Raw genomic sequence first — 210,896 nt, 5'->3', positions numbered from 1 at the left:
AAATATGGGATTATGTGAAAAGACCTAATCTACGCTTGATCAGTATATCAGAGGAAGACAAGGAGAATGAATCCAAGCTGGAAAACACTCTTCAGGATATTATCCAGAAGAACTTCCTCAGCCTAGCAAGGCAGGCCAACATTCCAATACAGGAAATACAGAGAACACCACAACAATACTCCTCTAGAAGAACAAACCCAAGGCACATAATCATCAGATTCACCAGGGTTGAAATGAAGAAAAAAATGCTAAGCATAGCCAGAGAGAGAGGTCAGGCCACCCACAAAGGGAAGGCCATCAGACTCACAGTGGATCTCTCGGCAGAAACCCTACTTGCTAGAAGAGAGTGGGGGGCCAATATTTAACATCCTTAAAAGAAATTTCAACCCAGAATTTCATATCCAGCCAAACTAAGCTTCATAAATGAAGGAGAAATAAAATCCTTTATGGACAAGCAATTGCTGAGAGATTTTGTCACTACCAGCCCTCCCCTACAAGAGCTCCTGAAGGAAGCACTAAACACAGAAAGGAAAAACCAGTTCCAGACACTGCAAAAAGAACCAAATGGTAAAGACCAATGGTGCAATGAAGAAATTATACCAACCAAAGGGCAAAACAATCAACCAGTAACAAAATGGCAGGATCAAATTCACACATAACAATATCAAAATTAAATGTAAATGGACTAAATGCCCCAATCAAAAGACACAGACTGGCAAATTGGATAAAAAGACAAGAACCATCAGTGTACTGTATTCAGGAAACCCATCACACGTGCAAAGACACACATAGCCTCAAAATAAAGGGATGGAAGAAGATTTACCAAGCAAATGGAGTGCAAAAAAAAGCAGGGGTGGCAATCCTAGTCTCTGATAAAATGGACTTTAAACCAACAAAAATCAAAAGAGATAAAGAAGGGCATTACATAATGGTAAAAGGGTCAATCCAACAAGAAGAGCTAACTATTCTAAATATATATGCACCCAAGAGGAGCACCCAGATACATAAAACAAGTCCTTAATGACCTAGAATGAGAATTAGACTCCCGCAGAATAATAGTGGGAGACTTTAACACTCCACTGTCAATATTAGACAAATCAACAAGACAGAAAATTAACAAGGATATCCAGGACTTGAATGCAGATCGGGGCAAGCGAACTTAATAGACATTTACAGAACACTCAACCCCAAATCCACAGAATATACATTCTACTCAGCACTGCATCACACTTACTCTAAAGTCGACCACATAATTGGAAGTAAATCACTCCTCAGCAAATGCAAAAGAACGGAAATCATAACAAACAGTCTCTCAGACCACAGGGCAATCAAATTAGAACTCAGGATTAAGAAACTCACTCAAAACCACACAACTTCATGGAAACTGAACAACTGGCTCCTGAATGTCAACTAGATAAACAATGAAATGAAGGCAGAAATAAAGATGTTCTTTGAAACCAACGAGAATGAAGACGCAACATACCAGAATCTCTGGGACACATTTAAAGCAGTGTCTAGAGGGAAATTCATAGCAATAAAAGCCCACATGAGGAGCAAGGAAAGATCTAAAATCGACACCCTATCATCAAAATTGAAAGAGTTAGAGGAAGCATGATCAAAGAAACTCAAAAGCTAGCAGAAGACAAGAAATAACTAAGATCAGAGCAGAACTGAAGGAGATAGACACACAAAAAAAAACCTTCAAAAAATCAATAAATCCAAGAGCTGGGTTTTTGAAAGATCAACAAAATAGATAGACCACTAACCAGACTAATTTAAAAAAAGAGAATAATCAAATAGATGCAATAAAAACTGATAAAGGGGACATCACCACCGATTCCACAGAAATACAAACTACCATCAGAGATTACTACAAACAACTCTATGCACACAAACCAGTAAATCTGGAAGAAATGGACAAATTCCTGGACACTTGCACTCTCTCAAGACTAAGCCAGGAAGAATTTGAAACGCTGAATAGACCAATATCAAGGGCTGAAGTTGAGGCAGCAATTAATAGCCTACCAATCAAAAAAAGTCCAGGTCTAGATGGGTTTACAGCTGAATTCTACCAGACGTACAAAGAGGAGCTGGTACCATACCTTCTGAAACTATTCCAAATAATACAAAAAGAGGGAATCCTAGCTAACTCATTTTATGAGACCAACATCATCCTGATACCAAAACCCAGCAGAGACTCAACAAGAAAAGAAGACTTCAGGCCAATATCCATGATGAACATAGATGCAAAAATCTTCAATAAAATACTGGCAAACCGAATGCAACAGCAAATCAAAAAGCTTATTCATCATGATCAAATAGGCTTCAGACCAGTGATGCAAGGCTGGTTCAACATATACAGGTCTATAAATGTAATCCATCACATAAACAGAACCAAAGACAAAAACCACGTGATTATCTCAATAGATGCAGAGAAGGCCTTCAACAAAATTCAACAACGCTTTATGCTAAAAACTCTCAATAAACTATCGATGGAACATATCACAAAATAATAAAAGTTATTTATGACAGCCCACCGCCAGTATCATACTGAATGGGCAAAAACTGGAAGCACTCCTTTTGAAATCTGGCACAAGACAAGGATGCCCTCTCTCACCACTTCTATTCAATATATTATTGGATGTTCTAGCCAGAGCAATCAGGCAAGAAAAAGAAACAAAGGATATTCAGTTAGGAAAAGAGGAAGTCAGATCGCCTCTATTTGCAGACAACATGATTGTATACTTAGAAGACCCCATCATCTCAACCCAAAATCTCCCAAAACTGATAAGCAACTTCAGCAAAGTCTCAGGATACAAAATCAATGTGCAAGCATTCCTATACACCAATAACAGACAGAGAGATAAATCAAAAGCGAACTCCCATTCACAATTGCTACAAAGAGAATAAAATATCCAGGAATACAACTAACAAAGGATGTAAAGGGCCTCTTCAAGGAGAACTACAAGCCACTGCTCAAGGAAATAAGAGAGGACATAAACAGATGGAAAAACATTCCATGCTCATGGTTAGGAAGAATCAATATCATGAAAGTGGCCATACTGCCCAAAGTAATCTATAGATTCAATGCTATCCCCATCAAGCTACCAATGACCTTCTCCACAGAACTGGAAAAAAACCCCTTCAAACTTCATATGGAACCAAAAGGGAGCCTGCATTGCCAAAACAATCCTAAACAAAAAGAACAAAGCTGAAGGCATCACGCTGCCTGACTTCAAACTATACTGCAAGGTCACAGTAATCAAAACAGCATGGTACTGGTACCAAAACAGACATAGACCAAAGGAACAGAACAGAGGCCTCAGAAGCAACAGCACACATCTACAATCACCTGATCTTTGACAAACCTGACGAAAACAAGCAATGGGGAAAGGGTTCCCTGTTCAATAAATGGTTCTGGGAAAACTGGCTAGCCATGTGCAGAAAGCAGAAACTGGACCCCTTTCTGACACCCTACACTAAAATTAACTCCAGATGGATTAAAGATCTAAACATGAGACCTAACACCATAAAAACCCTAGATGAAAACCTAGGCAAAACCATTCAGGACATAGGCACAGGCAAGGACTTCATGGCTAAAACGCCAAAAGCAATGACAACGAAAGCTAAAATAGATAAATGGGATCTAATTAAACTCCAGAGCTTCTGTACAGCAAAAGAAACAATCACCAGAGAGAACCAGCAACCAATAGAGTGGGAAAAAATTTTTGCAATCTACCCATCTGACAAAGGGCTAATATCCAGAATCTACAAAGAACTAAAACAGATTTACAAGAAAAAAACAAACAAACCCATTCAAAAGTGGGAGAAGGATATGATCATACACTTTTCAAAAGAAGACATATATGAGGCCAACAAACATATAAAAAATGCTCATCATCACTGGGCATTAGAGAAATGCAAATCAAAACCACATTGAGATACCATCTCACGCCAGTTACAATGGCGATCATTAAAAAATCTGGAGACAACAGATGCTGGAGAGGATGTGGAGAAATAGGAACACTCTTACACTGTTGGTGGGAGTGTAAATTAGTTCAACCATTCTGGAAGACAGTGTGGCAATTCCTCAAGGACCTAGAAATAGAAATCTATTTAACCCTACAATCCCATTACTGGGTATATACCCAAAGAATTATAAATTGTTCTATTATAAAAACACATGCACGCTTTTACAATAGCAAAGACTTGGAACCAACCCAAATGTCCGACAACAATAGACTGGATAAAGAAAATGTGGCATATATACAACATGGAATACTACACAGCCATAAGAAACAATAAGTTCATGTCCTTCATAGGGACATGGACGAATCTGGAAACCATCACTCTCAGCAAACTGACACAAGTACAGTAAAAAAAACACCACATGTTCTCACTCATAGGCGGATGTTGAACAATGAGAACATGTGGACACAGGGAGGGGAGCATCACACGCTGCGGTCAGTTGGCGGGGCTAGGAGAGGGACAGTGGGGAGTGGGGAGGGTGGGGAGGGATAATGTGGGGAGAAATAGTAGATATAGGTCATGGGGGGATGAAGGTGGTGATGGTGGATGAAGGTGGTAATAGGGGGATGAAGATGAAACCACCTTGCCATGTATGTACCTATGCAACAATCCTGCATGATCTGCACATGAACCCAGAATGTAAAGTACAATAAAAAAAAAAAAAAGAGAAAAAAAGGCAGAGAGAAAAAAAAAAAGTTTGGGCAATGTCCTATTCAGGTAAGGAACTTTATATTAGTCCTGCTACCAGTGGGCGTAATTGTGTGATTTTCTTCATGTAAGTTCACCCAATTTAGCAGATAAAAACTCAGTTCACCAGTTAATTTGAATTTCAGATAAACAATGAATAATTTTTTGGTATAAGTATATTCTATGCAATACTGCAGACATTAACTAAAAAAAAATTCTGTAGTTATTTGAAATTCAAATTTAACTGAGCATGCTGTATTTTATCTGACAACTTTATAGGAGAATTTGAAAAATCAGGTGTGAGGATTATGACTTAATACTTAAAGTTGGAGTTTACTATGCAAATCATCTTTATTTATTAATGTTTATTTGTTTGTAAGCATGATTCACTGCTAGTATCAGACAGGGCCTTGAGCACACAGTCATAACAAGGCAACAAACACAAGCAGGACTGATTAGATCATGAAAGCTGAGCTGCATCTTTCCTCGTATTTCTGTCTCATTTCCCAAGACATCCACCTTCACCTCTGATCCCAGAAATCAGTATTTCCTATCCCAATCTGCCTTGACCATGCTGGAGTCCTTCAAGCCCATGATATCTCTGTGTTTATCATTAAGGTTTAATTTTCATAGGAGAATTATATTTCTCTTCAATAAAACCTCATCTTCATGACTTAAATTATCTTTTTTATGTAAGAGAAGTAAAGGAGATATAGAGGAAAAGGTATGCTTTTCATATTTTATTGTCTATCACATTTTGGTTCTTAGAACATTCTCATGGGAAACGTATGTTAATTATCAGATTATATTTTTTCTAGGCTAATTATTAGTGATATAATTTTTAAATGATTGGATGAAAGAAAGAGTTGGTCCTTACATATAGTCTGGTTTCATTCCTTATATATATTGTACCAATTTGGAGATATTCTATGATCCATGAACTTACAGAATGACGAAATACATATATATTGTACATATTTGTGTACTAAATGCAAAACATAAATGACTGGCAACCTGTTTTACTTTCAGAACTCAAAAATCTTAGTTTTGTACCTTAAAGTTAATTGCCCTCATACAAACAAACTTTAAGGAAACCTGCATTCTATTGGCTTTGGCATATCTTTACAGGGGAAAAACCAAAGATAACTTTGGAGCCATGCTTTGATCAATTAAACTATCATTGTGATGGCAATGTTAGAGTCCTAATTTACAGTTATGAAAGAGACAAGCTGTCAAGCCAATATTGATTCTCTTCTTACCAAGTAGCAATATGATCAGCTAAACTACTTTTCACAGCCTCCATGGCAGCTGAACACAAAACTTCCAGAAATGCTTCTCAGAGAAGCATAGCCAGATTGCACAACCTCTTTGTTATTTTTGCCCTCTTCCCTTGCTTCTTACCTGGAACTCAAACATGGTGGCTGGAGCTCCAGCAACCACCTTCAACCATGAGAAAACCATGAAGACAGAAGCATGCTATAAATTACACAGTAGGATTAAAAGAAGAGGCTGTGTCTCTGATAAGCATGGCACCATCCAATGGGGTACAGATCCATAACCCTCAAATTTATTTTACTTGAGACAAAAACAGTTAAAGATCATGTTATTTTTGTTGTTCGTTAATAGCTACCAAATGTAAGTCCCAACTGATACAGCTGTTAATGGTAAATATTTTAAAAGATGAATATTGCTTGGCTTAGTAATAACTGTAAAGCTTATTGAGTGCTTACTGTGTGCCAATCTCTGACATACTTTCTAAAGATTATCTCATTTAATCATCACAATAACTCCATAAAGTAGATATTATATTTAGTTATCTTTCATATGAGAAAACTGAGCTTTAGGAATGTTAAGTAACTTCCTCATGGCTGTATCACTAGCAGGTGGTGGTGTTGAACTCAAACCCAGACAGGTTTCCACAATAGCCCTCGCTCTTAACTTCTCAGACGTGGAAGAAATAACATTTTCAGTGACAGAAAGCGAAGCACATTTTACAATGTTTAATAGATCAGTCATTCATTTGTCAAAATGTCACCAAGTATTTTTAATGAGCCTTACTTGTTAGTATAAGTTGATTATGTAGAAATGAATAAGACACTTGTTCCATTATTGTAGCTCCTGGTTTAGGGGAGAGGATGATTAGGAAGTATTTCTTATATCACTAGCGTCGACCTCAGCACCATAGGAAAAGTAAAAAAAAAAAAAAAAAAAAAAAAAAAAAATCTACTGAATATCCCTAAAATTCTCCTTTAATAATCTTAAGCAAATTATGAGATAGAGAAAGTTTTTCTTCAGGGCCCTCACAACCCTCCTCAGTCTTATCCCCTCCTTTAGTTATAGGCAGGGCTATTGCATACAGTTTTGCAAGATTATGCAATGCTGGATTCAGGGAAGGTCTGTTCACATCCATTGTCTTCACTGAATTTTGGTATTTATCACCATGATTTTCTGGCTGCTGGCAGTAAAATGTCTTGAGAAAGGGAATTTTTTTTTTGTCCCTAATTTGCAGAGGGACACTCTTTGGACTAGTGGCAAGTCTGGTTATGTGCTTCTGCTTCCCACTTCAGGCATCTTGGCTTGTGATCTTCCACTGAACGCACTCCAACATCCCTAACTCCAGTCCCATTCCAACCTTAAGCCAACAAGCTCAGTTTCAGAGAGCTTATAATGTACTGGAATTAACTCTCTCATCTGACAAGTCAATGAAGTCCATAAAGTCAATATAATAAAAATAAAAATTAGTCTGTATTCTTGGTTTTCTCTCTTGTCAAGACACATTTGTATACTCAAAGTCTTAATTCAGAGGTGGGGGTGTGTGTGAGAGAGAGGGAGAGAGAGAGAGAGAGAACTCTTAGTGAGGTAATGTAATAACAATTTTGAAATTATAGTACTCTTGTAATCCCTTGCCCAATTCCATCTCATTCCCCAGATGAAAGTATTTTCAACTGTGATCTGAGAGGCCAAAATAGATGTCCCTTTATCAACTAAGATGGACTCTAAGGTTAAGGAAATGAAAGTTACCTATGGGTAGAAGATTCAGGGACCATCTGGCATGGCAGATTTCTAAATTCCTAGGGCTAAGAAGAACCACATTCTTGTTAAATTCCATATAGCTCTTATCAGACCCCTCCTAACTGCGATTTACAACACAGACCACTACAACACTGATTGGACAGAGGACTGGCCTAACAAACAATATTTTCTAATAAGAAACTGCAAACCTTGATCCAGTTTCAGCCAGCTTAGAGGCCGAGCACAAACTGTCTTTGTGTCTAATAGTTCACCTTTTGACATAAACAGCCAAACTTCATTTTATTGCTAAAATTCCACCAGAAGTGAATATGGGATGTATATTACATATATGTTTACCCGGTGCACATGTGTTTGGCTCCTCTCATAGATACGTATAGCTTTTCCCCCAAACCTGCTAAATGTATTTGGCTCTGTTGTGTAATATGAGCACTATGAGGCATCAAAAACAAACCAACCCTTTCCTCCTCAAAGAGAGACCACCTTTAGTACATGCCAGAGACTATCTCTTCCTGGATTGCAAATTGATATTGCTTGTAAAGCTCTTCTTTCTGCTATTTAGCCAAAAGACCACCGTGGTAGTCTTTTGGATGACACAACTCCAATAGGGTTGTTTTGGTATTTTCCTCCATATTTCCAAACAATCTGCTTATACTGGTATGTCTTGTTTGTCAATTTCAAATTTATTTATTAATATCCGATTAATAATAAATATGGGTCTTATACTACCAACCCCAGTTTCCTTATATCTCTCACTGTCCCAAGATAGTTAATTCAATACTTCTCAGAAGTAGAAGGAATAACATTTTTAGTGACAGAAAACAAAGAAAAAACATTTTACAATGTTTAATAGATCATTCATTTGTGAAACTGTCATTGAGCATTTATTATGAACCTTGCTTGTTAATAGAAGCTGATTATGTAGAAATGAATAAGACATATCCCATCTTTGGTATTTTTAGTTATGTCAGTATTCAGTGTTGACGTTTTTATGATTGGTAAATCTTGACCTTTCAGGGCCAAATTTTTTCCTATAACACATTGATTTTCCTAGTGATAATAATTGCCACATTTTGTCATTTCTTAGCATTAATAACTGCCTGATTTCTCAGTTTCTCAAAACATTTTTATACATGCTCCATCACATCTCTCAAATACTTATCAATATTTTTCAAGTACTCAGATATACCAGTTAATCTGTCAATTCTGTTTTTTCCTGGAGGCTCTTCCCAGTCCTGCTCCAATCTTGAGTTACGGATTTCTGGTTTGTTACACTGTAGTTTTGTAGGATATTCTTTTGCTATTACGCAGGACTGTCCTTTGCCTCCTGCCTGCATTGGATTGCTTCCTTCTTGTGGATCCTGAAGTCCTCTGTCATGGATACTCCCTATTCTGTTGGTATATATTCTCCAGTTGTTTCCTACAAAAGTTATATATTTGAATTATGTGTCTTGGGACATCTTTATTTACCCTCATACTTGACCATTAATTTGTGTAGGAGAAAATAATTGTCTCACAAATATTTGAAGTATGGCTTCCTTTTCCTCTAGCATCCTCTAGGATGTTAAATTGCTGCTAACAAGTCTGCTGCCATGTGGATTTCTATTCCCTTGCATATGGACTAATTTTAAAGTCACTTTTAAGATTTGTTCATCTTTGATGTTCTGAGATTTCATGACAGTACGCCTTGGTATGGATCTTTTAAAATTTACTCTGCTGATATCAGTGTCCTTTCAGTCTGCAGGCTCATGGCCTCAGTTTCAAGAATTTTTTTCTCCTTTTCTGGACACCTCTTACTTCATATGTTCTTACAGTTTGATCATTAGAATCTATTATATTTTCTCTAGTAATGCCTTTTTGTTTTTTTCTCCTTATTCTCTGGGAGATTTTCCTTAATCTCTTCTATGAAAGGTTTTCTTTTATCTATTATACTTGTAATTTCTAAGAGCTCTTCTTTGTTATTTTTCATTTTATCCTGTGTTTGCCTTTGTTTTTTATGGATGCAATATCTTGTGGAAGGAAAGGTATATGCCAGGATATCAATATTTGGGGTCAGGTTAGGAAAAGATGGTTGGCAGCCTTCTTTAGAGAAATCTGAGGACTTAGTACACTAAAACACTTTCTATGAAGATACTGGTAATAATGGGATCAGACTTCTTAGTTCTCAAAGTGGCTTCAGGACTGTGCTTATTTAATGCTATGGAATAATGATATGTTTTTCATTTTGATATAAGTCAAATCTATAGATTAGGTAGCAAAAGGCATTAGATACTCTAATGGACTGGAGAATTATTTCTAACCAAATAAGATTACTTTCTTAGTATTGGGCTCTCACCAATACCAAATGATCCAGTTAGATTTCAGTTTGTCTTCCAATTTTCTGGCTGCAGGATTCCTTATGTTCAGAAATAATTCAGACAGCTTTGTAGAGGAAAGAAAAATGGCTCCCCTCCATTCTTGTAGATTCTTTGGCTCGGCTACAAATTAACTTGACATAAGACAGATTAACAGGAGAAAAACCATTTTAGCTATGTGCATATGCATGGGAGCCCCACAAAACACATGAGACTCGAAGAAAGGCCAGATGTTTGAAGCTTATATAGCATCCTGGGGCTTCTTGTGGGAGGAGGCACCAAGTTATGTGAGGGTGATGGGGGAAAATGTGTGGTAAATGAAGTTTGTCTTGTTACGCAGATAGAAGTCTCTCAAGTAATAAAAGTTGTTTGGAGCAGCCCTCTTCCTGATACAAATACTTTTGATAATTTAGATTGTTTTATAGATGTAAATTTCTCTAACACAAGGGGAGCTTTTCAGAGCTACTCCTGTGTCTGCAGATTCTCAAAATAACCAGCTCAAAATATGCTAAAGAAGCATATTTTGGCATGGCATATTCTTGTCTCCTCCAGTCATATTTTGGGATGATATGTCCTGAGTCCCAACAATGTCACAGAGATAATAGACGTTTGCTCAGTTTTCTCAGTTTCAAGACACCTAAAAGCACAATAATAATTGAGATTCACAAACTTTATCACAATGAATGATTTTCCTCAGTTTCCTGTTTATGACTCTTATAACTGGGTAAATCTGACACTCTGTAGTTTGCTTAGGGTTTAGTTTTGTTTTGTTTTCATATCTGTTTTAAAAGAACAGACAAGTAGGCAAAACTCTTGTAACCTTATCAACCATCAAGTTAAACATGATTAGTATCTCTCTCTTTCTCTTCCCCAAAATGATCTAGCTGTATTAATTTCCCTTTATGAAGTTCTAGACCAGCTTGAGCTGCGACAAACATCACAGACTCATGCTTCATTCCAGCTAATCAACCAAAGTTTTTATACAGGTGGAATTGCATTAACATGAAGGTTAGTGGCAACTGGAGTGTTGTTTAAGTAGAATAAGAGAGAAGCAGTCCAACCTTTTCCTTTGAAGACGAGGGATGTAGATGCAGATCTCAGGTCTGTTTTTCGCAGTGGCTGAGCCACTTCCTCTCTTGTTGAAAAGACTCACTGACCTGAGTCACTGTCCTATTGTTACTAGGGGCTTGTTAGCTGCGTGGTAACACTCTCCGCCACCACCTCCCACACACACAGTTCTGGGGAATTGCCCCAATTTTCAGCTCTGCTGAAGTGGTGTGTGACTCATCTTCTTTTCTCTTTAGTGACCTTTTAAATGTCATTTCTCTTATAGGGCTCTTTTTATTTATTTGAACATAAACTGTAGTGCTCTAACACCACTAAATTCATTTTGCATACCATTTATATAAGATTGACTTTCTATTCTGCTTCAGATAAAATATTTACTTTCCATTAGGGAAAAAATACTGCAGGATGATCTTATTTCCTATGGGAAAGTCAAGATTATATTTCCCAATAATGTTATCAGGCCAAAACAAGATAAAGAACCACAATCCTAGGAGTCTTGTTTAGAACCTGTTTATTCCTATCTTTACATACAATATCTTTTCTGGAATGAGTAGGATTGCCAGTGCAAGCAAAGTTGAAGCATTCAATCTTTGCACTATTATGCAACAGTAAGTAATATTTTTTTAAAAAAATATTTTTCTAAAATTTGTATAAATTGAAGGGGTACAAGTGCAGTTTCATTACTCAGATCTATTGCGTAGTGGTGAAATCTGGGCTTTTAGTGTAATGATCACCTGAATAATGTACATTGTGTCCACTAAGTGATTTCTCACCCATCACCTCTCTTTCACTCTCCCTTCCAGATCCCTAAGATCTGTTACTCCACACTCTATGTCCATGGGTATACATTATTTAGTTCCCACTTATAAGTAAGAACAAGCAGAATTGGACTTGTTTTACTTAAGAATTTAATCCTAGTATATTTGTTTATTTGTTTTATTTTATTGTTATAGTTTAAAGATGTTATCATAGTTAAATATCCCCCACCTTTTAGAATTGAAAACCCCCTTGCCAATATTTCACGAGTCACAATTCTTGGCATGCCAGTTAGCAATTTAACCCCCCATACAGTGGAGAACATAGATGGATGGGGTATGGAAGATGTGCCTTTGCTATACACTTAACTCATCCCTAGGAAACAACTGGGCTAGAGAAGTATAAGCAGCCCACGTGTGTTGGAATATAATGTCTAAAGGTGAGAATGGCTGATGATATAAGAGAGACAGCATTAAGGAGCTTACATTTTTGTCATTTCATTTTGAAGTTTATATTTTTAAATTTAGGAAATGTGTAAAGTTCAGAGGAAAAAGTATAAGACTTTTATATAATTCAAGAGAGTTAAAAACTACAGAAATACATTTCTTATTATATAATTCAAATGGCACAGTAATCACACTAATACTGAGTAGATGCTAAGTAGATGCTCTATGCTTAAGTGTTATTGGTTTAGCCTACATGTGAATGTGAGAGTGAATGGGGAAATATCAAAAGAAACAATATGAATCAGAGTGTACTTTTTGGTAATCTCACATTTAAAACTTCATGGTTTTCTTATGTATACACACGCACAAACACACACACACATATGTACATAGTGAAAACAAAAAGCACATAACCAAGGCAATCCTAGGAGTCCTAGGATACCACCTGCTTAAATAATAAACTGAGGTTAATTTTTAAATACTATACATAGCGAATTGTTTTTCTTCCTGATTGCCTCCATTCCCTCGTTTCCTCTCATCTTCCTTTTCTGTTACATTTGACAACAGGAAGGAAGGAAGAAAGGAAAAAAGGAAGGTAAGAGGGAGGGAGGGAGATGAACTTCAAGAGAGAAATCAAATATGCATTCTCAAGGCTGGCATGTGCATGTGGTTGGTCCCAGCCAGCCACCCCTTCAGCATGTTTGCAGACTGGTCATTGTTGCAAACTACCAATGAGAAATGATTGAAGTGCAAGTGTACATGCATAAGGGCAATCATTTTTATGAACCACGTAGCAAAATTGTGTCTATGACATTAAAAAACTGAACCTAGAACCGGGATGTTGATCCAGATAACATAGTTTGCTTAAGACCGGTTTAGATGCCATATAAGGCCTCATACGGTTTGTTGGGAGAGCCCTACTTAGGAGAGCCCTACTTTACAAGAAATAAAAACTGACAAGTTCAACATTTCTGTGACCTCTCCCAAGGCCTTGGGAAAGGCTCATGCAAGTGAGGGATCCTAAAGCTTAAGCTTAAATATTCCTATGCTCCAATGGGGAGCTTTCTTAGATATGACACAAACTTCCTATGGACAATTATAAAACTATTACTAGCAACTGTCTTCGTCCATTTGGGCTGCTATAAAAAGATACTTTAGACTGAGTGACTCAAAAGCAACAGCAATTTATTTCTCACAGTTTTGGCGGCTGAGAAGACCAAGACTCAGGTGCCAGCTCACTTTCTGGGTCATAGGTGGCATCTTCTCTCTGTGTCCTTGCATGAGGGATGGGGCAAGGCAGGTTTCTGAGGTATATTTTATAAAGGCATTAATAACTTCCTAAAAGCCCTACCCTCTTATAATCATCACCCTTGTGATTAGTGTTCAACATATGAATTTTAGGGAGCACAAACCTTCAGACTGTAGCACCACCTAAACACACGTCCTCTGGGGTACTCAAGAAGCCACATTCTCTGCTTATCTGAGCTACACAACGTAAAAAATGATTTGGGTAACAAATTTTTCTATTAGCCCAAGATGGTTACATAACTAATACCACTCCAGACATATAGCAGACATATAGGATAGAAGTTAATTCTTTGTATATCATGGATGCATTAGTGCAATAAAGCCTAATTCTCTCACGGAACTTGTTGAGAAAACACCTCTATTCTCATATCTCGTTATTCGTTGTTGAAAATATATCACTGGAAGCTACACAATCAAATGTATAAAATATATATGTTAAGTGTACTGACTGCTAATACTCTTCAAGCCAATTTCTGTGAGATTAATTTGTCACCCTTAGACTATGGTCCCAGGAATAGGGCTTACTCAGTGTGGGTACATATAGGCAGATATAATCCTCTAGTTAGTACTAGAAGAGCAGTGTCAGTCACTGGGCCAAGAGGCAAAGATGAGATCATAAACAGGAAGTGAGGAAAAGCAGCAGAACCATGGTGGTCAGGAAAAAAAAGTATCAAGTCTAAACAAGGAAGAAATATTGCAAACCAGTTTTTAACAAGTGTGAGTCTCAAGGCAAAAATCTGAACTTGGCAGGATGGTTCCCAAATGAGAGTCAGTGGTGTGCTGACACAGAGAAAGGATACTCCTTATTACTTATTCTCATGTTTTCCAAAAGAGAACAATCTTTTAATGAACAATCTTGAAATTAGTATTAGTCAAGAGTAGAAAGTCACAAAAAAACAGGTTGCAAAGAGCATATCAATAATCTAAATGAAGCCTGCTAACTTGCATAAAGTCCATATCAGTTGTCAGATGCATATTAGCTATACCAATGAGACAAGGGCATCTAGGAGGGATTCTTAGAAACAGCAATGCTTAAGACAAATCTCAGAGATGAATAGAACATTTCAGGATAGATTAAGCAGGGTAAGGACAACAAAGTGATGTTAATAAGAACTTGTGTGTGTGTATCAGTGTGCTTGAGGGGCTGTGAAAGATGGATGCAGAGCAGGAATAAAATAAAGATTATCTAACATTCAAAAGAGATAAGAAGATCATTCCAGACATTTCCCAAGGAGGATTCTAAATTGGATTATTAAAGAATGCTTCAAGGTCTTCTAGTTCCCAGCATATATTAATTTGAAAAGATCAACACATCCTAATCGCTCCAAATCCCGCTTCTACCGTTCATTACTGGCATTAGAAAGTGTGTCTGTGTGCTTGCAGAGGGAATGGTAGGGAGGAGAGAAGGAGAAGAGAGACACTGACTAAGGGGCTGCAATGAAAGTTGGTGTAACATGACATTGGGGATTGAAGCAGGCAACAGAAAGCCTATAGCAATGAGTGATGTTTAGGCCAGATGATTAAGAAAAGAAAGAGAAAAAAATCTCCAAGTTTCAGAAATACCAGAAAAAGAGTTGCAGGCATTGACAACAGAATGTGCTACCAAAAATATAGATCCCAGGAAAATAATAGCACATGCAAACAGTTTGGGATCAAATAGGAGGAAAGGGTGAAAATGGGAGAAGATAAACTCTTGCTCTAAAACATTGGTGTTTTTTTTTTTTTTTTTTTTTTTTTTTGTGAGACGGAGTTTCACTCATGTTACCCAGGCTGGAGTGCAATGGCACGATCTCGGCTCACCGCAACCTCCGCCTCCTGGGTTCAGGCAATTCTCCTGCCTCAGCCCCCTGAGTAGCTGCGATTACAGGCACGCACCACCATGCCCAGCTAATTTTTTGTATTTTTAGTAGAGACGGGGTTTCACCATGTTGACCAGGATGGTCTCGATCTCTTGACCTTGTGATCCACCCGCCTCGGCCTCCCAAAGTGCTGGGATTACAGGCTTGAGCCACCGCGCCTGGCCCTAAAACATTGGTTCTTAAAGTTTGGTCCCTGGACAAGCATTACATGAAAATTTGTTAGGAATGAAAATTCTACTGAATTAGAAACAGGTTTTAAACTAGAAATCTGTGACTTGATAAGCTCACTAGGTGATTCTAGTGCACACTGAAGTTAGACAACTGCTTCCCTAGAGTATCAGCTAGAGTTCGCAGTTTGTTTTAATAGGATTACGGAGCTCAGTGTAATTCCAATGCCAGTTTCTGCCCTGTTATATGTTAAAATTGTTTTTTGTTTTTTTGTTTTTTAAAAACAGGTTGTCCAAAATCTTTGCCTTGCATTTACGCAGGAATCAATCACAAATCCTTTTGCTAAAAAGATCTGCCGCACAAAAGAATGCCAGTTTTTTCCTAACCACTGAGAGTTACAGTGCATTTTATAATTCTTAAAAGACGTAAAAAGAGAAAATTCAGTGAACTTGCTGCTGATTCATTTGTATGAAAATTTAGTGAACTTGCTGCATCCAATTTTATTGACGAACCAGTAAAATTTATGAACCATCATCAATTTTCACTCCAGCTATTGTATTATGACTTTGGTAATTATTTACAATAACATTTCAGAAAATCTTAATGCTAATTCAAGTATCAAGGTTCCTATTGTGTATTTCATAATAAATAAAGTCAGGTTCCATAGCATATCCTCTTCTTCTTCTGGAGACAGGAGCTTAAGAGAAAGAAACTATACACTATAAAACAAAATGCAATCTGATTTAGGACCTGTATTTTTATCCTAATAAATCAAATGAGCAAAAGACAATTTACTTGGGAAAAAAAAGTACATGATTTCCTTTTCATGGGGTTTATGAGTCAGTGTCCAGGCAGGAGACAGACCCACAGCAGTTATTCAAAAGCTAAGTTTTAATATAAAAAATTGTTAGTCCAAGGTGGCAATCTGTGAACATGGGCAAAAGGAATACAGAAGTATCAGGTATAAAACAGCAGCTACTACCAACCTCTTGCCTGTGAAAACACAGACAACAAAGGAACTGAGTGCCAAGAGAAGGCTGCCTCCTGAGCCCAGGCTGAGGTTCTGATTCTTCAGAGGGGGAACTGCATCCTAAGGCACAGCCTGCTGGTGGTGAATGAGGTTGCCAGAGTGGAAGTTGACTTGAGTCTATAGAAGAGGCTTACAGGCCAGACGTGGTGGCTCCCGCCTGCAATCCCAGCACTTTGGGAGGCAGAGGTGGGTGGATCACCTGAGGTCAGGAGTTTGAGACCAGCCCAACCAACATGATGAAACCCTGTCTCTACTTAAAAAAAAAAAAAAAATTAGCCGGGTGTGGTGGCGGACACCTGTGATCACAGCTATTCAGAAAGCTGAGATGGGACGATCACTTGTTCCCAGGAGGAAGAGGTTGCAGTGAGCTGAGATCACACCATTGCACTCCAGCTTGGGAGACAGAGTGAGACTCTGTCTCAAAAAAAAAAAAAAAAAAAAGACACAGTTGCCAGAAGGAGTGAGCATAATAGTGCTACTCAGAAGTGGCTTTTGGTAAAAAGATCTTGGCCTCAGGGTACAACTAGAGCTCATCTGCACAGCTGGCTACTGGTCTACTGTTCGGAATAATACTATTTAAGGACTGGAATCTGGAAGGGAAGAGTCTTCCTGCTGCTATTGCCTGACAGGGTTACACCAGTGTCCCCTACTGGCACAGTCTAACATTCCCCTAGCAGGCAAGTGGGAACTGTTGGTGCTGAGAGATAATAAACTGATAACTGTACAGCCCACTCTTTGGCTTCTTAGCTTCCACATACACTTTTCTACACACATTTAGACTTCTACTCAGCAACAAAACTACTCAAGTTTTCCACCTAACCAGATGTAGCTATCCTTCATACATGTGAAGTTCTAACCTTCCCAAAATGACAGGATACACAATTCTCAGGGTTATTGTCATTCAAAGCCACCAAATACTCTGTTATCTAAAGGCTAAATTGTAAATGTAACCTTCAGAATCTTGTATGTAAAATATCAAATGAAAGAAAGAGAAGAAAATTACTAATATATACAAATAAATGCATACACATACCAAGCAAACAGAAAATATGCAAAGCCTCTACAGTCCTTGTTTCTGGAATAGACCATGAGGCTATAATTGATATCTATGTCCTTCTTCAATTATCCTTTCCATATTTCCCTTACTTTCAGGAAAAATATCAACTGGTTGAGCCTCTTCACCTGGTGTAATAACCCAAAACCATGGGTAAGATATTCATATTTATAAAGTTGATATAAAATCTTTTTCTAATAGGTGACACAGATCATGTATTTGCATACATAATATGTAAAGCAGACAATATTTCTCTTCTTTCCTTTTTCCCAGAATGTTATGACATTAACTTCTGATGATCCTAATCTTTTTTGTTTACAAAAGAACACCAAACTTTCTACATAGTTCATCCTAACATTTTATTTTTTCCCTAGTTATAAGGTGAAAGTTTCTCATATAAATGAAATGGCTTTTGTTATAATTACAACAATAAAACTTAGTCCTGTGAAAACACTTCCAGGATTTTTCTCACTAATATCACAATGTAAGTTTATAATTCAATATTTATTATTTTATTTTATATTTAATAGTTATTATTATTTAATAGTAATGCTTAATATTTAGGCTGAAATATTATTTATTATATTTGTAAATCTATATTTATGCTGAAAATATAATTATCTTACTTGTTTATGAAACACATGATGTATTGCTATTCTAAATACCTGTTTCAAACATTATTAAATGTTTCCATTCTAAAAGAGAAAAAGCCCAGATTTATTTTAATCGGAGAGTTCTATATTCTATTTTTATGGAGAATTTAGGAAATGAAAGCTCAGCTTATCTCATCAGCCTCATTAATATTTGCTTTGACCCACGTGGAATGCTAATATAGCTTATAACAACTACTGAATTGTATTTAGTATATACAATTTTCCAAACAATAGCTAGAAAAAGGATGATTTTATAATTCATATCTCTTATTTTAAAATAATTTGTACTTTTTAAATTTTCTTTTAGCATATAAACTTGATAAAAGTCAAAACTATAAGACCAATATAAAGAAATATTTTGTGCTGAATGTGCCTGCCCCTAAAATTCATATATTGAAGCCCTAAGCCCCAGTATCTTTGAATGCGACTGTAGCAATAGGGCCTTTAAAGAAGTAACTGAAATAAGGTCATAAGCGTGAGCCCTAATCCAATATGAATAATGTTCTTATATTTTTGAAAAGGAGGTTAGGAGACAGACATGTGCACATACACCAGAGAAGAAAGACCAGATGAGGACATAATGAGAAAGTGACCATCTGTAACCCAAGGAGAGGCCACAGAAGAAACCAGCCAATCCTGTGGATACCTTGATCTTGGACTTCTAGCCTCCAGAACTGTGAGAAATACATTTCTCTTGTTTAAGCGTCAGCCTGTATTACTTTGTTACGACAGCCATAGCAAACTAGTACAAAGGGTTTTTGACATTTTTCTCAACCTAGGTTGAAAATGCCTACTATATGCTACACACTGTGAAAAACACAAATGTTTTAAGAAATGATTGTTTCACTCACATTTAGCATATTCATACTTACTGGGGTTGAAGACCACTTTTGTAGATCTTATATTTTCTAATAAACAGATGAGAAAATTGAAGATTATTTTTCCTTTGTGATGGCTAAAATACATCTGATAGTGTTTGTTTGAACTCTAATACATAAAACCTCTCAACAACATGTATATATAGTTTATTCACAGAAAAAGTATTAATGAAAAACAAGATTTTTTTTCAGTTCAACTGCACTATCACAAGAAATACAAAAGCAAAAGTAGCGAAACTTATACTGCCTTTAACTGAGAATGTCCCAGTAATTTCCAAACAGGTGGTTATTACCAACTGAAAACCCACTGAAAAATAATAATTAGGGGTCAGAGGACTGATAACTAGAACTGAATGGAGAACAGGGCCCAAGCACCAATGGAGCTATCTTCCCATCTGTGGTAGCCAGGATTTTTCTGTTCTTGTAAAACAGGAATGGCTCTGGTATTTGTTATTGTTCTGAGGAGTAATTACAGAGAATTTTTCTCCAGTAAGAACTTTTAAAGCTTACACAGCTGCTTTTATCCACTTAAAACAAAAAAAGAAAAAAAAAACTGGCGTATTACTTAAAAGAAGATATGTTAGTAAATGAGAGTTTTGTCTGTTCTCTGTGGATTGGAACAAGCTGCATAATCCGTTCCAACCCACTCATCTACATTACTCATCTCTATCACTGAATAATTGAAAGTTAGCCTCACTTTTGGGCACTTATTGTATTGTCTTCTCATACATTCTTAATACTGTATTGCTAATAAGTTGATAATGTACCCCCTTATATTAGAAATAAATAATTAATCAAAGGTGCTAAACTCTGGGAATATGAGCAGTCAGTTTTGCTTTCCTCCCTAAATATTGAGTTCATTACTTTTATTACTTGAGCCAGTGATTAGCCCATTCTCTGCTGAATATTAAATAAGCATTTGGGTGAAGCTCCTTCTGTAAATGAACTAATTAATTTTATCATAAAGGGACAGAGGCAGATTTACAGACATGTTTATTTATAGTACTTGCTAAGAAATGTCCCCAACACATACTTATTGCTGAATATGAAGCAATCTTAGGTTGTCTCTCTACCTTTGACAATTAATTTAAACAAGATTAACTCCATTCATTCAGTCAGTCAGTCAGTTAGTCCACAAACATTTGATAAATGCCTGTGGGAAGATATTATCTACATTAAGTTCCCTAATAGCAGAGCACCAGATGGGGATTCTTTTTCTTTCTTTCTTTTTTTTTTTTTTTTTTTTGAGATTTAGTCTTGCTCTGTTGCCCAGGCTGGAGTACAGTGGCTTAATCTCAGCTAACTGCAACCTCCGCCTTCCAGGTTCAAGCAATTCTCCTGCCTCAGCCTCCCAAAGTGCTGGGATTACAGACATGTTCTACCATGCCTGGCTAATTTTTGTTATTTTAGTAGAACGGGGTTTCACTACATTGGCCAGGCTTGTCTCGAACTCCTGGGCTCAAGTGAACTGCCTGCCTTGGCCTCCCAAAGTGCTAGGATTACAAGTGTAAGCCACTGTACCCAACCCAAAATGGGGATGCTTATTTAAATGATTAATTGGAAAAATGGTCTCAGGAGAAGTTGGGGTGGGAGTCAGGAGAGTGCAGGACTAAAAAGCTTAGCAAGAATGTAGTCTCATTAGGACACAGCTTTCAGGCTGGTCCCATGAAAGCCCTTTCAGGGAAGAGGGTCACCTTCAGGGTGACCACCTTCAAGGAAAAGGGTCACCTTTTGTGCCTCATGTCAGTCAATTATTGGATGGGGTTATAATCCTTAAAGGTGTGGCTGCTCTAGTTTCCTGTTATACTGAGAAGAGACAAATTCTCCTGAGATGGGGACAGTTGTGAATTGTTAACAACAAACACTGATAACAGCTAAGGAATAAGCCAAGGCCAGGGGAGTGGGCACCAACAATGTCCGCTAGATCGGGGGCCTCCAATTCCCAGGCCATGGACCAGTACTGGGCTGCACATCAGGAGGTGAGTGGCGGGTTTCATCTGTATTTACAGCCACTCCCCATCGCTCACATTACCTAGCCTGAGTTCTGCTTCCTGTCAGATCAGCAGCAGCATTAGATTCTCCTAGGAATGCAGACCTTATTGGGAATTGCTCATGCAAGGGATCTAGGTTGCACACTCCTTATGAGAATCTAGTGCCTGGTAATCTGTCACTGTCTCCCATCACCCCCAGACAGAACCATCTAGGTGCAGGAAAACAAGCTCAGGGCACCCACTGATTCTACATTATGGTAAATTTTATAACTATTTCATTATATTACAATGTAATAATAATAGAAATAAAGTGCACAATAAATGTAATGCTCTTGAATCATCCTGCAACCATCCCCACTACCTTGGCCTGTGGAAAAATTATCTTCCACAAAACCACTTCCTGGTGTCAATAAGGTTGGGGACCGCTGCACTAGATGACTGTGCTAGATATGATAATGACTTATTAAATTTTACAAGTAGAAAGTACCATAGAGATTGTATAAGAAGTTATCATTCCTTTTTCACATAAGGACAACTGAGGCTCAGAAGCAGCCCTAGAAGCACCCAGTTTGGAATAATTTGGATTAAAGCACAAATCTCATTTCCAGCAAATGTAATTTTTATTATATTGTAATTCCTATTTACTTCCAGAAACTATTGATCAATATATAGGTAACAGAAATCTTATCTCTAATATGTTTCAGAGAACTAAAGGACTAGATAGCATATTTGGGACTAAGTGTTGTGATAGAAAAATAATTAACTGCTCACAAACAGGTAACTGGATGACTTCTTCCTACAATGAGTTTAAGAATTCAGCATCAAAGTTTATATGAAAATGCAAAAAATAATAATAATAGAGCCCCAAACTGGACATAAGAATAAGAAACAAGAGATCAATTTCTTTCTATCCTAAGTGACAAGGCAGAAAAACCCTAGGGCTGGAATAATGCCTAGAAGTGGAAGAGCTGAAAGAGATATCTTGTCACCAATTTTTTTTTAAACAGCATTAAGTATTTTGACCACATTTTATGCAGTGGCGTCTTGAAAAAAACTGAGTGGGGATGCTATTTTCAAAGCTTTAGAATTGACATAGACAAAACTAGGAATTTTTGTTTTTTCTTAAAATGTCCTGACTTTATAGGTATATTTTTTTCTGTCTTTAAGGATTCTATAACTATACCAAATAGCCAAAATATGAGAGTCATAATTTATCTGTTTATATCAGGATTTTTTTTTTTAATCAGGAATTCTTAATCTGGAGTCCCTGGATGTACAAAGGTCTACATGGATAGAATTCAGAGGGTCTTTGAAATTGAATGAGGAAAAAATTACATCTTTATTTTCAGTAACATTTAGCTGAAAAGTAGAAAATCCTTCAGGTACAAATGCTGGCAAGAATCTTAGTCCCTATGACCTTGCCACCCATAGATATTACAGATACTTTTCTATCACAGTGAATGTACCAGTGCATTAGATCTCGGCCTTCTTGTCATGCACTGGAGCTGGCCAACCAGAGTGCAATGCTGGGCCTGCAAATGGTGAAGCTGCATAACTTCATGATAGAAGTTTAATTCAACGCATTTGGATAATTTTCATTTTTACAATAGACTGAATGTTTGTGTCCCACCCAAAAAATGTATATGTTGAAATAATAACCCCCATTGTGATGGTTTTAGGAGGCGGGGCTTTAGGGAGGTAACTAGGTCATGAGGGTGGAGCCCTCACTAATGGGAGTAGTGGCCTTATAAAAATACAGGAGAGAATATTCTTCCTCTCTCTGTTCTCCACCATGTGAGAATACATGAAGAAGTCAGTGTCTGCAATCCAGACAAGGACCCTCACCAGAACCTGACCATGCTGGCACCCTGGTCTTGGACTTCCAGCCTCCCAAACTGGGGGAAGTATGTTTCCGTTGTTAAAATCACTTAGTCTATGGTAATTTGCTATAGCAGTCCAAACTGACTTAGACAGTATTTCTTGAGGGAACCTGTCCATTCTTGTTAAGCAAACTATGGAAACTTTAATTACATTTATGGTAATATATTTTTAAGAATCAGGAGGCCAGATATGGTAGCTTATGCCTATAATCCCAGTGCTTTGGAAGGCCAAACTGGGTGGATTGCTTGAGGCCAGGAGTTTGAGACCAGCCTGACCAACATGGTAAAATCCCATCTCTACCAAAAATATAAAAATTAGCCAGGCTTGGTGGCACACTCCTGTAGTCCCAGATACTTGGGAGGCTGAGTAGGAGGATGGCTTGATCCCAAGAGGCGGAGGTTGCAGTGAGCCATGATCGCATCACTATACTCCAGTCTTGGTGACAGAGCAAGACCCCATCTCAAAAAAATAAAAAAAGAATCTAGATGATCAATAATTGAACTAAAAATACCAAAAGCAAAAGCTAGAAGTCAACTGGCTTTTTATATGACATGCACATTGCCTTATCAAAGTCTATTCTTATTCATGCTTAGCAACAACAGCCTCACACTGATGAATGTTGTAAAAATAAAATTTAACTTTGACTTGCCAATATTTTAAACCTATTGTTATTTAATACATTTTAAAAGCTCATATTTTGCTATCTTATAAAAACATTTTAGGGCTGGGTGCGGTGGCTCACACCTGTAATCCCAGCATATTGGGAGGCCCAGGTGAGTGGATCACCTGAGGTCAGGAGTTCAAGACCAGCCTGGCCAACATGGTGAAAACCCATCTTTACTAAAAATACAAAAATTGACCGGGCATGGCAGCTCACACCTGTAATCCCAGCACTCTGGGAGGCCGGAGTGGGCAGATCACAAGGTCAGAAATTCGAGACCAGCCTAACCAACATGGTGAAACCCCATCTCTAAAAAATAAAAAAATAAAAATTAGTTGGGCATGGTGGCACACGCTTATAATCCCAGCTACTGGGGAGGCTGAAGCAGGAGAATTGCTTGAACCCGGGAGGCGAAGGTTGCAGTGAGCCAAGATCACACCACTGCACCCCAGCCTGGGCAACAAAAGTGAAACTCTGTCTCAAAAAAAAAAATCGTAGTTTTTTCAATTGATTTTTCTTGTAATCTTATATGTTTCTTATATATTTCACATATATATTTCAAACATTTTCTTAATAGGGGCACATTGGCTTTACCAGACTGCCAACGGCTCCATGATATAAAAGAAAGTTAAGAAACCCTGGTTAAGTATAAATTATTTTCTATCTGTGTAAATAATGACATTCACTGGCCTTTGCTTTTATGTTTTCACATAAATGATTCTATTATTTTCAACTCAATTTTTCCCTATTTTTATACCTTTAACAAAATATATCTTATATATTATAAAATTTATCCATTTCTTGTGTAAAATTCTATAATTGTAATAACTTTATCAAGTGGTACAACCATTACCATAAGTCACCTTTAGAACATTTTCATCTCTGCAGCCAGATTGTGCATGCCCATTTACGATCTTTAGCTCATTATTAGGCATATTGAAATTGTATTCTATCTAGGATGCAATTGATAAATAGTTTTATATTACAAAAGTGAGTCTATAATAAAAATTCTGGAACAGTGCTGACACTTACTATAGCATGACATTTTAGAAACAAAAATAATTTTAAAATGCTCATTCTAGGTTAATGGTTACAAACCTGCAGTTAGAAGAAACATGTTCAGTATTTGATAGTATGGTAGTTTGACTATAATTAACAACAATATACTGCATATTTCAAAATATCTAGAAGAGAAGATTTGAAATGTTTCTAACACAAAAAAATGATAAATATTCAAGGTGGTGGATATCCTAAATACCTTGAATTGATCATTATACATTCTATGCATGTATCAAAATATTACACATGTACACTATAAATATGTACAAATATTATGTATAAATAAAATTTTAAAATGCTCATTCTAATTGATTCAGGCAGGACTCATCAATGGATACAAAAACTAGTGTGAAAGTGTTTGAGGAGTAACTGGATAGTTACATAGTCTCAAAATATCTTTCCATGAGGCATTTCTTAATTATAATGGGTAAAATAATATTAAAGTGGAGAAACATGACAGGCATGAACTTAGCCAAAATGTCAAGGTTAGCATCACCAATAATAGGACAAATTAACAACAAATGCCATCTAAGATGGTGTGCTGAGAAGACCATAGCATCACTTCTGTGGTATTCCTGCCAAAAATATGTAAGTTGAATCTAATCAGGAGAAAACATCAGACAAACCCCTATGTGAAGAATAGTGTGCAAAATAATTGTCCCATACTCTTAAAAACATCAGCTTCAGTGGGTACCATGAGTCATGCCTATAATCCGAGCAGTTTGGTGAGGCCAGGATGGGAGGACCACTTGAGCCCAGGAGTTTAAGACCAGCTTGGGCAACATGGCAAGATCTTGTCTCTACAAAAAAATTTTTTTTAAATTAGCCAGGCATGATGGCACCTGCCTGTGGTTCCAGCTACTGGGCAACACAGTGAGATTTTGAAAAAAAAAAAAAAAAAAAAAAAAGGCTGGGCGCAGTGGCTCATACCTGTAATCCCAACACTTTGGGAGGTGGGCAGATCACCAGGTCAAGAGATTGAGACCATACTGGCCAACATGAAACCCTGTCTCTACTAAAAATACAAAAATTAGCTGGGTGTGGTGGCACGTGCCTGTGGTCCCAGCTACTCGGGAGGCTGAGGCAGGAGAATCGCTTCAACCTGGGAGGTAGAGGTTGCAGTGAGCCAAGATGGTGCACTACACTCCAGCCTGGCAACAGAGTGAGACTCCATCTCAAAAAAAAAAGTCAGCTTCATGAAATACACGAAAGACTTTCTATAAAGAAAGGCTCAGGAATTCCATAATATAGGCAAGTAAAGAAATAAGGACTGTATACTAAGTAATAGTATTATATGAGAGTTAATTTTCTAATTTTTATAATTACACTGTGATGTAAGAAAATGTCATTGGTTTTAGGCAATACACACTGAAGTGCATAGCAGGAAAAAGTCATTATATCTACAACTTATCTTTTAAAAAATAAATTTTATGGTATTTAAGAGTTACAACATGTTATGTTATACATATAGTAAGTAAAATGGTTATTTTGATGAACCTGATTAACATATCTATTATCTCACGTAGTTTCTGTTTTCATGGTAAGAGCAGCTAAGATCTACTTAGTTAAAAATTTATGGTACAGCCGGGTGTGGTGGCTCATGCCTGTAATCCCAGCACTTTGGGAGGCCGAGGCGGGCGGATCACAAGGTCAGGAGATCAAGACCATCCTGGCCAACATGGTGAAATCCCATCTCTACTAAAAAATACAAAAATTAGTTGGGTGTGGTGGCGTGTGCCTGTAGTCCCAGCTACTCGGGAGGCTGAGGCAGGAGAATTGCTTGAACCCGGGAGGCGGAGGCTGCAGTGAGCTGAGATCGCACTACTGCACTCCAGCCCAGCGCCTGGCAAGAGAGAAAGACTCTGTCTCAAAAAAAAAAAAAAAAAAAAGAAAAAGAAAAAAGAATTTATAATGCAGTATAATTTTATTGCCTTTAGTCCTCATGTTGTACATTAGATCTCTAGACTTGTTCATCCTAGGTATCTTCTGTTTGGTATCTTCTGACATACATCTCCCCATTTCTTCTTCACTCTGCCTCCCATGCCATGGTAACTACTGTTTCATTTTCTAGCTGTATGTATTTGAGGTCTTTTTTTTCCCTTTCTTTTTTTTGAGATGGAGTCTTGCTCTGTCGCCCAGGCTGGAGTGCAGTGGCGCAATCTTGGCTCACTGCAACCTCTGCCTCCCGTGTTGAGTGATTCTTCTGTCTCAGTCTCCTGAGTAGCTGAGACTACAGGTGTGGGCCACCACACATGGCTAATTTTTTGTATTTTCAGCACAGACGGGTTTTCACCGTGTTAGCCAGGATGGTCTTGATCTCCTCACCTCGTGATCCACCCACCTCAGCCTCCCAAAGTGATGGGATTACCAGCGTGAGGCACTGTGCCCTGCCTGAGGTCTTTTTTAAAAAAAATTCCACATGTAAGTAAGGTCATGTAATACTTACTTAACATAATGTTGTTTATGCTTATTTACTTAACATAATGTTCTTCATGTTGTTCCAAATTGTGGAAAATGGCAGGCTTTCCTTTTTATAAGGCCAAATAATATTCCTGTATGTGTGTGTGTGCACGCGTGTATGTGTGTGTATACATACGTATATGTATGCATATATACACGCATTTTCTTTATCCATTCATTTGTCAATGGACACGTAGATTGTTTTCATATATTGACCATTGTGACTAATGCTGCCATAAACATTAGAGTACAGGTATCTTTATGAGATGGTGATTTCATCTCCGTGGGTATATACAGAGAAAAGAAATTGCTTGGTCATGTGGTGGTTCTATTTTTAATTTATTTAGGAACCTCTCACTGTTTTTTGTAATGGCTATGCCAATCTTCATTCCCACCAACTGTGTGCCAGGGTTCCCTTTTGTTCATACCCTTATTATCTCTTGTCTTTTTGATAACAGCCATCTTTATAGGTGTGAGGTAATAACACATAGTAGTTTTAATTTGCATTTCCCTTATTATTAGTGAGGTTGAGCATCTGTTGGCCATTTTTGTGTCTTCTTTGGAAAAATGTCTACAACTTACTTTTAAATGGCTAAGAAGATGTACTTGTGGGGGTGTGTGTGTGTGTGTGTGTGTGTGTGTGTGTGTATGTTTAGAGAGAGAGAAGGAGGAGGAGAAAAAGAAATAAAAGTTAACATTTGGGGAATTTGGGTAAAGATTATTCTGGAATTCTTTGTACAGTTCTTGAAACTTCTGTAAGTATGGAATTATGTTAACTGAGAAAAAAAGGCAGTTAGTCTTAAGCGTACTCACTGTCATACTGAACACTGAGAGTTCTGATATCTCAATTTATACTCTACAATCAATTATCTTTAACAACTGGGGTAAATTTTCTCCGTAGACTTTTTTTTTATGTGCCCCTGTTTTGCTTCTTTATTTGAGTATTTTGCTCTCCTATTTTGTTTATTATTTCCGTAGGGCAGATGATGCTGAGTTTCAAACATATGGCCATTTTTATTTTCTGCCAATCACCTACAAAAAAAATGCTAAGAAGGACCAATCATTGTGATAAACTAAAATAAGGGATGGAAAATGTGGAAAAGAATGAGTCACGTATTTTGGGAGTCAGCAGCTATGGTTGGCTACTGATTCAATTCATGACCTTGGAAAAAACCACGTCATTGCTTTGTGCCCTATTCTCCTCATAATCTTTTCCCCAGAGCTTATATTACAGAGTGTTGACAGGATTAACTTATGATTGTGCATCTCTTTGAATCTTCAAGATTTAGGTATTAAAGTAGTTGCCACAAATAAATATCCCTAAAAATAGTATGCTTATGCAAATCCGCATCTTGGTATTTCAGTGGTTGTTTTAGAACCGTAAAGGCTTTTCAGAAAACTCAAAGTATTACCAGCATTGGCTTGTGGTATACTTTCTCCCTGTGGATAATGTATCATTGAATATTATTAAAGACAATAGAAAATCATACAAGGAATTTATTAAATCTCCAATATGTTTCCTAGTTTGCCTTTTCATTTCTAGACTGGAAGTGCCTATATTATAATTTTTTCTTCTAGGTTTTTACCCTCTGCATCAGGCATACTATTTTTGCCTTCCTGGCATCTAGTCACCTTTTTCTGGCATCAGCATGCTGAGTTTCTTTTAGGGAACCATGCCTCCTCCAACTTAGTTTATCTGATATAATTGGGACTGACCCAGGGGGATAGGGGTCCATGAAACGGGTATGACCAATCAAAGCAGCACATTGCCTATCTAAGGAAATGAAATGTGATACCAAGGACCATGAGTCCCACTCATAACTCATACCAAAATTATTAAGAAATGGGTGATCTCTTTCCACTGGGATTACTAAACTGAAAAAATGGAAGCCTGGTCTTTCTAGCAGCTGTCTCCCTAACATGAGGAAGGAATATGTCTAAGGCTGTTTCGATCCCTGTGGAAAGCAGAAATGAGGAATAAAAGGAAGCAGTTTCCTTTTATTTAATGATTATTTAAACACCTAGATTTGGGTATGCCTGTATAGAAATAACTGAGGTTTGCTAATATTTCTTTCCTTTCTTCTGCCCTCCTGCCTCCTCCTTTGTCTCCTCTTTTCACTTGTTTGTTAATAGAGCTCTGACTAAATCATTTGGTGCGTGTGGTAGAGATAGCTCATTGCTTATTCAATTCCTTTTTCCCCTTTATTCTCAGTAACATAAGTTTTATTCAAGATGTCAATGGTCCCCACTTTAAAAATGCACTTCATAGCCTCTTTCATAGATAGGCACAACCATGTAACTAGATACAGGCCAAGGAGATATAAGCAGAAGTTATAGGATGGGATTTATTAGAAAGCTCTTATTAACAGAAGCTCAGATAAGTCCATTTGCTCCTTGCCCTTCTGCTTATTTCTGCCTGGAATGAACATATAATGGTTGTGTCATGGGATCCTTAGGGTGTCGCTTCAACAGCCGGAAACCTCTGTGGCTAGCAGTGCCTTCTGCCTGAGTGTTACTTGTGCCCATTGGGCTCATCCACCCACTCGGCCTGGCAGGCTGCTCTCAGCTCGCGCTACCGGCCCAGATCCCACATCTGACAAGTGTGAGCCAGGCACAGAGTGGCAAGGGATGTGTGGGCGAGCAAGTGCGGGGTTTAGCCATTGTGCACACCCAGGAACATTGGCTGCTGCAGCGGGGCAGGCAGCTCCAGGCACTGGCATAGGTGCCAGCTCTGTGCAAGGCTGCAGCTGGATGAAACACTGCACATGGCTTCTGCAGCAAGCACCTGCATCTGGACAAGGGGAACACAGTGGCACCTGGAAGCTTGGAGATGCCAGGAACCACATAACCCCAAAGAGGGGTTGTCACAGCCCTGGCTCAGGGAACCCCTAGGTCTGGGTTCCCCAAAGGGCCACAGCTCTGCTCTTCTCTCTTCTCTCCTCATCACCCACAACATGGTGAGGGGAGGGGCATGTTTCAGCTCTGTTTGTGTTACAGCTCTTTTAATCCATGGTTCCCTAGTTCTTGTCTGCCTTCAGGAAGAATTAGGTATACAGACAACTGGAGAATGAGCAAGGCAAAAAGGTGCTTTACTGCCTGCCAAAACAGCTCAGAGGAGACCCTCAGTGGATAGCTCCTCTCCACAGGCAGGTTGTTCTGTCATCTGCCAACTCTGGTGTAGTCCGAAGTTTGTATGGGCTTCAGAGGGGGAAAAGTGCATGCTGATTGGTCCATAGGTAGGCATGTACCATAAATTCTCACTCCAGTTCACAGAAGTTGCAGCCAGGCCCCCAGGCTTCAGGCTATCCCTGGCTTGAAAGTGGGGCTTCACCAGGAACCTGCCCCTTTCCTCCCAGGAGCCTGCCTGCCTCCTGCTGCTGTCAACCTGCCATCCATGGACAGCAGATGCTGTTCATGCTTAGGGGTGCCTACAGGCCCATACAGAGCTGCCCTTAACCCTCCTTGGCCTTCCTTTCATGCTTGTAGGAGCCCAAAGTCCAGAGGAAGCCGAAGTGGCAGGGGGCTGCTGTCAGCACGGCCCAAAGTGCACACACACGCAGCCAGGTCATGACAGTGCCTGGGCTAGGTCACAACCTTGCTCCAAAATTGGAGCAGGCACCAGGAGTGGGGAAAGGCCAGGCAGCAGGAGCGGGCACTTCCGAGCCTGTGGGAGAAGAGGAGCTTCCCACCCCCAAGAGTGCAGAGATACCCAGGTCCACAGCCGCACTGGGGAACACAAAGTTCCCACCCTGCTGACTCACAAGTTGGTGGGGCTTCTGCATGTTGCTGGCTCCTGCCAGCTCTGGGGAGCCTGCAGCCATGGCTGTGCCTCCCCTACTCCAGCCAGCGTCATGGCAGCAGCCACTCCAGATGGGCCACCACTGCCATCAGTTGCAATTCCAGTGGCCATCTTATGACCTTGAAGATGAAAGGCATGTATTAAGAAAGGCATGGTAGAAAGAAAGGCCTAGATTCCTGTTGTCTTTATGGAACTCCATATTCACCCATTTCTGAGCATTTTTATGTAAAATAATAAACTATTAGGCATTTAAGTCATTGTAGTTAGGTCTCTATTTCTAGTAGCTGACAAAATTTCTTGCTAATGTGATACATCTCTGCAATCAGACATCAATGGTACCTCCTGAAATACTTTGGTTTATTTCATGTAGATGTAATATAAGGAGAAATTGTATAAGAATATCTTTACTTAAAATGATAGGCATTTCTTTTTATTTTTTCCTCATTTATGAATTATAGGTGAAAAGCAATCAATAATGCTGGCCACTACTACCTTAACTTTTTCATCTCATCTTTTCCATATTCTGACAAAAAATTTGGATAGGTCTATGTGCGACAGCTTAGAATCACAAAACTTTGCCAAAATGAGCTTGTAGATATGCTTAGCTTTTGACCTGATTATGTTATTATTGTTCCATTTCAGGCCATCATCATTTAGTCAGTTACTTGGGGCTTCCTGTATCTAATCTTTTTCACTAAACTCCATTATCTACATTGACATCAAAATAACTATTCAATATACATTCTGATTTTTAAAATTGCTTTAGAAACAAATCTGAATGAACTGGAGAGTAACTAAAATCAGGTAGAAGCTAGATATAACTCAACATTTAAGGAAAAAGTGGCGGCCGGGCGCGGTGGCTCACGCCTGTAATCCCAGCACTGTGGGAGGCCGAGGCGGGTGGATCAGGAGGTCAAGAGATCGAGACCATCCTGGTCAACATGGTGAAACCCCGTCTCTACTAAAAATACAAAAAATTAGCTGGGCATGGTGGCGCATGCCTGTGATCCCAGCGACTCAGGAGGCTGGGGCAGGAGAATTGTCTGAACCTGGGAGGCGGAGGTTGCGGTGAGCCGAGATCGCGCCATTGCACTCCAGCCTGGGTAACAAGAGCGAAACTTCATCTCAAAAAAAAAAAAAAGGAAAAAGTGGCAACAGATGAGGCACAGCACTAGAAAGAAATGAGCTATCAAGTCATCAAAAGACATAGAGAAACCTTAAATGCATATTACTAAGTGAGAGAAGCCAATCTGACAAGGCTATATACTGTATGATTCCAAATATATGACTCTCTGAGACAGGCAAAATTAGAGACAGCAAAAAAGATCAATGGTTGCCAAAAGTTGCGGAGAGGGAAGGATGAATTGACAGAACACAGAAGATTTTTAGAGCGGTGAAACTATTCTGTATGATACTACAATGGTGAATAGATGTCATTATATATTTATTTGTGAAAATCCATAGAATGTACAACACCAAAAGTGAGTTCTAGTGTAAACGATGCATTTTGGATGATAACAATGTGTCAGTATAAGTTCAATTATAACAAATATTCCAATGTTGTGTGAAATGTCCGTAGTTGGGGAGATCGTGTATGTGTGGGGACATGAGTATATGGGAAGTCTGAACTTTCTGATCAATTCTCCTGTGAACTGCTCTAAAAAATAAAGTTTATTAATTTAAAAATTCTATAACCTTTCAAGAAATATGATAGAATCCAAAGTCTCTACAATGTGATTTTTACAACACATAGAAAATTACTACATATGGCCCACACTTAAAAGACAATCAGTGAAGACCAACCTTGTGATGATTCAAATGTTGGGATTAGCAGAGGATTTTAAATCAGCTATTATGCTGTGCTCAAGGATATAAAAGAAAATATGCTCATAGTGATTGAAAAAATAGGAAATATCAGAGAAAAAAACTAAAAAATAATATCTGCAATTAAAAAAATAATGTGTGGGCTTAGCCATTTAGAGATTATGAAAGATTCACTCAACTTCAGGATACAGCCATCAAAGTTATCTACTCTGAGAAACAGGAGAAAAAAGATGGAAATTAAACTAAAAAAAAGAAAAATCCCTTGGGGTCCTGTGAGACAATTGAAAAAAATCTAATATACATAAATTAGGTTTCTAGAAAGAGAAGCAAGTGGGGAATAAACCTGAAAAAATATTGGACTTAATCATTTGTTAAAAACATAAATGAATGAAATCAAGAACCTCAGACAACCCGACTAGAAAAATATGAAGAAAATAATATCATAACCAAATTGCTGCAAATCAAAGAGAAAGAGAAAATCTTGAATGCAGCCAGAGTAAAATGACACATCACATACAGAAGAACCATGATATGAGTGACTGCCAACTTTTCTTCAAAATCAATGGAGACCCAAAAGACAGTGGCATAACATTTTTAAAGGGCTGGAAGAAAAGTACTGTACATCTACAAACTTATATCCACGGAAAAGATCCTTCAAAAATAAGAAATACACATATTTTTACATAAATAGAAGCTAAACTTTGCTCCAAAGAAATAAAAATGTGTATCTGGAAATAGACATGTACAAGAATGCTTGTAGCAGCTTTAATCTTAATCCTTTAAACAAAACATTATCAACAAGAGCATGGATAAAATGTTGGCATATTCATGCAATGGAATACTACTCAAAAATAAAAATGAATGAGATACAGATATATACAACAACATGGATAAATCTCTAAAACAATGCTGAGTGAAAGAAAGCTTATGCAAAAGAGTATATGCTCTATGATTTTATTTACACAGTGCTAGAACAGTGGTTGTCTCTGGGTGGAGGGGTGGGCATTCACTGTGAAGAGAGCATGAGGCAACTTTGTGGTAATGGTATTTTTCTGTATTTTCTTTCTCAGGTTAGTCATTTGTTCAAACTCATGGAATAGTACACTTAAGATCTGTGCATGTCACTATATGTAAATTTTATAAAGACATACTGTAAACAAATAAGGAACTCATGTTAATGACAACAAAACTATTATACTACTACTACATATCATAGTGACTTATTCACTCTTTTGTCACACTTATTAAGTGTAATGTGCTCAGCTAAACATTCCATTACCGTGGAAGAATGGTATTTTATCGATGGTAAAGCGGATATTGGATAAATTGCATTTGTGTCACAGAGAGTAAGTTGGTAGGTAGATTTCTAATTATGAACAATCTTTTAGCCAGTTCTATTCAGAATTCTAATTTTTCCTTATTATTTTTTTCTAGGAAATTGTCCTTTTCACCTAAATTTTCAAATATCTTGGCATGAGGTAAGATTCTTTTTATGCTGTTTTAAATCTCTATTGTATTTATAGCAAGGTAATTTTTTAAACTAGGAGGCAATCCTGGTTGGATCACATTTTCTCTGTTGGAATTCCATTGTGTCCTGATTTTGAAATGTTGGAAGTATCCAGGCAAGATATATCACCAACCTAGTTTTAGTTCAGTTTGTTGGAATGAGTTTTCATAATACATATACATAAATAGTACCCATATAAATAAAGACTAAAAACCTACATAAGTAAAGGCTTGAGGTTTCTACTTATGAGATGTTCCCTCCTCCCAACCATGACTGTCAGAAGCCTCAGCTTGTGACTCTGATTTTAATTTTCTTTTTCATTTCTGTTACTGTTGGGATAGTATTTTCTTTGTTGCAAGCTTAACTAGGATTTTTCTTTTTCTTTTTTCTTTTTCTTTTTTTTTTTTTTTTTTTTTTGAGACGGAGTCTACTCTGTCACCCAGGCTGGAGTGCAGTGCTGCAATCTTGGCTCACTGCAACCTCTGCCTCCCGGGTTCAAGCGATTCTCCTGCCTCAGCCTTTTGACTAGCTGGGACTACAGGCATGTGCCACCATGCTCAGCCATTTTTTTGTATTTTTAGTAAAGATAGGGTTTCACTGTGTTAGCCAGGATGGTCTTGATCTCCTGACCTTGTGATCCACCTGCCTCAGCCTCCTGAAGTGCTGGGTGTACAGGCGTTAGCCACCGCATCTGGCCTTAACTAGGATTTTAAAACAATTTTCTCAAGCAATCTGAGAAGAAAAATTTCTAGCATTGTTATAGGAATAAAAATGAAAATAAGTGAATCACACATCTTACTCAAAAGATTGACAAGAATTACAAAATAAGCAAAGAAAAGCAAAAGAAAGGAATTAACACAGATAAAAACAAAAATTGGTGAGTTAGAAATCTAAAAGAAAAAGTAGAGCTAAAGAATACAATTATAGAGTTAGTAATTTGAAAAATCAGTTAAATAAACTAGCAAGATAATCAAGAAAAAAAATACAAAATACAGAGGAAAATAAGAAACAGAAGAACTTAGAATCATGAGACTAGTTTGCTTAAAACTGCGCCAAAATATTAGAAAAACTAAAATAGAAGTATAATTTTCTAGGAAAATTATTAATGAAATCTAAGCTCTGAAGACAGAAAACTTTTAAAGAGATCAACTACCATAGGAGAAATAGAGGAAGTAAAGACCTAACTCTTCAAAAGGCCTGGATCCAGACAGCTCTAGGGGAATGTAACTAAACCTTTCAAGATCATATAATTCCAGTGCTGTTTTAAAATGTTCCAGAGCAAGAGGAAAAAAAAATTACTGAGTTCATTTTTATAAAGTGAGTAAATAGTGATTCACTATCTGAAAAACATGCACAGAAACCTGTATACTGATCTATTTGAATATTGGTGCAAAAAATATTAAACACATGATATCAAAGAGAACCCAGCATGGCAATAAAAAAAAAGACTATCACGATTTGGGATTTATTTCAATAATGCAGGAAAACTTCGATATTAGAGTTGTCAACCTAAATAACATAGAGAGAGGCCCTCTTTAAAAAATGGTATTGGTTTGAGAATAGATATTGCAATGGGAATACATGTGCCACAGTGAACTATGTGTATATTCAAGGAGTTAAAAAAAGAAAAAGTTTTTTTTTTTAAAGGAAAAACGAGGAGAATTAAGTAATTGTTTTGAGATAATTATCTTTGGCTACAAGGATCAATAACAAGAGTGACACCAGTCTGAGACTGGACAGGCAATTGCTGGGCAGATGACCTCGAAGAAGTATTTTCTTGTGTGTAAGCCTGCAATGCCTTTTGTGCAAGGTTGTGGTTTTTGCAGTCTTTTGTGATAGTTCTTGTTATTGTTATTAGGCATTCATGCATAACAACCCTCCCTTCATGGCCTTCCCTGGCTCCATTTGTCAGGATTTTTAATATAAATAACTCCATTTTGATTCTGACAACTTTCACAGATCTTTATTAGTACATATAATAATATGAATACATACACAGTGAAAAATCATATAATCCTGAATCATATAATGACCTCTACAGATGGTGAACAGGCATTTGACAAAATTCAACAACTACTTATTATTGAAAAAATTTTAATGAAATAGAAATACATTGATATTTCCTTACAATGAAAATTATACCTATATATGTCCAAAAGTTAGCATCATAATTATGATCAAACTTTACAAGCATTTCTCATTAAAGCCAGGGACAAGACAAGTCTGCCAACTCTCATCGCTATAATTATTATTGTAGTCTAGCTACTGAAAAAAGAAATAATACAAGAGAAATAAAGTTGAGATACAAAATTGGAAATAATTTAAAACTATCACTATTATTATTACTATTAGTACATAGATAACTTAAAAATAGAAAAATTCAGTAGGGTAGTGAGGTAGAAAATCAAGAGCTTTCTCATATACATATGACAACATAATATATAATTTTAAAAATCCAATTTATAATAGAAACAAACTAAAATTAAAAAGAATGCAATATAAACAACTGTAAACTGCTTCTGAAAGGCATTTAAAAATTGAAAAGCAAGAATTAGTATTTTTATATATATATATACATTTTTACAAATTTTATTTAAAATATTAATGAAAAGCAAATAACAAATAACTTTATTTCCAGCCCACAGTTTGATCTTAAAATTCATATGGAAAATTAAACAGTCCAATAGCCAGGAAAACTCTGAAAAGGAAAAGCAATGAGGAGGGTCCAGAATTACAGAGTAATAAAACATATTATATAGGCACCAATAATCAAAGTAAAAAGTAAATAAATAGAATCAAAATCATAAGAAAATTTACTATTTGACATAGGTGGTATTGGAACATTTTGGTAACCATTCGGAAAAACAGAATTGGATCCTGAACTCACACTGTACTTTATTTGTGAGTAAAGTCCAAATCTAAGTATTTCAATGAAAAATTTAAAAAACATGAAAATACTAGAAGAAAACATGGGAGAATTCTTTATACTATAGGAGTGGGGATGGCTTTTCTATGACCCCCAAATCTAAAAGGCATTAAGGAAAATTGATAAATTTGGCTACGTAAATGTGAAAGCTTTTTCATGCCAAATAAATACCATAAAACAAATGACTTAACAAAGTGGCAACACATATCACAAAAGGTGATCTCCCTGCTCATTAAAGGTCTTCTACAAATTTACTAGGAAAGGATCCCAAAAGTGAGCAGAAAATATGAGCAGAAAGTTAACAGAAAGGAAATATAAATGGCTTTGACACATTTAAAAGATCTTCAATTATAATAAGAATAGTACATTATACTTAGAGGATACATATGTCATCTATCAGACTGGCAAATATCAAAAGTTAGATAAGAATCACTTGGAAATAGTGTGAGGAAATAGACATATTGCTCCTGAGGGAATATAACTAGCTATAACTTTCATAGTAAGTAATTGGGCAATATCCGTCATTATTACAAATGCTTATGCCCTTTTACCTATAAATCCCACTTTGGGGACTTTATCCTTCAGACACATAGTCTTCACATGTAGAAAGTGGCAAATATATATAAGGTTATTTTGAAGAAAATTTAAATGATTGGAAACAACTCAAAAAATTTATTAAATGAGAATGGATAAATTATTATGTACTCTTACAGTTTGCTTGCTGTAAACTACACATATCTAAAAGGTGTAAAGCCTCTACTACATAAAACCTGTATGCAAAGGTTTCCAAGATATATCAGAAAAGAGAGCAAGATGCAGAATAGTGTGTATGATATGCTATTTTTGCATAAGAAAAAATCAATTAGAATAAGATTTATTTTCATATATGTCTGTATATTCATAAAGACATTCTGAAAGGATACATAAGAAACTAATAATGGTGTTTATCTGTGTCTTTGGAGGGGCTGAAAATTGTGTGAATGGGAATATGTTTAAATTATGTGTTTAATTTTATGTGTAAGAATTAAATTTGAAGTGTGTCATATTTGTCATTTTTTATATATTATGTTTTATGCTTGTAGCTGGAAGGTTTCCATTTTAGTTTACTCCAGAAATCTACAAAAATTTGTTTTTGAAGTAAAGGCTATTAGAAAAATAAATTGAATAGCTGAGTGTAGATGAGTGCAGTGGCTCACATGTGTAACCCCAACAACTCGGGAGGCTGAGGTGGGAGGATTGCTCGAAGCCAAGAGTTTGAGACAAGTCTGGGCAACAAAGCAAGACCCTGTCTCTACAAAAAATTTTAAAAATTAGCCAGGCATAGTGGCATGTACCTGTAGTTCTAGCTACTTGGAAAGCTGAGGCAGGAGGATTGCTTCAGTCCAGGAGTTTGAGGCTGCAGTGAGCTCACACCACTGCACTTCAGCCGGGGTGACAGAGTGACACCCTGTCTCTAAAAAAATTATAGTAAAATAAAAATAACTTGAAAGAATATCATTTTAATTGACATTTTTACATAAAATAAATAGTATCTTTTTATTTAGAATTAAATTTATTATTTCAACCTAAAGTATGGAGTTCTTTTTGTTTACTGATATATTTTTATTATTTAAATAATAACTACATTATTTTTCAGAATCCTGTAGCTTTTTTTTTCTTTTTTCTTGGTACTCATTGGTTATAACACAGTAGCTTTTATTTTTTTATTTTTTATACTTTAAGTTCTGGGATACATGCGCAGAACATGCAGGTGTGTTACACAGGTATACAGGATGTGGCGGTTGGCTGCACCCATCAATCCGTCATCTACATTAGGTATTTTTCCTAATGCTATTCCTCCCCGACACCCCCACGCCAGCCTCCAACAGGCCCTCGTGTGTGATGTTCCCCTCCCTATGTCCACGTGTTCTCATTGTTCAACTTCCACTTATAAATGAGAACATGGAGTGTTTGGTTTTCTGTTCCAGATAACACAGTAGCTTTATCTTTAGTAAGTAAAATTTTCTTTAGTAAGTTGTAAACAACAAAAAAGTATGAGCTCCCTCTGCTGGCTCTGTAGTGGCATATCAAGGTACATTTTGTTTATTTGGAAACAAAAGTGGCACATGGTACAAGCCATGAATTCAATTTGCTAATATTAAGGAGAATAGTTTTAAACTGCAGTTTCCCTAATTTTATAAAAGTTAAAAAATGCCAATATTCCACTAATATTCGCAAGTAAGATTGGCATTTTAATATAAGTGTAAAGTTGTTTTCGTTATGTGTCTGAGCCATTTGGTATATCCCTTAATAGTGCCACATAAGTGTGTTGAACAGGAAAAGTTTCTGCATGCACCTCAATAGGTATAGGAGGATTTTAGTTTTAAAATTTTTTATGACTTTTGAATTGCAGTAATCATAAAACCTATGTGTTGTGTTAGCATGTTAATATTTAGTTCATTAAAAATACCATAGCTTTTTGTTTGTTTTTGAGACAGAGCCCAATGTGGAATGCAGAATCACCTGGGTTCAGGTGATTCTTGTGCCTCAGCCTCCAGAATAGCTGGGATTACAGGTATTCACCACCATACCCAGCTAATTATTTTGTATTTTTTAGTAGAGACGAAGTTTTGCCAGGTAGGCTAGGCAGGTCTCAAACTATTGGTCTCAAGTGATCTGCCCAGCTCGACTTCCCAAAGTGTTGGGATTACAGGCATGAGCCACTTCACCCGGCCCATATGCATATTTTGAAGCAAGGAGAAATAGAAAATATTTGCATAGTAAGCAGTGACATATAATTCTGAGTATAAATTTTTTTGTCATGACATAATCTCTGATGCATTGATTTATGATGTACTTTCCAAAATTTCAAGATATTTTTATTTTTATGATTTCTGTTTTTACCTTCAAGATCTTTGATTTGTGTCTCAGTGGTGATCATCTCATCCTTCTGTTTATCTACTAAATTCTTTAACTTTTTGTGTTGTACTTAAATCTGCTTAAGGATGCCTTTAAAAAACCAATTCAAATTTTCATCTATCTTTTACAAGTTCTACTTTCCCCTTGTTTCTTCTGACCGATATTCCTCTCTCAAATTGCTGTCTCTAACATAAGATGTTATTTTTCTTGATTGGTTCACAAGCTCATTTTGACTGTTGAAATATTGGGAATTCCACATGTGGTTGAAGGCAAAGATGTTTCTAGTCAGGGTTGAACCCAGTTGTCCCTAGCCTATGAGAGCTGATTGTTAATTTTTCAAGAGTTCTTCAAGCTAGTTGTGAAAAATAGATTTTATTAAAGCAGACATACAAACTTAAAATTACATTACTTATATTAAAAACAACACAATTTTCAAAATCATCATTTCCTAATTATTTAACTTCATGTTATTGTTATTTATGCTCCTCAAGTATTTACAACAATTGCATTTGTATGGTGAAAATATAGTATAATGGGGTGCTCCTATGAATCTCCTTCCAGTTCTGCATTCTATGATATCATAGTGGTAACTTGTAATCCACTGTGGTGGGGACATTTACACAATGGAACTGGAAAATGCTACAAGGCTGGGCTTTTTTACTGTTTTGTTGATTGTCTGGACATAAAAAAAGTGATATAGACCTCTTTTCTGTGGCACCTCGGAGGCGTTCAGCTGCTTCAAGATGAAGCTGAACAACTTCCCAGCCACTGGCTGTCAGAAACTCATTGAAGTGGAAGATTAACGCAAACTTCACACTTTTTATGAGAAGCATATGGCCACAGAAGTTGCTGCTGATGCTCTGGGTGAAGAATGGAAGGGTTATGTGGTCCGACTCAGTGGTGGGAACGACAAACGGCGTTTCCCCATGAGGCAGGGTGTCTGGACCCATGGCCGCGTCCATCTGCTACTGAGTAAGGCGCATTCCTGTTACAGACCAAAGAGAAGTAGAGAAAGAAAGAGAAAATCAATTCGTGGTTGCATTGTGGATGCCACTCTGAGCATTCTCAACTTGGTTATTGCAAAACAAGGAGAAAAGGATATTCCTGGACTGACTGATACCACGGTGCCTCGTCGCCTGGGGCCCACAAGAGCTAGCAGAATCTGCAAACTTTTCAATCTCTCTAAAGAAGATGATGTCCCCCAGTATGTTGTAAGAAAGCCCTTAAACAAAGAAGGTAAGAAACCTCGTACCAAAGCACTCAAGAGTCAGCGTCTTGTTACTCCAAGTGTCCTGCGGCGTATTGCTCTGAAGAAGCAGTGTACTAAGAACAATAAGGAAGAGGCTGCAGAATATGGTAAACTTTTGGCCAAGAGAATGAAGGAGGCTAAAGAGAAGAGGCGCCAGGAACAAACTGCGAAGAGACGCAGACTTTCCTCTCTGCGAGCTTCTACTTCTGTCTGAATCCAGTGAGAAATAAGATTTTTTTAGTAACAAATAAATAAAATTAGACTCACATCTCTGTTGACTTTTCATTGTGGATAGAAAACTATGTAAATGAAGAAAGGGAAAATTTGGTCACAGAAAATGGGGATATGTATATAGTAATCCAATGGTGGATAAAATCAGACCTGTTGTGTGGTCGTGGAAGACAAGGTCATGGTAAAGGGATTCTTTTCAGGGGATGGGTGGCACAGGAAGGGATTCCCAGCATAAGACATCTGCCTCTTCAAAAAGGCATGAAACTTGGAGGAAATCAATAATGAGGATTATTTTTTTTAAAAAGTGATATAGAAAATGTTACCGATTGGGCCAGGCAGGGTTTCACATGCCTGTAATCCCAGCACTTTGGGAGGCCAAGGAGGGCAAATCATGAGGTCAGGAAATTGAGATCTTCCTGGCCAACACGGTGAAACCCTGTCTCTACTAAAAATACAAACATTAGCTGGGCGTGGTGGCGTGTGCCTGTAATCCCACCTACTCAGGAGGCTGAGGCAGGAGAACCCCTTGAACCAGAGAGTCAGAGTTTGCAGTGAGCTGAGATCAGGCCACTGCACTCCACCCTGGCAACAGAGTGAGACTGTCTCAAAAAAAAAAAACAAAAAAAAACAGAAAAGAAAATGTTACCAACCACAGGCGTTTGGGGAAAATAAACTAAACCCTTTTGTGAAAAACAGTTGGTTATATGGAATTTACAATAAATAATATTGTATATTTTACTATTTTTAAATTCTGTGCTATACATTCTTCATATCAGTAAAACTTATATATATATATATATATATATATATATGCGCATCTATACATTTTGTTTTCTAGAAAGCTCCTGGTTGAACATTAACTAGCACACTACTGGAGTCTCTACCCCAAAAGGTAGTACAGGTGCACAGTCAATTCTCTGTGAGACTCCTGGGAAGTCACTGACATAGTACTTGCCCAGCATCAAGAGTAGCGCTATGATTTTAAAGTATGCCCACAAATTCTGTTTTACATCTCCTATCTGAAGACAGGCCCTGATTTTCCTCCCCATGAATGTGAACTGCCCAACAACTAATGAATGTGGTGGAAGTAACCATGTTAGACTTCCAAGGCTGATTCATAAAAGACAGTGTGGTCTCTGTCTTGCTCTCTCTTGGACTGCTTGCTTTGGGGAAAGTCAGTGGCTATGCCATGAGGACACTCAAATACCTATGAAGAGGCCCCACGTGGTGTGGATGAGGACTCCTGCAACTGCCATTTTGCACCTAGATTTTCCTGTCCCAGACAGAGCTTCAAATGATTGGGGTACAGCACATATCTTGACTGCAACCTCACAGGAAACTTTCAACCAGAACCTCTCAGCTAAGCAGCTCCTAAAATCCTTAACACACAGAAACTGTGATGTAATAAATGTTTGTTGCTTTAAGGCCCTAAGGTTTGGAGTAATTCATTAGATGGCAATCGATAACTAATATAAGCAGGGATGACTCATTATCCCCATTACACTTCTTGGACTTCTGGGAGTCAATGAAGTTGCAGACTCTCTCATATGGTGCTATACCAACTTTGTGTCTTTCCAGAGATCTGTGAAAACCAAACTCTATTCAGGATTAAGGAGGTTCAGAAACTACCAACACCACTGTTCTTCACTTGTTTGCTTAGTCCATGGAGGAGCAAGTCATGGACCACTTCCCATAGCAGGGTCCCCAACAGAGGTCAAGGTCCCACCTTCTCCTAGCTTCCTATAGGATTTGGCAAGGATTTGGCTCAAGGGAGGCAAATGTCTTAGAGTTGGAGGAGAGGAAAAATGAGTTACGTCTAAGTTGCCATTTTTCAAGAATTTCCTTCATGATATATATGTGTATATATATATGAGATATTAATCTTATATTATTGCCAAAAAATAAAACGAAGTCAATAAAAGGTGAAAAGGTTTAAGGACATCCATTATTTGAGAAAATGAAAGAACAACAAATCTCGTGTAATAATTTATTTCCTTTTCAGTTTAAATATTTTTCATGAAAAAGAACAAATAGTGGCCAACATTTCTTGTATTCATACCTTTGGGCCATCAATAAACCTTTTAAAACCTTCTTCTAACTTTAATAGAAAAATATACTAAAAAAAGTAGGTGGACCAACAGCCTTGTGCATTTTGCCTCTCACACTTACCAAATCAAAATTACCAAAATATCCAAGGCCATTTGTATCCATTATTTGTATCCTTTATTAGAGATATTCCATTTTAATTTTTTGTTGATACATTCATGTATTTATAGTACAAATATTGAAGAAATGAACTAATGCATAAATAATAATGTGATTTAATATCTCTATTTTGTGGTTAGTTTTTTTTATTTTAGTGTTTTCTTTCAGCCTATTTTTAATTAAATAGCTATTGCATTCTGTCAATTAACAAAGCTGGAATTGAATCTGGCCCTGGATCTTACAGCAGGTAACTTGCTTCTTCTATTACCTTTACAGTTGACTTTGTCGGAAAAGTATTTGCACATGTCCAGACCCCAATTCTGTCATCTGTAAATATGAAGATACTGAACTAGGTTATCCTTAAACTCCTATTCAGCTTTTATAATTTTAAACAGTTATTGAATAAAATACTAATTATATAAAAGGATACAAAAATAAAATCTGAATTATTATCTGAAGCAGATTAAAATTTACTTGGCAATAGATTCATATAAAGAAGTAGCTGGTCAGTTAAGTATTAGAAGAGCTCTCAAGAGGAAGAGGGGAGTAGAGGCTGTAGGGGATAGGGAAACTCAGAGGAAATAGAACACAGTGTGAATCCAAAGAACCTGAAATTGATGGAAAAACCCATGCAAGACCTCATAAGATCATTATTGCTTTTTCAGCTCCCAGAGGGTCTTATATAATGATAATTTGCATTAGGTTTTGTTAGGGTGTTTTGTGTATTTGTATCTTTATTTGTGATTTGAATTTGTCTTTTGAACATACAGCTCTCCAATTAACATAAATTAATATCTACCTTCTGGAAAATTACATGCAAAAAAGTTAGTAGTTTATTGAAGAAAAGGAATTACAATCTGGTTCTTGTTTAAGTACTATCTTTATTAAAGACACAACTTTTAGCATGCCAAATGATCTCCAACTTCTATTTGTAATAAATCCCTCTTCCTTACTCAAAGTGATAGGCATATACTCAAGCAAAGTCAATTAGATTCTTTATCCTAGTAATTTGTATCTCGATACCCAGGGTGGGTGATTGTTACTGAGTCAGCTGAATGCAGGAGCATTCTATAGAAAAAGTCCATGAATGAACAAGTTTTGGCAGCTATGATTTCTAGAGATTTGTTGGTTCCTGTTGCCTTGGAAGCCTGTTCAGCATTTCCTTTGATGCAGTGAGTTACTTTAATTTCATTTTTCTAAAAATAATTTCTTTTTTATAAGTAAATTGACTGGATATTTGTTGAATGAATGATAGAGTGAAAGTTCAAGCTGTGTTATAAGAAAAATATATGTCAGTAGAGGTCATGAGTCTCTCAGTGTGTTTGTTAGGCATTATATCAATGTTCACTACCCCAAGCTTAGTGGCTTAAAAACATTTATTCTTTCTCACCATTCTGTGAGTTGATGGGGAGTTCTTTTGGTTTGCATTGGCTGTGCAGGATGGTTGGTTTAGGATGGCCTCAGTCACATGCCTGATGGTTGTCAGGCTGGATCTTGCTGGGACTTCATCACATGGCAGCCTCAGCATTCAAGCACTTTTCAGGTTGTTTGCATCACATTTATTTTTATCTCATCATATTTACCTTAATCTCATTAGCAAAGCAAGTCACTTGGACAAATCCAGAATCAGTGTGAGTGGAAACTACTCAAAGCCCTGAATATGGGAAGTGTGAACAAATTGCAAGAGAGGACATTACTGTAGAAATATACCAAGTGCCTGGAAATATGAGTAAAGATAGCTTTTGACCTCCTTTACCTTTCTATCTCCTTAAAATACAAAACAAACAAAAAGCCTGTAATTCTTTTTTTTTTTTACTAGTTCATTTTATTTTTTCCTCTTTCTTTGGGAGAGTTACAAATATCAAAGAAAGCCCATTTTTTAAAAAAATCACTTTTCTTGTGGAATAATAATTAACATCATGGCACCTTGAGAGTCAGACAAATGTCAATCAACATTTCAAGCAGCCGGGCGCGGTGGCTCAAGCCTGTAATCCCAGCACTTTGGGAGGCCGAGGCGGGTGGATCACAAGGTCAAGAGATCGAGACCATCCTGGTCAACATGGTGAAACCCCGTCTCTACTAAAGCTACAAAAAATTAGCTGGGCATGGTGGTGCGTGCCTGTAATCCCAGCTACTCAGGAGGCTGAGGCAGGAGAATTGCCTGAACCTAGGAGGCGGAGGTTGCGGTGAGCCGAGATCGCGCCATTGCACTCCAGCCTGGGTAACAAGAGCGAAACTCCGTCTCAAAAAAAAAAAAAAAAAAAAAACATTTCAAGCATGACAATTATAATACAGGAAAAAAGTGATGAATGACTATTTTAAAAAGTATTATCTATTCTATGTTAGATTTGGGGAGTAAAACAGTGGGTGAAAAAAAGCTTTTGCCTTAAAGGAACCTAATCTATTAATAATGCAATGTGATATAATGGTAACAGGGATAAACACTGTGAACACTCAGCCCAGTCAGGGAAGGTTTCCTGGAGAAAGTGATTTTTAAGATAAGTCCTGGAGTTAGATGAAGGATAGGGTTGGGCATGGTAAATGTTCTAAACCAAAGGGGCTCTTTGTGCAAAGAATAAAATTTAGGACACCATGGTTTGATTGTAGAAACAGATTAAGGAATTTACAGGCTCTATGCACCAAGATATTATAGTGCTTTCCCACTTGAAATTCAAAATAAAATTAATGCAAACTATAAAATTACATGTAGGGAAGTCTTTCTGATTTTTCCCATGTTCTTATCATTTAAAAAATAATAAATCGTCTAAAAATATGTTCATGCCCCTGTGTTGGTGATTTCTTTAGAATATCATATGCCAGTTCGTCTATTGCATAATGCAGTACTTTTCTGGGAACTGCAGATATATGGTATGGCACCACTGTGGAATGTAAAAAGTGGAGAATGGGAGAAGCTGAAGAGCTAAGCAGGTGTCAGTTAATGAAAGATGTAAGAAAGCATGTGGTTAAGGATGTGGTGTTGATTCAATTGAACCTGAGTTCAATCTCTGCCATTGACTCATTCTATACACTTGGGCAACTTGAAGCCTTAAATTCCTCAGCTGTAAACTGGGAATGCTAAATTTTGAGAATAAATGAATGTAAAGATTTTAGAACAGTGTGTAATACCATACAACAGTTAATTTCAATTAAGTATTACAGTAATAAATTTGTACTTTAGCCTAGGAAATGGGGAGCCAACAAGGGTTTACATGATTAGAGGGTGCTTTAATGGATTTCTTTGGCTGCAGTGTATCATCTGGGTTGAATGACAATGAGTAGATTCTAGGTATGCCTACGAGGAAGACTCAATAGACAGTAATTGGGATATTCATTGGATAGTAGTAAAAGGAGAAGGATGATACCTAGATTTTTGACTTGAGCAATTGGATGACGATGGCTTTCTATGAGTTACATATCACAGGAAAGGAGCAAAATTGGTTAGTGAAGATAATGAGTTTAGTTTTGGAGACTGATTTGAGATGCCTAGAAGACATCCAAGTAATGACCTTTGGAAAACGCCAGCATGGACAGGAGTTGAAATATTAAAAACAGATAAGATAGGTTGGGGATCATGTTTAGATTGAAAAAAGGACCAACAATGGAATTCCAAGGCACATCTACGTGAAGTTGGTTGAAGTTTAAGGATACTTTAGAGTGTCCAGAAAAATCAGGGGTAAAAAAAAACCCAAGAAGATTGTGATACAATAAGAATAGTGGGAAAAAAGTGTTTCAAGAAAAAAACATGTGAACAATGTTGTCACATTTTATATTTCATCAAACAACACAGGACTAAATGTGGACATTACATTTAGTTAATGTCAGTGAAATGCAAGTCACTGATAACCTTGGCAAGAAGTGTTTTGGTAAAATGATGAAGACAGAACCTAGTTCATATTGAACTGGAGTGGTGGGTGGAGAGGAAGATGAGACAATGAGTACAAACAACTCTTGCTTGTCTGTAAAAAGAAAAGAAAATGGTGGCTGATAGAGCTCTGCAATTGATAGAGCTGAATAGTTGTTTTTTTAAATGATAGACACATAATGTCTATCATTTTGAAAAGATCAACACCATTAACAATCTAGTTCAAACTTCCAACATCTCACATGGACCATTACAATATTCTCCTAATTGTTTCCTCTACCACTCCCCAACTGTATCTTTCTTGGCTACCCCTGCCTCAGCCCCATACATTCTCCATACAAATCTAATTATAATCTTTCCTTACTCATGTAAGCCAGTTGTAGAAGGTTTTTCCTTCTTGAACCAGAATGGGTATACCTCTTAATATTCTCTGGTGAGAGAGATCAGAGAAGCTATGGGGCCTCACACTGCTGGTCAGTGTTAATCTCTATCCAGTAATTCATCTGCTGGCAAGTGTTCATCCTTACTTAATAATGCACAAAAGGAAGGGTGGTGGCCTCCCCTTTGTTCTCAGTTTTGGCCAGTCTCCTGGCAGGTACTCTTCCCTCCCTGGGTCCTACCACGCCTGAACTTCCCAAAACGCCAATGGTGTTTTCGGCAGTAGTTTCATAGAAGCATTCTAAAACATACCAAAGCAGTACAGAGTAAGAGGACTAGGAGTTATGCTGTTAACACACTGAGATCTTTATTTCTCTCCTTTATTTCACATAAGGAGAGGAAAAAGTTCTTACATTTTAGGAAAGCACATTCCAATAAAAATATAATATGAGTTGCATATATAATTTTAAGTTTTCTAGGGACCACACTTTTAAAAAGTGAAAGAAAATAATAATAAAAAGGTGAGGGCTGAGGCTGGTGGCTCAAGTCTGTAATCCTAGCACTTTGAGAGGCCGAGGTGGGCAGATCATTTAGGACAAGAGTTCAAAACCAGCCTGGCCAACATGGTGACACACCTGTCTCTACAAAAAATACAAAAAAATTTAGACAGGCGTGGTGGTAGCCACCTGTAATCCCAGCTACTCAGAAGGCTGAGGCAGGAGAATCACTTGAACCTAGGAGGTGGAGGTTGCAGTCACCCGAGATCATGCCACTATACTCCAGCCTGGGCAAAAGAGTGAGACTCCATCTCAAAATTTAAAAAAAAGGTGAAATTAATTTTATTAATACACTTTATTTAGTATATTAATAGCCCAATATATCCAAAATATTATTCTTTCAAGGTGCAATTATATTTTACTTTGTTGTTGTTGAGGAAAAACATGTGAAAAACATTGTTCACATGTTTTTTCTAAGGCTTTGAAATTTGGTGCATATTTTATATTTACTGCAAACCACAATTCTAACTAGCCAGAAGAACTCAACGGCCACACATCGGTAACGGCTATGGTATGTGGCAGTATAGTGTGTCCCCCTCTCACCCCACTGTGGAATGTTTACTGTTCATTTACTATGAAAACACTTTGTGATGGATGCTGCTTCCACAGCCAGGAATTGGTCCAGCTGATGCTGTTAAGGGAGTCAACTTTCTTCTGGGAAGGAAAGATAAATCTTGTGTGAACTTTGACTGTTACATGAAATGCAGGCTTTGAGCTCATCCCTAAATTCTGGTTCACCTTGTATGGCAGATTATATTATAAACTCACTTAATGTTTGCTGCTCCTCCCTGCCCCAGCCTATTTTGAATCAGCCTTGGTCACATGACTTCCTCTGGTCAATGAAATGTGGAGAGAAGTAATATATTCCACTTCTGTGAGCAGAAATTGTAGGAGACAGTACATGGTTTGCCATAATCGCTTTTGTATCCACCTTTATGACTGACAACATCCCAAATAGACAGAGGCTGCTCCATCAGCCTGGGACTTGGAGGGAGGACCACGAGGAGTAGAGGTGCAGCTAACTTGTAATGGACTTGCAGGGTGTGGGAGAAATGAACCCTTGTTGTTCATTACTGCAGCCAAGCCCAGCCTCTTCCTGACTTATACACTATTGTTTGTGAGTGATGCAGAGAGTTTTTCCTCTTTGTTGTTTGAAGGATGGGACAGTGAAGCTTTAAAACTTTAGAGAGTGTCTCCTAAGGGCATTTTATTGTGCCTGATGTTATTGCAATGTTATTGGTTGTTGTCCTGGCTTAGGTTCTGGCCCCCAATAAAAATGGCCTCAAATTTCAAAAGCCCTCATTAAGGTTTTACATCATTACCTTTTTAACAGTTTTGGCCTAAGGCTAGTGAAGAACCAAGAATAATATGCCAAAGTGAATTTTCTTCAAAAAAGTATCTGTGCCTCCCCACACTTCAGTTAATAAGCAAGTAAGATTTCTGATTGTTTTTCCTGATTTTTGGCATGAAGGACAGAGCTACTGCTACAATAAATATTTGTTGAAAAAAAAGGAATGAAATGAAATGATAGCAGTTTTCTAGGTGGGATCATATGCATGTAAGCATGTATATACTTACTTATAAAATCCATGGTGGGAGTTTGTGAATTCTCTTTCTCTTGGAGTGGTTTTCCTAACAGAATGCCATTTGTAGTATGACAAGTGAGTGAACCCCAGGATTCTTGACCCTGTCTGAGCTGTCAGACTGTCAACTAGGTTATGGGTTTTATTCTCCAAGGTTCATTCATTCAACAAATATAGAGAACCAGCCATGTGCTATCAACTTCTCTAAGCACAAGAGATACAGTTGCAAACAAGACAGGCAAAATCTCTGCTTTCCTGAAATTTCCACTGTAGCCAGCCTGTTAGGCCTTTCCTGAGATCTTTTTGTTTTCTGGGTCTGTCTTAATAGATTTTTTTTTTAAAACGTTTTTATTATGGAAAATTTCAAATATATATAAGAGCTGAAAGAATTATAAGCATCCCCATCATCCAATTTCAACCACAATGAACTCGTGGCCAGTCTTATTTCATTGTTACTCTACTCTCTCCCCTTATTCCATTTCAAATCATTTTGATAGCACAGGTATCATATCATTTCACTGACAGATAATTTTTAATAATATTACATGTATGTTTTTCCTCTGGATGCTGAGATTTGCACTTACCTGTCCTCATCTGACAGTCTGTATAGGAGACTTTGTAAGTGTCTGCAGGTGTGTGTGTATATGAACATGCAATATATGTATATATGTATATATACCCTTTTAATGTTATGATTATTCCCCACCAAAACCATGTCCATGAACAGTTCCACAGCACCTCTGAATTGGAGATGGAGTAGTAATTAATCATGGGTATAAACAGAGTGCCCACTGAAGAGTTGGTGATTGCCACTCAAAGCTTTTTAGCTAGGTGTGGTGGCTTATGCCTGTAATCCCAGCACTTTGAGAGGCCAAGGCAGGCAGATCACTTGAACTCAGGAGTTAGAGACCAGCCTGGGCAACATGGTGAAACCCCATCTACCAAAAATACAATAAGAAAATTAGCCAGGCATGGGTTGTGTGTGCCTGTGGTTCCAGTTACTCAGGAGGCTGAGGTGAGAGGATCGCTTGACGTTGTAGTGAACTGAGAGTATGCCACTGCATTCTAGCCTGGGCGGCACAGAGAGACTCCATAACAAAAAATCTCAAAAAACAAAAACAAAAGTTGTTTTTTTTTTTTTTTTTTTTTTTTTTAAGACAGTCACCTGCTGTTTCCCAGGCTGGAATGCAATCTCAGCTCGCTGTAACTTCCACCTCCCAGGTTCAAGTGATTCCCCTGCCTCAACCTCTCAAGTAGCTGGGATTATAGGTGTGTGCCACCATGCCCGGCTAATTTTCATATCATAGTAGAAACGGGATTTTGCCATGTTGGCCAGGCTGGTCTCAAACTCCTGACCTCGTGATCCACCCCCATCAGCCTCCTGAAGTGCTGGGATTACAGGCGAGAGCTACTGCACCCAGCCTTAAAAAAGCTTTTTATATCAGAAGTGCTCTGGTCCAATTTAGGGAGATATGATAGTATGTCCTTTTGTTTTTTTGAGATGGAGTCTCACTCTGTTGCCCTGTTGCCCAGGCTGGAGTGCAGTGGTGCAATCTGGGTTCAATGCAACCTCCCCCTCCTGGGTTCAAGCAATTCTTCTGCCTCAGCCTCCCAACCTCCCAAGTAGCTGGGATTACAGGAACCCACCACCACATCCGGCTAATTTTTGCATTTTTAGTAGAGATGGGGTTTCACCATGTAAGCCAGGCTGGTCGTCTCAAACTCCTGACCTCAAGTGATCCGCCTGCCTTGGCCTCCTAAAGTGCTGGGATTACAGATGTGAGCCACTACGCCTGGCCTGGGATACGACACTATGTATGTCTTCTGATCCCAGTTTACAATATCAGTAATTGCTAAAGTGTTTCCTCTTGAATTACCTAAGTCTATCACAGAAAGCGTTATTTTTCTTTGCAAGTAATCAGTGTCCAGTCTTAGATAAGAAAACCATATTCCCTTTATTAACATGACCTTGATCTTCTGGGAAAATCAAAACCCTTAAATTATTATATTAGAGTACGATGTGCTTCCTGTTTTTATTTTAAATTCCCAAATTTAATCAGGTTCTCTCTTAAGAGAAGTATGCGTTGGTGTGTTCATATTTTAAATTCATCCTGCCACGCCAAAAACCTTTCAATGGCTTCGCATCATTATTTTAAATAAAATCCAGTTCCAAAATCTTAACATGAACTTTTTTTTACCTCTAACTTGACAGCCATTCCTCGTGTCCCCAATTTAATACCCTCCCACCTCTCTGTCCTTAAGATTCTGACTCTTTTTTACCTCAGGAACATCCCACAAGCTATTATGTGTACTGGAAAATTCTTGTCACTACTTTGATTCACATGGCTTTTACTCATTATTCACTTTTCTTAACCATTTAAATATCATATCCTTAGAGAAACCATGCTTGAGCCTTTACAGTTTAAATTCTACAATGCTTCAGTTTCCTCTTCCCTAATACTTATAATTTTATTATTAACTATGATTTTTAAAGTGTACAAAAATAGAATTAATCAGATGATGAAATTTGTGTTACAGCGTTCCCTGGGGAGTGGATGCTGAGACGGGGTTAGAAGTCTAGACGGTTTACTGAAGAGTAGTACCTGTGAAACGGAAAGCAGGTAAGCAGGATTGGGTGGGAGAGCCATCAGATTACCATGCAGGTCTGACAATATTTCTACCATCCCAATATCAAGCAGGTCCTTATTCCCTGGCTCAGTCTTTAGCTGGGGATGGGCATGGGGGAGAGAGTTTGCCTTTAGAATAGTGTAACTTTAGCTTGAAAGCTGAGGTGAACCTAGAAAAAGTTAACAACTGGAGGTTGTCAGGTAACTACGGTCCATGCAGTTGGACAGTGAGTTCTTTCTTGAAGTGAGATCTGAGCTGCACACCTCTGTGACTGCTATACGTGTAGGATATCAAGTCAATCCAAATTAATCCATAACTTCAATGAAATTTTTTTTTTACAAGTTCAACAATCTTGTTCTATATATTTGGAAAACTAAAGGTTCACATTTATTTATTTATTTAGATAAATAAATAGTTTCACTCAGTCGCTCAGGCTAAAATGTGGTGGTATAGTCTTGGCTCACTGCAACCTGCACTTCCCAAGTTCAAGAGATTCTCCCACCTCAGCCTCCCAAGTAGCTTAGACTACAGGTGGGTGCCAACACGCTTGGCTAATTTTTGTATTTTTAGTAGAGATGGGGTTTCACTATGTTGGCCAGGCTGGTCTTGAACTCCTGACCTCAAGTGATCTGCCTGCCTTGGCTTCCCAAAGTACTGAGATAAGAGGTGTGAGCCACTGTGCGAGACCAAGGTTCAAATTTAGCCAAGCTAAATCTGAAAAAGAGCAAAGAGGAGGGATTTGCCTTATTATATATTAATATTCAGTAATACAATAGTAAATAAAAACAACATGATACTGGTGTAGTAATAGACAAATTGGCCAACTGAAAAATAGGTCAGAAGCAGAACACAAATGAAATAAAAACACAAAGATATAAGTGGCATCAAAAATCAACAGAAAGGAGGCTGCACTCATGCCTGTACTTCCAACACTTTAGGAGGCTGAGGTGGGCAGATCACTTGAGGCCAGGAGTTCAAGACTATCCTAGCCAACATGGTGAAACCCCATCTCTAATTAGCTGGGCATGGTGTTATGTGCCTGTAGTCCCAGCTACTTGGGAGGCTGAGGCAGAATTGCTTGAACCTGGGAGGTGGAGGTTGCAGTGAGCCAAAAATCAACAGGAAGGAATAAACTGAGTAGACTTATAGGAAAAAAATGGCCTAGGTCCTCACTTTATACCACAGTCTGTATTACAGACAAAATAAAGACTTAAGTGTAATTCTAAGTAGAGTAATGGACTGTAAAAGAAATCAAAGAAAATACAGAATATCTTTGTGATCTGGACATGCAGACTGTTTTTAAATAAGACCTCAAAAGCACTATTAAAAGTAATAAGACTATATTCAACTCCTCCCCAGGTTTCTTCCAGCTCTCTCATCTATTCGAATATAGTTGATCCTTTTACTTGCAGATTCTGTATTTGTGAGTTTGGCAACTTGTTAAAATTTATTTGCAACACCAAAAACAATATTTGCAATGCTTTTGCAGTCATTTGTCGACATGAACAGAGGCAAAAAATTTGAGTCACCTGATGCACGTGTTCCCAGCTTTGGTCAAACAAGGGGATGCAGAGCATCTCCTTGTTTTAGCTCTCACACTGGAAACAAGTGTCCTTTTAGCTCTCACACTGGAAACAAGTGTCCTTTTCATGGTCTATTTAGTGCCATATTTGCTGCATTTTTAGCTTTTTGTGATTTCACTGTTTAAAATGACCCCCAAGTGTAGTGATTAGGCTATCCAGGTTAAATGCCAGAAGGCTCCTCTTTCTTTTTAATGAGGAAACACATACATCATAGTTACTGGCTACGAGTTCAATGTTAATAAATCAACTATATTAAATAAGGTGCCTTTAAATTCTTATTTTTCCTGCATAAGGTGCTTTAAAAAGAAACACACATAAGATATTTATGGACCGGTTGACAAAAATTTGATAAGAGGCTTGAAGGAACCTAATCCTGGTATTACTCCTAGGAACAATGGTTCCATATTCAGTAATTCAGCATTTGTGGCTCTTTTATAGAACACAACCACCTTGAATATGAATTGGCTGTATATATTCGCAGCTATTCCTGAAGCAGGGGATTCAAAGCTATAATCTACTAAAGAACAGATAATCACCTAATGGCAAAAATAAAGCTTTATTTTAAAATATATTTAAAATAAGTACTATAAAAGAAGCAAGCACAGGCTGATGTTGGAAAATTTCAAACGGACTCTTGCTTTAGAGAAGGGAGGTCAAGGACAGATTTCCAAAGGCAGCAGTATGCACTGCATTTTGATGGATAAGTGGGAATCCATCAAACTAAAGGTAGAAAAACACATTTTGCTATGGCTCAGTTTAGTGAGAGAACACACTTCTGTGGAGACAAAAGTTTACTCCATCTTAAATGCTAATCTGCCATGGTGACTTCTGATTAGCCCATCCTGTGAATGCCTCCTGATAATTACTTTATTTACTGTCCTTAGTGTAAGAACAAAGCAACCCTGAGGTAATCACACAAATTACAGGTTAGGATGCAAATAGAATTCTTGCCTGTCTGGAGGGTGGCCTTTAAATGTCTCTATAGAGTACTACATCCTTTCCTTATGGCATGTAAGTACTGGTCTGGGGAGTAATAGGGCAGAGATCTACCTGTCTTGCTGCCACTCAAGACCATGCTCTGTCTGTAAGTTGCTCCCAACAAAACACTCTTTACTGACCAAACTGGATTTGTCTGCCTCGTTCATTTGATTTCTCCTTCAATATTTGGGGGCACTTTGCATAAAGGGTCTTTTCATGGAACAGCTTCTTTCAAGGAACTCAAAATAGTTTAGGATGACTGAAGCAAAGACTGAAAGGCACTGAAAGGAGTTTCTAGGCAAAAAGGAAGGTGTCTGATTTATGAAAGTCCCTTTATAGGATATTAAATAATTTGTTTTATTCTAAAGATAATGTGAAAGTTGATGAAGATTTTAAGCAAGAAAGCGACATGATTAGATCCAAATTTTAGAATTATTGCTATTAAAGGCAATGATGATGAGGGCAGGTGAAGATCAACTGAGATGGAGGTCAGCATAAAAGGCAAAGATATTAAAAAGCTTTTGCGGCTGGGTGCAGTGGCTCAGGCCTGTAATCCCAGCACTTTGGGAGGCCGAGGCGGGCAGATCACAAGGTCAGGAGATCAAGACCATCCTGGCCAACATGGTGAAATCCCCTCTCTACTAAAAAATACAAAAATCAGCTGGGCGTGGTGGCACGTACCTGTAGTCCCAGCTACTTGGGAGGCTGAGGCAGGAGAATCACTTGAGCCCGGAAGGCAGAGGTTGCAACGAGCCGAGATCACACCACTGCACTCCAGCCTGGTGATAGAGTGAGCTTTTGCGATTATTTAGGAAGAATAAGACTTTAAATAAGACAGTGACAGTGGTATCAGAGATGGACGGGCAAAACTTGAGCAGTCAGGGAAAGAAGTAGAAGTGTTCTCTGTAGAAAATAATGTGGACAAATGTTTGGAGAAAGGGGGGGTGAGCAAATCAGTTTACCTGGGGTATATAGTATTTGATAGACACTTTGAAAGGTTTAGTGGAGAGCCAGAGTCATATAATTGCTGGTGATAAAGCTGAAAATATTGGTGGTGCCAGCCTGTGGCAAGGTTACAACAAACAGACTAAACAATTATTATTTTACCTTTCAGCAATATTAAATTTATAAATAATTTTTATTGTAAAATACATATAAAACCTACCATTTTCATCATTTTAAGTATATGGTCCACTGGCATTAAGTACATTCATATTTTGCAACCAACACCACCACTTATCTCCAGAGCCTAAATCATCCCAAACTGAAACTCTATATCCACTGAAAAATAACTCATTTCCCCTTCTGCTGGGCACCCTCTTTACCCCTGTTCCTGCTACCATTCCACCTTCTGTCTCTAGTGTTGACCACTCTAGATACTTCATGTAAGTGGAATCATAATATTTGTCCTTTCATGTCTGGTTTATTTCACTTAGCTAAATCACTTTGATCAACACCCTGGTTATTCAGTTAGCTGGATTCTAATTTGTATTCTACTCTATATGCTATATTTTAAAACAAATGTCTAGCTTTGTATTTTATAATCTTTCCACTTAATCCTTAAGGATACCTCATGCTAGCAAATTATAAACTCAGAGATCCTAAGAACAATATAGTCTATCAGTGTCTCCCATAAAGAGCTTTTATTGATCTACTTACTGAAAGTGTATTTAGATTGTGAATATTTTCATTCCACTACAGTTCATGGACCATAAACCCTTTGTAAAATTCCACTTAGTAGCTAAATAGAATTCAGGCAGGAATCAAACTAATTTGATCACCCAGGAAAATAGTTTATTGAGGTTGCTGATATTAAGACTCTCTCTCTTTTTGATACTATATAATTTCCTGATCTGAGATAGAGCTGAATTTGTTCTAAATAAACAATTTTAAAAATAACAAAACTTATCTTTAGCTGGGGGAAAATGCAGGCTGGAAACTACCTGAGAGATACGAAGGTTCTCTCACTTTTCTCTTGTGGCACTCCTGAGTCATTAGGGCTCTACCAACAAGTCGAGTACTATTGGACAGGACACAAATCCTCTGGAGGTCTCACTGGGCTCCATTAGATTAGCCTGTTTACAAACCTCGTCCACATCACAGCGTACACAGAATATGGTACTGGTAGGGCACTTAGGTAAACTGAAGAAGTAGCGCGCTTGGCACCTGGAACCTACGGGCCGCTCTATGTCGCGCACGCGAGTATGGACGCTCTCAAGGAGCAATCCACCCGGTAGTTCGTTCCAGCTGTTATGCCACGGCCGTCTTACCGCTGACGAGCTGGGGCTCCTGCTGTTTTTGCAGTCAAACGCTCTACCACTGAGCTATGCCCCTGCCCGCTGTTTTTGAAGTCAGCGGTCTTTCCTTTCTTGTAAGAAATCAGGTCTTTATATCATAAAGGTAAGCAAAGAATAAAAAGGCAAAAAGGCCGCAAGCACCGCGCACACGCAAAAAGTCGAACTCGACCCGCGCATTCTCTACCGACCTTACGTCTTTCCCAGCAGGCACCGGGAGCCACCGCGAGACTTCAACAATTCTCGCGAGATTTATCGGCAGCCATTTTCTTGGGGGTACTGGGAGCCGGGAAGACCCCCTGAATCGTTCCCATTGAGCTGCCCTTCGCCTTCGCTTTCTTTACTTTTGCCTTTTCGACGTAGCCAACAAGCACCTAGTCCCGAGGCTGAGAGAACGCCCGGGTCTAAGCGCGTGTCGCGCTTCCGGTCAGGATAGATTTGCTGGGGAAGAGGAAAGGGGGAGGGCCCGGGCAAACCGTTGCTGCTTCAGCCCGGACGGGGGTCCGGGGACTCGGAGCTCCTGGCGTCCCGTGGACTTGAGGCCTGCGGCGGTCCCTGCAGAGCTGTTCGCCGACTGGGGCCCGCGGGAGCCTGCCACCGGCGCCTCCCACCGCGGCCCACGCGGGCGGCGCGCGGAGGAGGGGGCGGGGGCAGCAGCGGCTGTAGCGGCCGCGACCTGGGCGGGCGGAGGAGTGTGACGGGCCTTAGGGCCGCTGTGGATGGTTTCTAAAATGATCATTGAAAACTTCGAGGCACTCAAGTCCTGGCTCAGCAAGACTCTCGAGCCCATGTGAGTATCCGGGGGATATCTCTATGCAGGGATGGCGGTGGGAGATAGGCGGACCCACAGATCTGTGCAGTTTCTCCAAGTGCCTGCGGTGGAGGCCGAAGCGATGAACGGAGGTACCAGGGCTCTGTGGCTTCTCCTCTTCGTCCACCTCGCTTCCAGGTTCAAGATACCCCTTAGAGCCTGAGTCGAGCTTTATTTTATTGCTGAGCTGGTCTTATTTTTCCGTTATATGTAGACCGACTCCAACCGCCCCCACTCCCCAAATATTTTCCGAGGGCCTCAAAATCGGTTTCTTGTAGTGGAACCGAATATATCTTTTCCTGCCTACAGACTTTTACCTTCCTTTTGTAAATGAAGGGAACAGACTTTATGAGGGATTCGGGCAGTTCTATCTTAAATCACTCACGTTTCACCTAAATACAATCCATGAAAGCAAGGCCACGTCTTCCTTGTGCTGTCTGGCTCATCTGCACCTCTCTTCACTGATTCAAGATGTAACAGGTGCTGAGTTGCCCAGTGAAATTCCCCTTTCCCGCCTACACGTTAGTTGGCTTGGAGAGGAGGAAGAAAATTCAATCTTCATCCATATGGAATATTTAACAGTTTTAAGTGGAATGCTATAGATAGATTTTGTGTTGGGGGGTGGTTAGAGTGCTGATATAGTCTCAGATTGGAAAATTTAAGGAGTGTTTTGAGGACTTGTTAATACAAAATATATCATGAGGCAAGTACTTTATGAGAATTGATTTACAATAAATAATGCAATGGGGAAGTTCACTTATTTAATAAACTTATTGCGGGAGGCTTTGGGATAGAGCTTTTAAATTCTGAAATCTACAAGACATAAATAAATCCAGATATTAGAGCTGCGACTATTGTAATAATAGAGAATCATGTAAAACAGTGATTAAGAGTGGGGCTCTTAGAGAAGGTGACTTTGGAACAACGTCTGAGGAGGAGAAGGGACCATCTGTGTGAAAGTCTTGGAAAAGAACATTCCTTGCAAAAGGAAGAGCAAATGAAAGGCTCTGTAGCAGAAATTAATGTGGTGTGTTTCAGGAAGAGGCCATAGTGGCTGGAAGAAACCTTGTGATGAGGGAGAGAATGTAAAGACATGAGTTTGGACAAGTAGGTAGGGGCCACAACGTGTATGGGAAGTCCTGAGATGATTTAAAGCAGACAAGGACTGATTTAATTTTATTTTACCTCTGCCCATTTTGTAGAGACTGAGACGGCAAAAATGGAAGTAAGGAGACTATTTAGAAGGGTATTGTAAGCAGAGATGTGGCTAGTTTGCATTAGAGTCGTGGTGGAGATAGGCAGATCCAAATACGTTTCATAAGTAAATCTGATAGAATTTGCCAATGGATTAAATGTGGAGGGATGAGGGAAAGGGAAATCAAGGATGATGCCTAAGAAGTTAGCTTAAGCAACTGAATGGGTTATAGTAGAGAAGACAGAGAACAGGTTAAGGGGAGAAAGAAAGGGATTATTATGTATGAAGTCTGTGAGATACATCCAAGTGTGATGTCATATCATTCAACATATGAGTAATCTAAAACTCAGAGCGGGACTGGAGAAATCAAGTCATCAGATAGTCATGCAAACCATGAAATTGTGGGACATTTCTTAGGAACAGTGTGTAGATAGGGAAGAGAAGAGGGCCTAGTACTGGGGCAGGATGAAAACTGGGCTTTATGTCATTAAAGAGCAAGTGTATGACAAAAGAGAGGAGTTTATGAAATGCTGCAGAATGGATGAAAAAAATGGAGGCAATTAAGTAGCCCTTAGATTTAGCAAACTGGAAGTCATTGGTTATATTAGCAAAATAGTTTCACTGGAGTGGAGTTGTGCAAATGAAGCCCTACTTCAGTGTATTGGAGAGTGGGCATCATAGTATGTCGGGGTGAGAGGAGAACTCTGGAGCAGAATGTCTGGCTTTGAATTCTGCCCCTGCAACTTAACCAGCTGTATGATATTGGGTAAGTTACTTAACTCATGGCTTCCATTTTCTCAACTGTAAAATTGGGAAAATAATGAATATAAAGGAAATGTTAGAATAGTGCCTAATATGTAATTAGCATTCAGTAGTTATTAGTTGAACACAATTATAAAAATGTTTTGGATTGAAATAACTTTCCTTTAAGCATTCAGTTTCATATCAGATTTACTGCCTTACCTAAATGAGAAGACTATAGCCACTTAGAGTGTTTGCTTGTAATTTGTCTTTAGTCTTAGTAAAACGTATCCATGTATTATAAAGCCTACTCTCGGATGGCTGTAGCACTGCAGTCATTAGTGTTGTCATAAATAAGGCGCTGCTAGTAGAGCCTAGACACTGGGAATTGTAATTGGTTCTCTTCTGATGTATGTAGCTGTGGTAAAATTGAGCCCTTATCCGAGTTCCTGTCCCTTTAATTGCATTTCAGGTGGATTTCTTTTGTATGACGACTTACAAAAGCTGATTCTAATTATTTAAGATCAGTGGTTTCTAACCTTGGTTTTGTGAAACTTTATGATCTGTTATCTGAAAGGATTTTTTTTTTTTTTTTTTGGCTTTAACATTGTAATTGCTGAATTCCTGTGTTTGAGAGAGGAACATAAAAAGGACCAAGGGTAAGCTGTAACTTGAAACTTATGTAGAACTTTTTAGTTACCTGTGCTGGTTAAATACTTAATGATTTTGGATTTACCCACATTTTAAATGTGTTAATTCAGCAAACTTTTATTTTAAGAGTACTTTACCTACTCTGTGCTAGGCAGTGTGCAAGATACTGGGGAAATAGTAGGTAACAAGAAGTGAAATGACTCTCTTCATTTTATTTACCATTTAGCAGGGAAGATAGGTGTTGAAGTCTGGGAACGTCAGGAAACACTTCCCTGTTGTAATATTTATCTCAGCTCGGAAGGATGAAGAACACTTTGCTGGGGCAAAAGGATGGGGTTGGAGACCTGTGAAAGCATTGTAGGTTTGGCGGACAGATTGTATGGAGGTCCTAAAAATGAACACGGAAAGGTGTCTTGGAGGAATTGAAAGAAATAGAAAAAAGCAAGGGAGAAGAATGGCTGTGAAAAGCTCTGGAGAAAGGAGCCAGAGCACACAGGACTTTGTTGAGTCATGTTTAAGATTTTGGATGTTATTGAAGGATAGTGGGGAGCCAGTGAAGGGTTTTAGGGCAAGAGAGTTTTCAGATTGATGTTTTTTTAAAAAAAGGCCTGGCTGCATTTTCAGCATGAAATAGAAGTCTGCATATCTGTATTTTGCTGTTTCATAGCTTCTGTACATGTATCAGGGTTCTGAGTTTCATAAGTTGAAAATAATTTTCAATGTCTTTTTCATAAATTGAAAATTTTGAACTTCATTAAAATTGTTAACTTGAAATACTTAAGATTGATATTTTGTTATCTCAAACATTTGCTTAGTCATACTTGCTAATATGAAACTAAATGTTAGTCTTCTAACATTTTGTTTTGATGTTAAGTCTTGAAAAAAAATTAAGTTCTTCTGTTGTAGTAAATGTAAAAAAACCAGAAAACATTTTCTATTGTATTTTAAAACTTTTAGGTGGACTTACACATCAAAGTCATGGATTTTTTTTTCTTAATCTGAAGAGATACCTCAAAAGCTAATGAAACTTTAATTTTTTAGAAAATAAAATTGAGAGGCAGATGGATGTAATGACATACTCAGGGTTTGTAAGTTGAGTAGTAAAAAACAAAATGCTTAATGTTGTGCTTCTGCTACTGTGCAGCGCTGTGGAGGAAGTATGTGGTGGAAAGAAGAGCTCTGTGTCCACATAGATCAGTATTCAAATCTCACTTCTGCCATTTATTAGCTGTCTAAGCAAAGGAACCTCCCCTTTCCTTATTGGTATGATAGGAAGAATTATACTGTTTCCGTCTGTCCTTGAAAAGGTTGAATGGGACCCATGTTTGAGAGCCTTGCCCTTCCCTCCTGTCTTAGATATTGCTTGATTTAAACACAGATAGGTTACATTGCTACTGTTGCTACTGTTGGAATTATCACCAGAGCTCCTGCTGTGGCTGCCACCTAAACTGTATGCATTGTTGTTAAACATTTTGTATTACTGTACTTAGAAGTTTTATTAGGTAAGCATTGTTATCTCCATTTTGCAGGTGATGATACTGAGGCACTGAAGCATGAAGTTGAGATATTTGCCTACAGTGATTTAAACTAAGTCTTTTTGACGCTAGAGCCAAGTGCATTTTCTTAATTTACTACTACACAATGTGGCATCCTAGTGTTTTCTGTTACTTTATATCCTTCTGTACTATTACATTTTCATAGTACTGGCTGCTATTGTGAAAGTACAAAGTTCTAAAGCATTGTGGTTATCAGTGCTTTACAGAGTTTAAGAAATAAACATCTTTGGAGTTTTTGTAGTATACTCCTCTTCACCTGTGCTTGTAACTACACCTTTCTCACCACATTAAAATTATTTTTATTCCTGTCTGATAGGAAGAGTTTTCTTTTAGGTTTGCTAAATGATCTTTTTACTCCTGAACTTTTGATTATTTATGCTTCCTTTGACCTTTCCTTTTCAATTTGCTCCTTTTGGCATAGTAAGTCAATTTCCCATTCTTTTTGAAAAGTCAGCAATAATAGCAAAACAGAAAACAAAAAATAATATCATGCTTCTAGTCCCTTTCTTGCTAGCTTTCTGTTCCTGTCACTGGTAAATCTTGGGAATAGTAGTCAGACTTTAATATTTTGTTCATTTGCCCTCAACCATTTACTTCTTAATGTCTTGTAATAGAATTTCTTCCTTGTCATGTAATTACAACCAAAATTGCTTTCCTCAGTGTTACCAGTTTATATTTATTAAACATAAAGGCCTAAAGTTTTACTTTTTTTTGCTTATGCATGTATAACAGTGTTGATGCTGCCTTTTTAACTTACTTGCCTTGAATCCCTAATATGTTGGTTCCTTTTCTTAAATTAGTCTTAACCTCTTTTGTTTCTTTTCTTCAGACTCTAATTGTATTTTTCAGAGTTGTTACCATGACTTTTTTTTCTTCGTCCATTTTTTTACTTCTGACATTTAATTAATTACTGCTATTTGAATGTTTGTCTCCTCCAAAATTCATGTTGAAATGTAATTACATCAAGTATTAAGAGGTGATTAGGTCAAGAGGGATCTGCCTCTGGTGATTGGATTAATGCCTTTATAAAAGGTTAGGCTTTGCCTCCACCTTTCAGACTTCTGCCTCCGGAGTAACTCCGGAGGATGCAGTGTTCACGGTCAATCTTGGAATCAGAATTGCCAAACCTGCCAGTACCTTGATATGGGACTTCCCAGCCCCCAGAACTGTGAGCCAATAAATTTCTTTATAAATTAGCTATCTTATGGTATTCAGTTTTAGCAGCACAAACGGACTGAGACCTTTTCCATGAATGGTTTTCTTTGTAATCATGCCAGTGCTTCCTAAAAACTTTTTTGGGAATGTGTATTGTAGATCCTTTGAAAGTCTAATTAAAGACTGCCTCCTAGGATTTGCAAATACATACACATTTGCATTGAATTTCAGAGCTTTTCAGCCTGAGCTTGTTAACGGATTCCAAACTAGACCCTGCATTTATTTTCACATAAGTATGTTTAGACTTAGCCACTCTTCAGTCTTAAGCTTTTATCTGTAATTGCTAGCTGTATATCTGCTTGGATCTCTCTCAACTTCAAACTAATTTCTGAAAAGAAGTGTTCTCTGGATTCACTTATTTTAATTTTATTTCTTCAAATTATGCTGGCTTGAAATTATATATTTTGGCTTCTCCTCCTTCCCATTCACTTAGTCATGAGGTTCTCTCTTAATAATTCTTACTGACATTGCTTAGTAGGGGACTCACCCTTCGTATCTAAATGATTACAGCTTGCTTCCTAACAAATCTCTTTATCTCTAGGCCTTTCTTACAGTTCTTCTAACATGGATCCCCAGCCTTGTTTATATCCCATTGCATGATCAAAACCTTCAGCATTCCTAGATAATAAATTGCATACTTTTTAGCTTGACTTTAAGAAAGATTTGCTTTAAATTATCTTTCCGCTTACATCTTTCTACTTTTTATGAGTCTTAATTTCAGCAAAGCTGAACTTTCATCGCGATTCAGTGTCGTGCTATTTTTACTGTTCCTTTTTTCCGAAACTACTTTTTTTTTTTCCGAACAGTGGTAGGCACCATTTATTGAGTGCTTACTATTAATATATGTTAATCATTATTATTCATTCTGTAAAAGATAGGTTCTTGTTTCCTCAAGATAAGAAAATTGAGTCTTAGAAAGATGAAATAGTGTACTTTATTCATAACTAGTAAGTGATGGAGACGGGATCCAAAAGAAGACATTTTGATTCCAGAGCCTTGTATTATGATATGCTGTCTTTATATCTTTTCTGTGTGTTGAAGTCAAATATCAAATGTAATTACAGTTCTTCCAGAAAGCTGTGATCTATCCAGCTGGATGAAGTGACTCCTGCCACCATGACTCCTCTCCCTCAACACTGGTTTCAGTTGTCCTGACACTCATCACTTGTACATTAAATTATTTAGTTGTTTTGTTTTAGCTTTATTATTAGTCTTGAGCCCTTGAAAGCAGACTCCAACTCTTAAGATTTAGCTGTCTTCCTGTTGTATACATTATTTAGCACAATACTTTGTGTGTAATATATACCTAATTATTAAGTGCATCAGTTGAAATTTCAAGTTTGTGTACCTAAGCCAAAGGAAGAGGCAGTAATTTGGGGTAAAACTATAGAATCCACCCTACTTCAGAACAGCAGATATGTGAGCTATTTGAAGATTAGTCTTTGGGTCTACTTCCCTTTCCATTTTTACTGCCTAGCACCTTCAGTTTAGGTAAAGCTTAATTCAGACTTTTTTTTTTTTTGAGAGAGAGAAAGGTCTTTGAAGAATATTAATGTTTGCTTGTTAAAGTATTGATTGTTGCTATGTGCAAGATTGCTGTTTCCATGGAGCTGCACAAAAAAGTTACAGTAATTCTACCCTGATGAATTTTATAGCTAGTAGAATTAACAGTCTATAATTATTGGTAAAAACATTCTTTATTTCTTTATCCCCTTTTGATGGATTGACTTTCATTATCACATTTTGTTGCTGCAGTCTTAACTTGGCCTTTCCATCTGAGTGCTGAGTGGTTAAAATGCATTTAGCAGTTTTTTTTTTTTTTTTTTTTTTCCTGCATGTTTTAGCACTTCCTTATCTTTGGCTGACAGTGCTTCTCAAAATTATTTTACATGCTTAAACCAAGAGACAGGGACTGTATTATGAGCAAAATGGAAAATACTTCCATGTTAGGTATGCATATAACTTAACCTTGAGAATGACTAACCCGAGCTTGAGGTAAGTAGCTTCTAAGATTTTTTTTCCCTCTTCTTGCTTCCTTTGTGCCAGAAAAAAGAATGAATGAGAGAAATGAATGGATAGTAAGCTGTTCCTACTAGACTTAATATTGTCCTACCACCTTATTTCTGTGGAAAAGAAATGGAAATTTCTTTTCAATTTACATATAGTAACTTTGAAATAGGTAAAAGTTTATCTTTAATTTAGAGTTTTATTTAGTATCTTTTATGTGTGTTTTAAATAATGGAGTAAGTTCAAGATCTGTTACTTAGTAATTCTTCTTGAGTTATTTTACTGATATAGAAGCATTTTTTTTTCTGTGACGTGATGTTTTACAAGTGTATTTAAAATTTTGATTTTCTAATTTTTATTGTCAGTAAAGAAATATATTTGTATATTGAAGTTGAATTCTGAAATTTTACTAAGTATACTAGTAGCTATTTTATAAAATCTATGGAATTTTCTTATACCAATCTCATCATCTATGAGTAATTATAATCCTTTCAGAGTTTTACATCTTCATTTCTTATTACACTGGCTAGAAGCAACAGTATAAAGTTGAAGTGGTAAGAGTCGGCATCCTTGTCTTGTTTCCAGTCTAAAGGGAAAGAGATTAAATGTTTCAGTATTACTTGATATTAGCTCTAGGTTTTTTGTAACTGCTTTTTACCAGATTGAGAATTTTTTTTTTTTAATTTGCTTAATGTTTTTGTCATAAAGGCTGTTGTTGAAAATTCTTTTTTTTCTTCTTCTTTTTTTTGAGACAGAGTCTTATGCTGTCACCCACTGTGGAGTGCAGTGGCGCCATCTTGGCTCACTGCAATCTCCACCTCCCAGGTTGTAATGATTCTCAGGCCTCAGCCTCCTGAGTAGCTGGGACTACAGGTATGTGCCACCACCCATGGCTAATTTTTTGCATTTTTGGTAGAGATGGGGTTTCAACTTGTTGGCCAGGCTGGTCCTGAACTTCTGACCTCAGGTGATTTGCCCGCCTCAGCCTCCCAAAGTGCTAGGATTGTAGTCATAAGCCACCATGCCTGGCCAGTTCTTTTTTGCATCTGTGAGATAATCATACATATTTTTTCCTTTTTCTGTAAATATAGTATATTACATGCATTGATTTTTCAAATGTTAAGCCAATCTTGTATTCCTGAGATAAACCAGGCTTGGTCATATTATATTATGCTAGATTTGATAATATTAAGACAAGTGGAAGTATTCTGTCCTCTTTTTTTCTGGAAAGTTTTATTTAGGATTAGTACTATTTTTTTTCCTTAAAATTTTTGGGGTCCTTCACCAGTAAAGCAATCTGGGACTGAAATTTTTGTTGTGAGGATATTTTGATTATAAAATCAATGTCTTTAATAGGTATAGGGCTATGTAGGTATTTCTGTTTATTCTTATGTCACTCTTGGCAATTTACGATATTCAAGGATTACTCCAAAATTGCCAAATTTATTGACATAAAGATACTTGCATTATGACTATACTATTCATTTAGTAACTAGGATTTAATTTGTTTGCCTTTATTTTTTTTTTTTTTTTTGAGGGGAGTCTTACCCTGTCCCCCATGCTGGAGTGCAGTGCGTGTGATCTCAGCTCTGTGTTATTTTCATTATTCACTCTTCAAACACTTTGGGTTTAATTTGCTGTCCTTCTTTCTTAAGGCGAAACCTAGGTAATTGGTTTTATACCTTTCCTTTCAGCTGTTTTATGATATTGTTCCATTGCCACTGTCCTCTGTTGTTTCTAGTGAGAAATCTGCTGTCATTTGAGTCTTTGTTCTCCTGAATGTAATGTGTCTGTTTTCCCCCTTTAACTACATTTAAGATTCAGTTCCTTTTATTTGGTCAGAAATTTGAGTATGATAGGCTCGTCTGACTGTGTGTATGTGTTTTATCCTTCTTGGATTTACCAATTTGGATCTGTGTTTTGGGTATTTCATCAGTTTTGGAAAGTTCATGGTCACTATGTCTTCAAAAATTTTTCTGCTTCATTTTTCTTTCTTCATTTTCTGAGACTTTATTCCTTGTATGTTAGATTATATGATATCCTACAGATCTCATGTATGTTTTAAAAAATTATTTTTGTCCCTTTGCTTTTGGTTTGGGTATTTTTTATTTTCCTTTTTTTTTTTTTTTTTTTTTTAAAGGAGGCAGTGTCTCACTCTGTTGATTAAGCTGGAGTGCAGTGGTATGATTATAGCTGTTATTGCAGCGTTGACCCCTGGGCTGAAGGGATTCTTGTGCTTTAGTAGCTGGGATGTTGGTCACACACCACCACACCCACCCACCTGATTTTTTAATTTATTTATTTTTTTTTTTGTAGAGATGGAGTCTCACTATGTTAACTAGACTTGCCTTGAACTCTTAGTGCCAAGTAATCCTCCCACTTCAGCTTCCCAAAGTGCTGGGATTATAGACGTGAATCCCCTTATCTGTTTTCAAGTTCAGTATTGTTTTTCCAGTCTGCAAAGGAGAGTTATTTCTGATTCCGACTTTTTATTTCTAGATTTTTCCATTTGGCTTTTTTTAATAGTTTCTGTGTATTTCACTGAAGTTCCGTAGCTCTCCATGCATGTTGTCCACATTTTTCAGTAAATTCTTTAGCATTTTATCATTATTGTGAAGTCCATGTCTAATAATTCTGTTGTCTGGGCAGTCTCTGAGTATGTTTTCATTGACCGTTTCTTCTCATGTAGATCACATTTTCTTACTACTTCATGTTCCCTTCAGTTGATTTTATTCTGTCTCTTTTGTGTAAAAGTACTGTAGAGACTGAAGTAAGATTTATTTTCAGTAAGGGGTATACCTTTTATTTTTTGTTAGGCTACTTGCGTGGAGGCTGAGTCATTTAGTTGCCCTGTAGTCTAATTGGTTCTGGGCTTTGTAACAGCTTTAGTTTGATTTAGTTCACCGTTGACTTCAAAGGCTTTGAGGGCAGAATTAGAATTTTCCCTTTGGGGCTGGGCACTGTGGCTCACACCTGTAATCCTAGCACTTTGAGAGGCCAAGGTGGATGGATCACCTGACATCAGGAGTTCAAGACCAGCCTAGCCAGTATGGTGAAACCCCATATCTATTAAAACTATAAAAATTAACCAGTGTGGTGATGGGCGCCTGTAGTCCCAACTACTCAGGTGTCTGAGGCAGGAGAATTGCTTGAACCTGGGAGGCGGAGGTTGCAGTGAGTCGAGATGGTGCCATTGCACTCCAGCCTGGGCAACGGAGCGAGTCTCTATGTCAGAAATAAAAATAAAATAAAATTTAGCTAATTGCCACAAGGGGGCTGGACTTCCTTTCATTCAAATATGACCTTGAAAGTCTTGATGCATGTTGAGAAAGGCATGGAATTGATTACAGAAATGGAGGCTACAGAAGGAATTTGGGAGGAAGTGAGAGAAATACTCATGAAAAGCCTTCATATGCTTGCAAAAACAGCAGCGCTTTGATTCCAGAAGGCAACATTTATTTGCCTTCTTGACAAAGTAGTAACCTTTAGAGGGCTTGGGGCTTAAGGTAAGGACTCATAAATGTCAAAAGAAGAATTTCTTCTCCTCTCAAAGGGGTGCTGACTCAAAAAAAAAAAGCAAGTAAGTAGAATCATTAAAGGGCCAGAGTGAGGCCTTACTCAGGTTGACAAACTGCTTCAAAAGCCACCAGAAAACAACCATGGGCATAACAGGAATGGAAAGCATATGGTAAGTCATAAGGAGCTGGCAGAGCTGCATTTCCAGTTAGTGTTTGTCCTGGCAGTGTGCCAGCACACAGGGGAAGGGTTGGAGCTCATTTGAACTGGTAGGGTTAGAACAAGTATAAATCTCAGGGGATATCTGCGGGGTATCCTGGGTCTTTGCTGCCAGGTAAACACAGTAAAAGTCGTAGGTGCACAAATAGCAGGAAGTGTGTGTTTAAGAAGTCACATGGCATGCAGAGTGAAAACAAAGAGGCAGATTCGCCCCTAGGGTGAACAGTCCAGCAGGTGCACAAAGCCATTTCAGAACACACGAAGAAAAAGAATAGCCAGTGCAGCTTCTTGGGAAAGAGCTAATTTTAGTTGAAAAAACAGGAAACCCCCAAGTACTACATGGTTTTAGGCTTTAGCCCTGTCATTCTCCTGAGCCTCCTGTCCAGGAGGGCCATTAGTGCCTCACTTCTACTTGGTGCAGACCCCAAGGTACTTCCCACCCCCAGGAGCCACCCAATAAATAGGTTGAGCTCAGAGGTCACCCTAGGGGAGCAGAGCCACTTGTGACCGAGAGGAATTGTTCTAAGGTTTGATTAGTAAGCCAGACAGGGAATGGGAGAAGAAAACTGTGTGGGGGTTGAACGCCTCTAGCTGAAGAAGGCATTGTGTACAGGTCTCTTACCAGTAGGGAACATACCCAAGTCATGCAGCACCAAAGTATGTTACCTGCAGCAAATCCGTACTGGTCTGCAGCAACTGCTCTTGTCTCCTCAGAAGAATTCGACCAAGGAGACCTAAGGTGGAAGGAGAAACTAAGGCAAGTTTTAAAGCGGTAGTGAATGTTTATTAAAATGCTTTACAGGGGTCGGTGGTGGCTTACTCTTATAATCCTGGCACTTTAGGAGGCCGAGGCAGGCGGATCATGAGGTCAGGAGTTTGAGACCAGCCTGCCTAACATGGCAAAACCCGTCTATACTAAACATACAAAAAATTAGCCAGGTGTAGTGGCGGACACCTGTAATCCCAGGTACTCGGGAGGCTGAGGCAAGAGAATCACTTGAACCCTGGAGGTGGAGGCCATGAGCCAAGGTCACACCATTGCACTCCAGCCTGGGCAACAGAGCAAGAGGCCATCTGAAAAAAAAGAACAAAAAAAACAAACCACAAAATGCTTTGCAGCAAGAATAAAAGGAAGTAGAGTACACTTGGAAGAGGACCAAGTGGGTAACTTAGGACCAAGTGGGTAACTTGAAAGATATGGTGCCCTGGGTTCCAGGTTTTTGAATTGCTGGGGAGATCTTTGTTCTTCAGGCCTACTTCCTGCCTTTATGACTTTTGGAACTGTTTTTCAGCATTGTTGCTTCTTCCCTTGTCTTTTGAATAGTAACCCACCCAAGAATGCCTCAAAGGGGTTTTAGCCTTTGTGCTGTAACCTCAGACCTTGTTAGTTGGAAGCTGGTAGTTCCTTGGTGATCTCTTGTAGTTCTTCCTTGCTCCCAGAGTTACACCTGAGTCCTTGGTTAGTAGGTGTTGATGAGTGGCTGAAGACTCACTTTATGGTGGCTTGTGGTACTTGTGATTATAATCTCTCCACAGAGTGTATCTATGACTGCTAAGAGATGATTTAAAGTTTGGCTGGTTTCTCTTTAACTCCATCTGTGGAGTCAGATTTTTCTTCCTGACTTTCCACTAGGAATGAGAGTAAACGTGGGTTTCTTTTTGCTTCTGAAGGACTTGTCACTTTCTGGAACTTAATTCATTTATGGATTTTTTTTTTGGTCTCCTTAAGCTCTTTGGGTTTTAAAAAATACTATAGTTTTGTAGTTAAAGTGGCTTGTTTTTTGTTGTTCGGGTGAGAGCAGTGGTCTCTTGTGATTTTCCGCATCTAGCCAGAGGTGGAATGGCTAGCGTAGTTTTCATGTGCATTTGTCTTATAAAAGTTGAAAATTTTTTCCTGTGTTTGTGTGTGTGTGTGTGTGTGTGTGTGTGTGTGTGTGTATATGTTTTTTATATATTTAAATATGCTTCTATATTTACATGTATAATATATAATTATATAACACATTCGAATATATATGATTTATGATGTAATCATTATATATATTACATATATTACATATAATATATAATATATATTAATCTCTGGATTACATATTGTGTATGCTATAGTTACTATAGTTTTGTAGTTATATATAATACATAATCCAGAGATTAATAATTTAAGAAAATAAGCTTTTTTCCTAAAAAGTAATGGTTACATCATAAATAATATATAATGTAATTATGTGACATATAATTATATATTATATGTTACATATTATATATATATATTTTTTTTTTCTGTTGATTGTTCCCACACTCCCTAGTTTTTCTGATACAATGTTGGTTCCTTAAAAAGTTGATTTGTAGGAGCTTTTCATGTATTAGGGAAATTGTGATATGAGCTGCAACTTTCTCTTTCCTACACTGACATTAATGTTTTGATTCTGCTTATGGTAATTTTTCTCATATAGAAATGCTTTGGCCAGGTGCAGTGGCTCACTCCTATAATCCCAGCACTTTGGGAGGCTGAGGTGGGTGAGTTCGAGACCAGCCTGGCCAACATGGTGAAACCCTGTCTCTACTAAAAATATAGAAATTAGCTTTGTGTTATGGTGGGCACCTATAATCTCAGCTATTTTGGAGGCTGAAGCAGGAGACTCGCTTGAACCTGGGACATGGAGGTTACAGTGACCCGAGATGGCGCCACTGCACTTTAGCCTGGGTGACAGAGCAAGATACTGTCTCAAAAAAAAAAAAGTGCTTTATTTTATGTAGTTGAATTTATCCTTTATTTTGATTGCTGGAATCTGGATTTTCTGGTGTAATCATAGTGAGAAAAACTTTCCGTATTTTGAGATGAAGTTACTACCAATGTTAATACAGTATAGCAAAAGCTATCACTAATTGTGCTTACTGTGTGCCAGCATACTAATTGACTTACCAGTCAATTAACTAATTAATAATATGCACACTATAAATCATGCTATGACTTACCATAAGAAGTCAGTGAGGCAAAATGGAAACCAGTCACTATATTTGCTCCAGTAGTATCATGCATGTCCTTTATTATTTTTAAAGGAATCCAGGTATCAAGTGTGGATATAGCCTTATTTATGTATTTTTATTCAGATGCATGAAAGTTATCTGTAAAAGTTGACTTCACAATACATGTTTTTCTAAGGATTTGAGATGCAACCATAATTAGATACTAAATTCTTATATGTATTTGGGTTTATTCTAGACTTTTTATATATTGATCTACATCTTTTACATTATTCTCTTATTTTTGGTGATAAAAGGCTAGTCCCCTTGTCAATAGTGTTCATTTTTAGAATTTCCCTGCCTGGTTTTGCTTGACTGCCCTTGCCTCACAACTTTATTATGAAAACTTTGAATACACAGAAAAGTTGAAAGAATTTTACAGTGACATATCCATCATTGAGATTCTGCCATTAACATTTTAGTGTGCTTGTCAGTATTATCCTTTGGTTCATTTCAGAGTAAATCACAGATGTCAGTGCACTTACCCCTAAAGCATGTGTATCATGCTTTACCTCAGTATTTTAGTTTTATTTTAATTTTAGAATTTAGCTACAATGAAGTGCACAGATCTTAAGTGTACGATTTCATAGTTTTAACAAATACACATGTTTGTAACCCAGTACCCTATTAAGATAAAGAACATTACCGTCACCCTGGAAAATTTACTCATTTCCTTTCCCGTGCCCCCACCTACCTCTAGAAGAAAGCAGTGTTCTGCTTTCTTTCCCACTATATGTTAGTATTGCCTGTTGTAGAACTTTCTGTCCATGGAATGAGAGTATTATTTTGAGCAAGGCTTCTTTTTAACTCCTTGTAATGTTCCTGAGATTTATCCATATTATTGCATATATCTGTAATTTGTTTCTTTTTACTGCAATTTTTCTGTTGTCAGAATTATATATACAGTAGTTACAATAATAATGATCTTATTTTTACGCTGGATTAATTTAACACAATCTCTTAAGTCTTTTTAATTGAAAATAGTACATGGTGGTTCTAAAAAAATTTTAACTGGGGATAAATAGAAACCAAAAATGAGTCTTCTTATCACTTTCTGATTCTCAATATAAACATATATCTGTAAAAATAAACATGTATCACCTATTTATGAAGATATATAACTTTTTTCTATAGATGGAATCATTTACATGTTACTACTACAACTAATACTTCTAGGAACACTGCACATCATCCCGTAAAAGTATACTATTAGGTAGATTCCTATTCCTTCCAGTGGTTCCATAGAATTCCGTTATATGAGTGTGTTGCACTTTGTTTATTAGTGCTTTATTTATAATAAATAGTACTTTATGATATAACTATTTTTAGGGGGGAAAAGCTTATTTTCTTAAATTATTTAAGTAATTCCTGTATATAGTTTAAAAAAAAAAAAAAAAGAAAGAAAAACTTACCAGAAGGCTTTGACAGGAAAAGCAAGATCATCTTCACGTTTCTCATCCTTGAATTTTTACTATTAATATGTAGTTTTATGCTGTTACAATGGCTGTTACTTCTCCTAAGTTTAGGAGAAATATACAAAATGTTTCTATTAAGTAGAATTTATGCCCTCCAAGGGCTCAAAATTTGCTCATGAGTGCTGGAGTGGAAATAGGATTCTATGGCTCTTCAGAAAGACATAAAGGAAAAAAAATTATTCTGAAGATTCTAATGCTACCTACTGAATTATTTTGAAATTCAATTAACTAAAAGTTAATGGGAAGGGGAAAGAGTACAAGATGGTGAAAACTGAATTTTTTTTTTTTTTTTTTTTTCATAAAAATGACCCACTTCTTCGATCGTATGGCTCACTGCCTTTATTTTTAAAATGAGTAAACTAAAGCCTAGAGGATAAAATGCTAATGCAGAGTTATATAACTAGTGAATAAAGTAGAAATAACTCCAGGCTAGAAATCTGAAAACTTCATGTTTTTTGGAATACAGTTTAGTGCTTTTCTTCAGTACCAGACTGCTTCATGGTAAAGCTAATTTTGACTTGGGACAAAGTAGGTTTTAGGGAATATAGGAGTTAAAATATAACAACCAGATTTTAACTAAAGTGTATTTTTAGGGGTGATTATAGGCATTTTTTAAAATCATAGTTCATTATTTAGTAATCCCTTAACAATTGGTATGATGCTTGGCAGGTTAATAAAGTGCTTCTTATTTGTAATTATTTCTAGTTTGGCAGGTCAGCTGTTATCTGAGATGAGGAAACTAAAACTTAGTTTGCTTAGTCTTGAGATTCATGAACTGAAAAGTGTCTGTAATAATTACTCCTTTTTAAAGAAAAATTTTGTCATAACTGTGGTATCTGCATCAGAAAATTTTGGTGGCAATATTAGAGAAAGACGTAGAAGTGAATCTGTAGCATATATAACCACATAGCATTAGCCAAACTTTTTAAAGAAATATGAGAAAAAGGTTAAAGGTTTAATTGACTCAGCCAAATTTATCCAATAGGATGACAGAACTAGGTTTTTTGTATTTCTGGTTTTAGTGCTATTTCTTTTGGATAATTTTGCATTTTTGGTTTTCAAAGACAATGTTCACCAGCCTCTGCTCTCTCATTTTGGTAAACAGAGGGATGGATTACCTGAGATCTGTTGTGTTACTAGATAGAATGTGAGTAACTGGAGTGAGGGTGGCTTCTAGACCCAGCCTTTTCTCAGAGAACTCAATTCTTCCTCAATTCTGAATAGGAATACCAAAAAAACCCCACCTAAATATGGATATTAGTCGTGAGCTACCATATTGCGGATCCACCTTTTTTTAAAGAGAGAATTCTGGGGCTTGATGTTACAATCATAGTTGTAACCACAACTGTCTGTGCTTAATTTGTTATTTGGGCTGCTGCTCTTTACACTGAACAGTAAAAACTTTTGCTTTGGTTTTGTGATCTGATTATTGCATCTTTGACACTACATGGATACTTCTTATTTAATTCATTTACTTTAGAAGTTATTTAACTTCTAAAGCTATGGTTCTCAAGTGTGGTATGAGGATTCCTGGGATTTCTTGAGACCCTTTCATATAGTGTCTATGAGGTCCTTATTTTTCCAACTGTGTGTCTGTGTTAGGCCAGTTTTCCTTCATTTACTTCAACCAATATGACATATCATAATAGACTGAATATAAAAACAGATAAGAGAATCGATCTGCCTTCTATTAAGCCAGATAAAGGTATTTGCAAACATAGTAAAACACAGTCACTCTTCTCAGAAAATTTGTATTTTATTTTGGAAAAATAGGGTTTTTTTAATTTAAAAAATATGATATCTCATTTCAGTGAGGCTATTTATCATAGAGCTCTTCCCATCCCTGACCTGTAGTGGGGATATCACCTAAACTGGGGAAGATGAGTCATTATCAGAGACCAGTATGGATGCTGGGAGAGAGAAGAGTAGGCTCCTTTTTCTGGTTTCACTAGCTTTGGGAATAATGTAATCCAGGAACAGCTTGGGGACCATGATTTTTGCCACACATAGAGAGCCTGTCTGAAAATGAAAATGGAGAATAGAGAGTTCTTGTGATACATGATTTGAGCTCCTGGATTCAGAAAAAAAGCCCCCCCACATATGGGGCTTCCTGTTTGTTTGCATCAATAAATTCTTCCAATTACTCAAAAAAAGGGGGTTTTATGCTAAGTTATAATGGATTTACTATTTCAAACTAATTTTTTTACCTAGTTTAATTCTTTCTTTCTTTTTTTTTTTTTTTTTTTTGAGACAGAGTTTCACTCTTGTTACCCAGGCTGGAGTGCAATGGCGCGATCTCGGCTCACTGCAACCTCCGCCTCCTAGGTTCAGGCAATTCTCCTGCCTCAGCCTCCTGAGTAGCTGGGATTACAGGCACGCGCCACCATGCCCAGCTAATTTTTTGTAGTTTTAGTAGAGACGGGGTTTCACCATGTTGACCAGGATGGTCTTGATCTCTTGACCTCGTGATCCACCCGCCTCGGCCTCCCAAAGTGCTGGGATTACAGGTGTGAGCCACCGCGCCCGGCCCTCTAGTTTAATTCTTAATAAATATTGATATAACTCTTTTAAATAAAAAGCTGGAGTTGTCCCTCATTTTTAAAGCATAGCGGGCTCCTCAGATGAAAAAGTTTGAGAATCATTGTTCTCAAGGTAAGATGGAGTCACTGCTATTTCTTGGAGTGATATGGGGGAATAAAAGAACTGGCTCCATAGTTTTTGTTGTTATAATTACATATATTGTGATACATTTTGCAACGATGAAGAAGTAGATTGTGTGATGCTCAAGGATGGATCATGTTTAGATGTGCTTAAGTTGTGATTTTATTTTGTAGAATGAACTGGGTTATAATTCTTAATGAGAAATCTTTGCTGTAACTACTATATATAAGCGATCTATTTTTGCTTTCCTGTTTGAATTGAATGAAGCAGTGTAATAAACTACAGCAATTAAAATTTTCAGTGTATGTATTATGTTTGCTGCAATGAAATTTAGATTTTTAAAAGAGTAATTCTAAGTACAGAATATAAAATCATGACTTTGATGCAAATTAGATATTTTTCTTGAATATAAAATGAAAATTTGGAAGGAACAGACGTGGGTGCATATCCGTGTTCTAAAGTTACTCAGTTAACATATTTAAATTTAATTTTTAATTCCCACTACCACCTCCAGCTCCTTTTCAAGATTACTGAAAATGGAAGCTTGGGTTAAATTCCATGAGTTATATTCTACTGAATTTCTAAAGTCTTCAAGAAACTCGTGCAAAACAAACTTTTTGAAATACTGTATTGGAGTATTATAGTTTTCTTTACTATCTCATTACTATTTTGAAAATCTCAAAATCTAAAACACTAATATGGTGGGTGTGTTGGTGGATTATTCACAACCTTTATTTCTAGAGGCGATGTGTTTCATATTAAGAATATTTAGTTTTTTAAGATATAACATTTGATTTTCTATATTATTTTGGCTTCTGTAACTTTAGTGTGTGTACTTCCCTCCCCACTCCAGATAGAGTTGGAAGAGAATGGTCTTCTTAGAAGGTTACTTCTATGCTTTTAAAGGGTATACAGGAAGCTGGAAGTCTCCAGCTGACCTATTTTTAAAAACAAAGATGCCAGCTGGGCACTCTCAGCACTTTGGGGAGGCTAAGACAGGTGGATCACTTAAGGCCAGGAGTTCAAAACAAGCAAGACTCTATTTCTACTGGTCAACAGAGCAAGACTCTATTTACACACACACACACACACACACACACACACACACACACACACACACTCACTCTCTCTCTCTCTCTCTCTCTCTCACTAGCCAGGTGCGATTGTGTGCATCTGGTCAACAGAGTAGGACTGTATTTTTACACACACACCCACACAAGCCAGGTGTGGTTGTGTGCACCTGTAGTGCTGGCTACTCGGGAGGCAACAACAGTGGGTAGATCAATTGGCAGGAGTTCAAAGCTTCAGTGAACCATGATTGCACCACTGCCCTCCAGCCTGGGTAACAGCAAGAGCTTATCCCTAAAAAAATGGAAAAAAAAAAAAAAAAAAAAAAAAAAAAAAAAAAGAAAGCTTGCTTATTAGCTGTATCCTTAACACAGTATATACAGGAATTGACAAAGTTTTATTTTTATGTCTTTAAAGTCATTGATGTGAATGACTTTATAGTGATTTGGAGATTTAATTTACCAAAGCTCACTGAAGCAGTTAATTTGAAATCCTTAGAAAAGTAAAATTGGAAACCCCAGTGTTCATGAATGCTCAGTTTGCTCCATTTCACTGGACTTCTGTCCCTTGTATGTGTCAAGTAGGCCTTAGGTTCTTTCCGATGGATTCCCTTGGCCTAGGCTTTTTTACTCCCCCAGATAGTCATAAAGCATGCTTGCATTCCATTTCCCTTCCTATCGAAATTCATATCCCTGTTTAAATGTCACTTCAACAGAGTCCTTCCTTGATGGTCTTAAATAATATTCATTTTCAAAGTTTTCTTTCTCCTTACCTTTCTTCCTTTCTTCTCCTTTACACTTTATCCTTTCAACCTGGATTTTTCTTCAGAGCACATTTCTACATGACATATAGTAAAATTTCTGTAGTGAAATTTTTAAAAATGCTTTTTTATTATATATGTAGGTCAGTAATTGAACAGAATACTGTATTATATTTCATATATTTGCACAACATCTCATGGACAAGTTTAAGCCTAATTTATGCTCATTCATGTTTGTGAATGATTTACTATCCAATCCAGTGCTTATCTGCCAAGAGCTGTTCAGACTATGATTGAAACCATTCTAATGGTGGAGAACTCTCTTTCAGGCAATTTATTCTGCCTTTGGGAGGCCTCTGATTAAAAAAAAAAAAAAAAAAAAAAAAAAAAAAAAAAAAAAAAAAGGTCTGTCTCTTATTTTAAGTCAAAACCTGTTTGACTGCTTCTACTTACTGGCTTTAGTTATATTCCTTGGAGGATATACTGGATAAATGTAATCCTTTTTCCTTATGATAACCTTTCAATTATTTGAAAACTTACCAAGTTCTCTCTGACATTTCAGTTCTCTAGGCTGAGAATCCCTAGAAAAACATCTAATAATGGCATCCATTTACCATCTTGATCATTTTCTAAGAATCTGTTTGAGTTTGTTTATGCATTTATAAAGGTGGCACCTAGAACTGAAAACACTAGCACTCTGTACTGCATAGGAGAACAGCACTCTCCTCTCTAGTTCTCAGCTTTCTATTTTATTGCGTGTTTATAATTTATGTTTCCCCCTGCCATTTCACACTTTTAACCATATACTGAAGTACTTAAGTTGTTTACCTTCTTTTTGCCTTCTGCAAATGCTATATTAAGTCAGATCTCATGCCTGCCTTATTTTAGTTTTTGCTTTTGTTTCTATTCTGCCCCCCTCATGAGCCCCAACACACACATAGAAGAGTAATTGCAATTGGAACACTTGGTGGTCAGAATCATACTTCATTGGTAGATTCTGTTGTTTGTGGAAGCTGAGAAGTACTTTTCAAAACTTGATTCTTTTTTTTCCCTGATTTGTAAGGCGATTTCAGCTCTACTTTTTCTTTCACACATTTTCAGGATGCTAGCAGTATAGCAGCAGTAAAATCTAGCTCTGACAAGATATATATTAATTCAAATTGCAAACCTTTTATCAGCAATGGCAACTAGTAGTAAAGTACCTCGAACAGTCTTACTAGCCATGGAGATAATTTTTTAAAACCACTTGCTATATGAATATAGTTTTTAAAATTAGCTAATTTGAAAGTTTTTGACTTTGCATAACTTCATTACTAGATGTTCAGATAACATAACACTTAGCACAAATAGAAAAGAGAACATGTTTTGCCTTTTGACTCCTGATACGTAACATTTTAGTATATTATTAAATTTCTGTGGTCCATATTTTTTACTCAGCTTTTTGTTTTCAAAAATACTAAACTAAAAATGGAACTTGTAGAACTTAAGAAAAATTGCCTTCTAAATGCTAATTCAGTTGTTTTGCCGAAATTATAACCACTGTTTCTACTATATAATTTCATATATAAATGAACTCTTTACAAATGTTAAAAAGTCTTCTGCCTTTGAGACTATTTCAAGGATTTAGAACTTCTGAATATGGTAGTTTATTTGTTGTGGCTATTGCGGATAATGGTTTTTGATTCAGTTCAGATTGTTTCTACAGAAGATGTTGAGCAGAGATTCTTCTGGAATTCTGTCTTGCTGTTTTATCAAACTGTGGTTTATAGATCATAATAATTATAATATTACAAAAGCTTTTCTCCAGATTTTTAGCTGCTAACACTTTAATTCTTTTTTTTTTTTTTTTTTTTTTTGAGACAGCATTTCGCTCTTGTTACCCAGGCTGGAGTGCATGGTGCGATCTCGACTCACCGCAACCTCCGCCTCCTGGGTTCAAGCAATTCTCCTGCCTCAGCCTCCCAAGTAGCTGGGAGTACAGGCACACGCCACCATGCCCAGCTAATTTTTGTATTTTTAGTAGAGATGGGGTTTCACTTTGTTGACCAGGATGGTCTTGATCTCTTGACCTCATGATCCACCTGCCTCGGCCTCCCAAAGTGCTGGGATTATAGGTGTGAGCCACCGTGCCCAGCCCCCACTTTAATTCATTTTTAAGTGTCCCATTTAAAAAATAATGATGTGAGAATGAAACAGATGTATTTCATTGAGAGAAATGAAAAATGACAGATAACTTACTGGAAAAACCACTAACAAGTTGAAAATTTACTACAACAAACCAATATTAGATCAAATTACAGCATTTAGACTCAGTATAGACTGAATTTATTTACAGCAGTTGCAATAAAACACAGTAATAGTATTATGTATCATAACGATTTCCAGTAAATTGAAATATGTTTAACTTGATGTCTAGTTTGGTTGCTGTCTGGTTGATTGTGCTTATTCAGTTTATCTGTTTCATGGTCTCATACAGCATTACCAGATGGCCAGACGTAATTATATCTCTAGATATATCAAAAAGTTATTGTTCCAATTCTTCATGCTTACTTCATCATAGATCTGAGTATTTCCATGCTCATTATGATAAAACAAAAATTTAATGTATCGTAAATCATATTTTAAAATGTTGAAATAAGGTCGGGCATGGTGGCTCACGCTTGTAATCCAGGCACTTTGGAGGCCAAGGTGGGCAGATCACCTGAGGTCGGGAGTTTAAGACCATCCTGACCAACATGGTTAAACCCCGTCTTTAAAAATAAATAAATAAGTTAAAAAAAAATGTTGAAATAAATATATTGAATTAAATTTTTGGAAGAAAAAGTGAAAGTCTTTAAAAAAAAATCTCTGTATTATTAAAGTCTTTGTAAATAAATGTTAATAGATTTACAAGAAAAGTTGATCCATGATTGCTGAGTAACAAATTACCCTGAAATTTAGTGGCACAGCATATATTTATTATCTTATAGTTTCTATGGGTCAGGAATTTGGGAGCAAGTTAGCTGGGTATTTCTGAATCAGTGTTCCTTATGAGATTGTGGTCAAGCTACTGGGCACAGCTATAGTCTTAAGGTTGTGCTGGGACTGTGGAATCTGCTTACAAGCTTGCCCACATGTTGCTATTGATAAGAGGCCCCAGTTTCTTGCTAGCTGTTGGCTGAAGGCCACATTTCTTTGCCACATAGTGTTCTCCATAAGGCTGCTGGAATGTCCTTGGGGCATAGCAGGTGATTTCTTAGAAACAAGTCACTAAATTGAGTCTGTGCTCAAAGGGTAGGAAATTAGGTTCTACCTTTCTGAAGGGAGGAGTGAAGAATTTGAGGATGTACTGTAAAACAACCACAATGATATTGATCAAGGGTGTCTTACAGCATATACAGTAAACTGTACTAGTTCCTTAAGAAAGTAGCTCTTATCTCTGACACTTTATCAGTTAACCTTTGTGGTCTTTATAATAAAGCAAAATAAAAACTGTTGAATTGGCCTGTTGATTGACTTACAGTCAAGTTTCTCAGTACGGATTCTGTGCAAGCAAAGCCGTACACTCGTTAAGATGTACTTTTTGATTCAATGACTTATGTTACTCTTTACTCTTATAGAACTATTATATGCCAGAAACATATAGGAGTAGAGATGTTTTCTATATGTCTTGTGGTATTTGCTAGCTTTCTTTACTTTAATGTGTATTCATTATTTTATTAACATTCTCCATTTCAACTTTAGGTAGAACATGTAGAATCTCTATTTTGTGTTTATTATTTTTGTGTTTATTATTAGTTAAAATTGCTAACAAATAAGCAGTAAAAGCGGATTGAAGGGTGTCATGTCAAATATATCATGTATGTATCTATTTTTCCTCAAATGAACTATTATCTTTCCCTGTGCTCATTTGTAGTCATCTTCCTACTGTGATTTCCTAATATCTTTATTATATCTTTTTTTTTTTTTTTTTTTTTTTTTTGAGACGGAGTTTTGCTGTTGTTACCCAGACTGGAGTGCAATGGCGCGATCTCGGCTCACCGCAACCTCCGCCTCCCGGGTTCAGGCAATTCTCCTGCCTCAGCCTCCTGAGTAGCTGGGATTACAGGCACACGCCACCATACCCAGCTAATTTTTTGTATTTTTAGTGGAGACGGTGTTTCACCATGTTGATCAGGGTGGTCTCTATCTGTTAACCTCGTGATCCACCCGCCTCGGCCTCCCAAAGTGCTGGGATTACAGGCGTGAGCCACAGCACCTGGTTTTATTATATCTTTTTAAAGCTATTATTGTTAATCATTTTTTTATCATCAGTATCCTTGGAAAATCTTATTTACTGACCTCACGTATGTTATTGGTGTGAAATTAAGCCATTGTTTTTATGCTACCAAGCTATGAAATTAAATCTAAGCTGAGAGGTTGACTCTTGGTTGGCATTTTGCCCAGCTGGGTAGATGAAAGGATGGTAAGAGAACAAGGAGTCATACATGATTGAGGCATTGTTTAGAAACTGCTTGAAATAATGGTCTTTGAAAATTAAACTGAGAAGGAGAGAGAGTACAGAAGAGGTGAGCACAGGAACTGTTAAAAAAAGTAATCAGGTGAATAGGGAGTGGCTGTAACTAGGTGTTTAAAAAGGAAATTGGAAGTCAGGTTTCTGGCACTTTGTAAGAGGCAGTCTAGTGTGGTTAAGAATGTGGACTTTGGAGTATGAGATTTAATTTTAAACCTTGATCCTTGCTATATAGTCTTGGGCAGTCTGTTTAGCTTTTCTCTCAGCCTCTTTCTTTATCAGTAAAGTAAGAGCCCAATATAGTATGTAAATTTAGAAGCGCAGTTCACGGCACAAACTAGGTGTTAGTAATTCCTGCTATTATTTTATTGTTATTTACTCTGACTTGTAAAATCTTACATTATTATTTTAACTTATAAACAATTATATCATTTTTTTGAATTGGATGAAAATGGTTCAGACCTGAAAAATTTTCCTTCCTGACATTATGTTAATTGAAATAAGCCAGGCACAGAAAGATAAATGCTATATGTTATCACTCATATATGGAAGCTAAGTAAGTTGATTTCATATAAGTAGAAAGTAGAATAGTGGTTACCAAATGCTGGGAAGGGTGGTAGGGAGATAGGGAGAGGTTGGTTAACAGATAAAAAATTACAGCTGGATTGGAGGAGTAAGTTCTTGTGTTGTTTAGCGCTGTAGGGTAACTATAGTTAATTTTATATTTTCAGATAGCTTGAAGAGAAGAATGTTCCCAACACAAATAAATGTTTTAGGTGATAGATATGCTAATTATGCTGATTTGTTCATTACACATTGCATATCAGTGTATCAAAATATCACATTGTACCCTATGAATACATAGTTTTTTTTTAAAAAAAAACTTTCCCTTCTGACCCAGTCCCTCCTTTACTTAGTTCCTACTATCATCCTGCCCAAACAGCCGTAGTTTCGTTATTTATCCGTTCACATATGTATAAGCCAGATTTCTCTTCTCCCCCAACACAAATGGGAAATACTATACAAATCTTTTCTCTGTCTTGCATTTTAAATTTAATAAATTGATATGAAGTTTTTTTTAAGGGTTGAAAACTTCATTACCTTTTTCTTGTGTCCTTTTGCTACATGTTGGATTTTAATACAGTTTATTTTTCCAGTCTTCTCTAAATGGACATGTGCACATTTTTGATTTTACAATTAATATCACAATGAATAACTTGTACACATGCCATTTTGAACATGTGAGTATATCTCTAGAATAAATTCACAGACATAAATTGCATTCGTGACCTTCATACTGACAGAATATTCTCCCTGTCAGCTACCAGTTTATTCACACCAGCTCATTTTTAAAACTGTTTGTTCCTTAGTCTTGCCACCAGAATACATTTTTGTATTTATTGGATTTTGCCAACCTGATAACTGAAAAATATTTCAGTATAACTTAAATGCGTATTATGGGTGAGGTTGAAGTTTTACTCATTTAAAGTCATTTTTACTGTTTTATAGTTTAATATCTATTCATATCCGTTGTGTTTTTTCTCTTACAATGTTGGTCTTGGTATAGAAACACTTTGGGTTAGGGGAATTAGCCTTTTTGTGATAAGATAAACTGAGCTTGTTTTTCATTTGTCTGTTGACTCTTCATTCTGAGGTGTTTTTTTTTTTTTTTCCCCTTAATGTAATCACATTGCTTTTTTGATGCATGGATTTTTTGCCTTCTTACTCCAGGATTAAATAAATTGTGTTTTCCTCTAATGTGTTTCCAAGTTCATTTTGTAAAAGGTAACTGCCAAGTTGTCTCAGTACTTTTTCTTTTCTCTTTTTGAGATAGGGTCTTAACTCCGTCATCCAGGCTGGAATGCAGTGATATGATCACAGATCACTGCAGCCTTGAACTCCCAGGCTCAGATGATTCTTCCCCCTCAGCCTCCTGAGTATCTGGGACTGCAAGCACACACTACCATGAGTGGCTAATTTTTTTTTTTTTTTTTTTTTTTTTTTGGTAGGGACTGGGTTTCCCCATTTTGCCCAGACTGGTCTTGAACTCCTGGGCTCAAGTGATCTGTCCACCTTGGACCCCTAAAGTGCTGTCATTACAGGATTGAGTAACTGTGTCTGGCTTCAATACTGTTTATTGCTTAATTTATCTCTTCTTTGTTGGTTTGGATGTCACTTTTATAAAATCTGAATTCCTAGTGTATTTGAATCTATTTCTAGGCTTTCTTTTTTCACTGTTTAAACTAATATACTGATGGGTATGTTTTTAAGAAATAAAATAGCTACACATAGCATTAAGGAGTGTTAGTGTAAAGAGAAGAACTTAAATTTCTTCATTGTACTCCATGACCCAGGTGCTTTTTACGTGTATTAACTCACTTAACTATTATCATTCTCACTAATTCAGTTTGCAACTAGAATTTGTGGAATGTGCAGTTGGCTAAAATTTTTTTAACATTGTTTTCTTCTTTAGCTGTGATGCAGATCCATCTGCCCTAGCAAAGTATGTTCTGGCTTTGGTAAAGAAAGACAAAAGTGAAAAAGAGTTAAAGGCATTATGTATTGATCAGCTGGATGTATTTCTTCAGAAAGGTAAGATCTTTGGTTTGAAAATACGACTATATTTTAAAAAGTTATTTAAGGCTGGGCACATTGGCTCACATTGTAATCCCAGCACTCAGGAGGCCAAGGTGGGTGGATCACGTGAGGTCAGGAGTTCAAGACCAGCCTGGCCAAACATGGTGAAACCCCTTCTCTACAAAAAATATGAAAATTAGCTGGGCATGATGGTGAGTACCTGTAATCTCAGCTACTCGGGAAGCTGAGGCAGGAGAATTGCTTGAACTCAGGAGATAGACGTTGCAGTGAGCCAAGATCGTGCCATTGTGTTCCAGCCTGAGTGACAGAGTGAGACTCTTGTCTTAAAAAAAGAAAGAAAAAAAATGTTATTTAAAATAAGATTATCAACAGAATATTAAAGGAACTGGGTAAGAGGCCCTAATTTTAGCAAAATTAAATATTATTATTGAGTATACCCATAGCTTATTTAAAATGGACGCCACCTCTCAGTAATGTCCATGTGCTTATTTAAGCATGTTGTTATTTTTTCTTACATAGGTGAAAATGTTAAGAAAACAACTGAATGCTTATTTATTTAAAGCTAATAGTGCTTAGGAAGCTGCTTTGAATCTTACCTAGCACATTGCTTTTCAGTTTTTTGCACCTTGCCACATCTAGATAATGATAGCGTTCATGTTTGGCACACTGAGTAAGCTACATGGAGAAGACTAGTCATGGCTGGAGGTGACTGTCCTAGAGGCTGCAACTATACCGGTCCTTACCATCCTGAAAATAACTTGAATCAATATTGCCTCAGGACGTGTGCCATGACACACTGGTTGGGAAGCTATTGCTATTAATATATTTTCTTTTTAGGGGGACGGAGCCTCGCTCTGTTGCCCAGGCTGGAGTGCAACGGTGTGATCTCGAGTGCAGTGGCACAATATTGAGTGCAATGGCACGATCTTGGCTCACTGCAACCTCCAACCCCCAGGTTCAAGTGATTCTCCCGCCCCAGTCTCCCAGGTAGCTCCCAAAAGGCACCTGCCATCATACCTGGCTAATTTTTGTGTTTTTGTAGAGGTAGGGTTTCACCATATTGGCCAGGCTGGTCTTGAACTCCTGACCTCAGGTAATCCACCTGCCTTGGCCTCCCGAAGTGCCGGGATTACAGATGTGAGCCACCATGCCTGGCCGATATTAGTATATTTTCTAGATTTATAAAAGTCAAAAGTGTATTTCATCATATTAGAGATAAGATATATAGAAGGAGGAATTAATCTTAACAAATGTCTTTTAATCTATGGTGTTTGGTTTTATTTCTAGAGACACAGATATTTGTGGAAAAACTTTTCGATGCTGTGAATACAAAGAGTTACCTACCTCCTCCAGAGCAGCCATCATCAGGAAGCCTGAAGGTAGAATTTTTTCCGCACCAAGAAAAAGATATAAAGAAAGAAGAGGTAAGGATTTGTGTTGTACCTTACAGGTTGTTTAAACACGTAAGAGGAATAACTAAACTGAGTTTTATTTTCTCTGTCTTTGTGATGGGAGTCCTAATCTTTGTGTTGGGAGTCCTCAGGACCACTCCCAGTTTAAATGACTTCTCTGTGAGGACTCATAGGACTCTGCCTATAATGTTGCTCATGGCCCTGGCATATTTCAGCAAAAGGATACAAAGCAAAGCAAATGGAAAAGGTATATGAGGCCAATCTAGTGGAAAACAAGCACAAGCTTCCAGAGTCTTTAGAATTGCACAAGATGTGCTTAATTCCCCTAGCAATGAACTAAACAACACGTGGGGATTAGGCTCCTTATTAACTCTGCTCAGGGTTCTTATTTGGGACTGGTCACATAGACAGTGGCTACATAGTATGTACCAAAATTCCAGACTCCTGGGAGGAAGGCAGATATTCAGCATATACCATATTGTTTCATAAACGATTCAGGCACAGCGAACCATGTCTTATTAGGGAATAGTGGGAACCCTCAAAAAATCAAAGTGCCCAGGAGCCAGCCAAAGACCAGCCTTACAAGCAGGCTGGCTTTCTGAGGATAATAGTGTCAATCCTGCTTTTAGTCTGCACAATATCTTACAGACATGTGAGTCTTATTATCTGTTCTATGAAAATTATTAGGTTGACAATCGATCTGTTTGCTTTTGTCATGTATGCATTTAGTAGGGAACTATTTTTAAGGTAGTAATACACAAGGACCTTCATAGGACAGTGGAGATGACTTCATACTTCAAGAGGTCTTGAAATTTTTGTGTATATTTTTTAACCTTCTCTCTTCATCCTTATTTAATGTCATATAATAATTCATATCTTATTAATTTGATGTTAAAAGATTATACTTTGGCCAGGGTGGGCGTGGTGGCTCATGCCTGTAATCCCAGTACTCTAGGGGGCTGAGGCTGGAGGATCACTTGAGCCCAGCAGTTTGAGATCAGTCTGGGTAATATAGTGAGACCTCATTTCTAAGAAAAAATTTTTTAATTAGCCAGGTGTGATGTGGGGATTGTGCATGCCTGTAGTCCTAGCTACTTGAGGGGCTAAGATGGGAGAAATGCTTGAGCCCCAGCGGCTGAGTCTGCTGATCGAAGCACTACACTGAAGCCTGGGCAACTGAGTAAGACCCTGTCTCAAAAAAAAAAAAAAAAACTATAATTTTAGTGAAAATCATTGTTGACAGTTAAGCCATATGTTTCTGCATTAAGCACCAGCTTAAGGTCACACACATTTTGGTTCTACAAATCACTGCTTTGTGACCTTGAAAGCATTACTTTTCTGAGTCTCATTGTAGTTAGCTGGGAAATGGAAATGTTAAAGTGATTGGTGCTTTATATACATTATTTATTCCTCACACGTGGCACATGGTAGGTTCTCAGTAAATGGTAGCTCCTGTTATTTTTGAGATTGTAAGAGATGTTGCTGTTGTGACCTTTGTTTTTTCTCCTTTTATGCTTTTTTCAGATTATATATAAATAATATATTTTTGTGTAATTCTCAAATGTATTTTTATCTCTATCTGAATATATTTTCACTCATATATATTTATATATTTTCAGATACACACATACAACATCCCAATCAGTTTTGTTTTTTTTTTTTTTTTTTTTTTTGAGATGGAGTTTCGCTTTTGTTACCCAGGCTGGAGTGCAATGGCACGATCTTGGCTCACTACAACCTCCGCCTCCTGGGTTCAGACAGTTCTGCCTCAGCCTCCTGAGTAGCTGGGATTACAGGCACGCGCCACCATGCCCAGCTGATTTTTTTTTGTATTTTTAGTAGAGACGGGGCCATGTTGACCAGGATGGTCTCGATCTCTTGACCTCGTGATCCTCCCGCCTTGGCCTCCCAAAGTGCTGGGATTACAGGTGTGAGCCACCGCGCCCGGCCCCCAATCAGTTTTATCTTCCTGGGAAGAACAGAAATGTAATTTGTACTAAATATGTTTCATACCTAACAGTACAGGTGTTTTGTTAGGAGGAAAGGAATGGTGGATATTGTGTTGGCAATTGCTTATGCCACGTAGAGATATGCAATGATTTATTCAAGTTTTGCCCACTGGTGGAACTTTGGGTTGGTTTTAGATTTTGGCTGTTAAAAATTATACTTTGTCCAGGAGTGGTGGCTCATGCCTGTAATCCCAGCACTTTGGGAGGCTGAGGCAGGCAGATCACCTTAGATCAGGAGTTCGAGACCAGGTTGGCCAACATGGTGAAACCCCATATATACTAAAAATACAAAAATTAGCCGGGCATGGGGGTGAGAGCCTGTAATCCCAGTTACTCAGGAGGCTGAGGCAGGAGAATCGCTTGAACTGGGAGGCAGAGGTTGCAGTGAGCCGAGACCATGCCATTGCACTCCAGCCTGGGTGAGGAGTGAAAGTCTGTCTCAAAAAAAATATGCGCACACACCCGCACGTCAGACGCGTGCACACACACACTCTTTCTCTCTCTCTCTCTCTCTCTTTCTCTCTCCCTTACTTTAATTCTCAAAAAATCTTGGAGTAAATCATTGTCCTTTGGCTTGAGAAGTAGTCTTTCACCCAATTGAGTTAGTAGCAAAGCCTTAGTCTTATTATCTATGGATGTAATAATACTTCATTGCTGTTTTCTCAACCAATTGTGGGAGATACTTATCCCTGATCTTTCAGAATTGTCAAAATGCTAGATGGCAATCTGCATTTAAAATGCTGTGGCTGTGGTGGCTTATGCCTGTAATCCCAGCACGTTGGGAGGCAGAGGTGGGTGGATCACCTGAGATCAGGAGTTTGAGACCAGCCTGACCAACATGGTGAAACGCCGTCTCTACTAAAAATATAAAAATTAACCGGGCATGGTGGTGGGTGCCTGTAATCCTAGCTACTCTGGAGGCTGAGGCAGGAGAATTGCTTGAACTCGGAAGGTGGAGGTTGCAGTTAGCTGAGATCGAGCCACTGAACTCCAGGCTGGGCAACAGAGTGAGACCCTATCTGAAAAAAAAAAAAAAAAAAAAAAAAATGCTGTGACTGTACTAAAAGTTTGCAGATAGGCACATACTGTGAAATATGGTGATCTGTCAGATTACTTGCAAGAGTGCATTGAGTAAATAGAAGAGAAAGAGTGCATCAGAAGGGTTGTATTAATACCCAGTCTTTTGTCCGGTCTAGGACGAGAGCTGAAATAGGTGGAAAGAGTACAAAACTACTTGAATTTAAAAAGGCAAACTGTTGAAAGAATGTTTTAAAGATGATTTTTCCTAGTCTGGTCTGTTAATAGGATTTCCATTTGATTTCTCATTTAAAGTGGCATGCTTACTTTTATTTTTTTTGAGATGGAGTCTTACTTTGTTGCCCAGGCTGGAGTGCCGTGCGTGGCACCATCTCGGCTCACTGCAACCTCTGCCTCCTGGGTTCAAGCAATTCTCCTGTCTCAGCTTCCTGAGTTTCCCTCTTGGAATTCCCTCCTGGGATTACAGGCACGTGCCACCATGCCCGGCGGCTAATTTTTGTATTTTTAGTAGACATGGGATTTCAGCATGTTGGCCAGGCTGGTCTCGAACTGCTGACCTCAAATAATCCACCCACCTCGGCCTTCCAAAGTGCTGGGATTACAGGCGCGTGAGCTATCATGCCCAGCCTAAAGTGGCACACTTGTGACAGTCAGAGGCTATTATCAAAGGGATGCTTGAACAGCTGACATAAACTGGGACACGTATACCCTAGCTGTAGACTACCTGCATAAGAATATCTTAGGGTTCTCAGTGATGCAAAGTCTTGAATCCTAACTTATTTATAGAAGCCACTTGCTCAATATTTCCTGAATTTGTTTAACCTCTAAGTCCTTTTTCCTAATTATCTAGAAAAACAACAATTCCTTTCATTCCTATTGTTGAGGACCATTGTTCTCAACAATATAGTCTGAAGAAGGTAGCACTAATCTAGAGGGTATTGTCCAGGGTTGCTTTCTAGTAGCTGTATGTAATAAATGGCAGCATCTTGTAGGAAACAGGAATATATAGCTGTCATGCTACTGTGAGAAACTGGAGAACTGTTTCGCCATATATATTGTTTTCCCAGATACGTGTGTGTTTGTGTGTATGTCTGTGTGTCTGTGTCTGTGTGTCTGTGTCTGTGTATACATATATATATGTATATATATGTTTATGACTTGGTGAGTTCTAATGCATTCTTCTACGTTCCTTGATGTGTTTGGTACCAGACCATGTCCATGAAACCAAAATATGAATGTATGTTAGACTTTTAAAAGAATAAAGTTTTCCATTAATTATGTTAAAATGAGCATACTTGTTTAAAATGTTTTCTCACCACTATTATCTAAGATAAGTTTTTTTTTTTTTTTTTTTTTTTTTTTTGAGACGGAGTTTCACTCATGTTACCCAGGCTGGAGTGCAATGGCGCCATCTCGGCTCACCGCAACCTCTGCCTCCTGGGTTCAGGCAATTCTCCTGCCTTAGCCTCCTGAGTAGCTGGGATTACAGGCATGCACCACCATGCCCAGCTAATTTTTTGTATTTTTTAGTAGAGACGGGGTTTCACCATGTTGACCAGGATGGTCTCGATCTGTTGACCTCGTGATCCACCCGCCTCGGCCTCCCAAAGTGCTGGGATTACAGGCTTGAGCCACCGCGCCCGGCGATAAGTTTCTTTATCATTCACTTTAACTTTCATTAGATTGTAATACAGTTAAATGATTGATTATACTTAGTATTGTTTGGATACTTTTAGAAGATGACAATTTTGCTTCTACATTATATAAACATTTTTATGTTAATTAAATGTTAATGTTAATAAAGTCATTAAAGTAGTAATGTGTCTAAGACTGTTACAGTGGAATAACTACTAAACTTGTACACCTTTTTTGTGTGTATATCAGATCACTAAGGAGGAAGAGCGAGAGAAGAAGTTTTCTAGAAGGCTAAATCACAGTCCTCCCCAGTCAAGCTCCCGATACAGGGAGAACAGGTAAGTGGTTCATTGAACCATGCTTAGTGTTTCAACTTCAGTTACCTTTTATATGAATGTTTAGACTTGGATTATCTTTTACATAGAGGCAAGTAATATCTACTTTTTTATTGATCTAGGAAAATATTTCTACTGTGAAAATCTAGGTCAGATTTATACATCTTGGGAGTGAGTTTAGAACAGTGCTTGATTTATATTAGCTGGTACTCTTTCATTCCTAACTTCAGATTCCAGTGGAATCTTAATGTGTGGCTCTTTTTTTGCCAGAAGTTACCCTTTAGTGTGATTAAATCGTTGTTCTCATTCAGGGTTCAAAAGCACTTAGAATACAATGCACATGATACATGTCTGTAAGTATGAGACTATATGTACAAGGTAGTATGTTCTGTTTGTACTCTAAGTCATATGTATAAATGCCTTTATCTACAGATGCCTAATTTTATAGATGCCAATGTGTATAAGACTAAGGGTTAAGGCTTTAAAAAGATTGTTTTTTTATTTAAAAGGGATTTAGAGTACTAAACTCAGTTTAAGCTCAGTTTTTTCAGTTGTCTGATGGTAGGATAAAAAGTTATGTTACAAGAATTAAATATGACTTTTACATTTAATTAGTTTTTGCCTGTGTCACTTAAAAGTTATTTGTATAAAAGTCATCATATATTTCTTTAGAAGCCGTGATGAGAGAAAGAAAGATGATCGTTCTCGCAAAAGAGATTATGATCGAAACCCTCCTCGAAGAGATTCATACAGAGACCGGTACAATAGAAGACGAGGGCGGAGTCGCAGTTACAGCAGGAGTCGAAGTCGAAGTTGGAGTAAAGAGAGGCTTCGTGAGAGGGACAGAGATAGAAGCAGGACTAGAAGCAGAAGCAGAACACGAAGCAGGGGTAAATAGTACATGTATATTTTGGTTACCTTTTTATTATGAAGAACTCCATATTTAAATGTTTTTAAAAATTGCTTAACATTTTGTCAGTGTTTTCATTTTTTTCTATTATGATATATTCTGTGGTGAAAGAGAATGCTTTAAAAAAATTCCTTTAAAAATTTTATTTTGTGCAGATTAAAATCACAGTTACCACTGCACATTCTGTGGGATAGCCACAGTGAAAAAGACTGATTGTCTTCAGTGTTGGTGAGAATGTAGATAAGCTGTAACTCTTTAAAAAGCATTTTGGCAGTATGTAAAAATGTTAAAACTACGCTTAGCATATGGTTCCACTATTCTACTTCTCGCTATTTACCTAAAAGAAATGAAAGTGTACGTCCACACGGATACTTGTACACAAATGTTCATAGCAGCCTTATTTGTAATAGCCAGAAACTAGAAACAACATAAATGACCATCAACAGGTGAATGTATAAACACGTTGTGGTATGTCCATACCATAACATGGATAAAAAGAAAAGAACTATTATACATGCAATAAAATGGATGAATCTACATATAATTATGCAGAGTGAAAGAAGCAGGACAATATTAAATATGTATATTAAAAATTTTTTTATTTTTTTTGTCTTTGAGACAGAGTCTTGCTCTGTCACCCAGGCTGGAGTATAGTGGTACCATCTCGGTTCACTGAAACCTCCGCCTCCTGGGTTCAAGTGATTATCATGCGTCAGCCTCGCGAGTGGCTGGGTTTACAGGCGAGTGCCATCATGCTCAGCTAATTTTTGTACTTTTAGTAGAGTCACCTTGGGGGTTTTGCTATGTTGGCCAGACAGGTCTCTAATTCCTGACCTTAGGTGATCCACCCACCTCAGCCTACCAAAGTGCTGGGATTATAGGCCTGAGCCACTGTGCCCAGAGTAAAATTTTAAAAATGCAGACTAATCTGTGATGACAGAAAGCAAAGCAGTAGTTGCCTGAGATAGAGTAAAAGAGGGATAGAGTAAAAATTATAAAGGGATATGATGATTCTTTTGGGAGTGATGAATATGTACATCATTTCAGTTGTAGTATTGTTTTCAGAGGTGTATACAGTACCTTAAAACTTACTATACAGTTAAAATATGTTCGGTTTATTATATATCAGTTATACTTCAAAGCTATTTTTAAAAGTTTAAAAAGTTTTATTTCAGATGTATATTTTTGCAACAGCATGTTATTCCCAACATGTATGATTTTTCTTCTAGTACATATTATTGAAAGTAAAATACTGTACTAAAACAACTAAAACACTTTTCAGTAAAACACCTTTACTCAAACTTTTTTTGCTACTCTTAATACTATTTATGGCCTTTGTATAAACCTTGTATTCTGTTATTCTTTTCTTAGAAATGTTCCCCTGCTGTGATCTAGGTATATTAGGCTTCTTGGCATGTTGCTTCAATTAACTAATCTCTTTAATTTATTTTCTCTCTCCTTAGGACCATATGTATAGTCTAGTTAGTTTCTTTATACATGTTTAATATGAGCTCCTTTTGGCTCATCTGTTCTTACCTTAATAAACAGACATAGTAATAACTTTAGATGGATGACTACAAAATGTTCATCACAGGAAAAATGACCATACTTTATTGCATGTTTTGTTTTGTGGCCTGTAATTATGCATTCCAAGATTGTGATAAAGAAAATAAAAAATTTCTTTTTTCTATAAACAAAGCTCTAAGGAAAAACAAATATGGCCACTTTATGTGGTTTTATTTGTAGTTTGGGTTATATTGAAAAAAGCTTTTAACATTGTATATTAATTTTTTTTTAAAAAAAGGATGATTTTGCAAAATTTAAAATGTTTTTTTCTATGTTTATAAAAATATTACTATTTCTTACATCTGGGACTTTTTTTTTTTTTTTTTAAATACAGTGTAGTTTTATAAGTCATTTATCTTTTATTGCAGAAAGGGATCTGGTAAAACCTAAATATGACCTGGATAGAACAGATCCGTTAGAAAATAATTACACTCCAGTCTCTTCGGTACCTAGTATTTCATCTGGCCACTATCCTGTACCTACTTTGAGCAGCACTATTACAGTAATTGCTCCTACTCATCATGGTAACAACACTACCGAAAGTTGGTCTGAATTTCATGAAGACCAGGTGGACCATAACTCTTACGTAAGACCACCCATGCCAAAGAAACGGTGTAGAGACTATGATGGTAAGTCTTTCAGCTGTTTCATGAAGTATTTAGTATTTTCAGCTGCCTAAATTCTGTGTTTATGTTGTACACAGTTTTTCAAAGACTTAACCTCGGAAATAGTGGGAAATTAGCCTTAATCAGTTCTTGAATTCCTCAATATGATTGAAACGGTTGTTAGTTACCACGAATTATTTGAGTATCAATTTAAAGATACTATTTATTTGCAAGTAAATCTTAATAAACTGTGGGAGTTTACCAAACAAGGGTAAAATACCTACTGAGTTATTAGGGAATCTGCTACTGAAAAATTATTGATAAAACTCATTTCTTTAGAATGAGTGATCATTGGACTGTAAGCAGAAATGTACCTAGAAATGTAAAATGTCACCTATGTAAGAATTTTATTAAAGAATTGAAGACTTTTAAGGATTTGCCGTAAAAGATTTTTAAGTAGTATTAAAGCCATAATTGCAATTTTTTTTTTTTAGTTGTAAGCAAGAGATTTAAATGAAGGACATTTCTAAAGACAAAAATTAGATATAAGTCTTATCTTGTTAGCTAGGTTACTTATTTTAATTTGATTTCTTTTTAAGTATGTATATGTGTTAGTTCGTTTAACATTGCTCTAAAGGAATACCTGAGCCTGGGAAATTATAAAAAATAGAGGTTTCTTTGGCTCATGGTTCTGCAGACTATACAAAAAGTGTAGAGCCAGCATCTGCATCTGGCAAAGACCTCAGGAAGTTTACAATCATGGTAGAAGGCAAAGGGAGAGCCACAAAGAGAGAGCAGGAGTGGAGTTGGTGGTGGGGGAGGTGCCATGCTCTTTTAAACAACCAGCTCATGTGAACTAGTAGAGGGAGAACTCACTTGTTACCTTGGGGAGGCTAAGCTATTAATGAAGAATCTACTTCCATGACACCCTAAAACCTCCCACCAGGCCCCACCTCCAACACTGTCACATTTCTTTTTTTTTTTTTTTTTTTTTTTTGAGGCTGAGTCTACCCTCTCTCCCAGGCTGGAATACAATGTTGCGATTTTGGCTTACTGCAGCCTCCACCTTCACAGTTGTAGTGATTCTCCTGCTTTTGCCTCCTGAGTAGCTGGGCTTACAGGTGCCCACCCCAACGTCTAGCTAATTTTTGTATTTTTAGTAGAGATTGGGTTTCACCATGTTGATCAGGCTGGTCTTGAACTCCTGACCTCAGGTGAGTCACCACGCCTGGCCAGATTGTCACATTTCAACATGAGATTTGGAGAGGATAAACATCCTAACTATATCAGTATGTTAAATACACTATCACTTGATAAATATATTACTAGAGAAGAGCAAGTAGCTCTTGGGAAATGGTTAATTATCCTTTTGTCTAACATTAATAATATTCATATTTTTAAATACTTTTGCTAACTTATAGAAAATGTATATTACCAGTAGTTTTGACATTTGTTTGTAACTATTCTTTCCTCATAGAAAAAGGTTTTTGTATGAGAGGAGACATGTGTCCGTTCGATCATGGAAGTGACCCAGTAGTTGTAGAAGATGTGAATCTTCCTGGTATGCTGCCTTTCCCAGCACAGCCTCCTGTTGTTGAAGGACCACCTCCTCCTGGACTCCCCCCACCTCCACCAATTCTTACACCCCCACCTGTGAACCTCAGGCCCCCAGTGCCACCTCCAGGTCCATTGCCACCAAGTCTCCCACCTGTCACAGGTAAGTAAATATGTTTGCCTGTATTTACCTAGCCATTCTTAGTCTATTTTTGAAAGTTAATAGTTTGATTCTTTTGTTTTTGTTTTTGTTTTTGTTTGTTTGTTTGTTTTGAGATGGAGTTTCACTCATGTTACCCAGGCTGGAGTGCAATGGCGCGATCTTGGCTCACTGCAACCTCCGCCTCCTGGGTTCAGGCAATTCTCCTGCCTCAGTCTCCTGAGTAGCTGGGATTACAGGCACGGACCACCATGCCCAGCTAATTTTTTGTATTTTTAGTAGAGACGGGGTTTCACCATGTTGACCAGGATGGTCTCGATCTCTTGACCTCGTGATCCACCCGCCTCGGCCTCCCAAAGTGCTGGGATTACAGGGTTGAGCCACCGCGCCCGGCCAATAGTTTGATTCTTAAATTAAAAGTATCTAGAGGAATCCCATAGATGCCTGATAGAAACAATTAGCAATATATTTCCATTTTGAATACACCTCCACTTTGTAGCCTGTGCCAATCCAGTTACTGTGGTTTTGAGTGACCCTGTGAATTAAGTACATCACTGGTAAAACCTGGCTGCCTGCAGGCCTTCATAGCTTAAGGCAAACCTGTTTTGAAATGTATTAAAAGGATATTTTACCCTGGAAATCTAATTCAGCTGTAAGAGCTTGGTGTTCGTAGATATTATAGTTTGATAAATGAGAAGATTATGTTCGGATGTGCAATAACTTGTTTTATTTGTTTGCTTTCAGATGATATTTCTTATTCTTTGGTTTTGACAGGACCACCACCTCCACTTCCTCCTTTGCAGCCATCTGGCATGGATGCTCCCCCAAACTCTGCAACCAGTTCTGTTCCTACTGTAGTAACAACTGGCATTCATCACCAGCCTCCTCCTGCTCCACCCTCTCTTTTTACTGCAGGTGCAGTTTTGGTCCTTTTTATATTCATAATGTAGTTTTAGATGAAGAATTTTAAAATGTCTAGAGAGAATTGCTCTGAAGACTACTTTCCTCACTAAAATTGTATAGGCACGGTGAATGTACATTAAATAATCCCCCAATTATAAATGTTTTCACCAACATTTTCTTTTTAATAACTTTTTAAAATAAAGTTTATTTTCTTTTTTGATACATATAAAGCATGTTATATATTAACAATGTTATACTGTTTACTTTTTCTCATCAATATTAAAAAATTACCAAGTGGAATTTTATAATTGTTTTTTAATTACAGTTTTTGTATTACCAGATACATATGACACAGATGGCTACAATCCTGAAGCCCCAAGCATAACAAACACTTCCAGACCTATGTATAGACACAGAGTGCATGCACAAAGGCCCAACTTGATAGGACTAACATCAGGGGATATGGATTTGCCACCCAGAGGTACTATAATTAATCTTTCCTTCCTGTCATTTTCATAATATAAACAGTGGGAAAACATTTATAAAGAACACTTGGTCTTGTCTTTATTGGGGTTGGATAAGGAATGATGATTATTTTTTAGTTTTATAATTTATTTATTTTTAAGATAGAGTCTTGCTCTGTGGCCCAGGCGGGCATGCAGTGGCATGATCTCAGCTCACTATAACCTCTGCCTGCCAGTTCAAGTGATTCTCCTGCCTCAACCTCCCGAGTGACCTGGGATCACAGGCACTTGCTACCATGCTTGGCTAATTTTTGTATTTTTAGAAGAGATGGGATTTCACCATATTGGCCAGGTTTGTCTTGAACTCCAGACCTCAAGTAATCTGCCCGCCTCTGCCTCCCAAGGTGCTGGGAGTATAGGCTGAGCCACCGCACTCTGCTGGGATTGTGATTTTGTTTGTTCCCTATGCCCCTCATTCCCATTAGAGAAAATATATTGTGTAATCTGTATTTGTGGTAGAGGTGACACTTTATTATGCAATAATCATACTACCTAAGAGGGAAGGGAATTTCTTAAGTACATTTTCTTGAGTAGCCTTTGTGTGTGTGTGTGTGTGTGTGTGTGTGTGTGTGTGTGTGTGTGGTAATTTGTATCATTTGTAGTCTTGATTGTTTCATTTAAACTCTTGAGAGTAACGCTTTAATTCATAAAGATAAGTTTATTCCAAGTTTGGAAAATCATGTGTAAAAATTGTGCTTGGTATATATTTTATTTTTGCTGACTTTTGACATGTTAAAATTCTCTATTTGCTTATAATATTTATAAGCAAAGGATATTATGTGTTAGGCAATGACTCATCTTTTAAAATTTTCTTAGAGGAGACAGACTTGGATAAAATTTCTAAAAGGTACTGTTTGGGCTGACATAGTCACAAGCTAGGGCAGCAAAACTGCTACACTTCAAATGTAAATGTAAACTAGTAAGATTCAGAGGGAGAAAGTTCACATTAATTTGGAAAATACAGTATTTGTTACAGGTGACATTCGATATAGGGAAATAAAGGATTGTCAGACATAATAGAAAATATTTCCTGGGCTAATAAGAATGTATCTTTTTCCCTAACCACCTCAATTAAGTTTTAAATTCCATTTTCTTTCTAGTCTTTCCTTATTGTCTTACCTAATTGAATTAAAAATCATGCTTCTCGAGTAAAAGTCTTAGTTAAGTAACAGTGCTTAATCGGGTCTGGTAAACATGTGATTACTTACATAAACTTTGTATTTTTTCTTTTGTGCATTGGAAGCTATCAGATTCAGAGCATCTTCCTTGAATGTATACGGACTTTTTGTAATGGAGATGTAGAACATTTAAATTCAGATTTATATCCTCTTTGAGTTCATAGGACAAGGTTTACTGTAGATGCCCATTCCTTTTAAATTCTCTTTGAGGAATTTCAATAGCTATTAACAACAGAAAAAGATTTTTAAAATAGTTTCTATGTGAGGGATATACAGATTGCTTGTAATTGAAAAGTAGCCACTTAAGAGCCTAAATGTTGTGTGATGTTTACCCATACCCAGAACCTGCCACCCACCTGGCTAGTTCACAGAAACTCTCTCTTCTTTTACTGGGAACCTTTTAATGTGAATTTCCACTTCAGTTAACCTTTTACTGGGATTTCCCACTAAAGTCATCTCTTTCTACTTTGCTGCTTAGGAATGCTATTAATATATGCTACTATAGCAATATTTATTTGATCCATTCACGTGTCAATTTCTGGTTGTGATTAAGAGATGGAAGGGGATCAAACTCCTTGCATATTACTCTTACCATGTGCAAGTTGTATCTGTGGTCATTTCAGCCCTTAATGCATACAACCATAAATTACAGGAAGTGACCCTGTTGAGAGATAAATGTCTGGCATACCTACTTAGAAATTTAAGTGCCTTTTCTCATAGAATCATTTTTATATATAGTGATTATTTTAGTATTTTTCGTAAGATACATCATGTACTATTTTTTGTGAGCTGGTTCAGGATTTCTCCATTAATGACAGTGATTTTATGTACCAACAACTGATTTAGCAACCCATCTAACTTGAGGATTGCCTATAGAACTTTATTTTCTTAACTGTTTTTAGTCCTCTCTCTCCTCCCCTCATATGTTCTTGTCTGTTTGCTGTTTGGATTTTAAATTTACTGTCCTGGATTATGACAGATACATAAAAAGCTTATAATGTTAATTGTATAATTATTACACATTCCTAATAGCCTATGGATGCCCTTAATTTAAATTTGTTATAGACTTATTATGTGGTAGTTAAACTTTTAAGCTCACTGCTTTAAATCTTGAGGGGAATTACCATTCAGCAAAAGGAAAAAATTTTAGGCCCTTTGGTGCATTTAAATTACTAATGTAAAAGTGACCTAGAGACCCTGACAGTTATTCTTTGCAGAGTTCTAAGGAGGGGGGAAACTTGATAGAAGATCTCATGATTGGATATAGGCAGGAGGAATGGTTAAGTAGTCTTCTATTTCTAATCAAGAAAACCAGTGCTGACAATTTTAGGCACAACAATTTATTAAAAGGATATTGGGGGAAAGCATTACATAAAACTATTTAATATTATACCATTTGCTGAGTATATACCAAGAGGCACTTGCTTCTGTGTTTTTAATCCCCTTCTTTTAAATAAATATCAATGAAAAGGATTCTGAATGAGAGAATACAGATGAGATGGAGTAACCCCATTTCAATTACTAGAGATGGGTTATTCCCTCTCTTAGTGAACCTTCAGGTACAGAACATATTAAAGTAGAAAACAAAAGATGTTGAATAGCTCACAGATTCTTTAAAAGGGCCAATGAACCAGGCTTGAGAGGCAGTTATAAAACTAAACATTCTTTTGCAGAACTGGTTCTGTGAAGAGACCGCTAGACAGAGAAACTGCAACTTGCGCTGTGAACATGACAGGTGCTAGATACAGGATGTTTCCACCCTGTCTGCTTTAGAGATTTAGGATAAGTCAGAGTTAAAGGAAGAGAGTGCATAAAGCGTATGTACCCTGTGATCCTTTTGAGAAACTGAAGGAATTTTGTGATTTAAACAGAAGTAAGGAATGTGAAGGGAGGTAAGAGGCTAATTAAAAGCATTTATAGAATTTTAGAATAGAGGTGATAGTAGCTGGACTAGGGTAATAAGTGAGAAGTGAAAAAAATTAAATTTAGTGGAAAGAATTGACAAAACTTGTATTTACTGAATTTGGAGGCTTAGAATTAAGGGTAATAAAGAGGATGAAATTTGACACCCAGTTTCTGCCCTGAATAATTGGGCAAATGATAATGTCCTTCGTTGAGAAGAACAGCTTTGACAGAAAGATAAATTTAGTTTTGAAAATAACTTCTTGTGCCCCTGGGGCATCTGAGTAGAAATGTCCAGTGAAAGATTGGATATGGAAGTCTGAGGCCCATGAGAGACAGCTGTCTAGAATATATAGAGTTTGGAATCGTGCATATGTACAACATTGGTCCTTAATCTTTTCTTCTGTCCTATTAGTACTAATTGGAGGTAAAGGGACATAGAGCCATATCGAAATCTGTAGGTCTGACCTACATAAGTTTAAAAGCCTTTCTTCTGTGTTTTGAAAATCTTCCTTTCCCCATCTCCACTGAGAATCACTGAAAAAGATCAATGAAGCCGTGGCAGTAGATAGGAAAGATGTTTTAGGAAGGCTGTGTAAAGTGAGATGAGAAAACCCAAGTATAACTACTTGACGAATATCAGTGTCACAGTAAATGGACAGAGAAAGGGAAACTTTATAGAAAATTTAGAAGTGAAGTCAAAAAGCTGCAGGAAAAAGCAGGGAGTGGGGATTCCTAAAAACTCTGGGAATATAATATTTAAGAAGGAAAAGAAAATGATCATCAGCAGGAAATGCTCCTGAGCGGTCCAGTAAGAGGAGTGGGATGTATTCATAGGCTTAAGCAACAAGTGAGGACATGAGTAAGTGATTTTAGCCTAACCAAGTAAAGTGCAGTAATGGTAGCAACTGCCAATTTTCAGAGAATTAGTGAGTGAGTGTTAAGGAAGCAAAGTTAGCAAGTGTGGACGTTGCTTAGGAAAGGGTTGTGGAGGTAAGGAGAGAGAAGATGTTGTTGCTAATGGGAAAAGTGGTTTTATGAGCATTTTTTTTTAATGGAGTAATTTGAGCTGTTATGTTTAAATGTTGATGGGAAGTACCAGTTGTGGGAAAGGTTGAAGATGGAGGAAAGCAGGAGGGGTCAGGGCATTGATTTGAGTCTCTGTATGTATGGCATATGTGGAGAGTCATACATCAAATGTGACATGATTTGACTGGGATGATTGGGAAAATTGTAGTTTCATTAATAGAAATGTATAAGAAAGATAAAAGGTAGACTTCAATATGAAGATAATTTGAATGTTCTGCATACTGAGTTTTGGGATACCTAAAGGATTCCAGAGATGACCAAGAAGTTGGAAATTTAGAATTGAGCATGTGCTTTCCTCCTGCAGGAGACTATAGTTGTAGCCATAAGAGAGATTGTGCTGAAACAGATCCTCAAATCTTTTGGTTAGTTATGTGTTTAGAAATATGTAAGAATAAGATTCTAGACAATCAATTTTGCCAACTATAAAAGAATTTTTAAGTTACATTTTCCGATGTGGATTAAGGTTGCCATGTTTTAAACTTTGGAGTCATTTGGGAATAACATGTTAAATGTACTGTGCTCATTCCATGCCATCTAAGTAAATATAAAATGTTGAAAGTAACAGACATTTTACTGCTCTTTTACACTATATTTTATACTTGAATCTTTTCCTTTTTAAAGCAAGTATGCTTTCATTACATTCATATTTTATGAATCTATTCTGTATTTTAAAAGCAGCTCACATCAATTATAACTCTGAGCTGTCACTTCTCAAAGGTTATTAGATTAGTGTTAAGTTTTGAATCTTTTAGATTGTGCATTTGATTTCAAAACTATGAACTTAAAGCCTCAAGGTGATTATTTCTCATTTGTACATTGATAAATATATTTGTGGTAAGGGTAAAGGTAGATGGGAACAGACTTGGATTTTTATCTACAAAGGAGTGGCCTACATAATCGAATTTTAATTTGGCATATGAGAATTGATTCTTTTTCACAGTTAGGTGTGAAATGAATATATTGAAACAGGTTTTACAAAACCCTTAGATTGCTGTATTTGAATATACAATAATTCCCTCTTTGTGGGTGATATGTTCCAAGACTCCTCGAATGCAAAACCACAGAGTACTAAACCCTACGTATACTATGCTTTTTCCTATACAGATATACTTGTGATAAAGTTTAGCTTATAAATTAGACACAGTAAGAGATTAACAATATCTAATAATAAAATGAAACAGTTACAACAATATAATAAAAGTTATGTGAATGGTCCCTGTCTTTCTCTGTCAAAATATCTTATTATATTTACCCTTCTTGGGATGGTAGGAGATGATACAATGCCTAATTGATGACAGCAAGTGATGGAGCAAGATGGCCTGAACGGCAGGCAGTTTAAAACTTAGGAATTGTTTATTTCTGTAGTTTTCCATAGTTTTGGACTATGTTTGACTAGATATAAAAAACAGTAAAAGTGAAACTCTGGATAAGGGGGAGCTACTATACATTTATTTCTGTTTCTTCTAAAATATGTATGTATTTAGATAAAAGCCAGAAATTTTTCTGTATGAAGTTAAGAAAGTAGCTGTGATAAATAAAAAAATTAACATATGCTTCTTGTTTTCATTTTCTTTTGTTTTAAAACAGAAAAGCCTCCTAATAAAAGCAGTATGAGGATAGTAGTGGACTCAGAATCAAGGAAAAGAACCATTGGTTCTGGAGAGCCTGGAGTTCCTACAAAGAAGACTTGGTTTGATAAGTAAGGTGGCCGGGAAAATTGAGGAGTGTAATTGTGCATTGATTTTTAGGATCATTTCTGTATTATTATGACAATATAGTTTGGTTCCTTCCAAAAATGTTACTGTGTTCTATAAGCAACCCCCAAGTGTGGGTTGTTAGAAAATTCGTTAAGTTAGGTGTCTGATGTGAGAAAAGCATTTTCTTATAGAAATGGTGTGGTAGTTGAGGGCATAATTTTTTCCTCTTTTCATTTACCCTTCTCCAAAAAACCCACTCTTTAACTTATATCTGTTGAATACTAGCTATATACAGGATAGTCATGAACCTCTCATCGTTAAGAGAAAGGAGATAATAGATCAGACCTGTCAAGAGACTTTCATATTTAGGCAGTTCCTGTTAGGAGCTAGAAAGGGCTTTTAGGGGATTTGGGGAGGCTGGATAGGCATTGAATGGTCAAGGAATGGCTTCAAAGAAAGAGTTAAGAAATCAGAATGTTAAGGTATATGTGAGATGATTCATTTATAAATAAATGTGTGAAGAGAGACTAGAATCACTTTTAGAGCTTTAACATTACTTAATAATGGATAGTTTCTAGCTCTTTGTGATTCTGTGATTTAATGCAGTGTATTCTCTCTAGGCTGCAGTTTTATCCTTTTTTCAAGTGTCAAAAGGTATTCTCTATAGTTGCAAATCTTTTTTTTAAAAAAAAGGAAAGAAGTTGAGAGTGTCATGAAAAAATGATTTTAAATCAAATTCAAAACTTAAAGTTTTAAGATACAATATTTTTCAATAAGCTGACTTTTACAGAAACAGAATAAAGGTTATATATGCAAATTGACTAAAAGAGGATACTGAGACTTTTCCTCATAAAAATGTTGAGTAGGGGTAGATCAGAAGTGGAAAGTAACAAATGATATGGCAGATCACTTCGCAGTTGGCTTCCATGAAAAGTGCTAACATGTTCATTTGAAAACTTCATTGTTGGAAGAAAATTTAAATTTTCTTTATCAACCAATGATTTCCATTTGGGGTGGAAATTGAGCTTAATTGGACATCTGTTTTGCATGTTAAACTTTATTCCCTTGTATTTGGTCAGGATCGGGATTTATAAATGAACTTACTAACTTGAATTTTGTTTACAGACCAAATTTTAATAGAACAAACAGCCCAGGCTTTCAGAAGAAGGTTCAATTTGGAAATGAAAATACCAAACTTGAACTTAGAAAAGTTCCTCCAGAATTAAATAATATCAGCAAACTTAATGAACATTTTAGTCGATTTGGAACCTTGGTTAACTTACAGGTAAGACTGTGAAATGATTTTGTTATCTGTGCTTATTGTTTAGGGAACTTAATATAATAAGAAAATTACCTTTATAAAGAAATATAAGGCTGGGCGTGGTGGCTCATGCCTGTTATTCCAGCACTTTGGGAGGCCGAGGTGGGCAGATCACCTGAGGTCAAGAGTTCAAGACCATCCTGGCCAACATGGTAAAATGCTGTCTCTACTAATAATACGAAAATTAGCCAGGTGTGGTGGCAGACACCTGTAATTTCAGCTACTTGGGAGGCTGAGGCAGGAGAATCCCTTCAACCTAGGAGGTGGAGGTTGCAGTGAGCCGAGATTGTGCCCCTGCACTCCAGCCTGGGTGACAAGAGCAAAACTCCATCTCAAAAAAAAAATTAATTAATTAAAAAAATAAATTATAGAAAATTTGTTATTCTAAATTGGGAAAGTTGGAAAAATTGGACATGAAATGGAACTTTACCTTTTAGAAAAAAATATGACTTTCAGTGTTTCAGTTGATCATATTATCATATACTTTTTACCTAATAAAGGTTGTCATAAAACTACAGCAAAGTTAATCATACTGGTAAAATCCAATCTTAGAGTAGTTTTCAGTTTCTCAAAATCATTTCAGTAGCAATTTTAGATTTATTTTTGTCACCTCTATGATGGCATGCACTTAATAGAGACTTTTGGAGCCCAGATACCTAGTAATCTGTGATTAGCTTAAACATTTACTTTTTCTTTACTACTTTTGAATATCCTTCAAGATAAGTAACAGTAATTTGTATTTGATTGCACCTAAAATTAGACCTTGACTTGGCTATATTACTTGTATGTTTTTTTCAGTATTGAGTTTATATTATGTAAATGTTGAAAGTGTTGAAATAGGATGTTGAATTTTCCCCCCATTTTGTATAGTGCTCTTTTGCAATTAAAATAATTAATGTTTTATAATTCAATAAAAACAAATTTTAGAGGATACAATTCATCCTAAGTTGATATTTTGGAAAATTTTGTTTTCCTCCCATTAAAAAGTACTATAAACGTAATAGAGGAGAAAAAATTCTTGTTTGAGTGAGGTAGGGCAATAGAGATATAGACATAGAAATTAAAGGAAATGGTTCCCTTTCAACTTTGTCCGTTTCATTCTCCTGCCCATTTGTAATTACATTATTGTTAACAGTTTTACCATGTGTTATTTTAGATTTTTTTGTTTTACAATTCTGTGTCTGTTTGTACACAAACTTAAAACTATGAGCTCATAGTATATACATGTCCCTATGGTTATTTGCTTAATCTCAAATGTCTTTGAGTATCTTTTTATGGCAATTTTATTTGATCTCCCACTGTATGTAGTCATAAAAAGGTTTTTAAAATATTCTTCATGCAATTATCTTTACTGGTAGTATTTAAAAATTTTTTTTAGGCTGGGCATGTTGACTTGCGCCTGTAATCCCAGCACTTTGGGAGGCTGAGGTGGGCAGATCACGAGGTCAAGAGATCGAGACCATCCTGGCCAACATGGTGAAACCTCGTCTCTAGTAAAAATACAAAAATTAGCTGGGCGTGGTGGCGCGTGTCTGTAGTCCTAGCTACTCGTGAGGCTGAGGTAGGAGAATCACTTGAACTTGGGTAGTGGAGGAGGTAGTGAGCTGAGATCGCGCCACTGCACTCTAGCCTGGTGACAGAGTGAGACTTGGTCTCAAAAAAAGTAAAATAAAATAAAATTTTAAAGCTGAGGGACAAAACATGATATCTCACTATTGTTTCTATTTGCATTTACTCAATTACTAGTGAGGTTGAAATCTTCTGTTGATTGGTTCTTTTACCATGTCTGTGTACTACCTGCATTATTATTTTTAAAACATGTTTTTCAAAATCAATTTTCAAAACCCTTTAGCTTCATACCAATTAAATACACTGATGACATTGATGTTTATAAGTCTGAAAAAAGTATAATTATTAAAATGTTACCAAAAGTTATCTTTATAGTTATAATTAATATGTATTGAATACTTCTGAGTGTACACTCTCTGTTGTACATGAATTATTATTTAATTTTTAAACTAACACTAAAGAGTAGGTATGGTTATTCTCATTTGTAGAAAAGCAGAACAAGGCCCAGAAATGTTAAGTAACTTGGTCATGTTCATGTGAGAGTAGCAACCCAAAGTTTGACCCAGGCAGTTTGATTTCAGCTACTCTTTTGTTTTGTATTTTGGTATTTGTTTTTTGAGACAGTCTCACTCTGCCACTGAGACTGGAGTGAGGTGGCATGATTGCAGCTCCCTGTAGCCTCAACCTCCTGGGCTTATGTGATCCTCCTACGTCAGCCTCTGAAGTAGCTGGGACCACAGATGTATGTCACTACACCCAGCTAATAATTTTTCAATTATTATTTGTACAAATGGGGTCTCAATATGTTGCCCAGGCTGGTCTCAAACTTCTAGGCTCAAGCAATCCTCCTGCCTTGGTCTCCCAAAGTGCTGGGATTACCAACATGAGCCACCATGCCTAGCCCAGGCTATTCTTAATCTCTGTTTTGTATTGCTTTACACCACCAGTGGTTTATATATCATACTTTGGAAAACTCTTATTGAAAGAATAGAAAATTTGAAGTAAGAAGTCTTGGATTTATTACTTACTAGCTGTAAGAGCCTATAGAATCACATTCCTTGAAATCTCAGTTTTCTCATGTATCAAATGTGAGTCATGTGTTATGTGGTCTCTTTTTTCGTTCTTAAATTTTCTTGTGAGAATTACAAATTTGGGCAATTGTTCAAATGGATTTTTCTGTAATTTCTTGTTAGATAGAGATAAACCCTTGCAGAGTAGTTTACTGCCTTCTCCAGACTCTCTGGATTCATGTCATTTATTGACAATAGAGATTGTTTCTCATAGTCACTATTAAAATTGGGGATAAAAAGAGAAACACTTTGAATGCCTATATATAACATTTATGCAGTCAGCTTTCTCTCCTGTTATATAGAGGAACTCCTTTTATGCTGTGAACAATTCTTGGTTACTATTTCTTCTGGAGTAAAAGTAGACTATGGTCTGCTACTCTAGATACAAGGAAGTATAAATATAGGCTCCTACTTGAAAGGACCAGTATTTCACTTTTTGAGGAATTTTACTCTATGAAGCAACAGATTCCTTTGGAAATTCACTGTTCTTAATATTTTAAATCTTAGGTTGCTTATAATGGTGATCCTGAAGGTGCCCTTATCCAATTTGCAACATATGAAGAAGCAAAGAAAGCAATATCAAGTACGGAAGCAGTATTAAACAATCGCTTTATTAAGGTTTATTGGCACAGAGAAGGAAGCACTCAGCAGTTACAAACTACTGCTCCAAAGGTAAGAGATAAATTTGTGTGAAAGTAAATGCGTTTCTTAGAAAGCTCTTAGCAGAGTGTTTACAAGTAGAGGCATTGGAATCAGGTAGGCTTGAGTTCAGATCTTGATTCTTTAGCTTCTGTTACCTGTATAGACTTGAAAAAGTTACTCAGCCTATCTGACCTGTTCTCTCCTTTAATTGAGATGGCCATTGCTAGTTGAGAGAATTACAGCATGATGTGTATAAAGCATATAGAATAGTCCCTGGAATATAGGAGGTACTCAGTAAATGATAGCTATATATATTCCAAAAATTTAGAGTATAGGTTCATCTTAGAAATTCTCTCTTCATTTCCCTTTCCTCTTTCTCCTCGCTTTCTGTCCCAACACCCAGCAGTGAATCAACCAGTATGTCATGTTAGAGCATTTATAGAGGTGTGTTATAGCAATTTGGGTTTTGATTGCTAAAACAGAAGATAGTGAAAGGTGGACTTCAATTTTTTCCAGCAAATGAGTTACTTTATGCGAAGAAAACATTTTTATGTATGTGCGAATGAAATTGGAAGGCAGTTAGTTAGATTTTGACTATAAGCTGCATTTTAAAAACTTTCTCTGCATGGGCGATTTAGTGACAAAATAACACAGGTTACTTTCCATCCTCTTGAACGAATCAACTTGTTTAACATTTTTTTCTTGTTCTGAGGTAATGCAGCCTTTAGTCCAGCAGCCTATTTTGCCTGTTGTGAAGCAGTCAGTCAAAGAGCGACTGGGTCCAGTACCTTCAAGTACTATTGAACCTGCAGAAGCCCAGAGTGCCACTTCAGACCTTCCTCAGGTAAAGCGAAGGTCTTATGATTGTGCTTGTCACATAATAAGTTTTCAGTAATTTAGTTTCTCTTGGTGATTTGAATTACAGTTAATTGTATATATTTTACATAGGAATATGACAGTCTTTACATATTTCAACCCCACCTATAAGTTTTAAAAAAATTTTTACCATTACCATGACATTTTCTCAGTCTCTACTTTTCCTATAGTATTTGAATCTTAAATTTTTCTCTCCAGTTAATATTTATGAGAAAGATTTATTTCTCACTTTGTGGAGGAGATACGTTTCAGCATGGAGGGTGCAGTTGAGTACATTAAATCTTATTTTTTTCATCATCTTTTTATGTAATTAGAATTCTGTTCTGGAGATAATTGTGTAGTAGACTGAACTAAAAACTTATGGGAAGGGAAGGCTTAAACCATCAAGTTAAGCATGCTTGATATTATACTGTTTTAAGTATTTAGACCACTCTCTCAGAACTTGGCATCACTTATTCCTGACTCTGGGATTCTTTTCTCCATATATCACCTTCCCACTTCCTTCCACACTTGAGTGGCAGTTTCTTTTTCTACGCTCTCAGTCTCTGAAACTTAGCTTTCCTTTGTCTCCCGATGTTTCAGCATTTGCTATGTAAAATAGTTAGGATGTAGTATCCTACTTAGCTAATGGATGCCACCTTATTAAAGTAGTCTTCTTAAATAATTCCTAAGGAGTAAGATGTTGAATTTCTGCAAGGACATGCAGAATGTCAATTGATAAATTATTAGTTATTTTAAAAATTTCTACTCCTGACATGCCAAATTATCACTAAATACAATATATTTGGATATAAAATAAACATACTTTAGAAGAAGTTGGCACTATTTTTAAGCTCAGTAAGTGGGCATATATTTTAATCTCTAAAACTTGAGATGTTCTACTAATTTATTCTATGTCAGTGGCAGGGACTTTGGCAACCACCTTGCTCAGACCTCTTAGTTTACATCATTTTTCATGATTGAGTAATATTACATACTGTTTATTTTTGTTTTCCCACGTACTTTCTTTCTGTCTCTTTCTTTTAAGAAGGACCAAATTTTCATGGTTAGTATTGGTATACTCATAGACTCTGTGTATATTAGTAGAATCAGAATGTTCAAGATCCCAACAGACTTTTGTATGTTTGGGGAAACACTGAATATGTCCATTTTAATTTTTTTAGAATGTAACTAAGTTATCTGTGAAGGACAGGTTGGGTTTTGTATCAAAGCCATCTGTTTCAGCAACTGAAAAGGTAAGAATAGCATGATGTGTTTGTCTTGGCTTCATAAATGTTTTCAGGTGGCATCTTAATTTTTAATTTTTTTCATAGTTCTAAACTCTTGCTTCTTAATAGTATCTGTATCTTTTCCTACCTTTTGGCTTTCCATTTGCTGAAAAAGAAAAATCTTTTTCTTTTTTTACTTTTGCATCAGCATTTTAATACTTGCCTCCCACTATATTTCCATGTACTCCATTCCTTTTCTTTGTTTTATTCTTTCTATTTACTTTGTTTTCCTTAGAGATACTGTGCATTTTGATTTGACAACTCTGGCAGCCTAATAGAAAGGGCCATGATTAGGAATTTTACCTGAGTTTGAGCCCTGGCTCTTCACTTACTAACTGCATGACGTTGGACAGTGTTCTGAACTTTTCTGAATCTTTTTACTCATCGGTAAAATGGTGATGGTAATATTTGTCTTGCTCATAGGGTTTCCGGAGGATTAAATGAAATCATTTGTTTAAAAATATTTTTGTAAACTGAAAAGAATGATGTAAATTTAAGTTTTTAACATACTACTAAACAGTTATGGATGTGGCATAACAATACATTTAGTCAGTTCTTTTTTAAAAATGAAGGGGGGCAAATATTGATTGAATCAAGACCATTTATGGATATATCTTATAGTTCTGTGTAATTTTTTTTCTGTTTAGGTGTGAGTAAATACTCTGTCTTTAATCTTATTGGAAGCATATGAAATCACAGAATGTGATAATTAAATAATCTTTCTTAGTTCTATATCCTTGTCTTAAAGTCAAGGCCCAAACAGTGTTATGGTTTCATCTATATACCGTGAGTTACTGAGCCAGAACTAGAATTTGGGCCTACTGTTTCTAGTCCATGGCTCTTTGCAGTCTGAAGATTGGAAATCGATTTCAGAGATAAACAATGCATCCAGTGAGATAGGTGACTTGCTGTCTTATGTTCTTCAGTATATTATTTTCTTTATTTACAGTATTAAACTTTGGCAGTTTTAGACATTTGAATCTGAGTTTGTGTATCAGACTTTCCTCTTGGGCATCTCAGCATTATTTTAGGCATAATATGCCTAAAATTAATTCATTGTTTCCCATATAAATTAACCTAGCCCTTAGCTCAGAAAGGATGCCACCATTTTCTAAGCTGTGTGATCTAAAAGCCTTACAGTCATTTACTTGTTTTTGTAGACCACGTCTTTTTCTGCCACCTTCAGTTCCCTAGTCTCTGGGTGCAGTGTCTTAACTGGCATCCTGGAATTTTCCCCCTCTAGTTTACACTGTGACCATCCTACACTCAAACTTATTTTGGTGTTAATTCATTATAGAAACTTTGAGTTTCTCAGCTAAATTACTTTCCTTGACTCACAGCTCATCAATAACTCAATAATTCTGATTCTATTACTTCTGCTCTAGGCTTTACTTTCTACCCAAGGGAGTGAGTGCTTTTTTGCTCATTGTCCTTTGGCCTTTCCTGACTTTTGTTATTTTATTTTTTGATGGTGATTTTTCTGGAGTGCATTTCCCCCTCCCTAACTAAATTCTAGTCATTCTTTAAAGAGTGAAAGACTCTTTAACATCTCCCGTGAAACTTCCACATTTTTCTATTTTTCCCCCTCCTCCTTGGAATTTCTGTGTTACTTAGTCTGTGCTACTAAATTTAGCAGTATCAAATACTTACTTTGATTAGGTTTATCCTCCTTGAAAATAAGTATTTCAGAATGAAAGAAATACTGGAAGTGTTTCAGGTGATAGATATGCCAATTATCCTGATTTGATCATTACATAATGTATATATGTATCAAAACATCACACTGTACCCTTTAAATATGTACAGTTCTGTCCATTAAAAGTAAAATAAAATTTAACACTAAGTTCAGCTATACTTAGTGTACTACTGAGCAATTCTGGAGACATCTAAAATATTCAGCTATATTTGGAGTCTTTGTAATGTCATGATTTGGACTTTTGAAAATCAGGCGTATACTCATAGCTTTTATAAAATTTTTTCAATGTATTGTGAGTACAAATTTGTAGTAGATAGTATAACTTTACTAATGCATAACCTAATATACATATATATTACATATATATTATGCTAATGTAAGAAACCACTAACTGAATTTTTATGGGAAAAAATCATTTATGGTAGCAAGCTATTTATGGGGAAAAATATTCTTGATAAATATCGTAAAGAATCTCTTAAGGAAAACAATAGTATGTGACTTTTAGTCATCTTCAGTGAGTGTCTGAGAAGCATTTTATTTTTGCTTATTTTTATTATTTCTGTTTCCCTAATCCTTAGGGGGTTTTGGTCCAAAATACTTACAGGGCAATGATTCAAAGAAGTCTTAGAATAGAAGAATGTTCCCCATCATCAAATATTATTTGAAAGATTCTGTTTTTAAAATAAATGAAGGCAGAAGAAAACGCAAAGCTTGTATCTACACAATATTCTATGTCATTGTTGAATAAATACACAAATGTAACATTTTATATCTTCCCTATCTGCAACACGTAGTGAAACCTTTAGTGATTATTCTTTATTCTGAGACCCCATTTTCATGAGAGGGCTGGAAGAGAGGAAAGTTAAAACGTAATTCCAGATGGTAAATTTTAAGGTATTTCAATAGATATTAATTAAGTAGTTATTATTTGAATAGATTTGATAATAAAATTATGTTTGAGTACCTCTGCTTACTAACAGGATTCATGAAGAATAAAAGGTGACATCTGTGTATACTCTCCTTGTTAGTTTTTTAAAACAGACTTAAGACTGTTCAAATTATCTTGCTAAATTCCTACTAAATTCTAAGAAGGTGAACTGAATAACCAATGGAATATTTAATCTTTATCATATCAGCTTTAGATATCAAATTTATGATACAGAATATTCTTTACTCATTCTTTTTGCAATGTAAAAATATATCTTGGTTTCTTTGCATGATATATTAACATATATACCATGGAACTTTTAAAAGGAAAATTGTGTGATATAATTGAAAGAATATTGCATGTCATAGAGAAACTTCAGCTGTTGATTTAGCAGCTGCCATTGTGTAGATGCTAAACACATCTTACTGTGTTTCCTTTGATTTTTGAGATTAGGAATTGTCACGTAATTTTGTTATTTTAGAGGGATTTTTTATAGTTTTCTTAACTTTTACTTGTTTTAATTTTTAATGCATTGACCTCTGTCAGGATTATTACCTGGATTCTTTTTTTACAAGAAAATATGAAATTAATTTATGTTAATGTATTAGCTGTGCTGAATTTTCTAGTGACTAAGCTATTTGTGTAGCAAAAACTCATGACTAACTGTACATATTTTTTACTTTGATGTTTGTTACATGTTTCTCGTAAGATTTTTAATCTTTGTTTCTTTTAATCCCTTTCTCTATTCCACTTATATGTGGGATCTTAAAAAGTTGAACTCATAGAAGCAGAGAGTAGAATGGTGGTTACCAGAGGCTAAGGGCTGGGGATTGGGAAATGTTGGTCAAAAGATATAAAACTTCAGTTAGGTAGGAGAAATAAAGAGATCTATAGTACAACATGGTGACTATAGTTAATAACAATATGTTGCATACTTGAGATTTGCCAAGGAAGTAAATATTAAGGGTTCTCACAACACAAAAAAGTGAGTTAGTACAAATATTAATTAGCTTGACTTAGCAATTTTACAGTCTGTATATTTCAAACAATGTTGTACATGATAAATACAGTCTTCAACTTAGTTATTTGTCTAATGATTTTTCAATTTGATGTGTTTATTATAAGTTGAAAATATATTTTCAACTTAAATGATATTTCAACTTATAATAGATGTAGCCCCTCACAAGATAAGGAACATCTCTAAACAGTTTTTGTCAATTAAAAACATAAAATTTTTTAAATTACAAAAAATGTAAGATCAGTACATTAAAAATACTTTGTATTCTTGGAATTTAAAAACTATTAATATCTAAAAGTATGTATAAACTTAACTTTAAACTAAAATTGTATTCTCGTTAGAATTCTAAATTAGGTTTCATACAGAATGCACATCTATGTGCTACTTTAAGTGAATATCATAAATGAACATTCATATTTATTGAACAGGTGATTATTAATATGAAAACTGACCGTATAGTAACAGTATTAATAATGCTTCCTACACGTAGCTCCTCAGATACTGTCTTTTTATTGCTTTAAACCAAGGTATTTCTGCTTTAAAAACCTGTTGGAGCTACTTACTGTGAGTGTGGCTGTTAAACATGATAACTGTATTTGTATTTAATTTCTACTTGGGTATTGGTTATTTGAAAATGATACTTGATAACTTAATCTTACAAAATACTTTTTTTCCTCCCATTCTTATCTGTGAAGAAGTGCTTTTCTTCTTCTTTACAAGTACTAGTAGTTATGGCTGGTAATATTTTATGTAGGAAATAAAATAAGGAGGTGTTAATGGATTGTAACCTCTATCACTATCTCTTTAGGGAAAATAAGTTATTAGTGCTATACATTTTAACAACACAGCACAATACTTTTCAACTTACTTTCTGAGTTCAGCGCACCAAGCCTGACAAGATACTACAGAAAGGAAAATTATAGATCAACATCTGTCATGAACATAGACACAAATATTCTAAACAAAATACTAGCAAACGTCTGGTGATAAATAAAATACATAGTCATAGCCAGGTAGTATTTATTCCAGAAATTCAAGGTTGATTTACCATTAGAAAAATCAGTTTAATTGACCACATTAGTAGAATGAGGGAGGAAAAAACCCTAGATGATTACATCAATAAAGAAAGCCTTTGATAAAGCATATTAGTTACATTAAACACTCTGCAAAGAAGGAATAGAGAAAAAACTTAATTTCATGAAGGAAATCTACAAAAAAAGAAAAGAGAAAAAACCATTACAGCTAATACACTATTCAGTTATGAAATATTGACTGCTTTTCCTTGAGATTGGGAAAGACAAGGATGTGTATTCGCATCCCCCCTTTTTTTCAGTATTGTACTGGAGAGACTCACAGGTGTACTAAGGAAGGAAAATAGAGTAAATATTGGAAATGCAACAAAACGGTTTACTCGCAGATGACACGGTTGTATATATAGAAAGTATAAAATAATTCATACACAGTTGGAATTAAGTGTAGTAAGATATATAGAAGTAAATATATAAAAATTATAGCACATATAGAAATGCATTTGGAAAATAAAGGTGTGGTTTTTTGGAGAAGTCGCTGTGTCCTTAGGAATTGGAGTATCTTCTTTTCTGTTGGGCATGTTACTTCCCTCCACAAGTTTTCATTTTTAATAGATTTTCATCTTTTGAAAATACATGTATCTCTTACTATCCAAACTGTCTAATCTCCAGAACCAAATAGATTCAAATAGTGAACAATATAGTTATTGTTTATAAAACAGATTTTAACATTTTAACACCTCTGACATTGGGCTGTGTCTTATAATTGTTAGCCACAGGTTATGATTGGAAGCCTTTTTTTTTTTCCTCTTTAGTAGTGGTATATAAGTGATAGTGTGTCTTACAGTCACTGAGTTGTAGGCTTAGTGAGTCACATTCACAGATGTTCTGGTTTTACAGAAGGCTGTTCTTGGGTAAAAAGAGAAATAGGATTGCTTCTAGGAATAAAGGAGTCTTAACAGATACTTTCATTCACTTTGAACCAGCACTCCTTAGTTTGATGCTAGATGTTAAGAATGATTTGAAAAGGAGTATTTTCACTCAAACTGGAGAAATTCTTGGTCAAATAAATTATATGGGTTTGTTCTGGGCTTCTCACTGCTTTTATTATGAAGATAATGTAAATTTAAAACAGGAGAATTGGATTACGATATTCATTGTTTCTCACTTAAATAGGATTTTTTGGGGGGAGGTCACAACTTTTCAACTTGTTATGGAACCCTCATGAAGAAAATAATTTGTGAAACTTAAATTAGACTGTTTTCAGCGGTTTCTTTGCCAATAAAGTTACTATCTCATCTTTGTATAGTCATATGGTTTGGCATTTTGTGCTGTGGTAAGTTAGCATGGAATAAATTTTTCTCTAGAATTGCAAAGAATGGTCACTCAAGTCTGACCTCAAACAAAATCTTTGTTTAATTTGTTGGGTGGGGTGGTTCACACCTATAAACCCAAAACTTTGAGAATCCAGGGCAGGAAGATTGCCTGAGCTTAGGAGTTGGAGACCAGCCTGAGCAACATGATGAAACCCTGTCTCTACAAAAATACGAAACATTAGCTGGATGTGGTGGTGGGGAGCTGAGGTCCCAGCTACTTGGGAGGCTGAGGATCACCTGAGCCCAGGAGGTGGAAGTTGCAGTGAGTCAAGATCTGTGCCATTGCACTGCAGCCTGGGTGACAGAGTGAGGACCCCCTCGCCCCATCTCACAAATAGAATAATTGATCAGATTTTAAGAGACATCAAGTATTGTCAAGAAACTTTATTTTTTTAATTTTTTTTTTTTTTTTTTTTTTTTTTTGGAGACGGAGTCTCACTCTGTTGCCCAGGCTGGAGTGCAGTGGTGCAATCTCAGCTCACTGCAACCTCTGTCTCTCAGGTTCAAGCAGTTCTCCTGCCTCAGCCTCCTGAGTAGCTGGGATTACAGACATGAGCCACCATGCCTGGCTAAGTTTTCTATTTTTAGTAGAGATGGGGGTTTCACCATGTTGGTCAGGCTGGTCTCGAACTCCTGACCTTGTGATCTGCCCGCCTTGGCCTCCTGAAGTGGTGGGATTACAGGCAGGAGCCACTGTGGCTGGCCAACCTATATTATTAAATGTCAGCCGTAGTGTATGAAACTGGTAAAATTATAGTGTTGTAGATTTTTATTTCATTTAGAGGCCAACAACTTCTTGAGTACTTAGAATAGTGATTTGTGATGTTTCCTAATCAAATTTCCTAATGAAAGTTTAGAAATTCAGATTGCTACTTGTTACAACCAGATGTTAATGTTTCAGTGGCTAAAAAATAGGGCCATTTTTCTCATTTATACTCTTAACCTTATTTAGGTCATGAACTCCTTTAAGACTTTAGAAGCAATGTTTTTTTCTCTGAAAAATTGCAGCATTCACACACGTGCTTTCATGTTTAGTTTTATGTCGTAGATCACCCTGCCAGGATCCCGAGGCTTTTTTTTTTTTAAGAACCAGTAGCCAACCACCTTATGGAACTCAAACTGTTTTGCTTTTGAAGGATAAAAAAGGTAGCCAATACTTTGTTGTTTTGAACTGACCCTTTTATAGAAAAGGTTGTCTATTCTAACCTTTAATTATTTCAGTTTAGTGCAAAAATGTTTTTTGAGTACTTACCCTGCGCCTGGCACTGTTTGTAGCACTGAAGGAAGTTAACAAAACAAATAGGCCTGGCATGGTGGCTCACGCCTATAATTCCAGCACTTTGGGGGCTGAGGTAGGCAGATCACCTGATGTCGGGAGTTCAAGAGCAGCCTGACCAACATGGAGAAACACTATCTCTACTAAAAATACAAAAAATTAGCTGGGCGTGGTGGCACATGCCTGTAATCCCAGCTACTCAGGAGGCTGAGGCAGGAGAATCGCTTAAACCCATGGCAACAAGAGCAAAACTTGGTTTCAAAACAAACAAAATCTCTGCCCTTTTGGAATGAATTTTTGGGTTTGTAAGGATTTTAGATACAACATCATGTTCATCTTCTTATTTTATAGATGGGCAAACTGAGGCCCAGGATGGTACTTGATCTTCCCCATGGTCTCTTAATTAGTTGGCAGCAAGACTTAGGTACTGGAAGAAGCACAGAAGAGAAAGGCATAGTCTTTATGTTAATGCCCTTACAAAGTAGACAGGGGAAAAGACACATTAATTAGTATATCATTAGGTCATTTTTTTTTTACTAAATAGCTAACATTAAAAAATAGTAGCTAATACCATTCTTATCTAATAGCCAAAGGAATAAAATTTCATGTAAGGATCTGGGTAAAAGAGAGAAATGATTCAGGCCTTGTAGAGGTCTTGATTGTATCAGGCTGAACCTGAGCTGGGTTTAGGGGAATAAGGTCAGTTCAAGCAGAAGGAGCGTTGCTACCAACGGAATGGAGAATAAATGCAATAGGGTATGTTTCTGAACTGGAAATTGCAAATGATCATGTTAAATTGAGGGACAACAACCGGTTTCCTTTTGTGCCATGCTCTTGAGTGTGGTTTTTGCTTTAGTGACGACAAATAGTAGTAAATATATTCATATATATATATATTATATATATTCAAATATATAATACTTTCTCAGTGATACGGTAATAACAGTGTTTTTCTTTTTGACATTTTTATGTTTGTCTTTTTCTCTATTGGTATTTGATGTTAATTTTTTTTTAATTTTAGAGCTTATTATTCATTTATACTCTACCTTTCAAATCACCAAATATGATTTTGTTATAATTAAAACATACATTTAGTTCAGTGTGTTTTGAAACTGAAGTTTTAAAGTAGTGATTTAAAGTGGAGTCTTACAGAAAATAGGGTATCATGAGTGGGTGATACATTTTTTTTAAAAGTCGAATTTGTATTGGTAGGTGTTGTCTACATCTACTGGCCTAACAAAAACAGTGTATAATCCAGCTGCTTTGAAGGCTGCACAAAAAACCTTACTTGTTTCCACCTCTGCAGTTGATAATAATGAAGCACAGAAAAAAAAACAGGTAAGTACAACTGGTATAGTATAAAAAATTTTTGCACATAGGAAAGTTTTTCTTTGTGTATGTGTTTTTTCAGTGCTTATCACAAAATAAGACTAAAAGGATGTTTGTTAGCTGCAGCTGACCCTTTATTTTCCATAGTATAGCAGTAAATATAAATTTTTTCTTTGAAAGAAAGGTTCCCATGATTAATCTTTGAAACTTGCATACATATTTTAAGCTTTACGTAGAAAAACCTTGCATATAATTTTTGTTGACAGGCTTCTGGAATTAGAACCATTTCTTTTCTCTTGAATAATAATTTACCCTTAGTAATATTCTAATGATATTTTTGATCCCTGACTCTAGGAAGCGTTGAAACTTCAGCAGGATGTAAGGAAAAGGAAACAAGAAATTTTAGAAAAGCACATTGAAACACAGAAGGTAAAATATTAAAGTTAGATTTGGCAAAATATATTTGCAAATGTTATAATTTTGAGTCAACTTAATCTTATATAGTCATAAACAGATTTACGGTAATTGGTAATGGTAAAACAAATATTTGTCAGTGATAACGTATTGGAGACGAAGAGCATACATTAAAGTGTGGGTATACTTTATACTTTAACTAGTACTATGGTTATCAACATAAAATGAAATTAAGGTATTCATCTACCTGTGTTGCTGCACAGTAGGTTTGTTCAACAGATAATTAAATGGAACCTTTTTTTCTCAGTATTGATATGTAACTTTCTTCACTAGCCTAGAATCCTCTAGTCCTGTGTAGTTTAGTATAGCAGTCAGTAGCCCCATCTGACTATTGAGTATTTGGAATGTGTCTTTTCCAAATTCAGATGTGCTGGAAGTATAAATACACACTAGATTTCAAAACATAGTACAAAGAAAATAAGTAAAACATCACAGTAATTGTTGAAATGTCACATTTTGGATATATTTCTTTAAACAAAATATTTTATTAAATTGTATTTGTTTCTTTTTATGTTTTTAATGTGACTTCCAGAAAATTAAGAAGTACTTATGTGACTTGCATTCTTTTGGACAGTATTACTCTAATTTATGACATTTAATTAGTCTCAGTTCTTGATTATGTCTAGTAATGAGGGTTTAGTAGTATGACATTTCAAAATATTGAAAATCCAGAAACTACGTTTTGATTTGAAATTAGTATCTTTTCTAATTTAAAGTTGGATATAGTTGATTAAGAGAAATCACAGTACTTTACAAAACCAATAACTGAAGCCATCCTGTTTCAGGAAACTACAATAATCGTGTGGCTTCTTTTACCTTATATTATTTTGCTTATCTTGTTTCCTGTTCATGTTGGAAATATCATTCTCAGGTGAAAAAGTAATTATTCATTTTTTCTAATATCTCGTTGAATGAAAGGAACCATAAAACTTTTCCTCTGGTTCTTTCTGGGCTGCAAATTACATTGATCGTGGAATACTTAGAGGCAATAACATCATCAAATGGATTAGAAAGTAAAATTGTTAATGTATTTTTCAAATTGATAATTTTTCAGTGATAGAATTGAGTTTCTTCTGGTTGTGTGCTTTGAACTTATGTTCTGAGGGACCCAAAATAGTAACAGTTCTTCACAAAGCTAGCCAAGAGTAAGACTTGAATTGAGATACGAATTGAGATACTAGCGTCACCAGATGTGCTGTTCTGCTGTCTTTAGATAATTGGTGGTGGTTAGCCTTCTCACGAATGCATAAACTAAAAAATAGTAATATTTATTTTTAAACTTACTTTGCAGTATTTGTTTTGTTAATGGTAGTAGGAGTAATTAGCTTTATTTTTCTCCTTTTAAAAATTTGGCAGATGTTAATTTCAAAACTGGAGAAAAACAAAACAATGAAGTCTGAAGACAAAGCAGAAATAATGAAAACTTTAGAGGTTTTGACAAAAAATATTACCAAGTTAAAAGATGAGGTCAAAGCTGCTTCTCCTGGACGCTGTCTTCCAAAAAGCATAAAAACCAAGACTCAGGTATTTTAATTTGTATTGTTGTTCACATTATTACTTATTAAAAAGCATTAAACACTACCTTTTTAAGATTGAGTTTTTTTTGTAGGTAATATCTTTTGTTCAAAGTCTGACCATTGTGTGTACCATTCTCCCCCTGCCATATATAAAAAAATAAGTACAAACAAGGAAACTCTACTAATCTTTTAAATTCTGTGAAGTTATAGTTGGAAAGTCAGTAATTAGAAAAATAGTCATGGGTAATCTTGAAAAGACATCTTGAAGACAAGGTGATATAGGCACTTGATTGCTTGACAAGGGTTTAAGTTTTATATTACATAATAGTTGTGGTGGTATAGAGGGTTAATAACAGAAAAGCATTACCACACTGTACAGAATGAATTGATTGAAAAGGGGAAAAATCAGATAGATCAACCTATTAGAAACAAATAAGTAAGCATGATAGTTTTAAATGGTAATAAGTGATTAAGAAAAAAACGGTGTTATACAATGTTCATACTTGGTGTGTCTGTATTTGTGTATATATGTATAAAGTCATGATGTTTTAAATTCAAATTCAACACCACATGGTTCTTTTCTTAGTTTATATTTTATCTCTATTCCGATAATGGTAACTTGATCCCACTGATATTAATACATTATTTATTAACACAATACTGTAATACATTCAAAATAGTTCCAAAATTGCTACAACAATGCCACTTACAACAACTAACTAAATATAAAATTCAAAATTTATTTACATTCTTTACAGCCTTGCTGTATTCCACTAAACGTGTAAAGTCAGAACTGTGGTCTAAAATTACTTTTTCCCCCATTTTGTGTAGTTGTTATTAGTTAGATAATATTGAGTCTATTTGCATTTGTATTCAGTTTCAATCCCCTCTCCCTGGCCCCAATTCTTGCTTATTGTATTTTATTTTTTGAAAAAGAAAAACAGTTCTCAGGGTTCAAAAGCAAAACTATGTAAAAAGGAAAACATAAAAGATCCCTTACCCTTCGATTCCTGGCACTCTGTCCCCACCCATCCCTTGTAAGTCACTAGTATCATTAGTTCTGGTTTATCCTGGCTTTTCTTTTTATGGATATATGTATGTAGATAGGTATGTTTCCTGCACAGAAACATATTGTGTATTGCCCATTAGCACCTTGGTTGTTTAGGGCTTGCTTTTTGCTTTCCCTTTCAGTTATTTCCTTTAAATTACTTCATATCAATCTATATAAATCTCCTTCTGGCTGCTGTATGGAAAATGAATTACAGGAAAATCAGTGAAAGTAGCAACAAGTTAAGAAGCTATTGCAGTATTGTAGAGGTGTGGAGTATTTTGGCTTGGACTAAAGTGGTTGTACTGGAGATAGAAATATATAGGTTAAATGTGATGTGTAAAAGTTCCTTTAAAAAGTTTTATATCAATGCAGGATAATAATTACTGTCATCTAAAATATTAATCACTATTTTTTAGATGCAGAAGGAACTACTTGACACAGAACTGGATTTATATAAGAAGATGCAGGCTGGAGAAGAAGTCACTGAACTTAGGAGGAAGTATACAGAATTACAGCTGGAAGTATGTTTCATCACAACTACACAGTAGTCTTAAAGGAAGCAAATGTAGTTGTAGTGGTCAATTTAAAAATATATTCCCTTCCCTTCATTCTCATTAGAAATTGTTGGCAATCCCTGGCGTACATATTGGGATGTTAATATAGGAAAGAGGGAAGAGGATGACAAATTTTTCAGAGCTACTAGATAAAATCTTATTTGATGAGAAGTGGCAGTAATTCTACCTAATATCCCTGAGTTCTTCCATTTCTAAGGAATTTTATTTCTTTTCTATTTTTGGTCTGTCCTTCCTGGGTTAGGAAACTTATAATAAAGGCTTTTCATGTATTCTTATGGAGATATTCTTTGCATATAAATTGAGTTGCTGTAAGTATGAGAGTTTTAGTTGGAGAACTATATTGAGAACTATTTTGAAGAATATGTTTACTTTTTTGCCTATAGATGGTGCTGTGGGTGTTTAGAAGAGAGAAATAAACTGCTTTTTTGTAATTTAGTTAGTTGGTTATTTATATAAGAACCAATGGTGAAATTGATTCCTGTTATATGACATGAGAGAGAATTTTTGAATAGCAAAATGATGTTCAGAAATTGGAATTACATTTTGAAATAGACATTGATCATTAAAATAGTTGCCACATGTCTATATCATGGTTTGATACAGGAATTGAAGATTTTTATACTTTAGATTATGTTTCTTTATCTGAGATTCTTTTTTTCTGAATTTGCTGGCAAGCTGATCATTTTTTTTTGACATGATGGAAATCTATTTTAAATACTGTCATCCAGGTATTAAAGACTTAATATTTAGTAGCTACCAGACTTCCCTTAAAGCTCTGTCTTCTCTGAAAGTCATAAGAAGCCATAGGATGTTATCCTAAACGTGAATACTTTTGCATTCTCTAGAAACTTGATATGGTTGCATGTGTGCCCTGCCCAGTATTTTTTTGGGGGGAAAAACAGTTTGAAAAAGATATCTTTTATGTTAATAAATTGTGTTTTTCCCATTGTAGTGATTTCATGCCAGTGTTGGTGGAATCTTCAAAACAAAATATCATTTAAAAAGTTCTGACACATGACTTAAATAAATAATAGCATTACCAAAATTCGTTTTTATTCTGTGTTTTGCTTTTTTATTATAACATAGCTAAACACTGAATGGCAATTTCTGTTTTTCCTTTATCACAACTTATGTTTAGTTTTCAGTGAATATTAGTTTTATGGAGTAGTGTAGTACTTCCCAGAGTGTGTTTATTCGCTACAGTAAATCATTAGGTGTTAATAGAAAACTGGTGAAAAAACGTTCTTAAGCTAAATAATACAACCTTTGAACAGGTTGTATTGGACATGCGTTTTTACCATGGGGTTTCTTAGAGGCTTTTAATTTTTTAATCTTTAAAAATAGATATTAAGTTTTCAATGTTACTCAAACTTATTTGTCCATGGACCCCCCTTTTCAAGGAGCATTTTTGAGGCATTAATATGCCTCAGAACATACTTTTGTATATAATGTTCTATTACTAATATTAACCCTTGGCCTTTAAAATTTATTATGTATTGTTATATTGACAAATGGAAAATTATATATAATAATACAAAATGTTATGATATGTTTATGTTGAGAAGTAATTACATCAAGCTAACATATCCATCACCCCACATACTTGTGATTTTTTTTTTTTTTTTTTTTTTTTTTTTTTTAAAATTGAAAATTTAAAATCTCTCTTGGCAGTTTTCAGGTATACAATAATTATTATTAGTTGTATTCACCAACCAGTGCTGTTCAGTAGATCTCTAGAACTTACTCTTTTTATCTGACTGAAACGTTGTACATTTTGACCAACATCTTTCCATTCTTTATGCCTCCACAGCCCCTGGTAACCACTATTCTGCTCTCTGCTTATATAAATTTGATCCTTTTAGATTCCATGTAGTAAGTGTGATCATACAGTATTTGTCTTTCTTTGTCTGGCTTATTTCACTTAGCATTATTATTTGGATATTAGATGATTATTTTAGCTAATGTTAAGATTAACTGTCTTGAGATGAAGAAATTGAAATACCTACACTAGGAGAGATTTGGCAGTTGTGTCTGCTTGACACTTCCATTTGGATATCTCACATCTGAGACTTAACATCTTCAAAATTTTGCTTATCTTGCTTCTATACCACATCTATACAGTTACCCAAACCAGAAATTTGGCAGTCTTAATTGATTCCTCCCTTTCCTTTAGCATCTATATCTAATTAATTACCAAATTTTACATATGTTACTCCTAAATGTATCTTAAATGCGTTTACTTCTATCTCCATTGCCACCACTGTAGTCCGGACTTCCTTCTTCAGGTCTTCTGTAGTGGCATACTGAATGGTTTCCCAGCTTCTTTTCTTTCTTCTACTCTGTTCTTAAAACTCTAGCCAGAATATCCTTTTCAACACTAATTTGGTTATATCACTCTTTTAATGCTTAAAATCTTTTCATTGGTTTTCATGGCTCTTGGGATAAAACTCAAAATCCTTAACATGATCCTTAAAGTTATGCCTTTCCAGGTTTATCGCTCCATCCAGCTAGGCTGGATTGTATTCATTCTTTAGGAAATTACATTCCTTTCAGCCGTGGTGCCTTTTTTCATGCAGTAACCTCTACCTGATTCTTGCGTTTTTCTTTGTTCCTTCTTTGATTCATTGAATAAATATTAAATACAATCCACCAGCTTCTGCTGGGGATAAAACAGAGAATAAAATGGAAACAAAAAATACCTTCAAGGAACATTTATTCTAGTGGGTTATTCACTGCAAATCTTTAAAGTTCTTTTCAAATCTTAAAACCATTTATTCACATTTTGAGTCACTTCTCATTAATATAATTAAATAACTTTGTCATCGTTGTTGCTGTTGTTATTGTTAATTGTGTTTTCTGAGATGGAGTCTTGCTCTGCCACCCATCCTGGAGTACAGTGGCATGATCTTGGCTCACTGCAACCCCCGCCTCTCAGGTTCAAGTGATTCTCCTGTCTCAGCCTCCCAAGTAGCTGGGACTACAGACATACGCCACCATGCCCAGATAATTTTTTGTGTTTTTAGTAGTGATGGGGTTTTGCCATGTTGGTCAGGCTGGTCTTGAACTCCTGGCTTCAGGTGATCTGCCCACCTCAGCCTCCTGAAGTGTTGGGCTTGCAGGCATGAGCCATCGCGCACAGCCATAACTTAGTTGTTTGATGCCTCTTTACTCTTAGGATTTACGTTTCATGAGGGTAAAGACTTGCACACGAAACATGCCCATTAAGTATTTGTGGAATGAAGGAATGGTGTGCTATCATCATGCAGAATAATGTGGTAGAGTATCCGTTGGTTCTATAATGATGTTCGTAATAAGTAATTAAAATGATTTAACTACCTGTTAAGTCAACTGGCAAACAAATAGAAACATTATATTTGAAAACCATAACTGGAAAAATTATTTATTGTGAATGTAGATATTATTTATCTGTTTATTAGCCTGACTTCTGAAGTAACATTTAACACTGGAATATCAGGAGTTGGAAATATACTTGGAAATCAGGAGTTGCTGATCTTTTTGTGATATATCCTGATATCTTAGAGAGCAAGAACTTAGAAAAAGGCACATTTGGTAATTCCAGAACCTCAGTGTTATATTTTTGTTTCAATTTACTAGCCACCTAAATTTGCTTTCACCAAACTAAAATCCCAATTTAAATTATGTGATCCTTTTATAGGGCATTTGAATATATTGTCAAATTGCATTAAAGTCAAATTGCATTTATTCATCTGCCAGAGTGTAGTGCTTGGCTTGTGTTAGTAATTGCAGCACTGTTTAACCTGGGTGTCTGATCTCTTCTAGGCTGCCAAACGAGGGATTCTTTCATCTGGTCGGGGCAGAGGAATTCATTCAAGAGGTCGAGGTGCAGTTCATGGCCGAGGCAGGGGGCGAGGGCGAGGGCGAGGTGTACCTGGTCATGCTGTGGTGGATCACCGTCCCAGGGCATTGGAGATTTCTGCATTTACAGAGAGTGATAGAGAAGATCTTCTTCCTCATTTTGCGGTACTTTCTTACTGCTCAACAAAACAAATACTGATAATCATTGGGGATAGTAGACATAATTAAAGAGGAAATTATGAAAAGAATATGAGTAATTTCAACCTGTTAGTCTGAACAAAGGGTTTGACTAATCTTTAATTTTTTGTTAATTTGAAAACAGAAACTGTAGGATTTGTGTAATTATTTAGAAGAGGCATTACTTTTCTTATACCTAGTAGGCCATGAAACATTATGAGATGAACAGTATAAACTTTATTGTTTCAGAGAGGAAAGTCTTGTGGTTTAGTTTGATTTGATATTTACATTTAAAGAAAAAGTTAACATACTACATGGGCCATGCAGATTTTTAAATATTAGGGTTTGTGTTTGTTAAAAATGTATTCTTGATCTAGCTGACCCAGTATTGAAACAACATAAAATTTTGACCTGTGATCTTAAAGTTGCCTCAGTCATTGTCAGGGTATAATAAAAAAGAGCTTACCTAATGGTAGTAGATTGGCCTACTAGAAGGGACAATAGGATTGTAGTCTCTGTTAATCCATTATTTAACATGGACTGCCTGGGATTTATTAGGCTCATGTTCAAAATGGAGATTGTACCTGCTGAATGGCCCTTTCGTCTTAAATGCTGTGATTCTTAGTGGTATCACAAAGGTTGGTTACTAAGCATCAGTTTTACCCTCAGCATTATATGTAATAGTGGTTGCTCTGGAGATATGAAGGAAATAATCAGTTGTTTATCCTCAAGGCTTTTAACATGTATCAGTTTAACACAAAGTAAAGTACAGACATTATTTATAATCAAATTACAATTTATTAAGCACTATAAATACTTTAATAAGTTAGAGAAGTATCGTGGGCATATGATGTAAAAAAAAATAGAGGAAAGTTTCATGAAACAGTAAACTAGTTTAGATCTAAAAGAATAGGTAAACTAGTAGGTAGGTACATAAATGATTTAACCTTTTGAAAATTCAGACTTAGGTGTTTAAAAATCATATTGTAGGCTTGTAGCAGTTATGGATATTTTGTCAGGACATATGGAGATATTGACAGAAGTGATTTATGCTTAAGAAATAACTAAAATGGTTAGTATTTAAAAATGAGGAGTCTAAAGTCCTGTTCTTGATGATTTAAAGGGATAAAGAAAGGAATTAGAGAACTAGAAAGGAGCTTGGAGATAATCTTGCCCAACTCTTCCCTGCTGTGTACCCTACTTCCACACCTTTCACAAGAGAAAGGAGATCCAGATAACTTGTATGTTGTGTATAGTTTTATAGCTAATCAAGAAATTAACAATGAATGTGCTAAAATAATCCAAACAGGCAAGGTGAGTTTGCTGTGATTATGTTTTGGTGAGACTAAGGTGCTTTTGGCTTGATAAATATTCAGAGCCTCTAAATGAAAATTCTAACATGCATTTGGACATTCAAATTTCACTCCAAAGTTAACAGTGGTTATTCACATTTAAATTACTAGTCTTAAGTAAGAGCGCAGGTTTAATTGAAGTTTAGCTTCTCTCTCTCAACCTATAATTTGAACACATGATGGATGTCAAAAGAAAATATTTATATTATTTAATGTCTATAATATTGAGGGACCATTAACTATAACAAATGGTGATTAACAAAATGCTGTCTGTATCTTCAGTACCAGTAGTAACAGTAATAAAAATTATAGCCAAAAACCTATAGAGCACTTATTTTGTGGCAGGTATGCCTTCTGAGTGCCTTATAATAATTCATTATGAGTTATTTGGATAACCCTGTGAGGTAGGTACCTTTATTATGCACATTTTACAGATGAAGAAAATGATGCATGATGAGGTTAAGTAACTTTTTTACACAGCTAATAACTTGTAAAGCTAGAATCTTGGTGGCTCTAGGACATTCTCTTTACTGTGCTCTTCAGAACATTTCTGTGGTATGTGTGAATCTAATGAAATTACAGTTACATTTTTTGGTGGGTATAAAAGGGAAGGTATTGGTAATATATAAAGGACTAGAATTTTGTATGATAAAGGTTGCTGTTTGTAGAAAAATCCTTCCACACATGAGGGAAAAAATTCAACAGACCAAAAACAGGAATAATATAATATGTTTAGCTTTTAACTGTTCTAAACAAGTATAAAGTATAGTGGAGTTATGTAGTAAGCAAAAGCATGGTCAGTTAGAATGTTAAACTTTTGAATCAACAGGCCTAGAATCTCATCCCAGTAATTAACAATTACTTTGGGGAAGTTACTTAAATTTTCTATTTCTTTCTTTCCCCATTTATTGGGAATGATACCAAAATTTTGAGGATTCAATATGTTGCTTAAGAAAGAGTTTATCTTGGGATTGGTTTAATAAGTATAAGAGGAAGGTTAGTTGGCAAGGAAGCTCAGGCTTTGACCATTATTTCCTTCATTTAAAGCAAAAATGGTTCAGTTGAGTATAAGTTTTTCTAATTCTTTGAAGTGTGAATTGTAAATAAGGTTGGAAGATAGGGCCACCTTCTATCTTACAATATCAAGTACTAAAATAAATTACTCACCATACTTTTCTGTTAACCATTATGAATTGTTATGTATTCTGGGTTATATTTATTAGTATTTTAATGTTTTTTAATACCATTAGGATTTTTGGATATTTCAAAATATTTATTTGGAGGAAATACTTTTTTTTTAATTTAAAGCAATATGGTGAAATTGAAGATTGTCAGATTGATGATTCTTCACTTCATGCAGTAATTACATTCAAGACAAGAGCAGAAGCTGAAGCAGTAAGTTTTAAAAATAATTTATGAATTGAGATTTAAATGATTTATAAGTATTACTTTTAAGTTTTAATACAAATTTTTTAACTTAATAATATACTTTGACAATAGGTAGAACACCTGAAGTGGAATTCATGCCCTCAAAGAACGTCCTAATGCCATTAGGCAATCCTGTGTATAACGTAATATAATTAAAATGCATAGTCACCAAGTGGAATGTCAAATTGTGTTGTCGTGAGATATCAGTGATTCTCTTTTTCTTTCTTTTAGGTAGTAGATAGGGCCACCCCACTACCCATTATTCTTTTTTTTTTTTTTTTTTTTTCCACTGACCCAGAACAGGATCTGCTTTGTCAGAATGAGTGGTGAGGGATAAGGTACAAGCAGTTCTGATGTCTGCCATCTTAATAATTCCTCATCTACTGCTTCTTGGTCTCATCAGGTTGAACTCTAAAAAAAGTGTCCCTAAGTTCAGCATATCCCCATCTAGACTTCTCTGACTTTTTGCCCAAGACATATATATACCTCTAGCTTTGAGGGTACTCTTAGTAAAGTTATCTTGACCCATCAATCTTGAATTGTCTTTCTAAGGATTGACTGGAATATATGAACCGTGTCTTTCATTTGGGTTTCAAAGATTAAAAAAAGGAAAATGGGAGTGAGGTATGGGGGATTCATAGGAGATCGGAGCCTCTTTTTTTGTTTGTTTTTTTGAGATGGAGTCTCGCCTTGTCACCCAGGCAGGAGTGCAGTGATGCTCTCTTGGCTCATGTAAGCCCCTGCCTCCCAGGTTCAAGCAATTCTCCTGCCTCAGCCTCCCAAGTAGCTGGGACTGCAGGTGTGTGCCATCACACCCGGCTAATTTTTGTAAAGATGGGGTTTCACCATGTTGGCCAGGATGGTCTCCATCTCTTATCCTCACTATCCACCTGCCTTAGCCTGCCAAAGTGCCAGGATTACAGGCATCGGCCACCACGCCTGGCCAGGAGCGTTTTTTGCCCTGTGTGTTCTCTCCTTAGGAATTACAGAGAAGACAATGTAACTGTTTTGTCCTTGCCATTGTTCTGAGGATGAAATAGTTTTCCAAATGAAAGCAACAAAAGAGTGAGATGCTTTTCAGTGATTGCAACTTAAATTTTGAAAAAAAACCTCTAAATTTATTTTTCCCCTTTGTAGTGAATATTCTCAGCCAGGACAGTGATACATTATTGCTTACCTGGTAGAAGTCGCCCTTGGGGCATTGTAACCAGTATAAGACTGTGGGTCCGATAAGTTATTCAACTGGACCCTTGAAATAATCTAGTTTGGGGGTTGGAGGTAGGAAGTAGCACATTATTTTATAAAATAGGAATTCTTGATATGGGATATTTTCTTTTTAAAGCTGGTTTTGAATAATCGTTTCTTTAACAATCTTTTGTGAAAGTAAAAAGTAATTTAAAATTTATGAGATTTTAAAACTTTCTTATAAACTTGTATGTTCATATGTTATATTGAAAAGAGTAGATCTTTGATTAAATGTTCTTTCCAGGGTATTTTTAAGTGGAAGTTTAGAATAAGCTTCCTTTCAGTGGTGGCTTCAGTTGACAGTTTTTAGTCTATTGCTAGATAGGTAGTTTTATGTTCTATTTATTTTCTAGGGAATAGCGGTATTATAAAACAATGGTAGTTCTTACTATACAAATGGTTAAAATATTACCAAATTTATGGATTTAGTAAGAACTTTAAATATGTACTACTTCCCTTGCTTGCTTATATGGCTGAGAAAAAATTAAAACCTCTTGCTTTTTAAATCTTTGGAAATTTTGCATATGGAAAGACCTGTTGACACATAACCTTCTGTCTTGCATCTTGCTTTTTGTACCTTAGATGATGCATTTTTTGGAATGAATAGCAATTAGAAATACCAGGCATTAATATGTAAGAAAGACTTTAACACTGAATTACGTGAAGGTTGAATAAGTGACAGAATTAGGTCAAGCTAGGTCTAATGAGAGTTACCTATTTAGGGTAAATACCTTTAGTTGGATTTACTTAATAGGCTAGAAAGAGTAACTACCACTGCTATGATAAGTGTTTGGATTTTTAGTTATAAAAGTTGTTAAACCATAAACGTGTCCTTAAGGCAGAAAGTTTCTTAAAATTTTGTAAAGTTAAAAAGAACAAGACAATTAGTGGTCTTCAAACTTTTGAATTTCAGGGAATAGTAATGTTTAGGAATTTAAAAATTTGTGTGTTTGTCATAGAGCTGTCAATTTTTTTATTTTGCCAGGAAAGAATACTTTAAAAATACAAAAAGATTGTCATATACTGTCAACCATTGTTACATAAAATAAAGGAAATTTTAACACTGAAAATGTAGGAGAACATACACTCACAATAAAGAATAGGCCTTCCCAAGAAAAGAAAATTGTCAGCCTTTGCCAATGTTTATTTTCAAATACTACATTGTTCTTATTCTCTGAACCATTGTCCTAGATGAGTGAATGAATTTATTTTCTATAATCAATAAATGCATAGTATTTCAAGGTGAAAGTATAGGAATAAATGAGGTAATTGAGACATTCATATATAAGTGAAAAGAAGTTTTCCTCAGGAAAAATACTAAAGCATTTTAAAGAATGGAAATATAAGCAGAACACTTATCTTTAGGTTAAGATGGTTTATGGTTTGACTTGTCTTGTTATAAGATGGTTCCTGTTACTTTATTTCTTTTTTTTTTTTTTTTTCCCCGTCTGTCATCATGTTAAAGTCTAAAGTTGGGTAAGTACTCAGACAGGAGTAAAGAAGTAGTCTCTTCCCATGACTGATTAGAATATTATCTTTTCTACACTGAACTGTTATTGTACCTTTGGAGGAGTCCAAGATCCTGTTCAGAATAGGAATAATTAAGTTGCTGTTTGAACAATCAGACCAGAAAATGAAACCTATAGTCCCAAACTCAGGTACAATTTTTTATATCAAAAGGTAAGAGGGACCAGGCACAGTGGCTCATGCCTGTAATCCCACCCCTTTGGAAGACCAAGGCAGGTGGGAGTTCTAGACCAGCCTGGGCAACATGGAGAAACCCCCTCTCTACCAAAAAATTAGCCAGATGTGTTGATGAGCACATGTAGTCCCAGCTATTCGAGAGGCTGAGATGGGAGGATCACCTGAGCCCAGGAGGCAAAGGATGCAGTGAGCTGAGATCATGTTACTGTGTGTCTTAGAGAGCAAAGAAATAGGGGGAAAGAGAATCATGCTTTACTAAATGGATTCAATCAAATGAAGTCAAATTATGTGCATAGCATAGATTTTGTGTGTGTTTTTACTGATACTTAATAGTTATTAAGTATTGCTATGTAGTGGACACTGTGCTACCAGAATTAGTAGCTTGAGGTCTGAAGGTTGTGGGAAAGTGGCCGTGTACATTGAACTCAAGAGTTATAGAACTGGAAATCTTCCTTTGTAACTTCTAAAAATTAGATTTTGCATGTTTTTTAAAATTTGTGGTTATATATAATTATATATATTTGTGTTCATAACTCCTGCCTAAACATTCTGTAACATTACAAATATTAATAAACTTGCTTTTTTAGCCTTTTATATATTAGTTTTATTATTGCTACTAAAAATGTAAGGAACCATAGGATTGCAGCTTAAACTCTTTGGTAATTATCCATATCTCAAGTCAGTTTTCTCCATAGTGTTTGCAGAACACTCTTTCTGCAAGAGATCTCCTAACAAAGGATTCTCTTGTCAGATAAGTTTGTGAAAGACTGCATTTGTGTATTCCATTTAGAATTATAGTGTAAATGGACTAAGTCCGGAGGTAAACATACCAGCTTAATTTTGTTTCACCCAACATCTTTCCAAAATTAAATGTTTCCAGAACATCAGAACATTTTCCATGTAAGATGTGGAATTCACACTTTTCATAGTGTTTTCCTCCTTTGTTAGATCTTTAGCCTTTTTGCTTTCTGTTGTATATATGCCTGTTTTTCTTAATTTACTGTAAGCTTTGAATGAATGTGTGTAAGAATAGATAGTCAAAAGGACTAGAGGCAAGCCTCTGAATAAAATATTTCAGCTTTAAAACTCAATTTTTATGTACATTTTATAGTACAGAAATTAGAATTGTAAAATGTATTCCCATATGCACATCATTGAGCTTCAGCAATTATCCACTTAGGGCCAATCTTATTTTGTCTATATTTCACTCACTACAACTCCCCCACTCCTTATTTTGAAGCTGTTCATAGTCGTTGTATCATCTCATCTGTAAACATTTTAGTATGTGTTACTCAATGATAGAGCCTTAAAAAAATACAGTGCTATTATCACACCTAAAAATTATATTCCTAAATAACAAATATCCAGTTAGGGTTGATATTTGTCTAATTTCTTGTAAATTTACCTTTTAAAAATAAGGATCCAGATAAGGTTCATATTTTGATATGGCTTGATTGCTGTTATGCAGTCATAAAACTCATATATAAATATTCTGTGGGTACAAATCCATTCTTCTCAGTTTTTAATGTTGAAGTTGTTCCATCTTTGGCCAGGAGACTACAGGTTGGCTCCTGAGTGCTTTTGACAGGACCCTAGTGGTTTGTGATAGTTTTGTTGCTTCTGGTATGAGAAGGTGTTCTAGGTTAATCTTAAACACTGTCTCTTCTAGACCTGGAATTAACCATTTCTCTAAGGAACTCTGGTTTATTTACTACGCAGAGGTATTTAGACACTACAATCTGGGAACTAGAGGTACACATTACCGTTAAGTATGTTACTGTCACTAACCCTTTTCAGTCGTCAGAGCTGGGGGTTAAAAATTATATACACATATATAAAGGTAAAATGAATTTAGAGCTCATACTGATACTTTGCTTTTAATTTGGGGCTATAAAGTTTTTAATACATACACATTTATACACCCATATAGGTAGATAGGTAAAGATAAATTCAGAATTCATTCTGATACTTGTTCTAGACGATATGTTTTTTACTTAGTCTCATGCTTTTTTCCACCTTTCTCATTGATACCAGCATGCTGGGTCAAAGGATCTGTACAGTTAAATTTTTAATGAAAATTGCCCGCCATACAGGTTATACTTATCCAAAGATACATGAGAGTGCCTTTTTCCTACACTCTTGCCATAGTGTGTATGCTACATAGTGGTTTTACCGCTTTACTTGTAAAAAAAATTCATAGATATGTAATTTATCCTCATTTTTATCACAGTGAGGTATCGGAGTTTTATCCTCAGTTTTATCAAACTGAAATAGCGACTTATTTAGGTTTTAATTCACTTTTATGATTGTAGTTTTCACATGTTTAATTAAATGCTATTTGTTTTTATTTCTATCAACTGTTAATGCCATTTGCCGATTATTATTGTGCTGAATGGTCTATTTTATTTATTTATTTACTTAATGAATGCAGGAGCTCTTTGTGTATTTGGAAATTAGCTCATAGGCTATATTTTTATGAATTTTCATTTATGCTGTATTTTCCACAGTAATAGTTAATTGTCCAGTTAATCTCTCTTTGTAGTTTGAAAGGCTTTTACCAATCTGAGATGATAAACATTTTCCCTTGTTTTTTCTAGTAGTCTTATGGGCTTTTTTTTTCTTTTAAAACTTTACATTCACTTTTTAAAAATTTACACCGAACTTATTTGGTCTAAGGAGCGAAATAGGAAGCCTGTTGGTTTCATTAGTTAAATCTAGTTTTTCCAAGCTTATGTGAAATACATAAATTTCCCATATGTTTATTTGGGTATGTTCTGGAGTCTTCCATTGATGAGTTTTCTCTTTTTGTGCCTGTTTTTCCCTGTTTTAGTTAAACTAGCTTTCTAGTATATCTTAATAGTTTGTCAGGGCAGTTGTTTGGATTCCCTTTCACACCCAATTATTGCTTATTTTCAGAATTTTGCTGGTATGTTTTATGTGTTTATTTTTTATATAAACTTTTGAATAAGCTTAGTTTCAAAAAGATAGACTAAATTATGGGAGAATGAACATAATACTAAATTTTTAATACTAAATTTTCCTCAAATACTAAATCTTCTTGTAAAATCTCATTTTCTTTCAAGTTCTTCAATACTTTTTATATTGTAAGAGCATTTAATTTTTTTCATATAGCCAGCGTATATTACTTACTAGTTTTAAGGTTTTTTTAAAAATCAATTTAATGTTTAGATTCAGGGAGTACATGTGCACATTTGTTAATGAGTATATTACATACTGGTAGGGATTGGGGTTCTAGTGTATCCATTACCCAAATAGAGAACATGAAAAATTACCCATTAGGTAATTTTTCATCTCTCTCCCACCTTTCCTGCTTATGGTTTCTTTATATAGACAACATATATTGCTTATAAATTTCCCCATAATAATTCACTTTTTATTGCTATTTTAAATGGGGTATTTGTTCCGTAATATATTCTACTGGTTCTTCACATGTAGGAAGACTATTCATCTTTCTTTATTAAATATGTAACTGCTATCTTACCAAACTATTTTTGATGGCTTTAATTTTGCTCTCTTGGGTTTTTCGGGTATTCATTTAATTTATCTTTAGTTAAAAATGATAGTTTTACCTCTCTCACATTTCTACACTTAGTACTTTCTGTTAATTGTTTACCTTTGGAAAAATATTAAAAACATTAGTAATAATGGTGACTTTTTGCGGAATGAAGATGCTTCTAGTATTTTTAGTATTATGTGTGATGCTGGTGTTTTGTCTTAAGGTAGATTACAAATGACTCTGCTTTATTAAGAGCTTTTTTTTTTTTTGAGACAGGTTCTCACTCTGTCACCTCAACTAGAGTGCAGTGGTATGATCACAGCTCACTGCAGTCTTGACATCCTGAGCTCAGGTGATCCTTCCACCTCAGCCTCCCGAGTAGCTGGAATTGTAAGCACACGCCACCACAGTTGACTAATTTTTGTGTTTTTTTTTGTAGAAATGGGGTCTCACCATGTTGCCCAGGGTGGTCCTGAACTCCAAAGCTCAACCAGTCAATCTACCTGTCTCAGCCTCACAAAGTGCTTAGAATTACAGGTTTCTGCCACTGTACCCAGCTCAGAAATGGATTTTTATAATGCATTTTGATATTTTTATAACGATTTTTTTTCTTTTTCATCTTATTTCATTGTACTGCTTCCAACCATTCTCTCCTGGTTTAAATCCCGTATTATTGGTTTTTGTTTGTTTTTGAGATGGAGTCTTACTCTGTTGCCAGGCTAGAGTGCAGTGGCATGATCTTGCCTCACTGCAACCTCCACCTCCCAGGTTCAGGTGATTCTCCTGCCTCAGCCTCCTGAGGAGCTGGGACTACAGGTGCGTGCCACCACTGCCAGATAATTTTTGTATTTTTAGTAGACTGGGTTTTACCATGTTGGCCAGAATGGTCTCGATCTCTTGGCCTCATGATCCACTCACCTCAGTCTCTCAAAGTGCTGAGATTATTGTATTTTTATTATTATTTTTTTTTTTTGAGACAGAGTCTTGCCCTGCCACCCATGCTGGAATGCAGTGGTGCAATTACCACTCATGTTGGCCAGGCTGATCTTGAACTCCTGACCTCGTGATCCACTCACCTCAGCCTTCCAAAGTGGCTGGGATTACAGATGTGAGCCACCATACCCAGCCTGGGATTATTTTATTTTTTTAAAACCACTAAAATCTCTTCTTTTTTCTTTCTATTTCTTTTTTTACTTTTTAAAATGATTTTCAAAATTAAGATTAGTTTGTAAATTTTGGGAGGGATATTTTTGTCAGGTATTTCTCTACATTTGCATTGGGAAGCAAATTTTATCGTCATCTGAGACTGTTTTCCCCCCCTTTCATATTTTGTGGATTTTTACATTTAGCTCTACTTTCACCCTTTTGACCACTACCTCCTTGCCCAAGTAGGCATCCTGTAAAGCACATTTAAACTTGGTGTTCTTTAACATTTTATAAATGGTTATACAGTTCATTGTTTAAGAATTTTTTAATGAAATTTTGAAGTACATACATAACCCTTGCAGCACTGCCATAGTACACTTCAAAAAATTATTTATATTAATTGTATTATTTGTACTGTTAAAAGGCAGTACAAAGCAGATAATATGGTATAGTTCAGAAATAGACCTAAGTTTATACAGACATGTGCCACTTAAGAGGGTTATGAAAAATGTGTCGTTCAGACAAATTCATTGTTGTGCACACATCACAGAGTATGTTTACACAAACAAATGTAATAACCTACTACACAACTATACTGTATGGTATAGCCTGTTGGTCTTAGGCTACAAAACTGTGACATTGTGTTAACTATACTGACAACTGAGGCAGTTGTAACACAATGGTAAGTATTTGTGTAAGTAAACATATCTAAGCATAGAAGCGGTACAGTAAAAATAGAGTATAAAAGATAAAACATGGTATACATGTATGGGGTACTTGCCATGAATGGTGTTTGCAGAACTGGAAATTGCCCTGGGTGAGTTAGTGAGTGAATGTAAAGGCCTAGGACATTACTATACTATTTTATAAACTTGTACTTTAGACTTTAAAAACACTTAGGCTATGCCAAGCTTATAAAAACATTTTACCTTTCTTTAATAATAAATTAACCTTAGTTTGTTAAAACTTTTACTTGTAAACCTTACAATTTTTAAAAACATTTTGACTCTTGTAACATCACTTAGCACGCTGCACAGGTGTACAAAATATTTTCTTTCTTTATATCCTTATTCAGTAAGCTTTTTTCTATTTTTAACATTTTTTATGTTTTCCTTTTTAAACTTTTTAATTAAAAACTAAGAACAAACACATAAATTAGCATGTGCCTAAACAGGGTCAGAATCATCGGTATCACTGTTTTCTACCTTTACATTTGTCCCACTGGAAAGTCTTGAGGGGCAATAGCACATACACAGCTGTCATTGCCTATGATAACAATTCCTTCTTCTGAAATACCTCCTGTGGAACCTGCCTGAGGCTGTTTTATAATTAACTTTTTTTAAAAAAGTAAGTACAAGTATACTCTAAAATAATGATAAAATGTATAGTATAATAAATACGTAAACTAGTAACAGTCGTTTGCCACCATTTTCAAGGATTATGCTATACATAATTGTACGTGCTATACTTTTATATGACTGGACTGGCAGCACAGTGGGTTTATTTACACCAATATCACCATGTGAGTAATTTGTTATGATAGTTACAAGGTCACTAAGCAATAGGAATTTTTCAGGTTTATCAAAATCTTAGGAGACCACTGTTGTATATACAGTCATTGTTGATCAAAACATTGTTCTACGGTGCATGACTTCATGAGGATTTTAATGGACCACAAAGGCAATGTTTTAAATCAAGGCATAAAACAAATTATTCATTAAATGATATTGGGAAAATCGACTAGCTATTTGGAAAAGACAGCATTATGTCTTTTTTTAATGTCCAAATGAAGTTGGATGAATTTTTTTTTCTTTTTTTAATACATGAAACATTTAATACATGCTATAAATTTTTTTTTTTAATAGTAAAACCCTAGGGATTTTTTTGAAAATAATCTTAATATCAAGAGGGCTTTTTAAGGTATGGCACAATATTCATAAAGGAAAACATTGGTAAATTCCATTACGTGAAGAATTTAAAACTTGTTCATGACAGAAATGAACAACAGCAGCCCCTTTCTGTCCAATAAAAGATGCATCATAAACAAAATCAAAATCCAGTTGGGGAAAATATTTTGTCCAAAATATCATCAAACTTCATTCACTTAGAAAAATACTAGCAGCACAGATTGTGAAAAACATCAAGAAACATTTCACTTTTACTAATAGAAAGTCACACATGATGTACAAATGTACAAGGTTCATATCTGTAGAAATTGGTTTAATGATGCTAGCTATATAATATATATGACTATACAAGGGAAGTGACAGATTTGTTGGTGAGGACATTGAGAGATATTTATGAAGAGAATTGGGTTAATAATTTAATTATGAAGTCATAAACCAGTAAAGTATATTTCCATATATGTACCATACATATTTGTATACAGAAATTCTTTTAGTATGTGTATAGAAAAACATATGAAGGATATAACTGAATTCCTCACAGAATAGTGGTTATCTCTTAGGGATAATCATGGGCTATGCTTTTTACATTATGTGGTCTGAAATTTTGAATCTTTATAAAAAGTAAAATGGGTGAATTGCAGAAGGAATTGTTTAAACTTTAAAGATTTTATGTTGCAGTTACCTGAAATACTGGTTTCTTGAACTTTTCTAATTAATATAAATAGTTTTATGAGAATGAAGGAAATTATGGAATATGTTTCTTATAACATCTAAGTTCTTAGTTTTCCTGAATAAATTCACATCTTCAAAAAGCAAAAACTCAAGTAGTTCAAAAATTTACAGAGCCTAATTCTCAAGTTTGTAATGGAGCAATGTTAATAAACAGTCTGAAAATCATCTTGTAAATAATCTTAAAGTTGAAACTCTAGTAAGTTGTAGGCTCATCTTTTACAAATTTGAGGAAGTGTGTGCTGAATATAGAGCTGTGTAAAGTTAGATCATCAGAAATTTGTGTCAGTAACTTATTTTTGAAAATGTCAGTATTATTTTTTGCTTTTTAGATGAATTAGCTGAATGTAAGGAAGAGTTTTATGAGTAGACATTTTGCATTAAACAGGTGGAATTTCTTATAGTACTATGATTCATTTTTACTTAATAATGATAGCGTCAAAAAATTGCAGGTTGTTCCGGAACTAAAATATATATAAGTACTTTTTTAAAAAAATTCTAGTTGTATGACATTGTGACTCCTGAGCAGCATTTTAATAGGCATGAAATCTTTTAAATTTATCATAAATTTGTATGTGCAGATTTAAAATTTATGCCTGGGGATTTTAATACCACACAACTTATGTCAGATATCATTGAATATATAATTGTTTGTACATTTCACATTACGGTGTACTTTGAGATTGTATTATAAATCTTGTGTGGGTATAAGTTATTGCAGTATGTTGCTAACATTGATTTACCTTAGTTCATGTTACTCTAATATGAATACAGTGTTTCCAAACCAGCCATCTAAGCTACATTAGCAAGTGCTTAGACATGACTGTTTTGTAAGTGCACGTTTTATATTCAGTTATAAAAGCTTTGTAGGAAAAACTGTTTTTCAATAGAAAATTTCAGTGGGTTTTTTTTCCTTTCGTTGACATACGTATATTTTTTATTAGTTTTACATTAAACATTTTATAGTAGTTGATTATTTGATGTAATTTGAAAATAGCATCATACTTTACACATGCAAAATTATTCTTATTAAAGATTAATAGTTATTATATATGTCCCTTTTGTAAATGAACAGTTGAAATAAAACATATTTAGCATATTGATCCTAATTTAGACATTGATTCAGAAGCTAAAACCAGGATCTTGAAATGTCTTGGGATTATCATCTTAAATAGCAATTGTCATTGTATTGTAAACAAGTAGACATATTTCTTTTAATCAAATATTGGCCATTAGTGAAATAGCTCTATTTTATTATGAGAAATTATTCTTATTTTCTTCTTAAAGGAATTTCCAATTACTGGTCTGATTGTAGAAGTAAAAAGCGATCAAAAGTAAATTGTAAATTATAATAACAAATAGTAAATTGAGAATTAACCAAAAACCAAATGGATAGCTGTCTTCAGTTGTGTTTAGCTATTTTGACTTTAATGTTAGGCACTATGAAATTTAATTTTTTCTTCAGAAATGTTTAATGTCTTATATTCCAATATTTTTAATCATTTTAGGCTGCAGTTCATGGAGCTCGTTTCAAAGGGCAAGATCTAAAACTGGCATGGAATAAACCAGTAACTAATATTTCAGCTGTTGAAACAGAAGAAGTTGAGCCTGATGAAGAAGAAGTATGTTATATTTTTTCCCACTTATTTTTACCCTTAATCGTTCATAGTTTTATATAAAATGTGATTTTTTTATGGCTGTGATTTTAACATAAAACTTTTATTCCTGACCCATAGTCCAGGCAAGGGATATCAGATAAATGCAAACAACTTTAAATTTTAACTGGATAATGAGGAAAAACTGTGGATTGCTAATTCAAAAAGAATATATGAAAATTATGTATATACTCTACCCTTAGAAATGATAATTACTCATTAGATTTTTATCCACAGGAAATCTTGTAATATTTTAAGTTTTAGGGTAATCTCTTCTCAGTTGCTTTATTAACATTTCAGCTTTCCTTCATTTTAATTCATATATCATTTTAGTCATTAGAATGAATGCCTGTTATATGGTAGATAATGTCTTAGGCACAAAAATGAATAAGACACGGTCCCGATCATCAAGGAGCTTATAATCTGAAAAGGGGGGTGGTGACAGACACATAAGAAACTAGTTACAATAAAAGGCAGACTGATATAACACTGAATGAAGATTTGAACAACATGCTCTGGAAACTCAGAGGAAGGAGTGATTGTTTCCATCCCAGAAAATTTTAAAGGAGGTATTGACAGTGGAACTGGGCCCTAAGTGATAAAATAGCTTACATAATTTAGAACTGGAGCTGGGATTATAGTTGAGAGGTATTTTAGAGGGATAAGCGTCAGGAAAAGTGGAAGTACATTTTTCTTTGAGTAACACCAGTTAGTCTGATGGCTAAGAGGTGTGAACCAGTGAAGTGGTAGAGAGCCATTTGAAACCAAAAACTTAAAAGTAAGCAACTCTTACTTAATCACAAAATAAGCGTTAGGAGAAAGTGTAAGTTAAGAAATAAAGGTAAGGTGGGAAAACTAAATGATTCCATGTTTTACCTTCATAATGGCACACTTCATTTTGTTTGAAGAGCATTTCAAGGCTGTTATACATATCCATAGTCAAATGCAAGAATAAAAATGTATATTTTGAAACTCATACACATGATTTGTCATTTTATATTTTAGATTATACCTTTGTCCTTCCATGAGTTTGAATTGAATGGGGAGAAAAGCAGGAGAGCTCCTGGTATTAGGTATTTTGAAAAGTTTGAAATAGCAGTCTGAGAAGTGTTTATGAAGGGAATGGGGAAAAGAAAGGAATGCAATAATAGAAAATGTTTGTTGCATACAGCAGAAAATAAATACAAATATAAATCTTGGTAGAGTTTTATACAAGTTATTGGTTGATTTCAGTATTCAAGATTAGGAGCGTAAATTAGAGAAAACTTGTTGTTTTCTTTTTTTAAAAGTTTGACCAATATTTTAAAGGTACAGAAGATGGTGTAATTTGCCAAAGAGAGGCAGGAAAATATGGCATGTACAAAGGCTTAATTCGATATTTGTTTAGTGCCTGTTTCATGCAAGCAAATAGAATAGGTCGTAGAGAGAAACCATTGAGTGGTTAAATGTTGCTTTTCTTTGTTTTGTGAATGTTCTAGCTATAAAAATACCTTTTGTATTCAACTCTGTTGAGAGAGATCAGTATTTAAGAGTGTCACCTTTTTTTTCTTTTTTCTTTTTCTTTTTTTTTTTTTTTTTTTTTTTTTTTAATTGGGTAAATTCCTAAATACATTTTAACCTAAAGTTTCAGGAAGAGTCTTTGGTGGATGACTCATTACTTCAAGATGATGATGAAGAAGAAGAGGACAATGAATCTCGTTCTTGGAGAAGATGATTTGACTGATCATTGATCTGCATATGCTAGAACTCTACCTGTGTTTCATTAGTATTATCTAATGTACTTTTACATATTTGTAAAAACAATTTTTGGTAAAATGTGATGAAGATGGATTTCACAATTAGACAAAAAAGAAGAAAACTACCTTCTGATCTTGTATTTTGAAAGATTGATGTTTGCATTTTATTTCAGTAAACAGTTGCTAAAGACATCACACTAGAAATATATGCAATGTTTTTATTACATACTTATACTGGACATTACAGAATTCTTTGGGTTCTTTGTAATTTAATGAATAGGTCTGAAAACTTATGACCAATACTTGTTATAACTTAGAGGATTTTGTTTTATTCCAAATAAGGAATGAATTTGCATTTAAAATCTTAATGAATGTTTTCAAAAATGAATAGATAACATAGTACTCTAACTGAAGTCTCCAAGTTATGTATTATAATATTACATAGTAGTATGCTTAGGCTTTACTATGTATTAGCCTTTTGTTGGACTGTGTATGTATTTTACCATATGGGTTTTAATGATAATGGTGTATGACTGCTTTACATGAGTCCTTATGCATCCGGATGTTATAATAAAGTGGAATGGTCTCTTAAAAAAAAAAAAAGAAAAGAAAAGCAATGACAAAAAAAAAAAAAAAAAGCCAAAACAATGTTCCTTGATTTAAAAAAAAAAAAAGAAAGAAAAAAGAAAAGAAAAAAGAAAAGATAAGAAAAAAATTAAAATAGACCATTCCAGATGGTGATCTACCCTTCCCCCCAATTATCACAAAAAGAGCTATAATCACTAACTTATTCTTAATAATAATGGTTACTGGTACCCTTACAATAATGTACAATCCAATGTTTAAATATTATACCACTTAAGTTTGGTTTGATCCTATAAATTTTCAACAAATGTCTTAAAATTTAAAAGCAGGCTGATTAGTTTGGAACCAGACTACAAGTAGAGCTAACATTTGGTGAATAAGAAAACATCACATTACATTTTGGATGTATGAAAGAAAACTTGACCATTTGAAGATATATGAATAAAGAAATGTACTATAGATACTACTTTAGGAAAACACTGTTTGGTAAGTGTTCCAGTCTGATATTTTAAGTGTGTATTTCCTATACTTGTATAAAAATCTTTGATGTTTGCAACAATACTGTGATTCTTTTAAGTGGATTTCTTTTGCAAGTGAACATGATCATTGAAAGTTGATGTAGCAGTTTCCAGGAAATAAACGCATCTTTGTAGAATGGGGGTGGGGAATTACATATTTATATTTTAAAATTCATCATTTTGATTGCAAGTTGTTTCTGCCTCTCTTGAGATTATAGCGATAATATTAAAAAATCACATTTAAAAAATTACTTTCTTCCATATTGGGGTCTTCACAATCAAAAGCTATTGTTCCACCATCACCATAGTCTTCTGCCACTGGAGTAACTTAAAGGATGCTGTTCGTTTTTCTTCCCCATACACCCCAACTTGGGGTTGAAGTTGTGTATATTTTCTTGATGGTAACAATATTTCATAGGAACGCTTTGGCTTGCAATTTGTGTATACGTTTATGTTTAGAATTTCAAAATTAGATTTCAGTTGTCAAAATAGTGACTTTGCTCAGAAAGTCATTATTTTTACTTCTATAGTTAAATCAAAGATCTATTTTTATGTAGTCTCTTGTATGTTGACTATGTGCTATTCTGATTCATTAGGTAAGTTTGTTTTCTTTTCTTTTTAGTAGTCGTGAAAGGTGCCAAATTGGCAGAGGCTCACGTTTCTTCTCTTTACACCAAACAGGTATTATAAAGAAAGTAAATCTTTCAAAGGCCAGTTATATCTCCATACTGATATTTGGCTTTTAATTTGATTAGTATGTTTCAGCCTGATATTTCAAAAATTATAAAAATTCCCTTATAATGTAACTGAAAACACATATTCTATTTCAGTCCATGAATAGCTAATCAGTTTTCCTAGCCTAAAATTTCCAAGTAACTTAGAACCTAAAATGTTTTAAGCCATGTTACTTTGAGTGAATCAGAAGACAAATATGTTTCAGTTTGGTCCCAAAGAATGGGGATTCAATCTTACCAAGATTAATTAGATTTACAGATATATTGTTTGTAGTATTAATATGATTCTAATTATAAATGTTACTTAGTATTAAGTTGCTACTGAATTTTTTACTTCTTTATAAATACTAGCATTCGGGATGTACTTTCATATTAGGAAGGAATTGTTAATTCTCATTTTACAGATAAGGAAACTTAGATGAATAGAGATAGAATGATTTACCCAGTCATAGCTAGTCGGTGAAAATAGTACATTTGAATGCAGGCATTCTGATTTCAGTGCCAACTTTTTTTTTTTTTTTTTTTTTTTAAACTCTATGTTGTTGCTGCTTTCCTAATTCTTGATGGAGTGGAACATCAGATTGTGTTTATACTAAATATGGTAGTTCTTACCTCAAAGGCACTACACAAAATTAGAAGACTTCTTGGTCCTTCGCCAGTTCATACTTATACCCTCTCTTTTAATACAGCACTTTGTTCATATCTCTGTTACAGTACTTATATTGTAATATAATTTATCTGGTTTATGTCTGTCTTCCCCACTAGATTACAAGCTCCTCTAGGAAGGGGGACCATGTCTTATTCATCGTTTTATTTCTAGTGCTTATCACAAAGCTAGGCTTATATTGGGCACTCAGATGTTTGTTGGATGAATTAATGAATGAATGCATATTTAAGTCTCCGATCATAGAGTGACAACTACCTCCCTTGTTAATTCTTAATCAATTTTCCAAAAATCTCTTGAAGATCTCCTCAATCATTGGGAGCATTTTGCTAAGTAATTGATACAGTTCAAGTTTGTCACCAGTGGGGTTACAAGTACCGATGGAATTGCACACGTGTAGCCTTAGTGGAATTTTCACAACATTCAGTAAGGCATTAATATTTTGCGGTAATAAATGTTGTAGTCTGTTTCAGAGGTAAAATACAGTTTTGGTTTCTGTCAGTGTGTATGATTAGAAATGCTAAGAGCCACCAAACTAGTCCATCCCACTAATTTTTATATCCAAAAGTGACCTAGTTATAGAATACTAGACAAAGTTTATAAGAGATTTAGCTTTTGGTCCCAATCCTGCAACTAATTCTGTGGCCTTAGACAAGTCTCTTGCCTTATCCAGGGTTGTTTCCTTGTCTGTAAAATAAAGAGTTGGACTAGATGATTTCTAAGATCCGTTTTACATCTATAGTTACCCTGGTGCTATATTAGTGTTTGATACAAAACAATTTAATATATCTAAGACAGTTCTTATCTATTATCATTGTTTTCTATCATTTTATCAATGGAAAGAACTTGAATTTGGTTTTGGTAATTTATATGATGCCTCTTGGTACAGTTTTGTATTTAATATTCCTACATGCTTACATTTGCCAGCACAAATTACATTTAAGCCTATAAAATAGAGATGAACTTCTGTATTCACTAGCACTTCCTTTTCCCAGTTGTAACTTTTTATTTTCCTTCTAAAATTCAGAGTTTGAACATAGAAATACTTGTTAGTAATGCAGATACAGTCCGTTCTCTCAACAATATGGATTTAAATTCTCCTTTCCATCTGAGTTTACGCTTTAAAAAACAAAAACAGCATGCTACCTAAAACTAAACACACATTTTTAATTCTGCAGCTCTCCTAACAGATTGTTTTGCTTTAGTACAGACCTGAGCTGCAGGCTGAGGAATTGGAAAAGGATTGAGGACAGCAATATAGGTAGCCTCTTCATACAGGAAAAAATTGAGGAACATTGTATATTACTGGTTAAAAGATTGATTAGGATTATCTCAAGGGATGGTTAAGTTGTCGTTTTACATATTTCACCCAATATTTTGTATTGCTACTTAAGCAGTGTTGTTTTAAATGTTATCGGATAATTGTAACATATCAAATTAAATTTTATATTTAACTGATACCCAAGCATTTGATGAAAACATGTTGCAAGAATGGGAAAGTATTCCATAGCGTTTGTTTTATTGTGTTACGATTAAATGTGACAACTAATAGTTTACTATAAACATAGGACTTCAGTGTTTTAGCTGATTTCCTGTAGAAAGTGTGACTACGTTTAATTGAAAGAAATGTCTTCTTGCTAGAACTGATTTTGGGGGACTCTATAAAAGAGTTTCGACCACTCTTACTTGGAATACTAACCATTGGCTATAAGCATTCAAAAAGGAAGCAGCAGTTGCTTGTTTGGTGTGTTGAAATATGTCACTGGCTATTTTAGAGTAAAGAGCAAACTTTATCAATATGTTTTCCTTCTTTTCCCCCCTTAACCACAATGTAGACTGATAGAAAACTAGTTTTAGTTCTTCTAGAATTTAGATAAATGTTGTAAGCTCCACCCAAAACAGAAACAGACACACACACACACACACACACACACACACACACACACACACACACTCTCTCTCTCTCTCTGTCTCTTTCTCTCTCTCTCTCTCTCTCTCTCTCTCTCACACACACACACACACACACAAAAGTCTGTTAGCCTTTTAAAAGAAAAATTTCCTGCATGAAATTTTGGCTTAGTTAACTTTTTGGTCTTTTTCTTGGAGCTTTTCCTGTTCTTATAAAATAGTATAAATTAAAAATGGAAATTTAATGGAGAATTAAATTACTAGTTTACGATATTTGTACGACAAGAAGAAAATTTCCTTTTCCCAGATCTCAGGAACTACCTTGTTCCTGTTAACTTCTTGAGCTGGCTAATTGCTCTAAGGTATGTATACAGGCCTTTGGAGAAGAGCAGTCTTAAATTTTTCCTTTCTGATCATTATATACCTATCAAGATGACAAGAGATAATTTTCCAAAGTTGCTACCTAAAAATCCTTGGAAGGAAACTTTGGTGAACATGACTGCCATTGCCAATAATTGCTAATGAAAAACATCACGCTTAGTAGAAAAACACCTAATTTGGTAATGACTTTATTGAAGTTTATCCGTATCATGTGCTTGTTACTTAATGTAATTAAAAGGATTTTAAAATTCTACTTTTTTTGTATCCACTTTTTATACTTGGTGTTTCCTAAATTCTTCCCTCACTGTTTATTTCATCCTTGTAGTCATTTTCCCATCATCCACAATTAGCCTTTCCTTGTGTATACCAGGCACTAATTTCGATGTGTACCTTTTATTTTTGCTGTGGGCCTTTGTGCATAATATAGCATTTTACTTTATATAGTGTGATTAACGATATGGAGTTTAAGGAAATTAGATGTATCTTGCAATTACTTTGAAATCTTTGGGAAAGCTTAAGAAAATTGTTTCTGCTTTCATTTTGTTTACAACGTCTTGTAATTTGTTGATTACTTCTTAAAATTTCTCTGCCTACCCAAATCTCTATGAAAGTTTTCCCTATGATCAGTTACTAGTTTTCGTAACGAAAACTTTAGACCGTAAGATATGTTGCATGCTGTAATCTTTTGCAGCTTAATGTTTGAAGGAAGCATGATGCAGAGAAGTTTTGTTAAAATCATCTTAGCCCAAAGCTTTGTGTAATTTGCCTGCGACTTTGATTTTGATTCCTTTCCCAGATAGTTTTTTTTTAATGTTTAGAAAAGTTGGAGGTCAATTTATGATGTGATTCAAGTTTTAGATTTATTTGCTATTTTCAAAGTTTTTTTTTTAATAGTCTTCTCTTTTTCCAGCAGAGAGAGATCATCATTGCCTGAATTTAGCTTTGTGACTGCGAGAACAAGACCAGTTCCTGTCTGGAGACGACTGTTATAATAATACCATCCTATTATTTTATGTTCACTCTTTATCAATTTGAACTGATGTTTACATGTACTATAATTAGCATTTTATCTCTACAGTTTGCTAAGAGTACATCTGAGTTTAAAGTGTATCTGAATGTGTGCTCTGACCTTATTCTTAGGTGTTTTCTCCCCGTACTTTATAGCCATTTATTTTTTAAACATCTTAAGAAAGAACAAAAAAATTCTCTTGGATGACATATATTCAGTCTGAGCCAAATTGAGGATTGTGTCTAGGAAATCTGTAAAGCCATGCTACTGTGTTCTTTAGCATGAACAATTTAAAATGAAAATGAATTAAAAAGTTAAACGTGAGTTTGGTTTTAATTTTGGGGGGTCTTAAGATATATTTCTGGGAGTAGGATAAGCACTTGAAATAATTTTGAATCGATCATAAAGTACTTTTTTATGTACTGTAATAGCTTGTGCATTTCTTCTAAATATACTTTCTGATGTTGTTGCTAAGGCCATTTACCCAAACATTTTTAAAAAAAATTCTTAGCTCTTTAAAGCCAACAATGAAAATAATTTTCTTCCAAGTGACAAATGATGATCTGTGGATTATAAATATTTAAAAAATCTATTAAATGTCTTAACATAATTTTTTCACATTTTTTTGACTTTCAATCAAGACATCAAAGACTATTTTAAAGCAAGAGGAAATAGTGTTGTGTGCCTAACATTGGTAAAGACTGGTTTTTAACCATTTTAAGAAGTGTATGTCCAAATCATTTATAAACAGTATGGCTTAATATGGCTTAGAATTACTTATAAAGAATATGATTAAATCTCATCCTAAATATGTACTCACAATATCCCTTTTATAATGGGCATCATAAGAAATGTTTTAACTTAGTTTCTGAGTATTCCTTCATAGATTCTCAGGAGGCATTTAAGAAGTTGGAAGCTATGTTTGGTAGTAACTATATTAGAAAAGTTCAATTTACACTGATTTTTATTCACCCTTATTTTTTATTTTTATCCAACCATACTCACTTTGTCACTTCTTTTTTGTGTGAAGCTGAATATTCTGCAAACTTTTTTTTTCCCCTTGAGTATGCATTGCATTTGTCATCATGAAAAGTAAAAAGAATGTAATTAACCCATCAGCCATAATGTAAATTATCTGTTTTGATCCACATTGGTTGGACAGAGCATGGTTAATTCAAGGCTTGGTTAAAGAAAAAGTACATATTTTGGAAAGTCTTCTAATATACTTAGGACCTAGTAGCTTACCAGGCTTTTTTTTTTTTTAATTGTTAGACTTTTGGTTAACATTTACAAACTAGCTGCAGGGTGTTCATAAATACTTTCCCAAATTTGTTGAGTATTTTACATTGTGAACAGAGAATTTTTTGTCCCCACAACAGTGGTTTGCTGCTAGGATAAAGACGTTTGTCTGAAGACACTATACTTGGTGTAAACAATATTGACTGGTTAATGGATATATGGACCACATACTACTACCTGCAACTTTGTCATCCTGGTGTTTTCGTTTGCTTTGGGTTTTCATTTTTTTGGTTTTAAAATTGAAAACAAAGCAAAACAAAATTGAAGATGCCATTGAGAATCAGAAGTCAAGATGATTTGATTCTCACCAAGATAACTGTGCTTTTTGAAAATTGCTGTGAGATCTAGTCAGTTACACGTTTAAAATCCCCATGTGTTGATTAATTAAAGATAAGGTTTTCATTATTTTCCTAAATAGGATTCTCATGGAGCTATTGTAGATAACTGTACAGAATCACTTTTGTGTAATTGATTGAAGCGATTTACCTCTGCATGATTGCATAATGAAAGCCTTTTATACATCTTTATATTTTTCAGTATACTTAGATTTTACACTGTTAAGCTGCTCTAGTCATGCTATATTTTTTTTAATAGAGTTTATAAATGTTTATGCTCAAAATGCAGATCAACTGAATATTTTTGGTCTTGTTTACAAGATAAATGATACTTTAAAATGATACAGGCCCCTCAAGTGTCTTAGGAAAAAGTCACTGGTGCTATGAAACCTTTCAGTATCATTTTTGAACCCATTGTCCAGACTTTGCTAGGTTTTAATCTGATTGCTTGTGATTTATTGTAACCTGGCAGCATAATTATAAAAGTGGTCTGTGTTGAGTCAGATAAAGAGCCCAGCCTATTAGAAACAATCATAATTTAAGAACATGATGCAGAATGACCACACACTTATTTGTGCCGAGCTTCCCAAAAAGAAAACTGTTAAGAAGGCAGTTAATTTGGCTAGAATCCAAAAATTCATTCAGCACGGCTGTTTTCTCTTATTTAAAATGAAAACTTTTCCTAGTACTAAAATACATAATTCTGCTTTGCTTTCAATTCTCATCTGTCCTTCACTCAACAGGAGGCATCATGATTCCTAAATATTTACGGAACAGTTTTTGAATTGTAAAGAGTTGTATTATTGCATTGTAGGTTTTTGCATTGATGTGTTGATTTTTTTGTTTTGTCCCCAAGATTTCCTTCCATCACCTTAGTGAATGTTCATATGATAAAATGTTTTAAGTATCAGCAAAACATCCATGGATGCCTGCTTTTGATTCTCAGAAGCCTAAACCTGTTTTGGGTCTGATGTTACTTCAGAACATATTGTCTGGCACAAGAATTCTTCTAATAAGTGGTTTATTTTAACTCAATTTCAGTGGACTGTTGAATTGAAAAACACCAAAGGAGTCTTTTTCTTGTCTGGAGACTGGATTGTTCCAGATGTAAATACCTGTGCCCATAAGTATCCCATTTCATGAATATGTGTTGGTTGGCATAGGGAAAACAAATTCCCTGCTCTTTGAGTGGAGCGAAAGCAGTTGGTTAAGCTGTAGCAGCTATTATTTTTTTAAAGTGATAATAAAACTTGAACTGAAAAAAGATAAAACTTGAACTAGAAAACTACTCGTACGCTTAGAATGTTTATAGTATTAAATGTTTATGTGGGGTTGTCAACATTTTTTATTATTTATAGTTGAATTTTGTTTGTTATCCATATTGTTTATTTTTATATTTTGAAAAATTTTAAAATAAAATAGTCTTACTAAAAACAATTAACGTTTTAAAATTGTCCTACATCTTGCATTAGTTATATTAATTTAGAAAAAAGTTGCATTCATTAGGCATTACATAGTTGAGAATTCTGAAAATGTTTATATGAAGAAATGACTCACATTTCATCTTCTCTTTACTCTCCATTGTCAGTTGTATGAAGTCAGTTTTGGCACCAGTATGTCACTGGCTTAGTGACTCCTCCTTTCACACATACACAAATCCTCATGACCCTTCCCCTAATCCCTGACTCCTTTACTGCTTGAAATTTTCTTCTTATGCCACTTGGCAGCCAAAAAGTTCTCTTGATCATAAGGGATAAGTATAAAAGTACTATTGATGTTAAAGAAGGCATGCCATAGTTTCTGAAATGAAATTAGATATAAAGTGCTTGTAATATCAATTCCCAAAGCCATTGAAAGTTTTCAGAACCTCTGTAATTTTCACGGTTTTCATCTGAACCATCCCCTCCGCGATCTGATTTGGCCTCCTTTTCCAGCATTCAGCATGTTCATTTCATATTTAATAATTTTATTGAATGATGAATTTGCATTATTTCAGTTTTCATTGCACATGTATCTTCTGTCATCTGTAACAGGCGGTAACTTGTGACACTGCTTCTGCAAGAAAATACATTCTCATCAACATGCGCAAATTTTGATAAAAATTTAAAGATCTAGTGAAGTAGAGGACTTTGGTCAGTAATGGTACAATTATTTTAAAAAGTTGTGTGTGGTGTGTACATACACTCAGACATGTATGGCTATCCCCTGTGGGTTATTTGCAGATAAAGCATGTTGTCAGTCTTAATCTGAAAAGTATTTCTGCACAAATAATGAATTTGCCCTTTTTTTTTTTCAATCACGTAATATTGTGGAGAAGCTAAAATTTTTTTAAAGCATGGTATTGTGATAGCCTGTCATTTACAAATGATCTCCAGATATTTCAAAAATGGAATTATATAATTTTTACTGCTTTGTAGCCTTTTTTCCTTTACGATATTGATACTGTTTTTAACAGCCCCTCCATTATTTGAAGATGAATCAACATAATGAATCAATTCTCATTTTGGGAACTTAAGGCCTTTCTACTTTTTGGTGTAAACAATGCTGTGAACATCATACCTTTGATTATTCATGATATATTCTCAGAACTTCATGGTCGATATGTAGAGTTTTTAAAACTTGTGATACATTTTGAATTTTATCTTTTACAAAGGCAATAATATGTACAAATATCTAAGTACAATAATTTAGCTTTGTGAACAGCATAAGCTATTTTCTATGAAAAGTAGAACTTAACTGAATTTATTTGATATTCATAACAAACCAAATTATGCCTAATACAGTATTTAAGCTCTGCTGCAGTAGTGACACTGTTACTGGTACTTTCCACAAAATTATCAGGATTTTATATCCCATAGCAGGTTTTTTTTTCTTGATACTATAGATGTTTTATAAGTTTTCAAGTAACTTTTGTAGTCTCATAATTAGCCTCTTGAAAAGTATGGAAGATAATACCTATTTTTATTAAGTAAGGTAAAATAAGTGGCAGAATCAGGACTAGAATTTTCATTTCTCAAACTGTATTTACTATGAGAATTCACAGAGCCGCCAAATAACAACTAACAAAAAAACTCCCAATTTTTAATCAACACTACAACACCTTTTCTCCAGAAAAGCAATTTGTGTTTCCCCATAAAGTTTATACTAATATACACAAAGCATCATTGGACTATGAAAAGAATAAAACTAGATAATGGGAAAATAGTGGTTCTTTTTTTGTTTGTTTGTTTTGAGACGGTGTCATTCTGTAGCCCAAACTGGAGAGCAATGGCACGATCTTGGCTTGGCTTGCTGCAACCTTGACCTCCCCGGGCTCAGGTGACCCTCCTGCCTTGGCTTCCCAAGTAGCTGGGACTATAGACACGCACCAGCACGTCTGTCTCATTTTTGTCTGTCTTGTAGAGATGGTTTCGCGTATGACCCAAGCTGGTCTCAAACTCCGGCTCAAGCATTCTGCCTGCCTCAGCTTCCCAAAGTGCTGGTATTACAGGTATAAGCAGCAGTGGCCAGTCCGTTTTTGAGAGCATAATTCACTTCATGGGAAAGCAAATGTCCTGCAAACCATGAATATTTTGGTTAGCTAATTATATAGTGGTTGTGTTTTTATTAAAATGGAAATGGGAACATTTTGTACACGTATGACATTACTTTCAATATTCAAGGGTTTGCAGTACTATGACAGTTTTCCTAACTTCCCAGTCGTTGTTTCACTTTACAAATCTAAGATGTGTATTACTGAAGCAGTAGTACGTTTTGTATTCAGTGCTCTGAATCATGATACTGATTATCTAAAATAGTATGCAGTGAATTGGGGGGGATTTTAAATTTAGGACATAGGTGAATAAAAGACCATTTCATACTTCTGATTTTTGAGAAGAAAAAGTACGAGTCATAAAAAGCCTTTGAAGTATTCGACGTTTTTGAACTTTTAAAATGTTTTTATTTATCCCAAAGATATAAATCAAATTTTTCTGGAAATACAGGTGAATAATCGTATTATCAAGGACATTTCCAAACCAGATTTTTGTTGGTTGGTTTGTTTTTTGAGACGGAATCTCACCGTTACCCAGGCTGGAGTGCAATGGTGCAATCTCAGCTCACTGCAACCTCCGACCCCTGGGTTTAAGCAATTCACCTGCCGCAGCCTCCTGAGTAGCTGGGATTACAGGCGTCTGCCACTACACCCAGCTAATTTTTTGTATTTTTAGTGGAGACGGGTTTTACCATGTTGGCTAGGCTGGTCTTGAACTCCTAACCTCGTGATCCACCCACCTCAGCCTCCCAAAGTGCTGGGATTACAGCCCAAACCAATTTTTAAAGCTTGTTGTCTATGACTTCAGACTTGTTGTATTTCTTGTATTTGTAAATTGGAAATGTTAAGAAATACCCCAAAATTATAGATGTTTATAATTTTGGAGTTAGAAATTGTCAACGTAGTTGAATATGTAATGTTCTAATTTTACATTTTTTTGTCAACCTAAGAGCAGAAATTAAGAAATGATAGGAGACTTTGGCACTTAACAGTGGTTACGTCTGAGGTAATTTTTAAAAATTTCAAAAAGGCAACTCTTGACAAAAAATAGCCTTTGGTTACTGATCTGATTATTAATTATGAGCCCTCATCTGTCATTTGTCATACTAAATGGATACTATATATTAATTACATAGAATCTTAACCATTTTTTGGTTAATGGAAAGAATAAGGGGCTTGTTTGTCAAGATCTCCACTGAAGCAGAGAAAATCCTTGATTTGGGTTGCTTACAAAAGAATAGAGCCATCTAAGGTGTTAAAGATGGGAAGAGGAGAATGGGTGACAGATTTAATCCTGCATTTGTGAATGTTCTGTTTTAGGTTAGAAGCTACCTGGAAGCAAGTAGTCCAGTTTGCCTTTTTCTCCAACTGATAAGCTTTATTGATCATCAAGTGACATTAAAACTTCATAGAAAAGGGTGCATCCAAGAGCACATCTGTTCAAGGTCTCTCTTGTGTTCCCTGTGGGGAAGCCTTCAAAATAGAGGTAATGATCAGCAACCTGAGTGGGTATGAAGGTCCCCTTTTTTCTTTCCTGCCACAAAAGTAGCACAGTTTATATTATTACATATGGGCATAACCATACCCTTTGACCTAATGTCAAGGTTCAACATTCCAAGATTTTTGCTATGCCATATTTACATAACTTACCTGTGACCACTCTTGCCCAATTATACCTGGCAGTTTTCCCAGTGTGTGCACATAGGGCCTTCCTGTGTGCAGATCTAACTATGGTTGACCACAGCATGCCTCCAAATTTTATGGCCTTAAGAAGGGTTGGGGGAGGGAGGGAAAGGTTCCTGCCCAAAATTTTACTAGACCATTTGGTCTCGTATTGGGATTGTATGTCAGGTTTTATTTGATTGAAGGGATTTATGGTTTTTAAAATATTGAAAATCAGTGTTCTTTGCCACATTTGTATCCCCAAACTTTGGTATGTTGGACTCTGTCTCCAATATACCCCTTATCAGACGCTCATCCCACCATTGTTTTTTAAAAGTGTGAAGGACATGTATCTTATAACCATTAAGGAAGATGAGTTTATAATTTTAAATCTGCCCCTAAAAAGAAATTCCAGTCCAACCCAATAATTCTCTGTTAACACTGGTTAATCATAAGAAAAGCACTAAGGGCTTAATATTCAATCAGTTGACCAATCAAACAATGCTAAAAAAAAAAAAAAAAAAAAAAAAAAAGAAAAGAAAAACGTTGACCGGGTCCTGCCTTAGAATTGTAGGCTCTCAAGGGAGACAAGGTAAGCATAGATGAAATAATAATAGGCTTAGCCATATTCACTCTATACAATAAGGTAGTGGTTCCCACACTGCACAGTATAATCACCTGGGGAGATTTTTAAAGTCCCAATGCCTGGGTTATGCTACATGCTAATAACATCAGAGTGTCTGGGTATGGAAGAATTACTGGAGAATTCTACCAAATATTTAAAGAAGAATTAACACTAATTCTGTACAATCTCTTCCAGAAAATAGAAAAGGAGAGAATATTTTATGAAGCTAGAATTATCCTGTTAGCAAAACCAGAGACAGTACAACAGAGAAAACTACGGGCCAATATCCTTATGAATATAAGTGTGAAAATCTTTAGCAAAATATTAGCAAGTAGAATTTAGCGATATTTTTAAAAGACCAAATGAAGGTTATTCCAGAGATACAAATCTGATTTAATATTTTAGAATCAACTACTGTATTAGGCTGAATAAAAATAAATCACATGATTCTATCAGAGATCAAGCACTTGACAAAATTCAGTATTTATGATAAAGAAATGATAAAATTCAGGAAATTAGAGATTAGAGGGTAACTACTTCAACTTGGTAAAAAGCACCTACGAAAAAGCTACAGCTAATGTTCATTAATAATGAATGACTGAATTACTTCCCTCTGATAGGAAACAAGGCAGGGATGTCTGCTTTTACCACTGTTAATTCAACATAGTGTTGGAAATTGTAGCTAATGTGATAAAAAGCAAAAAGAGAAAAAAATAGAGATTTGGAAGGAAGAATTATAACATTAAAACTCTCTATTTGCAGATAACATTGTCTACATACAAAATCCTGTATATAAAATAAGTGAGCTCAGTAAGATTCCAGGATAAAAGATAAACATACAGGTTGAGTGCAGTGACTCACACCTATAATCCCAGCACTTTGAGAGGCCAAGGCGGGCAGACTGCTTGACTATAGGAGTCCAAGACCAGCCTGGACAACATAGGGAAACCCTGTCAAGTTCATGACTATGTCAAATGTCACGCCCAGGGTCAGGTTCCAACCCATGCTGAGGTTCGAGGGAGAGCGTAGATGAGCAGAAAGAACGTGGGGAGCCATAGGCAGGTGAAAGATTATTTTATTCAGCAGCAGCTCTCATCAACAGCTTTCTCACACAGTCTGCCCTGTCTCAGCTGCTTAGTCCAGTGGCCCCACACAAAGCTGTGCGTCCAGCTCTCCTTTGCTTTTGGGATCAGCAGCTTAAACTCTTTCTCTCTCTGGGCATGAGCGGGCCGCGCTGTGTCCTGGCTCCCCTCTGTCTGTCTGCAAAGACAGACAACTTTGGCTCTCTATCTTTCTCTGGGTGCCAGTGTGCTGGCACAGTGTCAACGGGGCAATTATACCTTTAACAGACAATAGGGGCATAGAGTCAAGTGATGAACCTATGTTATGGCTATGGCGGCAAACTTCCCTATGTTATGTTTGTGTGGCTATGATAACAAGTGGAGTTATACGCCTGCACTCTAGACTCACTCAGTAACTCTGGATGTTTACTTCTGCCTATTCTTGACCAAAGCACTTCCATGTTCCTTACACTTCCTCTACCAAAAAATAAAAATAAAAATTAGGTGGGTGTGGTGGAACGTGTCTGTGATCCAGCTACTTGGGAGGCTGAGGTAGGAGGATCACTTGAGTTCAGGAAGCAGAGGTTGCAATGAGCCATGATTGCGTCACTGCACTCCATCCTGGGTGACACAGTCAGGCCCTGTCTCGAAAAAAGCAAAAAAAACCCAAAACAAAAAAGATAAAATACAGAAATCAATTATAGAAGTGAGAAATAGAGTCACAGTTGCTAGGGGATATAAATGTGTTAGGTATGGGAGGTAGGTGGGATTGTAGAAGGGTGACATGAGGGATTTTTATGATGATGGGAACACTCTATCTTGACTGTATCACTGTCAGTATTTTGGATGCGATATTGTACTATAGTTTTGCATGACAACACCATTGGGGAATATTTGGAAAAGGACACATGGTATCTCTCTCTGTTTAAAATATCTCAAAAAGTTTAATTTGGAAAAGAGAAAAAAGTAATCAAAGGCTGAATAACATCTAACTAGCAACATATTGGATGGGCAGAAATGCGTTGGAGGGATGTGTGCTCCCTATTAAGAATGAACTTGGGAGAGGAAGAATTTGAGGTATAGAAAAGAAATAAATTGAGTTTGCTCACCTGAGAGTTTCTGGAGGCACTGAAGACTCAGTTCTCCCATAGGTTTCACTGCAACCAATGCCACACGCATGTTGCTTATTTTATTCTTCCACCAGTATTGCAAACTAAAAGAGACTCTAGACTGAGAAATGGCAGATCTTACCTACCTCAAAAAGGTGGAAGACAATGAAAACAACTAATGTTTGTTTTGCCCTCTCTGCCCTTACCACATAGATCAGGAGGGTTGGAGTTGTCCAAAATGGGAGGAGACAGAACAAACATGTAACTGTAAATTAAGTGTTCTGAAGGAAAAAGACAGTGTTATAGGAGTTCAAGGCCAATGAACCTTACCTAGGATGATGTGAGAAAAGGGTTCTTATAAGAAGTTCAGTTGAGGCTAGTGTGGTGGCTCATGGCTGTAATCCCAGCACTTTGGGAGGCCCAGGCGGGCGGATCACCTGAGGTCAGGAGTTCAAGACCAGCTTGACTGACATGGAGAAACCCCGTCTTTAAAAAAAAAAAAAAAAAGCTCAGTTGAGATCTGAAAACTGAACAAGAGTTTTACTAGGGGGGAGCATATTCTTGATAGAATGAACAGTCTGTGCAAAATGTAGGGGGGCAAAATAGGTTCATTTGAAGGGTTGAAAGGCCAATGTAGCTGCAGTGCAAAGACATAAAATTTGAGAATTATTGATATGGAAATCTGAATTTAACTGATGGGTAAGGATTAGACTCTCTAGAGATCAAGTATAGAATGAGGAGCTCTCCATTTAATCTAGGTAGTGTAGGCTAATTCTGCAAAGGAGAAGTAGAAGGGGCAGCCAAAGAGGCAGGAAGAAAACAGGAAAGGGAGTTAAATCAGCCAAAGTTAAAAATATAAAATAGCTTTAGAAATGAAGGAATAATAAACAATGTCAAGGATTGCAAAGTAAGACAAATGAAATGTAAAATACACCTTGGATTTCAGGATAAGGAAGCCATTGGTAACCCTGGAAGGTGGTGGTTTTGTTTTGCCTGCTTGCTTTTTAATGATGAATATGGAAGTCAAAGGAAGATAAGGACATAGAGAAAGAGTATAGGCAAGTTTTTTCAGAAGATTTTTTAAAGCGTAGATGAGAGATAGGCTTGTGTAGTTTGCAAGTCAGGTGGGATAAAGGGAAGCCAGGCAATTATGTTTAAACCTCTATAGAAAGGATTCTCAGTAAGAAGACAGAGTAAGCAATAATGATAGTTTAGGGCAGCCAAAAAGATAGGATGAGAAAAATTTTTGAAGCACAATTAAAGGAACTGCCCTTAGATAAGCATAGAAACAAATTGTCTATTGTAAGTGGGGGCAAGGTAAGGGGAAAAAACGTTCATGATGCTTTTAGGTTTGGCAGTGGAATTAAGAGAGTCCCCATCAGATGGCTTCAGTTTTTCTTGCAACCCAGTAGACACGAGTTTGCTAGTCCCCACGTGCATAACTCCTGAATACCACCTTTCACTGTCTTTCCCTGTTATATCCAATAATCCTCTAGAATATCTGGTTTCAACTACTCCCCTCATGTTCTTCCATTTCAGACTCATCAGGATCCATCATCATGGTCTTCAATCATAATGGTCTCTGTAAAAGCACTGCTCTTCCGGGAATTACTCAGCTCCCATTGTCCACCGCCCTCTACCCTGTATCTTCAGGGCACCAGAGCTGTGCTGTAGTCTGAAGAAGTCAATGATCCATCCCAACTCTGTCAGTCTTTGTCACTGCAACCCAGTCTGTTCAGAGCTGGTCTTTGAACATAGCTCGTATTTTCTACCCAAACTTCTGCAGCTAGTGCATAAGCAAACATCTTGCCATGCCTCCATAATTCTCCTTTTCTGCTTTATCCACTCCCTTTCCTAATATCTTATATTTTAAAAGTTCCCATGATTATCAGTTGATGAAAATAAGTACTCAGAGGAGTGGCAAGGATCATGAAGAGATTAGAATGTAAAGTGTTTTGAGGAAAATAGGAGAAGTTAGAACAGGTGTCTGAAAAACAAAGTTCAGAGCATGTTAAGAACTTTGAACTTCATTGTGAGGTGCTGGGGAGCCATTGAAAGGTCTGAAAGTTTGAGAGAGAGCAGCTGGGAGAGGAGGAGGACAGGGATGAGGATGGGGTTAGTAAAATGATTAGATTTCCAGTTTTTAATGATCTCTTTTATAATGGTGAGGAGGATAAATTGGAACCATGGAGAACATTGGGCATAACAGGGACAGTTAGACTCCAAGTCTCTGGGCTGAGCAACAAAGCTGGTGGCTGTGTGATACACTGAGATGGAACATGTGGGGTTGGGACAGGTTTATTGGACAAGAGAGGGAGTTGAATTCATTTTTGACATGTTGACCTTGTGGAATATGAAAGTGGAAATGTCCTGTAGGCAGATATCTGCTATCTGAAGCACAGAAGAGACATTTAGGCTGCAGACATAGGTCTGAGAACCATGTATAGGAAAGAAATTCCTCAGTGAGCACATGCAGCATGTGAAGAGGGAAGGCTAAGGAAAGAATCCTGATGAGCCCCCAATGTTTACAAGAACTAGAGGAGGAGGTACACATGAAGCAGATGCAGATGAAAAAATTGCTAAAAGAAAAGAAAAGAAAAATGAAGTGGTGTCACAAAAACTGAGAAAGGAGAAAACTTTATAAGCCAAGGCTTCAACAACTAAGTGAAATAAGATCAAGATGGAGAGGATCTAGCAATCCATAAATCCATATGCAGTTTGACGGGAGGAGAGGACAGGCTGATGGGGAATGAAGAGTAACTGGGATGTTAAGTGGAGACTGAATGCAGGGAACTCAAAGTGAACAACTGAGAGAAGGCAAAAGTTAGTGTGGTAGCTTAGACTTTGCTAGGTAAAGGAATGTTTATTTCTTTTTGGAAGGGTGGATACCAAAGACTGAAGGAACTTTATGAGCATATTTTATAGACTGAAAGAAGAGAGACAGTGGAAAGGAAGAGGTTAACAATGTAAAGGAATTTATTTATTATGGACAGATTTTTCAGGGTGCACCATGAGAAGGGATGGAGAAAAGAGGTTATGAAAACAGTAATGAGAATTTGCAAGAATGTGGTGGTTAAGACCTGACCATTCAAGGATTGCCCAAGCATGATAAGGCTGACAGAAGTGCATGGAACTAGCTGAGCTGTGTTTTAAGTCAGTTTTGAGAAAAAGTTCTTTTGACTGGAACTGGGGCAGGTATCAGATACTAGGATATGCTGATTGCCATTGGCAATCCATCCCCAGAAAAACTAACACAACTGAAATGTTCTAATTGTCCTTTACAAAATTAAAATGATTTGCTCATAATAAGCACCATAATATTTGTAAAATAAATGAATTAGGATGCTCTGGATTTTTTGAGGATTGGAAGAAGGGATGTGGTGAATACTAAAGGTATAGAAAGGAATACTGGGGTGAGAAAGAAACCCAGGGGAGAAAGATGAGATAACAAAGCCCAGCAGAAAATAAAAACACCTGATGCAAGGAAGAAATGCATTTTGTTCATGTTTGCTATAAGAACAAAAAAAAAAAAAAGGCATTTTTGTCTTTGCTCTGAATTGTTTATTTCAAGGACTGTATCTTCTTGCCTAGGATAATTAAAATCTTTCTAGGGCAAGAGTTGCCTTCTACCACTGCTTCCTAAAAAACAAGTAGCAGCCGGGCGCAGTGGCTCACGCCCCAGGACTTTGGGAGGCCGAGGCGGGTGGATCACGAGGTCAAGAGATCTAGACCATCCTGGTCAACAAGGTGAAACCCTGTCTCTACTAAAAATACAAAAATTAGCTGGGCATGGTGGTGCGTGCCTGTAGTCCCAGCTACTCGGGAGGCTGAGGCAGGAGAATTGCTTGAACCCAGGAGGCGGAGGTTGCGGTGAGCCGAGATCATGCCATTGCACTCCAGTCTGGGTAACAACAGTGAAACTCTATCTCAAAAAAAAAAAAAAAAAAAAAAACAAGTAGCATAATATGGCTAGAGTAGAGAGGTTAAGCATCTGTGTTTACTGACTGTGTGGCCTCAAGCTAATGACTTAGGGTATACATTTCAGTCTCCCCATATGCCAAATGTAGCTAAAAATAGCACATTTTTTTTACTGAGTTGCGAGATTATGTAGATTAGAGATTTACTTGAGAGATTGTAATAATTTAATGGATCAGTAATTTTCAAAAAAAAAAAAGGCTCACTTTCTCCTATGAGTGCCATGTCTCTGTGAAAAGGAAAGGCCCAGACCATTCTCATGAAAGTGGATGTGGCCTAGTTTCACCATCCATTCCAAGGCCTCATTTGAAAAGGTAAATTGAATTTACCTTCAGGCCTGGTTAGATTTAGATATAGGGACTTCTGTGGAAAGTCTCAGCATTTCTCTATTTTCACTCTAACTATTCTGATATACTCTGGAGATCCAACCTTCAGAGGCGTGAAGGCTCTGGAATAGAGACAGTGACTTCTAATTACCTACATGAATACTGTTGCCTTGTATTCATCAGCTATTGCCAAAAAAACAATGTGTCATGAAACATTCAGCAACTCAGTGGCTTACAATAAGCTTTTATTCTGCACATCTGCAGGTTAACTGCAGTTCAGCTGATCTACCCTGGAGTCAACTGGGAAACTTTGGTCTAAGGCTATGGGGCTTGCTTTACCTCTGTCACACATGTGTTCACCCTGGGGCGCAGGCAGAAGGAACAGCAGAGTCTTGGGCATTCTTTTTTTCTTCAGGTAGTTGTAGAACAAGAGGATGACTAGACACATGTCATACCTCTTGAGGCCTTCGTCTGGCACATTGTCACATCCACCCATAGTCTGTCCACCAAGCCACATATACCCGGCCTACTCTTATAAAGCAATGTCAACTGGCAAAGGCTATGGTGCAGAATTGTAAGGCAGGAAATTTTGAAGAATGGGAAATGGGGATTGAACTTTTGGGCCAAACAACTGTAATCCATATGCATGAGATGCCCACTCTCATCTAATCTTTGTCTGTACTTACACAGAAGGCCGCTGAATAGCACATCCCAAAGTGCACATGGGCCAATGGGCATGACTCAGCATGACTCACATATCTAGTATGTGAACACCAGGAAATGTGTAAATAGCATGAGGAAAAAGAATAAAAGGGAACAGATTGCTTTTATTACTCATAAAACTTCACTATAAATTTGTTTCTAAAATAGAAAAGGCCAGTCAAGTCTGTTTGGAGGTTCATTTATTGAAACAGATGAGTTATAATTCAAAAGGAATGAAGTTATGAACCCCCAAATAGTTGAGTCTTAACACAGCTATGGTTGATCCTTGCTGTAGACCCGTCTGATGTGCACAAATTTCAGTTACCACAGTTTTTAAATAACACCAGTCCCCTAATACCATGATTAAATATCAGTTACCATAGTGTATCAACTGTGGTTAATTGTATAAAGTACAAGCTTCACCATTAGCTCTTTAGTCTGCAAATCACTGTGTAAATAAGAGACCTAAATCATGATCCCAGAAGATTCATGTTGCTTCTTTCAAAATCTGTCAGTGATTGATCACTGTGCATCTTTTATTCACTTTGTGGACATACAACAAAGCATATAGTTGTGTTGCTTTCTTGTCTCCCAGTGACAAACTCATGTAACATTTACAAAAATGGTTAATGCAATGTTGGTTATAACAGCTTAGAAGTTAAGGAGGAGGGTTGCTACTTCCTCAAGGGCTAAAAATAGAAGGGAACAGATAGCTGTCATGGTAAAAGGATTGATTCAGGGTTGGTGCCTGGACTTCTGAGGGGACTACACACAACTGGTTCTAAAGTTGATAAAAGATGCTGCAGGGATGCACACAAGAGATGGAAGATGCTCTCACTGGAGCAGCCTCTTCCCCACCTTGCAGCTTCTCAATAGTGCTTCCCATTGGTGGAATCTGACTGAAAGCCAGTTGTCAAATTAGTGTGGGAAATACAGTTTTCAGACACATAGTTGTGACATTTACAAAGCTGAATATAGAAGGGTTGGATTGAATCTGAGAGACAGCAGGCAAATAACTACAAGAGTTGCCATCACCATGTCCCCCAGGGATTGTTGGCAAACTAGGATTGCTGTAGTACCACTGGTCTCTGAAGAGGCACATCTGTGGGGCCACTGTCATAAGTCAACTATACCTGTAAATCACGCAGTGATACAAATGGACACATGTAGCCCAAATATCAACCAGAAGTCAGTTACAACTATTTTTTCTTGGTCCACAGAAATCAGACTTCTTTTCCCCCACAAAGGCTATCATTGTTGTTTCCTAATAGTTTATTTCATTTCTTATCCTCAAATGGCTAACCTTTGTGTGATTCTGTGTCCAAGATTTTGCTTGTCTTCTTTTATCTATTCTCAGGCTGTGGGACTGCTTATTCTTTACCTCCTTTCTCATTTGCTCCTCTATTTCTGGTAATGAGGTATCCTGGGTGTTGATTCTTTGAGAGTATCTTTTGGTTTGCCATGCAAAGAAAAAGAGGCTACAGAATCTGAGATTTTATTTCAACTTTCTCTGTTTCTTTCTCATACCCCTGCTGACCCACTTGGAAGAAACAACTTTAGCCCTTTGGAGGATTTTGTAATCATGCCCTGAAAAAGAAAACAGTGGTTTGTACTCACTTCTTAATATATTTCTTGTTTTCTCTAACATTCATTCTTTTACACATTTGTGTGATAAAGAGAGGTACTTCTAGCATTGGAGTTGCCTAAACAGTAACATTAAGGCAGTTCTGGGATCCTCTCCGATTCCCCCTTGTATTGATGTCAGTGTCACCGCACAGAGGAGGATGAGCTGAATTTATACATGACTAATGTATTAGTAAATGTTACCAGCTCCATAACCCTTGACTAAAATAATATATATAATCAGTCTTAAATTCTAATTTCCACAGCTATTTTTTTTCCAAATATATCTTGCATATGCTATAGAAGCTATAAGAAAAACACCAGTTAAATTGGCCAATGCTTGTTTTTCATTCTATTCTTTTGAGTTTTAGAATTTTTATGACACACTTTTAGAGCTATCTCACTTTTGACTTAGAAACATATATATTATGTAATGTAATATAAAACACACACAAATATGTGGCTATATTATATAACATATATTCTATAGCTGATAAATAGGAATAACTAATTCATAGGAAATACTGATTTGTTCATATATATACATATACATATATGTATGTAGTGTAAAAATGTTGGTTTTGTTCATCATTGTATATACATATAGTGTGATGACCAAAACTAACATTTGCTATAAAGTATTCGTTCCTATAGCTATAAAATTAAAGTGTATTCTAGTGGAAAGAGACTTAGGTGACCTGGGTTCTAGTTCAGGCTCTAATAATTAACTTTGTACTCTAAGCATATTCAGTTAACCTTTCTGGACCTCATTCTGCTTATCTGCAATAAGAGAGAATAAACTAGATTAAGGATGGCAAACAGTATTCATCTTGACCACCAACTCTAGAAAGCAGCTTGTAAGTGCTGAGTTAAGAATTCTAAGCTGAGTATGGGCTTAATAAGGAAGTATGCCATGATCCATTAGTGCTGTCTGCTATGGGTGCAGGAGGTGGAGAGCAGGCCACGAGTGCCATATTTTAGCTGTCTCCTTGGATGAGATTGCCTCTAAGGTCCCTTGTACTATGCCATATAATTCAAGATATTTATCACTTAAATTTATATTTATAAACATAAAACAAACTGAAAAAACAAATATTGAGGATCCCTGTCTAAGTATAGATTTTGGAAAAATACTTTTTCCTTGGAATTAGAAATAAAGAAAAAGAAGTTTCTGGCAGAACTTTTTTGAAAGAATTTTTAAGATAATGTAAATTTATCTTCCTTCACTCTTTTATTCTCCCCTGAAATATTTATTAAGTACTAACTTTGAAATTGACATGGTGCTGGGTGTTGAATATTTGCTGAATTGAATTGAAATGGAGGATTGAAAGATGAATAAGACACAGTTCTCACTCTTGAGGAGTTCATGGCCCGGTGGGAAAGGCAGACTTCTTAGCAGGTAATTATAATACAACGTGTTAAATGCTATAATGATCTTGCAAAGCCCCGAAATGAAATGACTAACTCTGTCTCAAGAAATTTGCTGCAGATTCCACAGAGGAGGTGACACCTGAGCTGAGTGTTCCAGAATGAATAAAAATTATCCTTGAGCAGATAGTTTAAGCATTTTGGTGCGATTGGTAAAATAATTTCTTCCCAGAAGTTATTCGTAATGTTTTTTGTGTTGTTTTGGTTAAGAGGGAGTCTAGAAAATTGATGTATTGTTGTTAATGATTATTCTGATATTTTAGAAATTAGTCAGATGTGGGCCTGGAAATGAGATTTGACTGCCTAGGAGATGAGGGATGGTGCTTTTCAGGTGGAAACTTACATATTCCTGGATGATAACCTTGGGAACAGCTTGGAAGGGAGAGAACAGAATTGTGCTGATCAAAATGGGATGTTCAGAGAGAATGGAGGAGGATGCACTAGCTGAGAATGGGGATCTGGGGGTGCTCCTCAGAATTTGTGTGAGGTTTTGGGAAGGAGTGACTTCTCAGAAGAGGACCTAGCTTCTCCAGGGAGGTAGAGATGGAAAAAGTATCTCATGCTGGAGAATGACAGTAAAGTGTCATGAGGGAACAGAGAGAGGGAGGTCAACAGAGGAGTCTGTCCCTCCAAGAATGGTGATGTGAAACCTGTGGGGACAAGCTGATTGGGTACTAGTGAGTGAAAACTTCACTACTAATGTGCGTAAAAAACCAAAACCTAAAACACAGTTAAGAAAAAAGCAAAAAAAAAAAAAAAAAATTTAAGGGAAAAACCCACAAAACTTTCTGGACCATGTTGGTTTCTGGAGAGAAGTAAGAGAATTCCCAGACCTGAGGCCTTTGGGAAGGGATGAGATCCAGATTCCAACTTCTGCTCCTTATGAGCTGCTGTAAACTGTTGGAGAAAAGAAGCATCCACTGCTCTGAGTCCTATCATCATATATTAGTTTTGCCTACTCATATACTCATATATAGACTTCCTAGCCTCATACTTTAAAAAATCTTCACACATAGACTTCATAGGCTCATACAATGAAGAAAGAAAGATCATATGAATGGTTCATCATACAAGGTAAAAATAATTACAAATATGAATATGTGTAGCAGTTGAAAATATGATTTATGTCTATCAAAAAGTTACAGCTTATCAAGAAGGTAATACTATAATTAATGCATACATTATTTTATTTATCATATTGTTAATTTTAATTTGAAACCATAGCCAAAAACTTTAAAGACATTGCCTATCTGTAGTTATATTTCCAAGTATGACAAAACACATATGAAGTTATATTAATAAATCCTTTACTACAAGTTACTATATGAATAATATACAAAAGAAGTAAAATTAGATTTCTTTTCTATAAAAATAACTAAATTATTCTATTCTTCTGTTAGTAGAGGTTTCCTTTTGTCACCAAATAATCTGTTAACTCTCAGTGGTTTTTCATATATTCTTAAATCGTTTTTGAAAACAGTCCTTACTTTTATTTAATTAATTATTTTGAGACAGGGTCTTGCTCTGTGGCCTGGGCTGAGTACAGTAGCACAAACACGCTTTACTGCAGCCTCAACCTCGTGGGTTCAAGTGATCCTCCCACCTGAACCTCCTGAGTAGCTGGGACTACAGGTATGTGGCATGTGCCACCAGATCTGGCTAACTTGAGTCTTAGCTTTTTATTAAAAAAGTTACATTTCTAATAACCATTGTTGTTTGTTGTGTGATTTTGCAATGTTAGCTGTAAATATTTCTTGTGTTTATATACTTATGACAAATTTTGTCTCCTCTAACAACCATTTTTTATTTTTGTCTTTCCCAAACTCAGAATAATGAAATAGTAAGATGTCAAAAAAGAAAGAAAGATGGAAAGGAGGGAAGGAAGGAAGGAGGAAAGGAAGGAAGGAAGGGAGGGAGGGAGGGAGGGAGAGAGGGAGGGAAGGAAGGAAAAAGAAAACTGTTGGGCAGAGCAATGTGAACCCCACTGCAAATTTCCCTGACAGACTTCAGCGTTGTCCGGAGGTTTCATTGCTGATCCTTGGAGCTGCTGCCATGTGTTAGCATGCCCAGTAGATAGAGTTAGTAACTGGATTTGCATCTTAAACTGTGTGTTCCCATCATGGCAGCAGAGCAGCCTAATTAGGCTTCTCGAGTAGTCTGGGGCATCTCCTGGCTGAGCATAGATATGAGGCTGAACAGTGAGCACTCTGCCTATTTGAACTACTAGAAAAGCACATTTACAGATTAAGACTGTACCAAACCTTTTGTTGTCCTAAAAAGATAAAACCAGACATGTTAGAGAAATAAACATGTGGTCCATGTTCTGAATGCTATAGATTAGGTACCATGTCTGCCATATAAGATTAGACTTTGTAGGCAGATGTATCTAGTTATAGCCTCATTGCAGTTTTTGAGAGGCCGCTCAACAAGGATATCATTTTACAGTACAATTAATGAATTCCTTATGCAGATTGCATCAGAGTTGACAGGCAAGACTACCCCTCCTATCCTTTCACAGTGAGGCATACGCAGTTGGGGCAGGGCTAGGAGAAATTAATATTTAGGTTTTATTTTAGACACATTATTTTCTAAATTTGAGTTGTGCAGATGGTGTGTGTATTTAGTTTTGGCCAATTTTTTTTTTCGAGGTTTTTGTTTGGCAACCTTAAACAAAATTTCACAGGGTACAGTGTGTTCCTTTACTATATAGAGTGTTTTGTTCCATTTTAGAAAACTTCTATGGAGAATCCACTAATGCTATATATTCGTTTTAAAATATATGTGTGCATCCAAAGACCCAGCAATCCCACTCCTAGTTCTATACTCTGTAGAAATGAAAATAAATTTGCATCAAAATAAATGTACAAGAATGCCCATAGCAGCATTTGTAATAGGTACAAATTGAAAATAACCTAGGTGTTTATCAATGGTAGAATATTCTGTAAATACAATGAAATGTCATGCAAAGCAAAAGAATAAGCTACTGCTTTACACAGCAATATGGATAATTGCCACAAACATAATACTGAGTAAAGTCAGATGACTCCCACCCCCAACACTCACACAGAAAAGAAGACAAACACAAAGAAAAGATTTTATGTAATTTGATTTGTATGAATTTCAAAAGCAAGCAAAAACAAGCTGCACTTGTTTTACAAGTGGTTACATTTGGAGGAATCAGTGACTAAGAAGGGACCTGGCAGGAGCTTCTGCTCTACTAGGGACCCTTCCTTTCTTGATCTGAATGGTGGTTACACAGTGTGTTTACTAGGAAATGTCACCAGTATACACAATTTTGATTTGTGCACTTTTCTGTGCATATATTTTTACTTCTACAAAAATTTTAAAAGTGGTTTGCCCTTTTATTTATATTATTCTGGTGTCTTAAATGTGAGACACAATTAATTACTTTGTATATGTTAGCACATTGCACAAGGTATTCATATTTTGATTTTGATGTTCCTTTAAATACATATGTGTACCAATTAATATTTTCTGAATCTTGTGACATTCTTTTTTTTTTTTCCCCATTTATGTTTTATTGCATTTTAGGTTTTGGGGTACATGTGAAGAACATGCAAAATTGTTGCACAGTAACACACGTGGCAGTGTGATTTGCTGCCTTCCTCCCCATCACCTACATCTGGCATTTCTCCCCTTGCTATCTCTCCCCAGCTTCCCACCCCCCACCGTCCCCTATTTCCCCCCAACTGACCCCAGTGTGTAGTGCTCCCCTCCCTGTGTCCATGTGTTCTCATTGTTCAACACCCGCCTATGAGTGAGAGAGAACATGCGGTGTTTGATCTTCTGCTCTTCTGTCAGTTTGCTGAGAATGATGGTTTCCAGGTTAATCCATGTCCCTACAAAGGAGCCAAACTCATCATTTTTGATGGCTGCATAATATTCCATGGTGTATATGTGCCACATTTTCCCTATCCAGTCTATCGTCGATGGGCATTTGGGTTGGTTCCAGGTCTTTGCTATTGTAAACAGTGCTGCAATGAACATTCGTGTGCACGTGTCCTTATAGTAGAACGATTTGTAATCCTTTGGATATATACCCAGTAATGGGATTGCTGGGTCAAATGGAATTTCTATTTCTAGGTCCTTGAGGAATCGCCACACTGTCTTCCACAATGGTTGAACTAATTTACACTCCCACCAACAGTGTAAAAGTGTTCCTATTTCTCCACATCCTCTCCAGCATCTGTTGTCTCCAGATTTTTTAATGATCGCCATTCTAACTGGCGTGAGATGGTATCTCAATGTAGTTTTGATTTGCATTTCTCTGATGACCAGTGATGATGAGCATTTTTTCATATGTTTGTTGGCCTCACGTATGTCTTCTTTTGTAAAGTGTCTGTTCATATCCTTTGCCCACTTTTGAATGGGCTTGTTAGTTTTTTTCTTGTAAATCTGTTTTAGTTCTTTGTAAATTCTGGATATCAGCCCTTTGTCAGATGGGTAAACTGCAAAAATTTTTTCCCAATCTGTTGGTTGCTGATTCACTCTAATGATTGTTTCTTTTGCTGTGCAGAAGCTGTGGAGTTTGATTAGGTCCCATTTGTCTATTTTGGCTTTTGTTGTCAATGCTTTTGGTGTTTTGGTCATGAAGTCCTTGCCTTTGCCTATGTCCTGAATGGTTTTGCCTAGATTTTCTTCTAGGGTTTTTATGGTGTTAGGTCTTATGTTTAAGTCTTTAATCCATCTGGAGTTAATTTTAGTGTAAGGTGTCAGGAAGGGGTCCACTTTCTGCTTTCTGCACATGGCTAGCCAGCTTTCCAAACACCATTTATTGAACAGGGAATCCTTTCCCCATTGCTTGTTTTTGTCTGGTTTGTCAAAGATCAGATGGTTGTAGATAAGTTGTGTTGCCTCTGAGACCTCTGTTCTGTTCCATTGGTCTATATCTCTGTTTTGGTACCAGTACCATGCTGTTTTGATTACTGTAGCCTTGTAGTATAGTTTGAAGTCTGGTAGTGTGATGCCCCCCGCTTTGTTCTTTTTGCTTAGAATTGACTTGGCTATGCGGGCTCTCTTTTGGTTCCATATGAAGTTTAAGGTGGTTTTTTCCAGTTCTGCGAAGAAGGTCATTGGTAGCTTGATGGGGATCGCATTGAATCTGTAAATTACTTTGGGCAGTATGGCCATTTTCACAATATTGATTCTTCCTAACCATGAACATGAAATATTTCTCCATCTGTTTGTGTCCTCTCTTATTTCGTTGAGCAGTGGCTTGTAGTTCTCCTTGAAGAGGTCCTTTACATTCCTTGTTAGTTGTATTCCTAGGCATTTTATTCTCTTTGTGGCAATTGTGAATGGAAGTTTGTTCTTGATTTCGCTCTCTTTAAGTCTGTTATGGGTGTATAGGAATGCATGTGATTTTTGCACATTGATTTTGTATCCTGAGACTTTGCTGAACTTGCTTATCAGTTTCAGGAGGTTTGGGGCTGAGACGATGGGGTCTTCTAGATATACAATCATGTCGTCTGCAAATAGAGACAATTTGACTTCCTCCTTTCCTATTTGAATGCCCTTTATTTCTTTTTCTTGCCTGATTGCTCTGGCTAGAACTTCTAATACTATATTGAATAGCAGTGGTGAGAGCGGGCATCCTTGTCTGGTGCCAGATTTCAAGGGGAATGCTTCCACTTTTTGGCCATTCAGTATGATATTGGCTGTTGGTTTGTCATAAATAGCTTTTATTATTTTGAGATACGTTCCATCGGTACCTTGCTTATTGAGGTTTTTTAGCATAAAGGGCTGTTGAATTTTGTCAAAGGCTTTCTCTGCATCAATTGAGATAATCATGTGGTTTTTGTCTTTGGTTCTGTTTATGTGGTGAATTACATTTATAGACTTGCGTATGTTGAACCAGCCTTGCATCCCCGGGATGAAGCCTACTTGATCATGGTGGATAAGCTTTTTGATGTGCTGTTGCAATTGGCTTGTCAGTATTTGATTGAAGATTTTTGCATCTGTGTTCATCATGGATATTGGCCTGAAGTTTTCTTTTCTTGTTGAGTCTCTGCCGGGTTTTGGAATCAGGATGATGTTGGTCTCATAAAATGATTGGGAAGAATTCCCTCTTTTTGTATTGTTTGGAATAGTTTCAGAAGAAATGGTACCAGCTCCTCTTTGTATGTCTGGTAGAATTCAGCTGTGAACCCATCTGGACCTGGGCTTTTTTTGGGTGGTAAGCTCTTAATTGCTGCCTCAACTTCAGACCTTGTTATGGGTCTGTTCAGGGTTTCGGCTTCTTCCTGGTTTAGGCTTGGCAGGAGACAAGTGTCTAGGAATTTATCCATTTCTTCCAGGTTTATTAGTTTGTGTGCATAGAGTTGTTTGTAATAATCTCTGATGATGGTTTGAATTTCTGTGGAATCTGTGGTGATATCCCCTTGGTCGTTTTTTATTGCATCAATTTGGTTATTCTCTCTTTTCTTTTTTATTAATCTGGCTAGTGGTCTGTCTATTTTGTTGATCTTTTCAAAAAACCAGCTCCTGGATTTATTGATTTTTTGAAGGGTTTTTTGTGTCTCTATCTCTTTCAGTTCTGCTCTGATCTTAGCTATTTCTTGTCTTCTGCTAGACTTTGAGTTTTTTTGATCTTGCTCCTCTAGCTCTTTCAGTTTTGACCATAGGGTGTCAATTTTTGATCTCTCCTTGCTTCTCATGTGGGCACTTATTGCTATATATTTTCCTCTAGAGACTGCTTTAAATGTGTCCCAGAGATTCTGGTATGTTGTGTCTTCATTCTCGTTGGTTTTGAAGAACATCTTTATTTCTGCCTTCATTTCATAGTTTATGCAGTCAACATTCAAGAGCAAGTTGTTCAGTGTCCATGAAGCTGTGCAGTTCTGAGTTAGTTTTTGAATTCTGAGTTCTAACTTGATTGCACTGTGGTCTGAGAGACTGTTTGTTACGATTTCCGTTCTTTTGCATTTGCTGAGGAGTGATTTACTCCCAATTATGTGGTCAATTTTAGAGTAGGTGTGATGTGGTGCTGAGAAGAATGTATATTCTGTGGATTTGGGGTGGAGAGTTCTGTAAATGTCTATTAGGTTTGCTTGGTCCAGGTCTGAGTTCAAGTCCTGGCTATCCTTGTTAATTTTCTGTCTGGTTGATCTGTCTAATGTTGACAATGGGGTGTTAAAGACTCCCACTATTATTGTGTGGGAGTCTAAGTCTCTTTGTAAGTCATTAAGAACTTGCCTTATGTATCTGGGTGCTCCTGTATTGGGTGCGTATATATTTAGGATCGTTAGCTCTTCTTGTTGCATTGATCCTTTTACCATTATGTAATGTCCCTCTTTGTCTCTTATGATCTTTGTTGCTTTAAAGTCTAATTTATCAGAGATGAGAATTGCAACTCCTCCTTTTTTTTGCTCTCCATTTGCTTGGTAAATCTTCCTCCCTCCCTTTATTTTGAGCCTTTGTGTATCCTTGCATGTGAGATGGGTTTCCTGGATACAGCACACCGATGGGTTTTGTCTTTTTATCCAATTTGCCAGTCTGTGTCTTTTGATTGGGGCATTTAGTCCATTTACATTTAGGGTTAATATTGTTATGTGTGAATTTGATACTGCCATTTCGGTGCTAGCTGGCTGTTTTGCCCTTTAGTTGAGCTGGTACTTGTTGTTCCTTTATATGTGTAGAGCCTCTTTCAGGAGCTCTTGTAGAGCTGGCCTGGTGGTGACGAAATCTCTGAGTACTTGCATGTTCCCAAAGGATTTTATTTTTCCTTCACTTATGAAGCTTAGTTTGGCTGGATAGGAGATTCTGGGTTGAAAGTTCTTTTCTTTAAGGATGTTGAATATTGGCTCCCATTCTCTTCTGGCTTGTAGGGTTTCTGCTGAGAGATCTGCTGTGAGTCTGATGGGCTTCCCTTTATGGGTAACCCGACCTTTCTCTCTGGCTGCCCTTAGTATTTTCTCCTTCATTTCAACCCTGGTGAATCTGACGATTATGTGCCTTGGGGTTGCTCTTCTTGAGGAATATCTTTGTGGTGTTCTCTGTATTTCCTGGACTTGAATGTTTGCCTGCCTTGCTAGGTTGGGGAAGTTTTCCTGGATAATATCCTGAAGAGTATTTTCCAGCTTGGATTCATTCTCTTTGTCGCATTCGGGTATGCCTATCAAACGTAGATTAGGTCTTTTCACATAGTCCCACATTTCTTGGAGACTTTGTTCATTCCTTTTTACCCTTTTTTCTCCAGTCTTGCCTTCCCGTTTTATTTCATTGAGTTGATCTTCGACCTCTGATATCCTTTCTTCTGCTTAGTCAATTCGGCTGTTGATACTTGTGCATGCTTCACGAAGTTCTCGTGTTGCGTTTTTCAGCTCCATCAATTCACTTATATTCCTTTCTATTTTGTCCATTCTTGTTAGCATTTCGTCAAATCTTTTTTCAAGGTTCTTAGTTTCTTGGCATTTGGTTAGAACATGTTCTTTAAGTTCACAGAAGTTTCTTACTACCCACCTTCTGAAGTCTGATTCTGTCATTTCATCACACTCGTTCTCCATCCAACCTTGTTCCCTTGCTGGTGAGGAGTTGTGATCCCTTTTAGGAGGAGAGGTGTTCTGGTTTCGGGTGTTTTCATCCTTTTTGTGCTGGTTTCTTCCCATCTTTAAGGATTTATCCACCTGTCGACTTTGTAGTTGCTGGCTTTCAGATTGGGTCTCAGATCTTTCAGATTGACGTTCTGTTTGTTGATGATGAGGTTATTTCTGTTTCTTGGTTTTCCTTCTGACAGTCTGGCCCGTCTGCTGTAGGTCTGCTGAGGTTCACTCCAGGCCCTGCTTGCCTGGGGTTCACCTGCAGCAGCTGCTGAACAGCAAGGATTGTTACCAGTTTTCTTCTTCTGCTATCTTTGTCCCAGAAGGATACCCGCCTTGTGTCAATCTGGTCTCTCTTTTATGAGGTGTCTTTTTGGATATATAGGGGTCAGGGAGCTGCTTGAGGAGATGGTCTCTTCTTTATAGGAGCTCAAATGGTGAGCTGCGAGCTCTGTTGTTGTTCATTCAGAGCTGCTGGGCAGGTACTTTTAGGTCTGCTGCAGCAGAACTCATAAACTGCTTTTTGTTCCCAGGTGCTCTGTCCCAGGGATTTAGGGCTTTATTTATGAGTTTCCGTTATGCTGCTGCCTTCTTTTTTTTTTCCTTCAGACCTGCCCAGCCCAGCAAGGAGGCAGCCTAGTCACTGTCGGCCTATAGCCGCTTTGCTGAGCTGCTGTGGGCTCCGCCCAGCTGCCGAGTGAACTTCCCTGCAGTCCTGTTTATATGGGTGTAGTTAGAACTGCTTTGGCGTTGGTGGCCCGCCTCTGTTGGGGCGGAGTCTCTGCAGTGGCGGGTTGCCTTGGCAACGGCGGGCTGCCTCAGCAATGGCAGGTTGCCTTGGCAACGGCAGGCTGCCTCGGTAATGGCGGATGCCCCTCCCCCACAGAGCTAGACCGTCCTGGGTTCAGCTGCGCTTGCTGTGAAACTCTCAATCCAGAGTTTCTGGTTGCTGTTCTTTTGTGGGGGTGGGGCCAGCCGAGCCTGATCGCCTGGCTCCCTGCCTCAGAGCCTTTTTTAAGTTGGGGTTCCAGTCGCCTGTTGAAGAGGCGCCGGGGTCTGTTTGTTTTCCCCTGCGGCCACTCACTGCGCTGGCTTAAACAGAGGCACTGAGGTTTGTGGCGCTTTTTTTTTTGCCCTGGAATCTACTGTCCTGGTTCTCTGCTCAGTCCCCTTTTTGAACTGGCGTATGGGCGACTTCCTCTGGCTCCAATCGCCAGCCAAAAGGGCACCCGGACCAGTGTTTTTTGTACGGAGAACCGCAGCTCCAGGGCGCCGACAAAGCAGCCGCGCGGGGCAAAGCGGCGGCGCTGGCCGGCACAGCCGTGCTGGCCGAAACAGCCGCGCTGGCGACCGTGGAGCTCCTCCGCCCGGGAATTTCCTAGTCTGTGGGCAATAAAAACGCGGCGTCCACTCACCCTCTGTGCTTTCACTGAGAGCTGCAATCCTGAGCTGTTCCTAAACGGCCATCTTGGATCGTCCGACATTCTTTATAGTGGAAATACTGTGGCAAACAATGATAAATTTTAGGAGATGGAATAAGGTAAGAAATTATGTCATAGATTCTTGTAGAATAGAAAAACTTCTCTTAGCTGATAGCATCAACTATTGAGGAAAATTATATTTTAACATTTGTATATTTATTTTTTGAATATAGGCATTACTCAGCTCATTTGAACATGGTTTGACTTTGCTACCATCTCTATGCCTCCTTTTATATTTGTTGTACTGTTTGGTATCCTCTCATTTTCTAAAAAGAATTTAAGATTACATTCTCCTTTTATATCTACATTACTTATAAGATACATATATGTGGACTTTTCCTGTCTTTTTGTCTAAAATCATTAATGTCTTTTCAGAATGTTGTGTGTGTTTATGTGTAGTGATATTAATAATATAATAGAGGAATTGCAGTAATGTTGAAAACAACCAAAGACAAAAGTTGAGATTCCTGTTTTCAGATAGGCAACTGTTCTCTAAGAAATTTAGTGTTTTAAAGCATTTTATTAAGAACTTGGAGAGACAATAAAATTATATGATCTTGATGAAGCAAACAAGATAACAAGCTCTAGTGTCTTTCAACTGTTTCAACCTGATAGAATTATAGAGTGTTAGTGCTGGGTGGGACAGAGGACAGACACCCAACAAATTCATAAAAATGGTCCCTCAGAGGCTCCTCAGTGCTGGTGAGTGTGCTCCTAAGGCCCTATATGTAAAGGAGATGTCACCCTGCACCTGTCCTCTTTGCAAAATCATCTTAGTACAGTGGAGTCAAGATACATTTAAAGATGAGCTGTCTATACCAATTTTGTAGAGGGAATGCTTGCCCTCCTAGAGATGGAACCCCATTAAGAAGAAGGCTGTGATGCCTCGAATTCCTTTCCATTGTGCTTCACTTGTAAATTTTTAAACTTTGCTTCAGTTCTAAGGCCTGTGGTAGAAGAACACAGCTTTCCAATCTTATCTATTTTCCAATGTAGGATAAACATGTTGGGTTTAGTTAAATTATGAATGCTGATAATATTCATTTGGTACAATTTATATTCTTCTTTTATCTTTTTATTTTTGACAGTTTAGGCTGGGGCATAAAGCATAATTATATTCTTGGCATCCTCCCTTAGAAGTTTTAAATCAGTTCATGAGGCTTTCAGCATGGCTTATGTCATTTATCCATCAGTATTCAGTCCATTTAATCCAGGCCTCTCAGCCGCTCAGCCCTTGCCCCTGTTGTGAATGATTGGCCTGCTCCAGTGCTCCCAGCTTCTCCTGTCACAACGCATTTGCATAAAAGAGGACAGATAACCAAATTTGAGCACACAAATGAAAATGCTAAGCGCTAAACCTGTCACAGTTGTTGTTCAACTAATTGTGAAAAATTTGATTTGCTCGCCTTTCACTGTTTGTCATGCGGACCCCTTCTCAAATGTGCCTTGGTTTCTGCCTCTGTCTATGTAGCTTTTAAACTCTTGAGCACAAGCAGCCCACCCTGGGGATTACTTACCTCTCCTACCAGCTTTTAATGTTGGCTCATCTACTTGACTAAATTAGGCCACCATGGCAAACAAACACATAATTAAAAACCCAGGAAAGACAACTGCAGTCGCACTTCTTAAATTGATTTTTACTTGCTGGTGTATGCCTCCATGTGCTCTTCCATTTGATAATTTTATTTCCTTATATAACCTTTTGGTAGAAGAAATTTAAAGATGGGTGGTGTTGTAAGCTTTATGTTTTTAAAACCTATGTGTCATTTTGTTTCTTATTTTCTGTTCCTCAAATCACAAAAATTGTATGGTCTTAAAAAGCACATTCCTATTCCCTAATATCTGACCTGACATACCAGTATACATTTTTAATCAAGGTTTCAAATGATTCCATTTGAAATAGTATTAGAAACAATGGATAAAATTCCTTTGCCTACAACACTCGATCACAGGATCTCTTTTAAATGGTATGTAATATGAGTGTTTAAAAAACTTGTATGTATTATATGCACAATCCAGTTCAGTATTTGCTGTATAGAAGCTTTAACTATTTTCTTTTTACAGGTATTAAGTTAGTAATTTCTTGATGTCCATTAAAACAATATACATGTGGTTTGTCTAGAGTCAAAAACTCATTTTCCAGAAGTCATGCAAGAAAATATCCCCTTTGTTTATAACAACATCGCTGACTGCTTTGCTTCATTAGTTTGCTCCTAATAGTTTAGGTTCAGGCAACAATGAAGATGGAATTAACCAAGGTTGAAATCTTTTAGGCTTGAGTATAGTTTAAATCACCTTTGAGAATTGGAAGGTTATAGTCTAGGAATTGGGTTAAAATGAAATGTGACATTACAGTGATAATTTGGTGTTTGCAAAAGTTAGATGTAATGTCATTTATTGCACTACACCTTTGGGATTTATTTTTAGTAGGTCATATGAAATGATTAATGGAAGAAATATTTAAATAGATATGCATATGTATATATGGTATTTAGTGTATGTATGTATATACACACACACACAAACACATACATAACTCTTTCATTTTATACAGTCATATCCTAAAGAAAACAATATGTCTTTTTCTTTGCTACAATTTCCAAAATGCTGAGGAATTAAATCTAATTTGAAAGTTTGAATGTGCACATCTTTTTACAATGTTTCATCCCATTTGATTAAAAAAAAATTATGGTATGAAATGCTTACACTTTCAAACGCAAATGATAGATTTAAGATATATTTACTTTTTTTTTTTTACAGAGCCAGGGAAATATTTTGCTCTTCTTACATTTTGTGTAGGCTTTACTGCAGGCGGACCTCAGAGATATTGCAAGTTTTGTTCTAGAACACTAGAATAAAGTGAATATCTCAATAAAGTGAGTTCCACAATTTTTTTGGTTTACCAACATGTGAAAGTTATGTTTATACTACACTGCAGTCTATTAATTGTGCAATTAGCATTATGTCTAAAAAGCAGTGTACCTTCTTTAATTTAAAAATACTTTATTGCTAAAAAATGCTAACAATCTTCCAACTCCTGTTATGCTGATATTTTGACCTCCTCCCATGAATTGTGAATGTTCTTAATGGCTTCTAGAATGATGAATCCTATCCAGAAGATTTTCAATTTACATTTCCCAGATCCATTAGAGGAATCCTAATCTAGGGCAATCATAGTCTCACAAAATGAATTTCTTAAATAATAAGACTTGAGACTTGAAATGACTCCTAGATCCAAGGGCTGCTGAATGGATGTTGTCTGTGGGAATGAAAACAACATTAACCTCCTTGTATAACTCCATCAGAGCTCTTGGGTGACCAGGTGCATTGTCAATGAACAGTAATTTTTGAAAGAAATCTTTTTGTCTCAGATTTCAATAGTGGGCTTAAGGTATTCAGTAAACCATGCTGAAAACAGATGGGAGGTAGGCTTTATTGTTCCATTTCTAGAGGACAGGTAGAATAGATTTAGCAAAATTCTTAAGGGCCTTAGTACTTTTAGAATGATAAATGAACATTGGCTTCAACTTCAAGTCACCAGCTGCATTAACTCTAACGAGTCAGCCTGTCCTTTGAAGCTTTGAAGCCAGGGATTGACTTATCCTCTACAGAGATGAAAGTCCTAGATGGCATCTTCTTTCAATAGAAGGCTGTTCTGTCTAAATTAAATATCTACTATTTAGTGTAGCCACCTTCATCTTAACTGATCTGAACTGGATCTTCTGGATAACTTGCTGCAGCTTCTCCAGCACTTGCTGCTTCACCTCGCACTTTTGTGTCATAGACGTGGCTTCTTTCCTTAAACCTCATGAATCAACCTCTGATAGCTTCAGACTTTTCTTCTATTGCTTCCTCGCCTTTTTCAACATTTATAGAACTGAAGAAAGCTAGAACTTTCCTCTGGATTAGGCTTTGGCTTGTAGGAATGTTGTGGCTGGTTTGATCTTCTATCCAGACCACTCAAACTTTCTCTATATAGCAATAAAGCTGTTTTGCTTACTTATCATTAATGTATGCACTGGAGGAGCACTTTTAATTTCCTTCAAGAAGTTTTTTTTTTTTTTTTTTTTTTTTTTTTTATTCACAACTTGACTAACTGGTACAAGTGTCTTAGCTTTTGTCCTATCTCAGCTTTGACATGCCTTCCTCTCTAAGTCTAATCATTTCTAACTTTTGATTTAAAAGGAGAGATTTGTGACTCTGCCATTCACTTGAACACTTCGACGTCATTGTAGGGTTATTAACTTGCCTAAATTCAATACTGTTATTTCTCAGGGAATAGGGAGGCCTGAGGAGAGGGAGAGAGACAGAGGAATGGCTGGTGGGTGGATCTGTCAGAACACAGACAACCTGTATTGATTAAGTTCACCACCATATATGGGTGTGCTTTGTGGCACATCAAAACAATTACAATAGTAACATCAAACATTGCTGATCACAGATCACCATAACAGATATGTCAATAAGTAAAAAGTTTGAAACATTGTGAGAATTACCAAAATGTGACACAGAGATACAAAGTGAGCATATGGTGTTGGAAAAATGTCACCAACAGACTTGCTCTGTGCAGAGTTGCCACAAACCTGCAATCATTTGTAAAAAATGCAAGATCAGACCAGGTGCAGTAGTGCATACCTATAGTCCCAGCTACTCTGGATGACTGCTTGAAGCCTGGAGCTGGGGGCTGCATGAGCTGTGATGGTGCCTGTGAGTGACCACTGCACTCCAGCCTGGACAACATGGTGAGAGCTCTACCTTGGACCAAATCAAAAGCAACAGAGGCTGGGCGCGGTGGCTCCCACCTGTAATTCCAGCACTTTGGGAGGCCAAGGTGGGCGGATCACCTGAGATCAGGAGTTCGAGACCAGCCTGGCCAACATGGAGAAACCCTGTCTCTACTAAAAGTACAAAAATTAGCTGGGTGAGGTGGCGGGCGCCTATAATCCCAGTTACTCAGTAGGCTGAAGCAAGAGAATTGCTTGAACCCAGGAGGCGAAGGTTGCAGTGAACCGAGATCAGGCCACTGCACTCCAGCCTGGGCAACAGAGTAAGACTCTGTCTCAAAAACAAACAAACAAAAAACAACAAACACTACGTCTATGAAGAGTGCAATAAAGTGAAGTGCCATAAAACAAAGTTGGCTTGTATATTTATGTCATTGTTTCTATAACTTTTTGTTTTGTGAATGAAAGTCTCTGTGAGTCTGCAGGTATATATTTCAATTAGTTACATATGAACAATATTGGTAAATATTACTTATGAGGTGTTTTTATGTTTTGAAACCAAAAATTGGGAAAAGACTGCAGAACTTAGTTTAACTTCCCAGGAAGGACTGAATGAAACCTTCACCAGAGAAATCTCATAAAACACTACAAGTCCTTATACAGAGTAGAAACAAAATAGTCTATTCTACTTTTATTCTACTTCTAAGTCACGCTAATTCCACTTAAGTAATTTTTGGGTTTCTTTTCTTTCCCTTTCCTTTTTCTTTTCTTTCTTTTGTGATAGAGTCTCGCTCTGTCATCCAGGCTGGTGTGCAATGGCATTGATATGGCTGAATACCGCCTCCTGGGATAAAGCAATCCTCCTGCCTCAGGCTCCCAAGTAGCTGGAACCACAGGTATGTGCCACTATGCCCAACTAACTTTTTAAATGTTTTTGCCCAGACAGGGTCGGGTCTCGTCATGTTGCCTCGACTGGTCTTGAACTCCTGGGCTCAAGCAATCCTTCCAACCTTGGCCTCCAAAGTGCTCGGATTACAGGTGTGAGCCACTGCACTGGCCTACTTATTAACTTTTGGTGAGTTAATGCATGTGACACCTTGGAACAGAATTCAGCGAATAGTAAGTGTCCAAAAATTGTAGCTAGTATTATAATGCATGCAATATTAATGCTTTACTTTTCCCTTTGACCAATTTTAAATAGTTTTTGAGGGTTCTAAGCAATCACATTTAGCATTTTCATAGCTTTATATAATATTCCATATTTTACAGATATTTCCACAAATATTTGTATTATTACTAGTTTTTGTTTTCTTTCATAAATACATGCTGCTATCATTATCTTTGTTCAATCATGCTCCTTTACCTCCCCACAGACCCCTCCCTGCTTTTTTTTTATTACTCTTCCAAGTTTCCAGAGGTGTGATTCCAATTTCATGTAGCATAAACATTTTATTGATTTTGAATTATATTACAAAATCATCATCCAAAAAGACTGAACTGTTTCACGATGTCAGCTGCAACCTCTGCCGTCACCAGTGATCTTGCTACCATTTCCTGTCTTGCGTTTTCCTCACCTCAAAGTTGAAGCCTAGGCTGTGAACTCTCTAAACTACTGCCATCATCTTTTCTTGTAATTCCATGTCTGTGTTTAAGACCCCCTTTCTTATTCATTTCACATGACAGTGTTTCTTCTCAACCATTGTTTATGTCATGACAGTGCTATTCTGAATTATGTACTTCTTCTGAAGCACTCATCTGAATTAGGTACTTCTTTTTAAATAAAGTTGTAAGTTTTTATTAGTTAAACTAGTACATCAGTTGTCATCTACTAAGTCTACCCTTTCTGTTTTGTGCTAATAGGAGACTGTGTATTCCAGTTCTAAAAATGCAGGCGTTTGGGTCAGAGAGATCCCTGTTTAAATCCTGATACTATCACTTTTCACTGGTGTAACTTCAGGTAGATTTTGTGAACTTCAATTCTTTATCTTTGGAATGAAACAACCATACCAACCTCACATGGTTTCTGTGATATATGGTGTGTGAAATCTTGGCTGGTATTAGGCACTTAATAGATAGTAGTTCGTTTACTATTATAATTATTACTATATTCTTCTTTTCTCAAAATATTTCCTGCAAATATTTTTTCTCTTCCATCTTCACACCATTGTAAACAACAGATTTTTTGTTCCCTTTTGCTGAATTTAATTTAAAAAAAATAATCTTTCTTCATTTTTTCATATTGGACTTACCTGCTTAGATGCCTACCTCTTTTATTTTGGATTTGAAGATATCCCAAAGGAATGCTTTTACATGTAAAATTTTTTGTTTGAGTATTAAGTTTAAATGGGGTAAAAAGCTGAAGGAATCCAGAAATTAGTATGAAAATCAGTGTTTTCAGTTTGGTGCAGAGCAGGGGGAAGAAAAAGAAAACATTCATTTCTCTTCCCCAGTGACCTAAACCATTTCTGTACCTGAGAGACTCTCAGATATCCTCCTGGTCTCAGTGTTGAAGGACTTGGAATAAAGGAGATGCAGCACTCAACAACTCTTTGGCTAATTACGTTTACAATGTACTTTCCACTCCTCTTGCCCTACTTAAAAATTTAATTGTATAAAACATTTCCCCGACTTCAGGAAACTTACAAGTTAGTTGGAAAAATAACCAAAAAACATTTTTAGAATTTTACAGATAAAAATTATGAAATAATGCCACCAGTATGACATGACATAGACAAGGATTTCTGAACTCAAGTACTAAGGGAACTGGAGAGTATACATGGTCCCTGAAAGCGTTAAAATTTAGTTTAAATAGTAACAAAAATACCATCACCATGTTGACCAAGAAAAAGACATCTGAGTGGCATTCTGTGGGATGCTGTTCTGTGACTGCTTGTACATGAGTGATGTTATATTTATAGAGATAACCATGATTCAGAAAGAGTTTATGAGCACTGGTACTAAGTTGCAAATGACAGAGGGGATTTGTCTAAGTGAGGATGGGAGGCCACATGCCAGGCAGAGGGATGGGTGGTGAAAAGCAGAGAATGAGAAAATAGATGAACCTTCTTAGGGCCAGTGAGCAATTTGATTTTACGTAGGAAGAAATTCATGCCCAAGACAAAAGCTCCAATAATGAAAAGGGGCTGGTATTTATGCTGTATGCAGCAGCAGGCTATTAAAGGGTCCTTCCCACTCCGGCTGGGAAATTAACATAGTGAAAGTGATGTTTTAGGATGATTGTGCAGGTGGCATGCTGAAATTGGAAGATGCAGAAAAGCCTACAGCAAAGGACACCAGTTAGAAGAGGATGTGGGTGGTCCAGGTGTGAGGTACTAAGCACCACACTAAGAATAATGGTGGTGAAAAATTGAAAGGGAACAATACACGAAAGAGACATTTCATAAAAAGAATTAATAGCTTTTGCGGATGGATACAATTTGGGGCTAAAATGGATGAATATTTCAAAGTTTATTGATGTTTCAAACTTGGGCAAAATATTAACTAAAATAAGCAATCAAGAGTACTGGCTTGGAGGGGAAAAGTATGAATGTGATTCTAAATATGTGAAGTGAGATACTCAAGTGGTGGAGTCTGTCTGTAGCTGGGGTAGTTAAGATTTGTTGCAGATCTGAAGATCAAATTTGACAATTACATCAAAGGAGGAAATAGAAAATGATGAACAAGAATCAGAAAATATAACTTGTTTTAGTAATTTGGCAGTGAATGAAAAAAACAAGCTAGGGAGGCAGCTTGAACAAGTCGGAGAATTAACCAGAAAGTTTTTATTTATCAAGAGAAGGGAGGGAAGTTGAAAGAAGCAATTGAATTAGGAACATCTCTTTCTTGTGTAGGGGATTTTCTGTGGGTTGTTTTTCTGCTTAAAGAAGTCATATAATCATATGGATTAAAGTCCAAATTCCACATTGTATTTGATCCAATAGTTAGGTCTCTTTTTTGCTGCTATGAGAACAGGAACATAGGAACTTCTTTTCTTGCAAGATCAGCATTCCAAGTGGGAAAAGAAGCTACCACAAATCCCTGAAATTAGATGGTAATTAATAATGTTTTAGGACAGTTCTCCTTTCATGATCTTTAACACCAGCTATGGAATTTTGTTAAGTGTTCTATTGGATTTGTAATGTAATGATAGCTTTTTATTAAGAGCTTTGAGAAATTACAATGGCCAAGCCCCAGTCACTGGATTAGTGATTAATACGACCATTTACAATCATGGCAGGCATTACCACTCCTCTTTGATGCCTGTTTTTCCTCCACTTTCAGCTGGTGAGTGGGCTGCTTTTCCACACTTGCTGCCCCTAAAGGATAGGCATGCTTTGTAATATGCTTTGGCCAAGGCGAGTGAGGGGAAGTATTACGTGTTAGGCATGACTGCCTCTTAGCCCGCTCTTCCCTCCCACTATTGATCAAGGATGTGCGTGTTGCTGTGAAGGTGCCCTGAGACAAGAGCAGGAGTGTATTAGTCCATTCTTACATTGCTATAAAGAACTACCTGAGACTGGGTAATTTATAAAGAAAAGGGGTTTAACTGACTCACAATTCTGCAGGCTGTATAGGAAGCATGACTGGGTGGCCTCAGGAAACTTATGATCATGGTGGAAAGCAAACGAGAAGCAGGCACGGCCCACATGACTGGAAGAGGAGGAAGACAGCAAGGAAAGGTACTAGACAATTTCAAACAACCAGATTTCATGAGAACTAATCCACTATCATGAGAACAGCAGGGGGGAAATCTGCCCCCATGATCCAATTACCTCCCACTAGGCTCCTCCTCCAACAATGGGAATTACAATTTGACATAAGATTTGGGTGGGCATACAAAGCCAAACCATATCAAGAAGAGAACAAAACCAGCAAGTGATCAGCTGCCCCAGACTGTTATCTGTCATCTGGACCCATAGGATACATGGAAGAATGAGTTGTACACTTTTGTCAGACTCATTTTTCTTTTCAAATCACAGCATAATCTAGCTTATCCTGGTCAATAAAATGAGAAAATTAAAACAAAAGAGGCAGTTGTAGGATGCCCAAAGCTCTTTCTTTAGTTGCTTGAAATGTTTACAGTGATTCAATGTATGAATTCTTAGTCAGAATCTAAATTTTTATAATCATAATCATCAGGTGTAAACAGAATTGTGATAATAGTTAACATTTATTAAGCTTTTGCTATGTCCCAGGCCTCTTCTAAACCTATCTAAGCTCTGTTCATTCTCTCATTTGATCCTGTATAAATTTTAAGAGGAGACTACCATTTATAAGGCCAGAGGAGAAAACTAAGGGCCAAAGAGGTTGAATACATTGTCCTTGAACCTTGGGATTCAAGCTTCAAACCCATGTTTGTCCAAGTTTAGATTCTGCATGCTTAAATACTTGAAAGGTAAGCAGTGATCAACACTCCAAATGTCGTGGACTCTGTGATTTCTGAAAGTAAAACCCACTTTTTCTTCTGTTATAATTACATTCATCAAACCTTCAAACTTGAGATCCTTTCTGCTACTAATTAGTAATTCTTCAAACTAAAAGACAAGATACAGGTTTGTTTTGAGAAATTATAGCAGTTTTAAAAGAAGAGAATCCTCAATTAGTCTATGAGTGAGAAGCAGGCAAAGTCTAGTCAAAGTGGATTTACCTACAAACCTTCAGAACCAATTAACTGTTTGGTTTGTTGTATACATATGGGGATGGAAAACAAAATCCACAGATAAGATGAGAAATCATTGACTATGCAGATTATTTCAGCAAACATTTATTTGGCACCTCCAATGTACAAAGGACAGTGCTGGGTGTTATCAGGACTCAGATATTAGTAAACACAGAACCTCAGGGAGCTCACAATCTAGTGCTTATGTGACATTACTAACAACAACATCTAATACTTCTGAGCATTAAAATTGTGCCAGTATTCTAAAACTTTTGAATTGTGCCCTTAAAAATATGTGCCAGATCATTTAATCTGCAAAATCTTCTATAATAGTTTTCTACTTCATAAAATAGAGGTAAAATATCTGAGGCTCAGAGAAGTTGGGTAACTTGCCTGAAGACACAAAGTAGGTGTGAAGTTGGTACTAAAAGTGAATTATTCTGGACATCAAGGTCCATGTCTATCTTTTCTATACCAGCATTTCTAAAAGTATATATCTACGCTAGTGGTATATCAGAAATTTGAAGGTGTTACATAGATAAACACCTTATTTTAAGAGTTACGGTTTTTACAGTTGGTTTCTACTTATTGGAAGTAATACTGGTTTTCTGTTTCCAATAGTAATATGAAGTTTTATTTTAACATAAATTCATTTAGGTAAATAAATTTAAATTGATGGAAGTGAAGACAGTATTCAGGTATGTAAAAAAATTGATGAAGATGGTACTTGAGTGCTCAAGTATGGAAAATATTCCTCTGGAAACACTAGACTATGGTTGACAAAGAACTAAGGGAGGGCTAGGCTATGCTGTTGTGACAAACAGCCCCTGAATGCAGGGGCCTAGGAAACATGATTGATTTATGGTTCACATTATGTACCCAACATGACCAGAGGGGGCAGTGATGGAGGTGCGGGTGTCTCTGTTCCATGTAGTCACTCAGCAACCAGGCTGACAGAGGTGCCACTATTTTATGTCACTCAACCAAAGCCTGGAGGATTAAGCAGGGACCAGATCCATGAAAGGCTAAGGAGCTTGGACCTTATCCTGAGGGCAAGAGGGATTAGTGCTTTTAATGTCTTTTGTTCTATTTGTTGCTAGCACAGGCAGTGTCATGGCCCAAGAAGACAATACAATATGTTGCCTGGGGACCTATTGCTAAGATTTTTGCCATTCAAATCTAATATATGAAAATCCAGGCTTATGCTGCAAATACATGTGGAGATTGTTCATATTGCAAAATCTTCTTTGCTTAAATAAAGGATTAATTGCAGGGTGCTATTTAAGAGTCAGTATCCCTTAGCATGGTATATTTGAAATGAATATTTATTTAATTCTGCTTAAATTCAACTTTTAAAAAAACCTTCCTGTGATATGGCATTTCATCTGTTTTGCAATGAAGGTAACAATGTTATTATTTAAAATGTGAATATTGATCCCATTAACGTTAACAGCAAATATATTTTTCCCCCCTGAGAATGTAATGAAGGCAAGTGTAATTTAGATTCTTTGCCTTATAACAAGTATAATTTTGAGGGACAGGAACATTTCTTTAGTGATTATTTGAGCTCCCAAACTCCTGGTTTATGTTTTTATAATAGTGTCTGGCAAGTTTTCATTAGCTGCTTATGGAGCGGTCTCCTCCAGTGACTCCTAGAAGGCAGGGGCTATTATTAAGTTGGTGCAAAAATAGTTGCAGTTTTTGCCATTAAAAATAACTTTTTGCACCAACTCAGTATCTCTGTCTTTCTGTAATAGCACCTGACACAGCTCCTAATAGGTGCTCAGTAAATATTTGCAGAGTGAGCAAAAGAAACATTTTCTTGCATTTTTCAAGCCAAATTCTAATGCAAAAGACTTTTCTAGTGAATTTCACCTCTGCCATTCATAACACTGTTTACTTCTTCAGTCTTTCTCTTTGGACTGCGCCTTTTCTAAACATAGTTAAATAATTAAATAATTTAAGAATATGCTTCAAGAAAGTAAGTGTGTTCCTAAATTGTTCATTCCTGTGACTGAGTGAGGAAGAATGAGTGTATCTGTGTAGCCAAGAAGTAAATTCTAAGCAACCTTAGCATAGTTGTCTAGTTTTGAAACATTCAGGACAATTTATCAGCCGTTACACTTTAGTTAAGTGCTAATCAAGTTTATGTTTCCCCTCCAAGCTAAGTAAGAGAGAAGAACTCTGATTGCAGAGGAACACTAAAACCATCTATTACGTGGCCTTGAAATGCTTGTGACTTTAATTTTGATGACTAGCATATGCTTATTGTGTTTAAATGTCAGTTTCACAAAAGCCTTGCTTCCCAAGTGGTACAGTCAAGTAACTGGAAAATAACTGGCAGAAATTTGAGTTCTCACTTTATCCTCCCACTTTCCAGATATTTTTTTCCCTTTAGGTAAATTATTATTACATCTCTTTATGTCCTGAAGGGTATATACTGATAGAGTCCAAATTCTCTACTACTTGTGCCACTGAGAGTTCGGATTCCCAAACCATCCCATTCCCTCTACTCAAGCTTACACATCATTCCTTATCCTTGAAATTTATGTGACAAGCCAGAATTATGGCCATATTTGCATTTGCTTCTGAGAATGCAAAACTTACAAAGACATAGAAAGCAGTTGCACTCCGGGCTCAGATTAGCACTTGATCTCAGTAATAAAGGACCTGCCAGTAATTAGCCCACATCTCAATAATAGAGTGATTGTACCCAGGACTGAGAGAGGCCCACCATTAGATTGCCCATCATAGCTAAAGGAGAAGCAGACCTCAGCTTTTAGGGAAGCATTTACCTGCCAGATGTTTTCTTTTGATACTTGTGAAAGATGATATTATTCAGGGGCATTTAAATAAGTGCATCTTTGCGTAGTTGAAATACAATGCTAGGGTCACAATATATTTATGCTTTCTATATGTTTCAAGCATTCAAGTCTAAGTACCAAATTTTTTGGAGTTTTTTGTAATCAGATATGCACTGTGTAAACCAGAAATCATTTCTGAGGGTGGGGAGTGGGGTGGAGACCAGCCATTGTCTAGTGAACAGTTGGAGTGAGTCTTCCTCCCAGCTCATGTTATTGTAGTTCTATTTCAGAAAGCAGCACTTAAAGCTATTTAGATGGAGGGGACTGAATAGGGATGAAGAGACCAATTAACCAATTTTTCTTGGCCTTTCCTCACACATAGACACATTCTGTACAACACCCTAGTTTTGATGTATTATTTTAATTAATCCCAGTCTTTTGATTCCTGCAAAAAGAAGGTTAGCAAATGTAACAATGCTCGGGAGTTTCTTTATCGTAAAAGACACATAATTTCAAGCATTTAATAAGGTAGATTTATTCTGGGTAGTTTAGCTTGCACATTCACTCAAACAGCCCTCCCCAAAGACAACATTAAAAATGTGATTAGTTAGCTGCCATCAATAACACAAAATAGGAAAATGCTCTCTGAAGGGACAGCTTTGTGGAGGGCACTGCACAGTGTGTAGTAAAAATATATGGCCTAATAAGTTTACATTTGCAGGCTCATTTGTTAAAACTCTTGAATTTCTAATTTGTGTCGGAAAGATAAATGGATGGAGCCACAGTAAAGTGTGAGATTAATACTGATGGATGGGGATTCACTTTTTTGCTAGTCTCTGAGTTCCACACAACCCAGTAGGCAGTTTATAGAAAAACCAAATGTAAATAAAAGGAAGGACATTATTTACTCTGGTTGAGACCAATTACCGGTTATATTGTTCCGTTCAGCACCATAGTTAAGGACATTTCTATATAATCTAATTATTATACTTTAGTAATCAAAAGGTCTACAATTTATAACCTGATGTTTCTAAGACTGGCTCCCAGAAGCTCTATTATATAAGGAACAGTTAGGGATGGTCTTTCTCTCTGTATTTCACAAAATATTTCCTCAAATTGTCCCTTAAAAAATTTCTGGATACAACATGGGAAGAAGACATAGGTTCGTAGGAAAGGCATAAAAAATAATGAGCCTTTTTATAGTCAAGCATTTAGGAAAACAAAACAAAATTTCTGTAGGAAATCGATAGCAAAAGGTAAATTTAATGCCTCCGTTTTAAATCTTCACCCCACATCACCTCCACCAGTAGGACACAACACCCAAGGCCTTAAGGAGTCTCCTGGTGTGAAGTGGCTGCCATGCCTCATGGATTTCCTTCCTCTGTGTCACTGATGTCTGTCATGTCAGAAACACAGCAGCAATGTCCAGTGGCAGAGAGGGAGGGAAATCAATACATACAACGCTTTGTTTGGCAAAAGTCATTCTAAAATTATGAGATGACTCTCCAATACATTTGTAAATCCTAGCTCCTTTGAAGCTAGACATATTTCTCATTGTGAAAAATGCTGTGTTTTGTGCAAATATATCATAAGGTCTACTTGGAGAAGTGGAGGAAATAGTAGGTTAAATTCTCTCTCCTTGTCTTCCTTTCAGTCCTCTCTCATTTCCTTTTCTTTTTCTCCCTCCTTCCTCCCTTGCTGTATTCTTCTGTCTTTCCTTCCCTCCCCCCTTCTCTCTTTCTCTGTCTGTCATCACACATCTGAAAGCAGTCTACAGGAGGAAATATCTAACCATCCTTGAATTCCTCACTGACTGCCCTTCCTTTTCTCGGCCTACCCCATGGGGTAGTTTGCCGCAGAAGAAAGAGCTTTGGTGGAAGGCACAGAAAAACTTAGGAGGTGGCTGTGTTTCCATGGATTCAAAAATGTGTGATAGGCAAGTCACTTACCTTCTCAGAGTTTCATTTTTTTATCTCTAGAATGGAGGTAATATTATTTATTATAAGGGATATATGAAGATGAAATGAGATGAACATATAACAGTACTTTAGAAAGTAGTTCAGTTCCCTACCTATCCTTCATTAATCTGAAAACTAGCCTAAAAATATTAAAAATTACAAGGCAGAAGTTTTAAAAATCTGTGTGGAGTAACTATGTGGCCTTGTCAGTAGCTGTTGATGTCAACCAGGGCACCTCTATCAATATAATGTCCTGGGTTAGAGGGGTAGCATGGGTTCTACTTCTCTAAAGTATAAGAAGCCCAGGCTGTAACTGTACACTGGCTTCAGGCCCATGGACTCCAGGCCTGGACTGGCTGTCTCCTGAGCCCTGGTAGCAGTTTTTGGCCTCAGTCTCTCTGGAGAGATTTCTGGATAAACTACATCTGTCAGTCTGACACTGTACAGCGAGATTCTTCAAAGAACTGTCTTTAACCAGCAGTGTAACTGAGGTTAATTATAGTGCTGGTTGGTTTTGCATGCTCCGGTTAGATCAGTCTTAGGAAGGTGGCCTTGCCTGGAGATTTGTTGTTTCCCTAATCTGCTAGAGATTGGCAGGAGGTACTCATAAGTCAGGCAATCGGGGAATATTTATTGAACACATATTATGTTTCTTAAAAGGATTTCTTTTCAAAGGAATGCAAGAAGATGATCGTCACCTGTGTTTGAGATGTGACCCAGAGTCAAGTATTTGTGGCACAAGTGGAGTGATAAGGAACGAAGATGTTGTCACACTGTATAACCACATGTCAGATTGGTGAAAGGGCTAAAAATTCCAAATATATTGACTTTTTAAAATTGGGAGACATATGTCCTGAAAACCAAAGCAATATGTAGAATAAAGATGAGAGGTTTTTGAACGTTTTATTTGGTGAATATTATTTGTAGAAAGCTCATAGCTGCAAATTAGGAAATTCTAGGAATAGATTTAGCATGCACTTAAGGCTCCTTTGCTTAGGGCTAAGAAATATTAGAAAGGGTATAAAATACATAAAATAGATGTATTCTCTCTTTTTATGGACTTTTGATCTAAGACCAATAGAGGAATTTGTGTTGGTTGGTGAATCCTCCTATAAAAGTCTGAAATGGGGATAAGAAACTTCTCAGAGCCTTCTTAGGTGAATATGTGATAAAACATGAAGAAGCAGATTCATTTGGAAACTTCCAGGACTATATTCTCTTACTTTAAAATTCGGAATGGTTCCCTGTTACCTACAAGATAAAAACCCAAGCTTCTTAGCCCAGCATATGATGCCCTTTGCAATTTATCCCTAAACTTTTACCTTTCCATTCCTTAGTTACCTATTTCAGCCTTAGAAACATGAAACCCTATTATAAGTTCTTAAAAACACTGTCCTCCCAGGCAATGCCTTGCTGTCCAGATGCTGTTCCCAGGACTGGAATGTTGTCCCTGGACTTGGCTGACTGCTGTCCTCCACCCTGCCAAAATTCAAGACCTCGCTCCAATGCTGCCTCAGATGGGGCCAGAGTGAGCATCTCCCTTCCCTCGGCTCATCCTCGTGCTGACTTCTCTGCTAGTCCTCATTCAATATCTGGCAATCATCTTTGTGGCTGTTGTTGCCTCCTATCAACGATGAGCCCTTCAAAGAAAAAAATGCATGCTATTGTCCCCACACACAGTGTAAGGACAAAGGTACAAGGAGTCTGAAGGAAGGAGAGCCGTCTTTCCCAATTAATGTCCTAGTGTTTTGTGGCTGGGAGTAGGATCAAGTGGATTGAGGAGGGTGGCTGCTGGGAGAAGTCACTCGCCTGTATGTCACAGCTAAACATACACAGTGTGGACGGCCGAGGAAGGCTGGGGAGAGGTGTGGTGTTGGTACAGCCGGAAAGCAAAGGCAATGTAAGTGATTAGGATGAGTGATTGACATGGGGTCTGGGCTAACATTTCCTATGATTAGTCAAGAGGGTTTCTTTTGTGTTTTCAAGGGTCTTTAAGACTAATTAACAAGCTGTTTGTGGCTTTTTGCTCTTTAATATGCTAAAAAGGAAGATAGCACCTCAGGTGACAACTCTCAGTCTGTTATAGGTCAGAAAGAAGTGTGTAATGTTAATATGAATAAAGGACATTATAAATGAATGTCCTTTATTTGGTGGCCACAAACTTTCAAATCCAAAATTCCATTTGGTGAAATATTTAGAAGATCCAGTTCCTATGTCAGTAATCAATAACCCAAATCCCCAGAATCAAGCAAACTCTCCGTCTCTTGTTTAATCAGAATTGTTGGAGGGATTAAACTTGTAATGAATCCTTGTACATTTGCTTTCAATCTTCTCCATGTTGATGACATCCTTGCATATGTATATCCACATTTGCCTCTCAGTGGGAGTGCATATCTGACATTTCAAAGACTACAAAATATGATCTGGAAAATAAACACTGCTGTAGTAATTTTGATGGTTGATCATCTGTTTAATGTAATGTCAGTTAACTTTGAGACTGTAAATTAGGCTAATTTGATTTGTTATTTGTTAGTACTAAATAGTACTAAAAAGGTACTATTTAGTACCCTGAAAGAAAACCTGAACCAAAACAACCCCCTCACCATTATATCTGGGGAGGATAAAATATAAGTGTGAATTTTTATCTTTATGAGAACTGTCAGATGTTTTGCAGCATCCAAATGTAGGTTGTTTTGATGAATTCTAAGAGACAAAAGGCATTTTCTGTTTTCAGATGTAAGAAAATGATATTCCAGACAATGGGCCTGTAGCATCATTCTTTCTATTATTTCATGATATTGATGAGCTTCCACCCATGGAGAGAACCCAAATCTCTCTTTTAGGCTGTGATTCATAAAATTAAATTTCTATGGAGTTCTGTTAATACGTATTTGGTAAGCTTGTGCTTATATGAAATTATTGCCTTTGTTAAAATGTTCATGTTTGTCTTTAATTGATTGCTTTAATGTCATGCAACCCAATTTTGGGATTAAAGTTGTTATTATATTTCAGGTCCTGATGATGTGAAAAACTTACCTGGGATTTAGAAACTTTCGTGTCCCCCAAGTTTAATCTTTTGAGCATAAAGATACAAAATTTAAAATCTCAGAAGTGACACAAATATAAAAAGAGCAGAGAATTCAGCTCAACAAATATTGGATGTATGCTACAGAAATAGCCACTATGATTTTTCCCTTCCTGCTCTATGTTGTTTATTATAAGGGTGTGTGTTTATGAGTGTTTAGAGTCTAAGGGAAGGAGTGGAGTAGTTAAAAAAGAAAATTAATTTTATAAAGTTGTTTTCTATTTTTATCAAAATAACACACACCATTTAAAATGTCAAGGCTTTTCATATAAGTGTACAGTGAAAAACTATACAGCCTCTATCTGCCCTATTCTTTCCAAATCCTTGGTCTTGGAGATTACAACCTTCAAGTTTTTTAGTTTTTTCTGGTGGTCTTTACCTCTGTATTTCTAGGTAATATGCTCAAACTACTATTTATTTTAATTAAAAAAATTCCTGCCTTGAATCCTGATCCCCCATGTAGCTACTCTTCCCTGTCTCTTCTCCCTTTTATCACAAAGTTCCTCAGTTGCCTATATTTGCTTCTTCACTTTTCGTCTCATTTCTTCAATCTTTTTAAATCTGTCTTTTGCATTTATGACTCTACTGTGACTACTTTCATCAAGAACACTGAGGACTGTCACACTGCCAAGTCCACTGAACAATTCTCAGTGCTCATTTACTCAGTCTACCAGCAGCATTTGCACCTGTTGGTTTCTTCCTTTTTCTAGAAATGCTATCTGGCATTTGGCTGCACTCTGTTGGATTTTTTTCCTCTTTTCGTAGGCCACTCATTCTCTATTCCTTTCCAGGCAATCCTCCTCTTCTTGATCTCTGCCTGTTAGAATGTTTCAGAGCTCAGTCCCTGGACCTTTTCACCCTTCTTTGAACATTGATTTTCTAGGTGATACATCCATTTCTGGTGCTTTAATTTCATCTATTTGCTGATAACACCAACATTTGTGTCTTTAGCTTGCATTTTCTTTTGAATCTCAGAGCAGCATGTTCAACTACCTTCTCTGCATCTTTGCTCTGTTGTATAACAGGCCTCTGAAATTTAAGAGGCCCCAAAAAACTCTGAATTTTCCCCTTTATGTCTCCTCCTTTAATTATTATTAATTATTATTATTTTAAATTTCAAAAGTTTTGGGGGAACAGATGGCTTTTGGTTACATGGATAAGTTCTTTAGTGGTAATTTCTAGATTTTGGTGCACCTGCTACCTGAGCAGTATATGCTGCATCCAATGTGTTGTCTTTTATTCCCCACCCCCACCCCCTCCAGTTCCACAATCTATTGTTATTATTCTTATGCCTTTGCATCTTCATAGCTTAGCTCCCAGTTATAAGTAAGAGCATACAGTATTTGGCTTTTTATTTCTGAGTTACTTTACTTAGAATAATGCTCTCCAACTCCATTGAGGTTGCTGTGAATGCCATTATTTCATTTCTTTATATGGCTGAGTAGTATTCCACAAACACCTACTCTTTTTTTTTTGAGACGGAGTTTCACTCATGTTACCCAGGCTAGAGTGCAATGGCGCGATCTCGGCTCACCGCAACCTCCGCCTCCTGGGTTCAGGCAGTTCTCCTGCCTCAGCCTCCTGAGTAGCTGGGATTACAGGCACGCACCACCATGCCCAGCTAATTTTTTGTATTTTTTTTAGTAGAGATGGGGTTTCACCATGTTGACCAGGATGGTCTCGATCTCTTGACCTCGTGATCCACCCGCCTCGGCCTCCCAAAGTGCTGGGATTACAGGCTTGAGCCACCGCGCCCGGCCACACCTACGCTTTTCTTAATGTCCCTCATTCTGTAAATGGTTTCTTTCTTCAGTATTTTTTCAGTCTCCAAACCTTGAAATCATCCCTGACACGTCTCTTTCTCTCACACCCCACATCGAATCCATTAGCAAATCCTGTTGTCTCTACCTTCAGAATAGATTCCATGTATAACCCTTTCTATGGCTTTAATCAATAATACTCTACTTCAAGCCGTCCTTATTTCCTGTCTTGTTTAAGACACTAGCATCCTAGCTTGTCCTCCATAGTTGCCTTACTACAGTTTATTCTCTATATAGCAGGAAAATAATATTTTAAGAGTGTAAATCAGATTATGCTGCCCTCTGCTTAATAGCATCACATTGTTCTGCTGTCGTTACTTCACAGCACTCACCACTTCTGGACATTATATAACTACTAATTTGTAAATTTACCTTCTTTACTGGCAGAATGTAAGCTCCATGAGAGCAGGGACTTTGCTGGTCTTGTTCACCTCCGTATCCCCAGTGCCTAGGAGAGGACCTGGTACTTAGGAGGCATTAGTAACTATTAAATGAATGAGTGAATTATCAATTTCAGAAGAAGCCCCTTCCTGGGATCATGTAATTGTTTCTTCAAATCCCACTGCTTACTTTGTCCCCCTTTGTCATTGTAAATAGCCACTCTCCCAAAGATCTGCTAGATATATAAATTTAATGTCATGCAATTTGTTCAGTTGCTCTATTCAATTTATTTAAATATGGCTGAGAATGCTGGGTAGTAAAATAAAGTACATAATAAATAGATAATTAAATGACTTAAAATATGGCTAATGTGGACTTTTCTGTAAAACAGTCTTTGTGTAGAAACAAAGCTCTGTTGCAACAATTTTAGAGAGGAAATAAGTTTGAGTTAATTATTTCATTTTATAGAAAATTTTCAGGCCAGTGGCTCACGCCTGTAATCCCAGCATTTTGGGAGGCCAAGGTGGGCAGATCACCTGAGATCAGGAGTTTGAGAACAGCCTGGCCAACATTGTGAAAACCCGTCTCTACTAAAAATACAAAATTAACCAGGCATGGTGGCTCACACTTGTAATTCCAGCTACTCAGGAGGCTAAGGCAGGAGAATCACTTGAACCCAGGAGATGGAGGCTGCAGCGAGCCAAGATTGTGCCTCTGCACTCTAGCCTGGGTAACAGAGCAAGACTGTCTCAAAAAAATAAAAAACTTTTCTTTGACTATGAACTGTGGTAAATATCTAGTTACCTGTTTTGTGCCTTGTACTGTGTGAGCTTGTGTGTGACTGTATATATGTGTGGGTGGGTGTATGCATAAGTATGTTTTAGAAGCTGGGATAACTACACAGTTAAAGACATAGTATCTGCCATCAGGACCCACATATCCTGTGTTTAATTGCTAAATTTTCTATTAAAAAAATGTTTCATTACCTAATATCCTTCATGTAAAACAGAGAACATGACCATTGTTAGAACATAATCAAAGGCAAACCCAAGATTATTTACCACTCTGCTGAGATAGGTACAAAGTTTGCTTGCTGCTTTCATGTCATACTTTTTCCTTTTTCTTGCAAGTGTTTGTACCATGGGTTGTTATATACATTTACAACAAAGTGGCAAGTCCTTCATAGACAGGATTCTATTGGTTTAACCTAAGAGCATATGGCAATTTACAATTAAACTGCTCTGTGTTTGGAATAATAAAAATGTCAAGACAAATAAGAAATGTTAAATATGCTGATATTTTTATACCACTTAAATTTATTGCCCCACTTAAAAATTAAAATTATTAAAAAATATGATTGATGCTGCACAAAGCAGTTGCCAGAGAGACTATGCAACACCACTGGAATTGTGTGTTCACTTTCCGGGTGAGTGCTGTTTTATTTGGTAAATAATTTGATTGCTGCAATGTACTTTTGTCTTGTAACCCCATATGAAACCTACCTAGAAAGTGTAAGAATGTTCTGGATGTATTGACTTTTGTGTAAACAAGTTTCTTCGTAGCCTTCCTCATAGGAATGGAATGAAATATTGGCTGACTTCTTCATTCTATTTTGCTTCCCTCTGTGGAGTTTACTGTGGTTTGGTGCTTCTGAAGTCCCGAAAGATGGCTGGTTTTCAGATCGCTTTCCCAAGTTATACAGTAAGGGTACAAGGTCCTTAGTGAATGCAAACTGAAGAGACTTACACTGGCCTCTTCAAATGTAATAAAATAGGCTTGGCAAAGAAGGCGATGCAGAAAGGAGACATGTCTGAACAAAGAATGTGCTAGACAGATAGTAGATTTTGTGTGATGTACTCAAGGCTCGTGTTTTTATTCCTTCTAAATTTTGAAAGAGGTCAAAGATATGTGTGAACACCTAGGAGTATATATAAAAACAAATGTGTGCATGAAATTTTATATCTAAACCACCTGAAATAACTCAAGCCTGTCAGCTGGATTCCCTTGAAAAAAGAATTGGTGGAGAGAAATTCTTTAAAGTAGTTATGGTCTCTTTTGGGATTAGAGAATGAATTTTGACTTGTGTTTAGAGACTACATTAATATGAGCAGTACAAAGATCTAGATAACATATCCCAGCCATAAAAAAAGATAAACCAGAAAAATAGAAATTTTTGCATCAACTCAAAAGTTGGTCAGGGGTCATCAGGGAGTGGTTGAGCTGTGCTTTTCAAGCACAGAGGTGTCTACTGCTCTTTCTTGATGAAATGCTGGAATGGAGGTAAATTGTGTGCTGTTCATGCCTTTGGAGCAGCAGATAGGTGTCTAGTCCTACTGGCACTAATTATAAATAATGTACTCTCAGATTGGCATGGAACTAAGCCTTGGCAATTACTCATACTGTGCTGTCTCTCACAGCCCAACTATGAAGATTTCAGACTCTGCATTTCATTGCTGGGAGAATCTTTAGGAGGACTTCAAGTAATTCCTTCCTGCAGCCTTATTCTTCTTCACAGTCCTTTTGCCAAAATGAGGCAAAAGAAGTAGTAAGTGGGACAGACCGACCCAAACCCAAAGTCCTTCCTCGTTTATAATTCAAGTGTTTTCTAAAACCTTCTTCAGTGAAGTATTCAAGGCTAATGTGAACATCTCTGGCCGCCATTGGGCCTAGTCTCACACAGCACAGTGTATGCAGTCACAGTGAAAACAGCTGTTCTTCATCTCCATATTAATTTTGAAGTTGGTATTGCACTGTTGCTATTATTATTATTATTCTCATTTGAAAGAGGAGAAAACTAAGGCTAAGAGATGTTAAGAAATTTGTCCATGTCACGTACCACAGGGTGGAGCCAGCAATTAACTGGCTCCCAAACAGAAGCATTAATGACAACATTAGGCTCAATAAATATTTGTGAAGTGAATTGATAAATAGGTAAAATAATTTCAAGGCAAGTCCACTGTCGTTAGCATGTAAGAAATATTTTGTTTCTGCCTAGTATTAGAATCATCTTTAGAAAGCATAGAAATCATTTATACTGCCTGCCACCCCGACATATTGCCAATAATAAATAACACTCCTTCATGATAAAACAGCACTTTAAAATTAGAGAAGCACTTTAAAAATACAGAAGGTTTATCTATAGCATGTATTTAATTCTTACAGGAATCCTGTGAGGTAAATAAACCTTATTGTCCCTATTTTATAAAGCTATGGAGGCTCATGACTTGCTAACATCTGTCCACTGCCAGTATTTTGAGCTGTAAGAAGTCAGAATCTTCTCATTTAAACTCTTCCTCCTCTCTTCATTTTTTTAATCCTTTTCTCTGCTGCTACAGGCAACTGGTTACTTATTTCCACATTAGGGACATTTGGGATACAGCTAAAAGCCTGTATGAAATGAATTTCATGGCTTTCCTTCCAAAAAACAAAAAAAAAGCATTTATCCCTTGGTCCTTCCCCCTTTTTCTCTATCATCCCTGCATGTGTGGCATCCCCAGCCATGGCTTAACACATAAGCTTCCTCACTTCCTGCCTTGGGCTGAGGCAAGGCACTGTCAGGTTGTGTGATGTCAAGCTGGGTGGAGCCCACATAGAAATGGTCACTGCAGCAGCAGTCAAAATAAAGATAGGTAGAGCAAGAGATTCTGAAGAAATATGCAAAATAGGTTCAATATATACAAAAGAATAAATAAGCAAACAAAAGTAAACAAATAACATAAACCCCAAAAAGTCAAGAAGCACCAAGAATGGGGCAAATACAAATAAAAAAGATTGCAAAAACAAGTCCAACCATTTAAATAATAAAATAAATAAAGAAAAATAGATTAAACATACTAGTGAAATACACGAGTGATCAGATTAGTTTAAAAACATTCTAGTTGACATCTAAAGTATAAAGGCATAGAATCATTTAAAGGATGGAAAAACATATGCCGAACAAATGTTAACCAACACAAAGGTTGTATAAATGTAGGCAAACAAGGTAGACTTCAAGACAAAAAGCATTATTATGATACTTTCCCCTCCTTTTCTTGCATTTGTGCCAGGGGTTGTTATATACATTTATAACAAAATGGCAAGTCGTTCATAGACTGGATTCTGTTGGTGTAACCTAAGAGCATATGACAATTTAAATATAAACTGCTTTATGTTTGAAATAATAAAAATGTCAGGACAAGCAGGAATATAGAAAGTCACTAAATAATAATAAAATACTGAAATCACCAGGAAGATACAGCGACTCTCAGCTTGTGCATCTCTAACAAAATACCTCAAGTACATAAAGCAAAACCCAATAGAACTACAAGAAGATAAGACCACCATAAATAGGGAAAAACTCATTTCACCTGTCTTAATTATTGTCATATCCAAGAGAAAAGATTAATAAAGATATAAATATTTAAACAACATGATAAACAAATTTGATCAAATAGAACTCTGTACCAAGTTCTTAAGGAATAGCATTCTTCTTAAGAACACATGGGATATTTACAAAAAATGACCATAAACTAGATTGAAAAGCAGGTCTCAACAAATCTCAAAGAACTGGTATTATATATACTAATCATCTATCACTTACATGGCCCAGATCTTCAAAAGTTCTGGAGCCTTCTGGTAAACCCGTGAGCAACAACCACTATCTGTGTTACCTCCATATGGAGAGACTTTGGGAGTGCCTGAATGAATTTACAATCTTAGGTTAGTGGTGTGTGGGGAAGGAACTAACAGGGTTGAAAGCTGAATCATGAGCTGAGAAACTACTTCCAATAATGCCTAGATATAAATATGTATACTTCTGTTGCAGAAAATGCAAAGGAATTGGAATTGATGCAACTAGGCAAGGGCTGAAAAGAATTCAGTTAATCAGCAGCTGTGGGAGCTCAGCTTCTAGTAAGGGTAGTTATTGAAAATCTAGCTGAACCGAGGTGAAGGGATGTTTAGTTTATTAGAACAGAATGAAAAATTTTTAGATGTTGAACTATGTCAGAAGAGGTCAGATTATATGAGTTAATGTGAAACTAACCAACTCTGCAATGGCTGTTTCATGCTGTGTCTACAATTTAAGGCCATTTCTTCTAGGTAGTAGATGCAATATATACAGCCACATACAATTTTAATTTTCTGGGTAATATCCTCATTTTGGTTCTTTTCACTGCTTTTTCTTGTTGCCCAAGCTATATAGTTGATGCAGCCCTTTAGTTTATACTTCTCTATTTTTCAGTATTTAACCTAGGTGATATGATATTAGATTGACACATGTATACATCACAAATCTCCTTTGATTATTCTTCCTTTAAGGAGGGCTGATAATTCTGGAGCTAGGAAATATTAAGTGCTGGTTGGACACTAAACTTTACTACTGACATTACCTATTAAGTATCTCTAAAGGAAATAATAAAATGGCAGCTTTTTAGAGCCCATTTGTGACTCATAAAATATGGGTTAAAACATTCCATTTTATTATACTTTTAGTTCTGTAATTATTACCATAAATGATAGAACAGTTCAGGACACTCAAGGAATCAGCTCTCTCAACTCCTGCAAAGAGCTATAGGCACTCTGGAAATAATACAGATCCTACATTGGTAGACTATCTCTAAAAGACTAAAAAATAGCCTGATGAAATAAAAAATGGAGCAAAAAGTAGAAAAGAACTAAAGATAAACACTGAATAAAGTAAAGCAATAAAAATTATGCTGATATCATAGGTCTGCAGAACCCCTGAGCCCAAACAAACCTGCTTTTACCCTGCTTCAGCTCTTAGGGAAGACCCCAGGAGATTTGCTCAGTGACTCCACACCTTTATTTGCTCATTCAGAAAATGGGGCATAATCATTGTATATAATGAATTTTGTGTTATGGGAACTAAGTGAGCTGATGTATGTAAATACATTAGCACTAGTTCTGACAAAGAGCAAGTGGTCTATAAATTTTAGTTACTATTAATTATTGTTATTGCTTATCATGCTTAATAATCATCATTTTCTTACACCTGACCCATTAGATTTTCTTAGGGGATAGTGTATTAGTCCTGTACTCCTGTAAAGAAATACCTGAGACATTAATAAAGAAACGAGGTTTAATTGGCTCACAGTTCTGCAGGCTGTACGAGGAAGCATGGCAGCATCCGCTTCTGGAGAGGCCTTAAGGAGCTTTTACTTATAGAAGGAGGCAAAGTGGAAGCAGGTCTGTTACAAGGCAGGAACAGGACTGAGAAAGCAGAGAGTTTGGAGGGAGGTGCCATACCACATGCTTTTTAAACAACTAGATCTCACAAGAACTCACTCTCGTGATGACAGCACCAAGATGGGATGGTGTTAAACCATGACTGCCCCTCTGATCCAATTGCCTCTCACATGGCACCACCTCCAGCACTGGGGATTACATTTTAACATGAGATTTGGGTGAGGACACAGATCCAAACCATATCAGATAGTGGATGGGATGTTCATGAAATTACGTGACTGGTAGCCTTTCTATTTCTTTCCCACCCTGATATGAGTTTGAAATAGTGGTCACAACTGACTTGTCATGGTAAAAGCCTGCTCTCACTCACTCTAACTGGGAGTCAATGGGAAGAGAGTACATCTAACTTGTTAGTTTTCACAAATACTTTGTGAAGGTTCACTATCTTTAAAGCAGTGCTCTTCTGGTTTTAAGAATAAGCCATGGTCCCTGATTTCAAGAATTTATGGTGTAATATAGTGCACAGACACAGATACAGTCATACAATAGGGAGAACTAAAAAAAGGTTGCATGGGGAGGGGAAGGGTGCCTGGATTAAGATTCATATTTAAATTAAACCAATATTTAACCAATGAGCTACTGGATTTCAGGCACTTTTCTCAGCCTTCACTGCTGTTTCATACTGAACCAATCACCCACGGCTCTGAATTGGAACATTAGTTATTGTGATATGCAGTAATCACTTTAAAATCCCATTGCACTAGTGTTATTTAAGATAGTTCTGTCTGTGTTTGAAGTCAGAAGAAAAGACAAAAGGCTCAAAAAGAGTTTTCATCGCTGATTAGTAGAGTTTTCTTTCTCGGTTCCTCCCAGGTCTTGTATGATAATCCATTCAATCATTCACTTCATTAACTAATTCAACAAACATTTATTAAGCTCCTGTGATGTTCCCAAAACTGTGTTAGACATAGGGGATTCAAAGATGAGTAAGTTACATTCTCCAGGCTCAAGAGGCTCACAGTTTAGTGAACAAAAACAACAGTATAACAACAGGTATATTACTATGTTATGTAATAAATTCCATTATTGAGGAATGAAGCAGTGATGTATGTGTGGTTTTCCTAGAGTTAGTTCTAGTTTATCTCTGGGAAAAAGGAAAAGTTTGTGAAGCCTGTCTTTGGGCCCATCAGTGCCCTGGACACTTCTGTAATCTTTGATTTTCTACTCTACTCACTCCAGGCCCTTACCTTGAATATCATGCCAGGGCACAGGTTCTGTTTTTATTTGTCATCCAATCCCTCCCTAACGAAGTACTGATTATTCCTGGCTTGGTATTTCCCCTCTTTCAGGATTAGAGTTTCAAGAGGGACATCTTGAAGAAGCAACCATTTAAGTACAAAGTGAGGAATGAATGTGAGAAGGGCCTTTAGTTAGGGTGCCTGCTGAGGGAGTCCACTAATCTCATCAGATAGGGTCCTGTGCCAGATGATGAAAAAGAATGGATTTCTTTTAAGACAGGGTCTCAGTCTGTCGCCCAGGCTGGAATGCAGTGGCATGACCACTGTGAGACTAGAGTGAGACTCTGTAAGCCTGTTTGACCTGGTTTACTGTATCCTCAACCTCCTGGGCTCAAGCAGTTCTCTCACTTCAGCCTTCTGTGTAGCTGGGACTAAGACTTGAACCACCATGCTTGGCTAATTGAAAAAATTTTTTTTGTAGAGACAGAGTATGTCTATGTTGCCCAGGCTAGTCTTGAACTCCTGAACTCAAGCAATATTCTGGCCTCAGCCTCCTAAAGTGCTGCGATTATAGGCATGAGCTACTGCACCCATCTGAAAAAGAATGAATCTTGTAGATTGAGAGATCTGAATTTTAATTCTTGTTCCCACATACACTGGTGGTCTTGGGCAAGTTACTTAGCTTCCTTGATGCTGTTTCCTTATTATCAAAAGAGAATAAGAAGTGTTACTTCGGGGAGCCATTGTACAAATCAAATTGAGGTCAGTATATCTAAATTACCTGATGCAGTGTTCTGTATGTTGCAGACATTAATATATTACAATGGGAGAGACCAACAGTAGATGAGACTAATAACTAAAATGTATATTGTTGGGGTGATTAAGGCTATGGAGGGAAAAAATGGCAGGAAAATAGGAAAGCAATTTTAGGGGTGATTTGCGATTTTAAATGGGATGGTCATGGAAGATCACCTGAGGTTGGGAGTTTGAGACCACTTACTCTAAAGGTGTTGATTGAAAAAGTTTGAAAGAAGTGAGGGAGTGACTCTCATAGGAATCTGTAGGAAGAGAGTTCCAGGCAGAGGGAAAGAACAGTGAAAAGCCTGATGCATCTTAAAATATACAAGGACACCAGTGTGGCAGGAGGGAAGGAGCTGTGTATAGAGGAAAGAAGGCAGGATGCAGCAGGAGATGCAGAAGTGGAGAAGCAGAGATGCAGGGCGTGGGATGGTGCCAAGTGCTTGCGCCCTTACTGTGCCATTACAAGAGTTTGGATTTTACTCTTAGAGAGACAGGAAGTTTTTGGAGATTCTTGTGGAAAAAAGCAATGTGCTCAGACTTACATTTTTAAAGAATCTCTCAAGAGGGATAAATAATGTGACAAAACAAGCCTCATCAAATGTTAAGGATAGAATCTAGATTGTGGATATGCGTTTTCACGGAAAAAAAGTTTTCAGGCTGGACGCAGTGGCTCATGCCTATAATCCCAGCACATTGGGAGGCTAAGTTGGGCGAATCACAAGGACAGAAGTTCAAGACCATCCTGGCCAACATGGTAAAACCCTATCTCTACTAAAAATACAAAAATTAGCTGAGCGTGGTGGTGGGCACCTGTAATCCCAGCTACCTGAGAGGCGAGGCAGGAGAATTGCTTGAACCCGGGAGGCAGAGGTTGCAGTAAACCGAGATCATATTACCACCTACACTCCAGCGTGGGCAACAGAGCGAGACTCTGTCTCAAACAAAACAAAACAAAGTAAATCTGCTATATTGTGTGTGTGTCTGAAAATATTTGTAATAAAATATTTGGGGTAAAATATTCATTCTGGTTGATGATATGGGTAGAGGCTGAAGGGGTCAAAGGTAGAGTAGGGATACCAGGTGGAGGCTAATAAGATAATCCAGGGGAAAGTTGGTGGCTTGGAGACACTGGTGTACTGGAGGTGGAGACAGAGTTTTGAGTCTGCTCTTGTGCAGAGTATGAGAAAGAGAGGAGTCAAGCTTGACATCAAGTTCTTTGTCCTCAGCAACTCAACAGATGTAGTTACCTGTCCTAGATGACGGCCAGGCTGCTGTATTCCATGCTTCAATTTTAAAAGGGCCCTTGCCCTACTGTAAAGCAGGTAAATTTGTCTGTGTGTCCTCCTTTCCCAAGGAATTTCCTTGTTGTCCGCAGCTCCAGGCAGTCACCCTGTGTGGCCTTTCCTAGCCTGACCCCTTTATGATGCTCACTGAATGCTTCCATCCAAGCCTTGGTATTGCTATGGAGTAGAAATAGAGGTAAACTTGGAGTTGGAGTCAGAAGACCATGTCTCAGATACATTGCCACACTTTTCTGAACCCCAGTTTTTTCATTTATAAAACAAAGCTAAAAATGCACATCAAGAGTGTGGTGGGAAGTAAGAAAACAAGGGATGGAACATTGAGCTTGGAGAAAATCTTGTGCATTTATTCTTTCCTGCTCTGTTTTCTTCACATTTCATTCCCCACTGAAATTTGCCCATTTTGGATCTCATTACCCTGAAGGTCCTGGATTTGTTGGGAAGTTCTGTGGAATTCCTGGAGTTCTGTGGTGACCTTCTCAAGTATAGAGCACTGGCCTAGGAACTAGGACATGGGAGTTCCAACTCTGCTCCTTCTCATCATGAGCTGAATGAATGACTTTCACAGGGTTGCTTCAACCTTCTGCAACTCAGTTTTGTAGCCTTGATATTCTCTGAGGTGTCTCCTTTCCAGATAGTGCCTATTAGGTGCTTCCTTGTAGAAATGTCATTTCATTCTCACAGTGACCCTATGAAGTAAATATTTTCTGATTCTGGAGACAACTTTCCCACTTGTTTGGCCCTAAACCAGGGCTCCCCAAACCCCCAGGCTGCAGACCAGTACTGGCTGGTGGCCTGTTAGAAACTGGGCTGCACAGCAGGAAATGGGAGCTGCCAGCATGCATTACTACCGCCTTCTATCAGATCCACGGCGACATTAGATTCTCATAGCAGCACGAACTGTATTGTGAACTGTGCATGTGAGGGATCTAGGTTGCGTGCTCCTTATGAGAATCTGATGCCTGATGATCTGAGATGGAACAGTTTCCTACCAAAACCATCCCCTCGCCAATCCCCCACCGTGGAAAAATTGTCTTCCATAAAACCAATCCCTGGTGCCAAAAACGTTGGGGACTACTGGTCTAAACCATTTTGGATTCTAAAAGTAAGATTTTCAGTTCAATGTGTCTATGCTTGAGACATATTTAATCCTATATTAACAGAAATTTACTGAATGCTTAGCCTGGGTGAGGAGGGAGGTGGGTCTTGTGAGCCGCTTGGAGTCATGCTCCTCCAGCTGTTCCTTGATAGCCAGAGTGTTTCGAGCTTGGAACATGTTTATAGCCAGGACTAAGAGCTGGTTATGGACTCTCAGACAAGAGGAACCTAAACATAATGCGTTCCTTGATCCTTGAAGAGTTTCCCTTAAAGTTGGGATGACCCCTGGCTGTAAAGAATATTTCTGAAAGAGATTCAGGGTATCTCTTCCAAAGATTTGAAGACTTTTAAAAATTATTACAGTCTTTTGGGACTGTTTAAAATTTCCTTATTGGGACAGAGGGAAATGGATGATGAGCTCTCATGCCTCCTAAGGTGTTTTACAAGTTACAGTATCACTGTGATGTTGTTCTAAGAAAGGCCACTTATAAACTCTTCTAAGCTCAAATAAAAGAAACTTCTCCTTTCGCTTCTCATGTCCACATGTGAAATGAATAATGCCTATTTCCTGTCATTCTGTTATTAACTTCATTCTCAGTAAAGGGAAGCAGGCTCAGTAGCCACTGGAAAAGAAGAAAACCCAAGAAATACTTGAAAGCTTACCTTTCTATCCTGTTAACATGGCCAACTCTTGGTCGAGGAAAGTGGCTTTATTTTTATGCTAACTTAGCTAGCAACCATGTGAGGTTGGCTTGCATTTTTATTGTTGGTTTTGATTTAATCTGTAAGACCAGTTGGATCATTTAAGACCCTCAAGAGTAGCCAAATGTTGCATTTTCATATCTATCAGCATAGATGGATATAATAATTGAATGCTCAAACCCAATTGTAGAGATAATCTGTCAACTCTTAATTTGTTTATCAAAAACATAGGCATAATACGATGACAGAATTTTTTTTTGACAGAGAGGGTGGGGTCAAGCTTGAAAATGCAATGACATTACTCTGAAGCTCTACCCTGCGCACAAGTACACAAATATGAGATGTTATATTAGTACTGTGTTAATAGTGTCATTAGCAATTAAAATGGCCGAAGTACCAAAGCGAAATTAAATTCCTCAAAGTAAAGGATAATTGAAAAGTTAAGAATTAATATATTATCTAACGATTTTTTTGCCACTACTGTGTGACACTGTTTTATAGCTTTATTAAGGTATAATGAACATACTGTGAACTGTACATATTTAAAATGTAGACTTCGATGAGTTTTGATGTATGCATACACCCATGAAACCATTATCACAATCAAGATGTGTGAATGTATCTACATTTCTAAAAATTTCCTTGTGACTCTTTGTAATCTATCATTTACTCTCCTCCTTAACTTCCTCCTCCTTCCCAAGGCAACAACTGATCTACATGGTGTCACTAGTTTAGTTTGCATTTTGTCAGATTTTACATAAACGGAATAATATCATATGTGCCTATTTTTGTCTGTCTTCTTTCATTCAGCTCATCATTTTTGTCTGTTTTTTGGTTTTTAGATGGTTTAGACAGTAAGAAAGCACATTATTTTGAGTTAATTTATGTTGTTGCACATAGCAACATTCTTATTCTTTTTAAATTTCAGTCTTTTTTATAGCAGAATAGCAATGCTTTATATGGATATAGCACAATCTATGTATCCATTCCTCTGTGGAGGGACATTTGGGTAGTTTCCAGGTGAGGGACATTTGGGTTGTTTGCAGCTTTGGCTATTACACATAAAGCTGCTAGGAACATTCTTTTACAAGTCTTTGCTTTCATTTATCTTAAGCGAATGCCTAAGAATGGAATTGCTGAGTTGCATGGTATGTATATGTTTAGCTTTAAAATTGTTAAAGTGTTTTCCAAATTTATTGTACAATTCTATATTTCCTCCATCAGTATATAAAAATTTTAGCAGCTCTGCAGCTCTGCATTCTCCCTAACACTTAGTGTGGAGAATTGTTTTAATTTTAGCCATTCTAAAAAACGTAATGTTTGGAAATGTAGCGAGATCTCATTGTGGTTTTAATTTGCATTTCCCTAATGACTAATAGTATTGGGCAACTTTTGATATACTTGCCATTCGTTTATCATCTTTGATTGAATTATCTGTTCAAGTCTTTTTCTCATTTTAAAAAGTGGATTGTCTTATAATTAAATTGTAAGAGTTCTTCGTATGTTCTAGATACAAGTTTTTTTTCTTATATATGCTTTGTAAATATTTATTCCCAGTCTGAGGCTTGCCCTTTATTTTCATCACAATGTCTTTAGAAGAACAAAATTTTAATTTTGATTAAGTCCAATTTATTATTTTATCTTACAGTTTGTGCTTGTTTGTGTCATATTTATTTTGTGTGTTTTCTTTTAGAATTTTTGTGATTTTAGCCGTTACATTTAGGTCTATAATCCATCTATAATCCATTTTGAATTAAATTTTGTACTACAAACTATTGCTTAGCACAATTTTTTTTT

At 36.5% G+C, this 210,896-nt stretch overlaps 1 protein-coding gene and 1 pseudogene across 19 annotated transcripts; both read left to right on the top strand.

Annotated features, from left to right (window-relative positions):
• Positions 1-41,159: 41,159 nt before the first annotated feature.
• LOC116551138 lies at positions 41,160-41,789 on the top strand (annotated as a pseudogene).
• A 16,260-nt stretch (positions 41,790-58,049) lies between these two features.
• RBM26 (RNA binding motif protein 26) lies at positions 58,050-153,791 on the top strand. Of its 19 annotated transcripts, none has more exons than XR_004268848.1 (24): positions 58,050-58,664; positions 85,739-85,857; positions 87,151-87,287; positions 92,207-92,295; positions 92,965-93,182; positions 95,137-95,397; positions 96,851-97,090; positions 97,832-98,002; positions 98,316-98,471; positions 104,271-104,382; positions 105,506-105,665; positions 108,848-109,012; positions 109,695-109,826; positions 111,022-111,093; positions 119,661-119,786; positions 120,132-120,206; positions 121,608-121,775; positions 123,236-123,340; positions 127,196-127,396; positions 130,069-130,155; positions 141,945-142,058; positions 143,716-144,898; positions 145,556-145,611; positions 149,531-149,945. XR_004268848.1 is itself a non-coding variant. In XM_032277449.1 (22 exons), exons 1-22 carry the CDS (start codon positions 58,594-58,596, stop codon positions 149,549-149,551), a joined length of 3,000 nt encoding a protein of 999 aa, XP_032133340.1. In that variant the 5' UTR covers positions 58,050-58,593; the 3' UTR covers positions 149,552-153,791. The 19 variants fall into 19 exon arrangements, 14 of the variants coding, with proteins under 14 accessions (XP_032133340.1, XP_032133339.1, XP_032133335.1 ...); XR_004268846.1 differs by having other exon boundaries at positions 149,528-149,945; XR_004268847.1 differs by having other exon boundaries at positions 145,553-145,611.
• Positions 153,792-210,896: the final 57,105 nt, after the last annotated feature.

Source organism: Sapajus apella, unplaced genomic scaffold, assembly GCF_009761245.1.
Source record: "Sapajus apella isolate SASKATOON/1434 unplaced genomic scaffold, GSC_monkey_1.0 scaffold9, whole genome shotgun sequence".
Classification (NCBI taxonomy): domain Eukaryota; kingdom Metazoa; phylum Chordata; class Mammalia; order Primates; family Cebidae; genus Sapajus; species Sapajus apella.
Note: the sequence above shows the minus strand (reverse complement) of the source record. Positions and strands in the feature narration are given on the sequence as shown.

Bases quoted from the DNA above. Each gene is read 5' to 3' on its own strand.
- RBM26 (XM_032277441.1), top strand. From the start codon at position 58,594: ATGGTTTCTAAAATGATCATTGAAAACTTCGAGGCACTCAAGTCCTGG. The intron at 97,091-97,831 runs GTAAGTAAATAT...GTTTGCTTTCAG, and splicing joins AAGTCTCCCACCTGTCACAG to ATGATATTTCTTATTCTTTG. The intron at 109,827-111,021 runs GTAAAGCGAAGG...TAATTTTTTTAG, and splicing joins CCACTTCAGACCTTCCTCAG to AATGTAACTAAGTTATCTGT.